The sequence below is a fragment of the Bombina bombina genome, chromosome 1 (genome assembly GCF_027579735.1).
Source record: "Bombina bombina isolate aBomBom1 chromosome 1, aBomBom1.pri, whole genome shotgun sequence".
Lineage (NCBI taxonomy): Eukaryota > Metazoa > Chordata > Amphibia > Anura > Bombinatoridae > Bombina > Bombina bombina.
In genome coordinates, this window is record NC_069499.1 from 578,808,784 (window position 1) to 579,097,141 (window position 288,358).

A 288,358-nucleotide genomic window follows, 5' to 3' on the forward strand; every position below is an offset into this window, starting at 1 on the left:
TTACTTTTTTACTTTTTTAAATGCTTTTTTTTAATTTCTGCACTCAAACAATTTTAATGTACAGCAAAATTAAAGTATTTTATGTTGAAATATCATTTGTTTCTGTTTTTTAATGTGTCCCTCTGATCAAACACTGCAAGGTATTAAAGGATTCTTGAAATTCAAAATCAGCCAATAGGATGAGAGCTTCTTAAATCCTATTGGCTGTCCAAAACTGCGAATAGGATTAGAGCTACTGAAAGAATGTTGGCTGCATGCCCAGCCAAAATAATTCGCAGGTGGATTCTTTCACCACCCTGCCATTTTTGGAATCCACCTGGATGCAGTGTAGGCAAATGAAGCATTAAGGAAAAAAACACGCAAGAGCCCGCAAACAATATTAACGAAAAACACGTAACCGCCCGTTCGAAATTAAAAAAATCATAACCGCCAGCACAGAGTATTAAGAAAGTAATTAACCCCTAAATTAAACAATGCAAATAACATAATTATAATATTAACCCCTAAATCGCCAACCCCCCACATCACAATAAACCTAATTAACCTATTAACTCCTAAACCGCCAACCCCCACAACGCAAATAACTAATTTAATTACTAAGCCCCCTAACCTAACACCCCCTAAACTAACACCAATACTAAGTTACAATTAAAATAAAAAATCCTAACATTAATTTAAAAACAAAACCTAACATTAAATTACAAATAATTTATCTAAAATTACAGAAAAAAAATCAAAAAATTAAAACAATTCAACCTAATCCCTTTGAAAATAAAAAAGCCCCCAAAATAAAAACACACTCTCATCTAAACTAAACTACCAATAGCCCTTAAAAGTCCCCTAAAAGTAAAAAAACCCCACCCACCAAACCCCCCAAAATAAAAAAACCTAACACCAAAAAACCTAAACTACGCATTGCCCCTAAAGGGGCATTTGTTTGGGCATTGCCCTTAAAAGGGCATTCAGCTCTTTCACTGCCCTTAAAAGCCCAAAAAACCCTTATCTAAAAAAAAAGCCACCCCAAAACATAAAAAAAGCCTAAGACTAAGCCCAAATAGGTACTCACAGTCCCTGAAGTCCGGCGGAGAAGGTTTTCTTCCAGGCGGCTCCATCATTTTCTATCTTCATCCGGAGAGAAGGGGGCACGGAGCGGAGATGCGGAGCTGGCTTCCCCGATGCACGGATCCTCAGCAGTGGCCCTCAGAGGCGGTTCTAAGTGGTGGTCCTCAGCGGCGGTCTTCAGTGGCTGCGGCTCTCAGCGTTGTGGAGGCTCCTCTTTATGCGATTATCCGCAGCACACTGAAGATTGAATGCAAGGTACTCCAGCTTTGAACAGCCAAAAGGATTTCAGTAGCTCTAATCCTATTGGCTGATTTCAAAATTTCAGCCGATAGGAATGCATGGTACCCCAATTTGAATGCGGTACCTTCCATTCAATTTTTAGTGTACGACCGAGATCAGATGAAGAGGAGCCTCAACGCCACTGAGAACCACCACCGATGAAGACCGCCGCTGAGGACCACCGCTCCGGATCCACGCATCAGGGAAGACCACTGCGCACCTTCGTTCTGCGCCGCCTTCGCTCCGGATGAAGATAGAATATGATGATGCCATCTGGAAGAAGACCTTAACCACCAAACTTCAGGAATGGTAAGTACCTATTTAGGGCTTAGTCTTCAGGGCCGGATTGGGCAGCCGGGATACCGGGAAAAATCCCGGTGGGCCGCCTGCCTGCAGCTCAGCTGGGCTGTGCTCAGCTTGGCTGGCCGCTGCTGCTATATATATGAATCTGCATTGCGATTATTATTTTTGCTTGCGTTGCGATATTGGTTGCCGGTAATGTAATAGTCCCACTCCCTGTTATTTACACTGTCTGACATCATGATTAATGAAGAACAAGTTAAGAGTGAGTGCACCTGGTGAGTGTTAATATTGGGAAATTGGTTTATATAACCACGCTCTGAACCCTACAAGTGTGACAGTCGTTCCTTCAAACGACTGTCAAAGAATGAAGTACGATATAACCAAGGTGAGGGGAGCTAAAGGTATAATTTGTGGTGTTTGTATGTTACTGTGTAACCTAAATAAGAATTTATGCTTATACGTTTTGTTAAAGAAATAATAAATTTATTTTAAAACACTTTAAAACATGTGAATAATAAAAGTATAGAGCTCTATTACTTTAAGACATTTAAAACAATATACAATGTATACTTTATAATAACAATATTGGAGGATTGAAAACAGTTGCTGTAATATTGTACTCTTTTTGCTTGCTTTTGTAGTCTAAATAGTCTCTTTTAAAGCTTAAAAAGTTTTGTGTTATTGTTATTCTTGTACTCACGATTTTGTCTTGAATGTTAAAAGACTTTTTAGCTTTATGGAGTCAAGAAAAACCCGTTGAGAAGGCAATATACGTATGGAGTGAATACAGCCTTTTATTTTGACAATCTTGCTTTATATGGCTTTGAAGACTAATAGGAACCAGTTGTAGATTTGTTTCTGTTTCCTTTGTTAGGAGTTACAAAGTCTTTAAGGAGGGTGATACAATGTATACCTCCTATGTATGTGCTAAAGAAAATTCTTAGCCGTTTTTCCTCGTTGTTGTGATGCTTGAAAATTCCTCGATGTTTAGCAGGAGTTCAATTAGGAATATCCGTTGGTCTCTGAGACTGTTTACCCTATTTGTTTTGATGGTATGGTGTTCAGGGTTTGCAGGAGTCTCTAAGAGGCTTGGAGCGTTTAAAAATTCCTCAATGTTTAGCAGGAGTCCAATTAGGAATATCCGTTGGTCTCTGAGACTGTTTACCCTATTTGTTTTGCTGGTATGGTGTTCAGGGTTTGCAGGAGTCTCTAAGAGGCTTGGAGCGTTTAAAGGTAGTTCTGTCTGTAGTCCGGTATACGAATCTTATCCTCGAGTCAACAACGAGGAAAAAGGGCTAAGAATTTTCTTTAGCACATCCATAGGAGGTATACATTGCATCACCCTCCTTAAAGACTTTGTAACTCCTAACAAAGGAAACAGAAACAAATCTACAACTGGTTCCTATTAGTCTTCAAAGCCATATAAAGCAAGATTGTCAAAATAAAAGGCTGTATTCACTCCATACGTATATTGCCTTCTCAGCGGGTTTTTCTTGACTCCATAAAGCTAAAAAGTCTTTTAACATTCAAGACAAAATCGTGAGTACAAGAATAACAATAACACAAAACTTTTTAAGCTTTAAAAGAGACTATTTAGACTACAAAAGCAAGCAAAAAGAGTACAATATTACAGCAACTGTTTTCAATCCTCCAATATTGTTATTATAAAGTATACATTGTATATTGTTTTAAATGTCTTAAAGTAATAGAGGTCTATACTTTTATTATTCACATGTTTTAAAGTGTTTTAAAATAAATATATTATTTCTTTAACAAAACGTATAAGCATAAATTCTTATTTAGGTTACACAGTAACATACAAACACCACAAATTATACCTTTAGCTCCCCTCACCTTGGTTATATCGTACTGTCTGCCATCATGTCATTTTTCTGATCTTACACTTAGTAAATAGTAATTTAACCAACCGTTACCTAACCGCTAACTAATTACCGCAAGTTAAGTTACTAGCCATTCATATTCATTGCCAAATATAGGAGCTCAGCTGCTCCACAGCTGCAGGAGCATGGAGCAAAAAATCATTCATTCATTGATTCACTCAGAGACAGTGACTGACTGAGCGTGTGTTTGTTTGTCACTCACAGTCACAGGCTCAGTCTGTCACAGTGTCAATGAGGCAGCGGGCCAGACGGGTCACCAGGCCAGGGAGAGGGAGGTCACTCAGGATGGAATTATCACAGATCTTAGTTATGTGGCGCAGCGGCGGGCCGGGTCAGGTGGGGCGGGCCGGCGGCTTACGTGAGTGACGTGAGTAGACTGAATCTGTGTCTTACGTTCAACTTCTCACACGTGACACATGATAGTTATAGTGGAGGGAGCGAGCCTCAGCCTGGCCCTGGGAGCGCCTTTGAGCCGACTTGAGGAGTATAAGTTGCAGCAGCCACATGGGGTCACGTGTGGGAGCAGGGACTAGATTGACGGCGGGTGTCGGGACAGTGCCAGTGGAGAGTGGACACACACAAAAAAACGGCGGCAAGTTGGCAACTTGGCAGTTGGCAGCCAGCAAGCAGCAGTGACAGTCAGACAGTCAGACAGTTCAACTTCAAGTACAGTCTCTGGAATCGATCATCAATTCACAGTATGTACTACTAGTATATTTTTTTAATAATTAAATGTAAATGAATGATATATATGAAAACAAGAAAACAAAAACAACTTATATCAAAGACCAAGTTTGCAGGTGTCAGTGCAGCTGCTGGCGTGAGGGAGCCCATATTTACACAGGCTTTTGTAAGGAATGTTTAGTCATTTGCCTCCATAGTTTAAACAAGTCATCCCTGAAGGGGACCTCTGGGTGATTAATTGCAGCGATGTTTCAGCACTGAAGGGGTCTGGGAGGTTTACTTGAGGGAGGGGAGCACTGCAGCATTATTTTTGGCAAGTTTCAGAATTTGCATGGGCTGGGCTGGCGAGGGAGTGGCTGGACTGGAGGGGACGTGGCTTGGCCGGTCTATACAAATTTCCAGGGCCGGTCTGATTTCCCAGTCCAGCCCTCTTAGTCTTAGGCTTTTTTAAATTTTTGGGGTGGCTTTTTTTTTATTAGGGTTTTTTGGGCTGTAAAAGAGCTGATTGCCCTTTTAATTGCAGTAAAAGAGCTGAATTCCCTTTTAAGGACAATGCCCATACAAATGCCTCTTTAGGGGCAATGGGTAGCTTAGGTTTTTTTAGACTTAGTTTTTTTTATTTGGGGGGGTTGGTTGGGTGTAGTAATGTTGCAAACCTAAAAATTTGGGTTCGCGAACAGCGAACTTCCCCAAAAGTTGGCAAACTGGGCGAACCCCCATTGACTTCAATGGGCAGGCGAATTTTAAAACCCACAGGGACTCTTTCTGGCCATAATAGTGATGGGAAAGTTGTTTCAAGGGGACTAACACCTGGACTGTGGCATGCAAGAGGGGGATCCATGGCAAAACTCCCATGGAAAATTACATAGTTGATGCAGAGTCTGGTTTTAAGCCATAAAGGGCATAAATCACCTAACATTCCTAAATTGTTTGGAATAACGTGCTTTAAAACATCAGGTATGATGTTGTATCGATCAGGTAGTGTAAGGGTTACGCCCGCTTCACAGTGACAGACCAAACTCCTGCAGCGGGTACAACATCATCATCATCAGACCGTACGTCCATGTGTGTAATGCTGCCTGACTGAGACATATCCCTGTTATCTACATCATCTGGCAATAATGGTTGCGCATCAATCATAACTTGAGAGGTGCCCGAAGCTAAGCTGTAGAAGATTGGGTGTCCTGTGTTAGCCAGTCAACTATGTCCTCAGAAATGTTCGAGTTTGGGGTACGTGGCCTCTGAACACAGATATGAGTAGCACTGTGCACTGGCAGAAGTTGGCAGAGTAGACACTGTAGGCCTGACACACATGCTTGCAGACAACTAACTGCTATTCAATCTATTACAGTCAAAATTGTATTTTTTTTTTTAAATGTACACTACGGTTACACCAGATATGAGTTGCACTGGTGTGACACTGTGCCCTGGCAGGCACTGAAACGCACACATGTGAAGGAAACTGACTGTTATTATTTAACACAGTCAAAAAAGTGTTGTTTTTTTTAAATCTACACTACTGTTACACCAGATATGAGTTGCACTGGTGTGACACTGTGCCCTGGCAGGCCCTGAAACGCAAACGTGTGAAGGAAACTGACTGTTATTATTTAACAAAGTCAAAAGAGTGTTTTTGTTTTTTTTAAATCTACAGTACTGTTAACCCAGATATGAGTTGCACTGGGGTGACACTGTGCCCTGGCAGGCAGGCCCTGAAACGTACACGTGTGAAGGAAACTGACTGCTATTATTTAACACAGTCAAAAAGTGTTTTTTTTTTTAAATCTACACTACTGTTACACCAGATATGAGTTGCACTGGGGTGACACTGTGCCCTGGCAGGCAGGCCCTGAAACGCACACGTGTGAAGGAAACTGACTGCTATTATTTAACACAGTCAAAAAAGTGTTTTTTTTTTTTTAAATCTACACTACTGTTACACCAGATATGAGTTGCACTGGGGTGACACTTTGCCCTGGCAGGCAGGCCCTGAAACGCACATGTGTGAAGGAAACTGACTGCTATTATTTAACACAGTCAAAAAAGTTTTTTTTTTTTTAAATCTACACTACTGTTACACCAGATATGAGTTGCACTGGGGTGTCACTGTGCCCTGGCAGGCAGGCCCTGAAACGCACACGTGTGAAGGAAACTGACTGCTATTATTTAACACAGTCAAAAAAGTTTTTTTTTTTAAATCTACACTACTGTTACACCAGATATGAGTGGTGGCACTGGGCAAGTGGGCACAGTATACGCTGTGAGCCTGACACACACGCTGGCAGGCAGGCAACTGCAATTACACAGGAAAAAAAAAAAAAAGCAGACTGATGTTCTAGCCCTAAAAAGGGCTTTTTGGGGTGATGTCCTTACAGCAGAGATCAGATGAGTCCTTCAGGACTGTAGTGGACACTGAATACACTAGCCTAGCTATTAATTTCCCTATTAAATCAGCAGCAGCTAGACTGTCCCTCCTCTCACTAAGAATGCAGCTTCCAAATGAATCTAAAATGGATGCTGTCCAGGAGGTGGGAGGGTCTGGGAGGGAGTGTCTGCCACTGATTGGCTGTAATGTGTCTTCTGACTGTGAGGTAAAGGGTCAAAGTTTACTCAATGATGAAGAATAGGGGGCTGATCGAACATTGCATATGTTCGCCCGCTGCAGTGAACGCGAACATGCTATGTTCGCCACGAACTATTCGCCGGCGAACTATTCGCAACATCACTAGTTGGGTGGTTTTACTGTTAGGGGGTAATTGGTAATTTTTTTAGGTAAAAGAACTGTTTAACTCAGGGCAATGCCCTTCAAAGCCCTTTTAGGCTTATCGCCTAGTATATGTATATATATATATATATATATATATATATATATATATATATATATATATATATATATATAATAGTATATATATATATATATATATATATATATATATATATATATACACATTAAAGCCCTTTGCCATTAAAGGGACACTGAACCTAATTTTTTTCTTTCATAATTCAGATAGAGCATGCAATTTTAAGCAACTTTCTAATTTACTCCTATTATCACATTTTCTTCATTCTCTTGGTATGTTTATTTGAAAAGCAAGAATGTAAGTTTAGATGTAGGCCCATTTTTTGTGAACAACCTGGGTTTTTCCTTGCTGATTGGACAGCACCAATAAACAAGTGCTGTCTATGGTCTGAACCAAAAATTTGCTGTCTCCTTAGCTTAGATGCCTTCTTTTTTTAAATAAAGATAGCAAGGGAATGAAGAAAAATTGATAATAGAAGTAAATTAGAAAGTTGCTTAAAATTGCATGCTCTATCTGATTCATGAAAGAAAAATTTTGGGTTCAGTGTCCCTTTAAGTAGATGAAAACATGAAAAAACGAATTTATATTCATATTTAATAAAGGTTTTAACTATGTATTTACTCTAAATATTTCACATTCACTAATGAGAATATGCTATGTTGTTTTCGCAATAGTGAGGTTTTTTTTCAACTTTTTTCTCTCTCCATTGACTTCTATGGGGAATGCGAATATGTGATTGTGTTTGCGCGATGGTGGGGTGTTAAGCTTTTTTTTCCTTTTTTTTTCTTCATTGACTTCTATAGGGAAATATGTGCATGGGTAATCCGACTAGCACAAAAAAATGTAAATCCTAGGTGCTGCTATAGCGAAAACGCAAAACACAGCTCCACTTGTAATCTAGCCCTTAGTTTTGTGGTATTGACGCCAGATTTTACTTAAAAAAAAATGCATTTTGCTTTAAAGATAATGGGACATATAAAGACTGCTGCTCCATAACTTGTCCGCCTGCTCTGAGGCGGCGGACAGAAATCAAACCAATCGAATACGATCGGGTTGATTGACACCCCATGCTAGCCGATTGGTCGCAAATCTGCAGGGGGCGGCATTGCGCCAGCAGTTCACAAGAACTGCTGGTGCAATGATAAGTCCCGAGAGTGTATGCTGTTGGCATTTATCGATGTGCAACAGACATGATCCGCAATCAGGGCCGCCACTAGAAATTTTGGGGCCCCTGACTTAACCATTGATTAGGGCCCCCCCCCCTTTGACATGTACAATTTTTGACCAAGTGACTAAAACGTATATGCACTTTTTTCTAAAGTGTCTATTTAAACTTGGAAATGTCGTAAAGGTAGTAACATACAAACATGCATACAAACACACACACAGACACACTCATACACTGAAACACAAACACACTCACACATAAGGATTCACATATAGGCATTCTAGCAGACACGTAAAGGAACACACAAACGCACTCAGACACAGACACTCAGCACTTGATTACATTGACCTGACAAGTAAAGAGGTAGACTACAGTTCTGTAGAAAAAAGGAGATTTAGAAAACAAAATATGGAGTTCTGATTATCTTTTTGTAAAGGAAGATGCCAACTAAATGATGACAACAGCATGCAGTGGCTGAAAGGAAGGGCCCTGAACTGCCTAAACAATAATTTAAAGGTTAAATGGTGGATTGGTGACTTCCATAAAGGTCTCAAAGTCTGTAGAAAGATTTGAATAATCAGTAGTAAGGTCAAAATGTACTAAAAAGGAACAGACAATGGACACACACACACACAAACTCAAACTTGCACATACACCCAAGGAAACACTGACAGAGACAGCCTCAGAAAATGCACAAAGACATACACACACCCTCACAGAGACACCCACAGAAAACACACACCCTCACAGAGACATCCACAGAAAACACAGACATACATACATACATACACACACACCCTCACAGAGACATCCATAGACATAGATAGACATCCAGAGAAAATACACAAAGGCAAACATTATTATTATTATTTATTATTATCGGTTATTTGTAGAGCGCCAACAAACATACACACACCCTCGCAGAGACACCCATAGAAAAAACTCAAAGACATATGCACACACCCTCACAGACATCCACAGAAAATGCACAAAGACATACACACCCACCCTCACAGAGAGACCCACAGAAAAAAATACATACACACTCATAGAGACACAAACCAAAGCACAAAGACATAAACACAGACACCCACAGAAACACTCACAGGAGGAAACATTTATGCACCTTGCATCCACTAAATCAACAGTGTGTGACATGCATGATAAAAAAAATTGCAGAAATTAAGAGATCACTTTTTAAAGAATCATATTTTTAAACGTGTAAACAAAAATAATTCTGTGAATTCAAAATTGTACATTAATGATCTGGGTAGATGGCTAGATGAAGAAAAGTACTTTTAAAAGGTTGACATATATTTGTTTGATTTTTTCCCCCCATTTCCCCCCCATTTTCCCCAACCAAGAGCACCACTTCAAATATAGTGTACAAATGTTCTAATCTGTCAGCTGTACTTATGGATTTTGAAAATGCTGTACTCTATATGGTCTTAGTGGAAGCATAAGCTGTGGTACTCATACCATTAGATCTGGTTAAATGCAGGATTTAGGCTTGTTGGTATGTAACAAAAGGGCACCTACCATTTGTGTATTGAGGAGGAAACATTTCTGCATGGTTTCAAATATAGAATTTCTACAGCATTGTCAAATAATCATAAATACACTGCTGCTAAAAAAATGTGTTTTTATTAACCCCTGGCCCCACCATACAACTACTACCACACTGAAGTTACAATCCAAAATTGCACAAAGAAATAAAAAACATTTGCTAAGTAAGTCCTACCTCCTCTGCAAATGAAAGTGATCTGCCGTCTGACTCAGGCACACAATGTACAAAGTGCCAAGTCTGTCTCACACTGTGCATAGTGGTTTAGTGCACACTCAGAAATCCTCTCAAATGCTAATACTTTACTCCTTGTAATAAAATTTTCCATGCTCAGTTAGCACTCTGCTGTAGTACCCACTGGTGGCTGCCAAAATTAAATTTTTTTTTTTAGTTCTTGCCTCATGGGGCCCCCCTGGCCCATTGGGCCCCTGACAGGAGTCGCCCCTGTCACCCCCTGACGGCGGCCCTGTCCGCAATATCGGATCATGTCCGCTCGCACATTAATAAATAGGCCCCTATATTTTTATTTACTTTTTTTTAGTATTTTGCCAGCTGAAAGTCACAACTCGTGTAAATATAGCATCCTATATAGGGCTAGATTACAAGTGGAGCACTCATTTAATTAACCAGCCATTACAAGTGACTGGTTATTGCTACCACAAGGTCGCTGTAGCATTTACCACTTAGAAAATTAACCAGAGATCAGACCTCTGGTTAATTTCTAAATGTGCACCAAATGACCCACCAAAAAAGGGTCTTTTATAAAAAAAAAGTATCTTTTTTTCCATAAGAAAACTACTGCACTAGTTTAAAATTAAAATTTAAGGGTGGTGGGGTGTTTTTACATTGTGGTCTATGGGGAAACTGTGTGTTCCCTGTAAGTATATACTCATATTAACACATAAATATATATGTATATATTCATATATATTTAAAATTGCTGTCCATTGGCTCGCACTAGTACTCATGCAGTGTCTCATTGGTGCCTATTGAAGTGCGCTCTATTGAGCCCACATCTTCTATGCAATGAGAACCCAAGGTCACGTCCACATTGCTGGCCTCTTCAGATACCAGTGCACAATTGATTGCGCTGTTCATATAAGTGGAGCACAAATATTGCACTCCTGCAAGAGCAATTTTGCGCTCCACTCGTAATCTGGCCCATAATAGGACACCTTTAGGGATTTAGCAGTGTGAGTAACAAGACCTCCACTTTAATAGATTATATGTAAATACCGATTAACTATATTGATGCAGCAGGTATTATGAACTAGATTACAAGTGGTGCGCCATTGTAATCACGAGACGCAATATTGTGACCATGTTAATTTACATACATATTACAAGTTAAAAGTAAACGAATGCGCTTGAGTGCAAAAAATATTTGCTCGCACAGTGTAAGCGCGGTTGAAGAACTAGCATAAAGTGTAAGGGTTAAAAAAGGGGTACTAAACACAGCATTAATACATTAAAATAAACTATTACTTTCATATATACACTATCTGCTAAAAATATTTCATATAAATATATAAGCTGTTTTATTAGGGTTACAAGGTATATGGTATATGTCAAGGGATTTGACTGGAAAGTGCTATAATGTACAGTTTATATATATATATATATATATATATATATATATATATATATATATATATATATATATATATATATATATGTGTGTGTGTGTGTCTACAAATGTGTAAGGGCTTATATATGTATATTCATGTGTATTTATGTGTTTATATGTGTATATACTGTATATGTATATTCATACATATACACATATAAACACGCATATACAATACATAAACATTTTACCCTCATAGCATTAATCTTTTTTTTTCTTCTTTGTTTCTAGTGAGTGATTTCATTTTAAAACATTTCAAATGGCCAATCATATGTTCAAACAAAATGAATTCTCATCAATGTATCATAGATACATGCCCCCACCCTCACAAGATGTCATAGATCTGATATTATCGTATATGGAAAATAAGGTATGTGGGGCTGTGAGAGAGGTGGGTATAAGATCAGAAGGTCTATGTACATCTAGCTGTGGCTTGGTCACTATTCAGATCATATTTTAGCCTCATGAAATAATTTAAATAATCAGGTGGTACTAATAAAACTAGATATGTTCTTTTCTATTTTTTTCGTATGATTTGCAAGTATCACCTTTTATTTTTTAACTGTATTTTTATTTTTGAGATAAGATATAATGCAGTAAATCTAAAATTGGATAAAATATTTTTTTAAATTGTAATCCTCTCACCTTACAAAAGTCCTTGTTCCTCTGACTTTTGTGGTACTGATTATAAATAGGTATTCATTATATCTCAGATCTTGTCTCCAGATACTCTCCCTCCCCTGCCCTTTGCTCTGCTCGTGACCTCCTACTCTCCTCCTCTCTTGTTACATCATCACACTCCCGTTAACAGGACTTCTCCAGACAGGCTCCCATCTTGTGGAACTCTCTGCCTCGCTCCACAAGACTCTCCCCTAGTTTTGAAAGCTTCAAGTGCTCCCTAAAGACTCTACTGTTCAGGGATGCATATAACATACACTAACCTTTCTTTATACCAGTTATTCTCCTCCATTGCTATCCCCTGAACCCCCTTAGCATGTAAGCCTAAGAGTCCAGCTGTTTGTAGATCACCTTCTTAAGAGCAGTGCGACTCTTGGCAGGGCCCTCTACCCATTTGATCCCTATAAATGTTTTGTTGTACTCCGACTTTGTTTATAGCACTGCAGAATCTGTTGGCACTCTACAAATAACCATTAATAATAATAAGATATGTGAACTTTGACATGTGGACAAATAAAAAAACCCCACTAAATTTGTATTATAGTTTTTGAATTTGTTCCTTAAACAAATAAAAGGAGAATAAAATTATAGGGTAGCAGGAAATTCATCTTTCATTATCCCCAGCTTTACTGACAACAGAAGATTCACTATCAATACGATCCACCAATGTCACTCATTGTAATTTGACTCAAATTTCAGTCAGCATACAAGTAACTTTAACTTATGTTCTTGGATGGCTTGAAGGGACATTGAAGATTTTGGGACAGATTACAAGTGGCATGCTAGAAAGAAAATATTTTTTTGGGGCTGAATAAATATAATTTTTTTCGATAGCCCCTCTATTGGAAAAATTATATTCATTCAGCTAAAAAAGATTCCAGTCCAGACTGTCCAGTTTGTTAAAAAAAATATTGCCTTTTTTACCACATGTGCGATAGAGAGGTATAGCCTGGCAAAGCCCTTTACACTTATTTCTAAGTGACTGCAGCACTGCTCCGACCCAGCCCCTATTCTAGCTTAACCGCACAGATTTTACTGTGCGAGTGAGAGAAGAGCCAGACGTCACCACTAGGGATGGGCGAATGTGTAAATTTTCGAATTTCAAATGTAGAACGAATGTTATTACCGAAATTCTAATTCTAAATCCGAATGTCGATAAGAACGAATATTCTTAAAATTCGAAAATTGAATGTTATTTACAGTTTTCGAATGTCATTTTCGAATTCGAATGTTTATAATTATATCGAATGTCGAAATTTCGAATTTAACATTCTATTTAACAAATACTATTCAGAAGTTCAATAGTTCATGTGGTAGGGCGGGAATCTAGTAAACTGATACATAATAGATACAAATATATCATTTTGAATGTTTCCATATAGAATATTACATAATTCGAATATTACATTTAAAGAAAGCATTAGAAATACTATTACAAACATATAAATTTGAATTTTTCGAATTCAAATATAAATTTGAATTTTTCGAATTCGAATATTGCATAATTTGAATATTACATTTAAAGAAAAAGCATTAGAAATACTATTACAATTTAAATTCGAATTTTTCGAATTCGAATACACGTATTGCATAATTCGAATATTACATTTAAAGAAAAAGCATTAGAAATACTATTACAATCTAAATTCGAATTTTTCGAATTCGAATATTGCATAATTCGAATATTACATTTAAAGAAAAAGCATTAGAAATACTATTACAATCTAAATTCGAATTTTTCGAAAAGAATATTTTCGAATGTAATCGTAAAATTCGAAACCGAACATTCGAAAATCGAATGTTAGAATGTTATGTAAACATTTGAAATTCGATTCGAACGAATGTGTTAAAATTCGTGCCGTTTTTCGAATGTTGCAAAACATTCGCCCATCCCTAGTCACCACTCACCAGGTCACATGACAGGTAAAGAGGCTCCTCCTCCCCTCATCGGCGGTGTGAACGTCAGTTACTCCCTATCAGGGCCAGTGTTCAACTTCAGCAGTTCAAAGAGTACTAGTGGTAGACTGGAGCAGAGTGCAAAGTAAGGAAGCATAACCAGTGAGTTTCCCTACTGAAACGCAGCTCAACACTAGCAGCTGCACCAGGGGTTAAAGGCAGGGCACAAAATACATTTTTCTTTCTGCACCTCCTCTCGGCTACAGAAAATACTTTTTTATCTTAAACTATCACACATTCTCATCTTGCCTCCTCTCACTGGACTGTGTGCCGGCAGAAAGCTGACAGTAGCCATAGCCTACATAACAGGGCAGTGAGAGGAGACAGAGGAGTGTGTGTGAGTTCAACTTCAAGATAAAAAGCATTTTCCTTAACAGAGAAAGGAGATGCAGAAAGGAGAATGTGTTTTATGCCCAGCCTTAAACCCCTAGTGCAGCTGCTATCGTTAAGCTGTGCTGCCTGCAACAGCAGATTTTTTTTTTTTCATTTTAAATTTTTTATTGAGGTTGTGTAAGAGAAAATACAACTTAAATGAAATACCATAAAACACAAGCGACAAGAGCTATACAAAACAAATAGCTTCAAATACAGTAAAAGTAAGGTAGTAAGTCATTATAGGTAGTAGTCTAGAGCCTCATTTTTATATTATTTTCTTAGATGAATTCCTCCTTTGGCACTAAGGGTTACTCTTGAACCCAACAAAACTTATATAATCTGGGGGAGGAAATTGGCTTTGAAGTTGGTCACTTTTGAGATTAAGTAAATATATAAGGTGTAAAATAATAGAGAAAAAAAAAAAAAGAGAAAGTTTGGGGTAAGTCAGCAGGTAAGCACTGCTTTAGTTTAATGGAGGGGAGGGGGGGAGGGAGGGGCGGGCCTTTGTAAGAATTGTGCCTTATCTATGGTAAAGGCAATGAAAAAGATAATAGAAAGATGGAGTTCAACTAAATACTATAGTTAGGATGGAGACTGCTCCGATAGGAATTTAGGCTTAGTGTATCTCTACATTTGACTATTGATGCATATACACCAAATAAAGGGAACTATAAAATAGTGGCTTGCTAGATTTATTAGTGGGAGATGCCGGGTAGAAGACAAGTAGGGTAGTGACCAATATGTAGTGGTATATACGGACCTAGTAGTGGGAGCAACCTGCAACCCTACAAGTAGTTTAAGGTTGATAACCCTCAGTAGCAATAACATACTATCCTCACACCTTTAAGGGCAGCACAGCCAGCCAATTCATTAGGATAGTCTGAAAGAGGTTATCATCGTTGGAAAATCAAAGTTGGAGCTATAAGGTAGTTAAATTAGCCAGGGACTAAGGTCGGATACCTAACATGCCACTTAAGTATGAAGGGTTATATTATCTGTTAGGTTCTAAATGGTATAGGGAACCTACTTCAAGATCATATGTGGACTGTGGGCTTTCCTAATGTCAAGTCTTATAATCCTAGGGGTTATAGAGTAACAGTGTTCTTGGGTTCTCTACTGTACCTAAAACCGGAAGGGATGACCTGATGCTACATAACTGCCAACTAACATAGGACCAGAGGGGAAAAAAAAGAATTTTTTTGTCTGAAGTATGGGAATTATGGGGTTTGGGCACTACATTGCCTAGTATTAAATTAGTTGTGGCCACCCTAAGAAAGTGAAGATAACATCTCATTAGGCAGAAAGAGTAAAGGCGGAGGCCACTGGGATATTTATAAATATATTAACTGCTTAAAAGAGCTTAAGTATACAGAGGCAGTAATAAAGGTAAACACTAGAGCCTTATATTAGCATAGGCAAAACAACCAAAAATAGTTCCTAATATGCAATAAAGTTACAGTCTAAAATAGCCTATTCATAAATAATACATCCATGAATTAGTAGTCTCCTCAGTTAACAGAACAGAATTATGAAAATAGGGGTATTTATAAAACCCTCAAGTAAACTAGAGAAATGCCATATTAAAGTGTATGATAAAATAAGAGTATTAGCAATAGCTACAAGAGCTTACACAGCGTCTCAATCAAAATATTAACATAAGCAGTGAACCGTGTTAAACTAAACAACCAATGCAATCCTGAAATACTAAAATACAGAAAATAAACGACATAGAGAAAAACAAATATAATTCCAGGGTTATGTAGTCAAAATAATTTAAGCAGCACCTGTTTAAATTTAGATTAGTAGAAATCATAGGAGTCAGTGCCTTTCAATTTAAACAAACAAAAACTGCAAAGGAGGAGAGGACACTGAAAAGAATGTTAATATAAACTCTGATAGATCCAGTTGCCATTCATGAGGTCATCCTATACCAGCCTTCTTCAGATAATTGACCCAAAGACTACTGAGCCAGTCTCTTAGTGAACAGGGCGTAGCGTGCTCCATGCCCAGGAAAAAACGAATGGAGCTCACTAGCGCAAAATAAAAGGTCTCTCGTTCTGGAGCAATATAGTCAGGGGGCTGTATCGCAAAAATGCAAGCAGGGCTCATCACAAGAAGACTAACCGGTCTCTGTACCCAATTCTGTGAGGACTGTGGTAATGTAGAAGTCGGGTCTCTGTCGCAACTATCCATCCACTCACCTCTGCACAAAAAAAAGCATTGAGTCTCCACTACTGCGAGTAGAGGCTTGTGCCCATACAACCCTCATAGCTCAGCCTGCTGTAAGGACTGCTCTGGCAGAGAAGCGGTGCTTGTAGCAATCAGTGTCTGGTCTAAGAGGAGCCGGTCACACTGGTCCTGAGAAGGGATATCAATGCCGTAGTTATTGATAATAGATGGTAATGGTTGTTTCTGTTCTCGTTCTTGAAGCGTCAAGAGCAGGCAGTCTAGCGGTAGGTTTGACTTAGTATTTTTAGGTTCCTTGCCGAATAATATCTTGCTGGTCAATCCCCTCACTGCTGTACCTAAGGAATCTGAGAGATCTGTATAGCAGTTCATCATCTGTCGATCCAAATTTTGAAGCATAGCGTGTATTAGCTCAAGATCTTCCTCCATTTGGATAGCAGCTTCAGGCTTCTTCCGGTGTAGATTTGGACTAATAGTAGTAGAGGAAGGCCCATTAGCTAAGTCACTCACAATGCGGAGACTCTCTTCAGAGGAAGGCAATAAACCTTGATTTTGTAGCATTTTCCTTCATAGATCATACATCTTTGAGGTACTGACCTTTTATAAGTATCCCACATATAGAAGTAAAGGGAACTGTTACTGAAAACAGATATTATTTTGACTTAACGCCTAGGAGCCAAAGAGTTTTGCTTCTGCCTGCCTCGGCTATTGACTCTGCCCCCCAGCAGATTTTTTTATTTAAAAGTATAAAATGCTCCAGATTTGTATATCAATAAATTAAAGTTATTTTTAAATGCTTTCATTATCCTCCTGTAATTTTTTTTAAAAGGGACAGAAAACCGTGCTTGGTAATAATACATATGAATGGCTGGCTTGGAAATGGAGCTACATTTTGCATCCTGTAGTGTAGACTATAACACGTAAAGCACTTACTTGTTATTGATTTAAAGTTGAAATATTTACTTTATTATTAAGTGATTCTATAATGAAGATGAAAGTGCTACTGTTGACCTTTTTTATGTAAAAAATGTTTTAACCTGTTTGAGTACAAGCTGATTAAATGTATGGTGAAGCTAATACTGGGTACTGGGACTCTATTGCGCAGTGGCTATTGACAACTTCCAAATAAAAAGCTGCTTTATTCAGCACTGTAAAATCAATAATAAAAAAAAAAGTTTAATTCAATTAACTTTAAAAAAAAAATGCCCATAAAAAAAGTATATATTAGTAGGTGTAGCGGCTTACATAAAAATTATATAATGCACCCATATGTTTGAAAACAGGCAAACAATAAATCAACTAATCAACTATTCATCTTGTTCAATTTACACCAGAGGCTACTTTGGTTCAAATAGGTGGGGCTTTTTCAAAGGGGCGGGGTCTTGTGCACCACCATCTTAAAAATTCACCAGCCGCCACTGGCGCGAGTTATGGAAAAAAAACTGCCACCTGGGTTGGGACAACCATTGTTACTACTGCTGCTTCTCCAACTTATGATTTTTTTCAGATTATGCTGTTCTACTGTCCATGGTGTTAGGTCCACACCCAAGCCTTCTTGTGCCTTGCTTGTTGTGGTACCGATGTTCAGCAGGTTTATTTTCTGTCCTGTACATCCTGCTGTTTCACTATTGCTTTGGGCGCATGTGTTTCCGTTAGTGCTGTTGTGCAGCTGCACCAATGATGCCTTAAATATGTTCTCCTTAGGAAAAAATAGCAAAGTAATTTCATCAACAGATGGATACAGTTGAAAAAATCCATCTGAACCAAATGACCTGATGAACTATTCTAAGGCACCATTTATAAAAAAAATTGTACCAAATGATTCATCCTAAACAATTTTTCGCACTTGTCTAGTCCTTGTGCTTAGATATAAGGAGCATAATCCCAGGGAGAACATTTGCCTCCTCTTGCCACATCTCTGAACACCCATACACAAATATTAGTGGTGATATCACCATGCACAAGAATCAGAATTAACATTAGAGACAGTGGTGTACATTCTGTGTTGTGAGTTAAACTCTTACACAATTTATTAGGTTTTACAATGAAAATAATCTGAACACTAGGTTTAAAGGGCAATAGCAACTTAACCCTTTCCTGAAAAGAAATATTTAGTAAACTGATACTCTCAATAGTTTTATTATTGTGGAGGAACATTCACTAGGTTTAAAGGGATAATAGATAAACCAATAATTTAAAAAATAGTAAACTCCTCTTTCAAATGATATGTAACATATAGTTGAATGAAAACTCTGAAAAATTAATCCAGACATATAAAATTGATTATTAAAGGAGACTGCGCTATTCTTTTTACCAAAAATAAATTTACAAACATTTGATACCTTACATTGGACTAGTAATTACCGCTCCTGCTTGCATGCTAACACTGCTCAAATTCTGCTGTTTGCACGAGTCGGGAAGTGCTCGTATTACAAGTGGAAGTTAGTATATTGTGATTGCTTTAACATTCTCCCCCATTGTCTTCAATGGAGAGAGAAAAGTGTAAAAACCTAAAACCCATTCTCGTGCACTAATTCAAATCGCCATAAGCCCCCTACTCTAATAACCCCTAAACTGCCACATAGCCCTTTACAAAGTCCCCTTCTACACTATTAACCCCTAACCCACCCACCCCCACATTGCAAAGTCCCCTTCTACATTATTAACCCCTAACTCGCAACACCCCCACATTGCAAACTCACCTTCTGCGTTATAAACCCCAAATTCACCACACCCCCACATCACAAAGTTTTTTATTTTGGGGTGGTTACTTGTTTATTTTTTGGTGGCATTTTAGAATAGGCAGGCTGGTTTTTTTTTTATAAAAAGTAAGATTAGTTTTATTTAACTTTTTTTTAAAGGTAGTTTTTTTGTAAAGGTAAGGTTATCACATTACCGCTGATTGTTACCCATAGAAAACATGGGGAACGTAGATTTCCACTAATTCACGCAAATGTTAATTTTAACAGCGCGCCACTTGTAATATAGATTTGATTGTAAAAAAGACTGCAATTTTGTGATCATGTTTACTCTCCTCACGCTAACAATAGTGCTACACTAGTAATCTATTCCATAATAAGTAACAAAGTCAATTTTCTTCAAATGATGGTTCACATGACCCTATAGATATAATATGATTGATATACAGATGCAAATTACTTATCTTTATAGATATTTGCCTTAGAGTTAGTAGTATGGTTGGGTATTGAAGCCATACATATTGAATTTGCTTTTGATATTATTTTTGGGACATTTTATCTCCCCAAACACAAAAATGCTTGATAAAGCCTGTATAGCAAGGAAACCAAAGCTGTATTCACAGCTCAATAAATGGAGCCCATACTGTTCTGTGTTAAAGGGACAGCAAAGTGAAATTTAAACTTTATTGATAGAGATAGAACATGCAAATTTAAACAACTTTCCAATTTACTTCTATTATCAAATTGACTTTGTTTTCTTGGTATTCTTTGTTGAAGACTAAACCAAGGTAAGCTGAAAGGAGCTTAGGAGTGTGCACATGTTTATAGCAGTCTAGGACAGCTGTGTTTGTAACTATGTATAACATTACAATGAACAATGTTTCAAACACTGCTGCCTGGTGGTGCAGGGTCTTGAGCTCACCTAGGATTACTTTTTAACAAAAGATATAAAAAAAGATAATTAAGAAATATTGATAATACTGTATAAGGAAATTGGAAAGTTGCTTATAATTTCATGCTATATTGAATTAATTTAATTTTGACTTTACTGTGCCTTTAATTTTAGTTCTTCCTGCTCATATTTATTCACAAATTTTGAAGGTAAAAGGTCAAACTGTCAGCCTTACTACTGTAAAAAGGTAAGTAAGTTACTCTGGGATGTTGTAAATAAACTGGAATCTTATCCCTGTGAAAACCAAAAAAGGAATTCATTAGAATTTATGGGATATAATGTAAAAATAGCTCCATCTGGTGGCATAGAATATTTATTTATTGTGAAAAATATACCAATGTGTGTTCTTATGAATTAGATTTGGGATGAATCAAACATTAATATGAACGTAGAAATAGGCAGATGTTCAAATCTACACACACATTGACGTAAGAGGGGAAATATAAACTGAAAAGCAGGAGACTTTTACACACATCCCGAGATTTCAGTCCAAAGGGGAACCTATGGACCAAAGAGTAACACACAAAACATAGGTAAGTGATATAATTATTTCACATATAAACATTACATTAGTGATTTGTACGTGTTATACAAACACTTTTACCATGGTTATAAAAATGGAAGAATATTGCCTAACAAAATAACTTTATAACTCATAAATAACTGTTATCAGAAGGCTATAAACCAACCATACAGAGAGCTAGATTACAGGTGCGCTAACGTTAGCACATGAGCAATATAGAAATATCGCGGGTGCGTTCATTTGAAGTTGAAAGTAAACGTGTTCGCTCGAGTGCAATTGAATTTAATGCGCATTGCGTTAACTCGACTGACGACATTGCATAAAGGGTTAAGGATCAAATAAAAGTTTGCACCAAACACAAGATACATACACTAAAATAAACTGTTACACTCATATACACACAATCTGATAAATTATTCAGATAAATTTTAATACAATTTTTTTCTAAGGGTTCAAAGGGAATATGATTTATGTGTGCAAACCCGACAGGAGTACACAAAATCTTCATGTACACTAACCCAACATAAGTTATCTTAAGGTGCGTTATGTATTTATTACATGTAAAATATTGAAAATATTATAAAAATCATAGAATATATATGTATATTTACTGTATCTATAATAATGATTAATTATTATAAAAAAATCATTGTTTTATACTTTCATACTTACATAACGTGCCTTACGATAACTAATTCTGCATGTGTGCTTGCCTGACATGATGTTAAATCTAAAGCACACAACCTAAGGCTGATTTTGCATCTTTTAAATTCCAATATTCTTCACTCAGATTTTTGTATTTATTATTAAATAGATCTCTCTCTCTCTCTCTCTCTCTATCCTATATATAAATGGCCAAGTATGTTTGTCAGATGCAGTCATGCGCAGTAGAGACTGCACGTGACAAACATACCTGACCGTTTGGATCCTGACACTCAGCACAGAGTAAGGCTGAAGCGGAGTGTCAGGGAGCGTGGCCGACGGGAGCTTTGCGAGGGGCGTGGTCGGGCGTCGCAAGGGGCGTGGACTGGGCGTGATGAGGGGCATGGCCGGGCAGGTGTCGTCGCAATGGGGCATGGTCGGGCGGGATGCCGTGATGGGGGCGTGGCCAGAGAGGCAAAGGCTTTCAATGAGACAGAGCCAGAGAGGGAGCAGGAGAGGGGGTGAAAAGGGCCAAAGATGGGGGGAGAAGGGCCAAAGAGGGGGGGAGACCAAATAGGGGGGAGAGAGAGAGCCAAAGAGGAAAGAGAGCCAAAGAGGAAAGAGAGCCAAAGAGGAGAGAGAGCAAAAGAGGAGAGAGAGCCAAAGAGGGGGGGGGGGGGAAGGTGAAAAGGGCCAAAGAGGGGGGGAGAAGTGCCAAAGAGGGGGGGAGAGAGCCAAAGAGGGAGGGGAGAGCCAAAGAGGGGGGAGAGAGAGTGAGCCAAAGAGGAAAGAGAGCCAAAGAGGAGAGAGAGCCAAAGAGGAAAGAGAGCCAAAGAGGAAAGAGAGCCGAAGAGGAGAGAGAGCAAAAGAGGGGAGAGAGCCAAAGAGGGGGGAGAGCCAAATAGAGGGGAGAGAGAGCCAAAGAGGGGGGAGAGAGCCAAAGATGAGGGAGAGAACAAAAGAGGGGGGAGAGAGCCAAAGAGGGGAGAGAGAGAGCAAAAGAGGGGGGATGAGAGCCAAAGAGGAGAGAGAGCCAAAGAGGGGGGAGAGAGAGCCAAAGAGGGGGGAGAGAGAGCCAAAGGGTGGGGGGAGAGAGCCAAAGGTGGGGTAGAGCCAAAGGGGGGTGAGAGCCAAAGGGGGGGGGAGAGAGAGAGACAAAGAGGAAAGAGAGCCAAAGAGGAGAGAGAGCCAAAGAGGAGAGAGAGCAAAAGAGGGGAGAGAGCCCAAAGGGGGGGGGGAGAGCCAAAGAGGGGGGAGAGAGCCAAAGAGGGGGGGAGAGAGCCAAAGAGGTGGGAGAGAACAAAAGAGAGCCAAAGAGGGGGGGGGGGAGAGAGCAAAAGAGGGGGGGGAGAGAGCCAAAGAGAGGGGGGGGGGGAGAGCCAAAAGGGGGGGGGGAGAGGGCCAAAGGGGGGGGGGAGAGAGCCAAAGGGGGGGGAGAGCCAAAGGTGGGGGAGAGCCAAAGAGGGGGGAGAGAGAGAGCCAAAGAGGAAAGAGAGCCAAAGAGGAGAGAGATCCAAAGAGGAGAGAGAGCCAAAGAGGAGAGAGAGCCAAAGAGGAAAGAGAGCCAAAGAGGAAAGAGAGCCAAAGAGGAGAGATAGCAAAAGAGGGGAGAGAGCCAAAGAGGGGGGAGAGAGAGCCAAAGAGGGGGTTAGAGAGAGCCAAAGAGGGGGGGAGAGAGCCAAAGATGGGGGGAGAGAGCCAAAGAGGGGGGGAGAGAACAAAAGAGGGGGGCGAGAGCCAAAGAGGGGAGAGAGAGCAAAAGAGGGGGAGTAGAGAGCCAAAGAGGAGAGAGAGCCAAAGAGGAGAGAGAGCCAAAGAGGGGGGGGAGAAGGGCCAAAGAGAAGAGGGGGGAGAGAGAGCCAAAGGGGGGGAGAGCCAAAGGGGGGGAGAGCCAAAGGGGGGGGGAGAGCCAAAGGGGGGGGGGTAGAGAGAGAGCCAAAGAGGAAAGAGAGCCAAAGAGGAGAGAGAGCCAAAGAGGAGAGAGAGCAAAATAGGGGAGAGAGCCAAAGGGGGGGAGGAGAGAGAGCCAAAAGAGGGGGAGGAGGAGAGCCAAAGAGGGGGGGGAGAGAGCCAAAAGAGGGGGGAGAGAGCCCAAAGATGGGGGAAAGAAACAAAAGAGGGGGAAGAGAGCCAAACAGGGGGAGAGAGAGAGCAAAAGAGGGGGGGAGAGAGTCAAAGAGGGGGGGGAGAGAGTCAAAGAGGGGGGAGAGAGCCAAAGAGGGGGAGAGAGCCAAAGAGGGGGAGAGAGCCAAAGGGGGGGAGAGCCAAAGAGGGGGGAGAGAGAGAGCCAAAGAGGAGAGAGAGCCAAAGAGGAGAGAGAACCAAAGAGGAAAGAGAGCCAAAGAGGAAAGAGAGCAAAAGAGGAGAGAGAGCCAAAGAGGAGAGAGAGCCAAAGAGGAGGGGGGGGGGGGAGAGCCAAAGAGGGGGGAGATAGCCAAAGAGGGGGGGAGAGAGCCAAAGAGGGGAGAGAGAGAGAGAGCAAAAGAGGGGGGGAGAGAGTCAAAGAGGGGGGGAGAGAGTCAAAGAGGGGGGAGAGAGCCAAAGGGGGAATTGACAAAAAGGAACAAAGACTGTAAACATTGGTCCCCTCAGGCCATATATGCCTTCACTGGTCTAAAAAGGCTTTCTGTTCTGCTCCTGTGCTCCGCCATCCTGATCCTGATGTACAGTTCACTTTAGAGGTTGATGCCTCCGAGATAGGGGCTGGAGCATTTCTAACCCAAAGGGATCCTTTAACCTCCAAGTTGCATCCTGTAGCCTATTTCTCTAAACTCTTTACTCCTGCTGAGAGGAATTACGACGTGGGTAATCGTGAACCCTTAGCCATTAAGATGGCCTTGACTGAAAGGCATTATTGGTTAGAAGGCACCGCCAATCCCATTCAGATTCTCACCAACCACAAGAATATGACTTACCTAGAGACTGCTCATTGATTCAATCCTCGACAGGCCCCTAAATTGCTGGATTGATATACTACTGCTGATCTCTGCTTGTCTGACCACTCTGCTTGATTAACCCCTATTGTTCTGGATTGCCTCTCTGTTGCCAAACCCTGCCTGCCTGACCATTCTAGGGGTTTACCCTTGGACTGCTTTACCGTTGCAAAACCCTGCCTGCCTGACCATTCTAGTGGTTTACCCTTGGACTGCTCTGATTCCCCGACTGTTGCCGCCGAAGACTACCCTGCCTGTGGTGAGTGCCGTCTACCTCATCTTGCGAACTTTAGATTTAAGGTAGGAAAAATCCTATTGGCTGATGCATTCTATTAGCTGTTCTGATCAGCCAATAGAATGCGAGGTCAATCCTATTGGCTGATTGGATCAGCCAATCGGATTGAACTTCAATCCGATTGGGAGATAGCATCAGCCAATAGGATTTTTCCTACCTTAATTCCGATTGGCTGATAGGATTCAATCAGCCAAACGGAATTCAAGGGATGCCATCTTGGATGACGTCACTTAAAGGAACCTTCATTCAGTCATCGGCCATCGGAAGAAGAGGATGCTCCGCGTCGGATGTCTTAAAGATGGACCCGCTCCGTGCCGGATGGATGAAGATAGAAGATGCCGGTTGGATGAAGACTTCTGCCGTCTGGAGGACCTCTTCTGCCCTGATCGGATGAAGACTTCTGCCCTGATCGGATGAAGACTTCTGCCCGGATCGGATGACCACTTGTGCCCGGCTGGGTGAAGACGGCTCAAGGTAGGGTGATCTTCAGGGGGTTAGTGTTAGGTTTTTTTAAGGGAGGGTTGGGTAGGTTTTAGAGTAGGGGTATGTGGGTTGTAATGTTGGGGGGTATTGTATTTTTTTTTACAGGTAAAATAGCTGATTACTTTGGGGCAATGCCCCACAAAAGGCCCTTTTAAGGGCTATTTGCAATTTAGTATAGGGTAGGGAATTTCATGCTATATTGAATTAATTTAATTTTGACTTTACTGTGCCTTTAATTTTAGTTCTTCCTGCTCATATTTATTCACAAATTTTGAAGGTAAAAGGTCAAACTGTCAGCCTTACTACTGTAAAAAGGTAAGTAAGTTACTCTGGGATGTTGTAAATAAACTGGAATCTTATCCCTGTGAAAACCAAAAAAGGAATTCATTAGAATTTATGGGATATAATGTAAAAATAGCTCCATCTGGTGGCATAGAATATTTATTTATTGTGAAAAATATACCAATGTGTGTTCTTATGAATTAGATTTGGGATGAATCAAACATTAATATGAACGTAGAAATAGGCAGATGTTCAAATCTACACACACATTGACGTAAGAGGGGAAATATAAACTGAAAAGCAGGAGACTTTTACACACATCCCGAGATTTCAGTCCAAAGGGGAACCTATGGACCAAAGAGTAACACACAAAACATAGGTAAGTGATATAATTATTTCACATATAAACATTACATTAGTGATTTGTACGTGTTATACAAACACTTTTACCATGGTTATAAAATGGAAGAATATTGCCTAACAAAATAACTTTATAACTCATAAATAACTGTTATCAGAAGGCTATAAACCAACCATACAGAGAGCTAGATTACAGGTGCGCTAACGTTAGCACATGAGCAATATAGAAATATCGCGGGTGCGTTCATTTGAAGTTGAAAGTAAACGTGTTCGCTCGAGTGCAATTGAATTTAATGCGCATTGCGTTAACTCGACTGACGACATTGCATAAAGGGTTAAGGATCAAATAAAAGTTGCACCAAACACAAGATACATACACTAAAATAAACTGTTACACTCATATACACACAATCTGATAAAATTATTCAGATAAATTTTAATACAATTTTTTTCTAAGGGTTCAAAGGAATATGATTTATGTGTGCAAACCCGACAGGAGTACACAAAATCTTCATGTACACTAACCCAACATAAGTTATCTTAAGGTGCGTTATGTATTTATTACATGTAAAATATTGAAAATATTATAAAAAATCCATAGAATATATATGTATATTTACTGTATCTATAATAATGATTAATTATTATAAAAAAATCATTGTTTTATACTTTCATACTTACATAACGTGCCTTACGATAACTAATTCTGCATGTGTGCTTGCCTGACATGATGTTAAATCTAAAGCACACAACCTAAGGCTGATTTTGCATCTTTTAAATTCCAATATTCTTCACTCAGATTTTTGTATTTATTATTAAATAGATCTCTCTCTCTCTCTCTCTCTCTCTCTCTCTCTCTCTCTCTCTCTCCTATATATAAATGGCCAAGTATGTTTGTCAGATGCAGTCATGCGCAGTAGAGACTGCACGTGACAAACATACCTGACCGTTTGGATCCTGACACTCAGCACAGAGTAAGGCTGAAGCGGAGTGTCAGGGAGCGTGGCCGACGGGAGCTTTGCGAGGGGCGTGGTCGGGCGTCGCAAGGGGCGTGACTGGGCGTGATGAGGGGCATGGCCGGGCAGGTGTCGTCGCAATGGGGCATGGTCGGGCGGGATGCCGTGATGGGGGCGTGGCCAGAGAGGCAAAGGCTTTCAATGAAGACAGAGCCAGAGAGGGAGCAGGAGAGGGGGTGAAAAGGGCCAAAGATGGGGGGAGAAGGGCCAAAGAGGGGGGGAGCCAAATAGGGGGGAGAGAGAGAGCCAAAGAGGAAAGAGAGCCAAAGAGGAAAGAGAGCCAAAGAGGAGAGAGAGCAAAAGAGGAGAGAGAGCCAAAGAGGGGGGAGGGGGGGAGAGAGCCAAAGAGGGAGGGGAGAGCCAAAGAGGGGGGAGAGAGAGTGAGCCAAAGAGGAAAGAGAGCCAAAGAGGAGAGAGAGCCAAAGAGGAAAGAGAGCCAAAGAGGAAAGAGAGCCGAAGAGGAGAGAGAGCAAAAGAGGGGAGAGAGCCAAAGAGGGGGGAGAGCCAAATAGAGGGGAGAGAGAGCCAAAGAGGGGGGAGAGAGCCAAAGATGAGGGAGAGAACAAAAGAGGGGGGAGAGAGCCAAAGAGGGGAGAGAGAGAGCAAAAGAGGGGGGAGAGAGCCAAAGAGGAGAGAGCCAAAGGGGGGGGAGAGCCAAAGGGGGGGGGGTAGAGAGAGAGCCAAAGAGGAAAGAGAGCCAAAGAGGAGAGAGAGCCAAAGAGGAGAGAGAGCAAAATAGGGGAGAGAGCCAAAGGGGGGAGGAGAGAGAGCCAAAGAGGGGGAGAGGAGAGCCAAAGAGGGGGGGAGAGAGCCAAAGAGGGGGGGAGAGAGCCAAAGATGGGGGAAAGAACAAAAGAGGGGGAAGAGAGCCAAACAGGGGAGAGAGAGAGCAAAAGAGGGGGGGGAGAGAGTCAAAGAGGGGGGGGAGAGAGTCAAAGAGGGGGGGAGAGAGCCAAAGAGGGGGAGAGAGCCAAAGGGGGGGAGAGCCAAAGGGGGGGAGAGCCAAAGAGGGGGGAGAGAGAGAGAGCCAAAGAGGAGAGAGAGCCAAAGAGGAGAGAGAGCCAAAGAGGAGAGAGAACCAAAGAGGAAAGAGAGCCAAAGAGGAAAGAGAGCAAAAGAGGAGAGAGAGCCAAAGAGGAGAGAGAGCCAAAGAGGAGGGGGGGGGGAGAGCCAAAGAGGGGGGAGAGAGCCAAAGAGGGGGGGAGAGAGCCAAAGAGGGGGAGAGAGAGAGAGCAAAAGAGGGGGGGAGGAGAGTCAAAGAGGGGGGGAGAGAGTCAAAGAGGGGGGGAGAGAGCCAAAGGGGGAATTGACAAAAAGGAACAAAGACTGTAAACATTGGTCCCCTCAGGCCATATATGCCTTCACTGGTCTAAAAAGGCTTTCTGTTCTGCTCCTGTGCTCCGCCATCCTGATCCTGATGTACAGTTCACTTTAGAGGTTGATGCCTCCGAGATAGGGGCTGGAGCATTTCTAACCCAAAGGGATCCTTTAACCTCCAAGTTGCATCCTGTAGCCTATTTCTCTAAACTCTTTACTCCTGCTGAGAGGAATTACGACGTGGGTAATCGTGAACCCTTAGCCATTAAGATGGCCTTGACTGAAAGGCATTATTGGTTAGAAGGCACCGCCAATCCCATTCAGATTCTCACCAACCACAAGAATATGACTTACCTAGAGACTGCTCATTGATTCAATCCTCGACAGGCCCCTAAATTGCTGGATTGATATACTACTGCTGATCTCTGCTTGTCTGACCACTCTGCTTGATTAACCCCTATTGTTCTGGATTGCCTCTCTGTTGCCAAACCCTGCCTGCCTGACCATTCTAGGGGTTTACCCTTGGACTGCTTTACCGTTGCAAAACCCTGCCTGCCTGGTAGGGAATTTTTTTTATTTTGGGGGGCTTTATTTATTTTATTAAGGGGATTAGATTAGGTGTAATTTGTTTAAAAAAAATTGTAATTTCTTTTTTATTTTCTGTAATTTAGTGTTTTTTTTTTCTCGTAATTTAGTTTATTTAATTTAATTGTAATTAGTTTAATTTAATTGAGTTAATTAATTTATTTATAGAGTAGTGTGAGGTGTAATTGTAACTTAGGTTAGGATTTATTTTACAGGTAATTTTGTATTTATTTTAGCTAGGTAGTTATTAAACTATAGTTATTAAATAGTTAATAACTATTTAATAACTATTCTACCTTAGTTTAAAAATAATACAAAGTTGCCTGTAAATAAAAATAAACACCTAAAATAGCTATAATGTAACTATTAGTTATAATTGTAAGCTATATTAAGGTTTATTTTATAGGTAAGTATTTAGTTTTTAAATAGGAATAATTTATTTAATTGTAGTAATTTTATTTATATTTATTTAAATTACATTTGTTAGGGGGTGTTAGGGTTAGGGTTAGACTTAGGTTTAAAGGTTAATACATTCAATATAGTAGTGCGATGTTGGGTGCGGCAGATTAGGGGTTAATAAATGTAGGTAGGTGTCGGCGATGTTAGGGACGGCAGATTAGGGGTTAATAAATTGTAATTAGTGTTTGCGAGGTGGGAGTGCGGCGGTTTAGGGGTTAATACATTTATTAAAGTGGCGGCGATGTCCGGTTGGCAGATTAGGGGTTAAATAATTTTATTATAGTGTTTGCGATGTGGGGGGGCCTCGGTTTAGGGGTTAATAGGTAGTTTATGGGTGTTAGTGTACTTTTTAGCACTTTAGTTAAGAGTTTTATGTTACGGCGTTAGCCCATAAAACTCTTAACTACTGACTTTTAAATGCGGTAGAAGTCTTGACAGGAGAGGGTCCATCGCTCACTTCTTCCAAGACTTGTAATACCGGTGTTAAGAAAATCTCATTAAAAATAGGATACGGCACTTTTCACGTAAGGGGATTTGCGGTAGCCTCAAGTCGCGGAAGAAAAGTGAGCGGTAGACCTGTACCTGTCAGACTCGTAATACCAGCGGGCAATAAAAAAAAGCAGCGTTGGGACCTCTCAACGCTGCTTTTCTAAGGCTAACGCATCCTGTAGTGTAGACTATAACACGTGTGATGCACTTACCTTGTTATTGATTTAAAGTTTAAATATTTAACTTTATTATTAAGTGATTCTATAATGAAGATGAAAGTGCTACTGTTGACCTCTTTTATGTAAAAATGTTTAAACCTGTTTGAGTACAAGTGATTAACTGTATGGAGAAGCTAATACTGGGTATTGGGATTCTATTGACGCAGTGGCTATTGACAAGTTCCAAATAAAAAGCTGCTTTATTCAGCACTGTAAAATCAATATAAAAAAAAAGTTTATTCAATGAGCTTTAAAAAAAAAAAAAAAAAAGCCCATCAAAAAGTATATATTAGTAGGATATAGCAGCGTATATAAAACATAATATCATGCACCCATATGTTGAAAACAGGCAAACAATAAATCAACTAATAAACTATTCATCTTGTTCAATTCTACACCAGAGGCTACTTTGGTTCAAATGGGTGGGGCTTTTTCAAAGGGGCGGGTTTTGTGCACATACTATCTTAAAAATTCACCAGCACCATTGGCGAGGAGTTATGTAAAAAAACCTGCCACCCTGGGTTGGGACACCCATTGTTACTACTGCTGCTTCTCCCAACTTATGATTTTTTTCAGATTATGCTGTATCCGTTCTACTGTCATGGTGTTAGGTTTACACACCAAGCCCTTCTTGTGCCTTGCCTGTTGTGGTACCGATGTTCAGCAGGTTTATTTTCTGTCTGTACATCCTGCTGTTTCACTATTGCTTAGGGTGCATGTGTTTCCGTTAGTGCTGTTGTGCAGCTGCACCAATGATGCCTTAATATGTTCTCCTTAGGAAAAAATAGCAAAGTAATATCATCAACAGATGGATACAGTTGAAAAATTCATCTGAACCAAATGACCTGATGAACTATTCTAAGGCACCATTTATAAAAAAAGTGTACCCAAATGATTCATCCTAAACAATTTTTCGACTTGTCTAGTCCTTGTGCTTAGATATAAGGAGCATAAATCCCAGGGAGAACCATTTGCCTCCTCTTGCCACATCTCTTGAACACCCATACACAAATATTAGTGGTGATATCACCAAGGCACAAGAATCAGAATTAACATTAGAGACAGTGGTTGTACATTCTGTGTTGTGAGTTAAACTCTTACACAATTCATTAAGTTTTACAATGAAAATAATCTGAGCACTAGGTTTAAAGGGGCAATAGCAACTTAACCCTTCCTGAATAGAAATATTTAGTAACTGATACTCTTAATAGTTTTATTATTGTGGAGGAACATTCACTAGGTTTAAGGGATAATAGATAAACCATAATGGGAAAAATAGTTAACTCCCTCTTTCAAATGATATGTAACATATAGTTGAATGAAAACTCTGAAAAATTAATCCAGCAATATAAAATGGATTTTTAAAGGAGACTGCCACTATTCTTTTTACAAAAAATAAATTTTCAATCATTATGATACCCTTACATTGGACTAGTAATTACCGCTCCTTCTTGGCACGCTAACACTGCTCGAATTCTGCTGTTTGCAACGAGTCGGGAAAGTGCTCGTATCTACAAGTGGAAGTTAGTATATCGTGATCTGCTTTAATGTTCTCTACCATTGACCTTCAATGGAGAGAGAAAAGTGTTAAAAACTCCTAAAACCCATACTCGTGCACTAATTTGATCGAATCGCCAATAAGCCCCCTACTCTAATAACCCATAAACTGCCCACTAGCCCTTTACTAAAGTCCCCTTCTACACTATTAACCAATAACCCAACCCACCACACCCCCCACATTGCAAAGTCTCCCTTCTACATTATTAACCCCTAACTCGCAACACCCCCACATTGCAAACTCAACTTCTGCGTTATTAACCCCAAATTCACCCACACCCCACATCACAAAGTTTTTTTTATCTCTTTGGGGTGGTTCCTTTTTTATTTTTTTTTGGTGGGATTTTAGAATAGGTAGGTTTGTTGTTTTTTTAGTTAAAAGTTAAGATTAGTTTTATTTTACTTTTTTATATAGGTAGTTTTTTTTCTTGTAAAGGTAAGGTTAGCCTGTTTTCGGTATTAAATTAGGGTGTGTGTTAATTTAAGGGGTTTAGATGTTAGTGGGTTACTTTGCGGTCAGGTGTGTGGCAGTTAAAGGGTTAATTGTGCAGAAGGGGACATTGCGATGTGGGTTTGTGGTGGATTAGGGGTTAATAGTGTAGAAGAGGACCAGATATGACCAGGGGTGTTCCCCATTAGGGATAGGTTGTAGTAGACCCACTGGAAGGTGCAGAGGGAAGTTGCTTTGGACACAAATGGAACAGGCAGCTACGTAAGTAGTGTGACATCACTGCGGAAAGTTGGCCATCAGAATGGCGAGGAAAATTGGCAAGAAATAGGAGTTATGGTACATTCACAATAGTCTGATGTGCAAATTCTCAGGTACAAAACATTTATCGGATGGTTTCTCTGGAGGAGCCATAGGTTGAGTGTCCAGAATCTGCTCTACCAAGGTAGAAGTTAAATTGGTGCATATAGTTGCTAGGATATGATCTGAAGGAAAAAACATACTAGGCACGGAATCTTTCCTGGACAACTCGGAAAATTGGCAAATTTGTTTGAGCCAGGCAAATACAAGACAACATAATTGAATCATAAAAGAAACAGGGCCCATCTGGGAGAGTCTCTTCTAGGATTATGGCTAATAATTCTCTATCTCCGATCTCATAATTGCACTCTGCTGGAGATAGTTTTTTGGAATAGAACACGCAAGGATGTAAGGGTCCATCTGGCGTAGGACGTTAAGACACGAGGGCGCCTACTTCTGTCTCAGACGTATCAACCTCAAGGATTAAAGGTAAGGCAGTGTTGGGGGTGAGACAGGATAAGAGAGATAGCAAAGGCGGACTTAAGAGCTTTGAAAACCTTAATGGCAGTGGAAGGCCGATAAATAATTTTATTGGAAAATAGCAATAAAAAAATAATAAACAACAATAGGGAAATCCAGGATGCAGTCGATACCAAGCCAAAGGTCAGATGCCGAAGTAGGTAGTCAGCTGAACTGGATAAGGAAACAAAGAGCGCAGGAACAACGGGAACAATAGCCAGAGTCAGGAACAAGGAAATCAGTCAGTCACAGCTAGGGTCATACACAGAGTAAGGAACAAAATACAGGTATGTATTTGGTAGCAAACAACATCCAACGCACCCGGTAACAGTGATAAATAGCAAAAAAAAGTCTCAGACTCAAAATATTGCAATAATGTAAGCTGTATTGCTTGCTCCAAAATACACAGGCATATATTGGGTAAAAGACAGGCAAACAACAAGCTGGTCAAACGTGCTTCATATATTACTTCTTCAGTGACCATACTAACACCCATAATGCAGTGCTATTTAACAAACCCAGGAGAGCCCTCCCATTGGTAATAATCCAAACACATCATATAAAGCACAATAAAAAAGTTATGGGTGATCCAAGGGATATATATAAAGAGCACCAAATTAACGTATATTCAACAAATAAAATAATAATTAATTTATACCTTAGTGCAAAAAAATTATAAGACATAAGAAAAAAACATAAAATATAAAACAAACACATTATCTGAAAATGTGAAAAATTTAAAGTGACAGTATAAATAGCTGTTCTAATGATCTAAAGTAACTATCTATAGCAAACAAACTTATTACCTGAAAATTTAAAGTGACAGTACAAGTGACTATTCTAATAATCTAAAGTGACAATCTTTATTATTTAGTACCTACAAAAAGTTTTACATCCCATTCGGAATTAAGACCTGCTGGCATTCTGGTATCCAGCTGAAAAATCCAAAATACTTCTCTTTTACTTAGAGTAGTTCCTCTATTTCCACCTCTTGGGTGTCTAGAGATCAGCTGTATACCTTGGAATGACAGCAGAGAACTGTCAGAGTTGTGTTCCCTTCTGAAATGTAGGGTGATAGGGGTAGTAGACTCTGGGTCCTCAATTGAACGTAAATGTTCTAAAAAACGGTCTTTTAGGGCCTATGTCGTTTGACCAACATACTGCCTATAACACCCCCTACAGGTCAGAAGATAAATGACGTAACAAGAATTACATGTTATGTGTTCCTGTATCTTAAAGTCCTTTTTATTTACAGAAGATACAAAACTGGTACCAAAGGAAGCATAGGAGCAAGATTTACATCTTCTACTTCCACATTTATAAAAACCTGGTTTAATTGACAACCAGTTTTTATTTTGTGCTCTTGACAACATTGAAGGATATAAAATATTCCCTAACATTTTTGCTTTATGTGACAAAAAAAAAATCCCTTCTTTGATAATAGTTTGTAAACTCTCATCTGTTTCCAAAATTGGAAGCGCTTTACTTTATTGAACCTGTCTTGTCCCTTAGACTTCCTTGATTGAAAAAGACTTGTCCTATCTGTATAATCTATTTCCTTTTTAGTTTGCTCAAGTACTTCTCTACAATAACCTCTCTGAATTAATCTATCAGTTAGTTATTTTGAGTGTTTAGAGTAACCCTGTTCATTTGTACAATTTCTCTTGACCCAAGCCAAAGGTCAGATGCAAAAGCAGGTAGTCAGCTGAACTGGATAAGGAAACAAAGAGTGCAGGAACAACGGGAACAATAGCCAGAGTCAGGAACCAGGAAATCAGTCAGCCACAGCTAGGGTCATACACAGAGTAAGGAACAAAATACCGGTATGTATTTGGTAAGTCTGGACTCAAGCAAGGGCAGATATAGAATGGACAGGATAATGGTTATATAGTAAACTAGTGTTGCATCATCACAGAGAGACAGGAAGTTGCCAGTAGTTGCAGAGTGATGATGACAGGAACGCACAGCATCAGAATCACTGCAAGAGAATCGAGAAACAGGCCTGCACTCCAAGAAAAACAAGGAAGGGTGAGTAACCTTGACAGTAAGGTACCAGAGAAGTAATATTTTCAAGTTCATCTCAATAACACGGGATGTGGTAGATTTACATGTGTAAGTGAAAATTGTTCCCCACTCTTTTTTGTTTAGAGATGCCTAACTCAAAGTGCCTCTGTGTGTTATATGGGGGAGAATAGAAGAATAGCCAGAGTCAAACAATCACATGAAAAGCGGAGAGAGTTCCACTAGAGATACTGCTGACAAACATAGGTGTCCAAAAAGAGGTTTTAGTTCTGGTGAGATCATGAGTTCAAATTGGGTGGTGTTTAGAAAAGTGATGGAACTGGGAATGTTTTAGCAAGAATGCTAGGGAGCTACCTAATATGTTTTGTAAATCTTGACATAGATTTAACTTCCCCTTGTCTAAAAGGTTAATAATAGGAACAGAGTCTATTGCCAAAAACGTGATATTGGAATATATTAGGGAAAGAGGGGATAATGGTGAAGAAATCCCTGGTGTTGTCCTGAATAATTGATCACAAGTCTTGAAGACATGTCTATATAGGGAGGATTTACATGCATAAGGTCTGCTGTCCATGGGGAGCCAGCATAGGGGTCCTAAAGAAGGGGATTTGAGGATTTGTGAATCTAACGAAACCCATGCTTTCGAGTCTCTCCTTCTGTGCCAAGTACTCATTGAAGTACTACTGAGTGGTAGCATACTATGATATTAGGGACTCCCAAGCCTCCATCCCATAATGATCTGTACATATTTGCTTTATTTAATCTAGAGCGAATCTATCTCCATGTGAAAGTGTTGACAGAGCACTGGAGCTGCTGGAGATAAAATCTAGAGAGGGTTATTGATATTGTTTCTATATTGTAAGTTCCCACGGAATAGGGCACTCAATTCCTGTCTTTGTCAAATTCTGTCTTGTCTCTTACAAGTTTGTTTTTTTTTAACATTGTTTTATTTAAATTAATTGTACTCATGGACAGCGTTGCGGGATATGTTGGAGCATTATAAATAAAGTATAATAATAAAAAAATAATAATAATTGTTTGAAAAACATATAGGACCAGATTACAAGTGGAGCGCTAATTAATACTTCTGCTCAATCGTTAATTGCGCTAGAAGTAAGCTTTTTACGCTCGTCGGGTTGCGCTTATATTATGAGTTGAAAGTAAACTGTTTTTTGCTTGTGAGCTAACCCGATGAGCGCATATCTATTTAAAAATGCATAGAACATATTCTAACATGTGCAGAACATTGTATTGTGAAATATGTGCAGTAAATACTATACTATAACACCTTATAAAATATGAATATTGCATAAATATGTTTTTTAACGTTTTTATCTACTTAACTGTAAAGTGCTCCAATGCACTTCTATATATGTGTACATATGTATTCATGTGTTTATATATGTATGTATATATGTCTGTAAATACATATACTGTATACACATTTAAATATATAAATACGTATGTACAGATATATATATCTATATTAAAGCCCTTTGTCTGTCTTTTTTTCCCAACACCTGAGATCTCATATTTTTGAGCCTTTATTACTTTTTTCGCTAGCGGTAGCCCCAAAAGTGCAAAAATCTCTAGCGGAGTTTTTGCGTGTGCGGACATGTGTTCCCCCATAGAAATCAATGGAGAAAAAAAAAGTGGGAAAAAAAACCTAATACCCTACTCGTGAAAACACCCTACCATAAGCCCCTAGCCTAATTACCCCTAATCTGCCAATCCCCCACATCGCTATAAATAAATACTATTAACCCCTAAACCGCTATCCCCCCATATCGCAATATATCTAAATAAACTATTAACCCCTAAATGTCATACCCCCACTTCGCAAAGTTATAAACAAACATCTAAACCCCCTAACCTAGCACCCCCTAACTTAACCCAAATTAAAATACCTATAAATATACATCCTAACTACCTTAAAATAAAAAAACTTACCTGTAAAATTAAAAAAAATATATAATTTACAAGAAATAATAAACCCTACCATTACAAAAAATAAAAAAAACTACTGTTCCCAAAAATAACAAACGAAATTACCAAAAATAAAAAATTAATCCTTTCTAATACCCCGTAAAAGAACATCCCAAAAAACCTATTCTAAAAATAAACTACCAATAGCCCTTAAAAGGGCCTTTTGCAGGGCATTGCCCTAAAGCGATCAGCTGTTTTGTTTAAAATAAAAACACTAACCCCCTAAAATTACAACCCCCCACCCTCCCAACCACCCAAAATAAAAAAAACTAACAAAAAAAAAATCATAAATTACCCATTGCCCAGAAAAAGGCATTGCCCTTAAAAGGGCATTCATCTCTTTTGCTGTCCAAAAAAACACAAAAACCTAATATAAAAAAACAAAACATCCTTCACAAAAAAAAAATAGCAATAACCCCTAAGATGGTACTCACTGATAATGATGGGTGGCGCTCCATCTTCATCCATCTATCATCGCGGGTAAATCTTCTTCCATCTTCATCCCGGTGGTGGCGGTCCACTTCTTTCTTCATCCCGGTGACAGGGACGAGGTCGGCGGCGACATCGGTGGTTCTCTTCTGATCTTCAACATGGAGCTCCCTCTTCATCAAGTCTCCAGCCACACACTGAATAGTGAATGCAAGGTACTCCTTTTATATAGGGGTACCCTTGCATTCCAATTGGCTGATTTGAATTTTCAAATTCAAATCAGCTAATAGGATGAAAAGAAAAAGCTTTCATCATAACTTTGTGATTTGGGGGGATGGCGGTTTAGGGGTTAAAAGTTTATTTAGGTACTTTGCGATGTGGGGGATAGCGGTTTAGGGGTTATTAGTATCATTTAGTGTTTGGGATGTGGGGGGTAGTGGTTTAGGGGTTAAAAGTATTATTTAGTGTTTGTAATGTGGGTGAATGGCGGTTTAGGGGTCAATAGTGTAGTTTGTGGGTGTAAGTGTACTTTGTAATGTATTTTTGTTGTGTTTTGTGCAACTTTTTATTTTCAGAACCCAGTTTACCACAACTCTTAGATCGCACGGTAAAGATTGAAGCGATTTCTCCCGACTTAATATCAGCGGAATGAAAATGGCTCGCGAAATCGCGATTGCACTAGCGCAAAACCATTTTAGCCGCATTTGTAATCTAGCCCTAAGTGTTTTGTGACACTTTTTTGTATCTTAAAACAGTTAACCAAAGCTCTGAGGATGCAGTAATCATAATCATTCTGGTATAAATCCTGAGTGTGCTAAAGAGATTGCGTTTACATTCAAATCGTAATACAAACGATAAGCCCAATGAGAGCAAACACCACAATATACCCCTTATCGCTCACACGCAAACATTTGGGCTCCACTCATATTCTGGCCCATAATATTTTGGGTAATATCGTCATTTTAATTGAATGTATCTACACCACCAGGAGATCAGTTTGTTCTGCCACGTAAGTTATGCTGGATCAATTGGAGAAGTGGTTCATATTTACTGTTGTATAATTCAAAGATGTGTGGAGTCAACATTACCCCCATATATTTTAAATTACAAACTTGGAGTTTATAAAGGCATATGGAAACGAGATCACAAAAATCACCTTGTTTTATTGAGTAATAAGGAAATTAGAAAGGTCACAAAACCTACAGAATATTTTTAAGAATGCCAGTAAAGATTTGGAAGGGGAGGATAAGGTGAGAAGAACATCGACGGCGAACAGTGTGACTTTATAGGGCTTCCACAATTAAGACAAAGAGGAATGGTGAAAAAGGACAGTCCTACCATGTTCAGTTTGAGATGTTGAAGCTTTGAGAAACGACACCATTGACTTTTATTCTAGAAGATGGGCCAGAATAAATATTCATAAATGAGTGTTCTCTGAAGGAAAACCCAGCTCAGTCTGTTGAAAGCTTTTTTGCATCAGTGGAGACCAGGGCAGAGGTAATATTATGAATTTTAGCATATTCCATAAGGTGTAATACCTGGATAGTGTTGTCTCTGGTCTCTGGAGAGGAACAGAGCTTGCTTGGTCAACATAAATAAGACTAGGTAGAATCTTATTAATACGTTTTGCCAATATCTTCGCTTAAATGTTTTCATCTCCATTAAATAGGGTGATAGCTATCTGGCTCTGTGGGTGTGGGTCTGGCTTGGCTATCACTGAAATGTGGATCTCTAGGAGTCATTGTGACAGGTATCCTTCCCCATCTAATGAACCAAATACATTTGTGAGATGTGGAGCTGAAATATGTTTAAATTGTCTATAATATATGTTAGATAGGCCATCAGGTCCTGGCCTTTTATGTGGGGGGATATTCTTTATTGCAGCTAGGACTTCTTGTACTGTGATTGGCTCATCTAGTTTCTTCAATACTGAATCAGGTAATCATGATTCAGCATGTCAGGTTGGTAATTTTTAGGAATATTATAAAGGGTGTTTTAGTAAGTACTAAAAATATCTTCTATTTCTGTACAGTCATAAATGTCTCCTTTGTCCGCTGAGACCATCCTATGGATACAATTATTGCAAGCCCACCTTTTCTGTGCTCCCACAAGCAAGGAATCTGCCTCATTTACCTCAACAAAATAGACCTTTTCAAGACAAAAAGATTTTACATAGGCTTCCCTACTGAGAACGTTTTCAAGTCTTGTCTAACCTTTTGTAACTTGAAAGCACTCAAAGCATCAGAAGGGTTTAACCTATGGGCATATTTCGCTTTGTGTAGTTGACATATTAGAGAATTATATTCAGTGTTATAATTATTTAAAATAATTGCTTTCTGCTGAATAAATTCCTCTCTGATCACTGCCTTGTTAACTTCCCAAATAAGGCTGGTGGTGGTTTGGGGCTTGAGTTTTAGTGAAAATATATGAAAATATTCTTTCAGAGTATGTGTTATCTTGTCTAATATTTGAGGTTGATGTAAAAGGGTTTCATCAAGCCTCCAGCAGTACTAGTCAGTCATCTGCCATTCAGGCCATAACAGGGACAGTGACACCATAGAATGGTTTGACCAAGGAGTCGGATTAATGTCTGAATTACAAGCTAAGCTTAAACTTTACTGGTCTATGAAGATATAGTCAAGTCTGGAGTAAGTTTTATATGGGTTAGAAAAGAAAGAATTTTTTTTGTTAGGGTGTTGTATCCTCCACACATCTAGAAGGGTGATATCTGACAAGTAATTAGAGATAGCCTTTAGGAAACTGTAAGGTATTGAACTCTTATAATGAGAACAGTCTAGTAAAGGTTCAATGGTAATATTATAATCCCCAGCCTAAATATAAGTCCCTTTAGCTATCCCCAGCTACTCACTTAACAAACTTTTAAATAATACTCAACTAGATTACGAGTTGTGCGTTATAACTCAAATATCATCGTTATGGGCCATAAAGCTTAATTTTCCATAATGCTGCTATTACAAGTTTCCGTAGCGCCACAAACATCCACATCTATGCTCAAATACATAACGCTCACCCAGACCTAGTAGTTAATGATATACCACTAACAAAAACATCCACAAATCACTTCAAAACCATTACACAAAGTACACTTACACTCATTCAAACACTCTACAATATTTCATTTTTAAATTAAAATTTGTCATGTCAAAATATAACGGATCAAAGTTACGAGATCTCGGGTGTTTGAAAAAAAATGCACACAAACCCATTTTACATTGACTTACATAGACATACATGAACATACACTCATCTAGCTACATCTAACTACAAATATTATCACATATATACACAAATCGATACATACAAACAATATACAGCACATTAACTACACAAAACATGTTTTTTATTATGAAATTAACACGATTTAGCTACTTTTTCACAGAAGAACATGACGTCACTCACTTTACGCTCAACACAAGTGTTTTTTTTTTCTCTTGAAATTTCTCTCCTCCATTGACTTCTATGGGGAATACATGCTCATGCACGCGACCGGCAGATTTACCTAACGCGCTAATTCATTCATTCATTCTTGCGTTAGTCCCGTTATGACAATAGATCAAGAAATTACTATTTCCCTATGGAGTTATGGCTTTTACTTGTGTCAACATTACTACAACATCAAATTCTTAAAGGAAATTACATTACATCAACTAGTAATCACCATCAATTCAATCATCAACAATATGAAATTGGTTTCCAAAATTAAATCATATTTAAATGGACAAAAAAATTATTTTGTAAGATTTCCTTATTCACAAACAGTAGCCAATTGTAAACACATCTCATTTACGTCTATTATAGCATTTCATTTATTCAACTCATATGCTTGGATGAACAGCATATCTACATAGGCTCACCAGATGATGATTGATGGATGCACATATATGCCTTTTGGCATTGACTCATACATGTGCATTGATATTCATTAAAAAACCCCAGATATAAACATTGAACACATTTACATCATACAACTATATTGGAAGGTTGGTTAACATCGGATTCTCTCTCGGAATCACGAAACAGAAATTATGGATTTAGTGTCCCTTTAACATCACGATTCACTTATAATATACCATAAGGAGTTACGTACAATATTAGAGTTGTCGCTTTTTTGGAAGGAACAACAATGCTATACTGCTTTATGTAAATCAGAATATGTGGTATAGAATCACAATACATACATAGATATACATAACATGCATCACACAACAACAATACACACATATATCTTTTTAATCATCACACAATAAGAATGTTGCAAACTACAACAACAGAACGAAGATTTGCAAACTAGACAGGCAGGTGTGGTGACATTTTATAACAGGGATATTGGAATATAGCTCACAGATTTTATAACTGGCCATTCACATAGCTGGTTTATTCAAGTAGTTCTTTTGTCTAGTGTCTGTCTAGGTGGACACTCCCAATGGCCTGTGAGTGGCATTTGAAAGGCCACTATATGATGACATCATTCTAAGCTTCAACCATACAGATTACAGCATTAGGACTGTACCACCCCTTTCAGCAGTTTCTCACTCAATACTACATATACGTAAACGAGAGGGTTGGAAGATCTTCATTATTATTGCGATTTCAATGAGACATATAAAATATTGAAATCTCGCCAATCACTTATATATAGAATATTATAGATGTCACCCATTACATTATCGTTTGGCAACAATATTGCAGCAACATTGATCGATCAGATTCTATGCCATGTCTATGCACACATTATACACAAGTATGCACTTTCAATCATGTTATCGTGGACGTATGGTTTTTACTACAACATCGCGTTTAATAAGTATTCATTATGCATATGAACAAACATCACGAAGGTGCACTGTATATGTTAAATTTTACACTTTCACATTACGATTCATTGGTGGGAAAATAAATTTCATCAAACACAAGAAAATCCGCCCACTTTGAAAGCATTTGCGCCGCTCACATAAAACAAGTGTATACAATCAGCAATCATTACGAACTCGCTACCATTGGACATATTGCACTATAAATCCCCCAAACAACATGGCCAAAGCATCCCTTGTGATCGACATTGTATCAAATCGCTTTTGCGTTTTTGCATACCTTGTTACTCCTTGTGTGTTTGCTCTGCTGTTTAGCTTTGTGCTGCTTGGCTTGGCAAATATGAATGATCCCCAGTTAGTTGGTGCTGGTGCTGTTGCACAAATTGTGTACAACAGAATCAGGTGTGCTCGGCATCTCCAAGAGAGGCGTAGGGCTCGTCTGATCAGAGGTCCTCCTGTTCACAGGGTGAGGCCCACCTTGGATAACATGAGCGACTTCAAGGTTTATGACAAGTATAGGCTCAATCGAGAGCAACTCATGGGCCTTTGCGAAGTACTTAAACCTCATCTGGAGCCACGTAAACGTATGTGGACTGCAATCCCTGGCATGACCAAGATGCTAATTTGCATACACGCCCTGGCCTCTGGAAGTTTTCAATCCGGAGAGGGGTACATGCATGGGCTGTCTCAGGGTACTTTCTCTGTGGTTTTCGACAATTTTCTGGACGCCATGGTACGAGTTTGTAAGCTATACATAGGATTTCTTCAAAATGATGGCGATTGGAGGAGCCTGAAGAGGGAATTCTTTTCTATGCAATAGCTCGAATGGAGCTTGACAAAGACTTTGAAACGTGTTGCTCAGTGATTGTGCACTATTCTGCTATTTCGTCTTACATACTAATCCTTTAACTAAGGGCTGCTAGCAGCCTGTTTTCCACCAATACAGGTGTTTCTTTTCCGTTTGGCTGCTTTTTTCCGGATTTCTCTGAAGTCTTGCCTGTGAGGCGGTCAGCGTCTGAGCTCCGAGGTGATCCGTGGAGTATAAAGGACAGATTGGGACCCCTGGCAGAAAGGAGAACCGGATGCGGCGCAGACCTTCGGTTACTAATGTGTAAGTACCGATGTGCTTTTGCTTTGTGAAGCATTTGATATCTACTTAAGCGGACGCTTATGTTTTCTACCTAGAGGCCCTACATCTCCCAAGATTCGCTCACCCTCTGGAAGGTTTGAATGTTTATCAGTCTACATCTATCTTGCTGACAAATCTGGGGGACGTTTTGGAGAAATACACTTGAGTAAAGATTTATTAAGGAGTATCAACCTCTGCCTAAGAAAGAACTTTTAACCACCTTATTTAATTTTGTATCTGTATTTGTTTTGTATTTATTTTTGTTATTAATATACACTGTATCTTTTTTGTCATTATATGTTTTTCTTGTTTCTAAATGTTTGAACACATTTGGAATTTGTGATAAATTTTTGGTAGTAGTCAAGACCGGTCAATATTAAAGTAGGTTAGATTAGTGTGTTTATATATATATATATGTATTTGTTTTTTAATTGAATTGAATTAAATATATTTTAATAGAAATTAATTGCTTTTGAATCTCCTATTTTGGCCTCTTTTAGAAACAATTCTATGCCAATTTTTAACATTCCTATAAATTCAGTCTAATCCATTTCTGAGCCTTTTTTCCCTGAGTCTAAGACCTAAATTTAGTACTTAAAATATTTTTTATATTGTATGTTTATACATTTCAAGTTGCACATGGTGATCTAATGAATTATTGACACCATCTGTAGTATAGTCCTTTCTCCTTTTTACACTATTAGCACCCTTTTTTGGGTTGCGCACCTATAAGTTATTAAATTAGATTTTTGTATTTTGTGGGGAGTTTTGGGGAATCTCCCTGTGTTATAGGTGTCTGTTTTTAGTTATTTTGCGCTTGTCTCACTGTTTCTTTTCTTCTAATAGCTCGAATGCCCAATGTGTTGGGAGCAATAGATTGCACCCACATTGGGCTGCGTGCTCCGAAATCGCAAACACTTTCATAGTCTCAACATGCAGTTCGTTTGCGACTCACGGATGCGAATTATGAATGTGTGTGCGAATCTTGTCATGATGCCCGTATCCTCAGGCAGTCTTCACTGTGGCGGCAGTTTGAGGGCAGACAGTTTCCCGATGGATGGCTCGTTGGTGAGTATTTGTGCACAGCACAGTTCAGAATTTAGACAATTGCCACTGTAATGTTCAAAAACAGTTGTGTTTGTGTAATGTGCAAAATGTGCAGCTATAGGATGCGCTTTACCCATTTAATTGTCTCTTTCAGCAAATGTCTAGTTTAAGCTCCAAACAGATATGTAGCATGTCCTAGCTTAAATGTGCAGATATAGGATACGATTTAACCATTTCTTTCTCTTTCAGCAAATGTCTAGTTTTAGCTCCAAACAGATATGTAGCATGTCCTAGCTTAAATGTGCAGCTATAGGATGCAATTTAACCATTTCTTTCTCTTTCAGCAAATGTCTATTTTATGTGAAAAACGCATATGTAGCATGTCCTAGCTTAAATGTGCAGATATAGGATGCAAGTTAACCATTTCTTTCTCTTTCACCAAATGTCTAGTTTATGCAAAAAATGCATATGTAGCATGTCCTAGCTTAAATGTGCAGATATAGGATGCAATTTAACCATTTCTTTCTCTTTCAGCAAATTATGGTTAGTTTATGCAATTTTCGGGTACACAAATGCATTGTATCTTATTGAAATGTATTTTAATATAATAATGTTTACGATATTTCTAATATTTGACATTTTGTTATGTTCATTATTATTATTTATTCTGGTTACATGAGCCAGCCTTGGCTCATTACGCCGTTGCGTAACCCCGCAGACGAGGCCCAGGAGCGCTACAATCGGGCGCACAAGCAGACTAGGGCTGTAGTGGAGCGGATGTTTAGGCTCCTCAAAATGCGCTTAAGATGCCTGGACAGGTCTGGAAGAGCCCTCGGAAGCCCTAGGAAGGTGGCAAAGATCGTTATAGCCTGCAGTGTCCTGCATAACATAGCTCAGCGGGCTGGTATGTTGCAGGCCGTCCAGGTGCCCCGAGACCTCCTCCAAGATGAGGAGGACAACCCAGTTCTATAGGGGCCATTCCGGGATGAGGGGCTCAATGTCAGAGACAACATCATCAACCACAACTTCAGACGGTAAATAATAGAAGTTATATAGGAGCATTGCGAATATGTGTGAATTTTCGGGAAATGAGAAGTAGAGAATTGAGCAAACATGTTAGAATTGTTCAACAAATGATTATATCCAAATATAATTTTATATTTTTATTATCATAGGTAATTTATACATCAGATGATTCTGGCATTGGCTCCTGTAATGACTTTGCGACATGATTTTCAAAGACGACATCAGATGGTAAGTATACACAATGTCTGGACTGGGGGGATTTTGCACGATGATCCATCATGTGGCATACAATTTTAAATGTATTATTTAGTTTACACATTACTAGATTTTTAGATAGTCAGAAAGGGATACTCTAGCAATACTATGTGCTTCTAAGTCATACATCAGAGGTTAGGTCTGCACAATGTATATGACTCAGCTTCACATTTTATTGATAGAACATAACACAAAAGATGCTACATATGCTTAGTAAGCTATTGATCTAAATAGTTTCGGAAATGGTTAGGGGGGATGCAGAACCAAGTCACACATTTTTATTAACGATTTTATTTACACTTTATTTTCCATTAGGGAGATGACTTAATCTACAGACTGAAAGTGAAGAATCCCAATAAGATCATGTCTGTGGCATTGTCTTTCAACTGTGCTGACTTTTAAAAACATACAAAGACACGTTCCCATGGTAAGTGGGCACAATTCTCTGGAACAAGACTGGGGATGCAGGATGCATCCTATGGGAGACACTTATGGTTCATAATGTTATTTTTTTTAAGATGGTATTTCATAATCTATTTTGAAAATGATGAATAGGACACATAATGAAGACAAACTGATATTTTGAATAGAATAGCCTTTTCAAAGACCATACATCCAGGTTAGTTTGCACAATGCATGCTATTTAAGAATCATAGGAGGAATAGTGTTCAAAGAATTCATAATATATACATGTCCTATTTTAGAATAAGTTTATTTTATATACAGTACCCCTACTTTGTGCTAGAGAGGACTCAGATTGTGAGCAATCAGACAGATAAAGGGATACATTTTATAATTGACATTTAGGTATATTATTATTTGGAGGGACATGAAATATTACATTCAATTATGTCCCTCAAACAATATAATTTTTTTTTTTTCTTCAAAATTTGATATTATGCATTTTTTTGTCTATTTTTAAATGCTAATATGTGTAATTTAACTCTTGATTAGACAATTTAATGTGATTAATTTCAAATTATGTATAGATGGATAGATATAGATCTCCATTCTGAACCTGTCTCTAATATCACGACAAACAATACATGTTAGAGCATAGACAGAAGATGAATTTACAATTATTATATTTACTGAATATTTTGTTAGTCATGTGTTCATAAAATAACCTAATTGATTAATGTTTTTAATATTTTTTTTCTTTCTTTTTCAGATTTTCATTTTTGATGAATTCCAAAACTAATATTGATTTTTTTTTAAAAAATAAAAAAATTCTTTACATACTATCGGCTAGATTACGAGTTTTGCGTTATGAGTAAAAAAGCAGCATTAAGGCTCATAATGCTGCTTTTTTACTACCGCTGCTATTACGAGTCTTGTAGGTACAGCTGTCCCGCACACTTTTTTGGCCGTACTGCAAATTAATTTACGCAATTTGCGTAAAGTCTTTTTTCAATGGAACTTCCATAGTGCCGGTATTACAAGCTTTTTTTTTAGGCCAAAAAGTGAGCGTACAGCCTATCCCGCAAGATTCGTAATGCATTCTAAAGTCAGTAGTTATGAGTTTTACGCTACAAAGCTGTAACATAAAACTCATAACTAAAGTGCTAAAAAGAACACTAACACCCATAAACTACCTATTAACCCCTAAACCGAGGCCCTCCTGCATCGCAAACACTAAAATAAAATTATTTACTAATAACTAATCTGCCGTTCCCGACATCGCCACCACTATATTAAACATATTAACCCCTAAACTGCTGCACTCCCGCATCGCATACACTAGTTAAATATTATTAACCCATAATTTGCCACCCCTAACATCGCCGCCACCTATCTACATTTATTAATCCCTAATCTGCCGCCCCCAACTTCGCTGCCACAATACTAAAGTTATTAACCCCTAAACCTAAGTCTAACCCTAACCCTAAAATCTACTAACTTAAATATAATTAAAATAAATCTAAAGAAAACCTACTATCATTACCTAAATAATTCCTATTTAAAACTAAATACTTGCCTATAAAATAAACCCTAAGCTAGCTACAATATAACTTATAGTTACATTGTATCTAGCTTAGGGTTTATTTCTATTTTACAGGCAAGTTTGTATTTATTTTAACTAGGTAGAATAGTTACTAAATAGTTATTAACTATTTAATAACTACCTAGCTAAAATAAATACAAATTTACCTGTAAAATAAAACCTAACCTGTCTTACACTAACACCTAACCTTACACTACAATTAAATAAATTACATAAATTAAATACAATTACCTAAATTAAATACAAATACCTAAATTACAAAAACAAACAAACAAAACAAACAAAACAAACAAACACTAAATTACACAAAATAAAAAACAAATTACAAGATATTTAAACTAATTACACCTAATCTAATAGCCCTATCAAAATAAAAAGCCCCCCAAAATAAAAAAAAAACCTAGCCTAAACTATACTACCAATAGCCCTTTTAAAGGGCAATTTGCAGGGCATTGCCGCAAAGAAATCAGCTCTTTTACCTGTAAAAAAAAAATACGAACACCACCCAACCGTAAAACCCAGCACCCACACAACCAACCCCCCAAATAAAACCCTAACTAAAAAAAACTAAGCTCCCCATTGCCCTGAAAAGGACATTTGGATGGGCATTGCCCTTAAAAGGGCATTTATCTCTATTGCTGCCCAAACCCTAATCTAAAACTAAAACCCACCCAATAAACCCTTAAAAAAACCTAACAATAACCCCTGAAGATCCACTTACAGTTTTGAAGAGCCGACATCCATCCTCAATGAAGCCGGGAGAAGTCCTCAGCGAAGTGGCAAGAAGTCCTCAACAAAGCCGGGAGAAGTCTTCATCCAAGCCGGGAGAAGTGGTCCTCCAGACGGGCAGAAATCTTCATCCAGACGGCATCTTCTATCTTCATCCATCTGGCACGGAGTGGGTCCATCTTCAAGACATCCGGTGTGGAGCATCTTCTTCTTCCTACGACGCCCAACAAATGAAGGTTCCTTTAAGTAACTTCATCCAAGATGGTGTCCCTTAGAATCCGATTGGCTGATAGAATTCTATCAGCCAATCAGAATTAAGGTTGAAAAAATCCTATTGGCTAATGCAATCAGCCAATAGGATTGAAGTTGGATCAGCCAAAAGGATTGAAGTTCAATCCTATTGGCTGATTGCATTAGCCAATAGGATTTTTTCAACCTTAATTCCGATTGGCTGATAGAATTCTATCAGCCAATCAGAATCTAAGGGATGCCATCTTGGATGATGTCACTTAAAGGAACCTTCATTCATCGGGAGTCGTCTGAAGAAGAGGATTCTTCGCGCCGAATGTCTTGAAAATAGACCCGCTCCGCGCCGGATGGATGAAGATAGAAGATGCCGTCTGGATGAAGACTTCTGCCGTTCTGGAGGATCACTTCTCCTGGCTTGTATAAAGACTTCTCCCGTCTTCATTGAGGACTTCTTGCCGCTTCGCTGAGGACTTCTCCCGGCTTCGTTGAGGATGGATGTCGGCTCTTCAAAACTGTAAGTGGATCTTCAGGGGTTAGTGTTAGGTTTTTTTTAAGGGTTTATTGGGTGGGTTTTAGTTTTAGATTAGGGTTTGGGCAGCAATAGAGCTAAATGCCCTTTTAAGGGCAATGCCCATCCAAATGCCCTTTTCAGGGCAATGGGGAGTTTAGGCTTTTTTAGTTAGGGTTTTATTTGGGGGGTTGGTTGTGTGGGTGGTGGGTTTTAATGTTGTGGGGTATTTGTATTTTTTTTTACAGGTAAAAGAGCTGATTTCTTTGGGGAAATTCCCCACAAAAACCCTTTTAAGGGCTAGTGGTAGTTTATCTTAGGCTAGGGTTTTTTTTATTGGGGGGGGGGCTTTTTTATTTTGAAAGGGCTATTAGATTAGGTGTAATTAGTTTAAATATCTTGTAATTTGTTTTTTATTTTGTGTAATTTAGTGTTTTTTTTGTAATTTAGATATTTGTATTTAATTTAGGTAAATGTATTTAATTTACGTAATTTATTTAATTGTAGTGTAAGGTTAGGTGTTAGTGTAAGACAGGTTAGGTTTTATTTTACAGGTAAATTTGTATGTATTTTAACTAGGTAGTTATTAAATAGTTAATAACTATTTAGTAACTATTCTACCTAGTTAAAATAAATACAAACTTGCCTGTAAAATAAAAATAATCCCTAAGCTAGATACAATGTACCTATTAGTTATATTGTAGCTAGCTTAGGGTTTATTTTACAGGTAAGTATTTAGTTTAAATGGGAATTATTTAGTTATTAATAGTAGGTTTTCTTTAGATTTATTTTAATTATATTTAAGTTAGGGGGTGTTAGGGTTAGGGTTAGACTTAGGTTTAGGGGTTAATAACTTTAGTATAGTGGCAGCGACGTTGGGGGCGGCAGATTAGGGGTTAATAAATGTAGGTAGGTTGCAGTGATGTTAGGGGTGGCAGATTAGGGGTTGATAATATTTAACTAGTGTTTGTGATGCGGTAGTGCAGTGGTTTAGGGGTTAATATGTTTAATATAGTGGCGGCGATATCCGGAGCGGCAGATTAGGGGTTAATAAGTGTAGGTAGGTTGCGGCGAAATTGGGGGCGGGAGATTAGGGGTTAATGAATATAATTTAGGTGTCGGCGATGTTGGGGGCAGCAGATTAGGGGTTAAAAAGTATAATGTAGGTGTTGGCGATGTCTGGAGCGGCAGACTAGGTGTTAATAAATATAATGTAGGTGTCTGCAATGTTGGGGGCGGCAGATTAGGGGTTAATAAGTGTAAGATTAGGGATGTTTAGACTCTGGGTTCATGTTAGGGTGTTAGGTGTAAACATAAATTTAGTTTACCCATACAGGGAGTGCAGAATTATTAGGCAAGTTGTATTTTTGAGGATTAATTTTATTATTGAACAACAACCATGTTCTCAATGAACCCAAAAAACTCATTAATATCAAAGCTGAATAGTTTTGGAAGTAGTTTTTAGCTTGTTTTTAGTTATCGCTATTTTAGGGGGATATCTGTGTGTGCAGGTGACTATTACTGTGCATAATTATTAGGCAACTTAACAAAAAACAAATATATACCCATTTCAATTATTTATTTTTACCAGTGAAACCAATATAACATCTCAACATTCACAAATATACATTTCTGACATTCAAAAACAAAACAAAAACAAATCAGTGACCAATATAGCCACCTTTCTTTGCAAGGACACTCAAAAGCCTGCCATCCATGGATTCTGTCAGTGTTTTGATCTGTTCACCATCAACATTGCGTGCAGCAGCATCCACAGCCTCCCAGACACTGTTCAGAGAGGTGTACTGTTTTCCTTCCTTGTAAATCTCACATTTGATGATGGACCACAGGTTCTCAATGGGGTTCAGATCAGGTGAACAAGGAGGCCATGTCATTAGATTTTCTTCTTTTATACCCTTTCTTACCAGCCACGCTGTGGAGTACTTGGACGCGTGTGATGGAGCATTGTCCTGCATGAAAATCATGTTTTTCTTGAAGGATGCAGACTTCTTCCTGTACCACTGCTTGAAGAAGGTGTCTTCCAGAAACTGGCAGTAGGACTGGGAGTTGAGCTTGACTCCATCCTCAACCCGAAAAGGCCCCACAAGCTCATCTTTGATGATACCAGCCCAAACCAGTACTCCACCTCCACCTTGCTGGCGTCTGAGTCGGACTGGAGCTCTCTACCCTTTACCAATCCAGCCACGGGCCCATCCATCTGGCCCATCAAGACTCACTCTCATTTCATCAGTCCATAAAACCTTAGAAAAATAAGTCTTGAGATATTTCTTGGCCCAGTCTTGACGTTTCAGCTTGTGTGTCTTGTTCAGTGGTGGTCGTCTTTCAGCCTTTCTTACCTTGGCCATGTCTCTGAGTATTGCACACCTTGTGCTTTTGGGCACTCCAGTGATGTTGCAGCTCTGAAATATGGCCAAACTGGTGGCAAGTGGCATCTTGGCAGCTGCACGCTTGACTTTTCTCAGTTCATGGGCAGTTATTTTGCGCCTTGGTTTTTCCACACGCTTCTTGCGACCCTGTTGACTATTTTGAATGAAACGCTTGATTGTTAGATGATCACGCTTCAGAAGCTTTGCAATTTTAAGAGTGCTGCATCCCTCTGCAAGATATCTCACTATTTTTGACTTTTCTGAGCCTGTAAAGTCCTTCTTTTGACCCATTTTGCCAAAGGAAAGGAAGTTGCCTAATAATTATGCACACCTGATATAGGGTGTTGATGTCATTAGACCACACCCCTTCTCATTACAGAGATGCACATCACCTAATATGCTTAATTGGTAGTAGGCTTTCGAGCCTATACAGCTTGGAGTAAGACAACATGCATAAAGAGGATGATGTGGTCAAAATACTCATTTGCCTAATAATTCTGCACTCCCTGTAGGAATCAATGGGGCTGCATTACTGAGCTTTACGCTGCTTTATTGCAGGTGTTAGATTTTTTTTCAGCCGGCTTTCCCCATTGATGTCTATGGGGAAATCGTGCACGAGCACGTACAACCAGCTCACCGCTGAGTTAAGCAGCGCTGGTATTGGAGTGCGGTATGGAGCTCAATTTTACTCTATGCTCACTTCTTGTCTTTTAACGCCGGGTTTATAAAAACCTGTAATACCAGCGCTGTAGGGAAGTGAGCGGTAACAATAACGTGCAAGTTAGCACCGCACCTCTCTTACCGCAAAACTCGCAATCTAGTTGTATATTTCTATATTTTATTTATTGAAATACATATTTGACACATATCTCTATCACAGTAACATAAGAAGAAATACATCCATCTAATATTTTGACATGTAAAAAAAATATTAGTCCCATGACTGTTAAAGTATCTAATTTACAAACACATGCCTGATATTAAATATAATAATTTTGATTAATTTATTGAATGAAAAAATATCAACACAGCTTAAGCAGATAATGTTAAAGTCAAGTATCTTACAAAAGTTAATGTGGAGTTAGATACAGCCATCTATGATTTGGTTGTGTTATTTAGAGATGTCAAAATCATAAAATGTTTATGACGAGGATATGCAGTATAAATTATACATAACAACTTTGCTCATTTTACGTTTAAGAAATGAAAGTGTTTAACTTGTTACATTAAAGTGATAGTGTAGTTTAGTGTTATATTTACATTCTAATATCTATAATCTTTCTTAGGTAACAAAAACATTCTTAAAATAAATATAGGTTATTTATTATGGTTTCATTATTTGAAAGGTAATCTAGTTTAAATTATCTTTAAATAAAATGTAAGTTAATTTCACATTTATACCAAGCTAGTTATTGTATGCCATATTGAGGACTTTTCACTCTAGTGGAGTCATTTGAAGGGTCATTTAACTATAGATATATCAAAATATAATTTCTAACAAATATACTCTCTAACTGTTGGAGTGTATCAAATGTCTATAAGTATTTCTGTTACCCTTGATTTTAATTTAGTTTATTTCTCCAATGTTATCTCCACCTATTCCTAATGGTTTTGTCTTTAAAGGGATATTAAACCCAAAATTTTATTTCATGATTCAGACAGAGAATACAAATTTAAACAACATTCAAATTTACTTCTAATATCTAATTTGCTTCATTCTTTAGATATCCTTTGTTAATGAAATAGCAATGCACATGGGTTAGCCAATTACACAAGGCATCTATGTGCAGCCACCAATCAGCAGCACCTGAGCCTATCTAGATATACTTTTCAAGAAATAATATAAAGAGATAAAAGCAAATGAGACAATAGTAAATTAGAAAGTTGTTTAACATTGTATTCTCTATCTAAATCAGGAAAGAAAAAATGTGGGTTTAATGTCCCTTTAAGGCAAAGCTGTATAAATACAACCATTGTAAGATATTTCACTCACAGTGGGGAATACAATACATAAAGTAATACAAATAACAAATGTTTTATGTTGATTGTTTGGCAGATATAAGAAGTATGTATATGTCTAAAAATGGGATAAAGTTAGGAGTTAGGAGATCAGACTATCTATCCAAGCTAATACACATATTTTTGGTTTTTGATTCCCAATAATAATTCATAGACCAACATGAACCATTTAATTTCATGCATTATATACTCTGCTGATAATAAAATAATAAGGAATTGTAAACACATTAATTTCTCAAAATATTATAGTATACTGTCCCTTTAAAAAAAGTGAGATAAATCAGCAGCGCCCAAAAACAACAAAGATCAGATATGTTCCCATAAACATATATAAAACAAATGTGAGCGAATAGTTATGTATAAATAATTAAATACAAGTGCAAAAACACAACAATAAATGTCCCACACTCTGAGAGGTGTGAGATAAACTCATATACATAAATGTCAATCAAACCGATATCAGGTGTGTGACCCAAAAAGTCCAAAGTTGATGGTATGGCAGCATAAGACTTCTTCCAAAAATGAAGGCAATTCAAACGTAGCAAATCTGTATAGAATACAATAAAGAAGAAGGCGCCAACATAGTGTGAATCTGTATTGAAAGTTGTTCACTCAAGTGCTTTACTTCTCGTAAGTACCATTTATGTGTGGGGAGTGAACAACTTTCAATACAGATTCACACTATGTTGGCGCCTTCTTCTTTATTGTATTCTATACAGATTTGTCCCTTTAAAAGTCTGCACTGAATCATTTAAAAGCTCCATGAAAGGATGGAGATAAGTGGACATTTTACAAACAAGGTTCTCACACAGGTCAAACGTATATTCATATAACAGGATCGAATATGCAATAATTAGTAGTGTATTAAAGTAAATATCTTTTGGGTTTATTGTCCCTTTTATATGTATATAAAATCATATATTTTTCATATTCACACATGACTGCATATTAAAAAAAAAAACTTAGTTTTAGTTTAGAGCTTTTGATGGCTATTTCATTTGTATTGAAAGGGAAATGACAAAATAATCGAATCTTCCATGATTCAGACAGAGCAGATTTGAATCTCAAATAAAAATGGACTTTAATAATCACATATGGTTTATTCTCATGTTATCCTGAATTTGCACAAACAATATGCATAGGTTTATCATCAGCAAAGTATTACTAGGAATATCTACTTATTTGTGGGTGGGCAACAATGCATATTTAGAATGATTAGAGAGATGTCTTTAGATAAATTTAAATATTGCATATCAGCTCGTTAAAGGGACATTAATCCATGTGAATTGCTATTTCTTCTGTAAAGGATATCTAAAGAATTAAGCTAAATAGATTGAATTAAATTTTAATGTTGTTTAAAACTGTATTCTCTATCTGGATCATGAAAGAAAATATTTGGTTGTATTGTCCCTTTAAAAATAAAGACGCTGTTGCAAAAATAAATATATGTGAGCAGTTCAGACCAATACAAGCTCGATTTTAATATAATAATATTGAACAAACGTTGATATTAAAATTAAAAAACATTTTAATCCAAGTTATGTCCATTATAAATACAAATTATGCATTTCAACATTTTAGAAATATACGCCTAGATTTAGAGTTTTGCGTTAGAAGGGGTGCGTTACCTACGCGTCTTTTTGTCTAAACACACGCTGTTTTTAACGCTGGTATTATGACGCTCCTTTATAACGCTCCTAACGCGATTCCTAACGCGTATATTTTATACGCGTAATCACGCCCGCGTTAGACAGTCTCCCATAGAGATCAATGAGAAATCAGAAAAGCACGCATTTTTCAACTAACACTCGATCTCGCGAGAAATACGCACTGCTCGGTCATATGAGCTATAACACATAATTCACAAAAAAAAAATGAAAATGTAATAACAACAATCATAAAACATAGCACACACGCATTACACATTCACAAGCGGGGAAAATCAAACATTACACTAAACGATCAATATGACATCATCGCATTCTACACATTCCAAAAATACTAACTCAATATGAGCATGCGCAAATTCACACAACTAATACACATTGCACACGTACTAATTACTAACAAAGCACACCTGAACATAATTTACAAGGCAAACCGGTACATCATTAATAATTTACACAGGGTATATAAGCACGACACAAGCATGGCTTCTTTGACTGTGTTGCTGGTAGGTTTTTGGAGATTTGAGATTTAGTGAGTTATTGTGAGAGTTAGTGCAAGTTAGTGTTATTGGGAGAGTTAGTGTTAGTGTGAGAGAGTGAGTTAGTGTTATTGGGAGTGAGTTAGTGTTATTGGGAGTGAGTTAGTGTTATTGTGTGAGTTAGTTAGTGATAGTGTGAGTTAGTGGTAGTGTGAGTTAGTGGTGGTGTGAGTTAGTTAGTTGTAGTGTGAGATAGGAAGAGAGCGGTAGTGAGCGAGAGTTGGTTTGGTTGAGTGTGAGAGTGCTTTTTCTGTATACGTAACACATTTACACACAAAAACATTCAATACATACATACACTTATCAATAACACTACATACACTCCATACCCCATCCCCTCTCATACTACACTCCATACCCTGTTCCCTGTAATCCCATTCCCATTCATCCCATACCCCATTCCCTGTAATCCCATACCCCATTCCCTCTAATCCCATACCCCATTCCATACCCATCCCATCGTTACATTTAGTTTATATAGCCTCATTTTAGTCTACTTTTACGTTTTAGTTTGTTAAATACTCCTTACCCTCTTTTATTTATATCCCTTTCACACTTTGAGCACTTTTTTTGTCTTTTTATTTATTTATTTTGACCCCCTTTCATTTGGGCACATTCACTTTTTGTTGTAGGAGTTAGGGATTAGTGTAGGGAAGACATGGAAGAGGAGGGCAGGCAGGAGATTAGTCAGGGGAGAGGGAGGGGGAGGGAGAGAGGAACAGGACAGGAAGGGGGGCAGGAAGGGGGACAGGAAGCGGGGAAGGAAGCGGTGGGTGGACCCAGCAACTTAGTTCAAGATGAACAAGTGGCTGGGCCCAGTGGCGGACAGAGTAGGGCTTCACAGTCCAGGACCTCATCACAGGGGAAGCCCAAGCTGACTAGGGAGGCGAGGTTTACTATGGAGGAGAAGGAGGCCTTGTAGAGGCATATGTGCCGAGGGCTAGGAGGCTGCAAGCTCAGAAGGCCACCCCGAGGGAGAAGAGGAAGCTCTGGCTGGAGATCAGGGATGCATTTAATGCAGTAGGGGGCCATAACAGGGATGTTGAATCAATTAAACATCGCTACCGGGACTGCAAAATGGAGCTGAAAAGAAAAATGTCTCAGGAGTATCAACATGCAACAGCAACCGGTGGCGGGCCTCCACTGACCATGGAGTATACCCGATGGAAGGATATGTTGCGTCCCAGCATCTCCGAGCTGGCCATAGTCGGTATCGGAGGAGTCGATACCGGGTACCTGCCACTCTCATCTGACGGTAAGCTCATTTAATAATTTTTCAACCTCAAAAATAAAGAATGTATTTAAAGGGACATGAAACCCCAAATTTGTCTTTCACGATTTAGAAATAGCATGCAATTTTAAACAACTTTATAATTTACTTCTATTATCTAATTTGCTTCCTTCTATAGATATCCTTTGCTGAAAAGCATATCTAGATAGGCTTAGAAGCTGCTGATTGGTGGCTGCACATAGATGTCTCGTGTGATTGGCTAACCCATGGGCATTGGTATTTCAACAACAAAGGATATCTAAAGAATGAAGCTAATTAAATAAAAGAAGTACATTTGAATGTTGTTTAAAATAGTATTCTCTATCTGAACATTAAAGAAAAAATGTGGGTTTAATGTTCCTTTAAGAATATGATTAATGCTATTACCCTTTTTTACACATTATTACGTAAACGCAGTCACAATTACTTTGTGATTACATTAGTATCTAGGCTACAGGTTAGGTGTGCATTTAAACAGACTGAAAATAAAATAAAAAACATTCAGATTGACCAGATAGATATCACAAACATGGTTTGGAAAATGCGGAAATCGTATTGATTGTTGTATTTCAAAGTGGATTAATGAGGCTGCATTTGTAATTCTATTGTAAGCAAAGGAATTTACATCTTTATTTGGAAATATGCTAATATATACATTTCTTTCTTTTTGCAATATTCAGAGCCTGGGGAGGAGCCAGCACAGCAACCACAGGCTCCTCATTCACCCAGGTATGAGAGTGGTGGGGATCAATTGCCACCTCAGGGACACATGGAAGACATCCCTCTATACTCAGAAGAAGAAGCCGCCCCCACTGCCGAAGAGATCCCTACACCAGAAGAGCCTCGTGCACCAGAAGAGCCTCGTGCACCAGAAGAGCCTCGTGCACCAGAAGAGCCTCGTGCACCAGCAGCCCGCCGTGCACCAGCAGCACCTGAGGAGGAGGAGATAGCCGAGGTGCAGGTATTGCTGGATTTCCAAGAACAAATGCGTGCCTCCCGGAGGGAAAATATTCAAACTCGAGTCCAGATGTCAGAGATGTCGAGAAGGCCAAAGAGAAATTATAGAAGGCCAAAGAGAAATTATACAAGGCCAAAACCGGATTGTGCAGATTCTCACAGATCTATTTCAGTTCCTCCGGGAGGCACATGCTGGGTCATCTGCTGCTGGGCCATCTGAACCTGGGCCATCTGAACCTGGGCCATCTGCTCCTGGTACTCAATCTCCTCCTCAGCCTGGTCATCCCAGTACTCCTCCTTCCCCTCTTCCCCAAACATCTCCCATGAGAACTCATCGGAGGGGGCAGTTGCCCCCCCCCGAGCCTCATTCTCGTGGGAAGAGGGTAAGGAAGAGGAAGTAAGTATTTTCTGGTATATATTTGTTTGGTTATTTAATGTGTAATGGATAGGTATGTGATGATGTGGTCTTCTTACACTTCTGGACCACACTCTGCATATAATCTGCTTCTATGGGACCGGGTCCATGGAGGCAGATTTTTTTGCAGAGTGTGGGTTACAAGTGTGTGGACACCACATAATCACATACCTATCCTTGTTCATTTCATTGATTGGTTTCTGTGATGTGATGTCCAAACTGTTTCCCTAATCTCAAACAAAATGACCATTACAATTATACATGATGGCATATTACTGTTTGAATGCCAATAACACAGCTTAAAGGGACAGTCAGAACATTATTGTTGTTTACAAAGAAAACACTGTATTACGCATTATCAAGTTTTTTAAACGAAAATTAGAGAAATAAACATGTGACTTATGTGATTACCCTTGTATCTATGCCTCTGAAAAATGACCACTTATTTATGTTATTTTGACAGACCAACATTTTAGCCAATCACTGATCAATACAGGGTCACTATGCTGTATGAGCTCAATGTTTTCTATATGAAATTTTGAACAAAATGCCCTCTAGTGGTCAAAATTCATTCAGATTACATGCACTCTTCAAGCTCTAAGAAATGAGCCGATGAAACTCCTAGGTTTAGCTGTCGACTAAGAATAACAAGAGAACTATGATAAATTGGTGAGAAACGTTTGAGATAATTTTATTAAAAAAATGTTTTTTTCAACATTAAATTCATTATTGGTTTTCAAGACTGTCCCTTTAAAAAATGACATATGCTAACATATGCTAATTCTTTGATTGTTGGTATATCTACATGTACTTGTTCAAACAAGAAAATATTGGAATAGGATTTCTAATGACATGTTAAATAAAGTCTATTTCCTTAAAGAGACATTATTGTATTTGAATTTCTTTAAGTAAGACATTTAATTTAGAAGGAATATGGTTTCAGTTCCTTTTATGAGTTACTTTAGAAATATATGCTCACACTAATATATTTGGAGATTAAACAATGTGTAACTCATACATGACACAATACTCAACATTTACATTAAAGAGACAGTATACAATCATTTTCAGACAACTGCATCTAATAGATACTACTATAAACAACCAGATGACCACATACTGATATCAAAATCCATGTGAAAATGGTTTAAAGACTTACTTAGAAAATCTGTTTAGCTATGTTGAAAAGATAGCTGGAAAGCCCATTCCAAGTGGGAAATAAGACAATACCCCTTCCTTTGCATATGAAAAGACCCTTTACACAAACAGGAGCAAGCTGGAGAAGGTAGCTGATGGTACTCACATCAAACTTTGAGGCTTGGGGAGGAGTCAGAAAATCACTGCAATGTTATGTCATCAAAAATAGACATTTATTTAAAAAAAATATAAATAGATAGAAAAAACATATATGTGTTTTAAAAATGAATGTATAATGACCCTTAAAGAAAAAATACCATGACATAACATCTTGAAAAAGTAGGCATCTCATATATTTAGCATATGATAAAGGTCAATGCATATTGATTACTTGATTCAAATACAATAGGGCATATTTCGGAATTCGATATGTTGAAAATTATAACCAACACAGTCATTATTCATATAAAGGAACATATTGTTGATTAACATATTAAACGAGATGGACTATATCCATGGATTCGCACTTGCCTCAAAATATCTTATGCATTTTGCTTTCATTCGATTATTCAACGAGACAGCCATCAAAAGAGAATGTTGTGTTCTTTATCAGCTATGGGTCAACAATGTACATGATTCACACATTCCATACTCGCCATGGTTTTTAAACTTGGCTTCACATTCACAAACGTGGGTTACGTGCAAATTCAAATATTGTGGGACTACGTAATCCAATCAGACGGTTTTTCAACCTTGGCATGTGATCTTAATTAACATGGCGCATCGTTGATCACGTAAAAATGCCATCCAATCAAAGGCGCATCCTTGATCGCGTAAAAACGCCATCCAATAAAAGGCACATCCTTGATCGCGAAAAAAACGCCATACAATCAAAGGCGCATCCTTGATCGCGTAAAAACATCAGCCAATCAAAGGCGCATCCTTGATCGCGTAAAAACATCATACAATAAAATGCACATCCTTGATCGCGTAAAAACGTCAGCCAATCAAAGGCGCATCCTTGATCGCGTAAAAACGTCATACAATAAAATGCGCATCCTTGATCACGTAAAAACGTCAGCCAATACAAAGACTCATTGGACAACATGGCAGGTGACGTCTTAAGCAACATGGCGCATCCTTGATCGAGTAAAAACGTCAGCCAATACAAGGACTCATTTGACAGCTTGGAATATCAGTAAGAAACGTATTTATATATTATAAACTAGTATGTGCTATATTGCTAGCTATGAATGTCACGCTAGATAACGTAATACTGGGATATCTGAAATAGAATCCATTATTGAAAATAAAGAGATATTTCAGTATAAGCAGAGGATTATTAACTAAACTTTTTTGCAAGCAGCATGGTTTAAATAGACATGAAAACAACATTTTAGGTCACACGATTATGTACGACAATGCAATTTGAAATACATTTTTAAAAAAAATGTAAATCTTTGTATTGTTGTGTTTCATGTCCCTTTAACTGCTTTATAATGCTAGGAGATGCATTAGGAAAATAGGGATGTGTTATATATTATATGTTACCTATAGCTATGGTGTCCATCTTTACCATTTAAAAGGTACACATGAGAAATACATATGTCATTGATGTTTTCAGATATGTTTATATTTTTTGGGAATAACAATAATGACACATGTATTGATCAAACGTGTCACTTATTCAAGTTTAAATATGGTCAGCCTATCTATGGCCATATATCGTTGCAAAATTAAATATAAACATTAATAAGAGAAATATATTAATCATCTAAAATATGCGCATTACACACAGTGATTGATTTTGTTACACTACTACAATAAGATATAAGTGAAATTGGAATACATGTGCTGTCAACATTCAAATAGTTTTTTTTTTAAAAAGATTAGATGTCCATGTTCATGTAAAAAGGACAAAAACGCATTACAGATGCATATCCATTCCTTAAAGGGACACTGAACCCAAATTTGTTCATTTGTAATTCAGAAAGAGCATGCAATTTGAAGCAACTTTCTAATTTACTCCTATTATCAATTTTTCTTCGTTCTCTTGCTATCATTTTTTGAAAAAGAAGGCATCTAAGCTTTTTCTTGGTTTCAGTACTCTGGACAGCACTTTTTTATTGGTGGATGAATTTATCCACCAATCAGCAATGACAACCCAGGTGGTTCACCAAAAATGGGCCAGCATCTAAACTTACATTCTTGCATTTCAAATAAAGATACCAAGAGAATGAAGAAAATTTGATAATAGGAGTAATTAGAAATTTGAATAAAATTTCATGCTCAATCTGAATCACGAAATTAAATTTTTGGGTACAGTGTCCCTTTAATAATTGTGCTCAGCATCACTTAAAGGGACATGAAATACAAACAATTCAGTTTCAGGATTCACAGAGAGGATACTATTTACATAAAATTTAAAATTTAAATAAATTATCTCATTGTATCAATCCTGGGATCATTAGTTAAAGGTGCATCAATTCACAAATAGTTTACAAATGAACACATGGATGTGAAAATATTTTTTTTTTATAAATATAGATATATATATATATATATATATACAAACAGAAATATATATATATAGAAATTCATTCCTATGCTAATCCTAATCTTGAAAAGATAAACCTTTGATGAAAAGTATATCAAGAAAATGAATAAAATTAAATTGTAGATGTAAATATTAAAGTCATTTACAATTGTATTACATTTATGGATCAGGAAAGACCATTATTTGGTTTCAGGTCCCTTTAAGGATTAACCACATAAACTATAGATTTAAATCAATGACATGAATAAAAAGGACAAAGAATAGTGGAATGACATGTATTTTATTATTATGTCATAAAACATAAAGAAATAAGATAATGTTGACAAAAAACATGTTGAAAAATCTGAAACATTGGAGCCATCTGACAAGGTAAAAGAGTGCATCACAGTCCTTGGAGGGAGTTGACAAGGGCCAACAAAGGCCAGCACAGCCCCATTGGAGCCATTTGACAAGGTAAAAGAGTGCATCACAGTCCTTGGAGGGAGTTGACAAGGGCCAACAAAGGCCAGCACAGCCCTATTGGAGCCATTTGATAAGGTAAAAGAGTGCATCACAGTCCTTGGAGAGAGTTCACAAGGGCCAACACAGTCCCATTGGAGCCATTTGACAAGGTATAAGAGTGCATCACAGTCCTTGGAGGGAGTTGACAAGGGCCAAAAAAAGGCCATTGGAGCTATTTGACAAGGTAAAAGAGTGCATCACATTCCTTTGAGGGAGTTGACAAGGGCCAACAAAGGCCAGCAGAGCCCCATTGGAGCCATTTGACAAGGTAAAAGAGTGCATCACAGTCCTTGAAAGGAGTTGACAAGGGCCAACACAGCCCCATTGGAGCCATTTGACAAGGTAAAGGAGTGCATCACAGTCCTTGTAGGGAGTTGACAAGGGCCAACAAAGGCCAACACAGCCCCATTGGAGCCATTTGACAAGGTAAAAGAGTGCATCACAGTCCTTGGAGGGAGTTGACAAGGGCCAACAAAGGCCAGCACAGCCCCATTGGAGCCATTTGACAAGGTAAAAGAGTGCATCACAGTCCTTGGAGGGAGTTGACAAGGGCCAACACAGCCCCATTGGAGCCATTTGACAAGGTAAAAGAGTGCATCACAGTCCTTGGAGGGAGTTGACAAGGGCCAACACAGCCCCATTGGAGCCATTTGACAAGGTAAAAGAGTGCATCACAGTCCTTGGAGGGAGTTGACAAGGGCCAACAAAGGCCAGCACAGCCCCTTTGGAGCCATTTGACAAGGTAAAAGAGTGCATCGCAGTCCTTGGAGGGAGTTGACAAGGGCCAACAAAGGCCAGCACAGCCCCATTGGAGCCATTTGACAAGGTAAAAGAGTGCATCACAGTCCTTGGAGAGAGTTCACAAGGGCCAACACAGCCCCATTGGAGCCATTTGACAAGGTAAAAGAGTGCATCACAGTCCTTGGATTGAGTTGAAAAGGGCCAACAAAGGCCAACACAGCCCCATTGGAGCCAATTGACAAGGTAAAAGAGTGCATCACAGACCATGGAGGGAGTTGACAAGGGCCAACACAGCCCCATTGGAGCCATTTGACAAGGTAAAAGAGTGCATCACAGTCCTTGGAGGGAGTTGACAAGGGCCAACACAGCCCCATTGGAGCCATTTGACAAGGTAAAAGAGTGCATCACAGTCCTTGGAGGGAGTTGACAAGGGCCAACACAGCCCAATTGGAGCCATTTGACAAGGTAAAAGAGTGCATCACAGTCCTTGGAGGGAGTTGACAAGGGCCAACAAAGGCCAGCACAGCCCCATTGGAGCCATTTGACAAGGTAAAAGAGTGCATCACAGTCCTTGGAGGGAGTTGACAAGGGCCAACACAGCCCCATTGGAGCCATTTGACAAGGTAAAAGAGGGCATCACAGTCCTTGGAGGGAGTTGACAAGGGCCAACACAGCCCCATTGGAGCCATTTGACAAGGTAAAAGAGTGCATCACAGTCCTTGGAGGGAGTTGACAAGGGCCAACAAAGGCCAGCACAGCCCCATTGGAGCCATTTGACAAAGTAAAGAGTGCAATAGGCACAACAATAAACAAAAAAAGGCCAAATGGCAACATCAAAAAACAAAACAGCAACATGTGGACGGAAGATTTTTATCTGCGCTATTGGAGCATCTCCAGATCCTCCACTTATTGGGCATCACCTTCATCGTCCTGTGCATGTCCAGCTCCAGATTCAAGCGTTGACTCTACATGCATCATACGTTGTAGAGTCGAATGCTGAACCTGTAGCTGGGCATGCATGGTGTCCTGCATCACAGTTCTTGGAGGGAGTTGACAAGGGCCAACAAAGGCAAGCACAGCCCCATTGGAGCCATTTGACAAGGTAAAAGAGTGCATCACAGTCCTTGGAGGGAGTTGACAAGGGCCAACAAAGGCAAGCACAGCCCCATTGGAGCTATTTGACAAGGTAAAAGAGTGCATCACAGTCCTTGGAGGGAGTTGAAAAGGGCCAACAAAGGCTAACACAGCCCCATTGGAGCCATTTGACAAGGTAAAAGAGGGCATCACAGTCCTTGGAGGGAGTTGACAAGGGCCAACACAGCCCCATTGGAGCCATTTGACAAGGTAAAAGAGTGCATCACAGTCCTTGGAGGGAGTTGACAAGGGCCAACAAAGGCCAGCACAGCCCCATTGGAGCCATTTGACAAGGTAAAAGAGTGCAATAGGTACAATTATAAACAAAAAAAGGCCAAATGGCAACATCAAAAAAACAAAACAGCAACATGTGGACGGAAGATTCTTATCTGCGCTATTGGAGCATCTCCAGATCCTCCACTTATTGGGCATCAACTTCATCGTCTTGTGCATGTCCAGCTCCAGATTCAAGCGTTGACTCTACATGCATCATACGTTGTAGAGTCGAATGCTGAACCTGTAGCTGGGCATGCATGGTGTCCTGCATCACAGTTCTTGGAGGGAGTTGACAAGGGCCAACAAAGGCAAGCACAGCCCCATTGGAGCCATTTGACAAGGTAAAAGAGTGCATCACAGTCCTTGGAGGGAGTTGAAAAGGGCCAACAAAGGCCAACACAGCCCCATTGGAGCCATTTGACAAGGTAAAAGAGTGCATCACAGTCCTTGGAGGGAGTTGACAAGGGCCAACACAGCCCCATTGGAGCCATTTGACAAGGTAAAAGAGTGCATCACAGTCCTTGGAGGGAGTTGACAAGGGCCAACACAGCCCTATTGGAGCCATTTGACAAGGTAAAAGAGTGCATCACAGTCCTTGGAGGGAGTTGACAACGGCCAACACAGCCCCATTGGAGCCATTTGACAAGGTAAAAGAGTGCATCACAGTCCTTGGAGGGAGTTGACAAGGTCCAACACAGCCTCATTGGAGCCATTTGACAAGGTAAAAGAGGGCATCACAGTCCTTGGAGGGAGTTGACAAGGGCCAACACAGCCCCATTGGAGCCATTTGACAAGGTGAAAGAGTGCATCACAGTCCTTGGAGGGAGTTGACAAGGGCCAACAAAGGCCAGCCCAGCCCCATTGGAGCCATTTGACAAGGTAAAAGAGTGCAATAGGCACAACAATAAACAAAAAAAGGCCAAATGGCAACATCAAAAAACAAAACAGCAACATGTGGACGGAGGATTCTTATCTGCGCTATTGGAGCATCTCCAGATCCTCCACTTATTGGGCATCACCTTCATCGTCCTGTGTATGTCCAGCTCCAGATTCAAGCATTGACTCTACACGCATCATACGTTGTAGAGTCGAACGCTGAACCTGTAGCTGGGCATGCATGGTGTCCTGCATCCTTCCCAGGAACAGCGTGTTCCTCAACACGGCCTGCTCTATGCATGCTAGAGCTTCTAGCATGAGCCATGTTGAGTCACAACCTAAAATAAAGAAATAAAAAAAATATTAATGATAATTACACAACATAATAAAAATTGAGCAAAGATACATTGTAATAATAAAGACAAATCATTCTTTAAATTAAATTTTCGAGATTCTTCAGACATAAACCATTAAAGGGACAGTTTACTCAAAACTGTTCTCCCCTTTAATTGGTTTTCAATGATCCACTTTTCCTGCTTGAGTGTATAAAATCTTGTAAAAGGATTTCCATTGTCCTTACATTGGCAATTTAAATAGTTTATTTATACTGTGGTATCCACACCTATCCTTAAACCTTTTGGCTTTGAGGCCAAGCTGTGTAAACATAGCAAGCAGAAGAAATTACACTCCCACTGGGTTATAGAAGAGATAAGGTATGACATTTTTTTGCAATTGTTGTATCTAAGTAGTCGTGATTGGTATATGGAGTGATATCATATTAAAGGGACACTGAACCAAAATATTTTATTTTGTGATTCAGATAGAGCATGACATTTTAATCAACTTTTTAATTTACTCCTATTATTAAATTTTATTCATTCTCTTGCTATCTTTATTTGAAATTCAAGAATGGAAGTTTATATGGCAGGCCATTTTTGGTGATCAACCTTGGTTGTCCCTGCTGATTGGTGGATACATTCATCCACCAATAAAAAAGTTATGTACAGAGTTCAAAATAGTTTTAAAAATTAGATGCCTTTCTTTTTTAAATAAAGATAGCAAGAGAACGAAGAAAATTTGATAAGAGGAGTAAATTATAAAGTTGATTAACATTGCATGCTCTATTTGAATCACAATAGAAACAATTTGCCTTCAGTGTCCGTTTAAATATCTTATAATGTTGATTTAGAATGATACTTACAGCTGTGCCTGGGAAGGACAATCCGACACCCAGGACAATGAAGGTTGGGACAGGGGGAAGGGATGGGATTGGGCTGGGGAGGGATGGGCTGCTGCTCTGGGGTAGCCCTACAGCTGGGGAGTCATGGGCCTGGTGAGTTAGGGGCTGGGCAGGTGGGGGAGCTGTACGGGCCAAAAGACGGGGAGAGCAGCAAAGTGGGGGTAAGGGGCATTTTTTGGAAGGGACAGGACAGGGGAAATGGGAAGGGCCAGGAGGGTCTTCTGTTTGGGGAGGGGCTTGGGTCTGTGGAGGGGCCTAGGCAGGGGCCTGTGGAGGGGCCTCGGCAGGGGCCTGGGGAGGGGCCTGGGCAGGGGCCTGGGCAGGGGCCTGGGAAGGGGCAGGGGCCTGGGCAGGGGCCTGGGCAGGGGCCTGGGCAGGGGCGGGAAAATGATGCCCAGAAGTGGAGGTTCCATCTGAAATATATAAGAAAAATATATTAACATCTCATACATCATGAAATCAAATCAAGGCATTTCAACATGATTATGTTTTAGATATACTTAGAAGTGGGTTTGAATTTAGAAACAATGATGACATAAGGATATGGTATGCATATAGGCACTCAGATGAATAGCAATGACTGTCTGTACAATTAGAAAATGAGTATTGTGGTTTGTCCTGGAATATGCATGTGACATCATGATGTCATGAATTACAAATCATACAAAAATGAAAGAATAATCCAAGCATATGTTCATGCTGCATGATATAGAAAGAGGGCAGTAGTGTATTCTAAAAGAAAAGGAATAATACTTTTTAAAGTGCCAAAGCTGTAGACTTTGATTTTCTTCCAGAGAATGTTTAAAAAAAATGAAACATGTTGGATACATGTTAGATATATTTCACATACCATCAGACTCCAAGGGAGCCTCTTCCTCCTCCGTCCCACATGTTACATTAATCTCTGTAAAAAATAACATGTTGTGTACACGTTAAGATCAGATATTATAACATATGTTACTGTTGCTCAAAGACACACATCAATGTTGCATTAAAGATATACACAGCCAAAGTTATGATTTACATAATTTTGATGGAGCATACAAATGACATTAGATTTGTTATTCTCAATGATTAAGATTTTCATTTTATTGTCTGTATTATTTTTAAAATCACAAAAGCAGAGTACATGAAACATTTAAGAGTTCTCATGTGTGTATCACTTGATGATTGTTGTCAAAATTGTAAATCAAAACAAACATATGGTATCCATCTTCTGAAGAACAAAGGTGTAGACTAAGAAGCTTTGAGATCTTAATCTTTCAATATTAAAATAAAATCAATATATAATCAGAGGAGTAAATTATGTTTTATTCAAATGTAATGCTTCATCAGAATCATGATCATAATATTGATTACAAATACACCTTCAATGACATATGAATGAGTCAATGGACTTACCAGGAGACTGCAAAGGCAGCTCAGCATCAGTGCTGGATCCCTCTGGGCTTGTCACAACAACTATATCTATGAATGATATAGATATATATTAGTGAACACAGTTTGGACATCACTAAATCACATCAGTATCGATTTTTAAGAATAATATACTTATAAATGTGAACAATAGAGCACTAATCTGAATAAGAAATGCATGGGTGAATCAAGGTTATTATGAAGAAAAATATGTCTTTAACATATGTTTAATTTCTGACTATATTAGACAGACAATTCATCTCATATGCTTCTATTGCATATCTAAATATACCCATTGATCAATGTTCTTCAAAGAATACACACAAACAACATTTGCAATAACAACTGTTGACAAATCTAAACAAAGCCATGTGGCACATCGAGCCATTTGTGCAATGTACAGTAATCTTGTTTAGGACACAACACATATTGATCACAATATCAAACAGAAGTTATTTTTCAAAATATGTAATCATGGTGCTGTTAGAGTATGCTTATATCTATAAAGTAAGTCCAAGAGTGAATATGTGATTTATATATCAATATTGTTTCATCCAAAGAATGTAAGGATGAATGAATCTATTGTTTATTAAAGGGACACTGACATCGATTTTCGAAATCATTGATTTCACTTTTAAATTTTTTTTTTTATAATTTTACATTGACTCCTATTATAATATTTTAATTTTTAAATTTTAATATTAAAGGCAGCTAAGCAATTATTGTTATCAATAAATATTGGTCGTTGAAGGTATCCACCAATCAGCAAGAACAACCCAGGTTGGTCCCCAAAAATGGACCTGCAGCTAAACTTACATTCTTGCTTTTAAAATAAAGATACTGTTAGGTGTTTCCCCAGGGGGGTAAGTGTCAGGTCAGGCCGAAGCCACGGGCCCAGTGTACCACCTGAGGCAGATGTAGATTATCTGATAAGGATCCCTTAGAATGACTCAGACCACGCAGCAATATGATCTAAAGCCAGTCCTGTTTATTGAACAGTGCAAGCATTTCTTATAGTGTACAGTAACAGCATACAGGGTTAAGGGGATGACACGTTAGGACTGCGTCATCTTACACAGTTTTACACAGTAGAGCACAGTGTGATTCTGGGAATTCACCAGCTCATAACAATAATCTCATAGTCATAATAAGCTAACATCTACGGAGACAACAAGGTTTCTGAACCATCTTATTGACATTATCTTCTTCTGGGCGTATAGCCAAAGTACATTGACAAGGCCGAACAGCTAAAGAAACTAACATAACATGCACATAATTCCCACTACATAATAACCCAGTATAATAAAGTCTAATCATTACAAAATGGATGCTAATCATCACAAGATGGCTTCAAGGAACAAGATGGCTGCCGTCAGGTTCATATTACCCCTAACATACCATCCTTTTATTCTAACAGAATAACATAAAAAATAGACAGGCATAGAAAATTAGTAAAGCCTTATATTATGGTAACAGAACTCTATGTGAGAATACTAAAGAGAAAAATATTCCTATGTCGTGATATACTTTTATAGGCTAATTGTCACTGCATATAGGTACAGCCCCTCCAATACCTTCCATCTATCTACCAGCCCTCCCAAAACTACCGGTCTACCGGCACAGAGACCCAACCAGCCCCCCATCTACCCCCAAACAACGCTGCATCGTTTATTTCTCCACCTGCATTGATAGCACCCCCCAATATGTTCAACAGTTCTTTCTCCACAGTAAAGCATGACATAGCAACAGCACAACTGTCTCTAGGTGGCCTCTGAGCACTTTAAGAACAGTCTTTGTCCATTTGAGAGCGCTACACCTTGAACTTTGCTATAATACAGTTCTCCAACAGTTCATTTGCAGTAGGGGTGCTTATCCACGGTTCTTCCGCAGGGAGATGCTGGAAATCTGATGGTTTGTTCATGGGGTAGACAAGGCAACCAGTGGATACCCATGGCAAGCAAACACTTGAGTCACAGGGAGTCTAGGAAGCAAACAGAAACAGAACAGGATGAGTACACACCGCAATACAATCACAATTATGTCCAAATAAAACGTCACTTTCATCCTATGTCATTTAAAATCAAACAAAACATTGTTGATATATAATACAAACTAAATACATTGATATTTCTCAGAGAATAATTTACAACTTCTCTATACACTTTTAAATGATACTTCATGAATACTAAGCAAGTGAAAACCTGCCAGACTTCATCAAGGGCCTGAAGGGTTATGCTAAAACTTATGCTAAGGCCTGCCCTGTAGCAAAAATGGAAAAAAAGAAAACAGTCAATAAAAATAAATGAATTTCTTTACAGTGTCACTTTGAACTTCTAAAAAATAAAAGAACCTCGTGTTGCTTTATTCTATCTATAATGTTTATAATTCTCCAACCATGATCCTAATATTCAACAATCTCATCTGATATAAACACTACTAGTTTACTAATTATTTTATGCAACCTAAATTCTCTCACACTCCTGTATGAGGAAAGCATACAAACAGAACATCATTTAAAACTACAAACTCTTTTAAAGGTAAACACATCTTTATGGTAAGATAATTACTCTCTTTGACAAACATCAGGAATGACCAAATTCACTTTGCAGATACCATACCAATTAATAAAAGGGAAAAATAAATTTGCTTTCATAAACTATATATAGTATAATGAGTATAATGAATATAAACTTCTAGCTGAGACGTGTCCTCCTTATGTTCTAGAGGGTGAAGGGTCTAAAATATTATGATATATTGCAGCATTTTCCTTAAACATATTTTTATACTCAGTGGGTCATTCAATAGGGTACAATACTGCAAAGTTCACAGTTACATTTATCTAAAGGGTTACTTTGTTAAGCACATAAACTACAATGTGCACTAATACCAGTAAAGCATATAATGTCTTATACCAAATATGATCAATAAAAATAAAACAAATACAAGAGAGTACAAAACAAGCAATATAAGGAATTGAGTCAAAACAATACTCCCCTAATTTAATTGGTTGACCCTGTAACAGCATAACAGGTCCTCCATATCGAGCGGCAAAGCACAGTTCAGAGAAGGATAGTCTTTATGTCCTGAAGACACACATCAGAGGAAACAGTCATGGATTACCCAGAGTCCAGTTCTGGGGCTGGTACCAGCATGCAAAGCAAAGAATGGATCCAAAGATAGTTCAGCAACTTTTACTGCAGTATGGTGGTTAAAACAAGCTTGACAAAAGGTCTTTCATATTCATCTTTTCTTTCTTTAAAGGTTTACTTGCTTTCAATCTTTAGTCTTTTGAAGAGTGCACGTATGGAATTTTGCCTCTACAGATTTGACCTAAATATGGAAACTCAGAAATAATTCAGTTAGTGTCTTTTAATCTCTGGATACAGCATCATACTCTCATCCTGCAAATACAAATATAGTGTTAAGAACCAAATAGAAAAACAATCACCCCCATTACATAAAGATATTCATCAATACTCATCAACACTTCCCCCTTGTTTGCGTGAAACATCTCATGTGACACGCAAACACAAGATAACAAGAAACTAAACGACAAATCACGCACTCCACTCATGCAGAGACAATTCTCAATAGCAAGCAAAATCAAATACACTTCACAATTCAATATGCTGTCCATACAGCACGCTTCCACACGTAGTCACAAAAGAGAAAAACATAACAAACAAACATTGAAAACCAATTGTTCTTGTCTTTCACAAAACAAAACATTCGCTGCTGACACAAATTTCAAATAACCACAATTAACCTAAAATTCAACACATATTCTGACATTCACTGAAATGCAACACTCGCAAAACACTACAAACAATTAAAAACATCCACTATGTACAAAACTTTGATATCACACAAAGAAAGCAATCACAGCAGATGCCCAAGAAACTTCATTTGCATATTGTACAAATAAAATTGCGCTTATTTGGGAAAGATCAGATAAGCATGGTACAGCCACCGTTCTCCTTCCGCATGCACCAAGCAAATCCACTGTTAAAGGGACATACTAGTATAAATGAAAATGTCATTATTCAGATAGGACTTTTAATTTTAACCAACTTTCCTAGATTAAACCAAACATAGGTAGGCTCATATGCTAATTGTTAAGCCTTTGAAGGCTGCCTCTTATCACAGGATGTTTAAATCTCTTTGCAACACCAAGAGACAAAATAGCCATATAAATAAAACTAAAACTATAATCAGATAAAATAGCAAGTTATGTAAATGCAGTAGAATCAGAGAAATTGTGCATCATTTGTTTGCCGTCCCCTATTGCCTTAATATAGGGGTGTTTATAGTAGACACATTATAGACCATGGCTAAGCTGTTAAGCAGCAATGAAACTGAATACAGTTATAGTTGTTGACTGGTTCGTAGCCAAATAACTATATATATTTTAAAGTGTCACTTAAATCACTTCATTAAATAATATCTCATTTATTTATTGAACGCAGTGGGGGTTATTTTAAATAACGAGTTCTGTAATATCTGTGAGATACAGTTTGACAGCCACAGAAATAAAATTATCATTTTTAAACTATATTCTGTGACAGAATATAATATAAATACTGGTTTCTTTGTAGTGAGCAATTAATATTTATAATTTTTTTTATAACATAGAACACCAGTACTGCCACTTTAAATGTAAAGTACAAATCTTTCTCTCTGCGACAAAGCAAAACACAAGAGAGAACTTTTTTTTTTCTTTTTTTTTTTCTTAAAAAAAAGCAAAACATGCACAGTGTTATCATTCTTCTCAAGGATAGTAAGGCAAGCTCAAAGTTTCATTTTCACTTAAAGGAAAAACACTGTTTACTGCTTAAAAATATAAAATTCACACTAAAACTTGATAAATACTAATTAGTTTAACCACAACAAAATTATTGGATTTAACGTTGTGTAGAATTTGATATTCACCATTCTGCAGCTCTCCAGCCAAATATAACAACCGCATATAACACAAAAATAAGCTTTCTACAAAAGAATAATAATACAATTTCCCCTTTAAATTATTCCCAATGATCCTTATAATAAAAAATGTATACTGACGTTCATTAAATAGCCTAAGCAAGCATAAGCAGCATAAGAACGCACTCACAGCGGGATGCAGGCTAGTTAAAGGGACATTTTACCCAAACTAAAAAATAATCTTTAATTGAAACTGCTAACACAGTGAAATATACTAGTGTTAGGCTCACAGTAAACCTCATTGTCTTTTCTGTAAATATTCCCCCTAAATTCTCAGATGTTATATCAGTTTGCCTGTATCCCTTTAAATATTTTTACTCCTTTGTTTTTCTCGTTTTTTTTTTTCTCTAGTCTCACAGATCACTACACTAAAATTGTAGACAGCTTATCACTTCAGTTTGCATTACAGAGAGAATTAAGTTATACTGCAAAAAGAAACATCTGCTATCTAAACGGCAGATTTAAAATAAATATATACAAAGAAAGGTCTCTTAAAATATATTTTGCAAACTACTAATACAGTGTTATTGCACTGGTCCTTTAAATAATAAAATGACAATTTTCTATTGCTCCGTCTACGCACTGAGCTCTGATTTTACAGACAAATATAAGATAATGAGATATTATTATTATCTAAAATTCAACCCATTGCAATCAACTGTGTTTTGAAAGCATAAAACCAGCTACTTCATATATATACAAATAAACTTGCAAATGCAATTTCTCCTATATTTTATACTATGCAGCTTGTATAACAAGTCATGGACAATACATTTATAGCAACACTATGTTACAGTGGACTGTCCCTTTAAGGACTAACCATTTATCACGTAAATCTCATAGATATATCATAACCATAATTTAGGCTGCTTGTATGATTTACCACACAAATTCCACCTCTGTACTGTAGCATGACCTGCAGATTACTTTACTTGCAACAAAAACGGACGCACTTTTAGATAAACTTTCAATTACGGCCTATAACTATATACCATACGTTAACCCATTAAGCACACCAGAAACAGTTTCATATTTACCAGAGCGTGACAAAAAATCACACAAACCATCGCACTTTCAAAGCCACTTTCAAAGCCGTTACTTCACTTGCAAAAACAATATCATATATTTACATGCCGAAAAACAATTATCACTTAAAACTAAAACTGCTTATTAATACCACATACTTAAAACATGCTGTTGACTTTAAAATACTTAGCTTAAAAGTCTATCGTCAAATGGCATTCATTTATTTCTTGCGCGCTTATCACAGACAGGACTCACAATACCTGTCGTAAACCAGCCCAGGACTATCAACCTGGCTGGAGGGGTTATCACAACTGCCGGCAGGACTATAACCTCCGCAAACCTGCGTCTCAACCACAGGAACCCCTTTAACCCTTTATCATTTATTATCAACACCTATTACCAGACTAAATTTAGGTTCAGATTCACAGAAGGAAAGCATGGTAAAAGCACTCATACTCACCCACGGCGAATCCCACAAACTGACACCAAAATTGTTAGGTGTTTCCCCAGGGGGGTAAGTGTCAGGTCAGACCGAAGCCACGGGCCCAGTGTACCACCTGAGGCAGATGTAGATTATCTGATAAGGATCCCTTAGAATGACTCAGACCATGCAGCAATATGATCTAAAGCCAATCCTGTTTATTGAACAGTGCAAGCATTTCTTATAGTGTACAGTAACTACATACAGGGTTAAGGGGATGACACGTTAGGACCGCGTCATCTTACACAGTTTTACACAGTAGAGCACAGTGTGATTCTGGGAATTCACCAGCTCATAACAATAATCTCTTAGTCATAATAAGCTAACATCTGCGGAGATAATAAGGTTTCTGAACCATCTTATTGACATTATCTTCTTCTGGGCGTATAGCCAAAGTACATTGACAAGGCCGAACAGCTAAAGAAACTAACATAACATGCACATAATTCCCACTACATAATAACCCAGTATAATAAAGGCTAATCATTACAAAATGGATGCTAATCATCACAAGATGGCTGCAAGGAACAAGATGGCTGCCATCAGGTTCATATTACCCCTAACAGATACCAAGAGAATAATGAAAATATGATTATAGGAGTCAATTATAAAGTTAATTAATATTGCATGCTCTATCTGAATGACAACAGTAATAATTTGTGCTCAGTGTCCCTTTAATATTAAAAAATCTGGATTTGACAATGTCGCTCTTAAGGAATTGTCGAGTCCATATGTTGATGTAATGAATGGGATGGAGCATGCAATTACAATATAATATGTTATTTAAGGATATCATCAAGATTATTTAATTATCCTCTCTTAAAGGGACATGAAGCTCAAAATGTGTAATTGGATAATTTTTGCATTAAAATCAAGCCTGTGATTTTTTTAAAATTGATAATAAACTTATTTTGTACTTTTTGGCTTCATTGTGTTATATTTTATTTTTAAAGGAGCAACTATGTACTACTGTTATCTGAACACATGAGTTGAACCTATGAAAATAGGCAAATTTCAGCATAAAAAAAACAGCCGGTTAATCCCAGTAATGCATTTCTTAACCTAAACCAACCTAGATATGATTTTAGAATAACGATAACAATAGACTGAAGCAATTTAGCTAATCAAATGATTAAAAAATTCCTGCAAATCACGTGTCTAAATCATTAAATTTAAAAGTTAGTTTTCATGTCCCTTAAATGACTAGAAACAAAAAAATATGTAATGTATATTTTTAAAATCGAAACATATGGAAAAATGTGTGAATGTTGTCAAAATGTATCCCAAAAATATCAAGCACTACACAGGGGCAGAATATAAATTGGCCATGAAAATAATCTTACAGTAAAATGAAGATTTCAAAAAAAGAAGGGATATCTTCAAATAGTCCAAATTTTAGATTTGTATTACAATGTAATCCAAAATTTGATTTGTGATTCTTAATTTAAACTAACAAAAAAATAGAATTAGAGTATCCATATAAATATCGATCAATGTGGATGTATTATGTAATGTTATGTCCATGTTTCTAAGACAAATGTCAATTAAAATGAGACATACCATACTGTGACAAGCCCTGGCTTGAGGTTCCAGCACCAACATCCAAATCTGTAAAATATTCAATGAGGATTGGATATCATTAATACAAATCAGGCCATGGAGAAAAAGATTTGTTGTAAAAATTTACAGTGATAAACTAATAATCGATTTTTATTCACATGAGTTTATTGTTTCCTCAATTAATTTCATCAAAAATATATCCTGTACTCTTATTTTCAATCTGTTATGTTGTTGACTGTAGCTTTAATTAATTTTTTGTGTTCTTGCATTCTCATCAATTGATGGACATAGTTCATTGTTTATTTTGATCTTGCTAGTATAGTTTTTAGAATGTAGAAGATTGAAAATAAGGATACTGTATTCTTCACATATATACTACTTAACATATACATTTGAGCAACATGTGTAAAGCGATGCCAGTTACAGCAAACACATGTTCACATGTGTGCGCAATTCTATTTTTTGTGATCATTGCGCAATGATTCCAAGCTAAATTATGCATCTGTGATTTGAGCAACATGTGTAAAGCGATGCCAGTTACAGCAAACACATGTTCACGTGTGTGCGCAATTCTATTTTTCGTGATCATTGCGCAATGATTCCAAGCGGAATTACGCATCCGTGAATCAGAATTAATTTGGATATAGTAGTGTAATGAGTATCATTTCATAAAGACTTCAAATATATTTGCAATTGGGTGTATTACGAGATGGAAATGGTATATTTGTTAATATTGAACAATAACAAAGAATATTTATAACTGGGTTATGATTCGATAGTCAATGTATGAAATGGCGGATGATAGTGATTTCACGGATGCGCAATTCCCTTTTCGCTCTGTGACGCATATTCTGGAGAGCGCAAGAAACATCACTCCTATTTCATGTGTGACTAATCTAAATTCAGATATCTAAACATCGTATGTAGCGTATGTTATGAGATCTATATAGGTTGAATATATGACTATATACACATTTCTTAAAAGTCTACTCAAATATTAATATATTAGATGAAGTTGGATAGTTACCTGATTCAGAATCTCTGTCTGCTCCTCCCAAGCCACCGGATGGAGAAGCAGCTGCACTGGCCCCCGTGTCCGGACTTTGTGATCCAGCAGCTGGTAGGGAAGAAGAGGCGGCCGAGGATGGAGAGGATCTAAATCTGCTGGGGATCCGGAGATTGAGGAGCTCGCATAAAGTCACCTCATAAGAGAGTAGGTATAGTTTCCGTTTGGGCTTAGTCTTCTTCCCATCTCTCTTACGGGCTTTTACCCAGTCCCTTATGAGGTCAACTTTTTTGTGCAGTCGCAACCTCATATCTCCGAACCTCCGCATGATCTGATCCTGGCTCCTCTGGACGCCCAACACCAATTGAACCGCATTGGTGATAGCCGCCCAGAGGGCCTTCTTAACCTTCACATCTGTCAACCCCCTCTTTTTCCCAAACAGCTGCGGATAAAAGTCCTGGACGGCGTTTACCAGTGCAGTACTCTCCTGCTTGATGAACCTGGGAGGTGTCATGCCTGCTGGGTTTTCTGATATGATATATATATATATAAATGATATATACTGTACGCCTGCAGGAATTAGAGAACTGACAAAGATGGCAACGTGCAATGGACTTTTATATGGTGAAGTAAACATGAGATGCACCATGGGACATGGTATCTGTACATCTGATTGGATAAAATTTTGAAATATTGTTAGAATGTCTGTGAGACCATCCTAGTTGTGTTTGTGTGATGAACTCTGATTGGCCGCTCCTTAATGTTTCATATCTTAGTAACTTCTATGCACATACCTCCTGGGGGTGCTGTTACTACATATTTCATGTAGACTTATTCGTAACTCATGGGGCTGTTATGCGGATATGTGTGACGCAGATTTAATATACGTGATCCATTAAATATTAATGTTTCAATTCTCATAAAAATCAAATCCTGTCACATTATTAAATGTTGTAGACATTTCTATGTTTAATATCGTTCTGTTTGTTTAATACAAATACGTTTTAGTAATACAAATTTTACATTGTATATATTTATTGTTCATTAAATCAATTTCGTGACTTATTGTGAAGTATTGACATTGCTCTATTAAATGTATTTATAATGCACATTGAATGTGTGCTATTGCGTGACATAAGACTAGAATATTTAAAGATGCGAATCTCGTGTTACCAGATACGTTTCCCACGCGACATTTCTGAAATGCGTAATTTCTGGTTCTAATGTCCGTAACTTTGATAAGCTGTTTATAAATGTTAAACTACACGTTTGTTTCTTAGAAGTAAATAAACCTCGAGCTTGTATTTGTCTGAACTGCTCACATATGTTATTGAACAATGGCGTCTTTATTTCTAAAGAGACATTACACCAAAATATTTTCAAAAAATGATCCTGAGAAAGAATACATTTTTAGACTTTGAAATGTAACTCAATTTATCTTTTTATTTAGATATCCTTAACAGAAGAAATTGCAATGCACATGGTTGAGCAAATCACACAAGGCATCTCTGTGCATCCACCAATCTTCATCTACTGAGCATATCTAGATATGTTTGGAAAGCAAATAACCACAAAATAATGATTTAAAATAGATGATAGAATTAAATGTTAATGTTTTAAATTATATTTTATTTCATATTCCAGAACTAAATGCTTGTTAATTTTCCGTCCCTTTCATGAGCTGATATGCATTCTTGCTCCAAATAAATCTGTGTAAACATTGTAAATATGTATTGTTGGCCAGACACAATTAAAGGGACACTAAACACAAATATTTTCTTTCATGATTCAAGTAGAGAAGACAATTTTAAACAAGATTCAAATTGACTTCTATTATCTATTTCGCATCATTCTTTAGATATCCTTTATTGAATAAATAGCAATGCATATGGGGGAGCCAATCACACAAGGCATCTATGTGCAGCAACCAATCAGCAACTACTGAGCCTATCTAGCTATGCTTTTCAAGAAAAGTATGTCAAGAGAATTAAGATAATGACATAATCGAAGTAATTGAAGATTTTAAAAAATGGCATACTCTTTTTAAATCACAAAAGAAAAGATTAGGGTTTCATGTCCCTTTAAGTAGATATTTCAAAATAATGCTTTGATGATCATAAACCATTGCACCTCCCTTTCTCAAACTTCTGGATTGTTTGCCCCACTGTGAATGAAATATGTTCTAATGTCTGTATTTAGCCATCCTCACCTTAAAGGGACAGTAAGCTATAAGTTTGTAATGATTTCGAGGGATAATAGAATATTCAAACCACGTTATATTTTTTTTTCTCTCATTATCTTTTTAAAATTTAGATTTTTGGCTTAAAAGCATAGCTAGATAGGCTCTTTTGATGCTGATTGTTGTTTGCACATAGATGCCTTATAACATTATTTAAGCCATGTGCATTGATATTTCTAAAACAAAGGATATTTAAAGAATGAATCAAATTAGATACTAATAATACATTTAAATGTTGTTTCAATTAAATTTGTATTGTCTATAAGTCACTAAATGATATATTTTTTGAATGTCTCTTTAAGGACCAAAACATTTAGGAATGTGTGGAGTTAAAGGGACACTGAAACCAAATATTTTAATTTGTGATTCAGATAGAGCATGACATTTTAATCAACTTTCTAATTTTCTCAGATTATAATATTTTATTGATTCTCTTGCTATCTTTTTTTGAAATGCAAGAATGTAAGTTTATATTCCGGCCCATTTTTGTTTAACAACCTAGGTTGTCCTTGCTGATTGTTTGATAAATTTATCCACCAATCAAAAAATGCTGTCCAGAGTTCTGAACCAAAAAAAGTTTAAATGACTTATCTTTCTAATAAAGATAGCAAGAGAACAAAGAAATATTGCTAAAAGGAGTAAATTCGAAAGTTGCTTAAAATTGCCTGCTCTATCGAAATCACAAAATAAAAAATGGGTTCAGTGTCCCTTTAACATTGTAGAAAGAAACTAAAGGGGAATGAAAATACATATAGATATGTGATATCTATCCAAGAGGTAACATGAATAATTTTTGGAAATTATATTACGAGCTAGCCATAGTTAAATGAGCCTTCAAATGACTCCACTAGAACAGAAAAGTCATCAATATGGCATACAATAACTAGCTTGGACTAAATATGAAATAAAATAATTTTACATTTCATAACAATTTTAAACATTAAAAAAAAAAAAAATTGTTTTTGTATACCTAAAGAAGATACATGAGATTATCCAAAAAAAAAAAAAAATGTCACTTTGATGTAAATTAACTAGTGATGTCGCGAATTGTTCACCGGCGAATAGTTCCCGGCAAACATAGCATTTTCGATCCGCCCCCTATTCATCATCATTGATTAAACTTTGACCCTGTATCTCACAGTCTGCAGACACATTTCAGCCAATCAGCAGCAGACACCCCCTCCCGGACCCTCCCAGCTCCTGGACAGCAGCCATTTTAGATTCATTTGGAAGCTGCATTGTTAGTGAGAGGAGGGACAGTATAGCTGCTGCTGATTTCATAGTGAAATTGATAGCTAGGCTAGTGTATTCAGTGTCCACTACAGTCCTGAAGGACTCATCTGATCTCTGCTGTAAGGACAGCACCCCAAAAAGCCCTTTTTAGGGCTAGAACATCAGTCTTTTTTTTTTTGCCTGTGTAATTTTGACTGTGAAACATCAGTCTGCTAGTGTAATCTAATAGCAGTTGCCTGTCTGCCAGCGTGTGTGCCAGGCCCACTTGACAACTAGTGCCACCACTCATATCTGTTGTAACAGTAGTGTAAATTTAAAAAAAAACTTTTTTGACTGTGAAACATCAGTCTGCTAGTGTAATCTAATTGCAGTTGCCTGCCTGCCAGTGTGTGTGCCAGGCCCACTTGCCAACTAGTGCCACCACTCATATCTGTTGTAACAGTAGTGTAAATTTAAAAAAAAAACCTTTTTTGACTGTGAAACATCAGTCTGCTAGTGTAATCTAATTGCAGTTGCCTGCCTGCCAGCATGTGTGCCATGCCCACTTGCCAACTAGTGCCACCACTCATATCTGTTGTAACAGTAGTGTAAATTTAAAAAAAAAACTTTTTTGACTGTGAAACATCAGTCTGCTAGTGTAATCTAATTGCAGTTGCCTGCCTGCCAGCGTGTGTGCCAGGCCCACTTGCCAACTAGTGCCACCACTCATATCTGTTGTAACAGTAGTGTAAATTAAAAAAAAAAAACTTTTTTGACTGTGAAACATCAGTCTGCTAGTGTAATCTAATTGCAGTTGCCTGTGTGCCAGCGTGTGTGCCAGGCCCACTTGCCAACTAGTGCCACCACTCATATCTGTTGTAACAGTAGTGTAAATTAAAAAAAAAACTTTTTTGACTGTGAAACATCAGTCTGCTAGTGTAATCTAATAGCAGTTGCCTGCCTGCCAGCGTGTGTGCCACTCCCACTTGCCAACTAGTGCCACCCCTCATATCTGTTGTAACAGTAGTGTAAATTTAAAAAAAAAAACTTTTTTGACTGTGAAACATCAGTCTGCTAGTGTAATCTAATTGCAGTTGCCTGCCTGCCAGCGTGTGTGCCAGGCCCACTTGCCAACTAGTGCCACCACTCATATCTGTTGTAACAGTAGTGTAAATTTAAAAAATAAAACATTTTTGACTGTGAAATATCAGTCTGCTAGTGTAATCTAATTGCAGTTGCCTGCGTGCCAGCGTGTGTGCCAGGCCCACTTGCCAACTAGTGCCACCACTCATATCTGTTGTAACAGTAGTGTAAATTTAAAAAAAAAACTTTTTTGACTGTGAAACATCAGTCTGCTAGTGTAATCTAATTGCAGTTGCCTGCCTGCCAGCGTGTGTGCCAGGCCCACTTGCCAACTAGTGCCACCACTCATATTTGTTGTAACAGTAGTGTAAATATTTAAAAAAAACTTTTTTGACTGTGAAACATCAGTCTGCTAGTGTAATCTAATTGCAGTTCCCTGCCTGCCAGCGTGTGTGCCAGGCCCACTTGCCAACTAGTGCCACCACTCATATCTGTTGTAACAGTAGTGTAAATTAAAAAAAACAAACTTTTTTGACTGTGAAACATCAGTCTGCTAGTGTAATCTAATTGCAGTTGCCTGCCTGCCAGCGTGTGTGCCAGGCCCACTTGCCAACTAGTGCCACCACTCATATCTGTTGTAACAGTAGTGTAAATATTTTAAAAAAAACTTTTTTGACTGTGAAACATCAGTCTGCTAGTGTAATCTAATTGCAGTTGCCTGCCTGCCAGCGTGTGTGCCAGGCCCACTTGCCAACTAGTGCCACCACTCATATCTGTTGTAACAGTAGTGTAAATTTAAAAAAAAAAACTTTTTTGACTGTGAAACATCAGTCTGCTAGTGTAATCTAATTGCCGTTGCCTGCCTGCCAGCGTTTGTCAGGCCCACTTGCCAACTAGTGCCACCACTCATATCTGTTGTAACAGTAGTGTAAATATTTTTTAAAAAAAACTTTTTTGACTGTGAAACATCAGTCTGCTAGTGTAATCTAATTGCAGTTGCCTGCCTGCCAGCGTGTGTGCCAGGCCCACTAGCCAACTAGTGCCACCACTCATATCTGTTGTAACAGTAGTGTAAATTAAAAAAAAAAAAAACTTTTTTGACTGTGAAACATCAGTCTGCTAGTGTAATCTAATTGCAGTTGCCTGCCAGAGTGTGCCAGGCCCACTTGCCAACTAGTGCCACCACTCATATCTGTTGTAACAGTAGTGTAAATATTTTTTAAAAAAACTTTTTGGACTGTGAAACATCAGTCTGCTTGTGTAATCTAATTGCAGTTGCCTGCTTGCCAGCGTGTGTGCCAGGCTCACAGCGTATACTGTGCCCACTTGCCCAGTGCCACCACTCATATCTTGTTTAATAGTAGTGTAAGTGTACATTTTAAAAAAATAAACTTTTTTGACTGTGAAACATCAGTCTGCTTTTTTGTGTCAGGCTCACTGCATATACTGTGCCCACTTGCCCAGTGCCATCACTCATATCTTGTTTACTAGTAGTGTAAGTGTACATTTAAAAAAAAAATAAACTTTTTTGACTGTTAAACATCAGTCTGCTTTTTTGTGTCAGGCTTACAGCGTATACTGTGCCCACCCACCCAGTGCCACCACTCATATCTTGTTTAATAGTAGTGTAAGTGTACATTAAAAAAAATAAAAAAAATTGGATTGTGAAACATCAGTCTGTTTTTTTGTGTCAGGCTCACAGCGTATACTGTGCCCACTTGCCCAGTGCCACCACTCATATCTTGTTTAATAGTAGTGTAAGTGTACATTTAAAAAAAAATGACAGGCAGAGGCAGGCCACCCCGCAGGTGCCGTCGTGGTCATGGTGCTGTGATTCCCTTTGACCCTACAATAATGTTCAGAGGCCACGTACCATGGACATGAAAAGTTCTGAGGAGGACCTAGTTGACTGGCTAACACAGGACACCCAATCTTCTACAGCTTCCACTCGGAACCTTGACGCACCATCCACCTCCCGCTTAGATTCGGGCACCTCTCAAGTGAACACTCGCCCGCCTGCCGCCACCACCAAAATTAGCACCACAGCCGCTTCACTTGATCTGTCAGAGGAGTTATTGACACATCAGTTTGAAGAGATGAGTGATTCGCAACCATCTTTGACAGAGGAAGTAGATAACAGTGATATGTCTCAATCAGGCAGCATTACAGACATGGACGTACGGTGTGATGATGATGATGTTGTATCCGCTGCTGCTTCCTTTGTTGATTTTCAGATACATGTGAAGCGGTTGATGATGATGCGTCCGTGGATGTCACGTGGGTGCCCACTAGAAGAGAAGAAGAAGAGGGGGAAAGTTCAGATGGGGAGACAGAGAGGAGGAGGATGAGACGAGTTGAAAGCAGGGCGAGGTCGTCGCAAGGAGCTAGTGGCACAGTCAGACAGCATGCATCGGCACCCGGGTCAGCCAGACAGCACGCCAATCAATGCATGCTGTTGCCACCACCAGAATGCCATCATCGCAGAGCTCAGCAGTGTGGCATTTTTTGTGTTTGTGTGTCTGTCTCTGACAACAGCGATGCCATTTGCAACCTGTGCCAAAAGAAACTGAGTTGTGGGAAGTCCAACAACCACCTAGGTACAACTACTTTGCGAAGGCACATGATCGCACATCACAAAAACCGATGGGATGAACACATGAGTAGAAGCAGCACACAAAATCAAAGCCGCCATCCTCCTCCTGGTCCAGCATCTTCAGCCACGTCAACCACTGCTGTCTTCCTTGCCCCCTCTCAACCATCCGCCACTCCATCTCTCTTCCGTAGCAGTTCCTGCTCATCTGCCCACAGTCGGGTGTCTGTCAAGGACATGTTTGAGCGTAAGAAGCCAATGTCCCAAAGTCACCCCCTTGCCCGGCGTCTGACAGCTGGCTTGTCTGAACTCTTAGCCCGCCAGCTTTTACCATACAAGCTGGTGGAGTCTGAGGCGTTCAAAAAATTTGTAGCTATTGGGACACTGCAGTGAAAGGTACCCGGCCGAAATTTCTTTGCACAAAATGCAATCCCCAACCTGTACTCGATTGTGCGAAAGGAAGTAATGGCATGTCTGGCACACAGTGTTGGGGAAAGGGTCCATCTGACCACTGATAGCTGGTCTGCAAAGCATGGTCAGGGCAGGTATATCACCTACACTGCGCATTGGGTAAACCTGCTGACGGCTGCCAAGCATGGAATGCGTGGCTCTGCAGAGGAGTTGGTGACACCGCCACGACTTGCAGGCAGGCCTGCTGCCACCTCCTCTACTCCTCCTACTCCATCCTCTTCCATAACCTCCTCAGCTGAGTCCTCTTCTGCTGCTGCGTCTTGCTCCACATCAACGGCACCCCCCCAGCTCCCCAGGTACTATTCCACATCCTGGATACGGCAGTGTCACGCCGTATTGGGGTTGACTTGCCTGAAAGCAGAGGGTCACACTGGAACAGCATTCCTGTCCGCCCTGAACGCACAGGTCGATCAGTGGCTGACTCCACACCAACTGGAGATCGGCAAAGTGGTTTCTGACAACGGAAGTAATTTGTTGGCGGCATTGAAATTGGGCAAGTTGACACATGTGCCGTGCATGGCACATGTGTGTAATCTGATTGTACAACGCTTTGTGCATAAGTACCCAGGCTTACAGGACGTCCTGAAGCAGGCCAGTAAGGTGTGTTGCCATTTCAGGCATTCCTACACGGCCATGGCAAATTTTCAGATATCCAGCGGTGAAACAACATGCCAGTGAGACGCTTGATTTGCGACAGCCCGACATGTTGGAATTCAACACTCCTAATGTTCGACCGCCTGCTCCAACAAGAAAAAGGCATTAACGAGTATTAGTATGACCAGGGTGCTAGGACAGCCTCTGCGGAGCTGGGGATTTTTTTACCATGTTACTGGACGCTCATGCGCAATGCCTGTAGGCTCATGCCTCTTTTTGAGGAGGTGACAAACCTAGTCAGTCACACCGAAGGCACCATCAGTGACATCATACCATTTGTTTTCTTCCTGGAGCGTGCCCTGCGAAGAGTGCTGGATCAGGCTGTAGATGAGCGTGAAGAGGAATAGGAAGAGTTGTGGTCACAATCACCACCAGAAACAGCCTTATCAGCATCGCTTGATGGACCAGCGGCAACGCTGTAAGAGGATTGTGAGGAAGAGGAGTCAGAGGAGGAATGTGGCTTTGAGGAGGAGGAGGAAGACCAACCACAACAGGCATCCCAGGGTGCTCGTTGTCACCTATCTGGTACCCGTGGTGTTGTACGTGGCTGGGGGGGAAGAAGATACCTTCAGTGAGATCACTGAGGACGAGAAACGGGACATGAGTAGCTCGGCATCCAACCTTGTGCAAATGGGGTCTTTCATGCTGTTGTGCCTGTTGAGTGACCCTCGTATAAAAAAGGTGAAGGAGAAGGACCTGTACTGGGTGGCCACACTACTAGACCCCCGGTATAAGCATAAAGTGCCTGAAATGTTACCAAATTCCCGCAAGTCGGAAAGGATGCAGCAGTTCCAAAATAAATTAAAAAGTATGCTTTACACAGCGTATAAGGGTGATGTCACAGCACAACGGGAATCTAACAGGGGAAGAGGTGAAAGTAATCCTCTGACTCCCACGACCACGCCGGCAAGGACAGGATGCTTTACAGACATGTTGTTGATGGAGGACATGCAGGGCTTTTTAAATTCTATGCATAGCCACAGCCCTTTGGGGTCCACCCTCAGAGAACGACTCAACCGACAGGGAGCAGACTATCTCGCCTTAACTGCAGATCTCGACACTCTGAGGAGTGATGAACTCCTTGACTACTGGGTGTGCAGGCTTGACCTGTGGCCTGAGCTATCCCAATTTGCGATAGAACTTCTGGCCTGCCCCGCTTCAAGTGTCCTGTCAGAAAGGACCTTCAGTGCAGCAGGAGGTATTGTCACTGAGAAGAGAAGTCGCCTAGGTCAAAAAAGTCTAGATTACCTCACCTTTATTAAGATGAATGAGGGATGGATCCCGAAATGACTGACATTAGGTGATACATTTGAGTAAAAAAGGCGTAATGAGATGATCTGCCTTGGGCTATAAATGGTCCACAAGCTGCTGTATGTTATCTTCGAATGCCGGATGACTTGCGTGACTTATCCGCCACCAACTAGGGTTTAAGCCGCAATGTTTTAGGGCACTTTCTGCCAGGGAAACAAACATCAATTTTTCTGGCCGCTGCTACAGCAGCGGCCGCAACAATACCTAATTTTTCAGGCATGTGTACATGCCAAATTTTTCTGGCCGCTGGTGCTGCACTGTGGCTTTAAAAAACAAAACAAAAAAAGGCACGTAACAGGGATTAAAGTGATAGGAATAGTACTACTTAACACACCACTCCTATCTGGTGGCACATTAGATTGCACGCGCAGTGCCCGAATATTTGAAGTAGGAGGACCGACCAAGAATCTTTTTCCATCTCCCGGTTCCTAAAATCCATGCCATATACAAGTCCCCTGATAGGGGATGTAACAGGGATCAAACTGATAAGAATAGTACTACTTAACACACCACTCATATCTGGTGGCACAGTAGATTGCACGCACAGTGCCCCAAATTTGAAGTAGGAGGACCGACCAAGCATCTTTTTCCATCTCCCGGTTCCTAAAATCCATGCCATATACACGTCCCCTGATAGGGGACGTAACAGGGATTAAAATGATAAGAATAGTACAGCTTAACACACCACTCATATCTGGTGGCACAGTAGATTGCACGCAGTGCTCTGACAAAATGCAGAAGGACATTTGGCAGACGGACATTTGGCCGACAGGTAGAAAGCAAAAGAATGTTCCGATTTCGGCCGAGGGCAGATACGTTCCAGAGTGCTCTGTTCTAATCAGAGCCTCGGGCGCCGCAACTGCCTCTGGGAACCTTTATATGGGTCACAGACCGCACATCTTGTAATTCTCTGTCTGGGAAATTATCTATCTATCAAATCTATCTATTGATCTATCAAATCTATCTATCGTATCTATCAAATGTATCTATTGCATCTATTGATCTATCTATCTAATCTATGTATCTATCTATCTATCTATCAAATCTATCTATCTCGTGGCAATGGGGAGTTTGCGGTTGTGCAAATGGACTGTTTGTGGTTGTTTGCGGTGCGTTAAATGGGGAGTTTGGTCTGTCACTGTGAAGTGGGCGTAACCCTTACACTACCCGATCGATACAACATCATACCTGATGTTTTAAAGCACGTTATTACAAACAATTTAGGAATGTTAGGTGATTTATGCCCTTTATGGATTAAAACCAGACTCTGCATCAACTATGTAATTTTCCGTGGGAGTTTTGCCATGGATACCCCTCCGGCATGCCACAGTACAGGTGTTAGTAGCCTTGAAACAACTTTTCCATCACTATTGTGGCCAGAAAGAGTCCCTGTGTGTTTTAAAATTCACCTGCCTATTGAAGTCAATGGCGGTTCGCCCGGTTCGCCCATTTGCGAACACTTGCGGAAGTTCGCGTTCGCCGTTTGCGAACGGAAAATTTTAAGTTCGCGACATCACTAAAGTTAACCACTTTCCTTTCTTAAAAGTGAAAGAACGAAGTTGTTCTGTCTAATTTAGACTACATATCCTCGTCAGAAACATTTTCTAATTTTAAAATCTATAAATTACACAATAAAAACATCAATGGATTTAAATCCAAATTAATTTTTAAAAGATACTTGACTTTAACATTATCTGAATAAGCCGTTTTTATATTATTAATTCATTACATGATGAAAGGTTTTAGATCAGGCATGTGCTTGTTAAATAGACAACTAACAGTCATGGGAGTATTTTTTTTTACTTGTCAGATTATATGGATATATTTATTATAATATTTTATAAAAATAAAAAAATTTAAATAAAAAAAAAGATATAGTATAAAAAAATTATTTATTGACAATAAAATAAATTAAAGATAAAATAAAATAAAATAGGGTAATTCATCACAGATGAAACTCTGAAAAAGAAAAAAAGAAAATATAAACATTAGTTATTTCATGAACACAGGTCTTAAAATATACATTTAAAGAAATTAAATTTCATCTTGTGTCTATGCTCTAACATGTTTTTTTTCAACAATAGATATTTAAAATGTTTCATGTCCCTTCTAATAATGTACCTCTATATCAACTCTAAGATGTATTCCTTTGTCTGATTGGTCACTTCGGCCTAGATTTGGAGTTTGGCGGTAGCCGTGAAAACCAGCGTTAGAGGCTCCTAACGCTGGTTTTAGGCTACCGCCGGTATTTGGAGTCACTCAGGAAAGGGTCTAACGCTCACTTTTCAGCCGCGACTTTTCCATACCGCAGATCCCCTTACGTCAATTGCGTATCCTATCTTTTCAATGGGATCTTTCTAACTCCGGTATTTAGAGTCGTGGCTGAAGTGAGCGTTAGAATTCTAACGACAAAACTCCAGCCGCAGAAAAAAGTCAGTAGTTAAGAGCTTTCTGGGCTAACGCCGGTTCATAAAGCTCTTAACTACTGTGCTCTAAAGTACACTAACACCCATAAACTACCTATGTACCCCTAAACCGAGGTCCCCCCCACATCGCCGCCACTCGATTAAATTTTTTTAACCCCTAATCTGCCGACCGCCACCTACGTTATACTTATGTACCCCTAATCTGCTGCCCCTAACACCGCCGACCCCTATATTATATTTATTAACCACTAAAATGCCCCCCACAACGTCGCCGCCAGCTACCTACAATAATTAACCCCTGATCTGCCGACCGCCACCTACGTTATACTTATGTACCCCTAATCTGCTGCCCCTAACACCGCCGACCCCTATATTATATTTATTAACCACTAAAATGCCCCCCACAACGTCGCCGCCAGCTACCTACAATAATTAACCCCTAATCTGCCCCCCTCAACGTCGCCTCCACCTGCCTACACTTATTAACCCCTAATCTGCCGAGCGGACCGCACCGCTACTTTAATAAAGTTATTAACCCCTAATCCGCCTCACTCCCGCCTCACTAACCCTATAATAAATAGTATTAACCCCTAATCTGCCCTCCCTAACATCGCCGACACCTAACTTCAAACATTAACCCCTAATCTGCCGACTGGAGCTCACAGCTATTCTAATAAATGTATTAACCCCTAAAGCTAAGTCTAACCCTAACACTAACACCCCCCTAAGTTAAATATAATTTAAATCTAACGAAATAAATTAACTCTTATTAAATAAATTATTCCTATTTAAAGCTAAATACTTACCTGTAAAATAAATCCTAATATAGCTACGATATAAATTATATTTATATTATAGCTATTTTAGGATTTATATTTATTTTACAGGTAACTTTGTATTTATTTTAACCAGGTACAATAGCTAAAATAGTTAAAATAATTACAAAATTACCTGTAAAATAAATCCTAACCTAAGTTACAATTAAACCTAACACTACACTATCAATAAATTAATTAAATAAACTACCTACAATTACCTACAATTAAACCTAACACTACACTATCAATACATTAATTAAATACAATATCTACAAATAAATACAATGAAATAAACTAACTAAAGTGCAAAAAATAAAAAAGAACTAAGTTACAAAAATAAAAAAATATTTACAAACATCAGAAAAATATTACAACAATTTTAAACTAATTACACCTACTCTAAGCCCCCTAATAAAATAACAAAGACCCCTAAAATAAAAAAATGCCCTACCCTATTCTAAATTACTAAAGTTCAAAGCTCTTTTACCTTACCAGCCCTGAACAGGGCCCTTTGCGGGGCATGCCCCAAAGAATTCAGCTCTTTTGCCTGTAAAAAAAAACACATACAATACCCCCCCCCCAACATTACAACCCACCACCCACATACCCCTAATCTAACCCAAAACCCCCTTAAATAAACACTAAGCCCCTGAAGATCTTCCTACCTTATCTTCACCATACCAGGTTCACCGATCGATCCAGAAGAGCTCCTCCGATGTCCTGATCCAAGCCCAAGCAGGGGGCTGAAGATATCCATGATCCGGCTGAAGTCATCATCCAAGCGGGAGCTGAAGAGGTCCATGATCCGGCTGAAGTCATCATCCAAGCGGGAGCTGAAGAGGTCCATGATCCGGCTGAAGTCTTCTATCAACGGCATCTTCAATCTTCTTTCTTCCGGATCCATCTTGAAGACCTCCGACGCGGAACATCCTGCTGGCCCGACGGACTACCGACGAATGAAGGCTCCTTTAAGGGACGTCATCCAAGATGGCGTCCCTCGAATTCCGATTGGCTGATAGGATTCTATCAGCCAATCGGAATTAAGGTAGGAACAGCCAATAGAATGCGAGCTCAATCTGATTGGCTGATCGGATCAGCCAATCGGATTGAACTTGATTCTGATTGGCTGATTCCACCAGCCAATCAGAATTTTCCTACCTTAATTCCGATTGGCTGATAGAATCCTATCAGCCAATCGGAATTCGAGGGACGCCATCTTGGATGATGTCCCTTAAAGGAGCCTTCATTCGTCGGTAGTCCGTCGGGCCAGCAGGATGTTCCGCGTCGGAGGTCTTCAAGATGGATCCGGAAGAAAGAAGATTGAAGATGCCGTTGATAGAAGACTTCAGCCGGATCATGGACCTCTTCAGCTCCCACTTGGATGATGACTTCAGCCGGATCATGGACCTCTTCAGCTCCTGCTTGGATGATGACTTCAGCCGGATCATGGACATCTTCAGCCCCCTGCTTGGGCTTGGATCAGGACATCGGAGGAGCTCTTCTGGATCGATCGGTGAACCTGGTATGGTGAAGATAAGGTAGGAAGATCTTCAGGGGCTTAGTGTTAGGTTTATTTAAGGGGGTTTTGGGTTAGATTAGGGGTATGTGGGTGGTGGGTTGTAATGTTGAGGGGGGTTATTGTATGTGTTTTTTTTACAGGCAAAAGAGCTGAATTCTTTGGGGCATGCCCCGCAAAGGGCCCTGTTCAGGGCTGGTAAGGTAAAAGAGCTTTGAACTTTAGTAATTTAGAATAGGGTAGGGCATTTTTTTATTTTGGGGGTCTTTGTTATTTTATTAGGGGGCTTAGAGTAGGTGTAATTAGTTTAAAATTGTTGTAATATTTTTCTGATGTTTGTAAATATTTTTTTATTTTTTGTAACTTAGTTCTTTTTTACTTTTTGTACTTTAGTTAGTTTATTTCATTGTATTTATTTGTAGATATTGTATTTAATTAATGTATTGATAGTGTAGTGTTAGGTTTAATTGTAGGTAATTGTAGGTAGTTTACTTAATTAATTTATTGATAGTGTAATGTTAGGTTTAATTGTAACTTAGGTTAGGATTTATTTTACAGGTAATTTTGTAATTATTTTAACTATTTTAGCTATTGTACCTGGTTAAAATAAATACAAAGTTACCTGTAAAATAAATATAAATCCTAAAATAGCTATAATATAATTATAATTTATATTGTAGCTATATTAGGGTTTATTTACAGGTAGGTATTTAGCTTTAAATAGGAATAATTTATTTAATAAGAGTTAATTAATTTCGTTAGATTTAAATTATATTTAACTTAGGGGGGTGTTAGTGTTATGGTTAGACTTAGCTTTAGGGGTTAATAAATTTATTAGAATAGCGGTGAGCTCCAGTCGGCAGATTAGGGGTTAATGTTTGAAGTTAGATGTTGGCGATGTTAGGGAGGGCAGATTAGGGGTTAATACTATTTATTATAGGGTTAGTGAGGCGGGAGTGAGGCGGATTAGGGGTTAATAACTTTATTATAATAGCGGTGCGGTCCGCTCGGCAGATTAGGGGTTAATAAGTGTAGGCAGGTGGAGGCGACGTTGTGGGGGCAGATTAGGGGTTAATAAATATAATATAGGGGTCGGCGGTGTTAGGGGCAGCAGATTAGGGGTACATAGGGATAATGTAAGTAGCGGCGGTTTACGGAGCGGCAGATTAGCGGTTAAAAATAATATGCAGGGGTCAGCGATAGCGGGGGCGGCAGATTAGGGGTTAATAAGTGTAAGGTTAGGGGTGTTTAGACTCGGGGCACATGTTAGAGTGTTAGGTGCAGACGTAGGAAGTGTTTCCCCATAGACAACAATGGGGCTGCGTTAGGAGCTGAATGCTGCTTTTTTGCAGGTGTTAGGTTTTTTTCAGCTCAAACAGCCCCATTGTTTCCTATGGGGGAATCTTGCACGAGCACGTTTTTGAGGCTGGCTGCGTCCGTAAGCAACTCTGGTATCGAGAGTTGCAGTGGCGTTAAATATGCCTGTATGCTCCCTTTTTGGAGCCTAACGCAGCCATTCTGTGGACTCTCAATACCAGAGTTATTTTAAAGGTGCGGCCAGAAAAAAGCCAGCGTTAGCTACGCGGGTCGTTACCGACAAAACTCTAAATCTAGCCGAATGTGATTCCTCTGTAGCACAAAGTAAGGGTAATATATGTAAAATCAAAATATTCTAATCTAGGACATGTAACTATTCCTAATTCCTAACATTCTTCCTCCTGTGATTCTTAACTAGCATGCATTGTGCAAACCAACCTGTATGCATGGTCTTTGAAATTCAATTATCTTGAAAATAACAGTTTATCTTCATTAGGTGTCTTATTCATCATTTTCAAATGAAAGGATTGTGAAATACCATCTAAAATTAAAAAAAAACATCAGGGGCCCGATCCGATAAAAATCGTCGCCCGCAAAAGCTGGTGACGCCAATATTTGCGCTGGTTTGGTATCCTATATACGGCGTAACTTAGAAGATACGCGCTTATATTTCTGCCGTCGCCCGTAGTTTTTTGGGCCATAGGCAGGTATACCAAACCAGCGCAGTTTGGTATCCAATATACAGCGTAAGGACTTACGTGGCGAAAATGGAGAAATCTTACTCCATTTTCACCTCGCCACAAAAAGCAGCCGTAAGAAGCCTTACGCTGACTATTGGAGCCCCGTAACTCCCTAAACTACCTGCTAAATAAACCTAACACCTAACGCATGCGCAATGTCTATCTAGCTGTCAACCGCGATCTGCTAAATAAAACCTAACACCTAACGCATGCGCAATGTCTATCTACCTGTCAACCGCGATCCCCCGCCGCAATCCCTAATAAAGTTATTAACCCCTAAACCGCCGCCATCTACATAAACTAACCCCCTACTGTGAGCCCCTAAAACCGCCACCATCTAACTGATCTATCCCCTAATGTGAACCCCTTACACCACCACCATCTACCTTATCTATCCCCTAATCTGACCCCTTACACCGCCGCCACCTATATAAAAATTATTAACCCCTAATCTAATCCCCCTATACCGCCGCCATCTATATTAAAATTATTAACCCCTAATTTAATCTACCTACCCCGCCGCCAGCTATATTATCTATATTAACCATAAGTATATTATAGTTAATATAGTTATTACATTATATATATTAACTATATTAACCCTAATTATATTAGGGTTAATATAGTTAATATAGTTACTATAGTATTTATATTAACTATATTAACTCTATCTAACCCTAACACCCCTAACTAAATTCTTATTAAATAAATCTAATTCATATTATAAACTAAAATATTCCTATTTAAATCTAAAGACTTACCTATAAAATAAACCCTAAGATAGCTACAATATAATTAATAATTACATTGTAGCTATGTTAGGGTTTATATTTATTTTACAGGTAAATTGTTAATTATTTTAACTAGGTATAATAGCTATTAAATAGTTCTTAACTATTTAATAGCTACCTAGTTAAAATAATTACCCAATTACCTGTAAAATAAATCCTAACCTAAGTTACATATACACCTACACTATCAATAAATTAAATAAACTACAAATATCTATCTAAAAATACAATTAAATAAACTAAACTAAATTACAAAAAAAAACAAACACTAAATTACAAAAAATAAAAAAAAGATTACAAGATTTTTAAGCTAATTACACCTATTCTAAGCCCCCTAATAAAATAATAAACCCCCAAAATAAAAAAATGCCCTTCCCTATTCTAAATTAAACAAGTTCAAAGCTCTTTTACCTTACCAGCCCTTAAAAGGGCCTTTTGCTGGGGCATGCCCCAAAGAAAACTGCTCTTTTGCCTGAAAAAAAAAAACACAATACCACCCCCCAACATTACAACCCACCACCCTTAAATAAACCTAACACTACCCCCCTGAAGATCTCCCTACCTTGTATTCACCCCGCCGGGCAGAACTCTTCATCCGATCAGGGCGATGTCCAATCAAGCGGCAAAGAAGAAGTCTTCATCCCGGCGATGTCTTTCTCCAAGCGGCAGCAAAGTCTTCTTCCATCCGGCAGCATCTTCCATCAAGCGGCATCTTCAATCTTCTTTTTTCGCTCCTCCGACGCAGAGCATCCATCCCGGCCGACGACTGAACGAAGAATGAGGTACCTTTAAATGACGTCATCCAAGATGGCGTCCGTCGAATTCCGATTGGCTGATAGGATTCTGACGGTGCCGTATATTGGATAGCTCGAGTTGCGAGCTGAAACTGCGGGTGACGCGCCCCTAAGTGTCTCCAATAGGATGCATCCACATCCTTAGTCCATCAAATTGTTGCCACTTACCATGTGAACGTGTCTTTGTATGGTTTTTAAGGTCAGCAGCACATTTGAAAGACAATGCCAAACATAATCACATTGGTATTCTTCACTTTCAATCTTGAGATCTTCACTTTCAAGCTTGGATTGTTCACTTTCAGTTTGGGATTGTTCACTTTCAGTCTGGGATTGTTCACTTTCAGTCTGGGATTGTTCACTTGCAATCTTCAATTCTTCACTTTCAGTGTTTAGATGAAGTCATCTCCATAATGGCAGAGAAAGTGATAAACAAACAATTAAAACAAGTGTGTTAATTATTTCTTCACACCTCTCCCACCCCCTATTTCTGAAACGATTTCTGTCACTATCTTACTAAGCGTGTGTAGCATCTTGTGTTATGTTCTATCAATCAAGTGTGAAGATGAGTCATATATTGAGCAGACCTAACCTCTAATGTGTGACTTTGAATCTGACTTTGAACCACAGTCTTGCTAGAGGATCCCTTTATGAGTATCCAAAATTCAAGTAATGTGTAAAAGAAATAATAGTTTGTAAAATGTATGACATATGATGTCTGTTTGTGCCAAATTCCCGCCAGCCACCGTCCATACATTATTTATACTTACCAGCTGATGTTGTCTTTAAAAACCAGGTGGCAAAGTCGTTACAGGACCCAATGACCAGAGCATCACCTATAGTAATAAATTAAAACATTTTAATCATTTGATGAACAATCCTAACATATTTGCACAATTCTCTACTTGTCATTTCCCTAGAATTCACATATTTTGGCAATACTCCTATCTAACTTCTATTATTTACCGTCTGAAGTGGCGGTTGATGATGTCTGCTCTGACATTGAGCCCCTCGTCCCGGAATGGCCCCTCTAGAATAGGCTTGTCCTCCTCATCTTGGAGGAGGCGTTGGGGTGCCTGGATGGCCTGCAGCATCCCAGCCCGCTCAGCAATATTATGCAGGACGCTGTAGGCTATAACGATCTTCGCCACCTTACTAGGGCTGTATTGGAGGGCTCGTCCTGACCTGTCAAGGCATCAGAGTTTCATTTTGAGGAGCCCAAACATCCTCTCGACTGCAGCCCTAGTCCGCTTGTTCGCCCTATTGTAGTGCTCCTGGGCCTCATCAGTGGGGTTACGCAACGGCGTAATGAGCCAAGGCCGGCTCATGTAACCAGAATCACCTATAAATTTTGAACATAACAAAATGACAAATATTAATATTTTATTTTTAATTATTATATTGAAATACTTTTCATTTGTGTACACGAAAAACCCCTAAAATAAACATTTTCATTAAAAAAGATTTATATGTTTAAATTGCATTCTCTATCTAGCCATTTAAGCTAAGACATGCTACATATGCGTATTTCGCATAAACCCGACCTTTGCTCAACTAAAAACAAAATGGTTAAATTGCATTCTCTATCTGCCCATTTAAGTTAAGACATGCTACATATCTGTTTGGAGATAAAACTAGACATTTGTTGAAAGACAATGACATGGTTAAATTGCATTCTCTATCTGCCCTTTTAAGCTAAGACATGCTACATATCTGTTTAAAAGTAAAACTAGACATTTGCGGAAAGAGACAATGACATGGTTAAATTGCATCCTAGAGCTGCCCATTTAAGCTAAGACATGCTACATATCTGTTTGGAGCTAAAACTAGACATTTGCGTAAAGAGACAATGACATGGTTAAATTGCATTCTCTATCTGCCCATTTAAGCCAAGACATGCTACATATCTGTTTAAAAGTAAAACTAGACATTTGCGGAAAGAGACAATGACATGGTTAAATTGCATTCTCTATATGGCCATTTAAGCTAAGACATGCTACCTATGCATATTTCGCATAAACCCGACCTTTGCTAAACTAAAAACAAAATGGTTAAATTGCATTCTCTATCTGCCCATTTAAGCTAAGACATTCTACATATCTGTTTAAAAGTAAAACTAGACATTTTCGGAAAGAGACAATGAAATGGTTAAATTGCATTCTCTATCTGCCCATTTAAGCTAAGACATGCTACATATCTGTTTAAAAGTAAAACTAGACATTTGCTGAAAGAGACAATGACCTGGTTAAATTGCATCATAGAGCTGTCCATTTAAGCTAAGACATGCTACATATCTGTTTGGAGCTAAAACTAGACATTTGCGTAAAGAGACAATGACATGGTTAAATTGCATTCTCTATCTGCCCATTTAAGCTAAGACATGCTACATATCTGTTTTGAACTAAAACTAGACATTTGGGGAAAGAGACAATGACATGGTTAAATTGCATTCTCTATCTGGCCATTTAAGCTAAGACATGCTACATATGCGTATTTCACATAAACCTGACCTTTGCAAAACTAAAAACAAAATGGACATGCACATGTATGAGTGAATGCTAAAAGTAATGTATGTGCATCCATTAATGATCATGTGTTAAGCCTATGTAGATATGCTGTTCATGCAAGCATATGAGTTGAATCAATGAAATGCTATAATAGAGGTAAATGAGAGGTGTTTCCAATTGTCTACTGTTTGTGAATCCTGAAATGTTCCAATTATTTTTCTGTCCGTTTAAATCTGATGTAATTATTCCAAATGTTTGTTACTAGTGATTTATAGTTGATGTAATGTGAATGTATCAAACAATTTGATGTTGTTGTGAATTTCACAGAAGTAAAAGCCATAAGTCCATAGGGAAATAGCCATTTCGTGATCTATTTGTCATAGCGGGACTATCACAGGAAAACATGAGTTAGTTTCACAATTGTAACGTTGGTATTTAGAGTTTTCTTGTCTACGCTTTTTGCGTGCGTTAGATAAATCTGGCTGTCACGTGCACGAGCACGTCTTCCCCATAGAAGTCAATGGAGAAGAAAAATGTGTGTGTAAATAAAATCCAAGACTGGTTTTGAGCGTAAGTGAGTGACGTCATGGTCTTGTTTGAAAAAGTAGCAAAATCGTGTTTATTTCCTAATGAAAATGTGATTTGTGTATGTAATGTGGTGTATATTGTTTGTATGTATCGATTAGTGTATGTATGTGATAATATTATTATTTAGATGTAGCTATATGAGTGTCTGTTCCCGTCTGTCAATGTAAGTCAATGGAAAAAGGATATAAGTGGGGGTTTTTTCAAACACCCGAGATCTCGTAACTTTGATCCTTTCTATTTTGCCATCAAAATATGAAAAATGAAAAATAAATATAGTGTAGTGTTTGTATGAGTGTAAGTGTACTTTGTGTAATATTTTTTTTGTGATTCGTGGATGTTTATTTTTCTGTGTTGTCGGTAATGATTTCAGCGTTAAAAATTTTTGAGTTGCGTTAAGTAAACTCTAAATACCAGCGGGTGGTAAAAATCAGCGTTAGGACACCTTAACGCTGCTTTTTAACCCTAACGCAGAACTCTAAATCTAGGTGATAGCGTGGTAAACGAATCTTGCAACATGAGATTAGCATATTTAAAAATTTTATTCTAATTTCATGCACTAGCACACAATCGATGTGCATTGTTGGGATTGTAAATACATTTTATAGAGCAATGTCAATACTTCACAATGAGTCACGATATTTCGTGAATACATACAATATTTACTTTTTAGAATAAAATATATATTTATTAAATAACCTGATCAATATTAAACATTCGAAATGTGTAAAACATTTACTAATGTGACTGGATTATACTTACTATCGTGATTAAAAATAAAATCTAGTTCAAATGTAAACAATATATTAAGATTTAACGGATTACGTATATTATATATGCATCACACATATATGCATAACAGTCTCATAAATTACAAATAAGTCTACATGCCAAATGTAGTAACAGCACGCCCAGGAGTTATGTGTATGGAAGTTACAAAGATATGAATCCATGAAACATTAAGGAACGGCCAATCAGAGTTCATCACACAAAGATAACTTGAGTCAGTATGGCCTCACAGACATGATAACAACATTTCAATATTTTATCCAATCAGATGAACAGATACCATGTCCCATGGTGCATATCATGTTTACTTCCCCATATAAAGTCCATTACACATTGCCATTTTTGTCAGTTCTCTAATGCCTGCTGGTGTAATTATATATATATATATATATATATATATATATATATATATATATATATATATATATATATATATATATATACATATATATATATATATATACTGTATATATTTCTAACAAAACTCGACAGGCATGACGTCTCCCAGGTTCACACGGGCGGAAAAAGCTGCACTGGTCAACGCGGTCGAGGAGTTTTATCCTCAGCTGTTTGGGAATAAGAAGTAGTTGACGAAGCTGAAAATTAGCAGGGCGCTCTGGGTGTCTATCACCCAAGATGTTAAATCTTTGTGTAAAATTCAGAGGACCCCGGATCAAACCATGCAGAGATTTGGGAATATGAGGCTGCGGCTTCGCAATAAAGTCCGCCTCATGAAGGAGTGGGTAATAGCCTGTTGGAGGGATGGAAAGCAGCATCCACCCCCACGGAAACTTTTCCTGCCAGCTTATGAGGAGACTTTATGCACCCTCCTCAATCTCCGTGTTCCGATCAGCCAATAGAATGCGAGCTCAATCTGATTGGCTGATTGGATCAGCCAATCGGATTGAACTTGATTCTGATTGGCTGATTCCATCAGCCAATCAGAATATTCCTACCTTAGTTCCGATTGGCTGATAGAATCCTATCAGCCAATCGGAATTCGAGGGACGCCATCTTGGATGACGTCCCTTAAAGGAACCGTCATTCTTCAGTTGGACGTCGCCGGAAGAAGATGGGTCCGCGGTGGAGGTCTTCAGGATGGAGCCGGTCGTCATCGGATGAAGATAGAAGATGCCGCTTGGATCAAGATGGTTGCCGGTCCGGATCGCCTCTTCTTCCCGGATAGGATGAAGACTTTGGAGCCTCTTCTGGACCTCTTCAGCCACCGGATGATGGATCGCCAACCCCCGCTTGGGTTGGATGAAGATTTTGGAGCCAGGACGGATCGGTGATACCTGGTGAGGTGAAGACAAGGTAGGATGATCTTCAGGGGCTTAGTGTTAGGTTTATTTAAGGGGGGTTTGGGTTAGATTAGGGGTATGTGGGTGGTGGGTTGTAATGTTGGGGGGGGTATTGTATGTTTTTTTTTACAGGCAAAAGAGCTGAACTTCTTGGGGCATGCCCCGCAAAGGGCCCTGTTCAGGGCTGTCAAGGTAAAAGAGCTTTTAACTTTAGTAATTTAGAATAGGGTAGGGCATTTTTTATTTTGGTGGGCTTTGTTGTTTTATTAGGGGGCTTAGAGTAGGTGTAATTAGTTTAAAATTGTTGTAATATTTTTCTTATGTTTGTAAATATTTTTTTATTTTTTGTAACTTAGTTCTTTTTTATTTTTTGTACTTTAGCTAGTTTATTTAATTGTATTTATTTGTAGGAATTGTATTTAATTAATTTATTGATAGTGTAGTGTTAGGTTAATTGTAGGTAATTGTAGGTAGTTTATTTAATTAATTTAGTGATAGTGTAGTGTTAGGTTTAATTGTAACTTAGGTTAGTATTTATTTTACAGGTAATTTTGTAATTATTTTAACTATTTTAGCTATTAAATAGTTCTTAACTATTTAATAGCTATTGTACCTGGTTAAAATAAATACAAAGTTACCTGTAAAATAAATATTAATCCTAAAATAGCTATAATATAATTATAATTTATATTGTAGCTATATTAGGATTTATTTTACAGGTAAGTATTTATCTTTAAATAGGAATAATTTATTTAATAAGAGTTAATTAATTTCGTTAGATTAAAATTATATTTAAGTTAGGGGGGTGTTAGTGTTAGGGTTAGACTTAGCTTTAGGGGTTAATCCATTTATTAGAATAGCGGTGAGCTCCGGTCGGCAGATTAGGGGTTAATAATTGAAGTTAGGTGTCGGCGATGTTAGGGAGGGCAGATTAGGGGTTAATACTATTTATTATAGGGTTAGTTAGGCGGATTAGGGGTTAATAACTTTATTATAATAGCAGTGCGGTCCGCTCGGCAGATTAGGGGTTAATAAGTGTAGGCAGGTGGAGGCGACGTTGAGGGGGGCAGATTAGGGGTTAATAAATATAATATAGGGGTCGGCGGTGTTAGGGGCAGCAGATTAGGGGTACATAGGGATAATGTAAGTAGCGGCGGTTTACGGAGCGGCAGATTAGGGGTTAAAAATAAAATGCAGGTGTCAGCGATAGCGGGGGGCGGCAGATTAGGGGTTAATAAGTGTAAGGTTAGGGGTGTTTAGACTCGGGGTACATGTTAGAGTGTTAGGTGCAGACGTAGGAAGTGTTTCCCCATAGGAAACAATGGTGCTGAACGCGGCTTTTTTGCAGGTGTTAGGTTTTTTTTCAGCTCAAACAGCCCCATTGTTTCCTATGGGGGAATCGTGCACGAGCACGTTTTTGAGGCTGGCCGCGTCCGTAAGCAACTCTGGTATAGAGAGCCTTTATGTGGACTCTCAATACCAGAGTTATTTTTATGGTGCGGCCAGAAAAAAGCCGGCGTTAGTTTTTCGGGTCGTTACCGACAAAACTCCAAATCTAGCCGTAAGTTTGTTTCTTACTGCTATTTATGAACTACTAATCTAATGCAGAGATTGTTTATTTCCATTAATCTCCTGGCTGCCCCTCTGTTCAGATAATGTTTTTACATCTGCCTACAACATTAGTATCAGTTGTTAGCCAGTAATGTTAACCCTTGAACAGCACCACATAGCATTACACAATAACATTCATCATAAGACATAACAATGGTTTGGTCTTTTGTAAATGATTCCACGCTAACAACTACTGCTAACAAACTCTGATATGACAGTTACATTAGTTTAATATTTAGATCTCAAAGCTTCTTAGTCTACACCTTTGTCCTTTAGAACATGGCTAGCATATGTTTATATTTAGTATAAATTTAGACAACAATCGTCAAGTGATACACACATGAGAACTCTTAAATGTTCCATGTACTCTGCTTTTGTGAATATTTTCAAAATACAGACACTAAAATTTAATTATTACTCATTGATAATTATACATCTTATTTCATTTGCATGCTCCATCAAAATGATGTAATTCCTAACTTTAGTTCAGTATCTCTTTAATTCAACATTGATGTGTGTCTTTGAGCACCAGTAACACAGTAAAATATTTGTTTTTAATGTGTACACAGCATATTATGTTTTACAGAGATTGATGTAACATGTGCAATGGAGGAGGAAGTGGCTCCCTTGAAGTCTGATGGTACGTCAAATATTTATAACATGCATATAACGTAGGTTGACAATATTGCTGCTTTAAAAAGGGACACATATGAAAAATACATAGGTCATAGCTGTTTCAAGAAATGTTTTGTATAAGAACCCTGACCTATGTATTTTTAATATGTGTCCATTTTTAAAGCGGGAATATGGTCACCCTAATATAACGTGTATTGTTTCAAAATCATACTATTGACGAAAAATAAAGTCTACAGCTTTGTACCTTTCAAATATATTATTCAAATACACTACTGCCCTACTTTCTATATCATGCAGCATGAACATATGTTTTTATTTTTTATTAAATTTATGTATGATTTGTCATTAATGACATCATGATGTCACATGCATATTCCATGCAAGACCCCAATGATCATCTTCTGATTGTACAGACAGTCATTGCTATTCATCTGAGTGCCTAGATGCAGACCATATCATTATGTCATCATTGTTTTGAACTTCTAAGCCACTTCTAAGTATACATAAAACATAATCGTGTTGAAATTCCTTGATTTAATTTCATGATGTATGATATGTAAATGTATTTTAAAAAGATTTATGTGTAGACTGTCCATTTCAATCAATCAAACAAACATTAATATTCCTCAAAACTAAAGCATGCATTTCTGAATGTGTCTATTTAATATTGGGATGACATACATTTAATCCTAATGTAAAAGAGATTCACAAAAATACTCTAATGTAAAATCAGATGGATAAAATTATATTCTTAATATTTAATATGAACGGTAGTATCTACTGTGTATATATTCTGATTAGTAATTGATTGAACCATCAAGCTTCAAATTATTCCATTTAAGATTAAAAAGGCAATCACCGAAATATATATGTAAATCAGTGTTTACCTGATTTCAAAGGCTAGGTTTAGATTTGATCATATTACACACTCCCATATAATTCAATTGTTGGATTTTAAAAAATCAATCCACAGGCATGTCTCTAAAAGAACTCTATTGCATTTCAATCTCAAATGCATACATGTATACCAAAATATTACCCAAAAGATAAATATATTATAAAATCATAAAGATTAGCACATAATGTTGACTTTGAAAAATATGATTTGTAATGTATTTATGAAATGTTACATGAACAATAACAGTGAACAGTCAGAGTTTAAAGGATCGGTTAAATCTTCTTATTAATTATATTTTATTCAAATCAATCAATAACTTAAAACATAGTCATTATTGTGACTTTGTCTAAATATTTTATGAATACAAGAATCCAGATTTTAAATAATGTTGAATCTTGATTTCTTTCAAGATAATATATTTTCATATCATATATGTATTTATAGAATTATTTTAAATATTTCAGATGGACCTTCCACTTCTGGGCATCAGCCTCCCGCCCCGCTCATCCAGAAGTTCCTCCTGCCCCTCCCTCCCCTTCCCAGCCAGAATCCACTCCCCGCCCTTCCCAAACTGAACCGCTCCCGGCCCTTCCCATTCTTACTCCTGTCCTGTCCCTCCAAAAAAGATTCCTTGCCCACTCACCACTCTCCCTGTTTGGCCCACCTTGCATCTCCCCCACCTGCACAGCCACCAACTCCCCAGGCCCCTGACTCCCCAGCTGTGCAGGCTTCACCAGAGTGGCAACCCAGTCCCCCACCTCGCCCTATCCCTCCCATAAACACCCTTACCCTAATCCCAATCCCCACCTTCATTGTCCTGGGTGTCAGATTGTCCTTCCCAGCCACCGATATAAGTATCATTACGAATCAACATTAGAACATTATACAGATCTAATTATACATAAATTGAATTTGATTTGAAAACGTTTTTTATAAACCTTTTCTTTATTTGATTAATGTTAATGTTTCCGATCTTCAGTTTTGGAAATCAACATCCACATTTTCTAATATCTAAATTATATTGCCTATATGTTGGATATCTATTATGTATATATATGCCAATATTTTGGATTTGGTATCACTGCCCTTTTCACAGTGTGTCATAACTAAAGAAATATTTTTTTTTTTAAAGATTGATAGGGTCCTAATGTCCTAATATCTTAATGGTTTATCTCTGAAGAACATATTTAATGTGTAAATCTTCTATATAGCATATATAATTATAATAATGATTTGTATTTTAATTATTACAATGTCTCTTTGCTCTCTTTTTATTATGTTCTGTAATTATTATTAATTTGTATTATTTATTTTTGTTTAGGTTGTAACTGAGTTCCAGTCAGTTGCTGGGAAGGATGCATGAGACCATGCGTATCCAGCAGCGGCTTCATCGCTTGACTCTAGAACGAATAATGCATTTATAGGGCGGCATTGCATGAAGCCGCAGCTGGAGATGCGCAGGACGATGAAGGTGATGCTGATGCCCCATAAGTGGAGGATCCAGAGATGGCCCGAGGGAGAATGAATAAATCCTCCATCCACATGTTATTTGTTTTTTAATCTGTTGCCATTTGGCCTAATTTGTGTTTCTTGTTGTGCCTGTTGCACTATTTCACCTTGACAGATTTTAATTAAGGGGCCATGTTGGCCTTTGTTTGCCCTTGTCAACTCCTTCCAAGGACTGTGGTGCACTATGTCACCTAGTCAGATAGCTCCAATGGGGCCATGTTGTCCTTTGTTTGCCCTTGTCAACTCCTTCCAAGGACTGTGGTGCACTATGTCACCTAGTCAGATGGCTCCAATGGGGCCATGTTGGCCTTTGTTTGCCCTTGTCAACTCCTTCCAAGGACTGTGGTGCACTATGTCACCTAGTCAGATGGCTCCAATGGGGCCATGTTGGCCTTTGTTTGCCCTTGTCAACTCCTTCCAAGGACTGTGGTGCACTATGTCACCTAGTCAGATGGCTCCAATGGGGCCATGTTGTCCTTTTTTTGCCCTTGTCAACTCCTTCCAAGGACTGTGGTGCACTATGTCACCTAGTCAGATGGCTCCAATGGGGCCATGTTGTCCTTTGTTTGCCCTTGTCAACTCCTTCCAAGGACTGTGGTGCACTATGTCACCTAGTCAGATGGCTCCAATGGGGCCATGTTGTCCTTTGTTTGCCCTTGTCAACTCCTTCCAAGGACTGTGGTGCACTATGTCACCTAGTCAGATGGCTCCAATGGGGCCATGTTGTCCTTTGTTTGCCCTTGTCAACTCCTTCCAAGGACTGTGGTGCACTATGTCACCTTGTCATATGGCTCCAATGGGGCCATGTTGTCCTTTGTTTGCCCTTGTCAACTCCTTCCAAGGACTGTGGTGCACTATGTCACCTTGTCAGATGGCTCCAATGGGGCTGTGCTGGCCTTTGTTTGCCCTTGTCAACTCCCTCCAAGTACTGTGATGCACTATGTCACCTTGTCAGATGGCTTCAATGGGGCTGTGTTGGCCCTTGTCAACTCCCTCCAAGGACTGTGATGCACTATGTCACCTTGTCAGGTGGCTCCAATGGGGCTGTGTTGGCCCTTGTCAACTCCCTCCAAGGACTGTGATGCACTGTCACCTTGTCAGATGGCTCCAATGGGACTGATTTATCATTATGACTTGTTTTAAAGTTATCTTATTTCTTTATGTTTTATGACATTCCTATATCATATTCATCATAATAAAATTAAAGTTATTAATATGTTATTTTTTCATCTTTATTTATTCATGTCATTTATTAAAAAATATATTTTATGTGGTTAATCCTTAAAGAGACATGAAACCAAAAAATGGTCTTTAATGATTCAGATATATAATACAATTTAAAAAAAAACTTTCATATTTACATCTATATGCTTAATTTTCTTGATATACTTTGCTGAAAGGTTTATCTTTGTGTTGTGTTGAATGTTCTACATATATAATTCCTAAAGATGCGCTTTTGTATTTGAATAAAATAATTAATATGCATTGACCTTTATCATATGATAAATATATGCAATGTCTACTTATTGTAGATGTTATGTCCTGATATTTTTTCTTAATGTAAATGCTCAGTTTTGTGTCATGTATGGCTTCCACATTGTTGATCTTTAAATATAGTACTGTAAGCATATATTTCTAATGTAACTCTTAAAGTATGTGTAGCTATACTAACAAGCCCTAAGGTCATTTTGAAGAGGCATAGATACAAGGTTAATCACAGAAGTAAAACGTGTATTTTTATAACAGTCTTGTTATTCAAAACTTGATAATGCGCAATAAAGGGTTTTCTTTGTAACCAACAATAATTCATGTTATGACTGTCCCTTTAAGCTGTGTTGTTGGCATCAAAACAGTGATATGCCATCATGTATAATTGTAATGGTCATTTTGTTTGAGATTAGGAGAACAGTTTGGACATCACATTGCAAAAACCAATCAATGTAATCAACAAGGACAGCATGTGATGATGTGATCTTCACACACTTGTAAAACACACTTTGCAAACAATCTGCCTCCATGGACCCGGTCCCATAGAAGCCTATTAAATAAAGAGTGTGCTCCACAAGTGTAAGAAGACCACATCATCATATACCTATCCTTTATACATTAAATAAATAAAAATATATACAAAATTACTTCCTCTTCCTTCCCCTCTTCCCACGAGACTGAGGCTCTGGGGGTGGCAACTCCCATGAGTTCTCATAGGAGATGTTTGGGGAAGAGGGGAAGGAGGAGTACTGAGAGTGGTTAAGGGATCACCAGGCAGAGGAGAAGATGGAGGAGGCCCAGGAGCGGATGGTGTGTTTGGCACCTCCCGGAGGACCTGCAACATATTCTTAAGAGTATTCAAAATATCTCTGTCCTTCACGAATATTATTCAGTACTCCTGTCAGGTACAGGTATTTCACCTGTTCCCTCTGGGAGGCACGCATCTCCTCAAGGAAATTATTCAAGATATGTACCTCTGCTATCTCTGGGGGGATGTTCTCCTAAGGAGATGATGCATGGCGGGCTGCTGGTGCACGAGGGGCTGCTGCAGGGATCTCATCTGCAGTGGGGGCTTCTTCAGGGGATGATGGTGCAGGGATATCTTTCAGGTCTCCCCGAGGTGGCGAGTCATCTGCACCACTCTCATGCCTGGGTGAAGGAGAAGCCTGTGGGTGCTGTGCTTCCTTCTCACCGGGCTCAGACTGTGTATATTTGAAAAAGAAAGAAATCGAGATATTAGCACAGTTCCAAATAAAGATGTAAATGTTTTATTTGAAAGTGTATTAATGAGGCTGCCTTTGTAATTCTATTGTAAGCAAAAGCAATCAATACCATTTCAGCATTTGCAAACCCGTCTTTCTGATATCTATATGGTCAATCTGAATGTATTTTTGCACTTGTCTTAAATCTGTTTAAATGCACACCTAATCTGTAGACTAGATACTAATGTGATGGCTTTTCTTGAAATGCAACTTTCGCAAGGTAATTGTGAATGCGTTTATGTAATAATGTATAAAAACGCGTAATTGCATTAGTCATATCCTTAAATAAATTTTGCGTGTGAATGGGTTATGAGGTGGATGTAAAGAGATTAGTAAATGAGCTTACTGGCAGATGAGAGGGGCAGGTTCCCTTTATCAACTCCTCCGATACCGACTATGGCCACCTCAGAGATGTTGGGACACAGCATTTCCTCCCAGCGGGAATACTCGAAAATTATTTCAGGACCGCCACCGGTCCCGGATAGGTATTCCCTCTCCCTTGTGAGCTTTCTTTTCAGTTCAGCTCTGAAGTCCTGGTAATCGTGCTGAATCGACTTCACATCTCTGTTATAGACCCCCACTGCATTTACGGCATCCCTGATATCGTTCCACCATTTCCTCTTATCCGAAGGGGTGGCCCTCGGTGCCTGCAGCATCCTAGCCCTCTCCATATAAGCCTCTATAAGGGCCTCCTTCTCATCCATGGTATATCTCTCCTCCCTCTGCCTGTGCTTCCCCTGCGATGTGAGCCTCTGTTCCCTGGACTGTAAAGCTCTCTGTCTATGCTGCACACCACTGGGACCATCCACTTGTTCATCTTCAACAATGTGGCCAGGTCCACCCACCCCTTCCTCTCGTCCTTCCTCTCCAGTTCCTCTCCCCCTTCCTCTCCCCCTCCCTCTCTCCTGCCTAAACTCCTGCCTAACCTCCTCTACAAGCTCATCCCTGAACTCAGCCCTAGCCTCCTGCCTAATGAGCTCTAATAGCTGCAGACTAATCTGCCCACTATCCCCCCTCCCGACATACTCAAACAAAATGTGAAGGTGCCCAAATGAAAGGGGGTCAAAATAATGAACAAAAAGTGCTGAAAGTGTAAATGGGATATAAATAAAAGAGGGTAAGGGGTATTAAACAGACAAACGTATAAGTGGAAAAAGACGAAAATGAGAATATGTAAACAATAATTTTTTTTTAAGAAAACAAAAACCTATGGGATGAAAGGGAATGGGGTATGGGATGAAAGGGAATGGGGTATGGGATGAAAGGGAATGAGTTATGGAGTGTAGGATGAGATGGAGTGGGGTATGGAGTGTATGTAGTGTTAGTGACAAGTGTATGTATGTATTGAATGTGTTTGCGTGTAAATGTGTTTATATAATGACTGTAGGAGCAAAACACTCGCACACTCACCCAAACAAACACTCACTCAGTAACTCACACTAAGTCACTCTCTTACACTAACTCACACTAACTAACTCACACTAACTAATTCACACTAACTAACTCACACTGACTCTCTCTACTCTCAAATCTCTCCAAACCCTCCAACTACCTAGACCTGCACCTAACTCGAAAATGCAATACAGTCAAAGAAGCCATGTTTAGAACGTGCTTATATACCCTATTATTTTGTGATTCAGATAGAGCATGCAATTTTAAGCAACTTTCTAATTTACTCCTATTATCATTTTTTCTTTGTTCTCTTGCTATCTTTATTTGAAAAAGAAGGCATCTAAGCTTTTTGTTTGGTTCAGAACTCTGGAAAGCACTTTTTTTATTGGTGGATGAATTTATCCACCAATCAGCAAGAACAACCCAGGTTGTTCACCAAAAATGGTCCGGCATCTAAACTTACATTCTTGCATTTCAAATAAAGATACCAAGAGAATGAATACAATTTGATAATAGGAGTAAATTAGAAAGTTGCTTAAAATTTCATGCTCTATCTGAATCACGAAAGAAAAAATTTGGGTTCAGTGTCCCTTTAAGGTGTGCTTTCTTTGTAATTAGTATGTGTGCAATGTGGAGTAGTTGTTTGAATTTGCGCATGCTCATATTGAGTTTGAATTTGTGTAATGTGTATAATACGATGATGTCATAGAGATCGTTTTGTATAACATTCTCCAAAAGTAGTATCTGTAAATGTAAATGCTGATTTGTGATGGTCTCGTATTTGTGAAGTGGTGTAAATGTTTATTTATACTAACGTTCCATAATCTACAATGCAAATGTTTAGTTTGTGTATCAGTGTGCAATTCTTTTTTCATGTTGTGTTGTTCCGTGTTGCAAGATCTGAACGTATTTAGCGATTCCTTGTTTAGTGTAAATGTTGTGCATTATTTTTTGCTTACGATTGTGAATGTTGAATGCGTATGTGCTATGTTTTGTGAGCGATTGTTGTTTGTACATTTGAGCTGTGTTTTTTGTGCATTATTTCGTATACGTAATATGACAGAGCAGTGTGTATTTCTCGCGAGATTGAGTGTTAGATGAAAAATCCGTGACCGTGATTAGTTCATTTAGCATTGATCTCTATGGGAGAATCTTTAACGTGCCCGTAATTACACTTATTAAATAAACACAGTAGTCGTGTTACCGCAACACGTTATGAGGTATTTTTCAGACTCGTAAAACCTACGTTATAAAAAGTGCGCAATGGAAATAATGTACACGATATTAGCGAGCAGCCATAACAGAAAACTCGTAATCTAGCTGACTGCTTGGCCTGAATTTGGTGTATTTACATTTACGAGTATAATTGGCCTAGTAAAGAGGAGGCCGACTAAAATCATATTTGCATTCTTTATCTGAAACTTTATGTAGAAAGGGGATTCATATATTGAATAAAATACCTACTCCTTTACATTTTGTTTCTTGTTATTTAAAGTACCCCAGTGGGAAATATTTAGAAGTAAATTTGGGCTCTGTATTTTTATAAAAAAATGAGATCACTTTTTTGATTGTGGAACCAGTTAAGGGCAATAGTTCAATAAGGGCCAAATTACAATTGACATGTTATTGTTAGCACATTTGCGAGATTTCAGTGTTTTTTATGCTTGAATCCCTATTACAATTATCCCCCACATTACTAAGTACCTGCTACACTATTAACTCCTAAACCACCACAACCCCCATTGCAAAGTACCCACTAATCTCTAAACCCCCTAACCAGCTAACCCCCCAACACGCATAGCCTAACACCCCCAAACTTACCAAAAAATTACTAACATTACATTTAAAAAAAACTAACATTACATTAAAAAAACAACTAACATTGCATTAAAAAAGCTAACATTGGGGGCTTGTCTGAGCAGCGATCCTGAGTGGTTTTGGAGCTCCATCTGATTTTTCAATAATCGGCTGATATTGGAATCATCTCACAGTGACCAGTCATCGCAGGTGCCCTGTGTCATAGGGACACTTGGAAGATTAATATTTGCCATATATTGATGTGTTTTTGACACTGGAATATAAGATCGGATGTATAAGGCCCGGAGAGGTGGCTCATAGCAGGCAGCGCTACCCTCCTTGGGAAACTGATGTAATCTGCCTTCATTAGATTGAGTAGCAATACCATCTTCATTTTAAATAATCCTGGTGAACCATATTACAAAAAGTTACTGAATGTAGAGGGATTAATATGGTTTATAACCAACACGTTACTGCGCAACAAATTATGGCAGCCGAGAGAATAGAAAGCCTACAAACCAGCATAGACCACTGTCTGGAACGGATTGAGATTTGCTTGCTGAATTTACCGAATAGAGCACCCTGGGTCTATCTAATGGATATACAAGCCACACACCAGAAAACTGTGATTATTACTGATGCTCAGATTGCATTCTGTCTGGTTGGTTAAGGGCACATACACTCCCTTAACCAACATAAACCAGAAAAGCAACCACACTTCCTCGGACAGTAATGTCCCAGCAAACACATACTGCCGCAACAGACTCATCTACAGAAGCATCACCATTCATAGAGCCCACAAGTAAGGCCTATGGGAATTTGCTGATGGAAAAGAAATCACTGTGCACCGTGTCTGTGCAGGAGCTCGGGGGGATTCCTGTGGTGACACGAATGCCATACCTTGCCTGATGGCACTTCCCCGGCCAAATTTTAAGTGGTCTGCATGCTGCAACCAGACTCTTATGCAATTGCAGAGGACCGGGTCCTTAATGGACATTTGAAGACCAGAGCAGTCTCGGGTACTAGAGCACAGCTGCTCCCACAGTATGCTGCCTTTGTAACACAGATCCTCATACTTCAACTGTACGATAAATCGCACATGATCAACAAACAGCCCAACTCAATGGGTGCTGAATTGAGTAATCACTTCCCTAGCAGAGTAGGATGTTTTCCTACAACAGGAGAAGGATGAACATTATAAATAAGAAAAGAAAAACTGTGCTAGTCTATAGAAAGTTCAAATAAGGTATGTTAGTCCTTTTTTTTTTAACAATTTTTTATTGTAGAAGAAAAGAATACACTTACAGTGAAAACAACCATAACGTTGTACATGCAGATATTCAGACATCTCTTATGAATTAACAGTGTTAGACAATCGATTAGAGGAGAATTGTCCGTTACGAGGAGACTCTTGTTAATACTAGTGACTGGGATAACTCCCATAGGGTCAGATAGAATTAGCAGGCACGGTATAGAATAGGAGTAGTTCGTATAAGTTAGTAATGATACCTACCGCCTGTTGCCTGGCTTTTCTACAGTTCATTATGACATTTACGTCTCCAGCTGGTGTATTTGCATAGAAAGTGCACTCCTCACAAACATCAACAACATAGAAACCGTAGCATTTCAAAACATATGCCTATACAGGCAAGAACAAGAGGAAAGGGAGAAAAAAGGAAAGGAAGAGAAATAAAAATAAAGGTGGGTTTAAAGAAAGGGGAAAGGGCGAAGAAGAAAAGGAGAAAGGGAAGGTTTAATAATTTGGAGGGTTGGTCCAGGTGGGGCAGCCCACCCCAATGTTGTAGGGACTATTAGGCTCTCTGTGAGTGTAGGAGGGTTTGCCAGTAAAATTGTATGTTATGATAAAAGGCAAGACTGCCATTCTTAAGGTGTGCGTATTCTTCAATCTCTAATAGCTCTGAGGTGTTGCGCAGCCATTCCTGCCGAGTTGGGATCTGGGCAGACTTCCACTTGCGTGCAATAAGTAATTTGGCTCCGTTCAAGCTATATTGCAGGAGTTTCCATTTGATTTAGCATATTTTCTTTGGTTTGTAATTTAGAAGGGCTGTGGTTGGGGGTAATTCGAATTGTTCTCCCATGATAGTTTTCAAACTATGAATAATGTCTTCCCTAAATGGGAATAATTTCGGGCAGTGACACCAGATATGGGCCATTGTGCCAGGAGACCCACAACCTCTCCAACATGTAGCGTTAGATTGGGGATATATTCGTTTAAGCCTGTCAGGGGTAAGGTACCATCTAAACAGAATTTTATGGTATGTTAGTCCTTCTAATAAGTTTAGTTTATGTTGCATCATTTTGTTTTTCTCTTTCTCCTTTGTACATGTTCATTCTAGTAATAATACCAGATAATAGCAGTGGGCCTATTTTCCTCACTATATTGCACTAATTGAAATGACGCTAATAATGATAAAGTGCCTGTTTGCTCATCACCATATTTGGAAGTATATGTTTCATGGAAACTTGTTTGAGATCTAGATCACTAGACACAGGGCATCCCTTACACACAATGCCCACTAGTATAAAACCTAAACAAATCAACTATCATGTTATAAAAATATGCGACAGACTGCTCAAAGGGACACAAAGGTTCATAGATTTGTATTATAATCTTAATTATAACATTGACCACTGGAGCTATACTCCCTTAATGAGTGTTAACATTATGGTCCGCGGCCGGGGCTATGATGGAGAATCGTGTTAAGACAACTACACCAGGTGTCAATATCTGTCCCTAATTCTAGAGTTCCTGTTACCCTTATTATTCCCTTATTTAAACATCACAAATATTACCCAAACACTCAGTTACCTTAACTCCCCACAATCAGCCCTTAGCATTCAATCCTCACTATATACTAAAAGCCTGAGCACATAGCCCCTCTTATATAGAACACCAGACAACTACATCACACAGGTCAGGGATGTTAGAACCACCTACACACAGTCAGGTCTTGGCCTAAATTCCCTGTAGTAGATAATACTGGTAAAAAACATCAAGTCTAAGCTCTAGTGCAATCACCTGGATATCCCTAAATAATATACTAGTTAAACATAAGATATCTGTTTTATTGCCTCTTGTATAATAGCATTGCATTACACGCTGTAAAAAAGTCTGATTTAGGTCATTGCATCTTGTTAACTCAAATATTTGTATAATCTAAAAGCTAATGTTTTATTCCTAGATGCAAATTTTCTTTGTTTACTTTTTCTTTTTTCTTCTTTTTCTTTTATTTTGTTTCAAACACAACCCTTAGGACTCACATTGTCTCATAGGTCCAATATATTGTAATAAGGGGAAGAAAAATTAGGACTATAATTTTTTTTATCAATACCACAGATCAGATATGATATGAATATTTGATTTACTGTTTATCATTTGAGATGTCTGTATTTTTATTTTGTATTTGTCCTTAATAAAAATATTAAATAATAAAAAAAAACTAGCATTACAGAAAATAAAAAACCTAACATTACAGAAAAAATACAAACTACTAAAAATAAAAAAAAACTGTCATGCCTATTCTAAAACTAAAGCCCCACTTAAAAAAAACACCCCAAAATAAAAAACCCTATACTAACACTTAAATATACTATAGTAATAGTCTTTTTGTAGGGCATTAGCCTAAAGGGAATCTTTTTCACTCAAAAAAATAATATCCCATTCTACAATACAAGTAACCCTCCACCCCTCAAAAAATGATAATCTAAAAAAATACTCTAAAAATTGCTCTGAAAAGGGCATTTGGTTGGGTATGGCCCTTAAAGGGTATTTGGTAGGGCAGTGCCCTAAAGCTCTTTTGCTGCCCCCCCCAAAAAAAATATTCCGAAAAAGCCTATCACTAAACCCCAAAGAGGGTACTCACCAAACTTGAATCCGGCTTCTTTGTGATCGCTAACTGCCGGCACTGGTGGTCTTCTATCCCAGCGGCGGTGGCGGGTTCTTCTATCTTCATCATGGCTGTGGTCTTCTTTGTTGATTCATCTCCATCATCTTCTTATCTTATGATCTTCTGTCCAACGTCCTCTTCATACGGTCACCCGCTGCACACTAAATTTTATTTAGGAGTAACCTTGCATTCCTTTTGGCTGATTCTCATTTCCAAATTCAAATCAGACAATAGAATGTAGTGGGGTAGTTTGCAATGTGGGATTCTGGCAATTTAGGGTTTAATAGTGTAGTGGGGCATATGGCGATTTGGGTTAGTGCGCTAGTATGGGTGTTTTTTTCACTTTTCTCACTCCATTGAAGTCTAAGGGGGTGTACGCTAACACGGTTACGATAATTTAACTTTGCACACGTCGGGTTAACGTGCACAAGAAAAATGTTTACTTTCAACTTGTTAAAGCTCTGAAGATCTGAAGTGCGCATAGAGACAAAGTCGAGCATAGTTAGCGTGTGAGCGGGAGCAATAAATAGCGCTGCACATGTAATCAGGCCCTTAGTGTGTGTGTGTGTGTGTTGAGTACTTTCACATTTTAGGTAATAGGCTTAAACTGACAGGATGTCATATGGGGAATGGAAAATACAATGCAGATGTATACATCTCAGCTAATATGTGTTGACTTTGTAAGAGTAAATTACATAAGGGAGATTGTAATAGAGTTACAGAATGCTTTCTAAAAAAAAAAGAGGTTACTGTTCCCTGTGGTAGGTCCTCTTGTGTTTGAGGCACATCCTTCCTCCTCATCCAGCAACGGGACATAGGAGAAAAAAATAGGAAAAACAGGAGAAAAAAGTCCTCTGGGTATTAACCTCCAATCTGTAATAGGAAGAGGAGGATAACAAACACTAATAATAATGTCACAGTATAACAGAATCATTGCTTCTCAGCAAATATGAAGTGGAGGGGATAGTGATTAAAAAGTAAAATTACAGGGTCTGGCTTCCCTTCAAACTTATGGTAAAGGAATTTTTAAAAACAACCAATTCAAAACTAACCGGATTAGAAACAACTGAAGAGGATATGTCAATGTACTCATATTAGCAAATATACGCCTAGATTACGAGTTTTGCGCTATAGAGGGTGCGAAACGAACGCAACAAAAGTTGTGTTATTTCACACCCCATAGCCCTGCCATTACAAAATTCTGAAAAGCCCCCTTGTGCATGTGATATGGTGGTGTTAAATTCCATACCGCACAAAAGCCAAGGGCTGCCTTGACATGCTCATGCACGCTTTCCCCCATAGACATCAATGGGGAGAGCGTGTTGGAAAAAAAACTAACACCTTAAGTGCGGAATGACGATCGCCGTAACGCAACCCCATTGATGTCTAGGGGGAAAAAAAGTTACGTTTAAACCTAACACCCTAACATAAACCACTAATCTGTGGCCCCCGACATTGCTGACACCTAAATAAAGTTATCAACCCCTAATCTGCTGCCCAGACTTCGCCAACACCTAAATAAAGTTATTAGTCCCTAATTTGCCACTCCCAACATTGCCACCACTTATAAAAATGATTAATTCCTATTACCCTGCTCCCCAACATCACCACAACTAATAAAAGTTATTAACCCCTATTCCGCCGCTCCCCGACATCGCTGCCACTAATAAAAGTTATTAACCCCTATTCGGCCGCTCCCTGACAACGCCGCCACTATAATACATTTATTAACCCCTAAACCTCTGGCCTCCCACATCACCACCACTAAATAAACCACATAATAAAAAGGTAAATTAAATTATTAACCCCTAAACCTAACAACCCCCTAACTTTATATTAAAATTACAATATCCCTATCTTAAAATAAATAAGAACTTACCTGTGAAATTAAAAAAAAACTAAGTTTAAACTATAAATTAACCTAACATAACTATTATACTAAACTATTATGCTAAAATTAAAATAACTACCAATTAAAAAAAACTAAATTACACATTAAAAAAACCTAACACTGCTAAAAAAAATGGTCTAAAATTACAAAAAATAAAACATACTAAATTACGAAAAATAACAAACACTAAATTACGAAAAATAACAAACAAAATTATTAAAAATAAAAACAATTACACCTAATCTAATAGCCCTATAAAAATAAAAAGCCCCCCCAAAATAAAATAAAAAAACGCTGGTCTACAATAAACTACCAATAGCCCTTTAAAAGGGCCTTTTGTAGGGCTTTGCCCTAAAGAAATCAGCTCTTTTACCTGGAAAAAAATACAAAGGCTCCCCCCAAAAGTAAATCACACCACCCAAACAACTCCCCAAAATAAAAAAGCTAACTCTAACAAAAACAAAAAAATAGGAAGAGAGCTAATACAATTTTATTGACTGATTTGAATAGCCAATAGAATTTAATTAGCTCTCATCCTATTTGCTGATTTGAACAGCTAATAGGATTTCAGTAGCTCTCATCCTATTTTCAAAAATTTCAAGAATCAAATCAGCCAATAGGAATGCAAAGGACGCCATTTTGAAATGGCTCCCTTGCATTGAAGATCCAGTGTACGGCGGTGATCGTATGAAGAGGACACTCCGCGCCGGATGTCTTCAAGGATGGATCTACTCTGTGCCACCGGGATAAAGATAGAAGATGCCGCCGGGATGAGGATGGATGTCCAGACTTAAGAAACTGTGAGTGGATCTTCGGGGGTTAGTGTTAGTTTTTTTTCAAATCTTTTTGGGTGTTTTTTTAGATTAGGGTTTGGGATTTAGGTAAAAGAGCTGAATGCCCTTTTCAGGGCAATGCCCATACAAATGCCCTTTTCATGGCAATGCCCATGCAAATACCCTTTTTCAGGGCAAGGGGTAGTTTAGGTTTTTGTTTGAGTTAGGTTTTTTATTTTAGGGGGTTGGTTGGGTGGTGGGTTTTACTGTTGGGGGGTCTTTGTATTTTTTTCCAGGTAAAAGAGCTGATTTCTTTAGGGCAATGCCCTACAAAAGGCCCTTTTAAGGGCTATTGGCAGTTTATTGTAGGCTAGTTTTTTGGGGGGGCGGGGGGGGGGCTTTTTTATTTTTATAGAGCTATTAGATTAGGTGTAATTGTTTTTATTTTTGATAATTTTGTTTGTTATTTTTCATAATTTAGTGTTTGTTATTTTTCGTAATTTAGTATTTTTTATTGTTTGTAATTTTAGACTTACATTTTTTTAGTTGTGTTAGTTTTTTTAAGGTGTAATTTAGTTTTTTTAATTGGTAGTTATTTTAATTTTAGTATAATAGTTTTGTTAGGTTAATTGTTAGTTTAAACTTAGTTTTTTTTTAATTTCACAGGTAAGGTTTTATTTATTTTAAGATAGCGATATTGTAATTTTAATTTAAAGTTAGGGGGTGATAGGTTTAGGGGTTAATAGTTTAATTTATTAGTGGCAATGTGGGGGACTGGCGGTTTAGGGGTTAATAGGTTAATAGCTTTTTAGCCTCCCTCACCGCACAACCTGTAATGCCGGCGCTATGCAAATCCCACACAAAAATGTCATATTTTTGAGTGCGGGATTGACGTTGTGTTACAGGCTTCAATGCTTGCGGTATAGCTATACCAACACAACTCGTAATGGCTGTGTTACTGTTTTTACACTGCAATTGCCATTTTTTCAGCGTTGAAACCGTAACAAAAAAACTTGTATTCTAGGTGAATAATAACAAGTAATAAACATACTATTTTCCTTGCATACCGAGCAAAGAGTCCCAGAGTCCAAAAAGGGTATCATATTAAGTAATTTCAGATCATGGTAGAAGTATTAAGGATTGTTCTGGTACTGTCTCTAGTTACCTTTGTCATCTCTGACCTCTGGGATTTCGGGGAAGAGTGCAGAGTCTCCAGAGGGAGATGGTTGAAGAGGAGGTAGGGAAGGTGGAGAGATGCCTACAAAAAGGTTCCAGATCATCTGCTGTTCTAAATATGACAACCTGTGTCCCTCAGGGAAAGGAATTTTTAGGTCTTGTCAAATGGGTAGTTAAATACTTTGCTTTTCTATGTTTGTTTAAAGTGATGGGACTCAGGTCCCTCATGTGTAATATGACAGGTCTTTTGAGCAGCTGTCATAACTCTCTCTTTGTCTTTGAAACTTTGAAATTTTAAGATAATGGCCCACTATTTATCATAGGTCTTGCAGACCTGATCCGACACTGCAATATGCTCTCCGTATTCAGCATTACACCAGCAGCTCACAAGAGCTGCTGGTGCAACGCCGCCCCCTGCTGACTCGCGGCCAATCGGCCGCCAGCAGGGAGGTGTCAATCAACCCGATCGTACTTGATCGGGTTGATTTCCGGTGATGTCTGTCCGCCTGCTCAAAGCAGGCGGACAGCGTTATGGAGCAGCGGTCTTTGTGAGCGCTGCTTCATAACTGCTGTTTCTGGCGAGTCTGAAGACTCGCCCAAAACAGGGGCCCACAAGCTCCATACGGAGCTTGTTAAATGCTCTGTGTGTTCAATCAATCAGTAGATTAGTTGATTACTCAGTTTGCAATAGAGACCGGAACAACTGTTGTGCCTCTATCCTCTATTGTTCAGATCTTCAACCTGTAATTGCAGTTGTTGTATTAAATTATCACTATATTGGAGGGCGCAGTATTGTTTATCTGTTTCAGAATTTATATGGTCCATGGTTCTTCCATATGAACAACTCTCTCACCTAGATCAGTGAGATCTATTTTAACCTCAGCAAGGTCATCTTTAATAAGTTATCCCACATGTGTAAGGAAGGAAGTTAAATCAGCCTTAGTAGTCAAATCGCGTAGGTCTGCCTATGTACATTGTCTTGTGAGAGAGGAATAGTATTATCTGTATCAGATGACAGCAAAATAGACTTCTGAGGCAGTGGAGGGTCTGAGACAGATGCCTCTAATACTTTGAAAAAGTTATTTATTTTAACGTTTGAGGTAGACAGCCCTTTTGTACACAGCAGCAACAGAAGAATGCATAATATGAGTACTGGAATAAAGAAGCAAATGTCTATCTTATTCTTGCAGATTCAGCATAAACTGGATCACAAGTAGAATGAACTGTACAATACATTACAAATACCATAAAAAAAAATTCCTATTTCAAAGGTATACTTTTCTGTGCAAAAAAAATGATCTTTATTTAACAGGACAAACATTCTTGTGCTGAATCATCATATTTTTAATTGGGACACTGTAGTAGATGCAGAATATACTTATGACATATTTTCATATTCCTTTTCATCTTGGTCCCATGCTATATCTATAGGCTGAGAGGGAAGTGGAATCTCACACACTAGTTTAGTGTTCTACTGGTCAGTACGCCTAAGGATAAAAAGATAATGAAGCAAATGTGATAGTAGAAGTAAATTGGAAAATTGTTTAACATTGTATGTCTTATCCAAATCATGATGTTGGAATTTCCTGTCTCTTTAATAAAAAACATTACTTTTTGCAGCATGCAATTTCTGTCTTGAAATCTCTACAGAAAGAAAAACCCTATGAAGTGGCAGCGGATGTTGGCTGTGGTACTGGAAGATTCACTGAGCTACTTGCTTCTCATTTCCAGAAGGTTCTTGCTTTTGACAGTAGTGAATCTCAGATAAATGAGGCCAAGAAAGCTTGCTCATCCAAGAATGTCCATTATCAGTAAGTTTCACATAACTATTCAAAGAAATATTTATTTTAATATTTTTCTTATATGTTAAAAAACTAGTAGTGTATTTTACATGTTCCATCTGTCTGTCTGTCTGTCTGTCTGTCTGTCTATCTATCCATCAACACAAATATATACAGATCCTATGCAACACAGATTTCTCTGGATGGAGGACTACATGGAGTCATGCAACGTTAGTGCTGTATTTGTCAATTCCGGGCCACGATTAATCCCAGAAGGTAGTATCCTAGTACTAGTGGTATCCCTAGGTTCCTCATAAAATTGCAGACAACATACTAAAAGGGGACTTGATCATCTGCACCCTGCTCGATCTGCACATGTTTAAGATTTTTTATTAAAGACAGTATAATGAATATTATAGTGCTACATAACTGCATGCCTGTTATGTAAAAATATAATTTAAAGCTACTGACATAAATATAACATAAATATATATTAACATACATATCTATGTTATCACTAAAAAACACAACAAGCTAACATAAATGCATTTTAATGTATATGCAATACTTGAAGCATTATAGAATATACATGCATAATTGTTTAAATATTGAATGTCAATGCAAGGCCTGACTGTAATGCTCGTGGGATATTCCACTATCAGACTAAACTTCGCCAGTAGTCTTCTTATCCCGGCATCAAGCTGAAATTATAGGAAATATCCCAGAGCAGAGAAAATTTGTAAAATAAGGTAAGCGGTACTCACATTAGGCAGGGTAGCCTTTAGCAGCAACAGGAAGGAAATCCAGCAGTATGGCAGTTCCAGGATAAACCAATAGAATGGTCAGGCAGGCAGAGTTCGGTAACAGTATAGCAATCCAATAGTTCAGGGGTTAAGCAGACAGAGTGGTCAGACAGGCAAATTTCAGCAACAGTATAGCAATTCAGTACTTTAGGGGTTAAGCACACAGAGTAGTCAGAGAGGCAGAGTTCAGCAATGTTATGGCAATCCAGTACTTTAGGGGTTAAGCAAGCAGAGTAGTCAGAGAGGCAAAGTTCAGCAATGTTATGGCAATCCAGTACTTTAGGGGTTAAGCAAGCAGAGTAGTCAGACAGGCAGAGTTCAACAACGTTATGGCAATCCAGTACTTTAGGGGTTAAGCAAGCAGAGTAGTCAGAGAGGCAGAGTTCAGCAATGTTATGGCAATCCAGTACTTTAGAGGTTAAGCAAGCAGAGTAGTCAGACAGGCAGAGTTCAGTAACATAATAGCAATCCAGCACATACAGATAATAGCACCCAGGAGCACACACAGTAACACCTATACTTGGGCAGTGATGTAAGGTGAATGGAGTACTTAAATAGGTGCATATTGGCGACAAGGAGGACACACAGGTGTAATCAGAGCTGCATCCAGCAGAGATAGACAGCGTTTGGCAATGGCGTCATCGCCGCCAAATCTGCACCACCGCCTGTGTCTATGTTAATGGCCATAGCAACGAGTCACCACCGCCGCATCTATGGTAACAGGTACTGTAGTTGCCTGTGCCTGTACCTGGAGTCCAGGATCCTAGCAACGTCATACTCGGGTTCACCATGAATTAAGAGCAGAGGAGGAGGAGGTCTGAGTCAAATATATCTGTTCCTGATGTAGGACTTGAGCAGCGAGATGTGGAAGACTGGGTGTATGTGCAGAGTTCTGTGCAAGGCCACTTTGTAGGCAACAGGAGACAGTCTTTTAAGGACTTTATAAGGACTGATAAACCTAGGCCTTAATTTGTAACTGGGTTGACGTAGACGCATATGTCGAATAGAGACCCAAACACTTTTCACCTACCAAATAGGCACGTACAGAAGCTCTATGATGATCAGCAAACATCTTGTATCTGGAGACAGCTGAATGTAACTAAGAGCGAATACATTGCCAATGAGTAATGAGGTTAGTAACATGTCGGTCTGCAGCAGGAATCCCTATGGACTGAGGCAGAAAGAGGAAATACATGAGGTTGGTAACCTGCTACTGCTTGAAATGGAGAACATAGTAGAGAGGAGTGCCAATGAGTATTCTTTGACAGCTCAACTAAGGGTAACAATTCAGACCAGTTGGTATGGAGAGACTTAACAAAAGTTCTGAGAGGTCTTGATTCACTCTCTCAGTCAGCCCATTAGTCTGAGGATGGTAGCCAGAAGACAAAGAAACAGTAGTTCCAATCAATTTGCAAAAGGCTTTCCAAAAAGTTGAGATGAATTGTGGACCTCTGTCGGAAACAATATTCACAGGAATGCCATGTAGTCATACCACATGTAACAGTAAAAGAGATGATAATTCTTGGGAAGATGGGAGTTTCTTTAAGGGTACAAAGTGAGCTAATCTGGAAAAACAATCCACCACAACTCAGATAACCATATGATGGTCAGAAGAAGGGAGATCCACAATGAAGTCCATTGTTACGTGTGTCCACGGTTGTTTGGGAATGGACAACGGTTGGAGCAAGCCAGGAGGAAAGGATCAGGGAGTTTTATTGGCAGCACAAGTTGTGAAGGCTTTCATATAATCCTGAGTCAGTCTGCTGGGTAACTGTATATGATCCCAGGCTGCTTCTTCTACACCACTAGGGGTGTCTCACCAAATGTGAGTGTGTCATTACACTGATATCGGTTATTTTTGTCAAGCAATATAGGGCCATATGGCACTTCTGTTCTCTTATGTTGTTCATAGTAGGCCACCATACATGTCGGGAAAGAAGCTTAAAAGTCCTTGTCAAACCTGGATGTCCTGAAAGTTTACTATCATGAGCCCAGGATAGCACAGGGGTAAATAGGTTCAGGGGTACAAAGAAAATATCGGGAGCCGTGGGGGCTTCAGGAGGCTTTCTAGACTGGGCATGTTGCAGTCTTTGAAGAAGAGATGTGGTAAGTTGAGGAAACACAGAGGAAGGGAGTGTTATGTTCAATAGGAGCTTCAGAGGAATTACTAGACTAAGGAAACTGATGGGAAAGGGCATCAGTCTTTTTATTTTTGGTCCCAGGAAGATAAGAGACCACAAAGTTAAAATGGGAAAAGAACAAGGCCCACCTGGCCTGTCTAGGATTGAGTCGATGAGCAGTCTCTAGGTACGTCAGATTCTTGTGGTCAGTGAGAATCTGTATGGGATTGGCGGTACCTTCTAGATAATTACGCCATTCGGTCAGGGCCATCTCGTAATTCCTCTCTGCAGGAGTAAAGCGTTTAGAGAAAAAGGCTACAGGGTGTAACTTTGAAGTTAAAGGATCCCTTTGAGTTAAAACTGCTCCAGCTCCGATCTCCAAGGCATCAACCTCTAAAGTGAACTGCAGGTCAGGATCAGGATGGCGGAGTACAGGAGCAGAACAAAAGGTTTTTTTCAGAAGAGTACAAGAAGACAGAGGGGCGCCTCATGTGTGGTATAATCAGATGGTATGATACAGAACAAACAGAATGGAGCCAAATGAGTACTCACATACTATTGAAGCACACCTATGTGCTGGTAGAGACAAGCTGCAATTTCAGATAGGTGTGACAGCTCACCCTCCAGGCAAAACTGTGTAGCTGGTGAGAGATTAAAAAAACAAACAAAGAGAGCACTACATGTGCAGACCATTAAAGGTATAACCGGCAATATCTCTTAGATGATACAGATGGGTACTCACATACTCCTGTAGCACACTTATGTGCTGGTAGAGGCAGGCTGTAACTTTATGACAGGTGTAGCAGCTCACCCTAGATGTAGATTCTTGGTTGTGCAGGGGTGTAGGTCCCAGTGAGCAATCAACAAAGGCAGAAGGTAGGAAAAGAACTCCACTCAGAGTACATTTAAAATAAAATGTAGCTATTTATTAAAAACAAAGATAAAAAAACAACACAGCAGTTGTTTATGATGAGTGGATAAAAGGGTATACAGTGGCACCCCTCAAATGCAACGCGTTTCTCGGTTAGAACCGTTTCATCAGGCATATATTCATTCAACATCCTACCTCTGCCTTAGAAGAAGAGATGTGGTAAGTTGAGGAACCACAGAGGAAGGGAGTGTTATGTTCAATAGGAGCTTCAGAGGAATTACTAGACTAAGGAAACTGATGGGAAAGGGCATCAGTCTTTTTATTTTTGGTCCCAGGAAGATAAGAGACCACAAAGTTAAAATGGGAAAAGAACAAGGCCCACCTGGCCTGTCTAGGATTGAGTCGATGAGCAGTCTCTAGGTACGTCAGATTCTTGTGGTCAGTGAGAATCTGTATGGGATTGGCGGTACCTTCTAGATAATTACGCCATTCGGTCAGGGCCATCTCGTAATTCCTCTCTGCAGGAGTAAAGAGTTTAGAGAAAAAGGCTACAGGGTGTAACTTTGAAGTTAAAGGATCCCTTTGAGTTAAGACTGCTCCAGCTCCGATCTCCAAGGCATCAACCTCTAAAGTGAACTGCAGGTCAGGATCAGGATGGCGGAGTACAGGAGCAGAACAAAAGGTTTTTTTCAGAAGAGAGAAGATATTCATGGCTTCAGGAGGCCAATTTTGCAGTCTTTTTGTTCCGTTTTGTCAACTCAGTGAGTGGAGCAACTATTTGGGAAAAGTTTTTTATAAACTTGCGGTAATAATTGGAGAACCCCAAGAATCTCTGTAGTTCCTTTAATGAAGTTGGTTGAGGCCATTCCAGAACTGCTGTGAGCTTAGAAGGATTCATGGCAAAACCTTCCTTCAAGATAACATAGCCAAGGAACTGAATCTAGACTTGATCGAACTCACATTTCTCCAGTTTGGCTACCAGAGAATTGTCTCTGAGGTGGAGTACCTGCCTCATGTGTTCATGATGCTCCTCAAGGGTGGAAGAGAAAATAAGGATATCATCCAGGTAGACGATAACAGTGCGACTGAGGAGGTCATTGAAGACATCATTGACAAATGCTTGAAAGACTGCGGGGGCATTCCACAGCCCAAAGGGCATTACAAGGTATTCGTAATGCTCTGATCTTGTGTTGAAAGCAGTCTTCCATTCATGCCCTGGGAAGATAAAAATCAGATTGTATTCCCCCCGTAGGTCCAGCTTGGTGAAGTAGTGAGCATTCTGAATTGAATCATAAAGTTCAGTGATCAAAGGAATGGGATAGTGATTCTTGATAGTGATGTTGTTTAAGGCTCTGTAGTCAATACAGGCTCTGAGCCCACCATCCTTCTTACTGACGAAAAGGAAGCCAGCCTTGGCAGGAGAGGAGGAAGGGCAAATAAAAGCTTTAGCTAGGTTCTCTTGAATATACTCCTCCATGGATTTGGTTTCAGCTTTGGAGAGTGGATAAGTCCTCCCTTTAGTAAGTGGAGCTCCAGGAAAGATGTCAATTTTGCAGTCATAAGGACAGTGGGGTAGCAGCACATCAGCTGCTTTCTTTTCAAACACATCTGTGAAATCCACACAGACTGAGGGAAGGCTTGAAGGGGTCTGTAGTCTGGCTATGGGTATGCGGAGCAGAGGAGTAACCTTAGCAAGGCAGGAGTGGAAGCAGCAGGTACCCCAGGACGTCAACTGTCCCTTAGCCCAGTTGAACTGTGGATTGTGTATGCAAAGCCAAGGAAGACCAAGGATGACAGGTTGTGCTGGAGAATGAATGACATCAAACTGCAACTGTTCGGTATGATGGACTCCCACAGTCAGGGGTAGGGGTGTTGACTCGAAATGGATTAAACCTGATACAAGGAGAGTGCCATCCAGAGCAGTTATCTTGAGACATTGCTTTTTCTGCAAAAGAGGTAAGCCTGCCTAAATAAAAAAAAAAGTGATCAAGAAAATTTCCAGCTGCCCCTGAATCAATAAAGGCTTGAGCGTGGACAGAATTCTAAAGGAAGGTTAGGGTAACAGGTACCAGGATCCGAGAGGAGTGAGGAGTTTTAGTAGTAATCACGCTTAGAGGTACCCCAATATTATCCTCTAAGCATTGGCTTTTCCTGCAGAATATCACAATTCTTAAGCTGGTGTGAGTTAGAACCACAATAGAAACACAGTCTCAATTTCCTTCTTCCCTGTCGTTTGGATTCAGAAGGTTTGAGGGAGGAGAGATCCATGGGTTCCTCTACAGAGTTGCCTGGAGGTGATGAGGGGGAAGAGGATAGTCTAGAGACCAGACAAGTGAGAGGACGAGAGGGAAGGATTCTACAAGTTCTGTCTCTTTCAGCTTGTCTCTCCTGGAACTGGAAGTGAGAATCTAGACTGATACAAAGTGTTATAAAGTCATCCAAGGAAGAAGGAACATCACAATAAGTAAGTTCATCCTTGATGGGTTTATGCAAACATCTCCTAAAGGCCGCCTTAAGAGCACTGCCATCCTAACTGGTTTTAAGTGCCAAGGTGCAAAACTCAATGGCATATTGTGCCACAGTTCTATTGCTCTGGCGGAGATCCAGGAGAAAGTATTCTGCAGCAGAAGCACAGTCAGAAGTCCCAAACACAGAAGATAATGCAGAAATGAAAGCATCAGCATCATTTAGGAGTTGAGCACTCTGTTCCAAAATAGGGGAGACCCAGGCCAGAGCCTTGTCTTTCAATAAGGAAATGATAAAGGTGACCTTTAACTGATGAGACTGGAAGGTGTGAGGATCATTGCGAAAGTGCAGCCTGCACTGGTTAAGAAAACCCCTACAATCAGTAGTACCTTCATATTTGTCAGGGAATGGTATCCGGGGTATACTTCCAGAAGCAGGGGAAGAAGTTGCAGCACTAGAAGCAGAGACCGGTGGTGTAACAACAAGAATGGTATCTTTCACTGCAACTAGTGAGGAGAGCTTAGCAGTTATAGCCTCTAGTATATAATCCACACTCTGCAATTGTATGGTATGGGTTCCCAACTTCTGTCCTTGAAGATAAACTGCTCTTGCTACCTCATTTGGGTTAAGCAAGCAGAGTAGTCAGACAGGCAGAGTTCAGTAACTTAATAGCAATCCAGCACATACAGATAATAGCACCCAGGAGCATACACAGTAACACCTATACTTGAGCAGTGATGTAAGGTGAATGGAGTACTTACATAGGTGCATATCAGCGCCAAGGAGGACACATAGGTGTAATTAAAGTGTCATACAGGAGAGACAGCGTGTGGCAATTATGTCATCGCCCCACGCTCTGCACCACCGCCTGCGTCTTTGGCAACGGCTATAGCAACGAGTCACCACTGCTGCGGCACGGCAACAGTGTGACACTGACTACATTATATCTGAAATGTTTGAAATAAAAGGTATGGTCATGTATAATGCATATTAATTTAACCCCTTAGTGACCAGACTATTTTTCTATTTTCTTACCGTTAAGGACCAGGGCTGTTTTTACATTTCTGTGTCGTTTGTGTTTAGCTGTAATTGTCCTCTTACTCATTTAATGTACCCACACTACTTATATACCGTTTTTCTCGCCATTTAATGGAATTTCTAAAGATACAATTATTTTCATCATATCTTATAATAAACTATAAACATTGTTTATAAAATATGATGAAAAAAAACACACTTTTTCTACTTTTGACACGCAAAATCTGTTACACATCTACAACCACCAAAAAACACCAATGCTAAATAGTTTCAAAATTTTGTCCTGAGTTTGGAAACACCAAATGTTTTTTTTTTTTGCAAGTTATAGGGCAATAAGTACAAGTAGCACTTTGCTATTTCCAAACCATTTTTTTTTTTCAAAATTAGAGATAGTTACATTGTAACACTGATATCTGTCAGGAATCCCTGAATAACCCTTCACATGTATATATGTTTTTTAGTAGACAACCCAAAGTATTGATCTAGGCCCATTTTGGTATATATCATGCCACCATTTCACCGCCAAATGTGATCAAATAAAAAAAAATTGTTAACTTTTTCACAAACTTTAGGTTTCTGACTGAAATTATTTACAAACAGTTTGTGCAATTATGACACAAATGACCATATAGATCTCAAAATAGCAGTTGGGAAAAGGAGCTCTTCCAATCTAATAGACCTGGAGCAGTTGGTGAGAGTGGTCCAAAATTCCAGTAGAGTTGTAAGAAACTCATTGATGGTTACAGGAAACAATTGATTACAGTTATTTCTTCCAAGGGGTGTTCTACCAAATATTAAATTGAGGGTGCCAATAATTTTTGGAGTTTTGCATGGAATGTGTCAGATTTGGCTTTTTTCTCCCCACTTTTTTGTGTCATACCAATACAAACAAACAAAATAAACATGAAAATGCCTAATTGCAACAATGTTTCTGGGCGGACTGGTGCATATATATATACAGTATATGTGTGTGTGTGTGTGTTTTAATTATCTAATTTTTACATTGTTTTGTAGGATTTCTGCATGTGAGAACTTACCACTGGAAGATGAATCTATTGATCTGATACATGGGGCTCTTTCAGTACACTTTTTTAATATGGATTTATTTTTCCAAGAAGCTATTCGTATTCTGAAGCCCAATGGTTGCATTGCTTTTCATACCATTAAAGCAGACTTCAAGCTTGAATATGGAAATTGCTCGGAGACTCTGACAGACTTTTTTAATCAGGTAAGGGTGAATTTATTAACTGACATTTTTTTTTTTACCTGTATATAGATCTGTTATAGTTTATAGCTCAATACTGGACGCAGTAGTCTTATGACTGATGCTCACAGCAAGATCTCCACCGCTGCATCTGCAGTTGATAAATGGAGCTCCTACAGTTTATTATCGCATTAAAGAGACAGTAAAGTATTAAACAAAATTCCGATAGAGTGTGCTATTTTACACAATGTTTCACATTATTTCTATTATCAAATTTGTCACTAAAATTATTTACAGCTTGTGCAATTATGGCACAAATGGTTGTAAATGCTTCTCTGGGATCCCCTTTGTTCAGAAATAGCAGACATATATGGCTTTGACATTGCTTTTTGGTAATTCTAAGGCCGCTAAATGCCGATGTGCACCACACTTGTATTATGCCCTGCAGTGAAGGGGTTAATTAGGTAGCTTGTAGGGTTAATTTTAGCTTTAGTGTAGAGATCAGCCTCCAACCTGATACATCCCACCCCCTGATCTCTCCCTGACCCCTCTCAAACAGCTCTCTTCCCTCTCCCACCCCACAATTGTCTCTGCCATCTTAAGTACTGGCATAAAGTCTGCCAGTACTAAAATAAAAGGATTTTTTTTAAAAAAAATATATATATATTCTGCAGTGTAGGATCCCCCCTTAGACCCCAACCTCCCTAAACCCCCCAAACAAACAGCTCTCTAACCCTCCCCCCTCGCCCTATTTGCCGTCTTCTTGGGTACTGCCAGTTTGCCAAACAATTAGCTTTTTCTTGTTTAAAAATTTTTTTTTCTGTAGTGTAGCTGCCCCCTCTCAATAACCTACCCCCAGCCCTCTCAGATCCCTTGGATAACATTTATCCACCCCTTCTCCCTCCTTGCCTTTACTTTACAGGTACCATAGTGTAGAGGTCCCACCCGCTTCCGCCCCCATGTGCGCTCCCGCCCCCGAGCGCGCTTCCACCCCTGTGCATGCTCCCGGCACCCCTGCTTGCGATCCCACCTCCTCTACCGGATATCCTCCAGCGATGGGCCGCCCACCCGCTTCCCTGCAATGGCTCACACCCACCAATGATCTGCACCATCACTGGCTGATTCAGAGAGGGCTACATCTGCATCGGTTGTTAAAAAAAGGGTATTGCACAATGCCTCAATATCAAGGCATTGCTGCAATACTCTGAAAGCACCTGGAAGCGATCAAGATTGCTTCCACTGCTTGAAACCCCTGATCAAGTACAGGGTATGTCCTTGGTCATTATAAGTGACAGTTTTTGTAGGACGTACCCTGTATGTCCTTGGTCGCTAAGGGGTTAATAGAAAACTGGGTACTGGCAGACAGCTGTCAGTACAAGATGGTGGAAACTAGTTAGAGGGGGGAGGGTTAGAGAGCTTTTTGGGAGGTATCAGGGGGTAGGAAGTGTTAGGTCGGATGGTAATCTCTACACTTAAACTAAAATTAACCTTACAAACTACCTGATTAATGCCCTCACTGCTGGGGCTTCTAAAAGTTTGGTGCGCAGCTGCAATTAGTGGCCTTCTAATTACCAAAAAGCAATGGCAAAGCCATATTTGTCTGCTATTTCTGAACAAACAACCATTTTTGCCATGATTGTACAAGCGGTATGTAAATAATTTCATTGAAAAACCTAAAGTTTGTAAAAAAGTTAACGATTTCTTTCATTTGATCGCATTTGGCAGTGAAATGGTTGCATGAAATATACCAAAATGGGCCTAGATCAATACTTTGAGTTTTCTACTAAAAATATATATATAGTTTTGATAAATAAAAAAACGAGGCTCTATTTCTGTTTAAATGGAGTGATGGCAAAAATTCAAAAAAATTCTCTGGTCTTTTAGGGAAGTTTTAGTATTAAATGTCCTTTTGCTAATTTGTTTTCAATAGCAGGTTTTGGCTCCTTCTCTGTGCCGCAAGTGTGTTTTCAGCTCACTGCTAAAAGCCCTATTTTTAACATAGAGCTTAAAAGTTCTAGGTGATCTCACTACATTTTCCTGATATTTTTAGACACTTAGGGGTTTATTTATTATAGTGCGAGCGGACATGGTACGATGCTGTCTGCATCTATCATTGCGCTATAGAGGGTGCAAAATGAACGCAGCAAAAGTTTCACTCTCCATAGCACTGCCATTACGAGTTTTTGAAAGCTGCCTTGTGCGTGCGGTATGGTTGCGTTAAGCTCCATATTGCACAAAATACAAGCTCTGCTTTGATGTGCTCGTGCACGCTTTCCCCATAGACATCAATGGGGAGAGAGTGTTAGAAAAAAAAAACTAACACCTGTGATTGCGGAATGAAAAGCTCCGTAACCAACCCCATTGATGTCTATGGGAAAAAAAAAAGTTATGTTTAAATCTAACACCCTAACATAAACCCCACGTCTAAACACCCCTAATCTGCTGCCCCCGACATCGCCGACACCTAAATAAATTTATTAACCCCTAATCTGCTGCTCTCGACATCGCCGCCAACAAAATAAATGTATTAATCCCTAATCTGCCTAATCTTTGTAACACTTTAGTTATGAGTTTTGTGTAACAGTTTTGTTGCGTAAAACTCATAACTACTGGTCTCAGATTGCAAGACGGAGCCTGTCGTTATAGGGTGTAACGCAAGCTTTTTAGCCTCACCGCAAAACTTGTAATGGCAGAGCTATGGAAATCCCATGCAAAAACATAATTTTTTCGAGTGCGGGACTGACGTTGCGTTACAGGCTAAAATGCTTGCGGTACAGTTATACCGACAAGAGTCGGAATGGCTGCGTTACTGTTTTAACGCTGAAATGTCAATTTCAAAACTTGTCATCTAGGTGAATGATTGTTTCTAATTAACACTCTCATTGTTGTGATTGCCGATTTCAACACAGGTTTTTTTCATAACCAGGCTTTCAAACAGGATTAAAGCAAAGTCAAAATTAAGTTCACAACAATTTAGTGTATTAAAATCCCAGTCACAAAGGTGCAAATAATAGAATTTGGTAAGGCACCTCAAGTACCGTCTTGGAGATAAATGTAAGCCACTGCTGTGACATTGTCTGGCTGAAATCTCATAACAGGGACAAACTCTGCCGAGCCCTCTAGATTGCTTGGAGTTCCAATATGTTGATCAGTAACCTTGCCTCCCTTGGAGACCTGCACTCTCTGTGAACCTCAGACTGGGCCCCAACCCAGCAGGCTGTTGTCTATGGCAATTACTACCTAATTCAAATAGAGAAATGAGGCTCCCTGAATAAATGATTGGTGAGTCTGGCACCAAGTTAGAGAATGTCTTGTCTTCTGAGGCCGATTGCTGTAATCTCCATTCCACTGTTGCAACATTTAAAGCTGCAAAGGAAGTGGAATCTGTCAAAAGTTACAGCATTTGAAGCCGCTACCATGAGACCAACTACTTCCATGTATTAAAGCACTATAGGAGGAGAGTTTGTTGGAAAAGGGCACAGACCTTCTCCAGTTTGAGTCTGAAAGCATCTGTGAAAGTGAGTCTCATTGTTACAGAGTCTATGAGGAAGCAGAGAAAGGAAACTCTGGTTTGTGGTTGTAGAGAGCCTATTGAGAAGTTGATATTCCAAACATGGGAATGGAGAAACTAAAGAACTGTGTATGTTCTTGAGCCATCTCAAAAGAAGCTGCCTGCAAAAGAAGGTTTTCTAGGAGCTAGCATGAGCTCTCACTATGGACAAAAGAGCTTTGAGAACCTCTGTGAAGATTTTTGGTGCTGTTGCCAGAGCAAATGGGAGCAGCCCAGATTGGTAATGCCTGTTTCAAATGGCAAATCTTAAAAATATTGTTTTATCGCAGTGAATAGGGATATACAAAAAGGCATAATTCATGCCTATGGTAGACATAAATAGACCCTCCTGCACTAAAGGTAATAACATGAAAAAGACTCAATTTTGAATGTTGGAACTTTCAGAAATTTGTTCAGAGTTTTGAGATCTAACATTGGCCTGTTTGTCCCGTCTTTATTTAGAAAAATGAAAAGGTTTGAATAGAACTGCTGATTCTGTTTCTTAAAGGGAACCAGAATAATCACTTCCACTTGGAGGTGTCTGACCTCTGAGACACTGAAGAGGAGGATCTTTGTCTAGCTGACTAAACCTACATTTCGTTTTTTTGACTTGTGGCAGGAAAGCTCCTTCAGCTCTAGTGACTGAAGCAATGATAACATCTATTCCAGGTTGAAACAAGATTCCCTAAAATGGCAGGAAAAGAAGTTTGCTTTTAGATACTATATCAGCAGACAATGACTTGAGCCATGCAGCTCTTATATAGTCAGGACAGTCATAGCAGCACCCTTTGCACAAATGAAACGATTCACAGTCTTGACCATTCTAAAGTAATCTTGAATTTCATCAACGGTAGATTCTTGAGAAGTAAAGTCAGAGATGTTGTCACATCAGAGTGCAGCAGCTGAACAAAACATATCTTCTGAAGAAACCTTTAAGTTTTCTGTCCATTAGGTCCTGTCTTCTAAAGGAATGGTAGTCTACTTAACAACAAAGTTGAGAAGGGGAACACACCAACACTTCCTTACATCGCAAAAAACATGAGGAGTTAAATTGTTAGCTGAAGCCTCCCCTAATAGTATCAGCATAAGGTCCTAAGACTTTAGCTGCACCACTTTGCTCCATAATGATTTAGAATATAACAATCAAGTATCTAAAAATAGATAGCAGTACAGAAATATACAGGATATAAAAAGTCTACACACCCTTATGAAATTGCAGGCCTTTGAAATGTAAAGACAGAAATAACAAAAATGTAAAGGTCAGACTTTTTCCCTCTGTATTGTGATCATCCAACAAACAAAAATCCCCCCCCAAAAAGTAAATTATTAGGAACATTTTAAATGAAAAAACAAACAAACTAAACAAACACTACAGCACCCTGGTGCACAAGTATGCATACCACACATGCCCAAATAATTTGTGGCACCTTTTACATTTATTACAGCAGAAAGTCTGTGAATAAGTTCCTTCAAATTGCGAGGGGATCTCCTGTGTACATCTAAATAAATGTATTAACCCCTAACCCCTAGCCTCCCACATCACTACCACTTACTAAACCTATTAACCCCTAAACCGCCAGCCCCCCACATCACATTAATTAATCTACCCTAACTATTATACTAAAATAACATTAAACTATATTAAACTAATAAGTAACCTACCCTAACTATTATATTAAAATTACATTAAACTACAAATTAAATTAACTACATTACATAGTTTAAAACCTAACCCTACTCAAATAATTTAAATCTACTATTAAACATTACAAAGTTACAAAAAACAACTAAGTTACAAAAAATAACAAGCACTAAGTTACACAAAATAAACACTAACGCCTAGATTTAGAGTTTGGCGGTAGCCGTCAAAACAAGCATTAGAGGCTCCTAACGCTGGTTTTTACCGCCCGCTGGTATTTGGAGTCAGTCAGGAAAGGGTCTAACGCTCTCTTTGCAGCCGCGACTTTTCCATACCGCCGATCCCCCTACGCCAATTGCGTATCCTATCTTTTCAATGGGATCTTTCTAACGCTGGTATTTAGAGTCTTGGCTGAAGTGAGCATTAGAAATCTAACGACAAAACTCCAGCCTCAGAAAAAAGTCAGGAGTTAAGAGCTTTCTGGGCTAACGCCGGTTCATAAAGCTCTTAACTACTGTGCTGTAAAGTACACTAACACCCATAAACTACCTATGTACCCCTAAACCGAGGTCCCCCCACATCGCTGCCACTCTATTCAAATTTTTTAAACCCTAATCTGCCGACCACACACCGCCGCCACCTACGTTATCCCTATGTACCCCTAATCTGCTGCCCCTAATACCGCCGACACCTACATAATATTTATTAACCCCTAATCTGCTGCCCCCAACGTCGCCTCCACCTACCTACACTTATTAATCCCTAATCTGCCGACCGGACCTCACCGCTACTATAATAAATGTATTAACCCCTAATCCGCCTCACTCCCCCCTCAATAACCCTATAATAAATAGTATTAACCCCTAATCTTCCCTCCCTAACATCGCCGCCATCTAACTTCAAGCATTAACCCCTAATCTACCGACCGGACCTCACCGCTACTCTAATAAATTTTTTAACCCCTAAAGCTAATTCTAACCCTAACCCTAACACCCCCCTAAGTTAAATATAATTTAAATCTAACAAAATAAATTAACTCTTATTAAATAAATTATTCCTATTTAAATCTAAATACTTACCTGTAAAATAAACCCTAATATAGCTACAATATAAATAATAATTATATTGTAGCTATTTTAGGATTAATATTTATTTTACAGGCAACTTTGTATTTATTTTAACCAGGTACAATATCTATTAAATAGTTAATAACTAAAGTACAAAAAATAAAAAAGAACTGTTACAAAAAATAAAAAAATATTTACAAACATTAGAAAAATATTACAATTTTAAACTAATTACACCTACTCTAAGCCCCCTAATAAAATAACAAAGACCCCCAAAATAAAAAAATGCCCTACCCTATTCTAAAATTAAAATAGAAAAGCTCTTTTACCTTACCAGCCCTTAAAAGGGCCCTTTGCTGGGCATGCCCCAAAGAATTCAGCTCTTTTGCCTGTAAAAAAAACCATACAATACCCCCCCCAACATTACAACCCACCACCCACATACCCCTAATCTAACCCAAACCCCCCTTAAATAAACCTAACACTAAGCCACTGAAGATCTCCCTACCTTGTCTTCACCACGCCGGGTTCACCGATCGATCCAGAAGAGCCTCCGATGTTTTGATCCAAGCCCAAGCGGGGGGCTGAAGATGTCCATGATCCGGCTCAAGTCTTCATCCAAGCGGGAGCTGAAGAGGTCAGAGAGACTGAAGTCGTCTATCAAGCGGCATCTTCAATCTTCTTTCTTCCGGATCCATGTAGTTCATCCTGCCGACGCGGAACATCCATCTTCACCGACGACTTCCCGACAAATGACGGTTCCTTTAAGGGACTTCATCCAAGATGGCGTCCCTCGAATTCCGATTGGCTGATAGGATTCTATCAGCCAATCGGAATTAAGGTAGGAAAATTCTGATTGGCTGATGGAATCAGCCAATCAGATTCAAGTTCAATCCGATTGGCTGATCCAATCAGCCAATCAGATTGAGCTCGCATTCTATTGGCTGTTCCGATCAGCCAATAGAATGCGAGCTCAATCTGATTGGCTGATCACCCGGCGTGGTGAAGACAAGGTAGGGAGATCTTCAGGGGCTTAGTGTTAGGTTTATTTAAGGGGGGTTTGGGTTAGATTAGGGGTATGTGGGTGGAAGGTTGTAATGTTGGGGGGGTTATTGTATTTTTTTTTTTACAGGCAAAAGAGCTGAATTCTTTGGGGCATGCCCCGCAAAGGGCCCTTTTCAGGGCTGGTAAGGTAAAAGAGCTTTTCTATTTTAATTTTAGAATAGGGTAAGGCATTTTTTTATTTTGGGGGTCTTTGTTATTTTATTAGGGGGCTTAGAGTAGGTGTAATTAATTTAAAATTGTTGTAATATTTTTCTAATGTTTGTAAATATTTTTTTATTTTTTGTAACTTAGTTCTTTTTTATTTTTTGTACTTTAGTTAGTTTATTTCATTGTATTTATTTGTAGGTATTGTATTTAATTAATTTATTGATAGTGTAGTGTTAGGTTTAATTGTAGATAATTGTAGGTAGTTTATTTAATTTATTTATTGATAGTGTAGTGTTAGGTTTAATTGTAACTTAGGTTAGGATTTATTTTACAGGTAATTTTGTAATTATTTTAACTAGGTAGCTATTAAATAGCTATTGTACCTGGTTAAAATAATTACAAAGTTGGCTGTAAAATAAATATTAATCCTAAAATAGCTACAATATAATTATAATTTATATCGTAGCTATATTAGGGTTTATTTTACAGGTAAGTATTTAGCTTTAAATAGGAATAATTTATTTAATAAGAGTTAATTTATTCGTTAGATTTAAATTATATTTAATTTAGGGGGGTGTTAGTGTTAGGGTTAGACTTAGCTTTAGGGGTTAATACATTTATTAGAGTAGCGGTGAGGTCCGGTCGGCAGATTAGGGGTTAATTTTTGTAGGTAGGTGGAGGCAACGTTGGGGGCAGCAGATTAGGGGTTAATAAATATAATATAGGGGTTGGCGGTGTTGTGGGCAGCAGATTAGGGGTACATAGGGATAACGTAGGTTGCGGCGGTGTACGGAGCGGCAGATTAGGGGTTAAAAAAAATATGCAGGGGTCAGCGATAGCGGGGGCAGCAGATTAGGGGTTAATAAGTGTAAGGTTAGGGGTGTTTAGACTCGGGGTACATGTTAGGGTGTTAGGTGCAGACTTAGGAAGTGTTTCCCCATAGGAAACAATGGGGCTGCGTTAGGAGCTTAACGCTGCTTTTTTGCAGGTGTTAGTTTTTTTTTTAGCTCAAACAGCCCCATTGTTTCCTATGGGGGAATCGTGCACGAGCACGTTTTTGAAGCTGGCCGCGTCCGTAAGCTACGCTGGTATTGAGAGTTGCAGTGGCGGTAAATTATGCTCTACGCTCCTTTTTTGGAGCCTAATGCAGCCATTCTGTGAACTCTAAATTCCAGCGGTATTTAAAAGGTGCAGGGAAAAAAACATGCGCTAGCTACGCGGGTAGTTACCGACAAAACTCTAAATCTAGCCGTAAGTTACAAAAAAGCCCCCACTAAATTACACAAAATAAAAAATAAATAATCAAATATTTAAACTTATTACACGTAATCTAAGAGCCCTATAAAAATAAAAAAGTCCCCCCAAAATAAAAAAAACCATAGCCTACAATAAACTACCAATAGCCCTTAAAAGGGCCTTTTACGGGGCATTGCCCCAAAGAAATCAGCTCTTTTACCTGTAAAATAAAATACAAACACCCCCCCCCAACAGTAAAACCCAGAAAATCCCACAACCAACCCTCCAAATAAAAACTTAATCTAAAAAACCTAAGCTCCCCATTGCCCTGAAAAGGGCATTTGGATGGGCATTGCCCTTAAAAGGGCATTTAGCTCTTTTTCAGCCCAAACCCCTAATCTAAAATTAAAACCCACCCAATAAACCCTTAAAAAAAACCTAACACTAATCCCCGAAGATCCACTTACAGTTTTGAAGACCGGACATCCATCCTCAACGAAGCCAGGAGAAGTCTTCACCCAAGTGGCAAGAAGTCCTCATCGAAGCCAGCAGAAGTCTTCATCCAAGCGGACCGAAGTCTTCATCCAAGCTGGCAGAAGTCTTCATCCAGATGGAATCTTCTATCTTCATCCATCCAGCGCGGAGCGGCTCCATCTTCAAGACATCCGGCGCGGAGCATCCTCTTCAATCAACATCTTCTTCCAAATGAAGTTTCCCTTTAAATGACGTCATCCAAGATGGCATCCCTTAGATTCCAATTGTTTGATAGATTTCTATCAGCCAATCGGAATTAAGGTTGAAAAAATCCTATTGGCTGTTGCAATCAGCCAATAGGATTGAGCTTTCATCCTATTGGCTGATCCAATCAGCCAATAGAATGCGAGCTCAATCCTATTGGCTGATTGGATCAGCCAATAGGATGAAAGCTTAATCCTATTGGCTGATTGCAACAGCCAATAGGATTTTTCAACCTTAATTCCAATTGGCTGATAAAAATCTATCAGCCAATCGGAATCTTGGATGACGTCATTTAAAGGGAAACTTCATTTTGAAGAAGACGTCGATTGAAGAGGATGCTCCGCGCCGGATGTCTTGAGGATGGAGCCGCTCCACGCCGGATGGATGAAAATAGAAGATGCCGTCTGGATGAAAACTTCTGCTGGCTTGGATGAAGACTTCGGTCCACTTGGATGAAGACTTCTGCCGGCTTCGATGAGGACTTCTTGCCACTTGGATGAAGACTTCTCCCGGCTTCGTTGATGTTGGATGTCCGGTCTTCAAAACTCTAAGTGGATCTTCGGGGGTTAGTGTTAGGTTTTTTTAAGGGTTTATTGGGTGGGTTTTAATTTTAGATTAGGGCGGAAAAAGAGCTAAATGCCCTTTTCAGGGCAATGGGAGCTTAGGTTTTTTAGATAGAATTTTATTTAGGGGGTTTGGTTGTTTGGGTGGTGGGTTTTACTGTTGGGGGGGTGTTTGTATTTAATTTTACAGGTAAAAGAGATGATTTCTTTGGGGCAATGCCCCGCAAAAGGCCCTTTTAAGGGCCATTGGTAGTTTATTGTAGGCTAGGTTTTTTTTTATTTTGGGGGGCTTTTTTATTTTCATAGGGCTCTTAGATTAGGTGTAATTAGTTTTTTGTGTAACTTAGTGTTTTTTATTTTTTGTAACTTAGTGTTTGTTATTTTGTGTAACTCAGTTGTTAGTTTTTTGTAACTTTGTAATTTTTAATAGTAGATTTAAATTATTTGAGTAGGGTTAGGTTTTTAACTATGTAATTTAGTTAATTTAATTTACAGTTTAATGTAATTTTAGTATAACAGTTAGGGTAGGTTAATTATTAGTTTAATATAGTTTAATGTAATTTTAGTATAACAGTTAGGGTAGGTTAATTAATAGCTTAATATAGTTTAATTTAATTCTAAAGGTAAGTTTAAATTTATTATGAGATAGTGATGATGTAATTTTAATGTACAGTTAATGGGTTGTTATGTTTAGGGGTTAATAGGTTAATTTAGTTTAAGGCGATGTGGGGGGCTGGTGGTTTAGGGGGTTAATAGGTTTAGTAAGTGGTAGTGATGTGGGAGGCCAGGGGTTTAGGGGTTAATACATTTATTTAGTTACGGAGGGATAGGGGTTAATACATTTAGTTAGTTGTGGCGGTGTCGGGGAACGGCGGAATAGGAGTTAATACGTTTATTAGAGTTGCGGTGGGCTCCGGTAGCAGCGGGATGGGGGTTAATAACTTTATTTAGTTGCGGCGGGGTCTGGGAGCGGCGGGATAGGGGTTGAACATTTTAGTATAGTGGCGGTGTTTAGTGACAGTATATAAATAAAGCTGGGAAAAAGCCGAATAGCAGCGAGATCGATGACTGCTAGTTAACAACAGTCCGCTGCTCATCACCCCATACTTGGTGCGTGGCTTTTTGACAGCTTTTTTAATAAATATGGAGAGCGTATTCAGGTCCACGGCCGTGATGTTAGGCGATGTCAGGATAGCGTATTGGTGCCATTGAATGCAAGAAAGTTGACGGCTTGATAAATATTCCTCTACAGGTTGACTTGAATGTGTGCTTTAGGTCATATTTATGTTGGAATGTGAAATTCCACTTATTTTCAGCTTTCTGACAGAGGCTAACAGGTTTTTTGTGCCAAAATATATTGATAGACAAATGCTGCAGAGAATCAACCTCAGATCATTATGCTACCACCACTATGCTTCAAAGTCATTATGGTGTTCCATGGAATGATTCGCTTTATTGACTTTGCACTAAACCTATTTTTTAAATTTAGTCAGAAAAGTTCAATCTTTATCTCATCACACCATAGCACATTTTCCCACATAGATTGGGAAATTTAGATGAGCTTGGATGTTCCTTTTTGCAAAAAAGGGTTTCTATCTTGCCACATTAACCCATTGCCCAGATGTGCAGAATACGAGATATGGTGGTTACATGCTAGGAATGACTGATACCTGTTAGAAATGTTTCAGTTGGCCTCTGGTAGACTCCCTGTGATTTTTTTCTCCTTGTCCTTTATATTCAACTTTGGATCTTTGAAATGTCTTTGTGGTATCACATTTTTTGCACTTGATGATTTTGACAATGCCCCATGGTGGTACATTCAGTGCATTCAATATTATTTTATATCCCTCTCCTGATTTATACTTTTAAAAAATTCATTCTCACAGTTTCTTCAGCAATTTTGTGCAGATGAAGGGGCATATTTATCAAGCTCCGTAAGGAGCTTGATGCCCCGTGTTTCTGGCAAGCCTTCAGGCTTGCCTGAAACACAAGTTATGAAGCAGCGGTTTAAAGACCACTGGTCTATCACCTGTCCGCCTGCTCTGAGGCGGCGGACGGACATATCCAATACGATCGGGTTGATTGACACCCACTGCTGGCCTCCGATTGGCCGCAAATCTGCAGGGGGGGCGTTGCACTGCTGGTCCAATGATAAATGCCGACAGCGTATGCTGTCTGCATTTATCGATGTGCGGTGGACATGATCCGCAATATCGGATCATGTCCGCTCACACATTATTATATATGCCCCCAAGGCTCTCCCAGTTGGATACAACCCAAAACATTCAAGCAAATCCTTCAGCAACAGATGACTTTTATCTGAATTTAATCAGAATCACTTTCATTGATAGCAGGTCCATGTCATTTACCCAAAGGCATGGTTTAGAATGTGATTGGTTAACTGTGAACACAGCTAGAGCCCACAGACTTATTCAACCAGGGTGTTGTAGTTTTTTTTTAATCTAAAATGTAAAATATAATGAACTATTTCTTATTTTATCTGGATTTTTATTGTTGGAAAGTCACATTACAGATGGAAAAAGTCTGATATATACATTGTTACTTTTTCTGGGTTTACATTTAAAAAACCTGCAATTTCATAAGGATGTGTATAATTTTTATACCCACTGTACATAATAACAGGCACAGAAGGGGTTAAACTCTTCAGGGCAACACACAGATATTGTGAAAATGTAAAACTGATGTCCCTGTGAGGGATTCAGAAAAAAATGGGTACTGTCTCTTTAAGAGAAAAAATTGTAAAATTTAAAAAAATGACTGTTTGAGTCAATACAGGACTAAATAAATATAAATGTATGCAAAGCTCTTGTTATTAAGGGTGTTTACCACTTCAAGGCTCTGAGGAGAAATATAAATAAAATATGTTAAGTGCGCAAAGGGATATTTAAAGTAAAAGTCCAAAAATTATTGCTTTATGTGGATGGTAGAAATTCTCCAAGAAAAACAGACATACATGCAATGGTGAAATCATGTTAGTAAAAGGAACACATATCCAAAAAGACCGTCCTCACATATACTAGAGCTATTATTAAAGGGACACTAAACTCATTTTTTTTCTTTAATGATTCAGATAGAGCATGCAATTTTAAGCAACTTTCAATTTACTTCTATTATAATTTTTTCTTCGTTCTCTTGCTATTTTTATTTAAAAAGCAGGAATGTGAAGCTTAAGAGCTGGCCCATTTATGGTTGAGAATCTGGGTTATGTTTGCTTATTGGTTTGCTAATTGTAGCCACCAATAAGCAAGCACTATCCAGGGTGCTGAATCTAAAATGGGCTGGCTTCTTTAAACTTTAAATTCCTACTTTTCAAATAAAGATAGCAAGAGAATAAAGAAAAATTGATAGTAGGAGTAAATTAAAAAGTTGCTTAAAATTGCATGCTCTATCTGAATCATTAAAGAAAAAAATTGGGGTTTAGTATTCTTTTAAGCTCTTGGTTTATAAGCCCAAAATCAATCCTACACCTGGTAAGAAGAATTTGCAGTGTGTCATCAAAGATGGCCACTGTCTTTGAAGAAAGGAAGGAACAGAGCACACAGTTTTGACGGGATAAAGTTAACCCCTGAGATCTGCACAGAAGGAAGTTAAAAAAACTTCTGAAAATGAGAGTCAGTGCTATACTTACCTGTGCGTTCGCTGGGTAGCCATGCTGACTTCTCTAGGTGTGCTAAGTTCAAGGCCTCTTGGATGCACTAGCCGCGCTGTTAAAGCCTGTATCAGCCACGCTAACCCTTTCTCTCTTCTCTGCCTTTACAATTTGAAGTTCTTTAAGCCTTACTCAGGTACACAAGAACACACTAACATTTAAGAGTCACTGGCGGTTATTGCACATCCCAAAGGGCACCACACGATCAAGTGGTACCCCTGCACAACATGATAATGTCACAGTAGGCCCTATAAAAGCCTCTGAAGCCTAATATTCCTTGCATGGTTATTCTAGTGACAAGTAAGTTTCCGCAACTGTCAGTGACCCTCCTGGTTCTTCCAGGTTCTATTTTCTCTGTTACCTGTGGCCTTCCCTGTGCTTTCTGTTGCTCTCTGGCTCCTCGACCTTTGGATTCCCATTTTTACTCTACAAGTTAGAACCACTGCTTTCGCTCCTGCAGCTATCGATGTGACTCCTGACAGCCCATAACCTGCTTTACCTATTCCTGAAAGATTTTCAGGAGATCAAAGAAAATATTGTGCCTTCATTACATCCTTCAAATTCGTCTTCTCAGTCAAACCCAAGACCTATGCAACTGATTGTTTCAAGATCCGCACTTTTATTTCCCTTCTATCTGGTGAACCAAAAACACAGGCTCATAATTTATTACTTACCTATAACTCTATAGTTGATAACCTGGAAGATTTCCTTAAGGCAATACATACACTCTATGATGACCCACAAAAAAACCTCTTCAGCTCAGAGTGCCCTGCGATCCTTGTGTCAGGGTAAAACACCTAGGAAAGATTATGTGACAGATTTCAGCTACCTGGCTGCAGACACAGCATGAAATGAGCCAGCTCTTTTTGATCAATTCCAAGTAGGGCTATCTGACAGTCTGAAGGTTGAACTACCTCATTTTGATCCTCCAGCTTCATTGGAAGAAATGATTTCTCAGGTCATATGCTTAGGTATAGGATAAAAAAAAGGAAGGAAAATATATCCTCATCATCTTCTTTTCAGTTACCTGAATATCCTCCAATTACTGAATCTAAACCTGTGGTGACAGATTATTTATAACCAATGCAGATTGGATTGATTTGGGGATCCCTCTTTGATGTAGAAAGGAATAGAAGACATTCTATGGCCTAGATTTGGAGTTTGGCGTTAGCCGTGAAAACCAGCGTTAGAGGCTCCTAACGCTGGTTTTAGGCTACCGCCGGTATTTGGAGTCAGTGATTAAAGGGTCTAACGCTCACTTTTCAGCCGCGACTTTTCCATACCGCAGATCCCCTTACGTCAATTGCGTATCCTATCTTTTCAATGGGATCTTTCTAACGCTGGTATTTAGAGTCGTTTCTGAAGTGAGCGTTAGAGCTCTAACGACAAAACTCCAGCCGCAGGAAAAAAGCAGGAGTTAAGAGCTTTCTGGGCTAACGCCGGTTCATAAAGCTCTTAACTACTGTACCCTAAATTACACTAACACCCATAAACTACCTATGTACCCCTAAACCGAGGTCCCCCCCCCCACTGATCGGAACAGCCAATAGAATGCGAGCTCAAACTGATTGGCTGATTGGATCAGCCAATCGGATTGAACTTGATTCTGATTGGCTGATTCCATCAGCCAATCAGAATATTCCTACCTTAATTCCGATTGGCTGATAGAATCCTATCAGCCAATCGGAATTCAAGGGACGCCATCTTGGATGACGTCCCTTAAAGGAACCGTCATTCGTCGGGAGACAACGGAAGAAGAGGATGGATCCGCGTCGCCTGCTTCAAGATGGACCCGCTCCGCACCGGATGCAAGAAGATCGAAGATGCCGCTTGGAGAAGATGTTTGCCGGTCCGGATGTCCTCTTCTTGCCGGATAGGAGGAAGACTTTGGAGCCTCTTCTGGACCTCTTCAGCCACCGGATGATGGATCGCCAACCCCCGCTTGGGTTGGATGAAGATGTTGGAGCCAGGACGGATCGGTGATACCTGGATGGTGAAGACAAGGTAGGAAGATCTTCAGGGGCTTAGTGTTAGGTTTATTTAAGGGGGGTTTGGGTTAGATTAGGGGTATGTGGGTGGTGGGTTGTAATGTTGGGGGGGGTATTGTATGTGTTTTTTTTACAGGCAAAAGAGCTGAAATTCTTGGGGCATGCCCCGCAAAGGGCCCTGTTCAGGGCTGGCAAGGTAAAAGAGCTTTTAAAGGGCCACTAAACCCAAAATCTTTCTTTCATGATTCAGATAGAGAATAGAAATTTAAACAACATTACAATTTACTTCTATTATTTATTTTGATTCATTTTTTAGATATCCTTAGTTGAAGAAAAAGCAATGCACATGGTGAGCCAATCACACAAGGCTTCTATGTGCAGCAACCAATCAGCAGCTAGTGAGCATATCTAGATATGCTTTTCATCAAAGAATATCAAGAGAATAAAACAAATGAGATAATATAAGTAAATTAGAAAGATGTTTAAAATTTCATTCTCTTTCGAAATCCTAAAAGAAAAAATGTGGGTGGCATGTGCCTTTAACTTTTTTAATTTAGAATAGGGTAGGGAATTTTTTATTTTGGGGGTCTTTGTTATTTTATTAGGGGGCTTAGAGTAGGTGTAATTAGTTTAAAATTGTTGTAATAATTTTCTGATGTTTGCAAATATTTTTTTATTTTTTGTAACTTAGTTCTTTTTTATTTTTTGTACTTTAGCTAGTTTATTTAATTGTATTTATTTGTAGGAATTGTGTTTAATTAATTTATTGATAGTGTAGTGTTAGGTTAATTGTAGGTAATTGTAGGTAGTTTATTTAATTAATTTATTGATAGGGTAGTGTTAGGTTTAATTATATCTTAGGTTAGGATTTATTTTACAGGTAAATTTGTTATTATTTTAACTAGGTAACTATTAAATAGTTCTTAACTATTTAATAGCTATTGTACCTGGTTAAAATAATTACAAAGTTGCCTGTAAAATAAATATAAATCCTAAAATAGCTACAATATATTTATTCGTTATATTGTAGCTATATTAGGATTTATTTTACAGGTAAGTATTTAGCTTTAAATAGGAATAAGTTATTTAATAAGAGTTAATTAATTTCGTTAGATGTAAATTATATTTAACTTAGGGGGGTGTTAGTGTTAGGGTTAGACTTAGCTTTAGGGGTTAATCCATTTATTATAGTAGCGATGAGCTCCGGTCGTCAGATTAGGGGTTAATAATTGAAGTTAGGTGTCGGCGATGTTAGGGAGGGCAGATTAGGGGTTAATACTATTTATGATAGGGTTAGTGAGGCGGGTTAGGGTTTAATAACTTTATTATAGTAGCGGTGCGGTCTGCTCGGCAGATTAGGGGTTAATAAGTGTAGGCAGGTGTCGGCGACGTTGTGGGGGGCAGATTAGGGGTTAATAAATATAATATAGGGGTCGGCGATGTTAGGGCAGCAGATTAGGGGTACATAGGGATAACGTAGGTTGCGGCGGTTTACGGAGCGGCAGATTAGGGGTTAAAAAAAATATGCAGGGGTCAGCGATAGCGGGAGCGGCAGATTAGGGGTTAATAAGTGTAAGGGTAGGGGTGTTTAGACTCGGGGTACATGTTAGAGTGTTAGGTGCAGACGTAGGAAGTGTTTCCCCATAGGAAACAATGGGGCTGCGTTAGGAGCTGAACGCTGCTTTTTTGCAGGTGTTAGGTTTTTTTTCAGCTCAAACAGCCCCATTGTTTCCTATGGGGATATCGTGCACGAGCACGTTTTTGAGGCTGGCCGCGTCCGTAAGCAACTCTGGTATAGAGAGTTGCATTTGCGGTAAAAATGCTCTACGCTCCTTTTTTGGAGCCTAACGCAGCATTTGTTTGAACTCTCGATACCAGAGTTAAATTTATGGTGCGGCCAGAAAAAAGCCTGCGGAGCGTTAACAGCCCATCTACCGCCAAACTCCAAATCTAGGCCTATGAATTTATATATTTATTGCTAGAAATGCGGTACTTTCATAAACAACTGTCCAGTCTTCAGTAAAAAGAAGGTAAATATAACATCTTGTCTGATCCAAGTGTTTCTATATTTTCCTCTGAACAACATTTATTTATATATTTGTCTTTACAGTGGCAAGATAATTAAATTGAGAAATAAGCCATTATCGACTCTGGTGCCAGTAGTTGTTTTATCGACTCATCAAATACCCACTCTGTAGAAAAAAAACTCTGCTGTTCCTATATGTGGTTGATTGAAGCCTTTATTAAGTCTGGACCAGTCCTTTTTTAAACCATTCCTCTAACTCTTATTATTGGAGACAAGCATACTAAGGCCCTGATATTCAAATAGTTTCCAGCTTGGAGAGAAAATGTAGTTCAGACTTTTACAAAGACTGAACTCACTGAAGTTTTAAAAGAAAAAAGGCAGAACTCTACAGCACTGCAAGAACTCTCTCATTTATGTATGTGAAGCAGAGACAAGCCCAGTGCAATATAGCACTGCATGATATGAGAGTTTTGTTATACTTACACTTTCAGTATTATTGCATTTAAGCTTTGCATTTTCTCATTTGTATTTTAATACATTTAGATTTAGATCCAGCAGTGATTTTACACCTTGTGATTATACTTTGAAAGTTTCCATGTTAGCTTTAAAGAGACAGTCTACACCAGAATGTTATTGTTTAAAAAGATAGGTAATCCCTTTATTACTCATTCCCCAGTTTTGCACTGCCAACATGGTTATTTAAATATACTTTTTACCTCTGTGATTACCTTGAATTTAAGCCTCTGCCAACTGCCCCCTTATTTCAGTTCTTTTGCTTGACTTGCATGTTTATCTGGTTGTTTGACACCTTCAGTTCCAGCTCTATATTCCACAAGTGAATTGTCTCAAATATCCCAGATCTACCAAGAATTTTCCAATGTATTCTCTAAACAAGAGGCAGATAAATTACCACCAAGTCACCCATATGACTGCCCGATTGACCTTACCTGGAGATGCTATTAATTTTGGATAGATTGATCCATTATCTGGTCCTGAACTTCAGAGTTTATTAGACCATCTACCAAAGGACCTTGCTCCCCTTCTTTGTAAACCTTTTTGCTGATGTGCTGTGCTGTACTGCACCATTTTTTGTGTGTATTTTTTTTGTTTTTAATTTGCAAGAATAAAGACTGTGTTTTTACTCTATCTTCTGGAGTGCTGCTAATCCTTGAACCTGTAGACCATCTACCACCCCAGCTTGGGTGGATATATTCTTCATGGAGACAAAGGATGGAGGATTTTGCCAAAGCTTTGAATGACATCACAATTAAAAAAAAATATATATCCTCTACTTTTTTTAATAATACAATATATTTAGATGATATTTTTGTATTTTCAAGTTCTCCTAAAGAACATGTACTAATAGTATGCTAAGTAAGAAAAGGGTCAATTCAACTCCTATTCAATTTAATTCCTGGTATTTGTATTATCTTCTGAGATAATTGAAATGGATCCTAAAAAAGTGAAAGCTATTTTTGAGTGGCCAATTCAAAAAAGAAAGTCATACAAAGAATTATAGCATTTGCTAGCTTCTATTGAAAAAGCTCAATTAGCCTTCATTAAGTTAAAGACGCTTTTCACATCTGCTCCCAACATTGAGAAACCATTTTTCTTGGAAGTTGATGTGTCAGAACATGCTATAGGAGCCATTTTTATCCCAAAGACCTGGGGAGAAAGAGATACTGCATCCTGTTGCTTTCTATTCCAGGAAACTTACCTCAGAAGAGAGAATCTTCAATGTTGGTGATAGTGAGAGAAGTATTAAATGTGCTCTTGAAGAGTGGAGGCACCTTTAAAGAAAGATCAATTAAATCTTTTACCATCTATACTAATCATAGAAATATGGAGTATCAAAAGGCAGCTAGAAGATTACAACCTAGTCAAGCTAGATGGGCCATGTCCTTTACCCAATTCAAGATTCATATTGCCTACCATCCTGGATCTAAGAATAGTAAAGCATACGCCTTATCTTAAATGGTTGAAAGTCCTGAAAAGTCAGAATTTGAGCACAATCTTTCAGGACACCAACAATTATTTTGGCATAAGAATAAAGTCTTTAAACCACCATCAATGAGAATTGAAGTCATGCAACTCTGTCTCCTCATGTGAACGCTTTTGTTTCATGTTGTGACATTTGTGCCAGGTCCAAAGATATCACTTACACACCTATGGGACTCTTATAGCCTTTACCTATACTTAACAGATCATGGTCAGAGATAGCTATGGACTTTATTGTAGAATTACCTCCTTCCAATACTGTAGATACAGTATAACACTATAATTGTAGTGGTAGACAGAATCAATTCATTCCACTAATAGCTCAATCAAGATGACTCCATTCTTTGCAAATCTGTGATTTCATCCTTCTACCCGTCTTAATCTTTCTATTAATACTCCATTACTATCCCTCTCCACGCATCTCAACTCTCTCCCACAACACTTCTCACTTCTTCAGAATATCCTACAACAGTCTCAAGCTAAGGACAAGGCTTAGGTAGATAAGTGATATTCCTCTCCACCTACTTATGCCTGCGTAGATAATGTTTGGCTTTCTACTACCAACCTTCACCTGAATTCTCCTACTAAGAAATTAGGACCCAAGTACATTGGGCCCTTCCTTATTGTACAGTGTAGTACAGTTTTTGTGCATTTGGCTCTACCTTAAAAATATAAGATTTATCCAGTTTTTCATGTTTCCTTCCTCATGCCCTGGAAGTCCAATCCTTTCAATCAGAGAACAATCTTTCCTCCTGTGATTGTTGATGATTGTGAGAAATATCAAGTTGACGGAATTCTTGATACCCATATTCAAAGAGGCTGTCTAGAATATTAGTAAGTTTAGGGTCCTGAAGAAAGATCCCGGGAATCTCTCTCCAATATACAGTATATGCTCCATGGCTTTTGTGTACCTTCCACAGAGCTCATCCGACTAAGCCTTCCCCATTAAGCTCCTGGAGGTCACGCTTTAGGAAGGGGCTATGTCAGCGCTATACTCTCCTGCAAGATCGGCAGATAGCCACGCTAACTTCTCCAAAAGCAATAAGTCCAAGACCAGGCTTATAATGCAGGGAAACTTCCACGAATTATCCTCAGGTGCAGTAAGGGATTGTAAACTTTTTTATGATTCCATACACAAATGATTAATTAAACAGTTTGGGCCAGTTTACGAGTGATGCGCTACCCATATCATGAGGAGCATAAACAGAATTGCAAGCTTGTAGTGTTTTTTTCACTTGAATCCATAGTACAAGTGGTGCGCTGTTTAAATGACTGCTAATTTGTTTACATGAACTTGCAGTAATTTTCCCTCTCCATATTTTCTATGGGCAGCATTAAGCGCCAATGTCCGCTCACACGTTGAAAGTAAATGTTAACACTCAAGCGCAATCACATTTTACGCTTAAACTTTCAATGTAACCTAAAAGTTCACGTAAAGAGTTTGGACAGAGGAAAAAGTTGCACTAAACTACAATATTAACCCCTAAACCATGACATAACTCACCACAAAGTACTTCTCTACACTGCAGAGTACCCGCTACACTATTAACCCCCAAACCGGCAGACCCCCACATCGCAAAGTATCTGCTACTGTATAAACTCCTAAACTTCCACACCCCTACATCAAAAAAGCAACCGCTACACTATTAACCACTAAACTGCCATAACCCCACATTGCAAAGTACCCGCTACACTATTAAAAGCTAAACCGCCATACCCCCACATTGCAAAATACCCACTAACCTCTAAATCACCTAACCAGCTAACCCCCTAACACCCCTACCTGAGACCTCTAAATTACCAAAACAAAAACAAAAATATTTTTTTCTTTTTAAAAAGAACCAAGCATTACATTAAGAAAAGAACTAACATTACATTAAAAAAGCGAACATTAAAGAAAATATAAAAAACTACCATTACAGAAAAACTCATAGGGCCCATCTATCAAGCTGTCAACCGCAAATATGCCAGAATTCCACAGCGTAATTGTTGCGAGCTTGATCCGACCTAGTTATCAAAGCCTACAGACCGGCAAATGTTGAAATTTGTCTCAATCCGGCGCAGACCGATGCTTACGTCATAGCTGCCAGATATCCCATTGATTTCTATGGTTGAAAATAAGTTACGTTTACATCTAGCACCCTAAAATAAACCTTGAGTCTAAACACCCCTAATCTGCTGCCTTGACATTGCCGCAACCTAAATAAAGTTATTAACCCCTATTCTACCGCTCCTGCCACCGCCGCCACTAAATAAACGTATTAACCCCTAAACATCTGGCCTCCCACATCACTACAGCTAACTAAACCTATTAACCCCTAAACCGTTAACCCCCCACATCGCCAAAAAATAAATTAAGCAATTAACCTCTAAACCTAACAACCCGCTAACTTTAAATTAAAATTACAACATCCCTATCTTAAAATAATTTTAAACTTACCTGTAGAATTAAAATAAACTATATTAAACTATTAATTAACCTACCCTAACTATTATCCTACAATTAAATTAAACTACCAATTAAATAAAATAAATTAAATATTAAAAAACCTAACCCTACTGAAATTAATTAAATATACAATTAAACATTATTAAAAGTACTAAATTACAGAAAAAAACAAACAATAACACCTAGATTACGAGTTCTGCGTTAGCCTTAAAAAGCAGCGTTAAGGGGTCCTAACACTGCTTTTTAATGCCGCTGGTATTACGAGTTTGGCAGGAACAGGTGTACTGCTCACTTTTCTTCCGCGACTTTTGGCTACAACAAATCCCCTTATGTCAATTGCGTATCCTATCTTTTTAATGGAATTTTCCTAAGGCCGGTATTACAAGTCTTGGAAGAAGTGAGCGGTACAGCCTCTACCTCCAAGACTCCTACCGCATTTAAATGTCAGTAGTTAAGAGTTTTATGGGCTCCAGAACATGAAGCTCTTAACTAAAATGCTAAAAAGTGCACTAACACCCATAAACTACCTATGAACCCCTAAACTGAGGCCCCACCACATCGCAAACACTATAATAAAAAATTGTAACCCCTAATCTGCCGACCGGACATCGCTGCCACTATAATAAATGTATTAACCCCTAAACCTCCGCACTCCCACCTCGCAAACACTATAATATTTTTTTTATTAACCCCTAATCTGCCGTCCCTAACATCTCCACTACCTACCTACAATTATTAACCCGTAATCTGCCGCCCCAACGTCGCTGCTACTATATTAAATGTATTAACCCCTAAACCTAAGTCTAACCCTAACCCTAACACCCCCCTAACTTAAATCTATTTTTAATAAATATAAATAAAATTACTATAATTTAAATAAATTATTCCTATTTAAAAATAAATACTTACCTATAAAATAAACCCTAATATAGCTACAATATAACTAATAGTTACATTATAGCTATTTTAGAATTTATTTTTATTTTACAGGCAACTTTGTATTTATTTTAACTAGGTACAATAGTTATTAAATAGTTATTAACTATTTAATAACTACCTAGATAAAATAAATACAAATATACCTGTAAAATAAACCCTAACTTAAGTTATAATTACACCTAACACTACAGTATAATTAAATTAATTACCTAAACTACCTACAATTAAATTAAAAAAACTAAATTACGGAAAAAAACCACTAAATTACAGAAAATAAAAAAGAAATTACAATATTTTAAACTAATTACACCTAATCTAATCCCCCTAATAAAATAAAAAAGCCCCCCAAAATAATAAAATTCTCTACCCTATACTAAATTACAAAGTTAGACTTAGGTTTAGGGGTTAATACATTTAGTATAGTGGCGGCAACGTTGGGGGCAGCAGATTAGGGGTTAATAATTGTAGGTAGGTGGAGGCAACATTGGGGGTGGCAGATTAGGGGTTAATAAATATAATGTAGGTGGTAGGTGTCGCGATGTTAGGGGCAGCAGATTAGGGGTTCATAGGTATAATGTAGGTGGCGGCGGTGTCCGGAGCGGCAGATTAGGGGTTAATAGTATAATGCAGGTGACGACGATGTTGGGGTGGCAGATTAGGGGTTAATAAGTGTTAGATTAGGGGTGTTTAGACTCGGGGTTCATGTTAGGGTGTTAGGTGTTGACTTAGAAAGTATTTTCCCATAGGAAACAATGGGGCCGCGTTAAAAGCTGGACACTGCTTTTTTGCAGGTGTTAGGTTTTTTTTCAGCCATCTCAGCCCCATTCTTTCCTATGGGGAGATCGTGCACGAGCACGTGTTAGCCAGCTTACCGCTACCATAAGCAACGCTGGTATTACAGTGAGAAGTGTCGCTAAATTTGCTCAACACTCACTTTTCTGAGGCTAACGCAGCCATTCAGAAAACTTGTAATACCAGCGTTGTTTAAAGTCAGCGCTAGAAAAAAACGGCTCGCTAGCAACGCAAGTCTTTACCGACAAAACTTGTAATCTAGTAGTAAGTTACAAAAAACAAGCAAACAAAGCAAACAAACATTAAATTATGAAAAATAAAAAACCACATTATCAAAAATAAAAAAGAATTACACCATCTAATAGCCCTATCAAAATAAAAAAAATTAAAAAAAACCCTAGCCTACAATAAACTACCAATGACCCTTAAAAGGGCCTTTTGTGGGGCATTGCCCCAAAGAAATCAGCTCTTTTACCTGTAAAAAAAAAATACAAACACCCCCAACAGTAAAACCCACCACCCAACCCCCCCAAATAAAAAAACTATCAAAAATAACCTAAACTCCCCATTGCCCTGAAAAGGCATTTGTATGGTTATTGCCCTTAAAAGGACATTTAGCTCTTTTACATGCCCAGACCCTAATCTAAAAGTAAAACCCACCCAAAACCTCCTTAAATAAACCTAACACTTACAGTTATTGAAGTCCCGCTTGAAGGATCCATCCAGCCGGCAAGAAGTCTTCATCCAGACGGCATCTTCCATCTTCATCCATCCGGCGTGGAGCGGGTCCATCCAGAAGACATCCGCGCGGAGCATCCTCTTCATACGGTCGCCGCCGTAAACTTGAACTTCAATGCAAGTGACGCCATCCAAGATGGTGTCCCTTGCATTCCTATTGGCTGAAAGATTTCAATCAGCCAATAGGATTAGAGCTGCTCAAATCCCATTGGCTGTTCCAATCAGCCAATAGGATTTGAGCAGCTCTCATCCTATTGGCTGTTCCAATCAGGCTGTTCCAATTAGGTTTTTTAATTGGGGGGGTTGGTTGGTTGGGTGGTGGGTGGGTGGGTGGGTTTTACTCTTGGGGGGTGTTTGTATTTTTTTTTAAGGGCCATTGGTAGTTTATTGTAGACTAGGGTTTTTTTATTTTGGGGGGCTTTTTTATTTTGATAGGGCTATTAGATTAGGTGTAATTCTCTTTTATTTTTGATAATGTGTTTTTTTATTTTTCGTAATTTAGTTTTTTTTTTTTTTTAACTTAGTGTTTGTTTGTTTTCTGTAATTTAGTACTTTTAATAATTTTTAATTGTATATTTTAATTAATTTCGGTATGGTTAGGTTTTTTAATATGTCATTTATTTTATTTAATTGGTAGTTTAATTTAATTGTAGAATAATAGTTAGGGTAGGTTAATTAATAGTTTAATATTGTTTATTTTAATTCTTCAGGTAAGTTTAAATTTATTTTAGGGATGTTGTAATTTTAATTTAAAGTTAGCGGGTTGTTAGGTTTAGGGGTTAATAGCTTAATTTATTTTTTGGTGATGTGGGGGGGCTGACGGTTTAGGGGTTCATAGGTTTATTTAGTTTGTGGCGGGGTCGGGGAGCGGTGGGATAGGGGTTAAACATTTTAATATAGTGGCGGCGTTTAGTGAGATGGTATAAATAAAGTTTGGAAAAAGCCGAATAGACGCAAGATCGATGACTGCTAGTTAACAACAGTCCGATGTTCATCGCCTCATACTTGGTGCAAGTCTTTTTGCTGGCTTTTGTTCATAACTAAGGAGAGAGAGAGAGAGAAAGAGAGATCTGGTCTGTAAATGAAAAAAGGCAATTCGGAGCATTTTGAAGGCACCTAGGCTATACATTTGTTTATTCTCTCAAGGACATAAATAATTGTTACACAAAGTAAGCAAAATAAATAATGAATGTATGATGTAATGTTTTATTACAATGCCTAATTTTTATTTTACAATCTCAAAGTATTTAATGTCACATTAGGCCTACACCTTAGATGGATATTGCAGGTAAGATCATGTTTTTATGTAAGTTTACATTTTATTACAGGTAAGTTCATCTAATAAGCCTTGTAATGCCTATTTTCAATGATCAACAAACCCTTTTTATTTTTTTAAATCAAGCAAAGCCAGTAAAATATGTTTTCAAGTGGTTTTCAGGTTATATTGAAAGCTGACAAAACATATTAATTTATGATCCATCAACATCTAATAATAATACTTATTATTATTTTTATTTGTAACATTGTAAAGCTCCAAGAAAAACCTTTATAGCTTTTTAAAACGATTTTGTATAATTTTAGTGTGCCATTTTTTATAGCTATATTGTTATTCCATGTTCCTTTTGCAGGTCTGGAATGCTGGTCTCAAATACGCTGATAACACCATGGAACATTTGCTTGATGGTTACGAAAAGGTCTTCAAGGCTCTTCCATTAAACAATAAACAATGGTAAGAACATTGTATCTGCTTCATATGTTTTGTAACAACCTCCCTAGAAGATCCTACCTTGCTCTTGAATAAAAATTAAGCCACTAGCCTTTTTTATGGCTCAGTGTTAATTTTGAGCCCAATTTGACACTTTTGTTAAACATCTTAGGGAGATAAAACTCCCATACCATAATACTATTGACAGGTAAAGGTGAGTTGTCCAGTCTGATATTGGTATGATGTTTAGGCATGTGGCTGATGATGGGGCAACAGGACTTTCTCTAAAATGAGTTTGTGAATGACTGTTGAGCCAGGGGTGTGATCTGAGCTGGGTATGTGACTAACACAGAATGTGCAGGTTCAGGAGACTGATCTGATTGTAACTTGCAAACAGGGCTGCAGGGTCGTAAGTCAGATCTAAGATTTTATTAGAGACCGTTGTAAAGAGAACGGACATATGGCTTGGCTAAATAGCCAGGTAATTGATCTGGTCTGATTTTGGCATGAGGCTAAGAGGAATTCTTTGTGTCTGTATATTTTAATGCTCAAAAATGTTCTAGTACTAAGAGGACTCTGGCTTGACATTTTTTTATGTATTTGACTGGCAATAAGAAGTGTCATGGATGCTGTGTGAGCAAAATTCACCATTTACATGATTTATACCATTGGAGTTGCATTGAATAGATACTGTACTTTGTGTGTATATATATATATATATATATTTATTTATTTATAAAATATTTTACCAGGATGGATACATTGAGATTTCTTTTCTTTTCAAGTATGTCCTGGAACCACAAAACATTACATTGATACAATAGGGTACAATAAAATTCAAAAACAATAATAATACACAATTTATGCAAAAATGTAACATACAGTAGAACAGGTAGGAAATATATAATCAACCATGACAGGTACATTCTGTTTTGAGATACGTAGAGAGGGATCTCTTAAAGGATATTAGGCTTGGGGAAGGTTTGAAAGTGTGCGGGAGGTCATTCCATAATTGTGGTGCTCTGTAGGAAAAGGAGGATCGAGCTGCTTTCTTTTTGTATTGAGGCAAGCTAAATAATGTGCTGGTATTGGATCAGAGGTTATAGGTAGTGGGAATAGCCGGGGAGAGCATTCTGCTCAGGCAAGGTGGGAGCTTCCCAGAAAGGCTCTTAAACACAAGGCAGGAAAGATGGAGGGTGCGTCTTGATTCCAGCGACAGCCAGTTTAGTTCTTTTAGCATGTCACAATGTTGGGTCCTGTAGTTACATTGTAGCACAAAGCGGCAGAACGAGTTATACAATGTATTAAGTTTATTAAGGTGAGTTTGCAGTGCAGGTGCTTATACTACGTCCCCGTAATCCATTATAGGCATCAGCATTTGCTGTATAATCTTTTCCTTTACTTTAGGGCTGAGGCAGGATTTGTTTCTGTACAGGGCACCTAGTTTTGGATAAAGTTTAGATGCAAGTTTTTCTATGTGGAGGCTAAAAGATAGATTAGGGTCTAACAACATACCCAAGTATTTGAAAGAGTGGACTGCTGTCAGTGTGCAATTGAATTTTGATTTGATACGTAGATGGGAATTTTGTAATTTGTGTAATTTAGGTCCCGTTTCAAAGATCATTGTGACAGTTTTGTCAGTGTTTAGGAAGAGTTTGTTTTTTGAGATCCACTTTTCTACCTCTGTGAACTGGTCTTAGAGCACTGCTTCAAGCTGCGGCAGATCAGAATTGTTTGCATAGATTACTGTGTCATCTTCATACATGTGTACAGTTGATGATTTGCAGACATTAGGCAGATCATTTATAAATAATGTTAATAGAAGGGGGCCGAGCATGGAACCTTGGGGAACACCACACGTTACTGGGAGAGGGAGGGAGTCACTGTCAGAAATGGAGACATATTGTAATCGATCCGATACATATGATCGAAACCAGGTTAACTGATGATCAGCAATACCAAAGTTTTTTAGTTTGAGCAGTAGTATTTCGTGGTCTGCTATGTCAAAGGCCTTTGCAAAATCAAGGAAAATAGCTCCAGTTACGTCTCCTTGTTCCATGCCAGTTTGGATGTTGTTGCAAACTTTTAGGAGGGCAGTTGTAGTGAAGTGATTTGGGTGAAAACCTGATTGATCAGGGGTCAGATAGTTAGATTGTTGGTAATACTCGCATAATTGCGTATGGACACATATTTCTAAGATTTTTGACAATACTAGGAGCAATGATATAGGGCCATAGTTAGAAACCAAGGTTAACTCCCCACTTTTATGAATAGGCTCTACTTTTGCAGTTTTCCAAAGTTTGGGTATGTATCCAGACATCAAGGATTCGTTAATTAGGGTTGTGACAGGTTTAGCAATTGCCGGCGCACTGAGCTTCAACAGCATTGCTGGGATTGGATCAGGTCCAGACTGGTTTTTCATTTTTAGATTATTAAGGTGTTTCTTAATGACATTGATGGGTACAGGTCTAAAATGTAATTTCTCTATATTGGGTCTTTGCTGTTTTAGTGGGGCCTGATCCACATTTGTAGTTTCAGGATGCATGCCATTTATTAGTTTGTCAATCAGGGTGGTGGAGCATCTTTGACAAAATAATTGTTAAAGGCATTTGCTAGTACTACTTCTAAGGGGAGTTGCAGAATTTGGTTATCCACATTAACAGTGGAGGGTTGGGAGTGGATTTGTGGATTTTGTAGGTTATTTATGAGTTTCCAAAACTTTCTAGGGTTAGATATGTTATTGTTCAGATTTTCACAGAAATTTTTGTTTGTTTAGTGCATATATTTCGCCATTTTCTATATACACAGTGATCGTTCATAGAGCCAGTATGCTTGAACTTTGACCACAATGAATCCCGAAACTGGTACATTTGAATGAGGTCAGCTGTGATCCAATTCAAGTGTGCTCCTTTTACTCTCACCTTACGCAACGGGGCATGTAAATTCCAAACTTGTAGGAGTTCAGACTGAAAGAATTCAACTGCAGAGTCTAGATCTGGGATTAGGTTTAATCTGTGCCGGGGAGGTTCTTAATGTCATTTAGAAATTATTGAAGATTACATTTTTTGAAGGACCTGGTTATTTTAACCTTGGGAGAGGATTTAGTTGCCTTTATTTTGCGCACGCAGTACACTAAGCAGTGGTCACTGAAATTGCTAGGGAGAACACCTGCCTCCTGGATTCGGTCAGGAGAAGTAGAGCGAATCCAGTCGAGCAGGATGTGATTATGGCTTTTGATGTTTATGCGAGTTGGTGAGGAGATTAATTGCGTTAGCTGCAAAGATTTAAACAGTGAGTGACAACTGTTATTTTTTGGATTCAGCCAATCAATATTAAAATCTCCAAAAACCAAAATTTCACTTTTTGGGTTTTGAGCTATGGTTTCATAGTATGGTAATACTCGCATAATTGTGTATGGATGCATTTTTCTAAGATTTTTTACAATACTGGGAGCAATGATATAGGGCGATATAGTTAGAAACCAAGGTTAAATCTGCACTTTTATGAATAGGCACTACTCTTGCAGCTTTCCAAAGTTTGGGTATGTATCCAGATATCAATGATTCGCTAATTAGGGTTGTGACAGGTTTAGCAATTGCCAGCGCACTGAGCTTCAACAGCATTGCTGGGATTTGATCAGGTCCAGACTGGTTTTTCATTTTTAGATTATTAAGGTGTTTCTTAATGACATAGATTGGTACAGGTCTAAAATGTAACTTCTCTATATTGGGTCTTTGCTGTTTTAGTGGGGCCTGATCCACATTTGTAGTTTCAGGATGCGTGCCATTTATTAGTTTGTCAATCAGGGTGGTGGAGCATCCGACAAAATAATTGTTAAAGGCATTTGCTACTTCTAAGGGGAGTTGCAGAGTTTGGTTATCCACATTAACAGTGGAGGGTTGGGAGTGGATTTGTGGATTTGGTCTGGAGAAGTGGAGAGAATCCAGTCTAGCAGGGTGTGAGTATGGCTTTTGATGTTAATGCGAGTTGGGGAGGAGATTAATTGCGTTAGCTGCAAAGATTTAAACAGCGAGCGACAACTGTTATTTTTTGGATTCAGCCAATCAATATTAAAATCTCCAAAAACTAAAATTTCACTTTTTGGGTTTTGAGCTATGGTTTCACTAAGGAGATGTACTATGTCAGAAATGGAATGCACAGGGGAGCTAGGTGGGCGGTAGATTTCTGCAACAATGATTGATTTACTGCACAGGATCTCAATTGTGCCAGAAAGGAAATCAAAGGTAGCAGGAGAGCTAGATTTTTGTAAGGGGGTGAACTTTGTGGAATTGTCCACATAAATTACAATGCCGCCTCCTCTCTTTGCTCTGTCAATTCTATGGCATGAATACCCATGTATTACAATGGCAGAGTCAGGTATTTTTGCAGTTAGCCACGATTCAGAGGTCACAATGATTTTGGGCTTGTATTGTAAACACCAAGCTTGCAGTGCAAAGATTTTTGGTAGTAAGCTGTGGATATCACAGTGCACAAAGGAGAGGCATTTTCTAGCTGGAAGGCTAGGAATGGAATTTTCTGGGGAATGGAAGGATGTGTTGATCAGTGTTTGCAGCTGTCAGTTTAGCAGAATGAAAGTTGTGTGGGAGACTATCTATAAATGAGGGAATGAGCTTGGGGTGGGTTGGGTGAGGGGTGGGGAGGGAGGGAAACTATCTTCAAGAGGCTACCTGGTTGCAGAGGGCTGTGGGGCAGCTGAAGTATGTTGGTCTGTGAATTCTCTTTAAACACTGTGGCAAATATACTTTAAATTCAGCTGAGGGAGAGAGATATATTTGTGTCAGATTGGTCTGCAAAAAAAGTTAAGGGAGGGGGTATCTATGGACATTTGAGCTAGGGGTAATTCAGGCAAAAAACATAGGGAAAGTTCACAAATTACAGAGATAAGAGATATCCATTGAGGGAAATAAAACCATTAAACAATGAACAAGCAAGATATATGGTCCATCAATATGCTCCAATATGCATTTAAAATAAAGAATAAAAATAATAGCCAATACATATTACAACACACACATTAGTAATAACAGGGTAAAATATAATGAGATAACTATCTTCCAGAGGCAACCTGGTTGCAGAGGACTGTCGGGCAGCTGAAGTATGTTGGTTTTTGAATTTTCTTTAAAGACTGTGGCAAATATACTTTAAATTCAGCTGGTTGCAGAGGGCAGTGAGGCAGCTGACGTATGTTGGTCTGTGAATATTCTTTAAAGACTGTGGCAAATATACTTTAAATTCAGCTAGCTGCAGAGGGCAGTGGGGCAGCTGAAGTATGTTGGTCTGTGAATTTATATATAAACAGAGGATTTTCCAGGAACTCCTTGAATTGTTAAAAAATCCAAACTTTATTCTATGAAGTTCTCCATGTTATTAAAAACAGAAAACAGTATCAACAGCAAGACACCGCTTTTGTGTATGTGAGGACTGCTGGTATGCTATGCAGCAGACATGTTTCATGCTCAAAACTTGTTCACTGCTCACAGGAAAAAAAAATGTCTGCTGCATAGGATCCCAACAGTCCTCACATACACGGAATCTACCAAAAGCGGTGTCTTGCTGCTGATACTGTTTTCTGTTTTTAATATGATGGAGAAGTTTGGGTTTTTTATCAATTCAAGGAGTGCCTGGAAAATCCTTTGTTTATCTTTACCTATTTAGCGTTGTGGACCCTTGGTTGGACGTGTGATATCATCCCCCACGCTCCAGTGTGCCACGGAGAAGCTATGTAGGGTAAGGCAGAGCGCGATGCTACTTTCTGTTTGTTGGTGAGATATATATATTGTCACGCCGCTCCCTTGTGCAGCCTTGACCAGGGATGTGGCCATTGGTGCTCTGGCTGTTACCAGGGATATGGCAGTTCTTGTGAGTGTGCAGTGATGACGTAATCGCTACACGTCTCTCCTCCTCTGAAGCTGGATCCCTTGAGGTCCTTGGCACGAATCGGCGCCTATGTAAGTACCTTCACAACCTACAGTCACTGCCCAAGTATAGGTGTTACTGTGTGTGCTCTTGGATATTCGCCCTTACTAACCTATCACCTTTTGACAGCTAGTTTTGATCTCAATCTTTTTATTATTTTAATTTTTTTCTATTGTTAATATTATATTATAGTTATTTATTACTTCCCGTACTACTACTTTCTACCTATACACATATATATTTATACCATTCTTTGGTCTTGCGCTCCAAATACCAAATAGCTTATACCTCTATAAGTTAGAGATAGAGAGGCCCATTTATCAAGCTCCGTATGGAGCTTGTGGGCCCGTGTTTCTGATGAGTCTTCAGACTCACCAGAAACAGCAGTTATGAAGCAGCGTCCATAACCCTGTCCGCCTGCTCTGATGAGGCGGACAGGAATCACCACAATTCAACCCGATCGAGTATGATCGGGTTGATTGACACCCCCTGCTGGTGGTCGATTGGCCACGAGTCTGCAGGTGGCGGCGTTGCACCAGCAGCTCACAAGAGGTGCTGGTGCAATGCTGAATACCGAGAGCGTATTGTTCTCCGCATTCAGCGATGTCTGTCGGACCTGATCCGCACTGTCTGATCAGGTCAGACAAACATTTGATAAATAGGCCTCATATTCTACTCCGTTTACACACACACACACACATATATATATATATATATATATATATATATATACATATATCATGTAAGACTTACAGCACTAATCTTAGGAGAATGAAGATCAATTTGAGACCAAACTAAATGTATTCCTGAGTACTCTAAACTAGTGCTTTTTAGTACTCCAAACAATTTCATATTGGTACAGAATATACAAATAATAAATCAGTCATAACAACCTAAACTAAAAATACCTAATAACTAATAATGAGCAAGATATGTATGCTGTTTGTGTAACCGGTCACTGAAAAAGGCAGAAAAAAGAAGATTTTAACTCCCAGGAGTATAAAATAGACTTGTGCGCAGCAAAAAAAAAAATTGTTTCGTTTCGGATCGATTCCGATGTTTTCGAATTTCATTTTCGGATCGATTAGAATTCGGATACATTCGAATGCATTTTTTTCGGATTTGAATAAATTCAGATTTCTTAAGTTCGGATTCGATTCGTAAATTCGGAAGTTCGGTATGTGTTAGGTGGGATGTGCTGTGTATTAGACTAGTATTATGTACTGTAATATTAGGTGTAACCCATAGCAGAGTGATATAACCTAATATACAGTACAATACTAGTGTAATTGTGATTATTCCATGGCCATCCGAATGTTATGAATCAATCCGAACTTATGCAGATTTATTCGTTAGATTCGGTGCTACCGTATTTCGGAAATTCGAATCGATCCGAATCTCCAAATTTGAACAAATTCGTCCGAATTTAAATTCGGAACGAAACGCACTAGTATAAAAATTGATCGTTCATAATTATTGTCCTTATGAATCAAAGGTATACATTCCCAACATCCAGGGATTCTTGTCAATAATAATAGACCAATCTTATATTTCAAAAACTTGCAATGTCCATAATTGTTCCAAACTGGAGCTTAATCAATATGGCCACCATTAGATTAACCCCTGTTTTAAGGTATACAAACAGTTCCCAAGTTCCTTTATTTTCCAGACTTTAAAGGGTGTCCCAACTGGAGGCGGAACTACTGTTTTCACTTAATTGAGTAAAGCTGGAAATATTATCAGCATACCTGTACATTTAGCTTCGGCCCGTTTTGATGTGCAAGCTGTAGGTTGTTCTTGTTACCCATATCTGACACTCCAAGGATCACTGTGTACTTTTTTCTCAGGCATCCAGTCCTCTAGGGAATTAACACATTAACTCTATATTCACAAACTTAGGCCTGTTACGTCTTGCAGAGGTGCTATCGTTGCAAGGTTTTTTTGGGGATTAATATTGGTGTCTGTATGCTCCACTTGCTTGAACTAGTTCAGCTCCTTGTACTTAATCCAGCATAAAATATGACATTTTTTGGAGTACTAATATGAACTAGTTTAGAGTAATCAGGAATACATTTTGTTTGGTCTCAAAATGATCTCTCTCTCTGTGTATTGTTCACTTGGTGCCCTTTAACAGGGGTTTCTTGAATTATTAGACATTACCAGTGCAGGTCAAGATAGACTTTGGAAATTGCTTTAATCAAGTGATTTTCAACCCTCTTCCCCCGGGGGGGGGGGATTGTGATACTCTGCTACTCAGAAAAGAGGCCGAATGGATCTATAAGCTGGACACAGTGCACCCCAGAGGATTAAACATGGGGATTGATTGGCATTGCTTCCTGTGAACAGACTAAGGTACGCCCTATTAACTATGACATATGACCTATGGATATAAACCACTACAGTACTTTACTTATGTGTTTACATGTGCTTATGTTGAACCCAGTGACTGTAATTAGTGGTCCCAGAGGAATTTGTTAATTCCTCAGGTCCTCTGCTGGTATATGGGATATTTCAACAGTTCTATTTAAACTACTACAATACTTTACCTATGTGTTTACACATGTTTATGTTGAACCCAATAACTATAAATAGTGGTCCCAGAGGGATTTGTTAATTCCTCAGGTCCTCTGCTAGTATATGTGATTTTTCAACAGTTCTATTGTAGAGATCTCATCATAGGCTATATATAACCTGTATCCACCAATTTGTCTGTATAATTTTGATTTATTAATTTACCTTGACTTCCTATGCTGTTGCGATTTTCTACCTGTCTGGGTCTCCTATGTAGGCTATATATAAACTCTGCACCATGTTTTGGGATACGCCTGCATAATACCTGTTTGCTTATATGATGATGCTACAGTGAATACGTTTTTGTTAATGCACTTTTTGTCCTGTGTTACGAGCAGGCCTCCTGGTGCTTTTCGTGTACCGGATTAATTATCTGCCCTAGGTAGAACACTGAGACCAGACCCTTGTCTACACCTTATGCACATAGACTATACATGTCGCTCCCGATATCCCGAATATGGCTCTATCAACAGTTTTCTAAAATTTGACCCTGTCAGACCCTGGTGACATCAGTCTAGTACATCGGTACACACATAGGCGGTTCTTATCCCACACATATCACTTGACAGTTTTTCCCTCTAAAAGTAGGTGTAACATACTTTGATATATGACACACATAGGGGCTTGTCCCTCTGCACCTATCACTACAAACCCTGGAGTGAGAATAGAGGAGGGACTTCTCTTGGTTACCAATACGCATGCGCAGACGGTACACAGTGGAGCTGATACGGGGCAGACACGGGAGCTTCAGTGTCTCCTTGCAACCTTTCACACTGGGGGCATCGTAAATTCTACTGACAGTATCACGTCCTATCATGTGTCAAGCACTACTTATTCATTTACTATTGGACATTGGGAACGGTTAGTGCAGTTTAATCACTGATTGTTGGACACTCGCTAGCATTACACAGTTTCCAGCATAGTACAGTCTTGTCATTTAGTTTAATAGTTTTCCTACAGCCTTGATCTATCTCAACATGGGGTGATTATGTATATTATGTACATTGCGCTATATGCCAGTGAATATTTGTTTCTTTGTAACTTAATTATTCAAGTATCGATTGATGTAATACTATGTTTGATGTACTTCCCATGCTGCACATACGGGTTCTTTTGTCTCTATCTCTATACGGCCCTGCAACACCTTAATGCATACGGATTATTTAATTATTTATTTATCTGTGAGCTTCAGTTAATGCCCTATACACATTTTATCACGGCCCCTTAGAATATGTGCTCTCATTATATGGTATTTTTGTATTGCTTTATTTATTTGCATATCTGGATTGCTTTTACAAGTTTTTTGATGATTGGTAAATGTTACTTTTACTAATAATTGACTATGGAGATTTATGTTGTAATTTGGTTGCCATGGCAACAATGTTTGGTATTTTTTTCACTGGGGGAGGGACTTATTTGTGTATAAATGTTTGTCTCACTTGTACAATATTGGTCTGATGAAGGGGAGCATTCCCCGAAACGTTACCGAATAAAGTGTTTATTTGCTGTTAAGACCAGAGAGTGCTGTTTTCTGTTCACTATATCCAAACCTACTCTAGCACCTGATGAATTGTTTGTGAGAGTGCACCTGTTTTTTGCTGTGTACCTATCCCTCTGGATGCACCTACCAACGCAGAGCACATCAGATCCTTCACTCTGTCGTATTACCGGACTTGTGTCTTTACCTTGAACATTCACCACGGTGCAGGACTTCACGTGGGGTGACAATATCTCTATTCTTAGCCATAATGGAGCACATTGAATCATCGCAAACTACAGTGACTATCCCTGCTGATGTTGAAGGTGCTGAAACACTATCTATGAGTGACATTGATGCAGCTAGGATACTGTTTGACACCATCTTACCGGAGGATCCAGCAGAGAATGCACTGACTGTGTATAACCAAATCCTAAAATTGAAAAAAATAGAGGTAGATCTGAAACTTCATGGGACCTACCTCTCTGAATATCATAGAAAAAGACTGATACCAAGGGACTTTAGAATCAATAATGTACCCACCATTGGCAGATTGAACCCAGACTTTTGCAGGAAATGGGTTGCAGTGCTGAACAAATGCTCACTGGACCTTATCCTACTGGTTGTTGAGAAGGTCAGGAGCCAACTACAGAAAACAAAGGATGATATCAGCAACATGGAAAAGATTAAGGGACATATCCTGTGCAGGATAAGACAGAAAATTGGATGGAGATGATCAATACCCAATTACGTGAATACAATAATGCCTTGGTTGCATTTAAATATAAAAAACTCACTTATGTCATAGAAGACTACAAGGGCAAAAAGGTGTATAGGTGGACCCTGGGACCGGTGGAAAGAGCACAGTATCAACCAAGGAGACAGAGATGGTATAGGACTTACACCCATCGCCAGCTGAACACGGTGGACTCTAGATCTGGCTCTGACACGGATTGCACAGGGGACCAAAGATAGGAACAAGAAATCCAGCACCAAACACAGCCTTTTTTAGGGATTACCACCCACTCCAGGGGCAGAGGCGAAGACCGCACACACGGAGGGGCAGGTATGGAAGAAGACCCCCACTCACTCGCAGACAGAGAAGGATGTGACGGTCAACCTGAGTAACTACATCTTGAATGACCATGAACGACGAGTGCTGATAAAAGGCCTTTCTTTTGTACCTACCACCACATTGAATGACTTTACTACTTACATCGATACAATGCGCTTTCAGCGACAACTTAAACTGGGGGACTTTTTCCAGGGAAGAACAGATGAGGATACTAGACACCCTTTTAAAAAGCCCAGTTCCTTTGATCCACCAACCACTAACCCCAGCATTAAAACATACACCCGAATAGTCCAACAGAGACTGGGGGACAAAGAAAAGACCCCTACCAGAAACAATATGACATCCAAAGACTGGGAAGCTATACACTCTTTGAGGAATGATACCTCTATTGTCATACGCCCAGTGGACAAGGGCGGAGCAGTGGTATTACAATATTACCAGGACTATAAAATGGAGATAGACAGACAACTGGCAGACACCTCCACCTATAAAGCACTGCCATGTGACCCTACAGTCACTTATAAATCTCAAATAGACCCTGTGATTGAGCATGCAGCTCAAATGGATTGGATTGATTCCACAACTAAGGAATGGCTGACCACTAACTACCCGGTCAGACTAATACTATTCACCTTACCCAAATCCACAAACAACTAGTACATCCACCAGGACGTCCAATCGTCTCAGCTTGAGGGTCATTACTCCAACCCTTGGCCACATTTGTGGATTCTATGTTGCAACCATTGATATTGAACATGCGTTCATACCTACGGGATTCATCAGCATTAATTACCTAGCTTACTGATTTGACAGATATCCAGCCAGGAGATGTGCTGGCCAGTCTAGACGTTACGAGTCTTTATACCATCATTCCCAACGAAATGGGCATGGATATTATAACCAAGTGTCTAGAGAGGTGCCCCTTTGTAGGCCCTCCTACTGGCTTCATTATAGAACTCCTTTCTTTATGTTTGAAACTCAATTACTTTAAGTTCAAAAAGAGATTCTACCTCCAACTCATGGGAATGGCTATGGCTCAAATATGGCCCCTGCATTCGCCAACCTCTTCATGGAACATGTGGAGGAAAACATCTTCAAGGTGTACGAGAATAAACAGATACGCTTCTACAAACGCTACATCGATGAAATCATAATAGTCTGGCGAGGTACAATTAGAGATTGGGTTGACACCCTGGCCAGGTCCAACTTAAGGAAGTCTCAAGCTACACTGAAGTAGACTTCTTGGACTTATGGATCTACAAGGAAGGTCCCGTGCTGGGCACAACTTTATTTAAGAAGGATACAGATCGTAATACACTCCTGCACGCATCGAGTTATCACCCAAGATCACTTATAAAAGCCATCCCAAAGGCGCAAATGTTAAGGGTGATCCGGAACAATACATCCGAAATGAAAAGGGACATCCAATTGAAGGAAATGGAGTTTAGACTCTACAAACGTGGATACAACGGCCAAATCATTAAGAACGCCAGATTACAACTACACAAAAAATTCCCCAGTAGAGACTACCCGAAAAGAATGAACATTATTACTGAGTACACCCCAAACACCAGAACACTGGGAAGTACATTGAAGGAGAAATGGGACATTATAGAATCCGATCGATCTTTGCTGTATCAGGGGTTTGGACCCCCTAGAATTGGATTTAAGAGGGGACGAAACTTAAAGGACATTCTTGCAAGAACGGACCCAGTTCTGAGCTACAGCAAAGATATCCACAAATTTCAAAAAACTCAAGCCACCAGCTTCATTAAAAGACCTTTATTCTTTCATTTAGGGTCCCAATAACACATACAACGTTTCAAGCCTGCACTAGGCTCTTAGTCATGTACATCTTAATTATAGAGGTTCCTGCCTTTTATACCTACACCTGTTGTCTATTAACCCATTCCACAAAAAACATAGCTATTGCAACAGTGACATCTTTTGGATAAAAAAACATATTGCTTCAATTTTTATTTCTACTGTTTTTTAATGGAATGGGTGAATAACATCTGTATATCAATTAAAACAACAACATAAAACATAAAACCTATATACAATTAAAAAGAGGAGCATAAAAATCCAAACACCTATAATGTCAGAACAATTGGGAGCTAGTATACAGAGTACATATTCATCATTAAAGAATTTATTAATGAGAAAAATATGTTCAAGAATAGTGATGTAGCGAATAGTTCGCCAGCGAATACTTCCCGGCGAACATAGCTTGTTTACGTTCGCCACTGCGGGCGAACATATGCAATGTTTGATCCGCCCCATATTCGTCATCATTGAGTAAACTTTGACCCTGTACCTCACAGTCAGCAGACACATTCCAGCCAATCAGCGGCTGACCCTCCCTCCCAGACCCTCCCACCTCCTGGACAGCATCCATTTTAGATTCATTTGGAAGCTGTATTCTTAGTGAGAGGAGGGACAGTGTAGCTGCTGCTGATTTAATAGGGAAATCGATAGCTAGGCTAGTGTATTCAGTGTCCACTACAGTCCTGAAGGACTCATCTGATCTCTGCTGTAAGGACAGCACCCCAAAAAGCCGTTTTTAGGGATAGAACATCAGTCTGCTTTTTTTTTCCCTGTGTAATCTAATTGCAGTTGGCTGTCTGCCAGCATGTGTGTCAGGCTCACAGCGTATACTGGGCCCACTTGCCCAGTGCCACCACTCATATCTGGTGTAACAGCAGTGTACATTTAAAAAAAACAACACTTTTTTGACTGTGAAATATCACCCAAGATCACTTATAAAAGTCATCCCAAAGGCGCAAATGTTAAGGGTGATCTGGAACAATACATCCGAAATGAAAAGGGACATCCAATTGAAGGAAATGGAGGATAGACTCTACAAACGTGGATACAACGGCCAAATCATTAAGAACGCCAGATTACAACTACACAAAAAATTCCCCAGTAGAGACTACCCGAAAAGAATGAACATTATTACTGAGTACACCCCAAACACCAGAACACTGGGAAGTACATTGAAGGAGAAATGGGACATTATAGAATCCGATCGATCTTTGCTGTATCAGGGGTTTGGACCCCCTAGAATTGGATTTAAGAGGGGACGAAACTTAAAGGACATTCTTGCAAGAACGGACCCAGTTCTGAGCTACAGCAAAGATATCCACAAATTTCAAAAAACTCAAGCCACCAGCTTCATTAAAAGACCTTTATTCTTTCATTTAGGGTCCCAATAACACATACAACGTTTCAAGCCTGCACTAGGCTCTTAGTCATGTACATCTTAATTATAGAGGTTCCTGCCTTTTATACCTACACCTGTTGTCTATTAACCCATTCCACAAAAAACATAGCTATTGCAACAGTGACATCTTGTGGATAAAAAAAACATATTGCTTCAATTTTTATTTCTACTGTTTTTTAATGGAATGGGTGAATAACATCTGTATATCAATTAAAACAACAACATAAAACATAAAACCTATATACAATTAAAAAGAGGAGCATAAAAATCCAAACACCTATAATGTCAGAACAATTGGGAGCTAGTATACAGAGTACATATTCATCATTAAAGAATTTATTAATGAGAAAAATATGTTCAAGAATAGTGATGTAGCGAATAGTTCGCCAGCGAATACTTCCCGGCGAACATAGCTTGTTTACGTTCGCCACTGCGGGCGAACATATGCAATGTTTGATCCGCCCCATATTCGTCATCATTGAGTAAACTTTGACCCTGTACCTCACAGTCAGCAGACACATTCCAGCCAATCAGCGGCTGACCCTCCCTCCCAGACCCTCCCACCTCCTGGACAGCATCCATTTTAGATTCATTTGGAAGCTGTATTCTTAGTGAGAGGAGGGACAGTGTAGCTGCTGCTGATTTAATAGGGAAATCGATAGCTAGGCTAGTGTATTCAGTGTCCACTACAGTCCTGAAGGACTCATCTGATCTCTGCTGTAAGGACAGCACCCCAAAAAGCCGTTTTTAGGGATAGAACATCAGTCTGCTTTTTTTTTCCCTGTGTAATCTAATTGCAGTTGGCTGTCTGCCAGCATGTGTGTCAGGCTCACAGCGTATACTGGGCCCACTTGCCCAGTGCCACCACTCATATCTGGTGTAACAGCAGTGTACATTTAAAAAAAACAACACTTTTTTGACTGTGAAATATCACCCAAGATCACTTATAAAAGTCATCCCAAAGGCGCAAATGTTAAGGGTGATCTGGAACAATACATCCGAAATGAAAAGGGACATCCAATTGAAGGAAATGGAGGATAGACTCTACAAACGTGGATACAACGGCCAAATCATTAAGAACGCCAGATTACAACTACACAAAAAATTCCCCAGTAGAGACTACCCGAAAAGAATGAACATTATTACTGAGTACACCCCAAACACCAGAACACTGGGAAGTACATTGAAGGAGAAATGGGACATTATAGAATCCGATCGATCTTTGCTGTATCAGGGGTTTGGACCCCCTAGAATTGGATTTAAGAGGGGACGAAACTTAAAGGACATTCTTGCAAGAACGGACCCAGTTCTGAGCTACAGCAAAGATATCCACAAATTTCAAAAAACTCAAGCCACCAGCTTCATTAAAAGACCTTTATTCTTTCATTTAGGGTCCCAATAACACATACAACGTTTCAAGCCTGCACTAGGCTCTTAGTCATGTACATCTTAATTATAGAGGTTCCTGCCTTTTATACCTACACCTGTTGTCTATTAACCCATTCCACAAAAAACATAGCTATTGCAACAGTGACATCTTGTGGATAAAAAAAACATATTGCTTCAATTTTTATTTCTACTGTTTTTTAATGGAATGGGTGAATAACATCTGTATATCAATTAAAACAACAACATAAAACATAAAACCTATATACAATTAAAAAGAGGAGCATAAAAATCCAAACACCTATAATGTCAGAACAATTGGGAGCTAGTATACAGAGTACATATTCATCATTAAAGAATTTATTAATGAGAAAAATATGTTCAAGAATAGTGATGTAGCGAATAGTTCGCCAGCGAATACTTCCCGGCGAACATAGCTTGTTTACGTTCGCCACTGCGGGCGAACATATGCAATGTTTGATCCGCCCCATATTCGTCATCATTGAGTAAACTTTGACCCTGTACCTCACAGTCAGCAGACACATTCCAGCCAATCAGCGGCTGACCCTCCCTCCCAGACCCTCCCACCTCCTGGACAGCATCCATTTTAGATTCATTTGGAAGCTGTATTCTTAGTGAGAGGAGGGACAGTGTAGCTGCTGCTGATTTAATAGGGAAATCGATAGCTAGGCTAGTGTATTCAGTGTCCACTACAGTCCTGAAGGACTCATCTGATCTCTGCTGTAAGGACAGCACCCCAAAAGCCGTTTTTAGGGATAGAACATCAGTCTGCTTTTTTTTTTCCTGTGTAATCTAATTGCAGTTGGCTGTCTGCCAGCATGTGTGTCAGGCTCACAGCGTATACTGGGCCCACTTGCCCAGTGCCACCACTCATATCTGGTGTAACAGCAGTGTACATTTAAAAAAAACAACACTTTTTTGACTGTGAAATATCACCCAAGATCACTTATAAAAGTCATCCCAAAGGCGCAAATGTTAAGGGTGATCTGGAACAATACATCCGAAATGAAAAGGGACATCCAATTGAAGGAAATGGAGGATAGACTCTACAAACGTGGATACAACGGCCAAATCATTAAGAACGCCAGAATACAACTACACAAAAAATTCCCCAGTAGAGACTACCCGAAAAGAATGAACATTATTACTGAGTACACCCCAAACACCAGAACACTGGGAAGTACATTGAAGGAGAAATGGGACATTATAGAATCCGATCGATCTTTGCTGTATCAGGAGTTTGGACCCCCTAGAATTGGATTTAAGAGGGGACGAAACTTAAAGGACATTCTTGCAAGAACGGACCCAGTTCTGAGCTACAGCAAAGATATCCACAAATTTCAAAAAACTCAAGCCACCAGCTTCATTAAAAGACCTTTATTCTTTCATTTAGGGTCCCAATAACACATACAACGTTTCAAGCCTGCACTAGGCTCTTAGTCATGTACATCTTAATTATAGAGGTTCCTGCCTTTTATACCTACACCTGTTGTCTATTAACCCATTCCACAAAAAACATAGCTATTGCAACAGTGACATCTTGTGGATAAAAAAAACATATTGCTTCAATTTTTATTTCTACTGTTTTTTAATGGAATGGGTGAATAACATCTGTATATCAATTAAAACAACAACATAAAACATAAAACCTATATACAATTAAAAAGAGGAGCATAAAAATCCAAACACCTATAATGTCAGAACAATTGGGAGCTAGTATACAGAGTACATATTCATCATTAAAGAATTTATTAATGAGAAAAATATGTTCAAGAATAGTGATGTAGCGAATAGTTCGCCAGCGAATAGTTCCCGGCGAACATAGCTTGTTTACGTTCGCCACTGCGGGCGAACATATGCAATGTTCGATCCGCCCCATATTCGTCATCATTGAGTAAACTTTGACCCTGTACCTCACAGTCAGCAGACACATTCCAGCCAATCAGTGGCTGACCCTCCCTCCCAGACCCTCCCACCTCCTGGACAGCATCCATTTTAGATTCATTTGGAAGCTGTATTCTTAGTTAGAGGAGGGACAGTGTAGCTGCTGCTGATTTAATAGGGAAATCGATAGCTAGGCTAGTGTTTTCAGTGTCCACTACAGTCCTGAAGGACTCATCTGATCTCTGCTGTAAGGACAGCACCCCAAAAAGCCGTTTTTAGGGATAGAACATCAGTCTGCTTTTTTTTTTTCCTGTGTAATCTAATTGCAGTTGGCTGTCTGCCAGCATGTGTGTCAGGCTCACAGCGTATACTGGGCCCACTTGCCCAGTGCCACCACTCATATCTGGTGTAACAGCAGTGTACATTTAAAAAAAACAACACTTTTTTGACTGTGAAATATCACCCAAGATCACTTATAAAAGTCATCCCAAAGGCGCAAATGTTAAGGGTGATCTGGAACAATACATCCGAAATGAAAAGGGACATCCAATTGAAGGAAATGGAGGATAGACTCTACAAACGTGGATACAACGGCCAAATCATTAAGAACGCCAGAATACAACTACACAAAAAATTCCCCAGTAGAGACTACCCGAAAAGAATGAACATTATTACTGAGTACACCCCAAACACCAGAACACTGGGAAGTACATTGAAGGAGAAATGGGACATTATAGAATCCGATCGATCTTTGCTGTATCAGGGGTTTGGACCCCCTAGAATTGGATTTAAGAGGGGACGAAACTTAAAGGACATTCTTGCAAGAACGGACCCAGTTCTGAGCTACAGCAAAGATATCCACAAATTTCAAAAAACTCAAGCCACCAGCTTCATTAAAAGACCTTTATTCTTTCATTTAGGGTCCCAATAACACATACAACGTTTCAAGCCTGCACTAGGCTCTTAGTCATGTACATCTTAATTATAGAGGTTCCTGCCTTTTATACCTACACCTGTTGTCTATTAACCCATTCCACAAAAAACATAGCTATTGCAACAGTGACATCTTGTGGATAAAAAAAACATATTGCTTCAATTTTTATTTCTACTGTTTTTTAATGGAATGGGTGAATAACATCTGTATATCAATTAAAACAACAACATAAAACATAAAACCTATATACAATTAAAAAGAGGAGCATAAAAATCCAAACACCTATAATGTCAGAACAATTGGGAGCTAGTATACAGAGTACATATTCATCATTAAAGAATTTATTAATGAGAAAAATATTTTTTTCCTGTGTAATCTAATTGCATTTGGCTGCCTGCCAGCATGTGTGTCAGGCTCACAGCGTATACTGGGCCCACTTGCCCAGTGCCACCACTCATATCTGGTGTAACAGCAGTGTACATTTAAAAAAAGCAACACTTTTTTGACTGTGAAATAATAGCAGACAGCTGCCAGTACCCAAGATGGCCGCCAATAAGGCAGATGGGGAGGGTTAGAGAGCTGTTTTGGGGGGGATCATGGAGGTTTGGGGCTAAGGGGGAATGCTACACCACAGCATATGTAAATATGCTTATTTTTGTACTGGCAGACTTTCTGCCAGTACTTAAGATGGCGGGGACAATTGTGGGGTGGGGGAGGGAAGGGAGCTGTCTGGGAGGGATCAGGGGGTCTGATGTGTCAGGTGGGAAGCTGATCTCTACACTAAAGCTAAAATTAACCCTGCAAGCTCCCTACAAACTACCTAATTAACCCCTTCACTGCTCGCCATAATACACGTGTGATGAACAGCAGCATTTAGCGGCCTTCTAATTACCAGAAAGCAACACCAAAGTCATATATGTCTGCTATATCTGAACAAAGGGGATCCCAGAGAAGCATTTACAACCATTTGTGCCATAATTGCACAAGCTGTTTGCAAATAATTTCAGTGAGAAACCTAAAATTGCGAAAAAATTTAATTTTTTTTTAAATTTGATCGCATTAGGCGGTGAAATGGTGGCATTAAATATACCAAAATGGGCCTAGATCAATACTTTGGGTTGTCTACTACACTACACTTAAGCTAAAATTAACTCTACAAGCTCCCTACATGCTCCCTAATTAACCCCTTCACTGCTGGGCATAAGACACGTGTGGTGCACAGTGGCATTTAGCAGCCTTCTAATTACCAAAAAGCAATGCCAAAGCCATATAAGTCTGCTATTTCTGAACAAAGGGGATCCCAGAGAAGTATTTACAACCATTTATGCCATAATTGCATAAGTTGTTTGTAAATAATTTCTGTGAGAAACCTAAAGTTTGTGAAAAAGTGAACAATTTTTTTTTATTTGATCGCATTTGGCGGTGAAATGGTGGCATGAAATATACCAAAATGGGCCTAGATCAATACTTTGGGTTGTCTACTACACTACACTTAAGCTAAAATTAACTCTACAAGCTCCCTGCATGCTCCTAATTAACCCTTTCACTGCTGGGCATAAAACACGTGTGGTGCGCAGTGGCATTTAGCAGCCTTCTAATTACGAAAAAGCAACGCCAAAGCCATATAAGTCTGCTATTTCTGAACAAAGGGGATCCCAGAGAAGCATTTACAACCATTTATGTCATAATTGCATAAGTTGTTTGTAAATAATTTCTGTGAGAAACTTAAAGTTTGTGAAAAAATGAACAATTTTTTTTTTAATTGATCGCATTTGGCGGTGAAATAGTGGCATGAAATATCCCAAAGTATTGATCTAGGCTCATTTTGGTATGTCTTCTAAAAAATATATATATACATGTCAAGGGATATTCAGGTATTCCTGACAGATATCAGGGTTCCAATGTAGCGCTCATTTTGAAAAAAAGTGGTTTTGAAATAGCAAAGTGCTTCTTGTATTTATTTCCCTATAACTTGCAAAAAAGCAAAGAACATGTTAACATTGGGTATTTCTAAACTCAGGACTAAATTTAGAAACTATTTAGCATGGTTGTTTTTTGGTGGTTGTAGATGTGTAAAAGATTTTGGGGGTCAAAGTTAGAAAAAGTGTGTTTTTTTCCATTGTTTCCTCATATTTTATAATATTTTTAATAATAAATTATAAGATAGGATGAAAATAATGGTATCTTTAGAAAGTCCATTTAGTGGCGAGAAAAACGTTATATAATATGTGTGGGTACAATAAATGAGTAAGAGGAAAATTACAGCTAAACACAAACACCGCAGAAATGTAAAAATAGCCCTGGTCCTTAAGGGAAAGAAATTGAAAAATGCCCTTGGTCCTTAAGGGGTTAAAAAAAAAAAAACTAGAAATTTGACTGTGAAATAAAAGCAGTCAGTTTCCTTCACGTGTGTGCGTTTCAGTGCCTGCCAGGGCACAGTGTCACACCAGTGCAACTCATATCTGGTGTAACAGTAGTGTACATTTTAAAAAAAAAATACAATTTTGACTGTAATAGATTGAATAGCAGTTAGTTGTCTGCAAGCGTGTGTGTCAGGCCTACAGCGTCTACTCTGCCAACTTCTGCCAGTGCACAGTGCCACTCATATCTGTTGCACTCATAGTACCACTAATCGAAACAAAAATGACAGGCAGAGGCAGGCCACCCCACAGGGGCCGTTGTGGTCGTGGTGCTGTGATTCCCTTTGGCCCTAGAATAATGCCCAGTGTTCAGAGGCCACGTACCCTGAACTCGAAAAGTTCTGAGGACATAGTTGACTCGCTAACACAGGACACCCAATCTTCTACAGCTTCCACTCGGAACCTTGACGCACCATCCTCCTCCAGCTTAGCTTCGGGCACCTCTCAAGTTACCACTCGCCCGCCTGCCGCCACCACCAACACTAGCACCACAGCCGCTTCATTTGATCTGTCAGAGGAGTTATTTACACATCAGTTGTAAGAAATGAGTGATGCACAACCATTATTGCCAGAGGATGTAGATAACAGGGATATGTCTCAGTCAGGCAGCATTACACACATGGACGTACGGTGTGATGATGATGATGTTGTACCCGCTGCGGGAATTTGGTCTGTCACTGTGAAGCGGGCGTAACCCTTACACTACCTGATCGATACAACATCATACCTGATGTTTTAAAGCACGTTATTCCAAACAATTTAGGAATGTTAGGTGATTTATGCCCTTTATGGATTAAAACCAGACTCTGCATCAACTATGTAATTTTCCATGGGAGTTTTGCCATGGATTCCCCTCCGGCATGCCACAGTCCAGGTGTTAGTCCCCTTGAAACAACTTTTCCATCACTATTGTGGCCAGAAAGAGTCCCTGTGGGTTTTAAAATTCACCTGCCTATTGAAGTCTATGGAGGTTCGCCCGGTTCGCCCGTTCGCGATCATTTGTGGAAGTTTGCGTTCTCCGTTCGGGAACCCAAACTTTTATGTTCGCGATATCACTATTCAAGAATCCATTTTTTTACTTTTCTATGACAAGAACAGCACTTTACCCACATTTTTATGTATATATAAAATGCATTATCCCTAAACTATCCATATATGATGTAAACATCAGTTAGTACTGTAAAACAGACTCCAGTCAAAGTCTTTATTCAGACCCTTGGGGGTTAAGCAGTCTAATTTATGTATCCAGAAAATCTCGCTAATTTTAAGGAGATGTTCTCTATCATCACCCCCCCCCCCTCCTTGGCTTCATTACCTTATCTATGACTTGAAATCTAAGCTGACTAATATTATGACCTGCAGAGAGGAAGTGAGAGGACACTGGGGCTTCTTTGTTTTTTGTATCTTATATTAGATTAATGTTCTGTTATCCTTTCCCTTTTTGAAATTCATGGATATTGAAGAGACTTGGCAAGTCTGTTACTCCGTGCCCCATTGAAAAAGGTACAGGTGTGCTGTTTCCACTACTTGGATATCATTGTATACTACAGCAAAGATAAGCAGCCCTCAAAGAAAGGATCCTACAAATGCCCCAGCTGCGTTACATGCAACTCTATGCTCTAATGCAGACAGTTTCGGCACCCTCACACTAATGTGAACTATAAGATCAAGCACTATCTCACCTGTACCACCAAATTTGTGATATACATGTTGAACTGTAGCTGTGGCATATTCTATATAGGCAAAACCTCAGACAACATCAAAAAGAAGATGGCGAACCACAGAAGTGCCATTCAGAGTGCTATTGATAAAGGGAAAAGTGATCAACCTGTAGCAAGAGATTTCATAGAAAAGGGCCATTCCTTGGTGGACCTCAGATTTAAATTGATTGACCACGTTTCCCCTTTACCCGGGGGGGGCGGGGGGAGATCTTGATACTCTGCTACTCCGAAAAGAGGCCGAATGGATCTATAATCTGGACACAGTGCACCCCAGAGGATTAAACATGGGTATTGATTGGCAAAATGTTTATTTGCTGTTAGGTCCAGAGATTGCTGTTTTCTGTTCACTATGTCCAAACCTACTCTAGCACCCTGGCACCTGATGAATTGTTTGTGAGAGTGCACCTGTTTCTTGATGTGTGTATATATATTCACACACACACATACAAGCAAAATTATAGACAGGAGAAAAATAAAAAACAACTACTCAAGGAGATTTATATGTATTTTATTTAATACATATTTATTTGTCTTAATAGCGCTGGGCAAACAAAAGCCTGGTTGAAACAAGAAATTAGCTCCACACTAAGACAGACAGCTTCTAACCACAGTTTAATTACACCTAGATTATGAGTTATGCACGCTATAGAGAAATTAACGAATGCTACAAAAGTTGCATTATTTAACCGCCTATAGCACAGCCATTACAAGTTTTCAAACAGCCGGCTTGTGCGTGCGATATGGTGTTTTTAAGCTCCATACCGCACACAATTAAAGCGCTGTTTTGATGTTCTTGTGCATGCTTTCCCCATAGACATCAATGGGGAGATTGTGCCAGAAAAATTTTAACACCTGCGATCGCGGAGTGAGAAGCTCTGTAACGCAGCCCCACTGATGTCTATAGGGAAAAAATAACTAACGTTTAAACCTAACACCCTAACATAAACCCTGAGTCTAAACACACCCAATCTGCCCCCCACCGACATCACCGGCACCTACATAATGTTATTAACCCCTAATCTGCTGACCCCGATATCGCCGCCACCTAAATAAAGCCTATTAGCCACTAATCTGCCGCTCCCAATATCTCCGCCACTATACTAAAGTTATTAACCCCTATTCCCCTGCACCCCAACATCGCCCACACTATAATAAATCTTTTAACCCCTATTCCGCTACTCCCCGACATCGTCGCAACTAAATAAAGTTATTAACCCCTAAACATCTGGCCTCCCACTTCACTACCACTAAATAAACCTATTAACCCCTAAACCGCCAGTCCCTTACATCGCAACAACCTAAATTAAACTATTAACCCCTAACCCTAATGTAAGCCTAACCCTAAACTTAACCGTAACCCTAACCCTAACTTAACCCTAACACCCCCTAACTCTCACATAATTAAAATATAGCTAAATTAAACTTACAATTATTAACTAAATAATTCCTATTTTAAACTTAATACTTACCTGTGAAATAAAACATAAGCTAGCTACAATATAACTAATAATTATATTTGTAGGTAGCTTAGGTTTTATTTTTATTTTACCGGTAAGTTTATATTTTTTTAACTAGGTAGACTAGTTAGTAAATAGTTATTAACTATTTACTAACTACCTAGTTAAAATAAATACAAACTTACCTTTTCGGGGCCCTTAAAAGGACCTTTTGTAGGGCATTGTCCTAAAGTTAACAGCTCTTTTTCTACAAAACAAAAGAAACACCCCCTAACAGTAAACAAAACCCCCAAGCCCACAAAATAAAAATAAAGAAAAACCTAATCTACCCATTGCCCTGAAAAGGACATTTGTATGGGCATTGCCTTTAAAAGGGCATTTAGCTCTTTTGCTGCCCAAGCCCTAATCTAAAAATAAAAACCCACCCAAAACCCATTCAAATAAAAAATGTCTATTCTAAAAAGAAAAACCCACCCCAAAATGAAAAAATACATTACACAAAATAACAAATAAATTATCAAAAATAATAAAAACTATTCCTATTCTAATACCCATTTTAAAAAACACCCCAAAATAAAAAAAAACTAATCTAGAATAAACTACCATAGCCCCTAAAAGGGCATTTTGTAGGGCATTGCCCTAAGTTAAACAGCTCTTTTACCTGAATATTTTTTTACAAAGACCCACTAAAATTACAAACCCCCACCCCCCAAACCCACAAAATAAAAAAAACTATCTAAAAAACCTAATCAACCCATTGCCCTGAAAAGAGCATTTGTATGGGCATTGCCCTTAAAAGGCTATTTAGCTCTTTTGCTACCCAAGCCTTAATCTAAAAAAAAAGCCCACCCAAAAAACCCTTCAAAAAAACCAATACTAACCCCCAATGATCCACTTGCAGTTTTTTAAATAGAACTTTACCGATCTTCATCCAGGCGGCGAGAAGTCTTCATCCAGACGGCCTCTTCTATCTTCATCCAGGCGCCCAGAAGTCTTCATCCAGGCGGCCTCTTCTATCTTCATCCAGGCGGTGAGAAGTCTTTATCCCGGCGGCCTCTTCTATATTCATCTAGGCAGCATCTTTTATCTTGATACCGGCGTTGTGGAGCGGGTCCATCCTGAAGACATCTAGCGTGAAGCATCCTCTTCATATTGTCACCGCCAAACACTGAATCCGTTTCAAAATGGCTTCCCTTGCATTCGTATTGGCTGAAAAATTTGAATCAGCCAATAGGATTTAAGCAGCTCTCATTCTATTGGATGATTCATATATATATATATATATATATATATATTTACAATAAAAATTATATTATACTGTAAGAGAAGAACATTAGAATGTAAAATATGTACAGTAAATATACAGTAAAACACATAAATATGTACACACATCTATACACATACTTAGACATGTCTATGTGAAGAGAAAAATCACACAAAGCATATCTACATAGTGTAATATATTTAATAAATATTAAGTAAAAACACAGTATAAAGTAACCACCCCGCAGACTTGTTACAACACAGATTCTGCCTATTATTTGAGTGAGTGTGCAGTTTTCCTAATTTCCTATATACAGGAGAAAAATAAAAAACAACTACTCAAGGAGATTCATATGTATTTTCTTTAATACATATTTATTTGTCTTAATAGCGCTGGGTAAACAAAAGCCTGGTTGAAACAAGAAATTAGCTCCACACTAAGACAGACAGCTTCTAACCACAGTTTAATTACACCTAGATTATGAGTTATGCACGCTATAGAGAAATTAACGAACTCAACAAAAGTTGCATTATTTAACCCCCTATAGCACAGCCATTACAAGTTTTCAAACAGCCGGCTTGTGCGTGCGATATGGTGTTTTTAAGCTCCATACCGCACACAATTAAAGCGCTGTTTTGATGTTCTCGTGCATGCTTTCCCCATAGACATCAATGGGGAGATTGTGTCAGAAAAAGTTTAACACCTGCGATCGCGGAGTGAGAAGCTCTGTAACGCAGTCCCACTGATGTCTATAGGGAAAAAATAACTAACGTTTAAACCTAACACCCTAACATAAACCCCGAGTCTAAACACCCCCAATCTGCCCCCCACCGACATCACCGGCACCTACATAATGTTATTAACCCCTAATCTGCTGACCCCGATATCGCCGCCACCTAAATAAAGCCTATTAGCCACTAATCTGCCGCTCCCAATATCTCCACCACTATACTAAAGTTATTAACCCCTATTCCTCTGCACCCCAACATCGCCCACACTATAATAAATCTTTTAACCCCTATTCCGCTACTCCCCGACATCGCCGCAACTAAATAAAGTTATTAACCCCTAAACCTCTGGCCTCCTACTTCACTACCACTAAATAAACCTATTAACCCCTAAACCGCCAGTCCCTTACATCGCAACAACCTAAATTAAACTATTAACCCCAAAACCTAACCCTAATCCTAATGTAAGCCTAACCCTAAACTTAACCGTAAACCTAACCCTAACTTAACCCTAACACCCCCTAACTCTAACATAATTAAAATATAGCTAAATTAAACTTACAATTATTAACTAAATACGGTAATTCCTATTTTAAACTTAATACTTACCTGTGAAATAAAACATAAGCTAGCTACAATATAACTAATAGTTATATTTGTAGGTAGCTTAGGTTTTATTTTTATTTTACCGGTAAGTTTATATTTTTTTAACTAGGTAGACTAGTTAGTAAATAGTTATTAACTATTTACTAACTACCTAGTTAAAATAAATACAAACTTACCTTTTGGGGGCCCTTAAAAGGACCTTTTGTAGGGCATTGTCCTAAAGTTAACAGCTCTTTTTCTACAAAACAAAAGAAACACCCCCTAACAGTAAACAAAACCCCCAAGCCCACAAAATAAAAATAAAGAAAAACCTAATCTACCCATTGCCCTGAAAAGGACATTTGTATGGGCATTGCCTTTAAAAGGGCATTTAGCTCTTTTGCTGCCCAAGCCCTAATCTAAAAATAAAAACCCACCCCAAAATGAAAAAATACATTACACAAAATAACAAATAAATTATCAAAAATAATAAAAACTATTCCTATTCTAATACCCATTTAAAAAAAACACCCCAAAATAAAAAAACTAATCTAGAATAAACTACCATAGCCCCTAAAAGGGCATTTTGTAGGGCATTGCCCTAAGTTAAACAGCTCTTTTACCTGAATATTTTTTTACAAAGACCCACTAACATTACAAACCCCCAACCCCAAACCCACAAAATAAAAAAAACTATCTAAAAAAACCTAATCAACCCATTGCCCTGAAAAGAGCATTTGTATGGGCATTGCCCTTAAAAGGGCATTTAGCTCTTTTGCTACCCAAGCCTTAATCTAAAAAAAAGCCCACCCAAAAAACCCTTCAAAAAAACCAACACTAACCCCCAATGATCCACTTGCAGTTTTTGAAATAGAACTTGAACGATCTTCATCCAGGCGGCGAGAAGTCTTCATCCAGGCGGCCTCTTCTATCTTCATCCAGGCGCCCAGAAGTCTTCATCCAGGCGGCCTCTTCTATCTTCATCCAGGCGGTGAGAAGTCTTTATCCCGGCGGCATCTTCTATATTCATCTAGGCGGCATCTTTTATCTTGATACCGGCGTTGTGGAGCGGGTCCATCCTGAAGACATCTGGCGTGAAGCATCCTCTTCATATGGTCACAAACACTGAATCCGTTTCAAAATTGCTTCCCTTGCATTCCTATTGGCTGAAAAATTTGAATCAGCCAATAGGAATTAGAGCTGCTAAAATCCTATTGGCTGTTCAAATCAGCCAATAGGATTTAAGCAGCTCTCATTCTATTGGATGATTCATATATATATATAAATATATTTTACAATAAAAATTATATTATACTGTAAGAGAAGAACATTAGAATGTAAAATATGTACAGTAAATATACAGTAAAACACATAAATATGTACACACATCTATACACATACTTAGACATGTCTATGTGAAGAGAAAAATCACACAAAGCATATCTACATAGTGTAATATATTTAATAAATATTAAGTAAAAACACAGTATAAAGTAACCACCCCGCAGACTTGTTACAACACAGATTCTGCCTATTATTTGAGTGAGTGTGCAGTTTTCCTAATTTCATATATATATATATATATATATATATATATATATATATATATATATATATATATATAAAATATCTCACAAAAGTGAGTACACCCCTCACATTTTTTTTAATATTTTATTATATCTTTTCATGTGACAACACTGAAAAAATAACACTTTGCTACAATGTAAAGTAGTGAGTGTACAGCCTGTATAGCAGTGTACATGTGCTGTCCCCTCAAAAACATAGGGTTTAGGTTTAATTTTGTTAAATTTGTTAATTTGATTTTTTTATTTTCTGTAATGTTAGCTTTTTTATTTTTTGTAACTTTAGAATGTATTAGTTTAGGTAATTTAGGTTTATTTAATGGGGTGTTAGGTTAGGGGGTGTTAGGTTAGGGGGTGTTAGGTTAGTGTACTGTACTTAGTTATTTGAATAGTTATTTGCATTGTGGGTTTTGCGATTTAAAGGGTTAATAAGTTAAATAGGTTTATTGGGATGTAAGGGTTTTGCGGTTTAGGGGTTAATAAGTTAAATAGGTTTATTGCGATGTAGGGATTTTGCGGTTTAGGGGTTAATAGGGAAAATAGGTTTATTGCGATGTAGGGATTTTGCGGTTTAGGGGTTAATAAGTTAAATAGGTTTATTGCGATGTAGGGGTTTTGCGGTTTAGGAGTTAATACTTCGTGTAGGATTTTTTTTTTTTTTGCTATATTTCATGCGGCCGTGTTTTTTTTTTTAATACTTGATGCGGGCGATTAGTTTTTAAAAAAAAATACTTTAATGTGGGTGATTAGGTGTTGCTTTTGTAATGCTCCGTTTGCCTTCGCTGCATCCACCGGGATACATCCCGTTGGATTCCAAAAATGGCAGGTAGTGAAAGAATCCACCTTCGACATTTTCGGAATTCACCTAGATGAAGCTTCGCTGCATCAAGGTCAATTATTTTATCCTCGCGCTGCCAACATTCCATTGAGGACGCGTGCGCAACTGCCAACGGTGACGGACATTACAAACGCAATTATAGTATAGATATATATTTACTGTATATATATATTAAAGCCCTTCGCATATCTTTGAGACTTTATAACTGCTTTTTATATATATATATATATATATATATATATATATATATATATATAGCCTGATGTAGACTGGGAAGTACCTGTTGCCAAATCAACTAGAAGTAAATATATCCTGGAATCTTTACAAGGGGAATCTCTTGAGCAACTAGTAAAAGAACCAACACGAAAAGGAACTATATTAGATTTAGTACTTACAAACAGTGATATAGTATCTGAGGTGTCTGTGGGTGAGAACTTAGGCTCTAGTAATCATCAGTCTGTAAGGTTTAATATTCAGGCAAAGGTACTAAGCAACCATAGTAAAACAAAAGTCTTAGACTTTAGATCAACTGATTTTTCTTACATGGGCAGATACCTAGATGAATCCCTAAAAGGGATGGCACAGATTTCAGGAGTACAAGAACAGTGGGGATATTTTAAAAATGCTATTCTAGATGCAACTAAACACTGTATTAGGCTTGTTTGTAAAAGTAAAATAAAAATAAAACCAATATGGTTTTCAAGAGAAGTAGCACATGCAGTTAAGAAAAAAAAGACAGTCTATAAAAAATTCAAACTCACTGGCTCAGAAGAGGATAAAGAAAAATGGAGAACCCATCAAAAGATGACAAAGCAGTTAATCAGAAAGGCTAAAGCTGATGCAGAAGAGAAAATAGCACAATCTGTAAAAAACGGTGACAAAACCTTCTTTAGATATATCAGTGAAAAGAGAAAAACTAACAGAGGGATAGTTAGACTCAAGAATGAGGATAGAGTATTGGAAGAAGATAAACAAATAGCAAACTGTTTAAATGATTACTTTTGTTCAGTCTTTACAACAGATGGTAAAGGTAGTGAGATTCTATTAAGGGATGTTACTGTAAATAATAATGTGAGTAGTACTTTTCTTTTTACAGAGGAAGAGGTTTCAAGGGCTTTATCAAAAATAAAAGTTAATAAGGCTGTGGGTCCAGATAATATTCATCCAAGAGTTCTAAAAGAACTTCGATCCGTAATAGCTACTCCATTAGCTGATTTATTTAATCAGTCACTTCTAACAGGAGTTGTTCCAAAAGACTGGAAAATTGCCAATGTAGTCCCTCTTCATAAAAGGGTAGTAGGGAAGATTCTGCTAACTATAGGCCAGTCAGTTTGACCTCAATTGCAGGGAAATTAATAGAAACTCTTTTAAAGGAAAGACTTGTATCTTTCATTCAGACAAACAACTTAGAAGACAAAGGACAGCATGGTTTCACTGCTGGAAGATCATGCCTGACTAATCTAATTGATTTCTTTGACCATGTAACTGAAATAATAGACCAGGGAGGAGCCGTAGATGTTGCATATCTAGACTTTAGCAAAGCATTTGACACCGTCCCACACAACAAACTTATTCACAAAATGTATTGCCTTGGAATAGATGCTAAGATTGTTAAGTGGGTAGAATGCTGGCTTAAAGATAGACGACAGAGGGTTTCAATTAATGGAGTACATTCAAATGAGGCATCAGTTACTAGTGGTGTTCCCCAAGGGTCAGTTCTTGGGCCTGTTTTGTTTAACATGTTCATAAGTGATATTGGAAGTGGGCTTAAGGGGAAGGTTTGCTTGTTTGCTGATGATACAAAAATTTGTAACAGGGTAGATGTTCCAGGAGGAGTTGATCAAATGAACTGTGATATTAATAAACTAGAGGACTGGTCAAATAAATGGGATCTGAAATTTAATATTACCAAGAGCAAAATTATGCATACAGGATCCAAAAACCCAAAGGCCAATTGTAGTCTCAATGGTACATTACTGACTGTAATTAAAGAAGAAAGGGATTGGGAATTATTATTTCAGATGATTTAAAATTTGGTACACAATGCCGCAGTGCAGCCAGCAAGGCCAGTCAAATGCTTGGTTGCATTGGAAGAGGTTTTAGTAGCAGAAATAGCAAGGTTCTTATGCCACTTTACAGATCATTAGTTAGACCAAATATGGAATACTGTGTACAGTTCTGGAGACCATATATTCAGGCAGATATAAATAAACTAGAAGCTGTCCAAAGGAGGGCTACTAAAATGGTACATGGTCTAAAATATAAAACATACAAAGAAAGACTCTATGATCTAAATATGTATAGTTTAGAGGATAGAAGGGAAAGAGGTGACATGATAGAAACCTTCAAATATATGAAGGGACTTAATAAAATAGAAGCTGAAAGCATTTTTCACAAAAAAATAAATGCCAAAACAAGGGGTCACAATCTAAAGTTAGAGGGTAGTAGATTCAGGAGAAATTTGAGGAAGCATTTTTTTACAGAAAGGGTGGTGGATTCATGGAATTAACTTCCATTTGAGGTGGTAAACACAAAGACTGTAAAGGAATTTAAAAATGCCTGGGACATGCATAAGGCTATCCTAAGGAAAAAGTAACATGTAATATGGGTAGACTTGATGGGCCTTTTTGGTTCTTATCTACCGTCAAATTCTATGTTTCTATGTTTCTATATATATATATATATATATATATATATATTTATTTATTTATTTTTTGTTATTTATTACAAATAATACAAACATTCCGACAAGAATAGGTACATATCATATAAGATATCAATTGCCCAATATGCAAATTTTTAAACCAGTCCAGTATTCATGTAGTTAATACGGCTTAAGTATAAATGTGTCCAATAGAAATTGAGTGGAAGTTTCTATATTCTTCTTTTAAGCAGGAAGTTTCCCTCCCAAGGAATATTAGAAGTGATTATAGAATATACATACAGGGTAATGATACTATTTTAGTTTGAGGATAATTAAAGTGCATGCAACACAAATGGATAGAAAAAGCTTGAAAAACAAAGGTAAGAAAGGGTAGTTAGATGGGCTAAAGGATAGAAGAGAATGATGCAGTCAATGGGGGTGGGAGGAGAAGGAGGGGGGAGTGAATGTCCCTGTTGGGGATATTTGGGTTTGGTTTCAAAGGTATCAGGGGAGATAAGTTTGTTCATTTGAAATGGTGTCAATCTTTTCTAGTGTTTCAATTGAGATGATCCTGCTGTTAACAACATCTAAAAATGATGTGAGTTTGTTGCGCTTAAAAGGACAGTAAACACCAGAATTTTTGTTGTTTAAAAAGGTTGATAATCCCTTTATTGCCCATTCCCCAATTTCGCATAACCAACGCAGTTATAATAATATACTTTTTACCTCTGTGATTACCTTGTATCTAAGCCTCTGCAAACTGCCCCATTATTTCAGTTCTTTTGACAGACATGCATTTTTAGCCAATCAGTACTTGCTCCTAGGAGTTTCAGGTGCCTGAGCTCATTGTTATCTATATGAAACACATGAACTAACACCCTCTAGTGGTGAAAAACCTGTCAAAATGCTTTCAGATTAGAGGTGGCCTTTAAGGTCTAAGAAATTAGCATATGAACCTGCTAGATTGAGCTTTCAACTAAGAATACCAAGAGAACAAATCAAAATTGGTAATAAAAGTAAATTGGAAAGTTGTTTAAAATTACATGCCCTGGGGGGCATGTCCAAGTAGCGACTCTGAGCAGTCGCACCTTTCCAGAGCTCCGGGTGAGGAGTTTATAATCTGCCGGTTATTGCTCGATACCTACAACTTTGAGTGCTATCACGACTGGCTTCGTGATCTTACAAGGTCTACAACACAAATTATGCAAAGATTGTTGTATTTATGAACCCAGAGACGGAACAGGACACCTGAGGCCTGTAGCGGCAGCAAATTCACAGGCGGCGCCTCCCCCCCGGTTTACCCGGGGTGTTTGTCCAGAGCTGATCGCATCTCTGCTCAGTTTTGGCGCGCTGGATTGACTAAGGCATTAGCCATTGCTATCACTAAAAAACACATCCCTCAGCCGCAACAAATAAGGACACTAATTCTAACCGGCATCATGCGGGCTGAGAACTCTCTCGACAAGTGGGACATAATGCTCATTAGGCTAGAAGCATTGTTTCAACCATTAATAGAGAGAGCACTATCCGAAAGCCAACTACAACTTCTTCTGGAAAGAGCGCCCATCACTAGGGTAGAATTGAACACAGCGCAGCAATCCACAACTCCGGGACCTGACCCGCGCACAAATTTTGTTAAGGCCATTGAGAGTGACACGCAGGTTGAGGGGAAGTTGCCACAGCTGGCCTGCATTCAGAAAACATCACCAGAACCAATGAGACAGGTTAAAAACCATATGCCAATGTTCAATAACCGCAAGAACATACTAAAAGCTGCTTATCATCTCTTCAATCAGCGAGAGCCTACGCTGCAGCTTCACCACCAGATCAAGATGGCGCCTGAACAGATGAAAACTACAGACCTCTGTGGCGGAGGACATGACGATGATATGGGGGAAGCAGGTAGAGCTCATCTGGAGAAACCACGTTTCTATAGTCAGGCGGGACATAACTTGGAGTTGTCACAAATGCCTTGGGGTTTGGTGGGGAGCCCCGGGGGAACTATGAACTCAGAACCTTTTAACTCCCTGCTTCCCGGCGATCCTGTAGAAACCGCCTTAGAATACATGCTGCAAGACAGAGACCCCCCCCCCCCCCATACCATGCAGCCTGAAATGGAACCGGAGCCTGCTGAAGACAACTTCGGCAGTAAAATATTTTTACCGCATAGTACCATCAGGAAACTGCACCAATTTTAAAGCAATCGCACATGACCCAGAATCTAAGTATAAGCCCCCATTTTGGGAGTTCTCTATGAACAGAAAGAGAGACTATCTGGTAACCACTGTAAGAAGAGAATTGGTTGGAATACCCTAGAACTCTAGTTTGGCAATACAGTTTCTGTTTTGTGCGAATGGTAGAGGTTTTTAGTAAGGTAAAATGTTGTTGCCTGTGTGTTTAAGTTGAATTGCACAAACAGAAATGTTCGCTCATACCTTGTTTATTTAAACACCTAATGTTTATAACTACATAGTGCTTCAGATCCAGTTACATAATGTATGAATAGTAAAAGCATAGAAAAGAAAAATCTTTAGGTAGGTGTTAACATGTTGGTAATATAGTCTTGCTGTAAATTAGGCAAAAGGTTGTAATTATCTCTGTTGTTAAGTTCTGCTACCTGGGTATAAGAGGTGTGAAAGCTGTATTGTATAAGCAGAAAATGTCAGTTCATATTATGTTTACTTTAATTTTTATTGTCTATGCATAAACCCTTTTTCAACGTTGGGAAAATTTACATAGATCACTTAGTCACTCTGTGATCTGGTCCTAGAGCAAATATTGGCACGTCACCGATTGCTTCCTTTGGGGGTTAGTGGGGGCGCCTGGGGAGGTCATTAATATGAACATATTCAGAAGTAAGCTCTAAGGTTTCACAATTTTATTTATTGTAGTTTGAGTGTTGACTCTTTATTAGCGCCTTGTCTGGTGGTCCGCGGCCGGGGCTACAGGATGGGCATATAATACATATTATATATAGAGTGCTATCTTAATTGACACCTTCCAACACATACTACTCAATAAAACAATAACGTCCCCATACACACATTTCTAGTTGGAGCTTACTAGTTAGTTTAAACATGAAAATGTAGAACACCTTATTGCAGTGGTTGCTCCATATTCTCTGTATGGGCAGTCCCTGAATACCTTGCTCACATCAATAAGTTTTTATAAATTGATCCCGGATCATTGTAGTGTGTCCATACTTTATTTATGTTTAACATGTTCAGCTCTGGCATTGGCATCTATGCATCACCTTGTCTAGAATTTATTTGACATGATCGGCTATTAGATGCGTTTTTTTTCAGTTAAAGTTTTTTTATTTTTAATGTTACAATAACCCCTGGACTATGATAAGAGCACCTGATGGGTCCAAGAGTGTCCCAATATATTGTAACAAGGGGAAAAAATGAGGACTAAAGTTTCTAGTTATAAAAATTTTTATGCTGTGAAATGAATAGTTTGTACACTGATTATTTTATACATGTTGTATATTTCGCTTTTTTGTCCTCAATAAAAAATTTAAATAAAAAAAAAAAAAAATTACATGCCCTATTTAAATCATGAAAGTTTTTTTTTTACTTGACTGTCCCTTTAAGAAAGCCATATTCTTCTAAGGAAAGTAGCTCTCTTGTTCTTTCAATCCACATTTGTCTTGTTGGTAAGAATTGTGTTTTCCAATCTCTTTCAATAAGGGAGTTTGCACTATTAATACCTATTTGTAAGAGGTGTGTTCTAGGGTTGAATTATTTTACATGTCCACTACATATGTGCTAAGGAGCCATGTTCCCTGCATCCCCTCCAATACCCCCTTTGTAGATAGTGGAGAGTCATGATGGAGTTAAATACCATCAGAGAAGAATTTTAGAGTTCATCTTAAGGATCTGGGGAGATACAGAGGACCATTTAGTTTCAATAAAAATATTTTTCCAGATTTGTATGTTGGTAAATCTTTCTCCAAGGAGCAGAGTAAAAGTTTCCCTGCAAGTGAGAGTGGGCCTTGTACTGGATTACTTGCTGTACATAAAGATTCAAAAGGGATGAACTTCCACAGGAATGTATATTTGTAGATAGATGTTTAAAGTAGGTGTTGGAGCCTAATTATGTCCAACTGAATCTCAAATTTTCTGTCTGACCATTAATTTACCATTTTCTAATAGGTTACACAATTAAATAGTTTAACCCCATATGTCTTTCCCTATAAATCTACCATCTAGACCTCCCACCAATTCTTCAATATGTGGCATGCAAAAGAGTGACGGATATGCTTTTATAATTTTGTTTAATATAGTCCAAGGATAAGAAAATATGTGAATATCTAAGGCATTACAGTTTGGGGGTCTAAGTGTTATCCATGCTTTCCCACCCCCTCCTTGTGCAAATCAAGGATTCGCTGTAGTGTGACTGCTTCATAATATAATTTGATATTGTAAACACCTAGCCCCCCTTGTGGGCTTCAATATAAAAACTGTTTACTGATTCTTTTTTTTATGTCCCCAGATGTACTTTATTATAGTGTTTTGTATTTGTTTTATTTTGTATGTGGCCGAAAGGGAAATAGGAAGGACTTGTAGTATATACAATATTCTTGGTAGAGTAGTCATCTTGATAGATTCTGCCCCTCATGATAGCTGTTTCGCACTCCAAGAAAAGAGGTCAGTACTTATGTTTCTCAGTAAAACCGTATAATTATTGTCAAAGAGTTTTTTAGGGTTAGGTGCAATGTGGATGCCTAAGTAATTTATGGATTTATGCTGCAGATATAAAGGGCAAATGTGTTGCAAGGAAGTAAAATTTGTTTTGTGAGAGATTTATTTTTAGGATTTCAGATTTTTTGTTATTTAGCCAAAAAATGGAGTAATGGCCATACCTCTAGATTTCCTGTAGTGATGGCTGAAGATAATGTAATGTATTTGTGAGGGAAAGGAGTACATCATCTGCATATAGCACACATTTTATATGAGTGTGGCCCTATCTGGATTCTTGTAATAGCTTAATTTGAATGTAGACAGTTAGCACTGCCATGGTTAGCACAAAGAGGATGGGTGAGAGTGGGCAATCCTTCCTGGTCCCATTATTTGAATGAAAAGGACATGAAAGAATCCCCTTGGCTTTAACATTTACTGATGGTGATGGATATAGCTTAGATATCATCTTAGGTCTAAAGCCAAAGGTGTTTAGAGTCGCTTGGAGGAAAGACCAATTGGTGCGGCCAAATACTTTTTCTGCATCTAATGAAACTGATACTGACCCGATTCTATTATGCTTAACATAATTTTTAAGTGTTAATATTCTTATGATGTTATCTTGGGCTTGTCTGCATGGGATGAAGCCCGCCTGATCAACATGAATTAAAGGGATATGAAATCCAACATTTTTAATTCATGATTAAGATAGAGCATGTGATTTTAAACTGTCGTAGTACTAAGAGAATGTTAATAATATATACTCATTATGTCCAGGGCTGTCACTCATGAGTGATTAGCAACAGATGAATGATCTCACATAGAGAGAGTGAGAATTCCTCTTTAATTATAAGTAATTATGCCTCGACTAGATTTTACTAGCTACAGACAACATTAAGGGCTCGATTTATCACAGCCCATACGGCTGCAAGTTCTCACAAGAGCTTGCTCGCCATATTTAACAAGCAGCGGCCACCAGACCGCTCGCTGCTTCCCTAACCTCTTCGCCACCTCTAAGGTGGCGAAATTCAATCTCCGCGGTCTAGTCCAACCGAGGAGAGTGACAGCTCCTGCCCGCGCGTGATTGGCTGTGCACGGGCAGGGGGCGGGATTGCACGCAAGAGCAAAATTGCGCTAGTGTGCAATGGAGAATTCCTGCAGGTAAATTCGCCCCTGTACAGGGGCACGTATATGCACCCCTGCCCACCTCAGCTTTAATAAATTTAGCCCTTAATCTGGGTTATCTAACAGATTAAACATCCCTTACAACTATCAAATATTAGTTGACACAAATCAATTTATTATTTATCACAACAAGTAGCAATCGATCCAGTACCTGAGATCAGAAGGTATCAAATAACAATATTTTAGTTCCAGTTCAGTATATTTATATACATCTTAGACCAATCTGCGCAGTCCATACCATAAGTAAAAGGCTAATTATATATCTTAACCTCTTAATGACAACTGACGTACCAGGTACGTCATGCATTAACAACATTACCTGGTACGTCAGTTGTCTAACAGAGTGCTGGAAGCGATTGCTATCGCTTCCAGCAGCTCTGAGGGTATTACAGTGATACCTCGATATGGAGGCATCCTGCAATACCCCTTTACAAGCCTCCGATGCAGAGAGAGACACTCTGTGGCCCTCTCTGCACCGGAGCATTGTTGGTGGTTGTGAGCAAAGCAGGGAGGCGGGTGGGTGTCATGCAATGGACCTGTGATGTGGAAGGGGGCGGGATCGGAGGCAGGAGTGTCAGGGAGCACGCACGGACACGTGTGCACGGGTGAGGCGGGCAGGCGAGTGCATGGGGTGGGAGCGAGTGGGAACCGCTACACTACAAAAAAATGGAAAAAAAATTGGGAGAAAAGGGGGGGATTTTCATTTATAAAACAATTAAAGGGTTCTGGGAGGGGGGGAATCTACACTACAGAAAAGGGCAAACAAATAATTAAAGCATATTTTTTTTTACTAAACTGGGTACTGGCAGACAGCTGCCAGTACCCAAGATGGCACCCATTAAGCTAGAGGGGGAGGGTTAGATAACTGTTTGATGGGGGATCCGTGAGAAGGGGTGATTCTACACAGCAGCATATGTAAATATGCTTAAAAAACAAACAAACCCAAATATACCTTTTATTTTAGTACTGGCAGACTTTCTGCCAGTACTTAAGATGGCGGGACAATTGTGGAATGGGGGAGGGAAGAGAGCTGTTTGGGAGGGATCAGGGGGTCTGATGTTTCAGGTGGGAGGCTGATCTCTACACTAAAGCTAAAATTAACCCTGCAAGCTCCCTGCAAGCTACCTAATTAACCCCTTTACTGCTAGCCATAATACACGTGTGATGCGCAGCGGCATTTAGGGGCCTTCTAATTATCAAAAAGCGACACCAATGCCATATAAGTCTGCTATTTCTGAACAAAGGGGATCCCAGAAAAGCATTTACAACCATTTGTGCCATAATTGCACAAGCTGTTTGTAAATAATTTCAGTGAGAAACCTAAAATTTGTGAAAAGGGAAACATTTTTTTTTTATTTGATCACATTTGGCAGTGAAATGGTGGCATGAAATATACCAAAATGAGCCTAGATCAATACTTTGGGTTGTCTACTATACTACACTAAAGCTAAAATTAACCCTACAAGTTCCCTACAAGCTCCTTAATTAACCCCTGCACTGCTGGGCATAATACACGTGTGGTGCGCAGAGGGATTTAGCAGCCTTCTAATTACCAAAAAGCAACGCCAAAGCCATATATGACTGCTATTTCTGAACAAAGGGGATCCCAGAGAAGTATTTACAACCATTTGTGCCATAATTGCACAAGCTCTTTGTAAATGATTTCAGTAAGAAACCTAAAATTGTGAAAAATGTAAAGTTTTTTTTTTATTTGAACGTATTTGGCGGTGAAATGGTGGCATGAAATATGTGGTGTATATACCGATAAAGGATTCATAAGAATGCAGGCTCGACTAACAAAGGATATTAACAAAGGATATTTACAAGACAAACTGAGTTAAGTAGCGTACATTTATTCAGGATTGCTGAGGTAAATCCCCAGCAACCTTGTATATAAGATAGGAGTATTTTGCAGTGATGTCTCTTTATATGTTGAGAAATGTGGTGATGATATGAAATACACTCATTAAGGGTATGCCTGCAATACAATAGAATCATTGTCCTAATAATAGATAATTCCGGTAGTAAGAAATAATGTTAATTAAAGCATCTTTATTTACCACAATGCATTGATAATTTGTAAAAACATGTATTTGAAAAATAATGTAGCCCATTGTAGATATAGAAAAGTTTTTCCTTAATGGTTATAAGCATATATGAACGTTAAGAAAAAGCAACAAGAAAGAGGCGCCAATGGTGCAGATCAATGGGGGTTTTTAATTTACCAAACGTATGTGAACACTAGGTACTCACAATAAGAGGAGGCACTCAGTTGTGCCGGTAGACACAGGCTGGGTTTTAACAGCAATCCAGCTGGCTGAACAAGGAAGCAGCTCTCTATCAGCATCCAATAGGAGGAAATCTAAAAAGTGTAAGCAGGGATAGAGGCGCCAATGGTGCAGATAAATGGTGGTACAGTTAGCACTAATAGCCCACTCTACACAAAGTACTCACATTTATTGAAGGCACTCACTTGTACCTATAGAGGCGGGCTGGATTTTAGCAGCAATCCAGCTGGCTGATCCAGGGTAGAATGGCTGGTTCGTGGGTGTCAGAGTGCAGATACTCTAAAGTAGCATAGCAAGGCAGTACCATACATAACACTGAGAGTGGATGTATATTAAAAAAATGGATTTATTTAAAACATATAAAAAAGTTTACCACTCATCACAGTGTTAAAAAAGCAATTGGTACATCAGGAATACATGCGACGCGTTTCTCAGTTACAACTGTTTCCTCAGGCATGTTTCTAAACAAATCTTTACTCCTTATATAGGGCTATGCTACTGAAATACACCCACATCCCTCCCCCAACAATTGGCATGACACAAACCAATCAATATCCCTCATTCAAAATAGATCAGCCCCTGTGGTTATATGATCATATAAATACTTAGATAGGGATATAGTTACTTATAATATAAATAAATGACCTTACTGCTTCTTAAATTCTGTATATATATGTATAAATGTTTCGGCGTGTCATGGTATTTTAATGGCCAACATTTGATAATTACGAATATTCGTCAGTTCTATGTTTTGATTGGATGTCCTAGCCGTCACTCATAGTGTGTTAATAGGACCTGTGCTTATTGCTTAGGATTCGTCCATATGGCTGTCAATCAAAACTACTTGTCAGTTGTTGCTAATAAGTTAAGCTTCCAATAGAAAAGCTAATATCGGGCGTGCCCCTAATTTTGCTGTCATCGGTATTGCACTACAATAGACGCCCATCAAGGAAATATATTGGTTGCTCCATGGTGATTGGTTGCTCCATAGTGATTGTAAACAGTGTATCCCATTGGTCCTACTACCGGATGTTATATTGGAGCGGGGATCACTATTGGTCAGTAAAAAATGTAAACACAGTGCCCTATTGGTCCGGACCCCGGGTAATATCAGTATCAAAAAGAGCGATCCCTCTACAAAGTGCAGTTTATTTGAGACATAAGAATAAGTGTAAATAGAACAAATGTGAATAAAGATATCCGATCTGATGATCTATATTATTTAAATAATGAGTTTCAAAAATGTTATTTGAAACGTAGTGTCATTTCATGTGAAGTGATGTTGGTATCCGTGAATAGTGCAATATATTTGCTCATTTAAATACATCCACTACGTATAAAGTGATATGTGTGTGGATAAATAGCGCCATAAATTTGCTCATTTTAATGCATCCAAAACATGGATAGATATAAAGTGTGTGAAATTAAAGTTGAAGTGATAGGTGAACCTCCTACTCGTGCAAGTGCAGCCACCACATAATCAATGAATGGCCTAGGATAGATATAAAGTCTAAGTGAAAAAAAAACAAAACGGGTTGTGCTAATGTAATTAAATAGTACCTATAAAGGTACTTATGTTCTATCTTAGAATGTGTAAATGAAAATAATAGTGAATATATAAGTTGAATGTACCATCTGGGACCTATTAAATGGTCTATCAGACATGGACACTAGTAGGGCAACCCTCCCTAATGGGGTAGCAGAACTAACTGTGGGAACTACACTATTCCAGTCTCTATTATGATACGTATAAGCTATACGTCTACCAAAAAGCTAAACAAAAGCCATAGAATCTATAACTTCATTTAGCCCTGTGGGGAATAGTGTTTGGAATTTAAAAATCCAATATGTTTCCCTTTGTCTTAGACGCGTGAATCTATTATAATGATGACTACTGGGAATGCTCTCCAAAGGTGTAATACTGAATTGGCATTTGCCTGTCCTACTTTTAATGCAATAGTGCCTTGATACACTATGTTTGGATGAATGTTTGATTATATTCCGTTTGTGTTCTCCCCACCTGAGGCGTACCTTCCTAGAGGTGCGTCCAATATACTGGACCCCACATGCACAAGTGAGTGCATAGATTACATAACCAGCATTACATGTCAGATGTTCTCTAATCTGGTGTTCTTCCCCTGTTGCATGTGATATTATGGATTTTTTTCCATGTGTAATAAACTTACACATATGGCACCGTCTATGTCCACATCTATAGGTCCCAATGTTGTTACTGATCCTCCCATTCGTGTGATCCTGACTTCTAGGTCCATTGTTATTGTATTTATTGTGCTTTTTTGTCATGACTATCTTACTAGGTGCTAGTTTTTGTTTCAGGGTTGGCGCCCTCCTATACACTATCTTAGGTTGAGGGGCCAGCACTTTTTTTAGTACGGGATCTCTGAGCAAGATATGCCAGTGTTTTTTTATAATTCTATTAACTGCCTTAAAATTGGAGTTATATTGTGTGACAAATAGAGGTTGTCCCTGATGGCTTGTATTTTCCGTCCCTTTTTTAGTCTTGCAGGATAACAACGAACTTCTGTCTAGTGATCTTGCTCTATTGTAGCCATATTCTATTAGGCCCTTCGGATAGCCTTTTTCCCTAAATCTGTCCTTCAATATACAAGACTGTTCATCATACATATTAGTAGAACTACAATTACGCCTAATGCGGCAAAATTGGCTGTAAGGAATATTGATTTTCCAGTTATTATAATGGTTACTGGAGTAATGTAGAAAATTATTACAGTCTACTGACTTGAAGTAGGTGGAGGTACATACCGTACCATTAGGCCCCCACGTTAGCAATAAATCCAAAAATTCAATTGTTTGTATCTGTATATTGGATGTGAGATCTATACCCATATTGTTATTATTTAGGAAGTTTACAAATTCTTGTGCTTCACAGGTGGGGCCCTCAAAAATGAATAGTAGATCATCTATGTAACGGCCATAGAACACCAGATTGCCCCTCCACTTTGTATTGTAGATGTAAGTTTCTTCGAAGATCCCCATGAAGAGATTAGCAAAGCTAGGTGCAAATCTGGTGCCCATGGCCGTTCCCTTGGTCTGCAGGTAAAACTGGTCCAAAAATTGAAAGTAGTTATGTTTAAGTATGAAATCTATCAAAGTTATGAGATATTCTTTTTGTTTGTCAGGCATGTATATGTCTCTATTCAGAAAAATCGAGGTAGTTTTTAACCCCCATTCATGTGAGATATTAGAATATAGGGCTCCTACATCGCAGGACAGCCATATATAATTGTTTTTATATTGTATATTTGTGAGTTTTTGTAACAAATCTGTAGTATCTTTAATGAATGAGGGGAGGTGTTGGACATATTTTTGCAAGAACGTGTCTACGTATTCACTTAACCTATCGGTTATGCTGTTAATGCCCGCTATAATGGCTCGTCCCGGTGGTTTAAGGGCATCTTTATGTAACTTTGGGAGATGGTAGTAATAAGGCACACTAGGATGGTCGGGAAGTAAGTATCTTTTTTCTTTCTTACTTAGAATGCCCATTTTACCACCATCTTCCAAAATTTGAACCAGTTTTTTCGAAAATATTGATGTGGGATCCTGGGCTAATTTCCTGTAATAATTGGTATCATGAATTATACGTTCCGCTTCTCCAGTATAATCAGAATAATTCTGGATAACCAAAGCTACTAATCGCTGAAATAGATCTATGTATGACACATCCTCTTTAGGCGGATTAAATGTCGACATAGGTGCAAGTGAGGTGTGTATGACAGAGTCAAATAGTTCCTCAGTGAGCTGTTCAGGTTCACAATATATAATGGGAGATACATTCCTATTGGGTAGGTTATCTAAAAGTATAGGTGTGCCCTCTATGTTGTTTTTCCTAAGTGACTTTAAGGCAAAATATCTTTGTAGTGCTAATTTCCTCGTGTATTTGTTGAGGTCTACAAAGAGATGGAATAAGTTATGTGTATTAGGCGGGCAATAGGATAAGCCCCTACCCAGGACCCTTATCTCGTCATTAGACAGAACGTGTGAGGAAAGATTATATATTCCCTTTTTGAGTGTGTCTAATTTCTCTTTTTGTTTGGTTTTGCCTCTGCCTCTCCATCCCCGTTTGGGAACGGTCTTTTTTTGCCGTTTTGGAGCTGCTTGGGAGGCAACTGCTGGTTCCTCCTCCATAGTGGAGCGAGGTTGGGTGCCCCTAAAAAAACGTCATTAGAGGTGGTGGCCTGATTCTCATAGTGTGGAATTTGGTTATTACCATTTCCACACTGTCCCGGGTTATTATCCGAATTAAAGGAAGAGAATCTGTTTTGTACTGGGATCATATTGGGGTTGTCATAGTGGTTCTGTGTGTTATCTTGATAGGATAGCTGTTTGTTCTGATAGCTCCTAGCTTGATGATTCTCATCATTCCGACTATTCTGTCGTCTATCCTGCTGCATATTATGGTAGTTCCTACCATGTCCTAGGTTTTGGTGGTGATAGGTGTTTCCCTTTGTCTTAGACGCGTGAATCTATTATAATGATGACTACTGGGAATGCTCTCCAAAGGTGTAATACTGAATTGGCATTTGCCTGTCCTACTTTTAATGCAATAGTGCCTTGATACACTATGTTTGGATGAATGTTTGATTATATTCCGTTTGTGTTCTCCCCACCTGAGGCGTACCTTCCTAGAGGTGCGTCCAATATACTGGACCCCACATGCACAAGTGAGTGCATAGATTACATAACCAGCATTACATGTCAGATGTTCTCTAATCTGGTGTTCTTCCCCTGTTGCATGTGATATTATGGATTTTTTTCCATGTGTAATAAACTTACACATATGGCACCGTCTATGTCCACATCTATAGGTCCCAATGTTGTTACTGATCCTCCCATTCGTGTGATCCTGACTTCTAGGTCCATTGTTATTGTATTTATTGTGCTTTTTTGTCATGACTATCTTACTAGGTGCTAGTTTTTGTTTCAGGGTTGGCGCCCTCCTATACACTATCTTAGGTTGAGGGGCCAGCACTTTTTTTAGTACGGGATCTCTGAGCAAGATATGCCAGTGTTTTTTTATAATTCTATTAACTGCCTTAAAATTGGAGTTATATTGTGTGACAAATAGAGGTTGTCCCTGATGGCTTGTATTTTCCGTCCCTTTTTTAGTCTTGCAGGATAACAACGAACTTCTGTCTAGTGATCTTGCTCTATTGTAGCCATATTCTATTAGGCCCTTCGGATAGCCTTTTTCCCTAAATCTGTCCTTCAATATACAAGACTGTTCATCATACATATTAGTAGAACTACAATTACGCCTAATGCGGCAAAATTGGCTGTAAGGAATATTGATTTTCCAGTTATTATAATGGTTACTGGAGTAATGTAGAAAATTATTACAGTCTACTGACTTGAAGTAGGTGGAGGTACATACCGTACCATTAGGCCCCCACGTTAGCAATAAATCCAAAAATTCAATTGTTTGTATCTGTATATTGGATGTGAGATCTATACCCATATTGTTATTATTTAGGAAGTTTACAAATTCTTGTGCTTCACAGGTGGGGCCCTCAAAAATGAATAGTAGATCATCTATGTAACGGCCATAGAACACCAGATTGCCCCTCCACTTTGTATTGTAGATGTAAGTTTCTTCGAAGATCCCCATGAAGAGATTAGCAAAGCTAGGTGCAAATCTGGTGCCCATGGCCGTTCCCTTGGTCTGCAGGTAAAACTGGTCCAAAAATTGAAAGTAGTTATGTTTAAGTATGAAATCTATCAAAGTTATGAGATATTCTTTTTGTTTGTCAGGCATGTATATGTCTCTATTCAGAAAAATCGAGGTAGTTTTTAACCCCCATTCATGTGAGATATTAGAATATAGGGCTCCTACATCGCAGGACAGCCATATATAATTGTTTTTATATTGTATATTTGTGAGTTTTTGTAACAAATCTGTAGTATCTTTAATGAATGAGGGGAGGTGTTGGACATATTTTTGCAAGAACGTGTCTACGTATTCACTTAACCTATCGGTTATGCTGTTAATGCCCGCTATAATGGCTCGTCCCGGTGGTTTAAGGGCATCTTTATGTAACTTTGGGAGATGGTAGTAATAAGGCACACTAGGATGGTCGGGAAGTAAGTATCTTTTTTCTTTCTTACTTAGAATGCCCATTTTACCACCATCTTCCAAAATTTGAACCAGTTTTTTCGAAAATATTGATGTGGGATCCTGGGCTAATTTCCTGTAATAATTGGTATCATGAATTATACGTTCCGCTTCTCCAGTATAATCAGAATAATTCTGGATAACCAAAGCTACTAATCGCTGAAATAGATCTATGTATGACACATCCTCTTTAGGCGGATTAAATGTCGACATAGGTGCAAGTGAGGTGTGTATGACAGAGTCAAATAGTTCCTCAGTGAGCTGTTCAGGTTCACAATATATAATGGGAGATACATTCCTATTGGGTAGGTTATCTAAAAGTATAGGTGTGCCCTCTATGTTGTTTTTCCTAAGTGACTTTAAGGCAAAATATCTTTGTAGTGCTAATTTCCTCGTGTATTTGTTGAGGTCTACAAAGAGATGGAATAAGTTATGTGTATTAGGCGGGCAATAGGATAAGCCCCTACCCAGGACCCTTATCTCGTCATTAGACAGAACGTGTGAGGAAAGATTATATATTCCCTTTTTGAGTGTGTCTAATTTCTCTTTTTGTTTGGTTTTGCCTCTGCCTCTCCATCCCCGTTTGGGAACGGTCTTTTTTTGCCGTTTTGGAGCTGCTTGGGAGGCAACTGCTGGTTCCTCCTCCATAGTGGAGCGAGGTTGGGTGCCCCTAAAAAAACGTCATTAGAGGTGGTGGCCTGATTCTCATAGTGTGGAATTTGGTTATTACCATTTCCACACTGTCCCGGGTTATTATCCGAATTAAAGGAAGAGAATCTGTTTTGTACTGGGATCATATTGGGGTTGTCATAATGGTTCTAAGTCTTTCTGTACAGTGTCTATTTGAATGGAAACCTCTGCTATTAGTTTTTCCCTATGGGCAGAGGTTTCCATTCAAATAGACACTGTACAGAAAGACTTAGAACCATTGAAAGAGCATTCTGAATACTCTAAATTAAATACCCAAACTATAAAAGTAGTGGATGAATATCAAATGGAAATCATTGCTATTAAAAATAAAAAATTAAAGAGGGATGAGGAAGACTATAGTAAGGGAGAGGTTCATACTTACACTCGCACTAATAAGAATGACAATTGGACTACAGTATCACATGGCAAGGGCAATAAGAAAAAATCGACCAGCCAGAATGTGAACCAGGGAGGTAATTATCATCACCAAAACACCTATCACCACCAAAACCTAGGACATGGTAGGAACTACCATAATATGCAGCAGGATAGACGACAGAATAGTCGGAATGATGAGAATCATCAAGCTAGGAGCTATCAGAACAAACAGCTATCCTATCAAGATAACACACAGAACCACTATGACAACCCCAATATGATCCCAGTACAAAACAGATTCTCTTCCTTTAATTCGGATAATAACCCGGGACAGTGTGGAAATGGTAATAACCAAATTCCACACTATGAGAATCAGGCCACCACCTCTAATGACGTTTTTTTTAGGGGCACCCAACCTCGCTCCACTATGGAGGAGGAACCAGCAGTTGCCTCCCAAGCAGCTCCAAAACGGCAAAAAAAGACCGTTCCCAAACGGGGACGGAGAGGCAGAGGCAAAACCAAACAAAAAGAGAAATTAGACACACTCAAAAAGGGAATATATAATCTTTCCTCACACGTTCTGTCTAATGACGAGATAAGGGTCCTGGGTAGGGGCTTATCCTATTGCCCGCCTAATACACATAACTTATTCCATCTCTTTGTAGACCTCAACAAATACATGAGGAAATTAGCACTACAAAGATATTTTGCCTTAAAGTCACTTAGGAAAAACAACATAGAGGGCACACCTATACTTTTAGATAACCTACCCAATAGGAATGTATCTCCCATTATATATTGTGAACCTGAACAGCTCACTGAGGAACTATTTGACTCTGTCATACACACCTCACTTGCACCTATGTCGACATTTAATCCGCCTAAAGAGGATGTGTCATACATAGATCTATTTCAGCAATTAGTATTGGATGATTGGGAGAACATTCCCAATCACATCAGTGGCAATAAGAGAATCTGGCAAATGAGGAGAAAGCCCTCAGACGTCTGACGGGTGACAAAAATATTGTCATCCGTCAGGCAGATAAGGGTGGGGCTTTGGTTATCCAGAATTATTCTGATTATACTGGAGAAGCGGAACGTATAATTCATGATACCAATTATTACAGGAAATTAGCCCAGGATCCCACATCAATATTTTCGAAAAAACTGGTTCAAATTTTGGAAGATGGTGGTAAAATGGGCATTTTACGTAAGAAAGAAAAAAGATACTTACTTCCCGACCATCCTAGTGTGCCTTATTACTACCATCTCCCAAAGTTACATAAAGATGCCCTTAAACCACCGGGACGACCCATTATAGCGGGCATTAACAGCATAACCGATAGGTTAAGTGAATACGTAGACACGTTCTTGCAAAAATATGTCCAACACCTCCCCTCATTCATTAAAGATACTACAGATTTGTTACAAAAACTCACAAATATACAATATAAAAGCAATTATATATGGCTGTCCTGCGATGTAGGAGCCCTATATTCTAATATCTCACATGAATGGGGGTTAAAAACTACCTCGATTTTTCTGAATAGAGACATATACATGCCTGACAAACAAAAAGAATATCTCATAAATTTGATAGATTTCATACTTAAACATAACTACTTTCAATTTTTGGACCAGTTTTACCTGCAGACCAAGGGAACGGCCATGGGCACCAGATTTGCCCCTAGCTTTGCTAATCTCTTCATGGGGATCTTCGAAGAAACTTACATCTACAATACAAAGTGGAGGGGCAATCTGGTGTTCTATGGCCGTTACATAGATGATCTACTATTCATTTTTGAGGGCCCCACCTGTGAAGCACAAGAATTTGTAAACTTCCTAAATAATAACAATATGGGTATAGATCTCACATCCAATATACAGATACAAACAATTGAATTTTTGGATTTATTGCTAACGTGGGGGCCTAATGGTACGGTATGTACCTCCACCTACTTCAAGTCAGTAGACTGTAATAATTTTCTACATTACTCCAGTAACCATTATAATAACTGGAAAATCAATATTCCTTACAGCCAATTTTGCCGCATTAGGCGTAATTGTAGTTCTACTAATATGTATGATGAACAGTCTTGTATATTGAAGGACAGATTTAGGGAAAAAGGCTATCCGAAGGGCCTAATAGAATATGGCTACAATAGAGCATGATGACTAGACAGAAGTTCGTTGTTATCCTGCAAGACTAAAAAAGGGACGGAAAATACAAGCCATCAGGGACAACCTCTATTTGTCACACAATATAACTCCAATTTTAAGGCAGTTAATAGAATTATAAAAAAACACTGGCATATCTTGCTCAGAGATCCCGTACTAAAAAAAGTGCTGGCCCCTCAACCTAAGATAGTGTATAGGAGGGCGCCAACCCTGAAACAAAAACTAGCACCTAGTAAGATAGTCATGACAAAAAAGCACAATAAATACAATAACAATGGACCTAGAAGTCAGGATCACACGAATGGGAGGATCAGTAACAACATTGGGACCTATAGATGTGGACATAGACGGTGCCATATGTGTAAGTTTATTACACATGGAAAAAAATCCATAATATCACATGCAACAGGGGAAGAACACCAGATTAGAGAACATCTGACATGTAATGCTGGTTATGTAATCTATGCACTCACTTGTGCATGTGGGGTCCAGTATATTGGACGCACCTCTAGGAAGGTACGCCTCAGGTGGGGAGAACACAAACGGAATATAATCAAACATTCATCCAAACATAGTGTATCAAGGCACTATTGCATTAAAAGTAGGACAGGCAAATGCCAATTCAGTATTACACCTTTGGAGAGCATTCCCAGTAGTCATCATTATAATAGATTCACGCGTCTAAGACAAAGGGAAACATATTTAATTTTTAAATTCCAAACACTATTCCCCACAGGGCTAAATGAAGTTATAGATTCTATGGCTTTTGTTTAGCTTTTTGGTAGATGTATAGCTTATACGTATCATAATAGAGACTGGAATAGTGTAGTTCCCACAGTTAGTTCTGCTACCCCATTAGGGAGGGTTGCCCTACTAGTGTCCATGTCTGATAGACCATTTAATAGGTCCCAGATGGTACATTCAACTTATATATTCACTATTATTTTCATTTACACATACACATTCTAAGATAGAACATAAGTACCTTTATAGGTACTATTTAATTACATTAGCACAACCCGTTTTGTTTTTTTTTCACTTAGACTTTATATCTATCCTAGGCCATTCATTGATTATGTGGTGGCTGCACTTGCACGAGTAGGAGGTTCACCTATCACTTCAACTTTAATTTCACACACTTTATATCTATCCATGTTTTGGATGCATTAAAATGAGCAAATTTATGGCGCTATTTATCCACACACATATCACTTTATACGTAGTGGATGTATTTAAATGAGCAAATATATTGCACTATTCACGGATACCAACATCACTTCACATGAAATGACACTACGTTTCAAATAACATTTTTGAAACTCATTATTTAAATAATATAGATCATCAGATCGGATATCTTTATTCACATTTGTTCTATTTACACTTATTCTTATGTCTCAAATAAACTGCACTTTGTAGAGGGATCGCTCTTTTTGATACTGATATTACCCGGGGTCCGGACCAATAGGGCACTGTGTTTACATTTTTTACTGACCAATAGTGATCCCCGCTCCAATATAACATCCGGTAGTAGGACCAATGGGATACACTGTTTACAATCACTATGGAGCAACCAATCACCATGGAGCAACCAATATATTTCCTTGATGGGCGTCTATTGTAGTGCAATACCGATGACAGCAAAATTAGGGGCACGCCCGATATTAGCTTTTCTATTGGAAGCTTAACTTATTAACAACAACTGACAAGTAGTTTTGATTGACAGCCATATGGACGAATCCTAAGCAATAAGCACAGGTCCTATTAACACACTATGAGTGACGGCTAGGACATCCAATCAAAACATAGAACTGACGAATATTCGTAATTATCAAATGTTGGCCATTAAAATACCATGACACGCCGAAACATTTATACATATATATACAGAATTTAAGAAGCAGTAAGGTCATTTATTTATATTATAAGAAACTATATCCCTATCTAAGTATTTATATGATCATATAACCACAGGGGCTGATCTATTTTGAATGAGGGATATTGATTGGTTTGTGTCATGCCAATTGTTGGGGGAGGGATGTGGGTGTATTTCAGTAGCATAGCCCTATATAAGGAGTAAAGATTTGTTTAGAAACATGCCTGAGGAAACAGTTGTAACTGAGAAACGCGTCGCATGTATTCCTGATGTACCAATTGCTTTTTTAACACTGTGATGAGTGGTAAACTTTTTTTATATGTTTTAAATAAATCCATTTTTTTAATATACATCCACTCTCAGTGTTATGTATGGCACTGCCTTGCTATGCTACTTTAGAGTATCTGCACTCTGACACCCACGAACCAGCCATTCTACCCTGGATCAGCCAGCTGGATTGCTGCTAAAATCCAGCCCGCCTCTATAGGTACAAGTGAGTGCCTTCAATAAATGTGAGTACTTTGTGTAGAGTGGGCTATTAGTGCTAACTGTACCACCATTTATCTGCACCATTGGCGCCTCTATCCCTGCTTACACTTTTTATATATGAACGTTAAACACAGTAACTGGACTCAAGGACTGTATAACATCTATGCCCTTTTCCAAAATGGCAACAGAAAATTCTGGATATCCGCTTTAAGATCAAGTACTGGTATAAAGGACCACACGGACATGCGCCCATCATTTCCTTGAAAAAGCTTACATAGCGAAACGATCATCGGAACTTGTAACTCTCTTGTGCGTCTTGCTCTTGCACCGGTACGAGGAGCTACTCCCATCTGTGGTCAGGTTGGACGGTTTAGCGGTTAAATTTCTGCTGCCCGAATCCGCTTGCATCCTTCAGTGGAGTTTGCTTTTGTGAGCAATAATAAGCATTACTGCTCTATTAAACTCTGTGATAGGTGTTATGTTAAGCATTTGTGACGCTTTTATTGTATTTTAATAAATTCTTTTATACTACTTTGCAGTGAGAGTACTGTTTACCCACCAGTATAAAGTGGGTGTGCGCATTTCCTTGAGCTTGGGCATAAGCTCTAATCCATGTGAGTAGTCATTTGGCCACAAGTTTGTTATATATTCTGGATATTGTTACAGAATCACACTATGTTGCAATTTCTTTCTCTTTTCTCTGAGAGATTCTAAGGATACAAAGAAACAGAAGATTCCCAGCAAGAATACGCATATCCTTATATGAACTTTTATTTTTTTTCACGTTCTATTTATGTTGCTTTTATGATTCTTTTTGAGTCATCACATTTATTTCACTTTGATTTTGTTTTGTGATGTTTGGTATTTTTATATTATTAGGCATGAAATATACCAAAATGGGCCTAGATCAATACATGGGTTGTACACTAAACCTAAAATTACCCCAAAAAAGCTCACATTCTCCCTAATTAACCCCTTCACTGCTGGGCATAATACACGTATGTGCGCAGTGGCATTTAGCAGCCTTCTAATTACCAAAAAGCAACGCCAAAGTAATATATGTCTGCTATTTCTGAACAAAGGGGATCCCAGAGAAGCATTTACAACCAATTATGCCATAATTGCACAAGCTGTTTGTAAATAATTTCAGTGAGAAACCGAAAGTTTTTGAAAAAATTTGTGAAAAAGTGAAAGATTTTTTGTATTTGATCGCATTTGGTGGTGAAATGGTGGCATGAAATATACCAAAATAGGCCTAGATCAATACTTTGGGATATCTACTAAAAATATATATACATGTCAAGGGATTTTCAGGGATTTCTGAAAGATATCAGTGTTCCAATGTAACTAGCGCTAATTTTGAAAGAAAGTTGTTTGGAAATAGCAAAGTGTTACTTGTATCTATGGCCCTATAACTTGCAAAAAAACAAAAAACAAAGAACATGTAAAAATTGGGTATTTCTAAACTCAGGACAAAATTTAAAAACTATTTAGAATGGGTATTTTTTGGTGGTTGCAGATGTGTAACAGATTTTGGGGCTAAAAGCTAGAAAAAGTGTTTCTCATATTTTATATTTTTTTATAGTAAATTATAAGATATGATGAAAATAATGGTATCTTTAGAAAGTCCATTTAATGGCGAGAAAAACGGTATAGAATATGTGTGGGTACAGTAAATGAGTAAGAGAAAAACACAGCAAAAATGTAAAAATACCCTTTGTCACAAACGGACAGAAAATGGAAAAGTACTGTTATCATTAAGGGGTTAAAGGGACACTGAACCCAATTTTTTTATTTTATGATTCAAACAGAGCATGAGATTTTAAGCAACTTTCTAATTTACTTCTATTATCAATTTTTCTTCATTCTCGTGTTATCTTTATTTGAAAAAGAAGACATCTAAGCTAAGAAGCCAGCAAATGTTTGGTTCAGACCATGAACAGCACTTGTTTATTGGTGCTGTCCAATCAGCAAGGACAACCCAGTTTGTTCACCAAAAATAGGCCGGCATCTAAACTTACATTCTTGCCTTTCAAATAAACATACCAAGAGAATGAAGATAAATTAATAATAGGAGTAAATTAGAAAGTTGCTTAAAATTTCATGTTCTATCTGAATTACAAAATAATTTTTTTGGGTTGAGTGATTACTTAATAGTAATTTAAAATAACTTTTTCTCTAGTAAGGTGTATCCAGTCCACGGATCATCCATTACTTATGGGATATTCTCACTCCCAACAGGAAGTTGCAAGAGGACCCACAGCAAAGCTGTTATATAGCTCCTCCCCTCACTACCATATCCAGTCATTCTCTTGCAACTCTCAACGCGCATGGAGGTAGTAAGAGGAGAGTGGTGAAAAATAGTTAGTTTATTAACTTCAATCAAAAGTTTGTTATTTTAAATAGTACCGGAGTTGTGCTATTTTTTCTCAGACAGAGATAGAAGAAGAATTTGCCTGAGTTTTCTATGATCTTAGCAGGTTGTAACTAAGATCCATTGCTGTTCTCACACATGTCTGAGGAGTGAGGTAACTTCAGAGGGAGAATGGCGTGCAGTTTATTCTGCTATCAGGTATGTGCAGTTATGATTTTTTTCTAGGATTGGAAATGCTAGAAAATGCTGCTGATTCCTGATAAATGTAAGTTAAGCCTGAATACAGTGATTTAATAACGACTGGTATCATGCTTACTCTCAGGGGTAATACCCTTATAGATATGCTATATAAAACGTTTGCTGGCATGTTTAATCGTTTTTAATATATGCTTGGTGATAAAACTTATTGGGGCCTAATTTTTTCCACATGGCTGGCTGTATTTTTGCCTAGAAACAGTTTCCTGAGGCTTTCCACTGTTGTAATATGAGTGGGAGGGGCCTATTTTAGCGCTTTTTTTACGCAGTTAAGATTACAGACTGAGACATCCAGTTTTCCTCAGGAGTCCCCTGAATGCTACAGGACATCTCTACAGAGCCTAAAATCGTTTATTGGGGAAGGTAGGAGCCACAGTAAAGCTGGAATTGTTAAAAAAAGGTCTGTCGTTTTTTTGATCCGTTTTTTGAACTAAGGGGTTAATCATCCATTTGCAAGTGGGTGCAATGCTCTGTTAGCCTATTACATACACTGTAAAAATTTTGTTTGTATAACTGCCTTTTTTCATTGTTTTTCAAATTTTGACAAAATTTGTTTCCCTTAAAGGCACAGTACCGTTTTTTTTATATTGCTTGTTAACTTGCATTAAAGTGTTTTCCAAGCTTGCTAGTCTCATTGCTAATCTGTATAAACATGTCTGACATAGAGGAAACTCCTTGTTCATTATGTTTAAAGGCCATGGTGGAACCCCCTCTTAGAATGTGTACCAATTGTACTGACTTCACTCTAAGCAATAAAGATCATATTATGTCTTTAAAAAAATTATCACTAGAGGAATCTAACGAGGGGGAAGTTATGCCGACTAACTCTCCCCACGTGTCAGATTCTTTGACTCCCGCTCAAGGGACTCACGCTGAAATGGTGCCAAGTACATCAAGGGCACCCATAGTTTACTTTACAAGACATGGCGGCAGTCATTGATAATACACTGTCAGCGGTATTAGCCAGACTACCTGAACTTAGAGGTAAGCGAGATAGCTCTGGGGCTAGACGAGATACAGAGCATACTGACGCTTTAAGAACCATGTCTGATACTGCCTCACAATATGCTGAAGCTGAAGAAGAACTTCAGTCTGTGGGTGATGTTTCTGATTCAGGGAGAATCCCTGATTCTGATATTTCTACATTTAAATTTAAGCTTGAACACCTCCGCGTATTACTTAAAGAGGTTTTAGCTGCTCTGAATGACTGTGACACAATTGCAATGCCAGAGAAATTGTGTAGACTGGATAAATACTATGCAGTGCCGGTGTGTACTGATGTTTTTCCAATACCTAAAATGTTTACAGAAATTATTAATAACGAATGGGATAGACCAGGTGTGCCGTTCTCTCCCCCTCCTATTTTTAGAAAAATGTTTCCAATAGACGCCACCACACGGGACTTATGGCAGACAGTCCCTAAGATGGAGGGAACAGTTTATACTTTAGCAAAGCGTACTACTATCCCTGTCGAGGACAGTTGTGCTTTTTCAGATCCGATGGATAAAAAATTAGAAGGTTACCTTAAGAAAATATTTTGTCAACAAGGTTTTATCCTACAGCCCCTTGCATGCATTGCCCCTGTCACTGCTGCTGCGGCGTTCTGGTTTGAGTCTCTGGAAGAGGCCTTACAGGTAGCGACTCCATTGGATGACATACTTGGCAAATTTAGGGCACTTAAGCTAGCCAATTCTTTTGTCTCTGATGCCATTGTTCATTTGACTAAACTAACAGCTAAGAATTCTGGTTTTGCTATACAGTCGCGCAGAACGCTATGGCTTAAATCATGGTCAGCTGACGTGACTTCAAAATCTAAGCTGCTTAACATTCCCTTCAAGGGGCAGACCTTATTCGGGCCTGGTTTGAAGGAGATTATTGCTGATATCACTGGAGGTAAAGGTCATGCCCTTCCTCAGGACATGTCCAATTCCTGGGCCAAACAGTCTAATTTGCGTGCCTTTCGAAACTTTAAGGCAAGTGCAGCATCAACCTCCTCTAATGCAAGACAAGAGGGAACTGTTGCTCAGTCCAAAGCGGTCTGGAGGCCAAACCAGACCTGGAACAAAGGTAAGCAGGCTAAAAAACCTGCTGCTGCCTCTAAGACAGCATGAAGGAACGGCCCCCTGTCCGGTAACGGATCTAGTGGGGGGCAGACTTTCACTCTTTGCCCAGGCGTGAGCAAGAGATGTTCAGGATACTTGGGCGTTGGAAATTATATCCCAGGGGTATCTTCTGGACTTCAAAGCTTCTCCCCCCATAGGGAGATTTCACCTTTCACAATTATCTGCAAACCAGATAAAGAGAGAGGCACTCTTACACTGTGTAAGAGACCTCCTAGTTATGGGAGTGATCCATCCAGTTCCAAAAGAGGAACAGGGGCAGGGTTTTTACTCAAATCTGTTTGTGGTTCCCAAGAAAGAGGGAACATTCAGACCAATTCTGGATCTAAAGATCTTAAACAAATTCCTCAGAGTTCCATCATTCAAGATGGAAACTATTCGTACCATCCTACCTATGATCCAGGAGGGTCAATATATGACTACAGTGGATCTAAAGGATGCTTACCTTCACATTCCGATACACAAAGATCATCATCGGTTTCTCAGGTTTGCCTTTCTAGACAGGCATTACCAGTTTGTAGCTCTTCCCTTTGGATTAGCTACAGCCCCAAGAATCTTCACAAAGGTTCTAGGGTCCCTTCTGGTGGTCCTAAGGCCGCGGGGCATAGCAGTAGCCCCTTATTTAGACGACATCCTGATACAGGTGTCAAACTTCCAAATTGCCAGGTCTCATACAGACATAGTACTGGCATTTCTGAGGTCGCATGGGTGGAAAAGAGGAAAAGAGTTCTCTATCCCCACTCACAAGAGTTTCCTTTCTAGGGACTCTGATAGATTCTGTAGAAATGAAAATTTACCTGACGGAGTCCAGGTTATCAAAGCTTCTAAATTCCTGCTGGGTTCTTCATTCCATTCTGCGCCCTTCGGTGGCTCAGTGTATGGAAGTAATCGGCTTAATGGTAGCGGCAATGGACATAGTGCCATTTGCCCGCTTACATCTCAGACCGCTGCAACTATGCATGCTCAGTCAGTGGAACGGGGATTACACAGATTTGTCTCCTCAACTGAATCTGGACCAAGTGACCAGGGATTCTCTTCTCTGGTGGCTATCTCGGGTCCATCTGTCCAAAGGTATGACTTTTCGCAGGCTAGATTGGACAATTGTAACAACAGATGCCAGCCTTCTAGGTTGGGTTGCAGTCTGGAACTCCCTGAAGACTCAGGGATCGTGGACTCAGGAGGAGTCTCTCCTTCCAATAAAGAGCGATATTCAATGCTCTTCAGGCTTGGCCTCAGTTGGCAACTCTGAGGTACATCAGATTTCAGTCGGACAACATCACGACTGTGGCTTACATCAACCATCAAGGGGGAACAAGAAGTTCCCAAGCGATGTTAGAAGTCTCAAAGATAATTCATTGGGCAGGGATACACTCTTGCCATCTATCAGCTATTCATATCCCAGGTGTAGAGAACTGGGAGGCGGATTTTCTGAGTCGACAGACTTTTCATTCAGGGGAGTGGGAACTCCATCCGGAGGTGTTTGCACAAGTGATTCATCGCTGGGGCAAACCAGAACTGGATCTCATGGCGTCTCGACAGAACGCCAAGCTTCCTTGTTACGGATCCAGGTCCAGGGACCCCAGGGCGACGCTGATAGACACTCTAGCAGCGCCCTGGTCTTTCAACCTGGATTATGTGTTTCCACCATTTCCTCTGCTCCCTCGTCTGATTGCCAAGATCAAGCAGGAGAGAGCATTGGTGATTCTAATAGTGCCTGCGTGGCCACTCAGGACCTGGTATGCAGATCTAGTGGGCATGTCATCATTGCCACCATGGACTCTGCCTCTGAGACAGGACCTTCTACTTCAGGGTCCTTTCCTCCATCCAAATTTCTCGGAGACTGACTGCATGGAGATTGAACGCTTGATTTTATCAAAGCGCAGCTTCTCCGAGTCAGTCATTGATACCTTAATACAGGCACGAAAGCCTGTCACTAGGAGAATTTACCATAAAATATTGCGTAAATATCTTTATTGGTGCGAATCCAAGGGTTACTCATGGAGTAAGGTCAGGATTCCCAGGATATTATCTTTTCTCCAAGAAGGCTTGGAAAAGGGTTTGTCAGCTAGTTCCTTAAAGGGACAGATTTCTGCTCTGTCTATTCTTTTGCACAAGCATCTGGCAGATGTTCCAGACGTTCAGTTATTTTGTCAGGCTTTAGTCAGAATCAAGCCTGTGTTCAAACCTGTTGCTCCACCATGGAGCTTAAATTTGGTTCTTAAGGTTCTTCAAGGAGTGCCGTTTGAACCTCTTCATTCCATAGATATAAAGCTTTTATCTTGGAAAGTCCTTTTTTTGGTAGCTATTTCCTCGGCTCGTAGAGTGTCTGAGCTATCTGCCTTACAATGTGATTCTCCTTATCTGATCTTTCATTCTGATAAGGTAGTTCTACGTACCAAGCCTGGGTTTTTACCTAAGGTGGTATCTAACAAGAATATCAATCAAGAGATTGTTGTCCCATCCTTGTGTCCCAATCCTTCTTCAAAGAAGGAACGTCTATTACACAATCTGGACGTGGTTCGTGCTTTAAAGTTTTACTTACAAGCTACTAAAGATTTTCGACAAACATCTGCTTTGTTTGTTGTTTACTCTGGACAGAGGAGAGGTCAAAAGGCTTCGACAACCTCTCTTTCTTTTTGGCTAAGAAGCATAATACGCTTAGCCTATGAGACTGCTGGACAGCAGCCCCCTGAAAGGATTACAGCTCATTCTACTAGAGCTGTGGCTTCCACTTGGGCCTTTAAAAATGAGGCTTCTGTTGAACAGATTTGCAAGGTGGCGACTTGGTTTTCGCTTCATACTTTTTAAAAGTTCTACAAATTTGATACTTTTGCTTCTTCTGAGGCTATTTTTGGGAGAAAGGTTTTTACAGGCAGTGGTACCTTCCGTTTAAGTACCTAACTTGTCCCTCCCTTCATCCGTGTACTTTAGCTTTGGTATTGGTATCCCATAAGTAATTGATGATCCGTGGACTGGATACACCTTACTAGAGAAAACACAATTTATGCTTACCTGATAAATTTATTTCTCTAGTGGTGTATCCAGTCCACGGCCCGCCCTGTCATTATAAGGCAGGTTATTTTTAAATTTAAACTACAGTCACCACTGCACCCTGTGGTTTCTCCTTTCTCTGCTTGTTTTCGGTCGAATGACTGGATATGGTAGTGAGGGGAGGAGCTATATAACAGCTTTGCTGTGGGTCCTCTTGCAACTTCCTGTTGGGAGTGAGAATATCCCATAAGTAATGGATGATCCGTGAACTGGATACACCACTAGAGAAATAAATTTATCAGGTAAGCATAAATTGTGTTTTTTCCTATCTAGCATTAAATAATGTTTTTGATTGACATGAGAAACTGTTCTGAATGTGAATGTCACTGTTCTAATGTAATACTTTTAAAAGGGATTTAACTCCTTGCTAAATAAATCCTGACTAACATAAATCTGTATTCTAATAATATCTTCTTCTATAATAATTATATTTTATAACTTCATATTTTATATTTATAACTAAACATTCCCCCACTTTCTTTTCTTTTTGTCAAAGACACAATCCCAATGATAAAGCATTTAGGGCTAACATAAAAGAAACTACCAGACATATTTTAAACTACAAGGGGGACATACACCAAATTATTAATCGCTCTTGCTATGATTTTTATAGTTATATCAAAAGATGTTTAATACGTAATTATACCTTTAATAGTAAATTGATTCAGCAATCTAGCAATTTTGCCAGATCGCAACAGTACAATTAAATAGTATCTAAAATACATATTAAAGAGCAGTGTATCCGCTAGGTAATGGATGGTTAAACTATAAGTGATTGTAGTTGTTCTAAAATAAGATGGCTGTTTGATCATAAATTAAATCTAAGATGTTTCATTATTGTGAGTAAAACCGAAACTGATCCTTACAAAGTGTACCTTAGCGTTATCCAAAAGAATATAAAGTAACTTCTAATAATACGTTTTCGACATTGCATTAGTATAGCGATATAATGTTGTGAAATGTTTGTATCGTACAATGTGACATCGAGGCTGCTTGCTGGAGTTAGTCTAAAGGAACACTTCGCAGCTTGATGCTGATGGTGTTTTAACAAAAGAACAACACTAAAGGTGCCCCAGTATAAGAGCAGACTAACAATCTAGATTGGTTTCCATAGTACACAGGACAGTTAAATAATTTATATCATTTGTTTGTGCACCATTATATTATTATTTAGTTCACAGGATTAATTAAAAATGACGATAACAGACTATTAAAGGTACAATTTCATAGTAAACATCTTTTGATATAACTATAAAACTCATAGCAAAAGCAATTAATAATTTGGTTTATGTCCCCCTTGTGATTAAACCATAATAGCATCCACGTGGACATTACTATTGTTTAGCAATCCAATGATCAACTACTTTATAAATCAATTGCCACTATGAGGCCTATGTATCAAAGGTCTTGCGGACCTGAACCGACAGTGCGGATCAGGTCTGTAAGAGCTCGCTGAATGCGGAGAGCAATACGCTCTCCGTATTCATTATTGCACCAGCAGCTCACAAGAGCTGCTGGTGCAACGCCGCCCCCATGCAGACTCGCGGCCAATCGGCCTCCAACAGGAAGGTGTCAATCAACCTGATCGTACTTGATTGGGTTGAATTGGGTTGATTCCTGTCCGCCTGCTCAGAGCAGACGGACAGGGTTATGGAGCAGCGGTCTTTAGACCGCTGCTTCATAACTGCTGTTTCTGGCGAGTCTGAAGACTCGCCAGAAACACGGGCCCACAAGCTCCGTACAGAGCTTGATAAATGGGCTTCTATAAGATAACTAACATACCTATATTGTATTGTGATTTTATTTTACCATAGTGTGAACATGAGTGTTCTTGCACCCAATATACTGAGAGGATATCTCATAAAATTATTTTGCTTCCTTTAATAGTATACACACAGAATATTATCACATCTCAATCATTCAGATGCACGGCTTGCACCTCTTAAATACTATTACAGGTATACCTCACTTTACAGCGCTTCGCTAATACAGCGCTTTGTGAAACTGAAGTTCAACCTCCAAGGATTTTGAAACAGTGCAGTAATCATCGTGAGATTGCGAGAAACGTGACTGGCACCATTTTGTTATGCCTAGTTCACTCTGTTTACAGCATTACAATGCAAACTGTGTTTAAGGTTATAGTCTACCAAATTTTACTACAGTAATTGTCACTATTTTACAGGTACAGTATTTATTGAATACTAATTGAATACTGTGCTGTGCTAGTGTTAAAGTAAACATAGCACTAATGCCCTCCTAATGTATGTTATTTCAAACATGTTTTCAAGTTTTTAAACACACTGGCAAGTGAAAAGAAGGCTAAAACTGTCTTATCTGAAGTAAGTGAAGGGAGGTTGCAAGTATCCAGATAGGTCTTTAAGGATATGTTGTTTGTATCTAGGAAGTCTGAAATATTTGGAAGATTATATAAAACTGAGTAATAATGATGGAATTGATTAAGTATTTTTGATGTTATCTGAACAAGGGTATTTTGTTGAGTTTAGAGTTCATGAATAAAATATTTTAATTTAGTGTGTTTTAGGGCTCTCGTCAACATCTTTCCTGCTTTATTTCCCTCATAATAATTTTTTTGTTTTACTTTTAGGGATACTTTCTGATATTCTATTGCTAGATATGTATCAAGTTGATCACGAACAGAGAGAATCTCATTTAAAATATTTGTGTTGGTGGGATCTTGTTTATGTATGTAATCTAAATGAGTTGGTTTGGAAGTTAGGTAGTATGGAGTGGAGGAGGTGTTAGGCCAAATAAATAGTATTGTGACTGCAGAATGGTCCAACCAAGAAGTAGGAGTAATGGTGGAGGTTGCTATTAAAGAGAGTCCTTCTTGATTAGTTAGAATATAATTAATTCTACTGTATGTATGTGAGGGATGAGAGTAAATAGTGTAATCCCTGGTGAAAGGGTGTACAAACCTCCAGGTGTCATAAAGATTGTGGTTCTTAAGGCCTTTCCAAAGGTAAGATGCTGTGCGTTTTGAGGTTCTAGAGTTTGGATTAGAGTTATCCATATATGGTTGAAGTGGGAAGTTAATATCTCCACCTATGAAGATTGGTCCTTTGGATATGTCCACTAGTTTACTAAATAGGGATTGAAAAAAAGGAATATGGTTTGTGTTGGGAGCGTAAGCATTGATTAGTGTGATAGGTCTTCCATATAGTAAACCTGTGATTTCTAATAGTCTGCCTTCATTTTTTAACTAAATATGACAGTTTAAAAGGTATATGCTTACGTCATAGGATGCTAACTCCACAATGCTTAGTGGTGGCTGTGCTATGGAAGTGTGCGGTGTAGTGTTTACCAAAGTACTTAAGAATATTTGACTTAAAGTGAGTCTCCAGAAGTGTGAAAATATCAGCACCTCTCTTAAAAAGGTCTGATAGGCCCTTAGATCTTTTTAGAAGGGGAATTTAACCCTTTAGCCTTTTGGGTTACAAAAGAGATGCGATGGTTAGGCTTCATCAGCTTAGTGGTGTGAATGGTTGAGTGAAAAATGGAGTGGATGGTATAACATATGATAAACATTAAAATGTACATATTGAGGGGGCTCAATGTATATCAACAATTGTTTATATATAAAGGGTAAACAGAGGGGAACTAAAACCAATGAGCCCTTAGAAAACTCTGTGGTCTTTTTTATTGTAAGTTAACAAAATGAGCTTATAGATGAGAACATTAGTAATGTCTCTTTTTACAGCACAGAGTTAGCTGCACCTGTGAAAAGGTGAGGTCTAAGCTATAGGGTGGAGTTGGTGCTACTCACGATTTGGAGGTTTACAGTGGAGTTTGTTGATCTTTACTATGGAGTAATGAGTCCTTTAGTCTCTCTTAAAAAGGAGGCATATGGGTCATTACTTATGTAGTAGATGTAGGCAAAAGTGTCCCTTGTTGAACTAAGAATTGGAAGGTTCAGGTGCTGACAATGAAGGTAAGTCCAGAAGATCCAAACCAAGTGTATCACAGAAATGTTGCATTTTTACAGATCAGGCGTCTATCATCATGTATCACCATTATGTGTGTTGGGAAGCCTGACCGATATGGTAAGCATTTGTTGCGCAAAAGTTGCCTAAGCGGTGAGAATTCTTTCCTTTTTTGTAAGGTTCTTTGGGATAAGTCTGCATAAAACTGGATGATGGTAACATGAAATCTAAAAGGTTGATTCTTTCTGGAGAGGTTTAAGATATCCTCTTTGTCTCTGTAGTTTTTAAATTTTATTATTATGTCTGCCGTGGTGCAGAATCAGCAGGTTTGGGGCATAGAGCTCTATGGTCCCTATCCCACAGGATTTCCTCCTATGAGCTGGCTCCTCTAAGATGGTTGAACAAAGCAGGTAGGTACGTGGGCAAATCTTTAGGCAGGATTCTGGTACTCCCCAATCCAAGTGTATATATATCTTGCTTGAGGTCAATTAGTTCCTCCCAAATACAGGCCCAAACTATATCAGCTATATTTTTTTTAGATGGAAGTGTAGATAATACCGCTGTTGGAACTTGGATAAGTTCCTGTTCTGGTGGTTCTGTAGATTTTTGTTGAGACAGGGAGGATGAGAGCCTAGGTGAGGATGCCTGGTGAGTGGAGGACAAGGACCCATCTGCAAGGTTAAAGAAAATGCCACAGTGTGATCCTTGGTTGATAAAGTTTTGGATATTTTGTCTTGCTTTAGATTTTTTTTAGAGGCCATGGTGCAGCTGAAAGCAAGAGGACAAGTTGTCCAAGCTTGTGTATAAATTAGATGTGTAGGATCTTTTCCTTTGCAATTTCAGTTATGCAAGCGTTCAGCACATGAAGATATAATTTAGATGTACATTAAAGAGCCAAAATGTTATCAAGCAACTTACTAAATGTGATAGAAACCATTTATATATTTGTATGGTGTGAAGTTAGGCCCAAGTATGTAGACTCTGACCTTTATATCCTTTAATGACTAGGGTGTCAGGTAATAAGGGTTTTTGGTCACTGTTACTGAGTTTTGATTCCAGGTACTGGTGAAGTAAAGGTCCAGTGTGACCCTGTTTGTTAAAGGGTTAATTGCGATGTTTTCGCTGTTTGTTTCAAAGGGGTCCCAGTAATATCAAGTTCTTAGCGTCTATATATAGTGAGGGTCTCAATCAGTGTTTCAGTATATATTTACAGCCTTCAGTATGGACTCAGTATCGACAGCGCTGTGTATTAGTGCGTCCTACCTCTTATATGTTCAGCAGCATGGCAGGACAGTGGTGTGATCATACTAAGCTGGTGCATTCCATTATTCACCAGCCGATGTGTTCACACGATGTGCACAAGAGACACTCTGTGGTGTTGAGCTATTATAGCCGATCACCGTGTTAGGAGTAGTCCAGTATGTCTTGTGTCCTCTTGAATAAGCAGTTTTACTGGTTCTGGTATTTAATAAGCGCTCCTGGGTATCTAAACTGCATCTTGGGGATCGGTAAGAACTCCTGTCATCAGAAGGTTAGTTTTTAGACATGTGCATGGCGAAAATTTTTTATTCGTTTTGAATCGATTCTGATTTTTTTGAATTGCGGTTCGAATTGATTCGAATTTCTAAAAATTTTAATCAATTCGTTTCGGATTCGTTTCGGATTCATTCGAATTCGAATAAATTCGGCTGGATTCGGTTTGATTTGGTTCGGTTTGGAAATTCGGAATTTCGGTAAGTGTTTGGTGGGATGTGCTGTGTATTAGACTAGTATTATGTACTGTATATTAGGTGTAACCCATAGCAGAGTGATATAACCTAATATACTGTACAATACTAGTGTAATCCATGGCCATCCGAATCTACCGAATATATCCGAATAAATCCGAACAAATTCAAATTTATTCGGTAGATTCGGCACTATTTTAATTCGGAATTTCGAATCGATCCGAATTTTACGAATTCAGCCGAATTTCCGAATCGATCCGAAACGAATCGCACATTTCTATTAGTTTCCCCTTCTGAAATGAAGGCTTTCTTACATATCTGCCCCAATCTTTTCTCAACTTGTTCTGAGCTGAGTACTTATGTGGCCATTTAGCCACCACCAGCTCCGCCCCCGTCACTACTATATTTTTTCTTAATTGCAGTTTCTAAAGAAAGGGGTACAATAGATATAACATTTTAGTGGCATCCAGTACTTATATATTTTTTTTTTATATATATGTATTTTTTTATGTCAAATAGTCTAAAATACTGATATATATATTATATAGCTACTGTTTACTACGTATATTAACTCTACATTACATTATATTATTTTACTATATGGCACACATGCCCTCTAGCTGTGAAAACTGTCAAAATGCCATGGCCTTCAAGCGTTTAGAAATTAGCATTTGAGACTACCTAGGTTTAGCTTATAACAAAGAATACCAAGAAAACAAAGAAAAATTGATGATAAACGTAAATTGAAAAGTTGTTTAAAATGACATGCTCTAGATGCTCTAGGGAGAGAGGTTCCGGAGGAGGAGCTAAGCGCACGCTGGAGAGTGCTGGCTCAGAGAACACCAGTCCCTAAGCCTTGGCGGAGCTTTTCCCGCGCCTTACCCCAAGCACTTGGGGTAGCTGCTTGGACAATCTGCTACATCGATGCCGGAACCTAGGCAGTGGAAAACCTAACCACTGCACTGACAACGGTCAGATTAAAAAAGAATGTATATCCCCTAACAGAACATTGTAAGACATGGGGTTTTTCTAGTTCTACCTCAAAACATACCTCCCCTTGACTGTTCTACCCCCTCTCCCACCGGTGCTGCGTGAGAGGTGGGTAGGTTTAAAAGACATTCTATAAAAATATCCCCCGGAGCTATGATCATAGGCCGCCTACACTATTAAAGGCATAACTAGGCGGAAAGCCTATAAACAACACGGCTAATGTCTTTCAGTAAGCCTCTGAGGTCCTGTTGAGGTGCTCCCGGGGAATCCTTTTTCAAACCGCCAAGATACAGTGCAGAGAGTAGAGGTAATAAAAAGTTTACGCTCACTAATTATAATAGCCCTCAAAACGAGCAGAAGAGCCTGAGGTCCCACGAATTCAGAAAAACTTACCGGAGCCATATCCTTGTGCCAGGTCCGGAGATCGGAGACGTCATCTGAGGGAGCCGCGGCGCATCTGCTGAGGCGTAGGAGACGTCGACAGGAACAGTTGGCATAGTGCGACCTGGTTATCGCTGCAGCCAAAACACTGTGATTGTTCTATTCGTGAGTAACGACCTCAGCTGCATTATGTTTGTCTCCCCTCCTCTCCCACCGGTGCTGCGTAAGAGGAGGCGAGGAGACCGCTTCAGAGCCTAGAAGTGTGGGTGAACACGGGTTTGAAGTTAGGTGGCTTTTCTTTCTCTTCTTGTGGTACTCACCAAACACAGGAAGAGGGTGCCGGGTCGAATCCAAGAGGCTGGTGTTAGTGAGAACCGCTACATGGAGATTACTGGCTCAACTTTCTCATGTATATAACTACAAAGAAACAGAATCGCTGGGGGTAAAGTATTGGTGTGTTTTTCTCTTACTGTGATCCATTAGAAACCACTGCAATCAGCTTTTTCAAGTGATATGCTTATAATGCCCTCTACAGCAGTATAACTTTTAAGGAAGATCTAATATTTAATAACTTTGGACAAAATTCTGGTGGCTGCAAAACAACACTAACAGCCATCTAGAAAGGAGAGACGCTCTTTGTCAAAGTAACACCTTTTATGTTTGTGCAAAATCTGTAATTATTTTTTTTCTTTTGGCAGATCCTGTTGGGTCTAAATAGAGCCTAAGACTGTTTGTTGCATGGTAAATGTACATAGCTGTGTGGGTTTTTTTTTTCCCTAGTTGTAAAGTTAAGACAGCATAAGCTTTCTATAGAACGTTAACTGCAAGTTGAGATGTGTTATATATACTAATGCACTATAGCAAATTGTACTTATACTTTGTTTTATGCCGCTTATAATAGTGGCAGGGCAAACTTAAAATAACTATAAATCACTGTAAAAAGTACAGATCAAGCTCCTATGTAACAGAGGCTATTTATAGATAAATTTAAGGTATAAGCCTTCTGACCTTAGCCAACTGTATACACTATTTTCTAATATTGCATTTGTAATAGGAACCATTGTTGCATAAAAATAAGAGATACTGTGTACACTTGCTAAGCTATGGATAGCCTTAGAGTGTTAAAAGGAGGATGTAATACTAGCAACTTGCCAAATTTATTTAAGTATTTTTTTGTAAACACTACTCTGGTATAGAAAACTTAATAGGACATTGTGGTCAAGTTTTTATTAAGGTTGGCTAATAGGATTGATAAAAGGTTCTATATGTTGTGAAATATAAGCTTCAGTTGTAAAAAGTGTCAGTTTGGGGTTTATAGTCTGCCAAAAAAGCGATTCAAATAATTATTTAAAGAAATAGGCAAATTATCACATTCCTGTGTTCATCTCATTAGTTAACTGAATCTTGTTAAGCAAAGCTAAGACAAGGGTTATATATATTAGACTGGCTGATAAGTCTAGAACAGGAAGGTCAGTATCTCAACTCTGTAAAAAGCAGAGCTTACAAGCTTATCCTAACTGGCCTGACTGGGATATTTAACTACAACAGAGAAATAGCAGTTTCCCCCTTCAAAAACTGTAAAGGATCCAGACTTAACATAAGCAGGGGGCAGGTGGGATTTCCTCCTTAGGCAAGTTCTCTAAAATTTAAAAAATGTGGGCTCTCTGACTGACGTGGGGACTCCCATACACAGAAATTATACTTATCACGTTATTAATTTAAGTCACACCCTCCCACCACCATTTCCTCACTCCCTTCCCTTCACCTCACTAATTCTCACTAAACTCCTCACTTTCCATTTTTTTTTTTCCTCCCCTTCACCTCCTCCTTTCCCTAACATGGAATTAGTGGATCACTATTCAGATTATTTTTACGGCACATGGACAAATTCCTTCATAGTTACCCCCGGACTCCTCCGCCAGCCATGGCAAAACTAAGAGAGAAAAAAAATAAAAACACTACAGAGATGGTTACTGAACCACAGTTAACCCCCATTAATATTCCAGTTATGAATGAACCCTTTAATATGCAGGTACTAGTAACAAGTATTGCAGAAGCTCTAAATCCTAAATTTGATGCCCTCAGAGAAGAGATCAAACAAGAGATCACATTGCTGTCTCAAGAACTGAGACATTTCACCAACAGAATTAATGAAGTAGAACAAAGGGTATCTGATCTCGGGGACCTTACTATTACTCATAGCATAAGCATAGAATCCACTGCAGCTAGTATATCTAAAATGCAAACAAAAATCGAAGATTTAGAAAACAGGGCCAGAAGAAACAATATCCGTATCATTGGATTACCAGAAGGAAAACAACCCAAGAATTTAAATCTATTTATTACTGATACTCTTGTCCAGCTACTCAAGATACCCCCCAGTAATTCTCAAATAGTGGTAGAAAGAGCCCATAGAATAGGGAAGACACAGGCTGATAACAGAGGTAACAACAGACCTAGGCCTGTAATAGCCAAATTGCTTAATTTTAACGATAAAGTAACACTTCTCCAACACTTCTGCAAGAATCAGCCTATTATGTTCAAAGAGAGCAAGATTCTCCTTTTCCAAGATTACTCAGCAGAAACATCATCTAAGAGGAGAAATCTTGCTCCAATTTGTTCTAAATTTATTCAGCAGGGCTATCAAGCCCTAATCAATTATCCTTCCAAACTGAAGGTTTTTGTTAAGGGAGAAGTATACTTGTTTGAAAATGCACAAGATGCAGAAAAATTATTGAACCAACTAAATGTTAGTGAGTAAACTAAGTAGCTATTAGGCAGTTAACATCTTTTGTTTGACATCTGTTTTTAAGTAAAAAGAATGTTAAGGAAATTGATTCAGAATATTAAGGGAAATTGTTTTTTTTTTTTATCTGTTTTTAAGTAAAAAGGATGTTAAGGAAATTGACTGAGAATATTAAGGGAAATTGTTTTTTTTTTCTCTCCCTTCCTTTGCCCCCTCCCCCACACCAGTATTAGTTATCTACTAAACAAAATAAATGGCAAATTTTAAAATTGTATCCTGGAATGTAGGAGGTATCACTACTCCTATAAAAAGGAAATCAATTATTACTCAATTAAGGAAAATGAAGACAGACATAGCTTTCCGTCAGGAAACGCATCTTAATTCAGAGGAGGTATTAAAATTAAAAACTTCATGGGTCAAGGAGGTAATTGCCTCATCAGGGCAGGGGAGGAAGAGAGGAGTAGCCATCTTAGTGGGGAAAAGGATTAACGCAGAAATACTGTATGTAGAAGTGGATCCGGAGGGGAGATCAGTGTTCTTAAAAATAAAAATTAATAATCGTATGTTCACTATGTACAATGTCTATGCGCCTAATACTCTTGAACCAGACTTTTGGAATAAATTGCAGACTGGGATACTCTATATATTGGAAGGTAATCTTATCCTTGCAGGAGATTTCAATATGGCCCCACAGTGTCCATTGGATAGGCTGAGACAAAACACAAAACAAAAAAAGCATAAAAAAGACAACCTGGAAACTAAACTTTATACTAGGCTTATGCAAAATCTGGGCATTAAGGATATATGGAGGATGCAAAACCCTGATGTTAGAGAATACACATGCTTATCCAAAGCTCATAAAACGTTATCAAGAATAGATCTGTTTCTGATAGACGAAAGATTGTGTACACTCGAGATTAAAGCAGATATACTTCCTATATGTTTATCCGATCATGGGCCGATTACCTTAGATCTTCACGATAGGCAGCATAAGTTTAAAATGAATCGTTTTTTTTTCCCCCACTTACTTAGCATCAGACATGAAATTCAAGAGCTGGTTGAGAGCCAAGTTTAATGACTATGATCTCTGCAACTCAGAGTACAGAGACCGTCCTGCCATATTTTGGGAGGCAGCGAAGGCGGTAATAAGAGGTGAAATTATAGCCTATACGGCTACATTAAATAAAAAAATGAAACAAAGAGAAAAGGAATTAACTAATGCAATAATAAATGCATATAACAGATTTTTCCTCGACCAAAACACATCTAATTGAGCTAAGTGTATTAGAGCAAAAAGTAATAAAGATGATTTTTTGCTATATAAAGAAACTCAGAATGAATTGAAACTGCATTCTAAACTTTATAAATATGGTAATAAATCTGGGAAACTCCTAGCTACGCTGGTCAAAAGTGAAAAAAAACCCTAGCTAATTGAAAAATTAGTTTTAGGAAAGAAGGAAGTAATTGAACAAAAGGAAATAGCAGAAGAATTGGAAAAATATTACCAAGAAATATATTGCTCTAGATCATCCGACTTAGCCCAAGCGGAAGACTTCTGGAGCAAAATATCAGTTCCCAAGATATCTACTGATATAGTTGAATCCCTCAATGCTCAAATCACAGTGGAAGAAATTAAAAAAACTATTTCTGATCTTGCCCTGAATAAAACCTCTGGGCCGGATGGATTACCTAACGAACTATATAAAATTCTAGCCTCAGAAATATCAGTATATCTCTGTAACCTATATAATTCTATCTATATAAATGGAGAAGAGGTGACAAAATCTTTCTCATCCTCTTATACAACCCTAATACTTAAAAGTGGGAAGGACCCAACCTTAAGGGAGTCATATAGGCCAATTGCATTACTAAACTCTGATTATAAGATCTTTACATCAATACTTGCTCAAAGGTTACAGACAGTGGCCTAGATTTGGAGTTCGGCGGTAGCCGTCAAAACCAGCGTTAGAGGCTCCTAACGCTGGTTTTGGCCGCCCGCTGGTATTTGGAGTCAGTGATTAAAGGGTCTAACGCTCACTTTTCAGCCGCGACTTTTCCATACCGCAGATCCCCCTACGCCATTTGCGTATCCTATCTTTTCAATGGGATCTTTCTAACGCCGGTATTTAGAGTCGTTTCTGAAGTGAGCGTTAGAGCTCTAACGACAAAACTCCAGCCGCCTGAAAATAGCAGGAGTTAAGAGCTTTCTGGCTAACGCCGGTTCATAAAGCTCTTAACTACTGTACCCTAAAGTACACTAACACCCATAAACTACCTATGTACCCCTAAACCGAGCTCCCCCCACATCGCCGCCACTCGATTAAAATTTTTAACCCCTAATCTGCCGACCGCCACCTACGTTATACTTATGTACCCCTAATCTGCTGCCCCTAACCCCGCCGACCCCTGTATTACATTTATTAACCCCTAACCTGCCCCCCACAACGTCGCCGCCAGCTACTTAAAATAATTAACCCCTAATCTTCCGACCGCAAAGCGCCGCCACCTACGTTATCCCTATGTACCCCTAATCTGCTACCCCTAACACCGCCGACCCCTATATTATATTTATTAACCCCTAATCTGCCCCCCTCAACGTCGCCGACACCTGCCTACACTTATTAACCCCTAATCTGCCGAGCGGACCGCACCGCTACTATAATAAAGTTATTAACCCCTAACCCGCCTCACTAACCCTATCATAAATAGTATTAACCCCTAATCTGCCCTCCCTAACATCGCCGACACCTACCTTCAATTATTAACCCCTAATCTGACGACCGGAGCTCACCGCTATTCTAATAAATTGATTAACCCCTAAAGCTAAGTCTAACCCTAACACTAACACCCCCCTAACTTAAATATAATTTACATCTAACGAAATTAATTAACTCTTATTAAATAAATGATTCCTATTTAAAGCTAAATACTTACCTGTAAAATAAATCCTAATATAGCTACAATATAAATTATAATTATATTATAGCTATTTTAGGATTAATATTTATTTTACAGGCAACTTGGTATTTATTTTAACTAGGTACAATAGCTATTAAATAGTTAAGAACTATTTAATAGCTACCTAGTTAAAATAATAACAAATTTACCTGTAAAATAAATCCTAACCTAAGATATAATTAAACCTAACACTACCCTATCAATAAAATAATTAAATAAACTACCTACAATTACCTACAATTAACCTAACACTACACTATCAATAAATTAATTAAACACAATTGCTACAAATAAATACAATTAAATAAACTAGCTAAAGTACAAAAAATAAAAAAGAACTAAGTTACAAAAAATAAAAAAATATTTACAAACATAAGAAAAATATTACAACAATTTTAAACTAATTACACCTACTCTAAGCCCCCTATTAAAATAACAAAGCCCCCCAAAATAAAAAATTCCCTACCCTATTCTAAATTAAAAAAGTTACAAGCTCTTTTACCTTACCAGCCCTGAACAGGGCCCTTTGCGGGGCATGCCCCAAGAATTCAGCTCTTTTGCCTGTAAAAAAAAACATACAATACCCCCCCCCCAACATTACAACCCACCACCCACATACCCCTAATCTAACCCAAACCCCCCTTAAATAAACCTAACACTAAGCCCCTGAAGATCTTCCTACCTTGTCTTCACCATACCAGGTTCACCGATCCGTCCTGGCTCCAACATCTTCATCCAACCCAAGCGGGGGTTGGCGATCCATCATCCGGTGCTGAAGAGGTCCAGAAGAGGCTCCAAAGTCTTCCTCCTATCCGGCAAGAAGAGGACATCCGGACCGGCAAACATCTTCTCCAAGCGGCATCTTCGATCTTCTTCCATCCGGTGCGGAGCGGGTCCATCTTGAAGCAGACGACGCGGATCCATCCTCTTCTTCCGTTGTCTCCCGACGAATGACGGTTCCTTTAAGGGACGTCATCCAAGATGGCGTCCCTCGAATTCCGATTGGCTGATAGGATTCTATCAGCCAATCGGAATTAAGGTAGGAATTTTCTGATTGGCTGATGGAATCAGCCAATCAGAATCAAGTTCAATCCGATTGGCTGATCCAATCAGCCAATCAGATTGAGCTCGCTATCTATTGGCTGATCGGAACAGCCAATAGAATGCGAGCTCAATCTGATTGGCTGATTGGATCAGCCAATCGGATTGAACTTGATTCTGATTGGCTGATTCCATCAGCCAATCAGAAAATTCATACCTTAATTCCGATTGGCTGATAGAATCCTATCAGCCAATCGGAATTCGAGGGACGCCATCTTGGATGACGTCCCTTAAAGGAACCGTCATTAGTCGGGAGACAACGGAAAAAGAGGATGGATCCGCGTCGCCTGCTTCAAGATGGACCCGCTCCGCACCGGATGGAAGAAGATCGAAGATGCCGCTTGTTGAAGATGTTTGTCGGTCCGGATGTCCTCTTCTTGCCGGATAGGAGGAAGACTTTGGAGCCTCTTCTGGACCTCTTCAGCACCGGATGATGGATCGCCAACCCCCGCTTGGGTTGGATGAAGATGTTGGAGCCAGGACGGATCGGTGAACCTGGTATGGTGAAGACAAGGTAGGAAGATCTTCAGGGGCTTAGTGTTAGGTTTATTTAAGGGGGGTTTGGGTTAGATTAGGGGTATGTGGGTGGTGGGTTGTAATGTTGGGGGGGGGGTATTGTATTTATTCTTTTACAGGCAAAAGAGCTGAAATTCTTGGGGCATGCCCCGCAAAGGGCCCTGTTCAGGGCTGGTAAGGTAAAAGAGCTTGTAACTTTTTTAATTTAGAATAGGGTAGGGAATTTTTTATTTTGGGGGGCTTTGTTATTTTATTAGGGGGCTTAGAGTAGGTGTAATTAGTTTAAAATTGTTGTAATATTTTTCTTATGTTTGTAAATATTTTTTTATTTTTTGTAACTTAGTTCTTTTTTATTTTTTGTACTTTAGCTAGTTTATTTAATTGTATTTATTTGTAGCAATTGTGTTTAATTAATTTATTGATAGTGTAGTGTTAGGTTAATTGTAGGTAATTGTAGGTAGTTTATTTAATTATTTTATTGATAGGGTAGTGTTAGGTTTAATTATATCTTAGGTTAGGATTTATTTTACAGGTAAATTTGTTATTATTTTAACTAGGTAGCTATTAAATAGTTCTTAACTATTTAATAGCTATTGTACCTGGTTAAAATAATTACAAAGTTGCATGTAAAATAAATATTAATCCTAAAATAGCTACAATGTAATTATAATTTATATTGTAGCTATATTAGGATTTATTTTACAGGTAAGTATTTATCTTTAAATAGGAATCATTTATTTAATAAGAGTTAATTAATTTCGTTAGATGTAAATTATATTTAAGTTATGGGGGTGTTAGTGTTAGGGTTAGACTTAGCGTTAGGGGTTAATACATTTATTAGAATAGCGGTGAGCTCCGCTCGGAAGATTGGGGTTAATAATTGAAGGTAGGTGTCGGCGATGTTAGGGAGGGCAGATTAGGGGTTAATACTATTTATGATAGGGTTAGTGAGGCGGATTAGGGGTTAATAACTTTATTATAGTAGCGGTGCGGTCCGCTCGACAGATTAGGGGTTAATAAGTGTAGGCAGGTGTCGGCAACGTTGAGGGGGGCAGATTAGGGGTTAATAAATATAATATAGGGGTCGGCGATGTTAGGGCAGCAGATTAGGGGTACATAGGGATAACGTAGGTTGCGGCGGTTTACGGAGCGGCAGATTAGGGGTTAAAAAAAATATGCAGGTGTCAGCGATAGCGGGGGCGGCAGATTAGGGGTTAATAAGTGTAAGGCTAGGGGTGTTTAGACTCGGGGTACATGTTAGAGTGTTAGGTGCAGACGTAGGAAGTGTTTCCCCATAGGAAACAATGGGGCTGCGTTAGGAGCTGAACGCTGCTTTTTTGCAGGTGTTAGGTTTTTTTTCAGCTCAAACAGCCCCATTGTTTCCTATGGGGATATCGTGCACGAGCACGTTTTTGAGGCTGGCCGCGTCCGTAAGCACCGCTGGTATCGAGAGTTGCATTTGCGGTAAAAATGCTCTACGCTCCTTTTTTGGAGCCTAACGCAGCATTTGTTTGAACTCTCGATACCAGAGTTAATTTTATGGTGCGGCCAGAAAAAAGCCCGCGGAGCGTTAACAGCCCTTTTACCGCCGAACTCCAAATCTAGGCCAATATTAGGTGATATCATCCATAGAGATCAAGCCGTTTTTTTAAATGCTCGAAATTCAGCAGCCAAAATTAGAGAGGTTCTGGTAACATCAGAATACTTCTTTCATGAGGAGGGGGAGGGGGGGAAGGCCCTTACCAGATTTAGCGGTTATTTCAGTCGATGCCGAGAAGGCCTTTGACTCTGTTCAATATGATCATCTGTTTGTCTCTTTAGAAAAGTTCAGCCTCACAGGAAGTTTTCTTGCCTTTATTAAAAACCTATACAATAGACCATACACAAAGCTTATTGTAAACAATCTATTCTCTTCTCAGATTATACTAGGCAGGGGAACTCGTCAGGGCTGCCCCCTCTCCCCCCTCCTCTTTAACCTCTGTATTGAATCCTTGGCAATTGCAATCAGGCAACATATTGAAGGCATTAAAATAGGAAATTACGAGATAAAGTTAGCTTTATATGCAGACGATATCCTTATATATTTATCAAATAGTGAAATCAACGTTCCTAAATTATTACAAATTATTGGCCAGTTTGGCTCCTTTTCGGGCTACAAAGTGAATACCATGAAGTCAGAACTGTTTTGGATCAGGAAAAACATTTCCTCCCCTAGTAATATCCCCTTTCGTTTAGTGAAAGATTCATTCAAGTATCTGGGTATTAATATTCAGAGTGACCCTAAAGATCTATATAAGCTTAATATCCCACCAATTATATTAACATTTAGAGAAAAGCTTAGAAACTGGGAGAGTCTGCCACTCTATATTGCTGGACGGATAGCATTATTCAAGATGGTTCTTCTTCCCAAATTGCTTTACGTTTTACAAAATACAGCAATAATGCTCTTAGAAAAAGATATACGGTTGATAAATAGCCTGCTTAGGAAGTTTATTTGGCAAAAAACCAGACCCAGGATAGCACTGAATAAATTAACATCTTCAAAAATCTATGGGGGTTTTGCATTACCAGATCTAAGGCTGTATAATTTGGCTTTCTTGGCGCGGATTGCAGCTTATTGGATTCTCTCTAAGGATTATGTTTTGAACAATAAACTTGAGGAGAAAATTTGTTATCCATATTTACCCACAGCTGTTTTACATTGTGAATCTAAAGAGTGGCCAACTAATATTAGAGTACTTAAAATGTTTCTCAATCCTCTGAAGGCCTGGAAGAGAATAGGAAAGATCTTGGATATAAACTGTCAGGTATCACAATACCTACCCCTAATAGGCAATCCTGAATTCCAGGCAAGCCTGGACTCACCTGTGATTAAAAATTGGCATATTTTAGGATTAGATAGACTTATATATTTTGTGGATCAAGATAGAAAATGTATCAAAACTTTTGATAATCTTAAAAATAATTTCAACCTCTCAAATAAAGACTTCTTTGCATATTTACAAACAAGACACTACATTACTGATATGATGCGGAAAACAAAATGGCGATGGCATTTAGGCAGCTTAGAGGGATGGCTTGTTCTGGTAAAGAATGGGTTGACATCAATTGCCCCATGCTACCATCTTTTGGGGGATGACAAAGAGAAAAGTCTCCTTGAAAAATTAGCCCAGGATTGGAACTTAGTTTTAGCGCAAGATCATATCGATAACCAATTCATAAAAACATCCATTTGTAGAGTGTCCCAGGCTACAATTTCAGCTACCTGGAGAGAGGCTCATTTAAAACTTATCCATAGATACTACTATACTCCTGAAAAAGCATTTAAGCTTAAGAATTCAAATTTTGATAAATGTCCTAAATGCTCTATGAAGGCTGCAAATCTGAGGCACATGATCTGGGACTGTCCTTTGATTAGACAGTCATGGTACAAAATCGAATATTGGGCAAAAATCTCACTTAAAATCTCCCCGCAGGATCTATCATTAACCCAGGTCATATTCTGCCTAAATAATCAAAAGGAACAGTTACCTAATGGAAAATTAATTATTTCAATTATTCTAGCAGTCAGATACTTAATTTTCAAGAAATGGAAGTCAAGAAAGTTACCAACAGTGTTAGAGATTAAGAATTTTTTAAAGAAACAATGCATTCTAGAGCAGCGAGACATTAATATTGATGAGGAACCAGATATTAAGTCCTTCTTTAAAAAATGGGCACCTTTTATCAAATCGCTTACAAGGCTAGAAATTGACCAAATAATATATCCTTTCCAAAACTCAGAACTGGTACTCTTAGGAATATGGTAAAGTGGTAGGAATATGGTATAATGAGAGGTAATGTATCTGCCGCTGGTATGGTGTGGGGCTTTCCCTTTTTTTTTTTCCCCCTTGGTCTTGATAGTATATATATATATATGTCGTAAGGGGAAGGAGTAGTGGGAATGAACGCTGTTGGTTCAATTCCCGCTTGTGTTTTGTTGTTTTTTTTGACCGTATGCAGGAAGCTGGGGTAAGGGGGGGGAAGGGAAGGAGAGAAGGAAGGAAAAATTATAAAGAAAAGTATATTCAACAGAAAAATTATAAGACTTAGACATGACAGAGTGAAATTTAATTAATATAGGCAGAAAGAGTTTATAAAATATTAGGGGCCTTTCCTTTTCTGTCGAGTGCTGATTGAGGTTGAGCCTCTAACTAACTAACTATTTGTTTATTCCTTTTTTGCCCTTTTTTCTTTCTTTTTTTGTCTTTCTGAAATCATGTGGAAAATGTATAAACTGTTGAATATAATAAAAAATGATTTAAGAAAAATGACATGCTCTATCTGAATCATGAAAGCTAATTTTGACTAGACTGTCCCTTTAACACCTTAAATTCACACAGTTATTGTCTACTCTAGATAATATCATTCTAGATTTATTGGGTCAAGCTCCTGTCTGGAACTTCAGTTATCCATTCTGTAGGTTCTAATACTAGTAATAAGAATAATTTCTTCAGAGATTACTGTCTGCTATGTAACTAAGCTTAGTGAATATTATTTTCTCTTTATGCCTTTATTTATTTTGCAGGATTACCAATGTACCACACACTGTTCCAATGACCCTGCAAGATATTATGGGATTCATCAGATCATTTTACATGTCCCATGTTTTTGCTGAGCAAGATCCACATGGAGCCAAGGAATTCCATCTAAAGAATGAGCAAAGGTACATAATAGAACAATCCTGTAAAAACAAGCCTCCTGTGATTTCCTGGAGACTATCTGGGATTGGGAGGCAGTGATGTTGCGAACAGTTCGCCGGAGAACAGTTCCCGGCGATCTTAGCTTGTTTGCATTTGCGCGGCGGTCGAACATATGCGATGTTCGATCCGCACCCTATTCATCATTATTGAGTAAACTTTGACCCTGTATCTCACAGTCTGCAGACACATTTCAGCCAATCAGTAACAGACACTCCCTCCCAGAGCCTCCCAGCTCCTGGGCAGCAGCCATTTTAGATTCATTCTGATCCTGCATTCTTAGTGAGAGGAGTGATAGTGCTGCTGCTGCTGATTTTTTAGGGAAATTGATAGTTAGGCTAGTGTATTCAGTGTCCACTACAGTCCTGAAGGACTCATCTGATCTCTGCTGTAAGGACAGCACCCCAAAAAGCCCTTTTTAGGGCTAGAACTTAAGTTGTTTTTTGTGATCTAATTGCATTTGCCTGCCTCTCAGCCTGTGTGTGAGGCTCACAGCATATACTGTGCCTACCTGATCACTGCCACCACTCATATCTGGTGTAACATTAGTGTAAATTAAAAAAAAAAAATGTTTACATCAGTTTGCTAGTGTAATCTAATTTCAGTTGCCAGCAGGCCTGTGTATCAGGCTTACAGCATATACTGTGCCTAATTGCTCTGTGCCACCACTCATATCTGGTGTAACATTAGTGTAATTTAAAAAAAAAAAACTTTTACATCAGTCTGCTAGTGTAATCTAATTTCAGTTTCCAGGCCAGCCTGCCACTGCCAGCCTCAGTGCCACCACTCATATCTGTTGTAGCCTTAGTGTAAATTTTTTTAAAAAAAAAACTTTTACATCAGTCTGCTAGTGTTATTTAATTTTAGTTGCCAGGCCAGCCTGCCACTAGTGCCAGCCTGTGTGTCAGGCTCACAGCATATACTGTGCCTACTTCCTCAGTGGCACCACTCATATCTGTTGTAACATTAGTGTAACTTTTTTAAAAAAAACTTTTACATCAGTCTGCTAGTGTTATTTAATGGCAGTTACCTGCCTGCCAGCGTGTGTGCCAGGCCCACTTTCCAACTAGTGCCACCAATCATATTTGTTATAACAGTAGTGTAATTTTTTAAAAAAACAAAACTTTTTTGACTGTGAAACATCAGTCTGCTAGTGTAATCTAATTGAAGTTGCCTGCCTGCCAGCATGTGTGCCAGGCCCACTTGCCAAGTTAGTGGCACCACTCATATTTGTTGTAACAGTAGTGTAAATATTTTAAAAAAAAACTTTTTTGACTGTGAAACATCAGTCTGCTAGTGCAATCTAATTGCAGTTGCCTGCCTGCCAGCGTGTGTGCCAGACCCACTTGCCAAGTTAGTGGCACCACTCATATTTGTTGTAACAGTAGTGTAAATATTTAAAAAAAAACTTTTTTGACTGTGAAACATCAGTCAGCTAGTGTAATCTAATTGCAGTTGCCTGCCTGCCAGCGTGTGTGCCAGGCCCACTTGCCAACTAGTGCCACCAATCATATTTGTTATAACAGTAGTTTAAATATTTTAAAAAAAAACTTTTGTGACTGTGAAACATCAGTCAGCTAGTGTAATCTAATTGCAGTTGCCTACCTGCCAGCGTGTGCCAGGCCCACTTGCCAAATTAGTGCCACCACTCATATTTGTTGTAACAGTAGTGTAAATATTTTAAAAAAAAACTTTTTGGACTGTGAAACATCAGTCTGCTAGTGTAATCTTATTGCAGTTGCTTGCCTGCCAGCGTGTGTGCCAGGCCCACTTGCCAAGTTAGTGGCACCACTCATATTTGTTGTAACAGTAGTTTAAATATTTAAAAAATAAACATTTTTGACTGTGAAACATCAGTCTGCTTTTTTGTGTCAGGCTCACAGCGTATACTGTGCCCACTTGCCCAGTGCCACCACTCATATATTGTTTAATAGTAGTGTAAGTGTACATTTAAAAAAAAAAATGACAGGCAGAGGCAGGCCACCCCGCAGGTGCCATCGTGGTCGTGATTCCCTTTGACCCTACAATAATCCACAGTGTTTAGAGGCCACGTGCCATGAACACGAAAAGTTCTGAGGAGGACCAAGTTGACTGGCTAACACAGGACACCCAATCTTCTACAGCTTCTGCTCGGAACCTTGACGCACCATCCACATCCCGCTTAGCTTCGGGCACCTCTCAAGTGACCAGTGCCACTCGTCCGCCTGCCGCCACCACCAACACTAGCACCACAGCCGCTTTACTTGATCTGTCAGAGGAGTTATTGACACATCAGTTGGAAGAAATTAGTGATGCGCAACCATCATTGACAGAGGATGTAGGTAACAGTGATATGTCTCAGTCAGGCAGCATTACAGACATGGACGTACGGTGTGATGATGATGGTGATGTTGTACCCACTGCTGCTTCCTTTGTTGATTTGTCAGATACAAGTGAAGCGGTTGATGATGATGCTTCCGTGGATGTCACGTGGGTGCCCGCTAGAAGAGAAAAAGAAGAGGGGGAAAGTTCAGATGGGGAGACAGAGAGGAGGAGGAGATAAATTGGAAGCAGGGGGCGGTCGTCGCAAGGAGCTAGTGGCACATTCAGACTGCATGCATCGGCACCTGGGGTCAGCCAGACAGCAAGCTAATCAACGCATGCTGTTGCCACCACCAGAATGCCATCATCGCAGAGCTCAGCAGTGTGGCGTTTTTTGTGTGTCTGCCTCTGACAACAGCGATGCTGTTTTGTGATGTGAGACCCGTGCCAAACAAAACTGAGTCATGGGAGGTCCAACACCCACCTAGGTACAACTGCTTTGAGAAGGCACATGGTCTCACATCACAAACGCCGATGGGATGAACACATGAGTAGAAGCAGCACACAAACTCAAAGCCGCCATCCTCCTCCTGGTCCTGCATCTTCAGCCACGTCAACCACTGCTGTACTCATTGCCCCCTCTCAACCATCCGCCACTCAGTCTCTCTTATGTAGCAGTTCCTGGTCATCTGCCCACAGTCAGGTGTCTGTCAAGGACATGTTTGAGTGTAAGAAGCCAATATCCCAAAGTCACCCCCTTGCCGGCGTCTGAGAGCTGGCTTGTCTGAACTCTTAGCCTGCCAGCTTTTACCATACAAGCTGGTGGAGTCTGAGGCGTTAAAAAAAATTGTATCTATTGGAACACCACAGTGGAAGGTACCCGGCTGAAATTTCTTTTCACAAAAGGCAATCCCCAACCTGTACTCCATTGTGCAAAAGGAAGTAATGGCATGTCTGGCACACAGCGTTGGGGCAAGGGTCCATCTGACCACTGATAGCTGGTCTGCAAAGCATGGTCAGGGCAAGTATATCACCTACACTGTGCATTGGGTAAACCTGCTGATGGCTGACAAGCATGGAATGCGTGGCTCTGCAGAGGAGTTGGTGACACCGCCACGACTTGCAGGCAGGCCTGCTGATACCTCCTCTACTCCTCCTACTCCATCCTCTTCCATAACCTCTTCCTCGGCTGAGTCCTCTTCTGCTGCTGCGTCTTGCTCCACATCAACGGCACCCCCCCAGCTCCCCAGGTACTATTCAACATCCCGGATACGGCAGTGTCACGCCGTCTTAGGGTTGACTTGCCTGAAAGTAGAGAGTCACACCGCACCAGCACTCCTGTCCGCCCTGAACGCACAGGTGGATCAGTGGCTGACTCAGCACCAACTGGAGATTGGCAAAGTTGTTTCTGGCAATGGAAGTAATTTGGTGGCGGCATTGAAATTGGGCAAGTTGACACATGTGCCGTGCATGGCACATGTGTGTAATCTGATTGTATAACGCTTTGTGCATAAGTACCCAGGCAGCGGCTTACAGGACGTCCTGAAGCAGGCCAGGAAGGTGTGTGGCCATTTCAGGCGTTCCTACATGGCCATGGCGCACTTGTCAGATATCCAGTGGTGAAACAAGTGAGGCTCTTGATTTGCGACAGCCCGACACGTTGGAATTCAACACTCCTAATGTTCGACCGCCTGCTCCAACAAGAAAAAGCTGTCAACGAGTTTTTATATGACCGGGGTGCTAGGACAGCGTCTGGGGAGCTGGGGATTTTTTTGCCACGTTACTGGACGCTCATGCGCAATGCCTGTAGGCTCATGCGTCCTTTTGAGGTGGTGACAAACCTAGTCAGTCGCACCAAAGGCACCATCAGCGACATGATACCACTTGTTTTCTTCCTGGAGCGTGCCCTGCGAAGAGTGCTGGATCAAGCCGTAGATGAGCATGAAGAGGAAGAGTTGTGGTCTCCATCACCACCAGAAACAGCCTTATCAGCATTGTTTGCTGGACCAGCGGAAACGCAGGAAGAGGATTGTGAGGAAGAGGAGTCAGAGGAGGAATGTGGCTTTGAGGAGGAGGAGGAAGACCAAGCACAACAGGCATCCCAGGGTGCTCATTGTTGTCACCTATCTGGTACCCGTGGTGTTGTACATGGCTGGGGGGAAGAAGATACCTTCAGTGAGATCAGTGAGGACGAGGAACGGGACATGAGTAGCTTGGCATCCAACCTTGTGCAAATGGGGTCTTTCATGCTGTTGTTCCTGTTGAGGGACACTTGTAAAAAAAAAGCTGAAGGAGAACGAACTGTACTGGGTGTCCACGCTACTAGACCCCCGGTATAAGCATAAAGTGACTGAAATGTCACCGAATTCCTGCAAGTCAGAAAGGATGGAGCAGTTCAAAAATAAATTAAAAAGTATGCTTTACACGGTGTATAAGGGTGATGTCTCAGCACAATGGGAATCTAACAGGGGAAGAGATGAAAGTAATCCTCCTCCTCCCACGACCACACCGGCAAGGACAGGACGCTTTCCAGACATGTTGTTGATGGAAGACATGCGGACCTTTTTAACTCCTATGCATCATCACAGCCCTTTGGGATCCAGCCTCAGAGAATGACTCAACTGACAGGTAGCAGACTACCTCCCATTAACTGTGGATCTCAACACTCTGAGGAGTGATGGACCCCTTGACTACTGGGTGTGCAGGCTTGACCTGTGGCCTGAGCTATCCCAATTTGCAATTGAACTTCTGGCCTGTCCCGCTTCAAGTGTCCTGTCAGAAAGTACCTTCAGTGCAGCAGGAGATATTGTCACTGAGAAGAGAAGTCGCCTAGGTAAAAAAAGTCTTGATTATCTCACCTTTATTAAAATGAATGAGAGATGATCCTGAAGGGACTGACATTGGGTGATACATTCGAGTAAAAAAGGCCTGATGAGATGAGCTGCCTTGGGCTAAAAATGGTACGCATGCTGCTGTGTTTTATCTTCGAATGCCGAATGACTTGCGTGACTTATCCGCCAACAACTAGGGTTCAAGCCAAAATGTTTTATGGCACTTTCTAACTGTCAAACAAACAGCAATTTTTCTGGCCGCTGCTACAGCAGCGGCTGCAACAATACCTAATTTTTCAGGCATGTGTACATGCCTAATCTTTCTGGCCTCTGGTGCTGCACTGTGGCTTCAAAACCCAAACCAAAAAAAAGGCACATAACAGGGATTAAACTGCTAAGAATACTACTACTTAACACACCACTCATATCTGGTGGCACAGTAGATTGCATGCGCAGTGCCCCAAATTTGAAGTAGGAGGACCGACCAAGCATCTTTTTCCATCTCCCGGTTCCTAAAAAATTATCTACGGGTTCCTAAAAATGATGCCATACCTGTACTCGATTGTGCAAAAGGAAGTCATGGCATTTGGGGTCTTTCATGCTGTCGTGCCTGTTGAGGGTCGGGGACCCTCGTAAAAAAAGGCTGAAGGAGAACGACCTGTACTGGGTGTCCAAGCATCTTTTTCCATCTCCCGGTTCCTAAAAAATATCTCCGGGGTTCCTAAAATCGATGCCATACCTGTACTCAATTGTGCAAAAGGAAGTCATTGCATATGGGGTCTTTCATGCTGTTGTGCCTGTTGAAGGTCGGGGACCCTCCTATAAAAAGGCTGAAGGAGAACGACCTGTACTGGGTGTCCAAGCATCTTTTTCCATCTCCCGGTTCCTAAAAATTATCTCAGGGTTCCTAAAATCGATGCCATACCTGTACTCGATTGTACAAAAGGAAGTCATGGCATATGGGGTCTTTCATGCTGTCATGCATGTTGAGGGTCGGGGACCCTCATATAAAAAGGCTGAAGGAGAACGACCTGTACTGTGTCCAAGCATCTTTTTCCATCTCCTGGTTCCTAAAATCCATGCCATATACACGTCCCCTGATAGGGGACACCGCAGTGGAAGGTACCCGGCCACAATTTCTTTGCACAAAAGTCAATCTCGGACCCCAACCTGTACTCGATTGTGCAAAAGGAAGTAACCTTACCATGGGTCCCAGACCGCACGTCTTTGTAATTCTCTGTCTGGGAAATTATATATCTATCAAATCTATCTATTTATCTATCAAATCTATCTAACTATCAATCGTATCTATCAAATGTATATTGCATCTATTGATCTATGTAATTCGTATCTATTATATGTATATTGCATCTATTGATCTATGTAATCTATGTATCTATCTATCTATCAAATCTATCTATCTCGTGGTTGTGCAAATGGAATGTTTGTGGTTGTTTGCGGTGCGTTACACGGAGAGTTTGGTCTGTCACTTTGAAGCGGGCGTAACCCTTACACTATAAAGAAACAGAGAAGGTGCCACATAGCATAATTCTGTTTGGTATACCAAATTCAGAGTTGTAACTCAAATGCACTCACGTGTTAAAAAGCACCAAGATGTAGTGCTGACTAGGCAGACCGGAACCTCAGAGTTGTCCGGTAAACTCTCCTCTCAGGCTAAAGCTCTCAGCAGCCAGGGTAGTAGTCACCAGCAACGTTAAGGTGTATGGATGTCAGGATAGGCACTAAAACTCCTCCAGCACTTGGAGAGTTAGTCCAAACAGGGATATCCAAATAAAAAGCAATGTAGCAAGTTTGTATCAATAAAAGTGTTTATTTAAACACATTAAAAACATCTAAAAATCTGATTCAGCCTGAGGAAACAGTACATGATACTGAGAAACGCGTAGCTGTGTTTTTAATGTGTTTAAATAAACACTTTTATTGATACAAACTTGCTACATTGCTTTTTATTTGGATATCCCTGTTTGGACTAACTCTCCAAGTGCTGGAGGAGTTTTAGTGCCTATCTTGACATCCATACATCTTAACGTTGCTGGTGACTACTACCCTGGCTGCTGAGAGCTTTAGCCTGAGAGGAGAGTTTACCGGACAACTCTGAGGTTCCGGTCTGCCTAGTCAGCACTACATCTTGGTGCTTTTTAACACGTGAGTGCATTTGAGTTACAACTCTGAATTTGGTATACCAAACGGAATTATGCTATGTGGCGCCTTCTCTGTTTCTTTATAGATTAATTCGTTGTGGATGGCCTTATACATCGAGGAGAGCTGCCTTACATCCTCATAATTATTGGGGACTCTGATAGATCTTTTTGGACTTTCGAATTTGTCTATTGGGACACTATCATTTTATACAGGTTCTTTTTTCTGTAAATCTTCTATATTTTATATGCTTGTATGCCCATACAAATGTGATATTTCTTTCTGATATTAATATATTTAGAACTGAGTGTATCATCATCCTTGTATATTTAGTTACCTAGCATATTTAGATAGCGCCCCTATTTTATATATATTGAATCGCACATACCTTATAATTGGGTGTGTGTATATATATATATATATATATTATTTACTGTAACCCTTACACTACCTGATCGATAAAACATCATACCTGATGTTTTAAAGCACGTTATTCCAAACAATTTAGGAATGTTAAGTGATTTAGGCCCTTTATGGCTTAAAACCAGACTCTGCATCAACTATGTAATTTTCCGTGGGAGTTTTGCCATGGATCCCCCTCCGGCATGCCACAGTCCAGGTGTTAGTCCCCTTGAAACAACTTTTCCATCACTATTGTGGCCAGAAAGAGTCCCTGTGGGTTTTAAAGTTCGCCTGCCTTATGAAGTCAATGGCGGTTCGCCCAGTTTGCCGGTTCGCGAACAGTAGCGGAAGTTCGAGTCTGCCGTTCGCGAACCGAAATTTTTAGGTTCACGACATCACTATTGGGAGGTGCGGGGTTTAGTCAGGGAGATATGGGACAGAACTATGTTAGGGGTTGAGGTAGGAGTTGGTGGATCACGGTGTGGCTAAATGGTCCTAGTCATAGTGCACTTTTCATAAGGCTGCAGGGGCCATAATCTTATTTGAAATCTCATATGGGCTTATATCTTGCATGATAAAACTGCAGAGCTTTGTATTCTATCTTAAAGGGACACTGAGCCCAAAAATGTTCTTTTGTGATTCAGGTAGCGCATGCAATTTTTAGCAACTTTCTAATTTACTCCTACTATCAAAGTGTCTTCATTCTCTTGGTATCTTTATTTGAAAAGCAAGAATGTAAGTTTAGATGCCGGACTATTTTTGGTGAACAACCTGGGTTGTCCCTGCTGATTGGACAGCACCAACAAACAAGTGCTGTCCAAGGTCTGAACCAACAATTGACTGGCTTCTTAGCTTAGATTCCTTCTTTTTCAAATAAAGATCGAAAGAGAACAAAGAAAATTTAATTATAGGAGTAAATTAGAAAGTTGCTTGAAATTACATGCTCTATATGAATCTATGAATTTATTTTTTACAATAATATCCCTTTTTTCAGTAATATACTCTAAGACAAGCAAAAACAGGCATTTTTTGACCCATTAAGGGCCAGATTACAAGTGGAGCACTATTTAACACTCCCGCCCAAATGTTCAATGCAATAGAAATAAGCGTAATTTAGTACGATTGGGTTGATTAACACCCCCTATTGGCCACGAGTCTGAAGGGGGGGCGTTGCACCAGCAGATATATATATATATATTGCCCTACTCGTAATCTGGCCGTAAAACATTTTACTTACCATACTTTGCACAGTTTCTGATCTGACTATTTTTACACTTAAATATTCTTCTTAACCCTTGCAGATTTCAGGAGATCCTGGGAGCAGATTTTAATAAAGCTGTCATGAAATTCCACCTCAAATATAACTGTGTCCTCGCTTACAAGTCCTCTAAGTAGGCAGAGTTGAAAACAAAGAACTGGAAAAGATGTAGATCTACAGAGTGAAAAGAAATTAATTACATTTCTTTTGTTATTTTTAAGGTTTACAAATAAAAATATTTTGTTTTTAAATTAAACCTTGTTTTCAAATATATATATTAAAGTGATTTACGACTGCAGCATGGTTGAATTTACAAGTTCTTTGTGTGAGTACAGAGTAACTCGTCACTTCTGTGGGACAGAACAAAAAACAAACATAAGAGACAGCAGGTGCAACACGAGAGTGAGATGCTAGTTGAACAAATATGCTAAACATTTTTTAAAAAAATTGTTGATTATGGGCATCAAAAAGTCACTCAAATGAATGCTTATGGTAGGTTATAAAGAGCACATTTCCAGGGGGTTATTTATTGTATCTGAAAATTGTGGTTTTCCAATTCTGAGAAATTAAATTGCACACTGCCAAGCCTAACCCTGCCACATACATGTCCCTAGCTGGCCTAAGCAGAGAAGGTAAGATACTGCAAAACAACGCATGGTTTGCTAACAAAATAACAGTGACAAGCCTTGTCGAAAACAGTAACAAGTCTCATTTGGCCCCTTCAAGTATGGCAAGTGAAGTTTTACAAAGCCCAAAACTTGGTTCCTTCTTCTTCCTGCATAAATACACTCCTTGGGAAATTAAAGTACTCTTTAAACTTTCTGTACAACATTTATACCCCAAGTATATACTACTATATTCTGACATTTGTCCTAAAAACTATTCCTTTCAAGATTACATCCATCTCCTCTTGAAATGCAGCTTCAGTATTAACATGTCCAAAGTTCATGTACTGTCTATAATTGTAATATAGCAGTGTAAGAGCCACATAAACTCTTTCACTATTTCAATAGTTGTCAGTTGTTTAATCAAACACAGTTCAGGCTGGTTCCTGCAAATGTGGGGTCTCTTATGTCACCAACCTCTTTCAGACTTCATATCTTTTTTTCATAAACTAATTAAATAAAATGAAGCAACACTGCAAACTATGTTGCTTTTTCCTGTAAAAGTATATTGCTTTTGCTGTAACAATTGTGCTTATCCTATCCCACAGAGGATGAAAGTCAAAAAAGCTGTACATTTCCGAACAAAGCTATAAAATATACCATAGGCTTAAATTATAGATGCCCATAAGGTTGCCAAGGTGCCATGTTGTTAAGGCAAGATCATGTCCTGTAGAATCTCACATTATCCTTTTTTTCTAGTCTTTCATTAAAGTATGTTCCTGACATTAACATATATAGTTCTATTAAGTGTTTCGATACATGATATCTCTCAACACAAACAAAAACTGTTAACAAATGCATCTTATTCCAAAAATTCTTTTCTGTATTCAGATATATATATTACATTTATACTTTCTAAATATACAATTTTTATAGTGCAGTGCATAAAAGTGCAGCTGACAAATCTTGCATATATATAAAATAGGGGTAAAATAGGGAATCCTTACAATGCATCCAATCCAGATAACTGGAGACAGTTCATGCTACACTTGCCAATAGGAAAGGGTATTTTGCATTCACTATAGACATCATTGAAAGGGCGACCTATACAGGGAACAAGGGATATTTATATAGGCAAATAAACGGGTTTTTAAATTTAGCCCACACTTAAGAGCTTAACCAACACATATGAACAAAAGCGAGACCTATCCTGGTAACCAGGGATATATATCTATACAGATAAAGGGGCTTTGAAATATAGCCCAACTTGAGATCACAGTGAACGCACAGAAACTGAAACTTCACATCGCAAAAGCATTTCTATTAAGTACATAGGAATAAATGTATCTTTTCTACAGTGGATTCACCTTTGAATCTTATACTGTTTGTACATAGTGATGTCATTAATGAAATAAACCAATCAATGAGCAGCCAGTTTACACACACCCTCCATGCAATCGGCAGGAGTTTTAAAAGTAAACTTAACAGCCCGATTCAATCAACACCACCTCTGATGAAAAAGCTTTTAATAGCTTCGAAACACGTCAGGCTCTAGAGGGTTTTGAAAGCGGCTGCTCATGTTTTTAAAGGACTGAAGCTTTTAATGTAAACGTTTTGGACACCTCTTGTGTCACGCTGTGTATGAAAGTGGAAGACTCGTACTGATTTTACATTTGTTACATGATGTGATGATACCTCATATATATTGAGGTCTTGTTTGTGAGTAATATTGTATCTTGTTTTAAACAATTGACTGTTGAAACAATATTACACTATGTTTTCTTCTTAACAACTAAATCCGTGTTTGGAGAGGGATTGGAGACACAGATTCCTAAGAAAGAACCGGTGTGCAAGGTCTAACGGATTTCAGAAGCAGATCGCTCTGGTGTAATCTCTACATTCAAAGAATCCATCTGACTATACGTTAGACATGTGCACGGCAAAAAAATTCGGTTCGTTTTCGGTTTGGATCGATTCAGACTTTTCGAATTTCGGTTCGGATCGAATCGGATTCGGCAAAATTTGAATAAATTTGTTTCGGATTTATTCGGATCCGAATAAATTCGTTTCGGATTTATTCGGATTCGGCAAAATTTGAATAAATTTGGTTCCGAAATTCGGTATGTTTTAGTACACTAACACCCATTTAGTACACTAAGTCACTAACACCCATAAACTACCTATGAACCACTAAACCGAGGCCCCCCCACATCGCAAACCCTATAATAACATTATTTAACCCCTAATCTGCCGATAGGATATCGCCGCAACCTACATTATAACTATTAACCCCTAATCTGCTGTCCCTAACATCGCCGACCCCTACATTATAGTTATTAACCCCTAATCTGCCCCCCCAACGTCGCCGCAATCTAACTACAAGTATTAACCCCTAATCTGCCGACCCGATATCGCCGCCGCCTACATTATAGCTATTAACCCCTAATCTGCTGTCCCTAACACCGCCGACCCCTACATTATAGTTATTAACCCCTAATCTGCCCCCCCAACGTCGCCGCAATCTAACTACAAATATTAACCCCTAATCTGCCGACCCGATATCGCCGCCGCCTACATTATAGCTATTAACCCCTAATCTGCTGTCCCTAACACCGCCGACCCCTACATTATAGTTATTAACCCCTAATCTGCCCCCCCCAACGTCGCCGCAATCTAACTACAAGTATTAACCCCTAATCTGCCGACCCGATATCGCCGCCGCCTACATTATAGCTATTAACCCCTAATCTGCTGTCCCTAACTCCACTGACCCCTACATTATAGTTATTAACCCCTAATCTGCCCCCCCCAACATCGCCACAATCTAACTACAAGTATTAACCCCTAATCTGCCGACCGCAAATCGCCGCCACTATAATAAATGTATTAACCCCTAAACCGCCGCACTCCCGCCTCGCAAACACTATAATACATTTTATTAACCCCTAATCTGCCCTCCCTAACATCGCCGCCACCTACCTACAATTATTAACCCCTAATCTCCCGCCCCCAACGTCGCCGCTATAATAAGGTTATTAACCCCTAAACCTAAGTCTAACCCTAACACTAACACCCCCTAACTTAAATATAATTTAAATAAAACAAAATAAATTTACTATAGTTAAATAAATGTACAAGGTCTAACGGATTTCAGAAGCAGATCGCTCTGGTGTAATCTCTACATTCAAAGAATCCATCTGACTATACGTTAGACATGTGCACGGCAAAAAAATTCGGTTCGTTTTCGGTTTGGATCGATTCAGACTTTTCTAATTTCGGTTCGGATCGAATCGGATTCGGCAAAATTTGAATAAATTTGTTTCGGATTTATTCGGATCTGAATAAATTCGGTTCCGAAATTCGGTATGTTTTAGTACACTAACAGTAGAGATTGACAGGTAAGAGAACCTAAAGTTAAGGGTTTAATATAGCACTCATTCCTACTAATGTTAGTTATATAAAAAATTGAATTTTTATTACTTAAAGTTAAAATAATAAAGGGGATTCACCCCTTATTGTACCCGCTAACTCGCTGTACACCTTGCCCCCCTGTTTCCTGGCCGATAGCAGCTCCCTCGGCTTCAGGTGACAGGGACAAGGGACAGCAATTAAAACCAATATAAATGTGCACCGAGGTGCTTACAAATTCCACAAACGCGTTTCGGCTGTGTAAATCAGCCTTTATCAATGTGTAAGAGCAAACCGAGGCCCGGGTGCCACCCTCTTATATAGTGCTAACACAAACTGTCTCCACCAATCCACTTCGGCCTTTGACAACGCCCCTCACCGCACCAATAGGACACTGTGCATTCGAGGCGTATCCTAATGCATGCATTTGATAGGATAGCCTGGAGCGGCTTCGTCTCTGCTGGTTTTTGATTGGTGGCGCATAATAACAACTTGTACTCGATCAATAAACAAATACAATTCCTTGCATTAAAACATATTTGGTTATTTGTAATGTCCATCGTCTCATGATACTCACTAGCTGAAATCATCATTGCTATATATGACTGTTCGATTTTAAGTCTGTTAGCGAATGTATGTTGCAATTCAGTGTTAGGCTGTCCTGTCTGCACGAATAGTCGTAATCTGATTAAGCAGACTTTATCATTATTCTGTGTTCATGCATATGGTAATACGTAGTCATTAATCACAGACAGTATATTACCTTTGACATATATGCACTGCATGTATCAGGATTTTCAAACAAAGGAAAGGAGAATTACTCTCACTGACATTTAGCTCTATATCACAGTGGTATTATTGTTCTTAATGCTTCATTTCGATGCTTTGAGTCAGATCTATTAACTGGTGGACAGAGTATTGCCTAGCTGGAGTATAAAGACAAATATGTTTATATCATCTCTTAGGTAAAGATGTATAGTACTCCTGTTATAATCTTAGCATATTATCTTAGTATGGTAAGACTTAAATAATTACTTACAAACATAGATAGATAATCCACACATATTAGTATTAGTATGAAAATACATATACATTGTGTTTAGAATTAATTGTATATGCTGTTTATGAACGGAGGCTGTTTATGAGAGTAGTTGTTAAATTATAGTCGTAGTTGGCAACTAACAGGGGAGAACAGATAACGCACTATGGGCGGCACATTTAAGACAAAACAACTTGTTACTTATATGCATGATGTACTATATGAGTGTTGATTTTATATTGACAGTATTAATCATCTTGTATTCCCTTTCGAGCATTGTAGATGTGTTTAGTTGTCATTGATTGTTATTTAAACTAAAATCAACTTTTTCATTTAACATTTATACTACATCATAAAGTATTGTTTTAAATACAGATTCTGAAAGATAATAAGATTCCTCTTCCTCCTACTTTACAAAAAAACCCAATAATTATTTGCTTCATTCATTCCGTGTGGCATTACTGTGTTCAGTTTGAATATCCAGCTCGTTTCTTTTTGTAACAGAGTATTCTCAGTGCTACCACCTCTAATGCCCGGTTTAACCTTTTCTAAACCCCAACACTCGAAGGATGTAGTTTTACCTGCATGGTTAAGCAGGAAATGTTTTGCTACACTTGTGATTTTTTTGCCTTCTTTCATATCTTTTTTGGCATTACGTATGTTACTGAGATGTTCAGTTATTCTGGTACCCAATTTACGGGGCTACTCGAAGAAATTACTAGCCAAGGCGTACCAAAAAGCACTAGCCAAAAATAGGTCGGATCTTCTAAAACCGAAAAACAAAAAATGTGAATCAGATGAGAATAACATGAGATTCATATCCACCTACAATAACCAAAGTGAAAAAGTGAGCTCTATTGTTAAAAAACATTGGCACATCCTCCAAAGTGATGAACGTTTAAAAGGATTGATACCGGAAAGACCATCTTTTACGTTCAGACGTGCCAGAAATTTAAGAGACAATCTCACACAAAGTCACTTTGACAGAAACAGAAATAAAAAGCCAATATATCAAGGCTCCACTCCGTGTGGCCATTGTAAAATCTGTCAATTCATGACCAAAAAAGACTCTATAACTGACAGATTTTCAAAAAATTGGAAAATTAAAACTCATATTAACTGTCAGAGTGAGAATGTCATTTACTGTCTATCATGTTCATGCAATTTAATATACACAGGCATGACAACTCGTAAATTGGGTACCAGAATAACTGAACATCTCAGTAACATACGTAATGCCAAAAAAGATATGAAAGAAGGCAAAAAAATCACAAGTGTAGCAAAACATTTCCTGCTTAACCATGCAGGTAAAACTACATCCTTCGAGTGTTGGGGTTTAGAAAAGGTTAAACCGGGCATTAGAGGTGGTAGCACTGAGAATACTCTGTTACAAAAAGAAACGAGCTGGATATTCAAACTGAACACAGTAATGCCACACGGAATGAATGAAGCAAATAATTATTGGGTTTTTTTGTAAAGTAGGAGGAAGAGGAATCTTATTATCTTTCAGAATCTGTATTTAAAACAATACTTTATGATGTAGTATAAATGTTAAATGAAAAAGTTGATTTTAGTTTAAATAACAATCAATGACAACTAAACACATCTACAATGCTCGAAAGGGAATACAAGATGATTAATACTGTCAATATAAAATCAACACTCATATAGTACATCATGCATATAAGTAACAAGTTGTTTTGTCTTAAATGTGCCGCCCATAGTGCGTTATCTGTTCTCCCCTGTTAGTTGCCAACTACGACTATAATTTAACAACTACTCTCATAAACAGCCTCCGTTCATAAACAGCATATACAATTAATTCTAAACACAATGTATATGTATTTTCATACTAATACTAATATGTGTGGATTATCTATCTATGTTTGTAAGTAATTATTTAAGTCTTACCATACTAAGATAATATGCTAAGATTATAACAGGAGTACTATACATCTTTACCTAAGAGATGATATAAACATATTTGTCTTTATACTCCAGCTAGGCAATACTCTGTCCACCAGTTAATAGATCTGACTCAAAGCATCGAAATGAAGCATTAAGAACAATAATACCACTGTGATATAGAGCTAAATGTCAGTGAGAGTAATTCTCCTTTCCTTTGTTTGAAAATCCTGATACATGCAGTGCATATATGTCAAAGGTAATATACTGTCTGTGATTAATGACTATGTATTACCATATGCATGAACACAGAATAATGATAAAGTCTGCTTAATCAGATTACGACTATTCGTGCAGACAGGACAGCCTAACACTGAATTGCAACATACATTCGCTAACAGACTTAAAATCGAACAGTCATATATAGCAATGATGATTTCAGCTAGTGAGTATCATGAGACGATGGACATTACAAATAACCAAATATGTTTTAATGCAAGGAATTGTATTTGTTTATTGATCGAGTACAAGTTGTTATTATGCGCCACCAATCAAAAACCAGCAGAGACGAAGCCGCTCCAGGCTATCCTATCAAATGCATGCATTAGGATACGCCTCGAATGCACAGTGTCCTATTGGTGCGGTGAGGGGCGTTGTCAAAGGCCGAAGTGGATTGGTGGAGACAGTTTGTGTTAGCACTATATAAGAGGGTGGCACCCGGGCCTCGGTTTGCTCTTACACATTGATAAAGGCTGATTTACACAGCCGAAATGCGTTTGTGGAATTTGTAAGCACCTCGGTGCACATTTATATTGGTTTTAATTGCTGTCCCTTGTCCCTGTCACCTGAAGCCGAGGGAGCTGCTATCGGCCAGGAAACAGGGGGGCAAGGTGTACAGCGAGTTAGCGGGTACAATAAGGGGTGAATCCCCTTTATTATTTTAACTTTAAGTAATAAAAATTCAATTTTTTATATAACTAACATTAGTAGGAATGAGTGCTATATTAAACCCTTAACTTTAGGTTCTCTTACCTGTCAATCTCTACTTATACATATTTTAGGGTAGCACCGGATTCATTATCCATTTATTCCTCTATACACTATATCTAGTGCCAGTTCTCTAATCTTTAATCTTAGTACACTAACACCCATTTAGTACACTAAGTCACTAACACCCATAAACTACCTATGAACCACTAAACCGAGGCCCCCCCACATTGCAAACCCTATAATAACATTATTTAACCTTTATCTGCCGATAGGATATCGCCGCAACCTACATTATAACTATTAACCCCTAATCTGCTGTCCCTAACATCGCCGACCCCTACATTATAGTTATTAACCCCTAATCTGCCCCCCCCAACGTCGCCGCAATCTAACTACAAGTATTAACCCCTAATCTGCAGACCCGATATCGCCGCCGCCTACATTATAGCTATTAACCCCTAATCTGCTGTCCCTAACACCGCCGACCCCTACATTATAGTTATTAACCCCTAATCTGCCCCCCCCCAACGTCGCCGCAATCTAACTACAAGTATTAACCCCTAATCTGCCGACCCGATATCGCCGCCGCCTACATTATAGCTATTAACCCCTAATCTGCTGTCCCTAACTCCGCCGACCCCTACATTATAGTTATTAACCCCTAATCTGCCCCCCCAACATCGCCACAATCTAACTACAAGTATTAACCCCTAATCTGCCGACCGCAAATTGCCGCCACTATAATAAATGTATTAACCCCTAAACCGACGCACTCCCGCCTCGCAAACACTATAATACATTTTATTAACCCCTAATCTGCCCTCCCTAACATCGCCGCCACCTACCTACAATTATTAACCCCTAATCTCCCGCCCCCAACGTCGCCGCTATAATAAGGTTATTAACCCCTAAACCTAAGTCTAACCCTAACACTAACACCCCCTAACTTAAATATAATTTAAATAAAACGAAATAAATTTACTATAGTTAAATAAATGAATCCTATTTAAAACTAAATACTTACCTGTAAAATAAACCCTGATATAGCTACAATATAACTAATAGTTACATTGTAGCTATTTTAGGATTTATATTTATTTTACAGGCAACTTTGTATTTATTTTAACTAGGTACAATAGTTATTAAATAGTTAATAACTATTTAATAACTACCTAGCTAAAATAAATACAAATTTACCTGTAAAATAAATCCTAACCTAAGTTACAATTACACCTAACACTACACTATCATTACATTAATTAAATAAATGAATCCTATTTAAAACTAAATACTTACCTGTAAAATAAACCCTAATATAGCTGCAATATAACAAATAGTTACATTGTAGCTATTTTAGCATTTATATTTATTTTATAGGCAACTTTGTATTTATTTTAACTAGGTACAATAGCTATGAAATAGTTATTGACTAATTAATAGCTACCTAGTTAAAATAATTACAAAATTACCTGTAAAATAAATCCTAACCTAAGTTACAATTAAACCTAACACTACACTATCATTAAATAAATTAACTACAAGTACCTACAATTAAATACAATTAAATAAACTAAACTAAAGTACAAAAAAAACCCCACTAAATTACAAAAAATAAAAAAATATTACAAGAATTTTAAACTAATTACACCTAATCTAAGCCCCCTAATAAAATAACAAAGCCCCCCAAAATAAAAAAATGCCCTACCCTATACTAAATTACAAAAGTTAACAGCTCTATTACCTTACCAGCCCTTAAAAGGGCCTTTTGCAGGGGCATGCCCCAAAGAAAACAGCTCTTTTGCCTGTAAAAAAAAAACACAATACCCGCCCCCACATTACAACCCACCACCCACATACCCCTACTCTAACCCAAACCCCCCTTAAATAAACCTAACACTACCCCCCTGAAGATCTCCCTACCTTGAGTCGTGTTCACCCAGCCGGGCCGAAGTCTTCATCCGATGGGGCAGAAGAGGACATCCAGACCGGCAGAAGTCTTCATCCAAGCGGGGCAAGAAGAGGTCTTCCATCCATCAGAAAAGTACCAAAAAACAAACAAACACTAAATTACCAAAAATAATAAAATATTACAAGAATTTTAAACTAATTACACCTAATCTAAGCCCCCTACTAGCTATTAATATAGCTACAATATAACTAATAGTTACATTGTAGCTATTTTAGGATTTATATTTATTTTACAGGCAACTTTGTATTTATTTTAACTAGGTACAATAGTTATTAAATATTTAATAACTATTTAATAACTACCTAGCTAAAATAAATACAAATTTACCTGTAAAATAAATCCTAACCTAAGTTACAATTACACCTAACACTACACTATCATTACATTTATTAAATAAATGAATCCTATTTAAAACTAAATACTTACCTGTAAAATAAACCCTAATATAGCTACAATATAACTAATAGTTACATTGTAGCTATTTTAGCATTTATATTTATTTTACAGGCAACTTTGTATTTATTTTAACTAGGTAAAATAGCTATTAAATAGATATTTACTGTTTAATAGCTACCTAGTTAAAATAATTACAAAATTACCTGTAAAATAAATCCTAACCTAAGTTACAATTAAACCTAACACTACACTATCATTAAATAAATTAACTACAAGTACCTACAATTAAATACAATTAAATAAACTAAACTAAAGTACAAAAACCCCCCCACTAAATTACAAAAAATAAAAAAATATTACAAGAATTTTAAACTAATTACACCTAATCTAAGCCCCCTAATAAAATAACAAAGCCCCCCAAAATAAAAAAATGCCCTACCCTATACTAAATTACAAAAGTTAACAGCTCTATTACCTTACCAGCCCTTAAAAGGGCCTTTTGCAGGGGCATGCCCCAAAGAAAACAGCTCTTTTGCCTGTAAAAAAAAAACACAATACCCGCCCCCACATTACAACCCACCACCCACATACCCCTACTCTAACCCAAACCCCCCTTAAATAAACCTAACACTACCCCCCTGAAGATCTCCCTACCTTGAGTCGTGTTCACCCAGCCGGGCCGAAGTCTTCATCTGATGGGGCAGAAGAGGACATCCAGACCGGCAGAAGTCTTCATCCAAGCGGGGCAAGTAGAGGTCTTCCATCCATCAGAAAAGTACCAAAAAACAAACAAACACTAAATTACCAAAAATAATAAAATATTACAATAATTTTAAACTAATTACACCTAATCTAAGCCCCCTACTAGCTATTAATATAGCTACAATATAACTAATAGTTACATTGTAGCTATTTTAGGATTTATATTTATTTTACAGGCAACTTTGTATTTATTTTAACTAGGTACAATAGTTATTAAATATTTAATAACTATTTAATAACTACCTAGCTAAAATAAATACAAATTTACCTGTAAAATAAATCCTAACCTAAGTTACAATTACACCTAACACTACACTATCATTACATTAATTAAATAAATTAATCCTATTTAAAACTAAATTCTTACCTGTAAAATAAACCCTAATATAGCTACAATATAACTAATAGTTACATTGTAGCTATTTTAGCATTTATATTTATTTTACAGGCAACTTTGTATTTATTTTAACTAGGTAAAATAGCTATTAAATAGATATTTACTGTTTAATAGCTACCTAGTTAAAATAATTACAAAATTACCTGTAAAATAAATCCTAACCTAAGTTACAATTAAACCTAACACTACACTATCATGAAATAAATTAAATAAATTAACTACAAGTACCTACAATTAAATACAATGAAATAAACTAAACTAAAGTACAAAAAAACAAACACTAAATTACAAAAAATAAAAAAATATTACAAGAATTTTAAACTAATTACACCTAATCTAAGCCCCCTAATAAAATAACAAAGCCCCCCAAAATAAAAAAAATGCCCTACCCTATACTAAATTACAAAAGTTAACAGCTCTATTACCTTACCAGCCCTTAAAAGGGCCTTTTGCGGAGGCATGCCCCAAAGAAAACCGCTCTTTTGCCTGTAAAAAAAAACACAATACCCCCCCCCCACATTACAACCCACCACCCACATACCCCTACTCTAACCCAAACCCCCCTTAAATAAACCTAACACTACCCCCCTGAAGATCTCCCTACCGTGTCTTCACCCAGCGGGCCGAAGTCTTCATCCGATGGGGCAGAAGAGGACATCCAGACCGGCAGAAGTCTTCATCCAAGTGGGGCAAGAAGAGGTCTTCCATCCATCAGAAGTCTTGATCCAGGCGGCATCTTCTCTGTTCATCCATCCGGAGCAGAGCGGCAGCATCCTGAAGACATCCGACGCAGAGCATCCTCTTCTTTCTTGATCCGACGACTCAATGACTGTACCTTTAAGTGACGTCATCCAAGATGGCGTCCCTTTAATTCCGATTGGCTGATAGGATTCTATCAGCCAATCGGAATTAAGGTAGGAAAAATCTGATTGGCTGATTCAATCAGCCAATCAGATTCAAGTTCAATCCGATTGGCTGATCCAATCAGCCAATCAGATTGACCTCGCATTCTATTGGCTGATCGGAATTCAAGGGATGCCATCTTGGATGACGTCACTTAAAGGTACAGTCATTGAGTCGTCGGATCAAGAAAGAAGAGGATGCTCTGCGTCGGATGTCTCTTCAGGATGCTGCCTCTCCACTCCGGATGGATGAACAGAGAAGATGCCGCCTGGATCAAGACTTCTGATGGATGGAAGACCTCTTCTTGCCCCACTTGGATGAAGACTTCTGCCGGTCTGGATGTCCTCTTCTGCCCCATCGGATGAAGACTTCGGCCCGCTGGGTGAAGACACGGTAGGGAGATCTTCAGGGGGGTAGTGTTAGGTTTATTTAAGGGGGGTTTGGGTTAGAGTAGGGGTATGTGGGTGGTGGGTTGTAATGTGGGGGGGGTATTGTGTTTTTTTTTACAGGCAAAAGAGCGGTTTTCTTTGGGGCATGCCCCCGCAAAAGGCCCTTTTAAGGGCTGGTAAGGTAATAGAGCTGTTAACTTTTGTAATTTAGTATAGGGTAGGGCATTTTTTTATTTTGGGGGGCTTTGTTATTTTATTAGGGGGCTTAGATTAGGTGTAATTAGTTATTTTTTGTAATTTAGTGTTTGTTTTTTTGTACTTTAGTTTAGTTTATTTCATTGTATTTAATTGTAGGTACTTGTAGTTAATTTATTTAATGTATTTCATGATAGTGTAGTGTTAGGTTTAATTGTAACTTAGGTTAGGATTTATTTTACAGGTAATTTTGTAATTATTTTAACTAGGTAGCTATTAATTAGTCAATAACTATTTAATAGCTATTGTACCTAGTTAAAATAAATACAAAGTTGCCTGTAAAATAAATATAAATGCTAAAATAGCTACAATGTAACTATTAGTTATATTGCAGCTATATTAGGGTTTATTTTACAGGTAAGTATTTAGTTTTAAATAGGATTCATTTATTTAACTATAGTAAATTTATTTCGTTTTATTTAAATTATATTTAAGTTAGGGGGTGTTAGTGTTAGGGTTAGACTTAGGTTTAGGGGTTAATAACCTTATTATAGTAGCGGCGACGTTGTGGGCAGGAGATTAGGGGTTAATAATTGTAGGTAGGTGGCGGCGATGTTAGGGAGGGCAGATTAGGGGTTAATAAAATATAGTGTTTGCGAGGCGGGAGTGCGGCGGTTTAGGGGTTAATACATTTATTATAGTGGCGGCGATTTGCGGACGGCAGATTAGGGGTTAATACTTGTAGTTAGATTGCGGCGACGTTGGGGGAGGGGCAGATTAGGGGTTAATAACTATAATGTAGGGGTCGGCGATGTTAGGTACAGCAGATTAGGGGTTAATAGCTATAATGTAGGCGGCGGCGATATCGGGTCTGCAGATTAGGGGTTAATACTTGTAGTTAGATTGCGGCGACGTTGGGGGGGGCAGATTAGGGGTTAATAACTATAATGTAGGGGTCGGCGGTGTTAGGGACAGCAGATTAGGGGTTAATAGCTATAATGTAGGCGGCGGCGATATCGGGTCGGCAGATTAGGGGTTAATACTTGTAGTTAGATTGCGGCGACGTTGGGGGGGGCAGATTAGGGGTTAATAACTATAATGTAGGCGGCGGCGATATTCGGTCAGCAGATTAGGGGTTAATAAAATAATGCAGGTGTCAGCGATAGCGGGGGCGGCAGATTAGGGGTTAATAAGTGTTAGATTAGGGGTGTTTAGAGACTCGGGGTACATGTTAGGGTGTTAGGTGCAGACTTAGTGTTTCCCCATAGGAAACAATCGAGCTGCGGTGTTAGTTTTTTTTTCAGCCAAAACTCCCATTGTTTCCTATGGGGAAATGCCGAATTTTACCGAGCTAATTCGGATTTATTCGGAGATACGGCAGCTATTTCGGATTCATTCGGTAGATTCGGAAGTATTTTAATTCGGAAATCCGAATCGATCCGAATCTCCAAATTTACCGAATTTTCAGAATTTCCGAATAAATCCGAAACGAACCGCACATGTCTACTATACGTCTGGCCCTTACCTCATTGGGTTGAGGGTCTTGAATGTAAGTAGGATTATAACTCATTCTTAGGATATCCGAATACAGAAAATAATTGTAATAAGATGCTATCAACGCTTTGAAAGACATCTTCACATATGTGGACTTATCTGTGTAGTTAAATCAGTTTCTAGCACTCTATAGAAGCACTGATTGATTTATCAATTACATTATATATGTGCATTTCAGGGTCATTCTGTTTTTGATGTTTTGACATTTTGATATTCCTACACCTGAAGTCAGAGATATTATTTGAAAAGATATAGTAATTCTTGCAAGGTTGTGGCTGAATCATACTCAGCAGAATACTTTTGATATACTTTATCTGTTGTTTGTATATTACATTTCCACCATTTTTTCTTCTACAGCCATTATATAATATTTTCTATTCTGAGTATATTTTCAATTCGGAGTAAATTGTACTTCAGTGGGTGTAGCGCTGTGCAGGGTACTACCACTTTTGCTTTTTTTATCTCTTGTTGTGAAGTTGAAAGCAAGGGCTTCCCAACTACACAGATTCTGTACACTCCAGCAGCTTCAGTTATACATATTGTCAGCAGTAGCACCTTCCAGTAGGGTCTTTGTAATTACATAGACTGTACTAAACAACTCTTGCTTCATTATATATATATATATATATATATATATATATAAATATATATATATAAATATATATATATATATATCATAACATGAACTATAAGATAAGAAAATGGAACACCTTAATAAATGTACCATATCGAAAGATAGGGAATAAAGCACTCATTTAGATAATCAGCATTAAATGTATTCCTTTCTAGCATATACACTAGAACCCAAATCAAATTTAAGCAGAAATGTCACAAAACGTATACAACAAAATCACATTGCAGTATAAAAGAATCACGTGACTTAAAGAATACCCTGAATGAGAACACATCTATGTCATCAAAATACAAACATAGGCCTCTATTTATCAAGCTGTCAACTGCAAATACGCTGGAATTCCGCAGCGTATTTGTGGCGAGCCTGATTCGCCTTAGTTATCAAACCCTACAGACTGGCAAAAGTAGAATTTAGTGACGTAACATACGATCCGCCGGACTCAGTCCGACACAGATCGATGCTTACATCACTACAGATGTTCCAAACGCAAGTTCGGCACAATCTGACTACTTTTGCTAGTTATCAAATGTCTACCAGGTACGCTCGGCACTATTCTGGCCCAGTGTACCTGGTTTTCGATCCGCCGCCCTGGAGGCGGGGGATGCCATAGGAATCAATGGGAGTCGGAAAGCAGCGAAAGCTCATGTTCGCTGCTGACCGATATCCCATTGATTCCTATGGTAACGTGTACACCTAACACCCTAACATGTACCCCGAGTCTAAACACCCCTAATCTGCCCCCCTACACTGCCACCACCTAAATAAAAGTTATTAACCCCTATCCCGCCGCTCCCGGACCCCGCCACATCTAAATAAACTTATTAACCCCTAAACCTAAGTCTAACCCTAACCCTAACACCCCCCTAACTTATATATAATTTAAATAAAACTAAATAAATTTACTATAATTAAATAAATTAATCCTATTTAAAACTAAATACTTACCTGTAAAATAAACCCTTAGCTAGCTACAATATAACTAATAGTTACATTGTAGCTATTTTAGGGTTTATTTTTATTTTACAGGCAAGTTTGTATTTATTTTAATTAGGAACAATAGTTATTAAATAGTTATTAACTATTTAATAACTACCTAGCTAAAATAAATACAAATTTACCTGTAAAATAAATCCTAACCTAAGTTACAATTACACCTAACACTACACTATAATTAAATTAATTAAATAAATGAATCCTATTTAAAACAAAATGCTTGCCTGTAAAATAAACCCTAATATAGCTACACTATAACTAATAGTTACATTGTAGCTATCTTAGGATTTATATTTATTTTACAGGCAACTTTGTATTTATTTTAACTAGGTACAATAGCTATTAAATAGTTATTGACTATTTAATAGCTACCTAGTTAAAATAATTACAAAATTACCTGTAAAATAAATCCTAACCTAAGTTACAATTAAATCTAACACTACACTATCATTAAATAAATTAACTACAAGTACCTACAATTATCTACAATTAAATAAACTAAACTAAAGTACAAAAAAACAAACACTAAATTACAAAGAAAAAAACACTAAATTACAAAAAAATAAAAAAATATTTTAAACTAATTACACCTAATCTAAGCCCCCTAATAAAATAACAAAGCCCCCAAAATAAAAAAATGCCCTACCCTATACTAAATTACAAAAGTTAATAGCTCTATTACCTTACCAGCCCTTAAAAGGGCCTTTTGCGGGGCATGCCCCAAAGAAAACAGCTCTTTTGCCTTTAAAAAAACACACAATACCACCCCCCAACATTACAACCCACCACCCACATACCCCTACTCTAACCCAAACCCCCCTTAAATAAACCTAACACTACCCCCCTGAAGATCTCCCTACCTTGAGTCGTGTTCACCCAGCCGGGCCGAAGTCTTCATCCAATGGGGCAGAAGAGGACATCCAGACCGGCAATTTTAAACTAATTACAGCTAATCTAAGCCCCCTAATAAAATAACAAAGCCCACCAAAATAAAAAAAATACCCTACCCTATACTAAATTACAAAAGTTAATAGCTCTATTACCTTACCAGCCCTTAAAAGGGCCTTTTGCGGGGCATGCCCCAAAGAAAACAGCTCTTTTGCCTGTAAAAAAAAACCCACCACCCCCAACATTACAACCCACCACCCACATACCCCTACTCTAACCCAAACCCCCCTTAAATAAACCTAACACTACCCCCCTGAAGATCTCCCTACCTTGAGTCGTGTTCACCCAGCCGGGCCGAAGTCTTCATCCGATGGGGCAGAAGAGGACATCCAGACCGGCCGAAGTCTTCATCCAAGCGGGGCAAGAAGAGGTCTTCCATCCATCAGAAAAGTACCAAAAAACAAACACTAAATTACCAAATATAATAAAATATTACAAGAATTTTAAACTAATTACACCTAATCTAAGCCTCCTACTAGCTATTAATATAGCAACAATATAACTAATAGTTACATTGTAGCTATTTTAGCATTTATATTTATTTTACAGGCAACTTTGTATTTATTTTAACTAGGTACAATAGTTATTAAATAGTTAATAACTATTTAATAACTACCTAGCTAAAATAAATACAAATTTACCTGTACAATAAATCCTAACCTAAGTTACAATTACACCTAACACTACACTATCATTAAATTAATTAAATAAATGAATCCTATTTAAAACTAAATACTTACCTGTAAAATAAACCCTAATATAGCTACAATATAACTTATAGTTACAATGTAGCTTTTTTAGGATTTATATTTATTTTACAGGCAACTTTGTATTTATTTTAACTAGGTAAAATAGCTATTAAATAGATATTTACTGTTTAATAGCTACCTAGTTAAAATAATTACAAAATTACCTGTAAAATAAATCCTAACCTAAGTTACAATTAAACCTAACACTACACTATCATTAAATAAATTAAATAAATTAACTACAAGTACCTACAATTAAATACAATTAAGTAAACTAAACTAAAGTACAAAAAAAACAAACACTAAATTACAACAACAAAAAAAATATTACAAGAATTTTAAACTAATTACACCTAATCTTAGCCCCCTAATAAAATAACAAAGCCCCCCAAAATGAAAAAAATGCCCTACCCTATACTAAATTACAAAAGTTAACAGCTCTATTACCTTACCAGCCCTTAAAAGGGCCTTTTGCGGGGCATGCCCCAAAGAAAACAGCTCTTTTGCCTGTAAAAAAAAAATACAATACCCCCCACATTACAACCCACCACCCACATACCCCTACTCTAACCCAAACCCCCTTAAATAAACCTAACACTACCCCCCTGAAGATCTCCCTACCTTGAGTCGTGTTCACCCAGCCGGGCCGAAGTCTTCATCCAATGGGGCAGAAGAGGACATCCAGACCGGCAGAAGTCTTCATCCAAGCGGGGCAAGAAGAGGTCTTCCATCCATCAGAAGTCTTGATCCAGGCGGCATCTTCTATGTTCATCCATCCGGAGGAGAGCGGCAGCATCCTGAAGATATACGACGCGGAGCATCCTCTTCTTTCTTGATCCGACGACTAAATGACTGTACCTTTAAGTGACGTCATCCAAGATGGCATCCCTTGAATTCCAATTGGCTGATAGGATTCTATCAGCCAAATGGAATTAAGGTAGGAAAATCTGATTGGCTGATTCAATCAGCCAATCAGATTCAAGTTCAATCCGATTGGCTGATCCAATCAGCCAATCAGATTGACCTCGCATTCTATTGGCTGTTCCGATCAGCCAATAGAATGCAAGGTCAATCTGATTTGCTGATTGGATCAGCCAATCGGATTGAACTTGAATCTGATTGGCTGATTGAATCAGCCAATCAGATTTTCCTTCCTTAATTCCGATTGGCTGATAGAATCCTATCAGCCAATTGGAATTCAAGGGACGCCATCTTGGATGTGGGGGGGTATTGTGTTTTTTTTTACAGGCAAAAGAGCTGTTTTCTTTGGGGCATGCCCCGCAAAAGGCCCTTTTAAAGGCTGGTAAGGTAATAGAGTTGTTAACTTTTGTAATTTAGTATAGGGTAGGTCATTTTTTTTATTTTGGGAGGCTTTGTTATTTTATTAGGGGGCTTAGATTAGGTGTAATTAGTTTAAAATTCTTGTAATATTTTTTTATTTTTTGTAATTTAGTGTTTGTTTTTTTTGTACTTTAGTTTAGTTTATTTAATTGTATTTAATTGTAGGTACTTGTAGTTAATTTATTTAATTTATTTAATGATAGTGTAGTGTTAGGTTTAATTGTAACTTAGGTTAGGATTTATTTTACAGGTAATTTTGTAATTATTTTAACTAGGTAGCTATTAAACAGTAAATAACTATTTAATAGCTATTTTACCTAGTTAAAATAAATACAAAGTTGCCTGTAAAATAAATATAAATCCTAAAATAGCTACAATGTTACTATTAGTTATATTGTAGCTATATTAGGGTTTATTTTACAGGTAAGTATTTAGTTTTAAATAGGATTCATTTATTTAATTAATTTAATGATAGTGTAGTTTTAGGTGTAATTGTAACTTAGGTTAGGATTTATTGTACAGGTAAATTTGTATTTATTTTAGCTAGGTAGTTATTAAATAGTTATTAACTATTTAATAACTATTGTACCTAGTTAAAATAAATACAAAGTTGCCTGTAAAATAAATATAAATCCTAAAATAGCTACAATGTAACTATTAGTTATATTGCAGCTATATTAATAGCTAGTAGGGGCTTAGATAAGGTGTAATTAGTTTAAAATTCTTGTAATTTTTTATTATTTTTGGTAATTTAGTGTTTGTTTTTTTGTGGTTCTTTTCTGAGGGATGGAAGACCTCTTCTTGCCCTGCTTGGATGAAGACTTCTGCCGGTCTGGATGTCCTCTTCTGCCCCATCGAATGAAGACTTCGGCCCAGCTAGGTGAACACGACTCAAGGTAGGGAGATCTTCAAGGGGGGGGTAGTGTTAGGTTTATTTAAGGGGGGTTTGGGTTAGAGTAGGGGTATGTGGGTGGTGGGTTGTAATGTGGGGGGGGTATTGTGTTTTTTTTTTACAGCCAAAAGAGCTGTTCTTTTTGGGGCATGCCCCGCAAAAGGCCCTTTTAAGGGCTGGTAAGGTAATAGAGCTGTTAACTTTTGTAATTTAGTATAGGGTAGGGCATTTTTTTATTTTGGGGGGCTTTGTTATTTTATTAGGGGGCTTAGATTAGGTGTAATTAGTTTAAAATTCTTGTAATTTTTTTTATTTTTTGTAATTTAGTTGTTTTTTTTGTACTTTAGTTTATTTAATTGTATTTAATTTTAGGTACTTGTAGTTAATTTATTTAATGATAGTGTAGTGTTAGGTTTAATTGTAACTTAGGTTAGGATTTATTTTACAGGTAATTTTGTAATTATTTTAACTAGGTAGCTATTAAATAGTCAATAACTATTTAATAGCTATTGTACCTAGTTAAAATAAATACAAAGTTGCCTGTAAAATAAATATAAATCCTAAAATAGCTACAATGTAACTTTTAGTTATATTGCAGCTATATTAGGGTTTATTTTACAGGTAAGTATTTAGTTTTAAATAGGATTCATTTATTTAATTTAATGATAGTGTAGTGTTAGGTGTAATTGTAACTTAGGTTAGGATTTATTTTACAGGTAAATTTGTATTTATTTTAGCTAGGTAGTTATTAAATAGTTATTAACTATTTAATAACTATTGTACCTAGTTAAAATAAATACAAAATTGCCTGTAAAATAAAAATAAACCCTAAGATAGCTACAATGTAACTATTAGTTATATTGTAGCTGGCTTAGGGATAATTTTACAGGTAAGTATTTAGTTTTAAATAGGAATAATTGATTTAATTATAGTAAATTTATTTTGTTTTATTTAAATTATATATAAGTCAGGGGGGTGTTAGGGTTAGGGTTAGACTTAGGTTTAGGGGTTAATAACATTATTATAGTAGCGGCGATGTTGGGGGCGCGAGATTAGGGGTTAATAATTGTAGGTAGGTGGCGGCGATGTTAGGGAAGGCAGATTAGGGGTTAATAAAATTTATTATAGTGTTTGCGAGGCGGGAGTGCGGCGGTTTAGGGGTTAATACATTTATTATAGTGGCAGCGATGTCCGGTCGGCAGATTAGGGGTTAATACTTGTAGTTAGATTGCGGTGACGTTGGGGGGGCAGATTAGGGGTTAATAACTATAATGTAGGGGTCGGCGATGTTAGGGACAGCAGATTAGGGGTTAATAGCTATAATGTAGGTGGCGGCGATGTCCGGTCGGCAGATTAGGGGTTAATACTTGTAGTTAGATTGCGGCGACGTTGGGGGGTGCAGATTAGGGGTTAATAACTATAATGTAGGGGTTGGCGATGTTAGGGACAGCAGATTAGGGGTTAATAGCTATAATGTAGGTGGCGGCGATGTCCGGTCGGCAGATTAGGGGTTAATACTTTTAGTTAGATTGCGGCGACATTGGGGGGGCAGATTAGGGGTTAATAACTATAATATAGGGGTCGGCGATGTTAGGGACAGCAGTTTAGGGGTTAATAGCTATAATGTAGGTGGCGGTGATGTCCGGTCGGCAGATTAGGGGTTAATACTTGTAGTTAGGATTGCGGCGACGTGGGGGGGGCAGATTAGGGGTTAATAACTATAATGTAGGGGTCGGCGATGTTAGGGACAGCAGTTTAGGGGTTAATAGCTATAATGTAGGTGGCGTCGATGTCCGGTTGGCAGATTAGGGGTTAATACTTGTAGCTAGATTGCTGCAACGTTGGGGGAGGGGCAGATTAGGGGTTAATAACTATATTGTAGGGGTCGGCGATGTTAGGGACAGCAGATTAGGGGCTAATAGCTATAATGTAGGTGGCAGCGATGTCCGGTTGGCAGATTAGGGGTTAATACTTGTAGTTAGGTTGCGGCGACGTTGGGGGGGGGCAGTTTAGGGGTTAATAACTATAATGTAGGGGTCGGCGATGTTAGGGACAGCAGATTAGGGGTTTATAGCTATAATGTAGGTGTCGGCGGTGTCCGGTCGGCAGATTAGGGGTTAAATAATTTTATTATAGGGTTTGGGATGTGGCGGGGCCTCGGTTTAGTGGTTCATAGGTAGTTTATGGGTGTTAGTGTACTTTGTAGCACTCAGTAGTTAAGAGCTTTATATTTCGGTGTTAGCCCATAAAGCTCTTAACTACTGACTTTATTCGGTAGATTCAGATGGCCGTGTATTACACTAGTATTTACACCTAATATACAGTACATATAATACTAGTCTAATACACAGCTAATCCCACCTAAAACATACCAAATTTCCAAATTTCGGAACCGAATAGAACCGAATTCAGCCGAATTTATTCGAATCCGAATAAATCCGAAACGAATTCATTCGAATCCGAATAAATCCGAAACGAATTCATTCAAATTTTGCCGAATTCGAATCGATCCGAACCGAAATTCGAAAAGTCTGAATCGATCCGAACCGAAAACAAACCGAATTTTTTAGCCATGCACATATCTAGCAATTATCACCCCTGGCTGGAATACATGCAACTTGCACATTTTATCAACACATCCCCACATAAAACAGACCTTCTAAGACAACTGACCCCTTTTGAAAAAGCATGTTCTGCCAACATGCCAATTCCCCACTCCCTTTCAAAAATGTGCATGTTACTACAAGAAACAGCACACAATAGAGCCCCCTGCATACGTGACCAAGTGGCTTGGGGAATTAGTTTTAGACACTAAAGAATGGGGTCATATATTTTATTGTACTAAAAAGACATCGATCTCCCCTAAATTGCTAGAACTTAACTTTAAAGTCCTGACACGCTGGTACCTAACACCGGTGAGGCTACACTTCATGGCCTCTAGTTATCAAGCCGTCAAACTCAAATACGCTGGAATTCCGCAGCATATTTGTGGTGAGGCTGATTCACTGTAGTTATCAAGCCCTACAGACCGGCAAAAGTAGAATCTAGTGATGTAAGCTACGATCCGCCGGACTCAGTCCGACACAGATCGATTCTTACGTCACTCCAGATGTGCCGAACGCAAGTTCGGCACAATCTGACTACTTTTGCTAGTTATCAAAGAACTAGCAGGTACGCTCGGCACTTTTCCGGCCCAGCGTACCTGGTTTTCAATCCGCCGCCCTGGAGGTGGCGGATCCCATAGGAATCAATGGGAGTCTGACCATAGCGAAAGCTCATGTTCGCTGCTGTCCGATATCCCATTGATTCCTATTGGAGATGTCTGCACCTAACACCCTAACATGTACCCTGAGTCTAAACACCCCTAATCTGCCCCCCCTACACAGCCGCCACCTACATTACACTTATTAACCCCTAAACCGCCGCTCCCAGACCCGCCGCAACTAAATAAACTTATTAACCCCTAAACCGCCGCTCCCGGACCCTGCCGCAACTATAATAAATATGTTAACCCCTAAACCGCCGCTCCAGGACCCCGCCGCAACGATAATAAATATGTTAACCCTTAAACCGCCGCTCCCGGACCCCGCCGCCACCTACATGATGAAGATTTCGGCCCGGTTGAGTGAAGACGACTCAAGGTAGGGAGATCTTCAGGGGGTTTTGGGTGGGTTAGAGTAGGGCTATGTGGGTGGTGGGTTTTAATTTGGGGGGGTTGTATTTTTTTTTACAGGTAAAAGAGCTGATTACTTTGGGGCAATGCCCTGCAAAAAAAGCCCTTTTAAGGGCTGGTAAAGAGCTGATTACTTTGTAATGTAGAATAGGGTAGGGACTTTTATTATTTTTTTTTTAATTTATTTTATTAGGGGGCTTAGATTAGGTGTAATTAGTTTAAACTTCTTGTAATTTTTTTTATTTTCTGTAATTGGGGCCGGCGAATGCAGGTAAGTACGGAGCTTAATAACTAGAGGCCCATATATCCACAGGCAAGTGACCAATATTGGCGGGGCTGTAAAAAGAGGGGAAATTACAGACATATGTGGTGGGACTGTGAAACACTGACACAACTATTGCAATATATAGAGAATCACTTTAGACAGGGGCTAATTAAAGATCTTAGACTGACACCCCACAGAGCTCTACTTAACCATTTACCTAAAATACTATGCAAGTTACGAAAACAACTACTACTGATGGGACTAAATAGTGCAAAGTCGTTGATAGCTTTAACATGGAAAACCCCGACCGCCCCGTCTGGACAGATGTGGTTAGATAAAGTAAATTAACTTTTGGACTTAGAAGAATACGGATACCTGAAAAGACAAAAAATAGAATTCTTCCATGACATGAAATTCTTATGGGACGACTCTATGACACTCCCCACCCCTATCCACCAGGTTTCACAGCTGGATGCAGTCTGACACGGTAAATAACGGCACTGGATGGCTGGAGGGTCTTCACTGTAGGGAGAATTAGAAAACCCCTTCCCCTGAGAGTGGGGGGTGCCAGTACCAAAATTGTGAGGTAATTCTAAAGAAATGGCAATGACTCTGGCTACTCACATTACTCATAGATAACTTCCACAGGGGGTGGCTATAGAATGTAAGTGAATAGCACATGATTGAAGCAAGAAGATAAAATGACCAGTATTGTGTTATTTGATATTGGTTATTGTAAATGTTTATTGTTCATTATTTTTGTTCAAAACCCCATCTTCATGATACATATACTATATCCACTTGAGTGTGAACTGTAACAATCTTGTGCCAAGCGGCAACATAGATACTGTCTGTAATGTAACACTTTGACTTGGCTTTAAATAAAAGATGGTTATTAAAAAAAAAAAAAAAAAAAGAGTGACACAAGAGTGTTTTTATGCATGGTGTACTTATTTTGTTTGTCACTTTAAGCAATATATATTAGTTTGTTTAAAATATTCTTCTAATAAATAGCTATAGCTGAATTAGCATTAAAGTCATATGTATTTTTAAGGAATTTTGCTGTATTTTGGCTCACACTAGCTAAATGACTGCTATAATAATTAATATATCTATAGCAAGACAATATATCATAATGACAGGATCTTCCATATTCTCTTGTAAAAGAAGTGAGAGCAAACAGATGTTTAATTTGACAACAGTATGATGTTTTATCCAATATTCCCAGCATGACAATGTAAAAGCACATTATAAGAATAGAAATACTTCAACTATACTTGACTACACAAGCCACTGGGAATGCCTTAGTATTGTCTGTATTATCTGTATACACAAAACATAAGCTCAGAGACTATATCCTGTCACATACTATGTACTGTCTTAGTATTGTCTGTATTATTTGTATACAGAAACATAAGCTCAGAGGCACATACTGTCACATACTATGTGCTGCCTTAGTATTGTGTGCTATCTTACTGCTAGATTATGAGTTTTGCGGTAGGCTGAAAAAGCAGCGTTAATAGGTCCTAACGCTGCTTTTTCGCGCTCGCTGGTATTACGAGTCTTGCAGGTTTAGGGGCCCTGCACACTTTTTGGCCTTACCGCAAAACGACTTACGTAAACTTTGTAAAGTTTTTTTTCAATGGGACTTGCATAACGCTGGTATTACGAGTCTGTCCTGGGAGGCCAAAAGGTGAGCGGTACACCCTATCCTGTCAAGATCCCTAACACATTTTAAAGTCAGTAGTTATGAGTTTTATGGTACAACGCTATAGCATAAAACTCATAACTAAAGTGCTAAAAAGTACACTAACACCCATAAACTACCTATTAACCCCTAAACTGAGGCCTCCCACATCGCAAACACTATAATAAAATGTTTAACCCCTAATCTGCCGCTCCGGACATCGCCGCCACTAGAATAAACATATTAACCCATAAACCGCCGCACTCCCGCCTCGCAAACACTAGTTAAATATTATTAACCCCTAATCTGCCGCCCCTAACATCTCCGCCACCTACAATATACTTATTAGCCCCTAATCTGCCGCCCCCGTCGCCGCCACTATATTAAATGTATTAACCCCTAAATCTAAGTCTAACCCTAACTCTAACACCCCCTAACTTAAATATAATTTAAATAAAAAGAAAATTACTATCATTAACTAAATTATTCCTATTTAAAACTAAATACTTACCTGTAAAATAAACCCTAAGCTAGCTACAATATAACTAATAGTTACAGTAGCTAGCTTAGTGTTTATTTTTATTTTACAGGCAAGTTTGTATTTATTTTAACTAGGTAGAATAGTTATTAAATAGTTATTAACTATTTAATAACTACCTAGCTAAAATAAATACAAATTGACCTGTAAAATAAAACCTAACCTACACTACAATTAAATAAATTAACTAAATTAAAAACAATTAAATAAATTAAATTAGCTAAATCACAAAAAACAAAACACTAAATTACAGAAAATAAAAAACAAATTACAGATCTTTAAACTAATTACACCTAATCTAATAGCCCTATCAAAATAAAAAAAAAACCCTAGCCTAAACTAAACTATCAATAGCCCTTAAAAGGGCCCTTTCGGGGCATTGCCCCAACGTAATCAGTAGTGATGTCGCAAACTTAAAAATTTCGGTTTGCGAACTGCGGACTCGAACTTCCGCTATTGTTTGCGAACCGCGCGAACCGCCATTGACTTCAATAGGCAGGCGAACTTTAAAACCCACAAGGACTCTTTCTGGCCACAATAGTGATGGAAAAGTTATTTCAAGGGTACTAACACCTGGACTGTGGCATGCTGGAGGGGGATCCATGGCAAAACTCCCATGGAAAATTACATAGTTGATGCAGAGTCTGGTTTTAACCCATAAAGGGCCTAAATCACCTAGCATTCCTAAATTGTTTAGAATAACGTGCTTTAAAACATCAGGTATGATGTTGTATCGATTAGGTAGTGTAAGGGTTACGCCCGCTTCACAGTGACAGACCAAACTCTCTGTGTAACGCACCGCAAACAACCGCAAACAGTCCATTTGCACAACCACGAGATAGATTTGATAGATACATAGATTACATAGCTCAATAGATGCAATATACATATGATAGATACAAATTACATAGATCAATAGATGCAATATACATTTGATAGATACGAATTACATAGATCAAAAGATGCAATATACATTTGATAGATACGAATTACATAGATCAATAGATGCAATATATATTTGACAGATACGATTGATAGTTAGATAGATTCGATAGATAAATAGATAGATTTGAAAGATATATAATTTCCTTGACAGAGTATAACAATAAGACATGCGGTCTGGGACCCGTGGTGTGATAAGTAGTACTATTCTTAGCAGTTTACTACTACCTGTTACTCCCCCTATTGGGGAAGGTCTATATGGCCTGCATTTTTGGAACAGGGAGATGGAAGAAGATGATTGGTCTGTCCTCCTACTTCAAATTTGTCCTAAACACAAGTGGCTGTCTCAAAACAGTCCGGCCACGAGATAGATAGATTTGATAGATAGATATACATAGATTGATAGTTAAATAGAATCGATAGAAGATAAGTAGATCGATTTGATAGATATATAATTACCCTGACAAAGTATAATAATAAAACATGCGGTCTGGGACCCATGGTAACTAGGTTGTGTTAAGTAGTACTATTCTTAGCACTTTAATCCCTGTTACTCCCCCTATCGGGGGAGGTCTATATGGTGTGCATGATTACCCTGACAAAGTATAACAACAAGACACGCTGTCTGGGACCCATGGTAACTAGGTTGTGTTAAGTAGTACTGTTCTTAGCAGTTTAATCCCTCTTACTCCCCCTATCGGGGGAGGTCTATATGGCCTGCATGATTACCCTGACAAAGTATAACAACAAAACATGCGGTCTGGGACCCATGGTGACTAGGTTGTGTTAAGTCGTACTATTCTTAGCACTTTAATCCCTGTTACTCCCCCTATTGGGGGAGGTCTATATGGCGTGCATGATTACCCTGACAAAGTATAACAACAAGACACCCAGTCTGGGACCCATGGTAACTAGGTTGTGTTAAGTAGTACTGTTCTTAGCAGTTTAATCCCTCTTACTCCCTCTATCGGGGGAGGTCTATATGGCCTGCATGATTACCCTGACAAAGTATAACAACAAAACATGCGGTCTGGGACCCATGCTAACTAGGTTGTGTTAAGTAATACTATTCTTAGCACTTTAATCCCTGTTACTCCCCCTATCGGGGGAGGTGTATATGGCCTGCATGATTACCCTGACAAAATATAATAATAAGACATGCGGTCTGGGACCCATGGTAACTAGGTTGTGTTAAGTAGTACTGTTCTTAGCACTTTAATCCCTGTTACTCCCCCTATCGGGGGAGGTCTATATGGCCTGCATGATTACCCTGACCAAATAAAACAAAAAGACATGCGGTCTGGGACTGGGACCCATGGGTAACTAGGTTGTGTTAAGTAGTACTATTCTTAGCAGTTTAATCCCTGTGATTGGTCTGTCCTACTACTTCAAATTTGGCCTAAACACAAGTGGCTGTCTCAAAACAGTCCAGACATGAGATAGATAGATTTGATAGATATACATAGAGTGATAGTTAGATAGAATTGATAGAAGATAAATAGATAGATTTGATAGATATATATTTACCCTGACAAAGTATAAAAATAAAACATGTGGTCTGGGACCCATGGTAACTAGGTTGTGTTAAGTAGTACTATTCTTAGCACTTCCATCCCTGTTACTCCCCCTATTGGTGGAGGTCTATATGGCCTGCATGATATATAACTACCCTTACAAAGTATAACAATAAGACATGCAGACTGTGACCCATGGTAAGGTTGTATTAAGTAGTACTATTCTTAGCAGTTTAATACCAGTTACTCCCCCTATCGGGGGAGGTGTATATGGCCGGCATGATATATAATTAGCCTAACAAAGTACAACAATCTGACATGTGGTCTGGGACCCATGGTAACTAGGTTGTGTTAAGTAGTACTATTCTTAGCAGTTTAATCCCTCTTACTCCCCATATCGGGGGAGGTCTATATGGCCTGCATGATTACCCTTACAAATTATAATAATCAAACATGCGTCCTGGGACCCATGGTAAGGTTGTGTTAAGTAGTACTATGCTTAGCACTTTCATCCCTGTTAGTCCCACCTATCGGGGGAGGTCTATATGGCCATCATGATCTATAATTATACTAACAAAGTACAACAATAGGACATACATGTGGTCTGGGACCGTCTGATTCTTTCAGGTATACCAGTTGCAGTGGTTCTGACCCTGCATTCTTGCTGCAACTCTACCTGCAAGAGATATCTGTTACAGAATCTGTGGAGATGGAAGAAGATGCTTTGACATCCAGCACAGGTCGTTCTCCTTCAGCCTTTTTATACGAGTGTCCCGGACCCTCAACAGACACAACAGCATGAAACACCACCTATGCCATCCTTTTGCACAATAGAGTACAGGTATGGCATCGATTATAGGAACCCGGAGATAATTTTTAGGAACCTGGAGATGGAAAAAGATGCTTTGACATCCAGTACAGGTCTTTCTCCTTCAGCCTTTTTAGACGAGGGTCCAGGATCCTCAACAGAAACAACAGCAGTAAACACCACATATGCCATCCTTTTGAACAATAGAGTACAGGTATGGCATCCATTTTAGAAACCCGGAGATAATTTTTAGGAACCGGGAAATTGAACAAAAAACCATGCTTTGACACCCAATACAGGTCGTTCTCCTTCAGCCTTTTTATAAGAGGGTCCAGGACCCTCAACAGGCACAACAGCATGAAACACCACATATGCCATCCTTTTGCACAATAGATTACAGATATGGCATTGATTTTAGGAACCTGGAGATAATATTTAGGAACCGGGAATATTGAACAAAAAACGTGCTTGGACACTCAGTACAGGTCGTTCTCCTTCAGCCTTTTTATACGATGGCCCACAACCCTCAACAGGCACAACAGCATGAAACACTACATATGCCATCCTTTTGCACAATAGATTTCAGATATGGCATTGATTTTAGGAACCCGGAGATAATTTTTAGGAACCGGGAATATTGAACAAAAAACGTGCTTGGACACCCAGTACAGGTCGTTCTCCTTCAGTCTTTTTATACGATGGCCCACGACCCTCAACAGGCACAACAGCATGAAACACCACATATGCCATCCTTTTGCACAATAGATTACAGATATGGCATTGATTTTAGGAACCTGGAGATAATTTTGAGGAACCGGGAAATTGAACAAAAAAACATGTTTTGACACCCAGTACAGGTCATTCTCCTTCACCCTTTTTATACGATGATCCACGACCCTCAACAGGCACAACAGCATGAAACACCACATATGACATCCTTTAGCACAATCGAGTACAGGTATGGCATCATTTTTAGGAAACATAGATAATTTTTCGGAACCGTGAGATGGAAAAAGATGCTTGGTCGGTCCTCCTACTTCAAATTTGAGGCAATGCGTGTGCAATCTACTGTGCCACCAGATATGAGTGGTGTGTTTATGACTGAGTACTATTCTTAACAGTTTCATCACTGTTATGTGCCGTTTTTTGGTTTGGGTTTTGTAGCCACAGTGCAGCACCAGAGGCCAAAAAAATTAGGCATGTCCAAATGCCTGAAAAATTTGGTATTGTTGCAGCCGCTGCTGTAGCAGCGGCCTGAAAAATTGATGTTTGTAAAACAGTTAGAAAGTGCCCTAAAACCTTGTGGCTTGAACACTAGTTGTTGGCGGATAAGTCACGCAAGTCATCCTGCATTCTAAGAAAAAATACGCCAGCGTGTGTACCATTTGTAGCCCAAGGCAGCTCATCTCATCATCAGGCCTTTTTTACTCAAATGTATCGCCCAATGTCAGTCCCTTCGGGATCCATCCCTCATTCATTTTAATAAAGGTGAGATAATCAAGACTTTTTTGACCTAGGCGACTTCTCTTCTCAGTGACAAAACCTCCTGCTGCACTGAAGGTTCTTTCTGACAGGACACTTGAAGCGGGGCAGGCCAGAAGTTTGATTGCAAATTGGGATAGCTCAGGCCACAGGTCAAGCCTGCACACCCAGTAGTCAAGGGGTCCATCGCTCCTCAATGTGTCGAGATCCGCAGTTAATGCTAGGTAGTCTGCTACCTGTCAGTTGAGTCTTTCTATGAGGCTGGATCCCGAAAGGCTCTGGCGATGCATAGGAGTTAAAAAGGTCTGCATGTCCTCCATCAACAACACGTCAGGAAAGCATCCTGTCCTTGCCGCCGTGGTCATGGGAGGAGGAGGGGGAGGATTACTTTCATCTCTTCCCCTGTTAGATTCCCGTTGTGCTGTGACATCACCCTTATACGCTGTGTAAAGCATACTTTTTAATTTATTTTGGAACTGCTGCATCCTTTCCGACTTGCGGTAAATCGGTAACATTTCAGGCACTTTATGCTTATACCGGGGGTCTAGTAGCGTGGACACCCAGTACAGGTCGTTCTCCTTCAGCTTTTTTATACGAGGGTCCCTCAACAGGCACGACAGCATGAAAGACCCCATTTGCACAAGGTTGGATGCCGATCTACTCATGTCCCGTTCCTCATCCTCAGTGATCTCACTGAAGGTATCTTCTTCCCCCCAGCCACGTACAACACCACGGTTACCAGATAGGTGACAACGAGCACCCTGGGATGCCTGTTGTGGTTGGTCTTCCTCCTCCTCCTCAAAGCCACATTCCTCCTCTGTCTCCTATTCCTCACAATCCTCTTCCAGCGTTGCCGCAGGTCCAGCAAGCGATGCTGATAAGGCTGTTTCTGGTGGTGATGGTGACCACAACTCTTCCTCTTCATGCTCATCTACGGCCTGATCCAGCACTCCAGGCAGAAAACTCCAGGAAGAAAACAAATGGTATGATGTCGCTGATGGTGCCTTCGGTGCGACTGACTAGGTTTGTCACCTCCTCAAAAGGACGCAAGAGCCTACAGGCATTGCGCATGAGCGCCCAGTAACGTGGCAAAAAAATTCCCAGCTCCCCAGAGGCTATCCTAGCACCCTGGTCATACATATACTCGTTAACGGCTTTTTCTTGTTGGAGCAGGCGGTCGAACATTAGGAGTGTTGAATTCCAACGTGTCGGGCTGTCGCATATCAAGCGCATCACTGGCATGTTGTTTCGCCGCTGGATATCAGAAAAGTGCGCCATGGCCATGTAGGAACGCCTGAAATGGCCACACACCTTCCTGGCCTGCTTCAGGACGTCCTGTAAGCCTGGGTATTTATGCACAAAGCGTTGTATGATCAGATTATACAAATGTGCCATGCACGGCACATGTGTCAACTTGCCCAATTTCAATGCCGCCACCAAATTACTTCCGTTGTCAGAAACCACTTTGCCGATCTCCAGTTGGTACGGAGTCAGTCACTGATCCACCTGTGCGTTCAGGGCGGACAGGAGTGCTGGTCCGGTGCGACTTTCTGCTTTCAGGTAAGTCAACCCCAAGACGGCGTATCCGGGATGTGGAATAGTACCTGGGGAGCTGGGGGGGTGTAAGAATCAATACAGGGAATTGGTTAGGTTACCACTCAGTCTCACAAATTTCGGGGCTGTTAAGTCACAATCCCCTATTCTGATCCTAGACTGAGGGCCCAGTATGGGTTAAAAAGGAATTCTCAACTCTGCAGAAATGATTAGCTCAATTAGTGAAAGCTGAATCCAATACTTGCTGAACAGAGGAGAAAAGTATATTAGTGCCTGTATGTAAGGATTAACAGGCAAGAGTGAGACAAAAATGAAACTTGCATATAATACTAGAATATTAGAATATTTATACTTATACTTAAGCTAATAAGTCAGTTCACTTGTAGGAGTCACATATATGAGAAATGCAGCCTTTTCCTGGAGTGAATGTACATAGGCACAAATTTCAATGATAAGTTCAGTTCACAGCATATAAGATACAAGTTTGCAATAAAACCTGATGAGTCCAGAAAACACTTTCAAAATGGTAATGCCAAAGGAATATTCAGTACCTTTAATCCTGTGGTCTGGTGAAAGATTCTGCTAGAGGAAAAGCAGCAGTTACCTGGAGTCCAGTATCGCCAAACAGGAAGTGCAGGCTGTGAGTATAGCAGAGGAGCTGCTAACAGGCACGGCAGAGGAATTCTGAAAAGCACAATCTGTGAGCTGTAAGCCTAAAAGCTTAAGTAAATGCTGAGGAGACAAAAAGGTATTTGTAGCAAGCATAAGAAATAACAAAAAGTTGCAGGAAATAGATTTTGGTGAGTTCCTGTAAGTAGGCTCAGGTAGAGATCCAGAGAGCATGTAGATTGCTTCAGCACAAGCCAGGATACTCAGCATAAGGATCAAATTACAGAGCACAGGATTTAGTTAGGAGGAGCCTTATAAAGGGTTCAAATTTAAAGGGGCAGACAAACTGACAAGACCTCAGACATGACAGAACCCCCCCCAAAGGAGCCACTCCGAGGCTCAGGGCCTAGGACGATCAGGATTCCTTCGATGAAAGAGAGAGACCAAGCGAGGAGCCGTCAGATTTGTGGAGGGTTCCCAAGAATCCTCATCATGGGAAAACCCCTTCCAATGGATGAGATACTGCAGCTCATTGAGATGAAAACGGGAATCCAAAATGTCCTGAATCTCATATTCTGGAAGCAAAAAATCAGAAATCGGGGGAGCACAACTAGAGAAGGGAGGAGCCCCAACTGTAGAGGGCTTAAGAAGCGAGACATGAAAGGTGGGGTGCACTGGAATGGAGTCCGGCAATTCCAAAGTGACAGCGTTGGGATTAATAACCCTAGATATCCTAAACGGACCAATATATAAGGCAGCCAGTTTCTTGGTAGGAACCTTCAGATGCAGATGTTTAGTCGATAACCAAACCATATCACCAACTACATAAGCAGGAGGTTGCCTCCTGCGTAAATCATAAAAGGTCTTCTGTTGTTGTTGAGATGTTTTAAGATTGTCCTGAATGATCCGAAAGTGTTGAGATAATTTGTTTATTGTGTCATTGACCAAGGGACAGATGGTGTCTTCTCTGGGATATAAATGAAATCTAGGATGGAAACCGTAATTTGCATAAAAAGGTGAAACTTTTGTAGAAGCATTAACTGCATTATTAAAAGCAAATTCAGCAGTAGGTAGTAAAGACAACCAATCATTCTGTAAGAAAGCACAATGACAGCGTAAGTATTGCTCAAGTGTCTGGTTTGTTCTCTCCGTTTGTCCATTTGTTTGGGGGTGATATGAAGAGTCTGTGATGTATTTTTAAAATGATACATAGTTGAGTCCAGAACTTTGAGGTGAATTGAGAACCTCTATCTGATGTTATGGTATCTGGAAGTCCATGCAACCTAACAATATGAGAAAGAAAAAGTTTTGCAGTTTCAGAGGCTGTAGGCAAGGAATGACAAGGTACAAAATGAGCCATCTTGGAAAACAAATCGACGACCACCATGATGCAGTTATGGTTGTTAGAGCTAGGAAGTTCTACCACGAAATCCATAGCAATGTCTTTCCAAGGCCTATCAGCCACGGGTAGAGAGACCAGAAATCCCTTTGTAGGAGATGTTTGGTTCTACGGAATCCAGGATGACCACATATAATGGATTCATGGACAGAATGCAAGATCTCTTTTCGTAGATTTGAGGGTATGTAGAGCTTTCCATCATGATAATACAGACCATCCTTATTTTTGGTAAGGTAAGGCAGAGGTAAGTCAGGATCTTATTTTTGAGAGGACTGGAGGTTAGTAGTGAAATCCAAAGCTAAACCAATAAATTTACTTTGGGGAATGACACTACCAGTTGTGTTGGAATATGAAGGTCTTAAAACTTTCCTGGAAAGAGAATCGGCCTTACCATTTTTGCATCCAGGCCTGTATGTAATAAGGAAATCAAAACGACTGAAAAATAAGCTCCATCTGATTTGACGTGCCGATAATGTTTTATTGGTTTTAAGGTATTCCAAGTTTTTATGGTCGGTGTAAATCAAAAAAGGAATGGTTGTACCTTCCAGGAGATGCCTCCAAAATTCAAGGGCAGATTTTATGGCCAGGAGTTCTTTTTCTCCAATGGAGTAGTTCAGTTCTGGGGATGTCATAACTCTTGAAAAGTAACCAACGGGATGCATGGGGGTGTTGGGTGTTTTTCTTTGTGACAAAATAGCTCCCAAGCCATAGTCAGATGCATCAACCTCCAATATATATTGCAATTGGGGATCAGGAAACTTAAAAATTGGAGCAGTAGTGAAAGAGTGTTTCAACTTTTGGAAAGCTTGTTCTGCTTGAGGGGTCCAATGGAATGTTGATGAATTACCACTTAAAGAAGTGATAGGTTTAGCAATAGAAGAGAAATTTCTGATAAATCTTCTATAAAAGTTAGCAAAACCAATGAAACACTGTATGTCCTTCTTGTTAGTAGGTGTAGGCCAAGAAGTTATAGCTTCTATTTTTTTTTGTTCCATCTTTATGCCTAAAGGAGAAATTGAATAACCCAGAAAAGATATAGTATCCGTATTGAAAATACATTTTTCAGGTTTAGCATAAAGTGAATTTGTCTAAGTCGGAGTAAAACAGTGCGTACATGTATAGTATGTTGTTCTTCAGTTTTGGAGTAGATCAGTATGTCGTCAAGATAAATAATCATACATACGTCAAGTAGATCTCTAAATAAATCATTAATAAAGCACTGAAAAGTTGCTGATGCATTACATAAACCGAATGGCATGACAGCGTACTCGAACAAGCCATACCTTGTTCGAAACGCCGTCAGCCATTCGTGTCCCTCTTTGATTCTTATTAAATTATACGCCCCTCTCAGATCGAGTTTAGTGAAAATAGTTGCCCCTTGTAATCGTTCTATGATTTCTGGAATAAGGGGCAGAGGGTATCTGTTCTTCTTGGTTCTTTTGTTGAGCTCTCGGTAATCAATAATTGGTCTTAATGTGTTATCTTTATTACGGACGAAGAACATACCCGCACCAGCTGGGGATGTGGATGGCCTAATAAAGCCCTTCCATAAGTTGTCATCGAGATATTGTTTCAAATGTACTAATTCTGGCTCAGAAAGAGGGTATATATATCCGTATGGGATATCAGAACCAGGTAACAATTCTATGGGGCAGTCATATGACCTGTTTGGAGGTAAGTTTTCTGCTTCAGTTTTGTCAAAAACATCCATAAAGTCTGAGTATGTCTTAGGAATAACAGGAGTCTCAATGGATGTGTTAAGTATACAGTATGTGTTGGCAGGTAACAGGATTTAGAAAAAAATGTAGAATTGAAGAGAACTTGTGAATTTCTCCAAGATATCTGAGGTTCGTGTGTTTGCAACCAGAGTAGACCTAGAACTATAGGAAACAGGGGTGATGCTATAATGTCAAAGGATATAGACTCTCTATGACCAGAAGTAGTGGTCATAAGCAGTGGTACAGTCTAGACATGTGCGGTTCGTTTCGGATTAATTCGGAAATTCGGTAAATTCGGTAAATTCGGAGATTCGGATCGATTCGGATTTCCGAATTAAAATACTTCCGAATCTACCGAATGAATCCGAAATAGCTGCCGTATCTCCGAATAAATCCGAATTAGCTCGTTAAGATTCGGCATTTCCCCATAGGAAACAATGGGAGTTTCGGCTGAAGAAAAACTAACACCGCAGCCCCATTGTTTCCTATGGGGAAACACTAAGTCTGCACCTAACACCCTAACATGTACCCCGAGTCTCTAAACACCCCTAATCTGACACTTATTAACCCCTAATCTGCTGCCTCCGCTATCGCTGACACCTGCATTATTTTATTAACCCCTAATCTGCCGACCGAATATCGCCGCCGCCTACATTATAACTATTAACCCCTAATCTGCTGTCCCTAACACCGCCGACCCCTACATTATAGTTATTAACCCCTAATCTGCCTCCCCCCAACGTCGCCGCAATCTAACTACAAGTATTAACCCCTAATCTGCCGACCCGATATCGCCGCCGCCTACATTATATCTATTAACCCCTAATCTGCTGTCCCTAACACCGCCGACCCCTACATTATAGTTATTAACCCCTAATCTGCCTCCCCCAACGTCGCCGCAATCTAACTACAAGTATTAACCCCTAATCTGCCGACCCGATATCGCCGCCGCCTACATTATAGCTATTAACCCCTAATCTGCTGTCCCTAACACCGCTGACCCCTACATTATAGTTATTAACCCCTAATCTGCCTCCCCCCAACGTCGCCGCAATCTAACTACAAGTATTAACCCCTAATCTGCCGACCGCAAATCGCCGCCACTATAATAAATGTATTAACCCCTAAACCGCCGCACTCCCGCCTCGCAAACACTATAATACATTTTATTAACCCCTAATCTGCCCTCCCTAACATCGCCGCCACCTACCTACAATTATTAACCCCTAATCTCCCGCCCCCATCGTCGCCGCTACTATAATAAGGTTATTAACCCCTAAACCTAAGTCTAACCCTAACCCTAACACCCCCTAACTTAAATATAATTTAAATAAAACGAAATAAGTTTACTATAGTTAAATAAATGAATCCTATTTAAAACTAAAGACTTACCTGTAAAATAAACCCTAAGATAGCTGCAATATAACTAATAGTTACATTGTAGCTATTTTAGGATTTATTTTTATTTTACAGGCAACTTTGTATTTATTTTAACTAGGTACAATAGTTATTAAATAGTTAATAACTATTTAATAACTACCTAGCTAAAATAAATACAAATTTACCTGTAAAATAAATCCTAACCTAAGTTACACTAACACCTAACACTACACTATCATTAAATTAACTAAATAAATGAATCATATTTAAAACAAAATACTTACCTGTAAAATAAACCCTAATATAGCTGCAATATAACTAATAGTTACATTGTAGCTATTTTAGCATTTATATTTATTTTACAGACAACTTTGTATTTATTTTAACTAGGTACAATAGCTATTAAATAGTTATTGACTAATTAATAGCTACCTAGTTAAAATAATTACACAATTACCTGTAAAATAAATCCTAACCTAAGTTACAATTAAACCTAACACTACACTGTCATTAAATAAATTAACTACAAGTACCTACAATTATCTACAATTAAATAAACTAAAGTACAAAACCCCCCCACTAAATTACAAAAAAAAACAAACACTAAATTACAAAAAATAAAAAAATATTACAAGAATTTTAAACTAATTACACCTAATCTAAGCCCCCTAATAAAATAACAAAGCCCCCCAAAATAAAAAAAAATGCCCTACCCTATACTAAATTACAAAAGTTAACAGCTCTATTACCTTACCAGCCCTGAACAGGGCCATTTGCGGGGCATGCCCCAAAGAAAACAGCTCTTTTGCCTGTAAAAAAAAAACACAATCCCCCCCCCACATTACAACCCACCACCCACATACCCCTACTCTAACCCAAACCCCCCTTAAATAAACCTAACACTACCCCCCTGAAGATCTCCCTACCTTGAGTCGTGTTCACCCAGCCGGGCCGAAGTATTCATCCGATGGGGCAGAAGAGGACATCCAGACCGGCAGAAGTCTTCATCCAAGCGGGGCAAGAAGAGGTCTTCCATCCATCATACAAGTACCAAAATACAAACAAACACTAAATTACCAAAAATAATAAAATATTACAATAATTTTAAACTAATTACACCTAATCTAAGCCCCCTACTAGCTATTAATATAGCTTCAATATAACTAATAGTTACATTGTAGCTATTTTAGGATTTATATGTATTTTACAGGCAACTTTGTATTTATTTTAACTAGGTACAATAGCTATTAAATAGTTAATAACTATTTAATAACTACCTAGCTAAAATAAATACAAATTTACCTGTAAAATAAATCATAACCTAAGTTACAATTACACCTAACACTACACTATCATTAAATTAACTAAATAAATGAATCCTATATAAAACTAAAGACTTACCTGTAAAATAAACCCTAATATAGCTGCAATATAACTAATAGTTACATTGTAGCTATTTTAGCATTTATATTTATTGTACAGGCAACTTTGTATTCATTTTAACTAGGTTCAATAGCTATTAAATAGATATTGACTATTTAATAGCTACCTAGTTAAAATAATTACAAAATTACCTGTAAAATAAATCCTAACCTAAGTTACAATTAAACCTAACACTACACTATCATTAAATAAATTAACTACAAGTAGCTACAATTAAATGCAATTAAAAAAACTAAACTAAAGTACAACCCCCCCCCCACTAAATTACAAAAAATAAAAAAATATTACAAGAATTTTAAACTAATTACACCTAATCTAAGCCCCCTAATAAAATAACAAAGCCCCCCAAAATAAAAAAAATGCCCTAACCTATACTAAATTACAAAAGTTAACAGCTCTATTACCTTACCAGCCCTGAACAGGGCCCTTTGCGGGGCATGCCCCAAAGAAAACAGCTCTTTTGCCTGTAAAAAAAAAACACAATCCCTGCCCCCACATTACAACCCACCACCCACATACCCCTACTCTAACCCAAACCCCCCTTAAATAAACCTAACACTACCCCCCTGAAGATCTCCCTACCTTGAGTCGTGTTCACCCAGCCGGGCCGAAGTCTTCATCCGATGGGGCAGAAGAGGACATCCAGACCGGCAGAAGTCTTCATCCAAGCGGGGCAAGAAGAGGTCTTCCATCCATCAGAAAAGTACAAAAAAACAAACAAACAAACACTAAATTAGCAAAAATAATAAAATATTACAATAATTTTAAACTAATTACACCTAATCTAAGCCCCCTACTAGCTATTAATATAGCTACAATATAACTAATAGTTACATTGTAGCTATTTTAGGATTTATATTTATTTTACAGGCAACTTTGTATTTATTTTAACTAGGTACAATAGCTATTAAATAGTTAATAACTACCTAGCTAAAATAAATACAAATTTACCTGTAAAATAAACCCTAACCTAAGTTACAATTACACCTAACACTACACTGTCATTAAATTAACTAAATAAATTAATCCTATATAAAACTAAATACTTACCTGTAAAATAAACCCTAATATAGCTACAATATAACTAATAGTTACATTGTAGCTATTTTAGCATTTATATTTATTTTACAGGCAACTTTGTATTTATTTTAACTAGGTACAATAGCTATTAAATAGTTATTGACTAATTAATAGCTACCTAGTTAAAATAATTACAAAATTACCTGTAAAATAAATCCTAACCTAAGTTACTATTAAACCTAACTCTACACTATCATTAAATAAATTAACTACAAGTACCTACAATTAAATACAATGAAATAAACTAAACTAAAGTACAAAAAAAACAAACACTAAATTACAAAAAATAAAAAAAATTACAAGAATTTTAAACTAATTACACCTAATCTAAGCCCCCTAATAAAATAACAAAGCCCCCCAAAATAAAAAAATGCCCTACCCTATACTAAATTACAAAAGTAATCAGCTCTATTACCTTACCAGGGGCAGAAGAGGACATCCAGACCGGCAGAAGTCTTCATCCAAGCGGGGCAAGAAGAGGTCTTCCATCCATCAGAAGTCTTGATCCAGGCGGCATCTTCTCTGTTCATCCATCCGGAGCGGAGCGGCAGCATCCTGAAGACATCCCACGCAGAGCATCCTCTTCTTTCTTGATCCGACGACTAGGTGACTGTACCTTTAAGTGACGTCATCCAAGATGGCGTCCCTTGAATTCCGATTGGCTGATAGGATTCTATCAGCCAATCGGAATTAAGGTAGGAAAAATCTGATTGGCTGATTTAATCAGCCAATCAGATTCAAGTTCAATCCGATTGGCTGATGGAATCAGCCAATCAGATTGACCTCGCATTCTATTGGCTGTTCCGATCAGCCAATAGAATGCGAGCTCAATCTGATTGGCTGATTGGATCAGCCAATCGGATTGAACTTGAATCTGATTGGCTGATTGAATCAGCCAATCAGATTTTTCCTACCTTAATTCCGATTGGCTGATAGAATCCTATCAGCCAATCGGAATTCAAGGGACGCCATCTTGGATGACGTCACTTAAAGGTACAGTCACCTAGTCGTCGGATCAAGAAAGAAGAGGATGCTCTGCGTGGGATGTCTTTAGGATGCTGCCGCTCCGCTCCGAATGGATGAACAGAGAAGATGCCGCCTGGATCAAGACTTCTGATGGATGGAAGACCTCTTCTTGCCCCACTTGGATGAAGACTTCTGCCGGTCTGGATATCCTCTTCTGCCCCATCGGATGAAGACTTCGGCCCGCTGGGTGAAGACACGGTAGAGAGATCTTCAGGGGGGTAGTGTTAGGTTTATTTAAGGGGGGTTTGGGTTAGAGTAGGGGTATGTGGGTGGTGGGTTGTAATGTGGGGGGGGGTATTGTGTTTTTTTTTACAGGCAAAAGAGCTGTTTTCTTTGGGGCATGCCCCCGCAAAAGGCCCTGTTCAGGGCTGGTAAGGTAATAGAGCTGATTACTTTTGTAATTTAGTATAGGGTAGGGCATTTTTTTATTTTGGGGGGCTTTGTTATTTTATTAGGGGGCTTAGATTAGGTGTAATTAGTTTAAAATTCTTGTAATTTTTTTTATTTTTTGTAATTTAGTGTTTGTTTTTTTTGTACTTTAGTTTAGTTTATTTAATTGTATTTAATTGTAGGTACTTGTAGTTAATTTATTTAATGATAGTGTAGTGTTAGGTTTAATAGTAACTTAGGTTAGGATTTATTTTACAGGTAATTTTGTAATTATTTTAACTAGGTAGCTATTAATTAGTCAATAACTATTTAATAGCTATTGTACCTAGTTAAAATAAATACAAAGTTGCCTGTAAAATAAATATAAATGCTAAAATAGCTACAATGTAACTATTAGTTATATTGTAGCTATATTAGGGTTTATTTTACAGGTAAGTATTTAGTTTTATATAGGATTAATTTATTTAGTTAATTTAATGACAGTGTAGTGTTAGGTGTAATTGTAACTTAGGTTAGGGTTTATTTTACAGGTAAATTTGTATTTATTTTAGCTAGGTAGTTATTAACTATTTAATAGCTATTGTACCTAGTTAAAATAAATACAAAGTTGCCTGTAAAATAAATATAAATCCTAAAATAGCTACAATGTAACTATTAGTTATATTGAAGCTATATTAATAGCTAGTAGGGGGCTTAGATTAGGTGTAATTAGTTTAAAATTATTGCAATATTTTATTATTTTTGCTAATTTAGTGTTTGTTTGTTTTTTTGTACTTTTCTGATGGATGGAAGACCTCTTCTTGCCCCGCTTGGAGGAAGACTTCTGCCAGTCTGGATGTCCTCTTCTGCCCCATCGGATGAAGACTTCGGCCCGGCTGGGTGAACACGACTCAAGGTAGGGAGATCTTCAGGGGGGTAGTGTTAGGTTTATTTAAGGGGGGTTTGGGTTAGAGTAGGGGTATGTGGGTGGTGGGTTGTAATGTGGGGGGGGGGATTGTGTTTTTTTTTACAGGCAAAAGAGCTGTTTTCTTTGGGGCATGCCCCGCAAAAGGCCCTGTTCAGGGCTGGTAAGGTAATAGAGCTGTTAACTTTTGTAATTTAGTATAGGGTAGGGCATTTTTTTTATTTTGGGGGGCTTTGTTATTTTATTAGGGGGCTTAGATTAGGTGTAATTAGTTTAAAATTCTTGTAATATTTTTTTATTTTTTGTAATTTAGTGGGGGGGGGGTTGTACTTTAGTTTAGTTTTTTAATTGTATTTAATTGTAGGTACTTGTAGTTAATTTATTTAATGATAGTGTAGTGTTAGGTTTAATTGTAACTTAGGTTAGGATTTATTTTACAGGTAATTTTGTAATTATTTTAACTAGGTAGCTATTAAACAGTAAATATCTATTTAATAGCTATTGTACCTAGTTAAAATAAATACAAAGTTGCCTGTACAATAAATATAAATGCTAAAATAGCTACAATGTAACTATTAGTTATATTGCAGCTATATTAGGGTTTATTTTACAGGTAAGTCTTTAGTTTTATATAGGATTCATTTATTTAGTTAATTTAATGATAGTGTAGTGTTAGGTGTAATTGTAACTTAGGTTATGATTTATTTTACAGGTAAATTTGTATTTATTTTAGCTAGGTAGTTATTAAATAGTTATTAACTATTTAATAGCTATTGTACCTAGTTAAAATAAATACAAAGTTGCCTGTAAAATAAATATAAATCCTAAAATAGCTACAATGTAACTATTAGTTATATTGAAGCTATATTAATAGCTAGTAGGGGGCTTAGATTAGGTGTAATTAGTTTAAAATTATTGTAATATTTTATTATTTTTTGTAATTTAGTGTTTGTTTGTATTTTGGTACTTGTATGATGGATGGAAGACCTCTTCTTGCCCCGCTTGGATGAAGACTTCTGCCGGTCTGGATGTCCTCTTCTGCCCCATCGGATGAAGACTACGGCCTGGCTGGGTGAACACGACTCAAGGTAGGGAGATCTTCAGGGGGGTAGTGTTAGGTTTATTTAAGGGGGGTTTGGGTTAGAGTAGGGGTATGTGGGTGGTGGGTTGTAATGTGGGGGGGGGATTGTGTTTTTTTTTTTACAGGCAAAAGAGCTGTTTTCTTTGGGGCATGCCCCGCAAAGGGCCCTGTTCAGGGCTGGTAAGGTAATAGAGCTGTTAACTTTTGTAATTTAGTATAGGGTAGGGCATTTTTTTTATTTTGGGGGGCTTTGTTATTTTATTAGGGGGCTTAGATTAGGTGTAATTAGTTTAAAATTCTTGTAATATTTTTTTATTTTTTGTAATTTAGTGTTTGTTTTTTTTTGTAATTTAGTGGGGGGGTTTTGTACTTTAGTTTATTTAATTGTAGATAATTGTAGGTACTTGTAGTTAATTTATTTAATGACAGTGTAGTGTTAGGTTTAATTGTAACTTAGGTTAGGATTTATTTTACAGGTAATTTTGTAATTATTTTAACTAGGTAGCTATTAATTAGTCAATAACTATTTAATAGCTTTTGTACCTAGTTAAAATAAATACAAAGTTGCCTGTAAAATAAATATAAATGCTAAAATAGCTACAATGTAACTATTAGTTATATTGCAGCTATATTAGGGTTTATTTTACAGGTAAGTATTTTGTTTTAAATATGATTCATTTATTTAGTTAATTTAATGATAGTGTAGTGTTAGGTGTTAGTGTAACTTAGGTTAGGATTTATTTTACAGGTAAATTTGTATTTATTTTAGCTAGGTAGTTATTAAATAGTTAATAACTATTTAATAACTATTGTACCTAGTTAAAATAAATACAAAGTTGCCTGTAAAATAAAAATAAATCCTAAAATAGCTACAATGTAACTATTAGTTATATTGCAGCTATCTTAGGGTTTATTTTACAGGTAAGTCTTTAGTTTTAAATAGGATTCATTTATTTAACTACAGTAAACTTATTTCGTTTTATTTAAATTATATTTAAGTTAGGGGGTGTTAGTGTTAGGGTTAGATTTAGGTTTAGGGGTTAATAACCTTATTATAGTAGCGGCGACGATGGGGGCGGGAGATTAGGGGTTAATAATTGTAGGTAGGTGGCGGCGATGTTAGGGAGGGCAGATTAGGGGTTAATAAAATGTATTATAGTGTTTGCGAGGCGGGAGTGCGGCGGTTTAGGGGTTAATACATTTATTATAGTGGCGGCGATTTGCGGTCGGCAGATTAGGGGTTAATACTTGTAGTTAGATTGCGGCGACGTTGGGGGGAGGCAGATTAGGGGTTAATAACTATAATGTAGGGGTCGGCGGTGTTAGGGACAGCAGATTAGGGGTTAATAGCTATAATGTAGGCGGCGGCGATATCGGGTCGGCAGATTAGGGGTTAATACTTGTAGTTAGATTGCGGCGACGTTGGGGGGAGGCAGATTAGGGGTTAATAACTATAATGTAGGGGTCGGCGGTGTTAGGGACAGCAGATTAGGGGTTAATAGCTATAATGTAGGCGGCGGCGATATCGGGTCGGCAGATTAGGGGTTAATACTTGTAGTTAGATTGCGGCGACGTTGGGGGGGGGCAGATTAGGGGTTAATAACTATAATGTAGGGGTCGGCGGTGTTAGGGACAGCAGATTAGGGGTTAATAGCTATAATGTAGGCGGCGGCGATATCGGGTCGGCAGATTAGGGGTTAATACTTATAGTTAGATTGCGGCGACGTTGGGGGAGGCAGATTAGGGGTTAATAACTATAATGTAGGGGTCGGCGGTGTTAGGGACAGCAGATTAGGGGTTAATAGCTATAATGTAGGCGGCGGCGATATCCGATCGGCAGATTAGGGGTTAATACTTATAGTTAGATTGCGGCGACGTTGGGGGAGGCAGATTAGGGGTTAATAACTATAATGTAGGGGTCGGCGGTGTTAGGGACAGCAGATTAGGGGTTAATAGCTATAATGTAGGCGGCGGCGATATCCGATCGGCAGATTAGGGGTTAAATAATGTTATTATAGGGTTTGCGATGTGGGGGGGGCCTCGGTTTAGTGGTTCATAGGTAGTTTATGGGTGTTAGTGACTTAGTGTACTAAATGGGTGTTAGTGTAGTAAAAACATACCGAATTTCGGAACGG

The 288,358-nt window shown here is 38.7% G+C and overlaps 1 protein-coding gene across 1 annotated transcript; it reads left to right on the plus strand.

The window, feature by feature from the left end:
• Positions 1-11,627: 11,627 nt before the first annotated feature.
• Positions 11,628-242,959, plus strand: LOC128638847 (uncharacterized). Its single transcript, XM_053690982.1, has 6 exons — positions 11,628-11,759; positions 120,197-120,357; positions 128,640-128,853; positions 155,063-155,163; positions 233,538-233,675; positions 242,705-242,959. The coding sequence occupies exons 1-6, from the start codon at positions 11,649-11,651 to the stop codon at positions 242,796-242,798; spliced, it is 819 nt and encodes a 272-aa protein (XP_053546957.1). The 5' UTR covers positions 11,628-11,648; the 3' UTR covers positions 242,799-242,959.
• The last annotated feature ends 45,399 nt before the right edge of the window (positions 242,960-288,358 follow it).

What these genes read in the sequence shown, in the direction of transcription:
- LOC128638847 (XM_053690982.1), top strand. Translation starts at nt 11,649, where the DNA reads ATGGCCAATCATATGTTCAAACAAAATGAATTCTCATCAATGTATCAT. An exon ending in TATCGTATATGGAAAATAAG is followed by an intron (nt 11,760 to 120,196) that starts GTATGTGGGGCT and finishes AAATCTCTACAG; the next exon opens with AAAGAAAAACCCTATGAAGT. An exon ending in CATCTAAAGAATGAGCAAAG is followed by an intron (nt 233,676 to 242,704) that starts GTACATAATAGA and finishes TAACCCTTGCAG; the next exon opens with ATTTCAGGAGATCCTGGGAG.